The 257,818-nt window shown below is 44.6% G+C and overlaps 1 protein-coding gene across 1 annotated transcript; it reads right to left on the reverse strand.

The window, feature by feature from the left end:
* Nucleotides 1-349: 349 nt before the first annotated feature.
* Nucleotides 350-153,190, reverse strand: LOC138249237 (high affinity choline transporter 1-like). Its single transcript, XM_069203209.1, has 8 exons — nt 152,798-153,190; nt 63,081-63,194; nt 59,949-60,104; nt 57,830-57,978; nt 48,023-48,166; nt 6,450-6,601; nt 3,504-3,723; nt 350-950 (listed from the first exon to the last, which is right to left on the reverse strand). The coding sequence occupies exons 1-8, from the start codon at nt 152,973-152,975 to the stop codon at nt 417-419; spliced, it is 1,647 nt and encodes a 548-aa protein (XP_069059310.1). The 5' UTR covers nt 152,976-153,190; the 3' UTR covers nt 350-416.
* Between the last annotated feature and the right edge of the window lie 104,628 nt (nt 153,191-257,818).

Genomic DNA, 257,818 nt, shown 5'->3' on the forward strand with positions numbered 1-257,818 from the left:
TTTTCCAATGTGTTACCTAAACGATGGGTGATTCTCCATAACAGCTCTCCTTTCTGCCTTCAAAATAGACGAACAGTATTTGATTTTCTAGACTTTGAAAATGAAAACAGTCCCACAATATCATAGCTCAAAAGATGAGAAGTTTAGAAATCAAGATCCATGTTGAATCAATCAATGCTGATGATCCAGAAAATAATACGCAACAATCAAGCACTTTTTAAAAGCTACAGCCTATCACTTTGTAAACTTTGTTGCTCTCCATAAAACAAAAACCTTTCTGAAAACATTATTTTGTTATTGCAATATTATGTTTTAATTAAATTCATCAATACCAATGTTTGAATGCAAAATAAAACAGAGATGCATAATATTATATAAGATGCCTATGGAGTAGTCAAAAAAATATCACATCTGTGCTAAGTATTTCCTTTTAAAGAATCCAGGTACAAGTCACTGGCTTGCTGATCTGCATGGTCTTCTGAAGGGGAAAGTGACAGCGATGCGCGGCTCTTCTGTGCCACGCCACACACATCCCACTTTGTTGATATGATGTTTTTCCTAAATAAAACTGTGGTTACATAGGAAACCAGAATGATGGTGACCAGGGAGCACAGCATAATGAATGTTTTAAATGGGAACAGTTGTATGTAGGTGCCATCCACAAGCCTGCAGCCTGGGTAATGTATCGCAGGAGGGAGTTTAAGCGCATTCTCCCCCGCCAGCAACCGCAGTACAAAGCCGAAGGTGAACCCTGCCGCCGAGCCATATGTGTTGGTCCCCGGAATAAAGAGGGCGCAGCACAGCTGGGGGAACAGTACCGCATACACCAGCTCTCCACTCAGGAACCACAGATCATAGATGGAGCTCGAAAGGAAAGCTAGACCAGTGCCTACTGATCCAAACACAACCATGGAGATCCGCATGATGCACAGTGTCTCTGCCTCGGAAGCCTGGAGAGAGAGAAAACAAATGCTGGAAATTTTTCAGCTTATTCAAATCTTTAAGATACACTTTACTGGAACAGAGCGTCATACAAGTTTCATTTCCCCAGGAAGGTGAGCTGTCTTTTCTAGATCCTCTCACAATGCACAGCAAATATGTCTTGCTGATTGCAACGTTGTACATTACTGAAATGGTTAACAGTTCACTGTACAATATGAAGGCCCTGATTTAGAGTTGGGCTCAGGGGGTTACTCTGTCACAAAGGTGACAGAACGGATATCCTGTCTGCCATATTACGATCCCATTTTTGCCTATGGAGATCGTAATTAAGGGGACGGGATATCCGTCACGTTTAGGACAGAGTAACTTGTCCGCCAAACTCTAAATCAGACCCTAAGGCATTTGTAAGAGGTTTTTATGGGCTTTATGACCATTGGTTCATTTGGGGAATTTAATTTACCCAACGACATCTATCTATCTAACCATCTAAATCTTATTCGGTCACGAAGTCCTACTAAATTTGAATATAGGTGTACCTACTGCTATGTTACTGAATTTTACTAGCACCTCCGAATTCAGTCTTAAATGTTTACCCTAAGGGAACGATAATTCATGCCCTAGTGATGCATAGACAATTACCCCACATATTACCTCGCTCATGACATGTTCTTTAACATTATTGATAACATCACTGCAACGTCTGAAATGGCACCATTAAGAACAAGATTGGGCATGGTATGGACCCAAGTTATAGTTACCTTAGGGCATGAGTTATAGGTACTAGAGATAACTACAACTGTTGAATTCCAGTGTTTTTTGAGTTTAGAAGTTAAATTGCAACTGAACATTTCAACTAACTATAAAGTCTCTTTAACCTTTGTTTTTGTCAGTGATTATATATCTATTTCAAGGTGAGTAGATGTGGAGTGGAGTTAGCCGTGATAAGTGAAACTAAAGACTGGCACTTAATTCTCATGCTCATAAGGGCTCCCTAAAAATATATAATTTTGGGTCTTTACTGAAGTGTTCACTAAATTCCCCATGCAAACTGAATCAAACAACTGAATACACCAGGGCTTAGTTTTACCATCATTTTGCACTGTGTTTCCACCACTTTTTTGACACATCCATGATGCAAAATGTTAGTTGCTGTTTAGTAAGCCACGTAAAAGCCGACTTGCATTGCCTTGCATGGCTTGGTAAAAAATATGTAATGCAATGCAGACCCTTCCGCTGCCTTGCATTACACAGCGCCTGGGAAGCGTTCCATGGGCGGAGCATGGGCATTCTTATTCGTCCGCCCATGTGGTTTGACGCATTTCCAGATTTACTAAAGGTAGTAAACCTATGAATGTGTCAAAATGCAGCATCTTCCCCAGTGAGGCACAAAGAGGAGAAATATGTTTATTTTGTCTCATTCTTTCTATGTAAGAGGCAAATTGCCTTACAAGATTGTTTTTGTGCGGAAATGTATCCCTTCCTACACAAAAACAATTCTTTGCTGCTTGAACATTTGATAAATATGCCCCCAGGGACTTTGAGTTCTATAAATGACTAATATTAAATTACATTCACAGAATGACTTGGTCAGGAGTGACAATGCCAACCCACTATGTGTCCGAATGCTAGATGGACGCCTGCTGTATTTCAGCATTCAAAACAGGCCACAAGGATTTGCAAGTGATTCTTACCCCATTAATATGACTGAGGCAGATGGTTTCCAAAGTTTTCAAACTACTCCTTTGCAGTGCAGAACAAGCTCTTCCTTGTACCACAAAGGAAGGGGTTGGTTGGTCGCAATGCAGTGCAAGATTTGAAACTAGGCTCTTTTTGTGAGCAGAGTGTAAACTGTCAAATTTGGACTGCTTATACTTTCAAATGCTTTTGCCTGCACTCAGTACGCACAATCAGAAATATGTAGGTTTGTGGGTATCAAAAAGCTCCTATGGGTACTTTTTCACCTTTAAAACAAAAGCTAGTGCAGGAAAAAGTTAATTCTTGATTTTGCGAATGCAAAGTCTGAAATGTCAATACAGAAAAGTGCTTTGTGATTCATAAATACAATTCTGTATCAAAAAGCAGGAAGCATTTTGACCCCTTGCACATTGCAAGGGAAAAGGGGAGGCAAAGGCTCATTCTGCCCATGCCCTCCCCCCAACACGAAATTTGTACAAATGCTTTGTGACACTTTTTGAAGTTCTAAAGCATGGAATGGATTGTTCACCTACTGTCATAGTGTGCTCTACCCATATAATCCCAGAATCCCACACCAAAACCCTAAAGATGCGTATGAAATAATCCAGTTTGTTTGGAAGATTATACTTTCTAAACGCATTATATGAATGTAAAACTCCAGGTTCAAAAAGTGACTCTCTCAAACACCTAATTAACACTTTGATACACAACAATATCACAGATGGGTCTTTTGAGATCTAATGACTATATAATTAATTTGACATTTATTTAGAAAAAGACACGGACCTTATATAGTATCAACAAAAAACATTGGTGTGGTTTAACCATAACCAAAATGATGCATGAATCACTAAGGTATTCCTCACCTTTTTCCTGAAAATTTTCTTGTAAATATTGTGTGCAAACATAGAACTGGCAGACAGTAGTGACGAGTCTGCAGAAGACATGACGGCAGCAGCAATGGCACCTAAGCCAGCAACAGAAACTAATGTTGGGCAGAGATACTGCAGAACAATTGCCAAAACCATGCTTGACTCTCCTCTTGCTGTTGGGGATGGCAAGCCGTAGCTGGTTTGATTCCAGTCTAAAGTGAGAAGAAGATAAGATAAAAACCTGGTAAGCATCAGTAACAGCTTCTCTTTTGGGCCTTCTTCGGTACAATGAGACCCATTATGAACAGTGAGTAGTCATGGGAGCACCAGTGAGTGGACTATTAGTACAATGATCAAGAAATACAATGTATGTTACAGTCTCTGTGTCATCTGGTCTTTCACCCTTTCACCGCCAGGTTACGGCTGAACTCTATGCATTGAGCCAATACAACCATCAACACAAAAGCACGATACACACACGTCAAAAATCAAGATGTTATGAAACAAAAACAAAAAGTTCAGAGCAATTGTCTTCTCAGTCTTCTTTTTCATTTAATTTGATTGTGATTTGTCCACGTGCAGACAAAAGGCTTAAAACACATCCAATGTGTAGTTTTTGTGTAGCTGTTGTTCAACCACACTTTACACTAAAAAGCCATTTTTGATTTTCCTATAACTTTCATCCCCTCAGACAGATTTGCACCAAACTTGACACTTGCTTAGAACATGCAACTAAAGTCCAGCGAGCCAATTTTAATACAGTTCTGACCTGCAACCCCAACAACAACCTCCATTCTGGAGGTCATGAGGGCTGCAGAGTTTTTGCTTTCTCTATGGCTCTGTGCTCCTCCAGCTTTTTGCCCCACATTCCCCCAATCTTGGTACGAGTTGCTGGTCTACTGTTGTCTAGAGCTGACGGGCGGGTTGGCTCAGATAAGACGGTACTACATGTGATTAATGTTTTCAGTATCAAAATTATACAGGTCCCCTCCACTACCTATCATGAGAAACAAATATTGTGCCTCTTGCCCTTTTTCCTTTGAGTCAATGCTTTGCTGGATGTAAAATACTGACAGCAATGAAGGACTAAGGTGCAGTGCCCATCATGGTGAGGAGTGCAGAATTTGGAGTCACTGTTGACCAAACCGGATGTTGCCGAGCTTTGTGACTTGGCAGGTGGGCAAGCTTTGAGGTGGAGTGGATGAAGGCCAAAAATACTTTACCCTATATCAGTAGCAGAATTAAATCTTGCCTAATGACCACTAACTCAAGTGACGTTATCTGGAGCCTCTGACCTGGGTACTTGTGGAGGTACCGTGGGTAGGCAAAATTGAGGTTTATGGCCCCTGAATTTTGAACCCTGTCCAGGTGTCAATAAGGTTAAACTAGTAAAGAAGACCCATTCTGCTGTCACAAAGAAACTAACTAAAATAACTACAGAGGCTCCCATCTGGAAGGATTGTTTCCAGCTGCACCCTTCAATGTAGGTGGAGGGACTGTAGCAAACATGAAGAATTGGATGAACAGGCAGGTACAGCAAAAAGTGAAAACTTACTAATGGCATAATTTGAGAGACTAAGCGGAGAGGTGTTTTGAGGCCCAGTTAAGCTAGGCTAGATTTGTGTCACTAGATGGTTAACTGGAAAGTGTCTTAAGACTCACAGAAGTGGAATTCTAGTGCACATCATTGAAAAGTAAGCAGTAACAATGGGAACGTTCTCAGCCTTTCAATGGAAAATAGAAATCACTGCATGTTCAATACTGTGCAGTTTTGCCAACATCCTTGCTGGAGGATACAGTTAAAGGTTGATTAACTCAGAGGGAGAACTGAAAATCTTGATTGTGTGTATTTTGAATGAGACAGCGCCACATCTGGAAAGGAGAGGGTCACTGATATGGGGAAGGCTGTGTGGCTGCTCAGAAAGAAGAAGCAGGCTGGTGAGTGAGTGACTCTTTGTGGCTCTAAACGGGAAGAGACATTGAGAAGATGTTTTAATTTGGACACACAATTTGTGACATTTGGTTCAGCAGATACGAATCTTTCCAGATGTGTGTCCTGTGATGGCTTCAAAGAGGAAGGATCTCCAGACACCAAAAAGAGACTTTGGCAATCTTTGGATCTTGGCTTGTGATTTCTTTGTAGCCATGGCAAAAGCCATTACAAAACATTTCTTGTCATGGAGAGAGAGGTTGCCTCTGCATATTTGAAAACCATAAAAGCCTGTCATCAAACACTGACCCAGTTTGATGTTTGAGTGACAGTGCGTCCCCTGTAGACCCACCTTGCTTTGTGTGGGCCCCCATCCACCTGAACCCTGATACATTCTGGGGAAGTACTTTTTTCTGGGACTATTGGCTGGATCCAACTTTTTAATGTAGGGAACAAGTGACCAGTTATGTCATTACTCTTACTGCATTTGTCCTGCAATCCACCTACATGTTATATCAACATTGGTGCTTCATTCTTGTAATGGACACATTCTATTTGACTTTGCTGTTTGTAGCTGGTATGGGTGGTATAATTTGCTGTTTATTTGAGAGTGGTGTTTGCAGTTGATGTGATCACTTACTCTTGCTGTGTGGGCATCTACCTGACTGTATTTAATTATCCAGGTGTGAATTTCCTGACTCCATTGTCTCCTAACCTGATACTAAAGTTGATTTACCAGGGCATGGCCTAGCAGAGATGCCTTTGTTGTCTTGGTCTTGAAAATATGGAATCTCCTTCTTTCATAGGTTAAGAGTATTTTGAAACAGGTCTTTCTTTAGACTTTAGGCTTTGCAAAGTAACATCTTCCACCATAACAATCTCAGACACTCGCTACTTTGACAAGAGACTTGATGGATTGTGAATATTGCTTTCTACATGTATTAATAATAACAATAGTAATAATGACAAATACAGTACTAAAACATTTAAGCAAGTGATTTTACTTCCCTGTGGATGCTGCCACTGCACCAATGAGAACAGAGGGAATGGCCATGAGAGCACATATGAATCCAGCAATGTAGGAGGTTAGTTGAGCTTGAGAGGTGGAGGAAGCAGCAAGAACTCTTTGAAAATAGACTTGCCAGGCAATGCTTCCAAGAGCCTAAAACCATAACATATAAAAATACCATTATTCGCTGAAGTTCATGTTGCTGGTAACAATTTGAATCACAGAAGGAATTTGCACAATTAGGGTAAATGTTGTGAGAGTACTTCATAAAAACAATGTGAATCATACCAGTCAGGGCAGCCTATGAGTGTGAGCGTTTGTGACATACGAGATGGCGATCCTGCTAATGGCAAGCAGGAGTGGTTCGAGAGACTCATCTCATGTTGTTCATTGTTTTGCATTTACACATTTTCATGTGGCTCCACTTATTTTTTTGGAGCAAAATCGACTTCGGTGCACCTTCTCATGCTCTTACTTGATGTCCTCAAGTCAAACTGCTAGTTAAATGTCACCGATGTTGTCACCAGAGCACTGAAATTATTCCACACAATAATGACATGTTTTTGTATGACCATCCATACGTTTGAAGAACAACTACTCATTGCCAACAATAACATTTAGAAAACATTACCAGCCCTCATTTTGGAAATAATAAAAAAATTCTGAAAATGGTGGGATTTGAGAACATGTTATATTTTCCTCGGAAAGACTAAGATTCTGTGTTCCACACAAATAATTCTTATGAAAAATATTTTGATGTTCTCAGAAACTAAAGATAAAAATGCGTCAACAGGCACCTTTTGTAAATATCAACGTTGGTGGGCGCATGTGAACACAAGCCCACTTTCCAAAGGCTTTCCCTGCATGAGTATTTAGTGGTGGTGGACCTGTGGCAGCTGTGCATTTTTTAGGAACTGGATTAGGCTCACCTACCAATAGCTCGAAGACTCAAAGAGGAATGAGGATGAGACCCCTGCATACTGTGCTCTCAGACTCCTGCCTTGCACACTACAGAATTCTGAGAGGCCTGTTTCCACCTGTGCCTGAAAATTGAACCATGATGCCTGGGGGGTCCCAGAACTGGGAGAGGTAGTTTTCTTATCTGATCCTGTGGGCTACTCTGAATGTGTCTAAGGAAAGCCTGGCATCTAAGAGGGTGAAGAAGGACTAAGGCCAGGACCAGAATGAGAGGCGGTGGGTAAGAGTTCATCGTTTCCCAAACAACTAGGAAGCAACTGGGTAGGCTGTAAAATACCTGCACCAACTGGGGGTCCCTAAAGCCAGTCTCAAGACAGGTGTGATCCCGGAGGCCAGTCCACAAGGATTTACATAGTACAACATTCCATGGAGATTATCATTATATATAAACCAACGCTGTTCAATATTTGCTATACAAAATGTACATCTTATGTGATAGGACAGTGCATCATCATTTTGGTTGTGCCATGAATTAATATAGATCTAGAAAATGTCAAAATGCTTACCTAGGAAAATTAAACATGTTCAGCAGTGAATTACAATTTTCTTTAAGTTGCATTGTGTTTCCATAGTATAAATATCACTGATAGGCAAACAATCTTTCAGTGAAATTCTCAATTATTCTTCTTTCGTTGGCAGGTAGTGTTTATTGTACCTAAAGGGAGCATACTATTTCTGTCACAATGCTAGATAGCATTCTTGAATACATAAACCACCCCTTTTGAAACATAGCATTATTCCCTTTGTCATTCGAGGTCATGCCATGTAAGAACATTTAAACACAACTATCAAATTCATTGATTACATATCATAATTGATAAGAGTGTAGCTTCAAGAAGGTATCTGGAGTGTGATGAAGCAGAAAAAGAAAGACTAACAATTATTCATATATCATGTAACAAAATCGTATAAGGTAGTGTGATTTTAGCAAAGAAAAATAATGTATGTGGGAAAATGTGCCCACGAGGTAGTTCGCCATTATTATAAACAAGCTTAATTAATCATGAAGAATTGACAATGTAGTAATCCGTCATAATTGCAGATGTATTCCATGATTTTCTTGTTGAAACTGTTTTATGCTTAGCTTAAATTTAGCAGAGGCTTTGGCCTAGTTGCCTGGTCTCAAATTTAACTGCGTGGTTTTCACTTGTATTAACAAAAAAACGTATTTTAACTTTAAGACTGTATTTTTCCAGTAGAAATGACTAATACACTTATCTCAAGGTTTCGTGCTAGGCAAGTTTCATCCCTTTTGAAGCAAGGTCAGTTTCTGCAGGTGCAGACAATAAAGACACTGATACAGAAATAATTGGCAAACTTTGTTGCTACTTGTGTTCCAAAGCTCCAAGGACACCTTATGCATAAATGAGTACTAAGAGAAAGACACTATTCATTCGTCAAAAGGAAGCCACCCTATGAACCCTCCAATGGAAGACCCTGAAGAATTTGGAACGTTTCTTACTTAAACCCACCGGATAAAGAGAAGTCAGCCATTTTCTTTGATGCCATTTTGAAGCCAGATTCAAGACGCCATTTTAAATGACACTTTGATGCCTTTTCTCTGTTGCAGAGAAAGAGACTTTAAGAATTCTCACCCTAGAAACTTTAACTTTAATTTTGCCCCGTCTTGTCCATGCAGTAACTTTTGCCCCATTCTCCTTGTTGCCGCAAGGAAACTTGCTTTAACTTTGCCCCTTTGAAATCTGCCCCAGGCTGATCGAACCGGTACCTGAAGGACGAAGACTTTTCCTTGAATGCTGATTGTATTTGGTAATTATGAAAGGATAATTGTATTATGCATTGTGTTTTCCTTCTTAGGTACCAACTGCTTATTTTGACAGAGCCCAAGCTAGAAGTTTTCTAAATTTGTGTTGACTAAATTCGTTTTGCATGAAGCCCCACATGCCAATGCTAATCAGAGGTTAGTTGAGGCATTCATTTGATGCACCATGCTAAATTGAAATCTTGTTATGCTGACCGATGTATGCAATTAGTCAAATTCAGTTACTTATACTAGTGATTTGTATTGCTATAACCGAGTGCATTATAATCCAGATTTTGCATAGATTGCGTTTCTTCCGTCGCTATGGACAACTAGTAATGTTCGTATACGTATATCATTTGATTTTGAGACTTATTTATATTGTGCTAGCCTTGTTAATATAGGGAAATAAACTCATTAACCTTTAATAAACAGGTGTGGTTATTCATGACTGAAAGGTCATGGTGTGTCTTATTACTGATTTTCTGTTTAACAAATCTGTTGTTTGATCTATTAATTGAGTATTGGTTATTGATTATAAATGGTTATTGATTATTGATTTGAGTAATCCGACTATTCTAGGATGAGGGGAACCCAACTCGGTCAAAAGGTTCACCGACCTCCAGCGTGTCCAAGTACAAGTAAATTATAAAGACTGGACGCGCTATCAGTAGATGGTAGCAGAGATTGATGGTTTCGCCCTTTGGGACCCCATCCGAACAATAGATGGATTCAAGTTAGAATTTTCTTTGATAAAACAAGTTGGAGAGATGATGATGCCCTAAATCCCCAATGACTTTCCCGGAATCTCGGAGCTTGCGAATGGAGGATATGGAGGTGTGAGAATGTTTTTGGCGTTTCTAGTGACGGTATGAGTGAAGTTAGGATTTTGCGCTTGCATAGCTTATGCCGCAGATGAATTGTGAAGTTTGTGAGGATTTTAGGGGGTTACAAACTCCAATCAAAATTTTAGAGGAGTGATACTCCAAAGTGTGAGAGTAGGGAAGTCGTCAAACTTCATATGTGTGTAGCGCTTTGTGCAGAAAAATTGTCCACGTGGTTGTTGATGTTGAGACGGGCCCTGCGAGGTCAAGAGACTCCGGAGTATGTTGAAAAGTGTATGAGACACTTGGTTGATGTTGTAATTTGTTCGGTTTAGTAGGTTGATCGGGCGTGGTCAACAAGTCAGTACAAATGTTGAGGAATAAAAGACAATTTTCGACTTTGAGATTTGACGAATTCTAAGGCGCGCTAGAATAGTTCATTGATCAGTTGAGAGTAAAGTTTGCGGGTCAAATTTTGCTTGCGAAAGTGGGAAACCGAGAAAGATGGAATAACTGCAGAGGCTATTGAAAAATCCCTAAGGTTTCTGAAGCGATTGTATTACCCTTCCTGTAGTAAACCGACAGATTTGTTTTCTTCTTTTTGGTTAGTGCTCGCGGTATATTGCAGAAATTTGTTTTGAGTGAAGCTGAATGAAGGAAGACAAGCCGCAAGACTTTGTCAGCCGCAGTGTGTGGGTGTGACGTCACTAGGAGCCCCGCTGGGATAGGTTGGTTGGTGAGAAGGGTCGCGCACGGATTGGAAGCAGTCCGTGAAGCGCAATTGGTGGGGAAAGGCATGCAAAGAGTATTCCAGGAATTAAAGTCACTTATTGATTACATTTTTAAGAAAATAAAAGACAGAAAGATTACATTTTTCAAAGCACTTAAGAGTGCCTTGAGGGGAGATGTATATATTAAAGCAAATGTAGGAGAAGAAACACCTCCTCAGGGTACACCAGCTTACATCGTGATTGAAGAAAAGGGTGTCGCACCATGTCTATGGTTAAAGCAATGGTGTAAATTAACAGAAAAGCATGGAAGTGTAGTGTTTCCCATCCATGGGACGTTTAACCTAAGAATCTTGGAGAATTTAAGATTTGCGCTATATGACATGAAAGTACCTCCAAGACCAGCACAGTTTGAGGCATTAGCAATTTGGGAACAAATGGCTAGGAGGCAGCTACAAAAGAAATTTGAGACAAGAGTGAGAAAAGTAGAAAAGACACTAGCGGATGCTAGATGGGATAGTACTCAAAAGGTTTGGAGATCAGACATATTGCAGGGAATTCAATTGTTTCCAGCAATTACTGACGAAGCAGAGATGGAAGGAAGGAAAGCTACCTATAAAACAAACAGGAGTCAGTCCAGAGATAGAGAAAACAATAGAAATTCGAAAAGGTCAGACGAACCAGACGATGAGGAGTTCATTCTGCAATTGCTAAATGACCGCCCGCAACCATATGTGGAAAGCGAAAATGGCCCAAGCACTAGTACTGCCCCTCCAGAACCAATACAGGATACTGTAACACCGAATTTGAGAATATTGCAGAGGCAAAGTAGTCCCGATATGCCTTTTACACCGGAAATACAACAAGTTCAGAGAATATATCCTGACATGGCGAAATTGAAACCTGTCAATGATTATCAGCCACAGGTTCAGAGGGGCTATTATAATGAGCATAATTTGGAAATGACCTCTAATTTAATGGCGCAGGGAGGACAGAATTACCAAAGACCGACATTGATTCAAGCCGAATCAACACAAATTTTGATGCCTCAAAAGCAGATGCAAGAAGTGCCGAAATACATTCAAATAGCAGAAAACCAATTAGACATGCCAGCAATGATGAACCATACTGTGGGAATTAACATGCCACAGAATTCGGGGAACAGACAGAATCTGGATGCAATATCTTTGCCTATCACTGTAGGTCCGCCAGTGCCATTGTATATACAGGCAAAGCCCAATGCATGCGACCAAGGGGTAATGACACAAAATGAGACAGGAAGGAGATGCATAGAAACTACTCAAGAAGCAACTCCGGTAGGAACACTGCCAAATAGATCTGTGTCTTTGTTGGAATTTAGTCCAATTCCAATTTGTGCTCCGTCAACTGTGGTAAGGTCAAGTCCACCACTAATAGTACCGCTAACTTCAAAAACAGAATTGTTACAGAAACCATCAGTAGCAGTAGACGTAAATGCCACATTAATGGGATTGAACACGCAACAGTTAACACAATGGTTGAACAGCCTGAACTCCCCAAAGAGTACACCCAGCGGGAAAGGAGAAGAATATTTGAATAGAATAAGATTGGGCATGGAAGCATATGAACTAGTAGAGGGAACGATGGGTCTGAACAGGTTAGAATTACACACAGAAGAAGAGCTGAGATACATGTGCCCTAGAATAACAAGAGAAGTAAGCAGCATACATAAGAGGTTCCAAGAAATTGCAGACAGAAACAAAGTAGACATAGGTAAAACCAAACACTTGAGCAGAAGTTACAGGTTAGACTTTGAAACAAAAGATTTTGAACACTCGAGGTCTGCAGGAATGAAAACACACCTTAAAGAGATACTGAAAAGCGCGCAGGTTTGGAGATGTTTAGACAAATGGGAGAGCAGATGGGTTAAGAAAAAGCACAAGAAGAAAGAAAGTACCCCTGACCAGAATGAGAAAGCACAACAGAATGATGATCTGATAACCATGTTACCAATGAGAGAAACGGCAGGGGGAAAACTTGTCCATGTACCATGGCACAGGTGCGATATTCAATCCTTTACGGATGATTACCCTAAGTTAAGAGAGAAACCGATCGAATGGTATCAACAAACAGATAGATTTGTGAAAGTCGCAAAATGTCTTTGGGAAGACCTGAATACTTTATTCGAAATTGTAGTTCCGGCAGATTTGTGGGAAGATTGTAAAAGGGCTGTAGGTTGGCCAACAAGTGAACCATAAAGAGATAGGGACACAGGTGCACCATCACCTACGGTAATGAGTTTGTACCATAAGGTGATTGAGCATTTAAAAACAAAAGTTGCGTCTAAAAATGTGGATTGGCAGAGAATTGACAGAACAGCACAAGAAGTTAAAGAGTCGATACATGCATACTATGAGAGATTGTTGAAAGCATTAAAAAATTACAGTGGCACGGAAACGATTGAGGCAAAGGACATGCTCCATTTTGTGTTCAGATTTGTGGAAGGATTGAGACCCGAAATCAGCAAGATGATTAAAATGCATTTGATTTGTTGGCAGTCAAAATCGATCGATGAAGTGTTGAATTATGCAAAATACTGCAGTGATGAGATCGAGACAAGACAGAAAAGATTGAAAGAAAAAGTGATGGTGATGCAGATTAGAGCAGCTCAGACAGGTTTGCAAGGTTTCCAACAACAGTTGCCGCAGCAGCAACAGCAGGGAAATGCTATGTTTCAGCCACAGATGAGAGGCAGAGGCCGAGGAGGTCTTGTGAATAATGGTCCTGATTTAAAATTAAACACTGATTCCAAATGGTATACAGGCAATGAAGAAGGTGATGCCATGTCACACGGGCGGAATTGTCGGGCATTGGAAACGGGAGTGCCCAATGTTGGTGCAGGAAGGTGTAGGTCAGCAAAACAATGATGTCAATACATTTCAGAATATGAGAGGACCGAAATTGAGAGGTCCAAATCCAAATTTCCAAAATAACGTGAATCAGATGCAGGGTCTACAACCCATACGACCACAGCAGGTGCAAATGCCCCGTGTACAAATGGTACAATCGCAGCCAATGCAACAGCAGTTTCCTATGGTACCTAATCAGCAAATGCAAATACCCTTAGCACCAATGAATCAGCAACAAGTAATGCTTCCTCAACAGGTCGCGGGTCAAGGAATGAATCAAAATGACACAGTACATCAATTCCTGTTACACAGTGAGAATGGATTAAACGATGTATGGGAGTGTGAAAGTTCAGATGAGGAGAGAAATTCTATGCTTGCAGCATCTTTGGAAGTTGATCAAAAGGGACCGTATGTGGAAGGAAGAGTTATGGGTTACAGCGTTTCATTCTTGGTTGACACAGAAGCTACACGCTCTACAGTCAGAAGTATCGAAGTACCAAATTTGCCACTTTCAGGGAGAACAGTTCAAGTAGTGGGAGTAGCAAATAGGTGTCTGACAGACCCAATCCCAGATCCAGTGCAAGTCAGAATTGGTAACTTTCAAGGGTCACATAAATTTGTGGTGTGTGACTCAAGTCCGATATCCCTATTAGGGAGAGATTTATTGTGCAAATTGGAATGCTCGATTATGTGCTCAAATGATGGAATTAAAATTCAGACAAACAGTGATGAGGAAGAAGAGGACAATTTAGGAGGGGACGAAGTGGAAACTGTCGATGAAGAGTATCCCCTGATTACTCTTTATCCAATGCTCACTGAAGCAGATATTCCTGCTGAGTTACAGGAAACAGTTGAAAAGGAAGTATGGGATATGACAGGGAAAGAAGTCGGATTGGTCCAAGGAGCAGAACAGTGAAAGTGACTGTAAAACCTAATGTAAATTTTCCCCAGACACCACAATACCATATGTCACAAGACACTCTCATGAAAGTCACCCAACTCATTGATGAGTTTGTGAAACAGGGAGTACTGAAAGAAGTACTAAGTAGTCCATGTAATTCACCAATCATGGGACTAATAAAACCGAGTGGAAAAGTCCGAATTGTTCAAGATTTGAGAAAAATAAATGACATAATGGTCAAATGTTGTCCCGTGGTACCAAATCCAGCTGTGATAATGTTTCAAATTCCTTGTGATGCAGAGTGGTTCTCAGTCATCGACTTGTTACAAGCATTCTTTTCTGTGCCTCTTCATGAGGACAGCCACTTTCTCTTTTGCTTCAAATTCTTGGACAGAGTCTACAGTTGGTGTCGAATTCCTCAAGGGTTTTCGGAGTCACCATCAATTTTCAATCAGATTCTAAAGAAAGATTTGGAATCATTGGATTTACCATTTGAATCAACCTTAGTACAGTATATTGACGATTTGTTGATCGCATCCAAAACAGAAAATTACTGTACGGTTGACACTATTGCCCTATTGAACCATTTGGGAAGGAATGGACACAAAGTGTCTCCTTCAAAATTGCAATTCTGCCAGAAGAAAGTGAAATATTTGGGTCACCAAATAGAGAAAGGGTCGAGAAGAATCATGAAAGAAAGAATAACAAGTGTACTTCAAATTAGCCCACCCAAGACCAGAAAAGAGGTGAGAAAGTTTTTGGGAATGGTGAGCTATTGTCACCAGTGGATTCCCAATTTCTCAACTCTAGCCAAACCTTTACTCAAACCGACCCAGAAAGATGCGCTGGATGAAATAGTTTTGAAAAGAGATGAAATGGATGCTTTTATTGAATTAAAGGAATGCATGTGCAGAGCTCCAGCTTTAGGTATGCCTGATTACACAAAGCCTTTCACATTGTTTTGTCATGAACGTGATGCATGTTCCTTGTCTGTCTTGACTCAAGCCCATGGTGGCGTAAACAGACCAGTAGCATATTTTTCAGCTACTTTGGATCAAGTCGCAGCAGCCTTACCAGGGTGCTTGCGTGCTGTAGCAGCAGTTGGTATAAGCCTAAATCAGAGTGAAGGAATAGTGATGGGACATCCTTTAACAGTTATGGTCCTTCACTCAGTCGAAATACTTTTGACACGTTCCCTAACACAGCACATGACTGGTGCTAGGCTTACAAGGTACAAGACAATAATTTTGGGATCACCCAATGTGCAGCTGAAAAGGTGCACTACGTTGAATCCAGCAACCTTGTTTCCCAGTGAAAATGTCAAAATTGAGAACGCCGAAGACATCGAGCACGACTGTCTTCAGGTGACTGAATTTTGTACTAAGCCAAGACCTGATATCAAAGACACCCGATTGGAAGAAAATGATCAAATTTATATTTGTTGATGGTTCATGTTTGAGAGATGCACTAGGAATATTGAAAGCAGGATATGCTGTATGTACAATAACCGGTGTTCTGGAAGCATCTTGGCTTCAGGGAGTTTACTCTGCACAGGTAGCGGAACTAGTAGCCCTTACTAGAGCTTGCCAACTTTCTGCATTAATGAAAGTCACCATTTACACTGACAGTCAGTACGGATTTGGAATAGTGCATGATTTTGGACAATTGTGGTCATAGAGAGGCTTCATGACCTCTTCAGGATCACCAGTGAAAAATGGTGAAAGAATAAGAGATTTGTTACATGCCATCCAGTTACCAGGAGAAGTAGCAGTGGTAAAATGCAGTGCACACTCAAAATCACAAGACTTCGTTTCTTTGGGAAACGGATATGCAGATCAAGTCGCAAGGTTTTGCGCATTGAACTGTATATTGCTCAGGGACGAATGGAACTTAATAAATGAGCCAGAACTTGAACCAAGTGAAGCCTTTGCTCTAAAAGTTGTAGATACAATCGAAGAATTGAAATTCCTACAAAATAATGTCAGTAAGGATGAGAAACTCTCATGGAGCAAATTACAATGTGTAAAGAAACCAGATGATTTGTGGGTTTCAAGTGAAGGGAGATTGGTTCTGCCAGACAGTCTTTTGACGCAATTAGCCAGGTTGTATCATGGACAAGCCCACCTTGGAAGGGATGCCATGATTAGATTATTCAAAATTGATTGGTTTAATCCCAAATTCCGTCAAGTTGCTGAAGCAGTTTGCCATTGTTGCGTCATTTGCCAACAAATGAACGCAGGGAAGGGAACAGTAGTACATTTGAGCCACATTGGAAGAGCAGGTGGGCCATTCAGCAGGATGCAAATGGATTTCATTGAGATGCCTATGCATGGAGGCTTGAAATATGTGTTGGTGATTGTGTGCATTTTTAGTCACTGGATTGAAGCATACCCTACTCGCAGAAATGACAGTCTCACAGTTGCAAAACTACTCTTGAGAGAACTAATACCACGTTTCGGATTCCCGATCTCTTTAGAATCAGATAGGGGAAGTCACTTCAATAACGAAGTAATCAAATTATTGTGTGCAGCACAGAACATTGAACAAAAATTGCATTGTAGCTACCGCCCTGAAGCATCAGGACTAGTGGAGCAAATGAATGGCACATTGAAATCGAGGATGGCGAAAATATGCGTATCCACAAACTTGAAATGGCCTGACGCGTTGCCCTTGGTGTTAATGTCAATTAGAAACACACCTGATAGAAAAACTGGACTATCACCGCATGAAATCCTCATGGGCAGAGCCATGAGACTTCCAGCAGTTCCTGCAAATGCTCTTGTAAATATTACAGATGATATGGTATTGGACTACTGCAAAGCTCTGGCTGGTGTGGTCCGCTCTTTTTCTCACCAGGTGGAGGCAACCACCTTGCCACCGATCCAAGGTCCAGGACACGCCCTGAAAGCAGGTGACTGGGTCGTGATAGAGAAGCACGTGAGGAAGTCGTGTCTGGAACCCCGTTGGAAAGAACCTTTTCAAGTGATTCTGACAACTACCACCGCTGTGAAGTGTGCGGGAGTTCCCAACTGGATTCACGCCAGTCACACGAAAAGGGTGACGTGTCCCACAGAAGAGGAAATTGAAGCACTGAAATTACCAGCAACTGACAGGAAAATACCAGACACTGAGACAGAACAAAGAGAGCCTGAAAGCAAACAAGCAGAAATCGAGACAGAAGAAATATTTGCTGAGGAAGACGCAGTCGATCCTTTTGAGGACAACAGAGAAGAAGCCTCAGGAAGTGATAAAGATCCTGGGGGTGACAAAGATCCTATCTCAGGTGAAGAAGCAGGAGAGCCTAATAAGAGGAGGGCTTTCCCAGAAACAGACGATACAGGAAAAGAAGGAGAAACCCTGATTGACCTCCTAGGGGAAGGAGACAAGACAGAGCAGGGTGAAATTGTTCAAATTCTTCCAGAACCGGTCGCAGGTCCATCAGGTGAAAATAGCACGAAACAGAGACAAAGCATATTGCCAGTGAAATCAAAGACTAAAGAATCATTAAAAGAAAATGAAGGGCCAAAGTTGAAGGAGAAAAGAAAAGAAGTGTATATCGCAATAACAACATCGAATGAAGAAAAAGACACAGCCAAAGAACAAGACAGAAGCGAAAGAGAATCGAAAGGAGATGCAAAATTGAAAAAGAAAAGAATACCGAGCAGAAGATATTCCGGTCCAGAATGGGCATACACAGCCACTAACGATTGGTCAGATGAATTTCTATCTCTCAGTCTCGAAAACGAAGAAGCAGAACGTCACTTTGGTACTTGAAAAGTGAAATTTCATGAACATTACCGAATAAGACATTGACAACCTGATTGACTTTTGAACCGGATAAGACATTGATAACTTGATTGACTTTGAAACCGATTTTGAGACAAAGCTGCTAAACCGATAAGAGACTAAGGGGTTCATTACAACATGCGGCCGCCAATGCGGCCGCACTCCCGCAGTCCCCATTACAACATCCCCGCTGGGCCGGCGGGCGCAAACCTAGTTTATGCCCGCTGGCCCAGCGGGGATGCGGGCGCAACATAGGAGCCGGCTCCTAATGGAGCCGGCGGTGTTGCGGCCGTGCGATGGGTGCAGTTGCACCCGTCGCGCTTTTCACTGTCTGCTATGCAGACAGTGAAAAGCTGCAAGGGGCCCTGTTAGGGGGCCCCTGCACTGCCCATGCCAGTGGCATGGGCAGTGCAGGGGCCCCCAGGGACCCCAGGACTCCCCTTACCGCCAGCCTCTTCCTGGCGGTGCAAACTGCCAGAAACAGGCTGGTGGTAGGGAAGTCATAATCCCCAGGGCAGCGCTGCTTGCAGCGCTGCCCTGGCGGATTATCACCGCCGGGGCTAAAACGGTGGGAAACCGCCGGCCCCGGTGGTGCGACCACGGCGCTACCGCCACGGTCAAAATACGCCGGGAGGCACCGCCAGCCTGTTGGCGGTGCTCCCGTCGTTTTGGCCCTGCGGTTGTAATACCGCCAGGGTCATAATGACCACCTAAGCTGCTAAAGAAAACCGTGTGAACATTGAACTCGTTCAGCTTTATATATATATCTGCAAATCTGATTTGATAAAGTGTCTTCAACTTTCTGATTCTATATAGATCATGCCAGGCAGTACTACAAAGGGACATAAAATGAAATGTTGTAAATACATGTGTATAGGTCTAATAACTGCATGTGTACTAATAATTATAGCAATAGTTCTTTGAATGCATGGAGAGAATGAAAGAGACGCGAATGATGCTTCTACTTCTAAAATTACTACTGAATTAACTCCTTTGCAGAAACTCGAACAAGACGAGAAATATTTACACGACAGGAAAGAACTCTCTTCCAACATCTTCTATCACTTGCTGAATGAGTATGTTGAGACAATCGATGCGAAAGATTGTTATGTATGCACACAAATACCTACCTCACTAATAGAAGGAGTGACATATCATAGCATGCCTCTTACGTATGGAATATTATGTAGCTTGTTACTGACCAGATTTTATGGCCAGGAGTCTATTCAATACTTCTATTCCAATCATGATGTCATGTTTTCATATGTCCCCATAATAGAGTACTTGAGTAAAGTAGCAAGAGATTATTATATAAAAATAGTTAGGGGATTCTTTGAACCACTATCACCTTTTTCCACAGCTCAAGCTCATAGAGAAAACCTTACATGCTTGCTTTCACCAGTATAGAAAAGCTTTTTAGATCACACTGAAGATAGAAGGAAAGTGGTAAAGGAGAAATTAGAAAGGGAATTACACAAAAGGACATCTGTAGATAACTATGCTTTTGCCGCAATAAAGAAACAGGGGAAATTAGCTTTAGATGCAACACACGTAGGAAAGCTTTGCATATATAGACCTAAATCATATTATGACACAATCTTTGTGGGAACGAGTGAATGTAAACACACGTTTTTGTTTCAGGCTAAATGGACTTTCATGTTACATATCCTAGATCCAGCTACTCCAGGAGTATACTATATTTGTGGACTCAATGCCTATTATCGCCTTCCAAAAGGATGGTATGGGAGATGTTACTTGGGAATAGTATTTGCAAAGATTTTTCAACTAGACGACTTAAAGAAATTTCCAAAGCTGTCTGAATTACATTGTATTCAGAAAAGGGAGACAGCTTCTGGTGTGGTAGGAGATATATTTAGAGCAATGATTCCTTCTGTAGGAGTTATATTGAATTCAATTAAAATACAAAAGTTGTCTACTATTGTGGATAACATGCTGACAAAATTCTCAGGGGCCATGATCCTGATTGATGCTGAACTTGCTGCAGAAAGAGCTATGACTCTTCAAAACCGGCTTGCTTTAGACATTCTTTTAGCAAAGAATGGCGGCGTTTGCAAAATGCTTAGTGCACGTCACTGTTGTTCTTATATACCAGACAACAGTGGGCAAATTAGGAAAATGCTTACAAATTTAGCTAACGAGAGTGCAGAATTGAAAGAACCAGGAGTATGGGAAAAGGTTGGAAAAGGATTTGCTTCCGTGGGAAATTGGCTCAGCAACATTTGGAACGGAATATTACTGAAAATAGTAAAAGGAATATTAATAATATTAATCTGCTTATTAGGTATTTGGGGAATATGGAAAGCTATTAAAATATTGAAATCAAGAAGCAAAAGGAGAAAAGAAGAGAAAGAACAAAATAAAATAGTAGAAATATACAGGGAAAAATCAAAGGGAACAAAAAGGAAGAGGGAATTGACTGAAGTGCCAAATTACTAAAACAGAATTTTAATGAAATAAAATTTGTGATGGAAGATTTAATGCGATTACATAATTAGTCATCAAAGGAGGGATTGATGAAGCATAAAAAGAAAGACTAACAATTATTCATATATCATGTAACAAAATCGTATAAGGTAGTGTGATTTTAGCAAAGAAAAATAATGTATGTGGGAAAATGTGCCCACGAGGTAGTTCGCCATTATTATAAACGAGCTTAATTAATCATGAAGAATTGACAATGTAGTAATCCGTCATAATTGCAGATGTATTCCATGATTTTCTTGTTGAAACTGTTTTATGCTTAGCTTAAATTTAGCAGAGGCTTTGGCCTAGTTGCCTGGTCTCAAATTTAACTGCGTGGTTTTCACTTGTATTAACAAAAAAACGTTTTTTAACTTCAAGGCTGTATTTTTCCAGTAGAAATTACTAATACACTTATCTCAAGGTTTCGTGCTAGGCAAGTTTCATCCCTTTTGAAGCAAGGTCAGTTTCTGCAGGTGCAGACAATAAAGACACTGATACAGAAATAATTGGCAAACTTTGTTGCTACTTGTGTTCCAAAGCTCCAAGGACACCTTATGCATAAATGAGTATTAAGAGAAAGACACTATTCATTGGTCAAAAGGAAGCCACCCTATGAACCCTCAAATGGAAGACCCTGAAGAATTTGGAACGTTTCTTACTTAAACCCACCGGACAAAGAGAAGTCAACCATTTTCTTTGATGCCATTTTGAAGCCAGATTCAAGACGCCATTTTAAATGACACTTTGATGCCTTTTCTCTGTTGCAGAGAAAGAGACTTTAAGAATTCTCACCCTAGAGACTTTAACTTTAATTTTCCCCCATCTTGTCCATGCAGTAACTTTTGCCCCATTCTCCTTGCTGCCGCAAGGAAACTTGCTTTAACTTTGCCCCTTTGAAATCTGCCCCATGCTGATCGAACCGGTACCTGAAGGACGAAGACTTTTCCTTGAATGCTGATTGTATTTGGTAATTATGAAAGGATAATTGTATTATGCATTGTGTTTTCCTTCTAAGGTACCAACTGCTTATTTTGACAGAGCCCAAGCTAGAAGTTTTCTAAATTTGTGTTGACTAAATTCGTTTTGCATGAAGCCCCACATGCCAATGCTAATCAGAGGTTAGTTGAGGCATTCATTTGATGCACCATGCTAAATTGAAATCTTGTTATGCTGACCGATGTATGCAATTAGTCAAATTCAGTTACTTATATTAGTGATTTGTATTGCTATTACCGAGTGCATTATAATCCAGATTTTGCGTAGATTGCGTTTCTTCCGTCGCTATTGACAGCTAGTAATGTTCTTATACGTATATCATTTGATTTTTAGACGTACTTATATTGTGCTAGCTTTGTTAATATAGGGAAATAAACTCATTAACCTTTAATAAACAGGTGTGGTTATTCATGACTGAAAGGTCATGGTGTGTCTAATTACTGATTTTCTGTTTAACAAATCTGTTGTTTGATCTATTAATTGAGTATTGGTTATTGATTATAAATGGTTATTGATTATTGATTTGAGTGATCCAACTATTCTAGGATGAGGGGAACCCAAGTCGGTCAAAAGGTTCACCGACCTCCAGCGTGTCCAAGTACAAGTACATTATAAAGACTAGACGCGCTATCAAGTGTGACACCCCCTAAATAAGTGCAGTATTGGCTTGGTAGTTGGGTCTCAGGGCCCTTTGTCGGGCCTGCCATGTCTGCGTTGGGTTTCCTTACTGTGCATCAAGAATAAAAGACAAAACAGTGATCTTTGATGTAAAACAGAAGTGAGAGAGAGACAGACGGATATATACATCTGGTGGCTGAATTTCAAAATGAGAAACAAGATAACCTGGAATCAATATCAGCTCCCCTTCGTGTCCAGATTACTTGATTGTAGGCATTTTATTTCATAGTCTCCTTTTTTATTATCACTTAAGAAAGCACCTTGAAATACTTCAGTACAGGACCCTGTCTGTTTCATTCAATCAATCAATCAATCAATCACAACATTTGTAAAGTGCACTACGTACCCATTAGGGTTTCAAGGCGCTGAAAAAAAGGGGCGGGGTGCTGCTACTGGTCGAAGAGCCAGGTCTTAAGAAGCCTCCTGAAGGTGAGAAGGTCTTGGGTCTGTCGCAGGGAGGTCGGGAGGGTGTTCCAGGTCTTGGCGGCAAGGTAGGAGAAGGATCTGCCACTGGAGGTCTTGCGCTGGATGCGGGGAACGGGTGCGAGGTTGGCAGAGCGGAGTTGGTGGGTGGGGGCGTAGAAGTTGAGTCTGTAGTTCAGGTAGGCTGGTCCGGCGTTGTGGAGTGCCTTGTGAGCGTGGGTGGAGAGCTTGAAGGTGATCCTCTTGTCCACGGGGAGCCAGTGGAGGTTTCTCAGGTGGTGGGAGATGTGGCAGCGGCGGGGTACGTCGAGGACCAGTCGGGTGGAGGCGTTTTGGATGCGTTGGAGGCGTCGGATGTCTTTTTCTGGGATGCCTGTGTAGGGTGCGTTGCCGTAGTCTAGTCTGCTGCTGACGAGGGCCTGGGTCACCGTTCTTCTGGTTTCCATCAGGATCCATTTGTAGATTCTACGGAGCATGCGGAGGTTGTTGTAGCAGGAGGAGGAAACTGCGTTGACCTGTTTGGACATGGTGAGGGCGGAGTCGAGGACGAAACCCAGGTTGCGTTCGTGGTTGACTGGCATTGGCTGGGCTCCCAGCGAAGTGGGCCACCAGGAGTCGTTCCAGGCGGAGGGGGTGTGTCCGAGGATGAGGACCTCCGTCTTGCCGGAGTTCAATTTCAGGCAGCTGTGTCTCATCCACTCGGCGATGGACTTCATTCCATCGTGGAGGTTGGCTTTGGCGGTGTGTGGGTCTTTGGTGAGGGAGAGGATGAGCTGGGTGTCGTCAGTGTAAGAGAGAATGTAGAGGTTGTGCTGGCGGGCCCATTGTGCGAGGGGGGCCATGTATATGTTGAACAGCGTCGGGCTCAGTGAGGAGCCTTGGGGTACGCCGAAGATGATGTTGGTGGCTTCGGAGCGGAAGGGTGGGAGGCGGACTCTCTGGTTTCTGCCGGAGAGGAATGAGGAGATCCAGTTGAGGGCTTTTTCTTGTATTCCGGCTTCGTGGAGGCGTGTTAATAGGGTGCGATGGCAGACCGTGTCGAAGGCTGCGGATAGGTCCAGGAGGACGAGGGCTGATGTTTCGCCGTTGTCCATTTGCTGTCTGATATCATCTGTGGCGGCGAGGAGTGCTGTCTCGGTGCTGTGGTTGCGTCTGAAACCGGACTGGGAGGGGTCCAGGATGGATTTGTCCTCGAGGTGGTGGGTAAGCTGAGCGTTGACGATCTTCTCGATGACCTTCGCCGGGAAAGGGAGCAGGGAGATCGGTCGGAAGTTTTTGAGGCCGTTGGGGTCTGCCTTCGGCTTCTTGAGGAGGGCGTGGATTTCGGCGTGCTTCCAGCTTTCCGGGAAAGTTGCGGTTTCGAAGGATAAGTTGATGAGCTTTCAAAGTTGGGGGGCGATGGTAGAGTCGGCTTTGTTGTAAACGTGGTGGGGGCATGGGTCCGAAGGGGATCCTGAGTGGATGGAGTTCATGATCCTGCGTGTTTCAGTGTCGTCTACGTAGGTCCAGGTGGTCAGGCGGTTGGTGCAGGTGGAGTTTCCGGGGGTGGGGTCTGGCGGAGGGTTGGTGTTGAGGCTGTCATGGATGTCGGTGATCTTTTGATAGAAGAAGGTGGACAGGGTTTCGCAGAGTTCTTGGGATTGTGGGATGTCGTTGACGTTGGCGCTGGGGTTGGAGAGCTCTTTCACAATGCAGAAGAGTTCTTTGCTGTCGTGTGCGTTGTTGTTCAGGCGTTCTGTGAAGTGGGATCGTTTGGCGAGTCTGATTAGCTGGTGGTGCTTGCGGGTGGCCTCCTTGTGGGCTGACAGGCTGTCGGGTGTGTGTTCGAGGAGCCATTTCTTCTTTAGTTTCTGGCAGACGCGCTTGGAGGTTAGGAGTTCGTCAGTGAACCAGGTGACTTTTTTTCTTTCTTGGTTGTTTGTGGACCTCTTGAGTGGTGCAAGGGTGTTGGCGCAGTCGTTGATCCACCGTTGTAGGTTGAGTGCGGCGGTGTCTCGGTCGGTGGAGTCGGTGGGTGGGTTCTGTGAGAGGGTGCTGGTCAGCTGGTCCTCGGTGACTTTGCTCCAGCGACGGTGTGGTGGTTGTTGGGTGCGGTGGTGCTCGGTGTGCTTCTTGAATGTGAAGTGGATGCAGTGGTGGTCGGTCCAGTGAAGTTCGGTGGTGTGGTTAAAGGTGACATGGTTGCTTGCGGAGAAGATCAGGTCAAGCGTGTGGCCGGCGGTGTGGGTGGGTGTGTTGACCAGTTGTCTGAGGCCGAGGTTGGAGAGGTTGTCAATCAGAGATGCGGTGTTGGCGTCGCTGTTGTTCTCCAAGTGGAAATTGAGGTCTCCAAGGAGGATGTAGTCCGTAGAAGGGAGCACGTGGGTGCTCGTGAGGTCGGCGATGGAGTCGCTGAAGGGTGCTCGTGGTCCTGGGGGTCTGTAGATGAGCGTTCCCCTGAGAGTGGTGTTGGGGTCGGTGTGGATCCGGAAGTGTAGGTGTTCGGCGGTCTTGAGGGTGTCGTCCGTGTGGGTGTGAATTTTGAGGGTGAATTTGTGGGCGATGGCTATTCCTCCTCCGATTCCGTTGGGGCGATCCCTTCTGATGATCTTGTAGCCGTCCGGGATGGCTATGGCGATGTCAGGTGCTGAGGATTCGTTCCACCAGGTTTCAGTCAGGAAGGCTACGTCTGGGGAGGTGGTGTCGAGCAGGTCCCAGAGCTCTAGACTATAATGTTGCTCCAGCTATAGTAAGAATCTAGGCCTTGCTTAGGGTTTACATGACTACAGATTTGCCTCTTAGTTCACTTACCGCAATGATCTATTGTCTTCTCCTACAATTATTTGACAGTAACCTCAGTACAATGTTAGAGTATGTTTCTCAATCCAGGTTTCTCTTTCAAGATATCTGCCATTGACTTTGTTTCTGGCTTATCAAGGCACTTCCCAGTAAGGTTGAAACAGTTCTAAAAATTGTGACGTGTACCTTTACCTGTTTAATTTCCTGCATGCTTTATTTCAGGGAAGGAATGTCTAGCAGTCATCACAACGTGTTTGCACTGTCTGTACTGAAGCTGAGCAAGTGAGAGGAGAATGTGATTCCAACAGTACTCTGGCAATGAACTATAATCCTCAATTGAGAATATGCTAATGGGGTGAGAAGTTAGGGTTATGCAGGCGCTCAGGATTATAAATGGCACAAAAATGATTCAAACATCAAAAGAGAAAAAAGAAAATGCAAAAAAGAAGAAAAGGGTGCCAGCACAAGGGAACACACCCATCCCTTACAAGTTTAAGCAAAACCCAATATACATTGATACAATGTGCGGCACACCTCAACACAATTATTGTACATATAAAGACTACATAAGTAAACTTGAGGAAATCAAAATGTCAATTTTTAATACACGTTTGAAACATCAAGTCCAATACACAGATCCAAATAATTTCTTCAAATGTTTCAAAACACCTCTATGCAAGTACAACTCAAGCCAACACGTGTTTCGTCATGGGAAATTCTTGTTTCAAATCCCGAACGACTTCTTCAGGGCTCCTGACTGATAGGATTCACCATCTTTGTAAGTCATCTACAGTATTCATCGAAATAATAAGGTTTTCCCTATCCCACACGTAATCGACCAAAAATATGACGATATTTGGTGTATAATTATATAACGCACTTCCAGATCATATTATAGTAGGATCGCAACGTTCGCATATTTCGACGAGACGTTGTGCCGCGAGTAATGGACATTTTGATTTCCTCAAGTTTACTTATGTAGTCTTTATATGTACAATAATTGTGTTGAGGTGTGCCACACATTATAATCCTCAATTGATCATGAATTGTCGAGTATAGTGCAGAGACGGTGACAATCTGGCCTTTCTAGCTATAACTTCCCTCTTGGCCCAAAACATCTTTGTAAGCCAATCGTGATACAATGTTGCTGAAACCCAGACCTCACTAGATGGATCACAACACAGATCCTGAATTTCCTTGCCAAGATCTATGAAATTATATTGATGAACATTAGGAATACAGAAAGTATTCAGAAAGTCATGTCTTTGGGTAAAGCGAACTTTGAATAGTTTCTTGAACTTTTATGTGCTCATATTAAGGCTGGAGTTGTTACTAGATGCTAAGGCTCAGATTTACTGACAGTTCACGCAACACAGAAAGGCAAGTTGCTGTGCTGCGTTGCATGAATGGGCAAAACCTGAACTGCGCCATATTTACGAAGCTATGACATTGTTTAGTTCTCTTCCTGGGCTGGTGTCCTTGAGGCTGCGTAGTGCCAACGCAGGCACCCTTGTCCCAAGCACTTCTTAAATGGTGCAAGGGTGCCTGCATTGCAGGCAGGTTAGTTTTTATGCAGGAATGAGTACCTTCCTGTGCAAAAACTATCATTAGAAGTGTAGTTCTCTCTGCAGAATGTGGCACACTTGAAAAGAAGAAGTAGCCAGGAACAAAAATATATTTCTGCTTGTTACACTAGTCTCCGGCACCATTTTGGAGCAAACCCTGCCTTATAGAGTTTAGTAATTCTGGGATTGCATCAAAATACATGGGAATGCCTATGCTCCATCCATGTTATTTCTCCCTGAAGCAGGACAACACAAGGTAGTGATATGAGCTGTGTTGTGTTTTTATTTGGAAAGTCAGGCACAGCCATACAAATCAGGATTTGCATGGCTTTTAAAATGCCTAAATAGGTTTTGCGTTGGGCTGCACCAAACAAATTGCCGCATACCAATGCAAAATATTAGTCAATATGGACCCAAGAGTTCCTGTGGTACAAGAGGAAGAATTCTTACTTTAGGCAATGTCACATAATTATATATGACTCTCACTGCAAGGTATTAGAGTTCAATTGCCTACATACAAATTGTAAAGAATAGAGAATTGCAGCATGTTAAGATTCTTGGAATAAAAACACGTATTCAGAAAGTTGTGTGATTGATGCAAATGAACATTGAACTATTTTGTAAACATTTATATGAACTCTTTCAAAAGGGGATTTGTTGCATTTTAAGAAGGTTATCGTGTGATGGAACTGGTAGGATTCTTGGGCTCAATTATGTTGCACATGAATGTAAGAAAGTCTTCCATTAGGTAATAGAGTTCTAGTATGCAGTGTGAATCGTCAGGATAGGGGAACAATATAATATTACCACTGTTGGTTATCTTACAATCCTAGAGAAGTGACTTTGAATTCATAACTCATTTTCCATAAAAGAGTACATATGGATGAAACTTTCAGCAGTTATTAAAAGCATAGGGAGAAATGCTGTATATCCATATATTAGAAATAGGGTTTCTGGTTGGGAGAAGTATGCACCCTGTCTGAGTAGGAACCACAATCCTAGTCAAGGTAAGTCACAAAAACACCCTAAGTTAACCTGTGCTCACCCTCTGGTAGAGTGGTCAGGATTAATAACTTAATAGGCAATGTGTCAAGTATGTGTGCCAGAAACACAAAAGAGTATGGGGTTCACTTATAATAAGGAGCTGCACACAGGGGATGATTCCCTGGGGCTCCTTAATCTCACTTAATGAGTTGATTGTGTTAAGTGCTGTGGAGTGTCATGTAGTGATGGTGTAGTGATAGTGTCATGCTTCATCATTTGACCACCTAGCCCCATACAGGTAGGACAGTGCCACCTGGGCAGACTCAACCTCACCGTTAAAAGAACAGAAGGGAGTGTGTATATTCTCACTGTCTGGAAAATGTGGGATCCAGCTAAACTAGGGTAAATATAAAAACACCTAGACAGTCACTTGTGTGAGAGTACACTTTTAATAGTGGTATTTGCTGGTGTGATTAATATCAGGGATGGCACACCTCTGTGAGAGTAAGGACTCACTGGGTCACCTATCTAAAAGTTAATAGTTTGTGTTTCTGGTTCTATATATGGGGAGATAGTATGGGTTGATTCCTTCTGGTTTGTTCTATGTGTTCTCTTTCTGACTCTCTGTATGTGTTATGTTAAGTATGTGTGCAACACTTCAAACAGTAAGACAGTGGAAACACCACACAAGAAAATACCACACCTGGTTAGAGAAATCAAGCTTAATTTAATAAATTAAACAAGACCAAAAATGACAAAAATCCAATAAGTGGAATTTGATATATTAATTTTTAAAGAATACACTGTGAAATAGTGCTTAGAAACATGAAGTGTCATCTGGGATATCAGGTCACGCTGGACCAAGACAAAGTCTAGAGTTCAGGCAGATTGGGATGTAGTACAGACTCTTTGAGGCTCGCTAAATAAAAATACCTTAATCCTGGTTGTCTCGGTGAAGATGCTGGGTGCAGAGGAGGCGGTGCGCCACTGTTGATCCCTGAAGTAGAGCAGGTGCGTCAATTTTTCCTATGCTGTTGAGGAGATGCATTTATTTTCTCCATGCAGTGGTGATGCACAGGTACCCAGGTGCAGTGGTTCAGAAGGCAGCTCACAGGAGTCGATCACCACAGAAGAGGATATGCGTGGATTTTCCCCACGCAGCAGCAGCTTTACTGTGACTTTGTGGCGCAGTGGTTCCAAAGGTAATGTGCCAGTTCTGTCCTTATAGCAGCAGTGATGCGTCGTAGTTGATCCTCGCAATAGAGGCAATGTACTGGTTCTGATCCTCAAACTCCACCCAGGCCTAATTAGAGACAGGCTGCAGGCACACAGGGCTATGAGCAGACTTTCTAAAAGTGGCATTTTCAAAATTGTAACCATAAATCCGACTTTACCACTAAAGAGGATTTATCATTACAGTTCCATAGATATGGAACAAGACAGATCTGCCCCTTCCCAATCAGGAATTACAGCCTATTAAATGTAATATGGAATCCCCAGTGCTATTCTATGAGAGGGATAGGCCTCATAGTAGTGAAAAATTAATTTGGGAGTTTTTTACTACCAGGACATGTAAAACTTAGAAGTACATGTCCTCCCTTTAATTACTTTTTTTACTACCAGGACATATAAAACTTAAAAGTACATGTCCTCCCTTTAATTACACAGCACCCTGCCCTATGGACTACCCAGGGCCTACAGTACGGGTGACTTACATGTAATAAAAGGGGAGTTTAAGGATTGGCAAGGGGTTTTAAATGCCAAGTCGACATGGCAATTGTAACACTGCTTGCAGACTGGAGTAGCAGACCTGGGACATATATTTAAGTGCTACTTAAGTGGGTAGCACAAGCAGTGATACAGGCCCACTAGTAGCATTTAACTTCAGGCCTTGGGCACACATAGTGCACTTACCTAGGGACTTATAAGTAAATTAAATATGCTGATTGAGTATATATGTAGGAAGTTGGCTCTGTATGTACTATTTCGAAGTAAGAAATAGCATGCACAGAGTTCAAGGGTTCCCCTTAGAGGTAAGATAGTGGCAAAAAGAGATAATTCTAATGTTCTATTTTGTGGTAGTGTGGTCGAGCAGTAGGCTTATCAGAGGAGTAGTGTTAAGCATTTGTTGTACACACACATGCAATAAATGAGGAACACACACTCAGAGACAATTCCAGGCCAATAGGTTTTTGTATAGAAAAATATATTTTCTTAGTTTATTTTAAGAACCACAGGTTCAAGATTTACAAGTAATACTTCAAATGAAAGGTATTTCATGTAGGAACTTTAGGAACTTTGAATTAGCAATATAGCATATACAGTTTTCACATAAATGACATATAGCTATTTTAAAACTAGACAGTGCAATTTTCAACAGTTCCTGGGGGAGGTAAGTGTTTCTTAGTTTTTGCAGGTAAGTAAACCACCTACGGGGTTCATGTTTGGGTCCAAGGTAGCCCACCGTTGGGGGTTCAAAGCAACCCCAAAGTTACTACACCAGCAGCTCAGGGCCGGTCAGGTGCAGAGGTCAAAGTGGTGCCCAAAACACATAGGCTTCAATGGAGAAGGGGGTGCCCCGGTTCCAGTCTGCCAGCAGGTAAGTACCCGTGTCTTCGGAGGGCAGACCAGGGGGGTTTTGTAGAGCACCGGGGGGGACACAAGTTCACACAAAAAGTACACCCTCAGCAGCACGGGGGCGGCCGGGTGCAGTGTGCAAACAGGCGTCGGGTTCGCAATAGGTTTCAATGGGAGACCAAGGGGTCTCTTCAGCGATGCAGACAGGCAATGTGGGGGCTCCTCGGGGTAGCCACCACCTGGGCAAGGGAGAGGGCCACCTGGGGGTCGCTCCTGCACTGGAGGTCGGATCCTTCAGGTCCTGGGGGCTGCGGGTGCAGTGTCTTTACCAGGCGTCGGGTCTTTGAAGCAGGCAGTCGCGGTCAGGGGGAGCCTCGGGATTCCCTCTGCAGGCGTCGCTGTGAGGGCTCAGGGGGGTCAACTCTGGCTACTCACGGTCTCGTAGTCGCCGGGGAGTCCTCCCTGTGGTGTTTGTTCTCCACAGTGGAGCCGGGGGCGTAGGGTGCAGAGTGCAAAGTCTCACGCTTCCGGAGAGAAACATGTGTTGTTTCAAAGTTGCTTCTTTGTTGCAAAGTCGCAGTCTTTGGGGAACAGAGCTGCTGTCCTCGGGAGTTCTGTGTCCTTCTAGATGCAGGGTCATCCTCTGAGGTTTCAGAGGTTGCCGGACCCTGTGGAACGCGTTGCTGGAGCAGTGTCTTTAGAAGTGGGGAGACAAGCCGGTAGAGCTGGGGCCAAAGAAGTTGGTGTCTCCGTCTTCTCTGCAGGTTTTTCAGTTCAGCAGTCCTCTTCTTCTTAAGTTGCAGGAATCTATCTTGCTAGGTTCTGGGAGTCCCTAAATACTCAATTTAGGGGTGTGTTTAGGTCTGGGGGGTTAGTAGCCAATGGCTACTAGCCCTGAGGGTGGCTATACCCTCTTTGTGCCTCCTCCCTGAGGGGAGGGGGGCACATCCCTAATCCTATTGGGGGAATCCTCCATCTGCAAGATGGAGGATTTCTAAAAGTCAGAGTCACCTCAGCTCAGGACACCTTAGGGGCTGTCCTGACTGGCCAGTGACTCCTCCTTGTTTTTCTCATTATCTCTCCTGGACTTGCCGCCAAAAGTGGGGGCTGTGTCCAGGGGGTGGGCATCTCCACTAGCTGGAGTGCCCTGGGGCATTGTAACACGAAGCCTGAGCCTTTGAGGCTCACTGCTAGGTGTTACAGTTCCTGCAGGGGGGAGGTATGAAGCACCTCCACCCAGAGCAGGCTTTGTTTCTGTCCCCAGAGAGCACAAAGGCTCTCACCACATGGGGCCAGAAACTTGTCTCTCAGCAGCAGGCTGGTGCAGACCAGTCAGTCCTGCACTGAACAATTGGGTAAAATACAGGGGGCATCTCTAAGATGCCCTCTGTGTGTATTTTTTAATAAATCCAACACTGGCATCAGTGTGGATTTATTATTCTGAGAAGTTTGATACCAAACTTCCCAGTATTCAGTGTAGCCATTATGGAGCTGTGGAGTTCGTTTTTGACAGACTTCCAGACCATATACTCTTATGGCTACCCTGCACTTACAATGTCTAAGGTTTTGCTTAGACACTGTAGGGGCATAGTGCTCATGCACCTATGCCCTCACCTGTGGTATAGTGCACTCTGCCTTAGGGCTGTAAGGCCTGCTAGAGGGGTGACTTACCTATGCCACAGGCAGTGTGAGGTTGGCGTGGCACCCTGAGGGGAGTGCCATGTCGACTTAGTCATTTTCTCCCACCAGCACACACAAGCTGGCAAGCAGTGTGTCTGTGCTGAGTAAGGGGTCCCTAGGGTGGCATAAGACATGCTGCAGCCCTTAGAGACCTTCCCTGGCATCAGGGCCCTTGGTACCAGGGGTACCAGTTACAAGGGACTAACCTGGGTGCCAGGGTTGTGCCAATTGTGGAGACAATGGTACATTTTAGGTGAAAGAACACTGGTGCTGGGGCCAGGTTAGCAGGGCCCCAGCACACTTCTCAGCCAAGTCAGCATCAGTATCAGGCAAAAAGTGGGGGGTAATTGCAACAGGGAGCCATTTCCTTACACAAGCCCCCCTCCCACCACCCCCCCCCCCAGCCCACAGGCCAGGAGACTCAGCCAAAGCTGGGAGAGTCTTCCTAGTCTGTCAGGCGAGGAAGAGTAGAGGAAATAGGCTAGTTTGTTGCAGGGTCTACTCTGCCTTACATCCTCCTGTTCAGGTCATTCCCTCTGGGGAACTGACCCACTTCCACAGTGATAGGACCTAGTCTGAGTTGCCTCTTGTCTGTGCTTTTAATGTCTTCACCCATTCTCTCTATTTTGGTTTAGAGGTATCCCCCTCTGCTAATCTTATCTTAGCCAGGGTCACCCCTAGCTTACCCAAAGAGGTTACCCAGAGCTGGAGTAACCCCACCATGACCAATAGGGTCAGGGGGCCTAACTTGCTATTTGGCATGGGGTCAGACCACCATGCCAAGAATAGTGCAGCCATAAAGGCTAACACCCAGCAGAGGCCACTGACAGCTGTCAGTGCCCGGAACCACACCTTTAGCTCTTCACCTACAAGGGAAGGGGCTAAGTTACAGGCTTCTTTGGGTTCAGGGTGCCTGTCTGCTGTATTAGAGTGGGGGGTTACTACATCTTGTAGTAAACACCCTTCTTCCACTCTTTCTTCTGTTAGCTGAGGAGCCACCCACTCAGACTTAACAGTTGCCTGACTAGCCAGGGCTTCTTGTGGGTCAGGATGGACTTTACCAGTGCCACTTTTGGAGGTCTCCCCTACTGGAGCAGACTCTACCTGGCTTGCTGGAACCTTGGCTAAAGGTTGTCCACCTTTCCTACACTGTTTTCGTTTCTTTTTCTTCTGGGGCCTACTTGCAGTTACTGCAGAGGCAGCACCTCCAGAATCCAGAAACCTCTGGGTAGTCATTTCCAAGGAGACAATCAAGGGGGAGGTCTGTATTGACTACAACCCTTCTCCAGCTAAAAGTCCCACCCACGTCTATGGGCACAAAAGCCACAGGCCTATCAGTGACCCTGTCTGGGCTAACTCTTACTCTGGCAGTCTCACCTGGGATGTACTGGTTTGAGACCACCAGCCTGTCATGCACAATAGTGTGACTGGCACAAGTGTCTCTTAGGGCAGTGGCTGGAATTCCATTCACCAGTAGGTGGTGGAAGTGTCTACTTCCCTCTGGAATCTCCAACTCACCTGTTGGGCCTTTCTTCCAGTTGAAGGCTATGAAGACCTCCTCATCTGAGGAGTCATCCCCAATGGCTACACTGGTCACCCCTGGGATTTTGCTAGGGGGTTTGTTTTTGGGACAAGAAGTGTCCTTGGTGTGGTGCCCCGTCTGTCTACAGTTTTGGCACCATGCCTTAGTGGCATCCCAGTTCTTACCCTGGTACCCACCTTTGTTTTGGGTTGTGTCTCGGGACCCACCCACCTGGTCTGGTTTTTGGGGGCCTACAGAGGACTCTTTTTCTTTATTTCTAGTGTCACCCACTTTCTCCTGGGGAGGCTTTGTAACCCCTTTCTTTTGGTCACCCCCAATGGAAGTTTTGGTTACCCTAGTCTTGACCCAGTGGTCTGCCTTCTTTCCCAATTCTTGGGGAGGAATTGGACCTAGGTCTATCAGATATTGATGCAACTTTTTATTGAAGCAGTTACTTAAAATGTGTTCTTTCATAAACAAATTATAAAGCCCAACATAGTCATGCACTTCATTTCCAGTTACCCAACCATCCAGTGTTTTCACTGAGTAGTCTACAAAATCAACCCAGGTCTGGCTCGAGGATTTTTGAGCCCCCCTGAACCTAATTCTATACTCCTCAGTGGAGAATCCAAAGCCCTCAATCAGGGTAGCCTTCATGAGGTCATAGGATTCTGCATCTTTTCCAGAGAGTGTGAAGAGTCTATCCCTACACTTTCCAGTGAACATTTCCCAAAGGAGAGCACCCCAGTGAGATCTGTTTACTTTTCTGGTTGCACAAGCCCTCTCAAAAGCTGTGAACCATTTGGTGATGTCATCACCATCTTCATATTTAGTTACAATCCCTTTTGGGATTTTCAACATGTCAGGAGAATCTCTGACCCTATTTATGTTGCTGCCACCATAGATGGGACCGAAACCCATCTCTTGTCTTTCCCTTTCTATGGCTGGGAGCTGTCTCTCTAAAGCCAATCTTTTGACCATCCTGGCTAACAGGAGGTCATCTTCACTGAGGCTATCCTCAGTGATTCCAGAGGTGCTAGACTCCCCTGTGAGAGGAGCAGCATCTCTGACTATCACATTTGGAGTCAAGGTTTGAGGAGCCCTGGCCTCCCTAACTAGGACTGGAGGTGGGAATTCCTCCAATTCACTAGCTTCCCCCTCTGGGAGGTCATCCTCAGAGGGGTTGTTCTTGGCAAACTCTGCCAAAAGCTCCTGGAGCTGTATTTTGGTAGGGTTTTAACCAGTTCTAATCTTTTTTGTTTTGCAGAGAGACCTTAACTCTGACATCCTAAGATTCAGGTAAGGGGTGACGTCGAGTTCCATCACATTCTCTTCTGCATTAGACATTATGTTTCTAAAAGTTGGAATCCTTTTTAAGAATCTAAAACTATCTCTAGAACTTAATTCAAACTTTTACAAAACTTTTAAACTCTAAAAGAAATGCTAACAGGGACTATCAGAAGGCCCTAGCAGGACTTTAAAAAATTTAGAAAAATAGCTCAAATTTCGAAAATCAGTTTCTAATGACAATTTTTGGAATTTAGTTGTGTGATCAGGTATTGGCTGAGTAGTCCAGCAAATACAAAGTCTTGTATCCCACCGCTGCCACCAATGTAGAAAGTTGGCTCTGTATATACTATTTCAAAGTAAGAAATAGCATGCACAGAGTCCAAGGGTTCCCCTTAGAGGTAAGATAGTGGCAAAAAGAGATAATTCTAATGCTCTATTTTGTGGTAGTGTGGTCGAGCAGTAGGCTTATCAGACGAGTAGTGTTAAGCATTTGTTGTCCACACACAGGCAATAAATGAGGAACACACACTCAGAGACAATTCCAGGCCAATAGGTTTTTGTATAGAAAAATATATTTTCTTAGTTTATTTTAAGAACCACAGGTTCAAGATTTACAAGTAATACTTCAAATGAAAGGTATTTCATGTAGGAACTTTAGGAACTTTGAATTAGCAAAATAGCATATACAGTTTTCACATAAATGACATATAGCTATTTTAAAACTAGACACAGTTCAATTTTCAACAGTTCCTGGGGGAGGTAAGTGTTTGTTAGTTTTTGCAGGTAAGTAAACCACCTACGGGGTTCAAGTTTGGGTCCAAGGTAGCCCACCGTTGGGGGTTCGGAGCAACCCCAAAGTTACCACACCAGCAGCTCAGGGCCGGTCAGGTGCAGAGGTCAAAACAGTGCCCAAAACACATAGGCTTCAATGGAGAAGGGGGTGCCCCGGTTCCAGTCTCCAGCAGGTAAGTACCCGCGTCTTCGGAGGGCAGACCAGGGGGGTTTTGTAGGGCACCGGGGGGGACACAAGTTCACACAAAAAGTACACCCTCAGCAGCACGGGGGCGGCCGGGTGCAGTGTGCAAACAGGCGTTGGGTTCGCAATAGGTTTCAATGGGAGACCAAGGGGTCTCTTCAGCGATGCAGGCAGGCAATGTGGGGGCTCCTCGGGGTAGCCACCACCTGGGCAAGGGAGAGGGCCACCTGGGGGTCGCTCCTGCACTGGAGGTCGGATCCTTCAGGTCCTGGGGGCTGCGGGTGCAGTGTCTTTACCAGGCGTCGGGTCTTTGAAGCAGGCAGTCGCGGTCAGGGGGAGCCTCGGGATTCCCTCTGCAGGCATCGCTGTGGGCGCTCAGGGGGGTCAACTCTGGCTACTCACGGTCTCGTAGTCGCCGGGGAGTCCTCCCTGTGGTGTTTGTTCTCCACAGTCGAGCCGGGGGCGTAGGGTGCAGAGTGCAAAGTCTCACGCTTCCAGCGGGAAACGTGCGTTGTTTCAAAGTTGCTTCTTTGCTGCAAAGTTGCAGTCTTTGGGGAACAGAGCCGCTGTCCTCGGGAGTTCTTGGTCCTTCTAGATGCAGGGTAGTCCTCTAATGCTTCAGAGGTTGCTGGACCCTGTGGAACGCGTCGCAGGAGCAGTGTCTTTAGAAGTGGGGAGACAGGCCGGTAGAGCTTGGGCCAAAGCAGTTGGTGTCTCCGTCTTCTCTGCAGGTTTTTCAGTTCAGCAGTCCTCTTCTTCTTAGGTTGCAGGAATCTATCTTGCTAGGTTCTGGGAGTCCCTAAATACTCATTTTAGGGGTGTGTTTAGGTCTGAGGGGTTAGTAGCCAATGACTACTAGCCCTGAGGGTGGCTACACCCTCTTTGTGCCTCCTCCCTGAGGGGAGGGGGGCACATCTCTAAAAGTCAGAGTCACCTCAGCTCAGGACACCTTAGGGGCTGTCCTGACTGGCCAGTGACTCCTCCTTGTTTTTCTCATTATCTCTCCTGGACTTGCCGCCAAAAGTGGGGGCTGTGTCCAGGGGACGGGCATCTCCACTAGCTGGAGTGCCCTGGGGCATTGTAACACGAAGCCTGAGCCTTTGAGGCTCACTGCTAGGTGTTACAGTTCCTGCAGGGGGGAGGTGTGAAGCACCTCCACCCAGAGCAGGCTTTGTTTCTGTCCTCAGAGAGCACAAAGGCTCTCACCACATGGGGCCAGAAACTCGTCTCTCAGCAGCAGGCTGGCGCAGACCAGTCAGTCCTGCACTGAACAATTGGGTAAAATACAGGGGGCATCTCTAAGATGCCCTCTGTGTGCATTTTTTAATAAATCCAACACTGGCATCAGTGTGGGTTTACTATTCTGAGAAGTTTCATACCAAACTTCCCAGTACTCAGTATAGCCATTATGGAGCTGTGGAGTTCGTTTTTGACAGACTCCCAGACCATATACTCTTATGGCTACCCTGCACTTACATTGTCTAAGGTTTTGCTTAGACACTGTAGGGGCATAGAGCTCATGCACCTGTGCCTTCACCTGTGGTATAGTGCACTCTTACTTAGGGCGGTAAGGCCTGCTAGAGGGGTGACTTACCTATGCCACAGGCAGTGTGAGGTTGGCATGGCACCCTGAGGGGAGTGCCATGTCGACTTAGTCATTTTCTCCCCACCAGCACACACAAGCTGGCAAGCAGTGTGTCTGTGCTGAGTGAGGGATCCCTAGGGTGGCATAAGACATGCTGCAGCCCTTAGAGACCTTCCCTGGCATCAGGGCCCTTGGTACCAGGGGTACCAGTTACAAGGGACTTACCTGGGTGCCAGGGTTGTGCCAATTGTGGAGACAATGGTACATTTTAGGTGAAAGGACACTGGTGCTGGGGCCTGGTTAGCAGGGTCCCAGCACACTTCTCAGCCAAGTCAGCATCAGTATCAGGCAAAAAGTGGGGGGTAATTGCAACAGGGAGCCATTTCCTTACAATCTACCAATCAAACCATGTTTTAGGGAGCGAGCATAAACACTTTAGCACTGGTTAGCAGTGGTAAAGGGCACAGAGTCCTAAGGCCAACGAAAACTACTTCAGAAAAAAGTGGAGGGAAATATGCAAATAGTTTGGGGGTGGCGCTGGGGAGAAGGCCATTTCCAACAAACATGAAATTACAGAGAGTGTCAAGGCCTGTCCTGTTTGCAGTACAGGTCTGTCCTGTTTGCTTGTTTACAGTACTGTCCTGTGCAATAATGACCCCTTTCAGTAATTCTCACATCACAGGGAGGTGTGAACCCTATTGATGTTATGGCTCACTATCTATGAACTAGTTGTATGCTTAGGTTGTCCAGAGTTCTATTAGAAGAAGCAGGAGCCTACCCCATAGTGTTTGTTATTCATAACCATGCATCCCAAGATCCCTCAAGATTTAAGATGTGATCTTGGAATCACGTGAATTGCAGAGGCTGTCTTAAGTCAGGCTCTAAATAATCACTGGTGTACGGCTTAGCTACGAGTATTCTGGACAGAGGGGAAGTGTCTCTTCTTTGGCATCTGAGGAGCCAGCATCCTGCACATCCTACAAAGTCAAATAGAATCAGGCGCCGCTCCCTGCAGTTTCCTTAAAAGTCAGCATCCGGTAATATTCAGTAGTACTCTTCGGGTGGCCTCTGAAAAGGGTTCACGAAGTTGTGATTTGCTTAAGACTATTCAGCAGTAATCATGGCAGTGATGAAATTCATGTGAATTAGGACAGTTCTTGTCTGACAGAAAGACAATGAATAAATTAAAAAAGAAAAAACGGCATAGAAGAAGTAAAAGACAGAGGGGGTCATTACGACCGCCAGGGCTAAAGTGGCGTCCGTACCGCCAACAGGCTGGTGGTACGGAGACCCATATTATGACCGCGGCGGTAGCACCGCGGTCGCACCGCCGGGGCCGGCGGTTTCCCAACGTTTTAGCCCCGGCGGTGATAATCCGCCAGGGCAGCGTTGCAAGCAGCGCTGCCCTGGGGATTATGACTCCCCTACCGCCAGCCTGTTTCTGCCGGTTTGCACCGCCAGGAAGAGGCTGGCGGTAAGGGGAGTCATGGGGCCCCTGGGGGCCCCTGCACTGCCCATGCCACTGGCATGGGCAGTGCAGGGGCCCCCTAACAGGGCCCCGTGCAGCTTTTCACTGTCTGCATAGCAGACAGTGAAAAGAGCGACTGGTACTACTGCACACGTCGCACGGCCGCAACACCGCCGGCTCCTATGTTGCGGCCGCATCCCCGCTGGGGATGTTGTAATGGGCACCGCAGGAGTGCGGCTACATTGTTGTAATGACCCGCAGAGATTCAATTACTTTGTTGCAATGACGTAATGCTACTTTACGTCATTGGATAAAAGAAATCATGTGTTTGCTTCACCATGTACCCCACTCCTCTAAATAGACCAAGGGGCATATGTAAGAGCCCCTAGCGCCACAGGAGCATCACTTCTAGTGATGCTCCGGTGACACTATGCACTGCGCCATGTTTACAAGGTGACGTTAAGCCAATTTATGTGGCTTAACGCCATCTTGTAAATACGGCCCCTTCACACATAGCACATTTTTATGGAAGGGGTGTGCAATGGGTGTTGCTGTGGGCGTGCCACAGCACACCAACACCCATTGCATTTTGACGCTGCCCCAGATTTACGAGTTCTCTTAAGCCTGAGCAAGCACCAAAATCAAAAGCCACCCGAGAGGTGGCATTAGAAGGGCGCAACGAGGACAAATGCTTTCATTTCTCCTCGTTTTTTGCTCTTTCTATGTGTACTGCATTATGGTGATTCGTCCTGCACATAAAAATTCTCCCCCTCAAAGCAGTCATCCTTACACAATGGTGCAAGTGTTGCTGCATTGGCATTGGCGCATGGCAAATTCAACGCCTACGCAAGGGGAAACACAGGGGTGCACTGTATTCTATTAAATATGGCGCATCCATGCTTTGTGAAAATGACAGTTATTTTCCCTTTTAAATCTTGCCCCTAGAATATAAAAAAGTGGGCAAATATAAGAGATCCCATGGGAAACTGAATAAGAGTCATTCGATTGGTAAGAAAAACAAGGAACAACTGAATAATGTGACCTATTGGTAAAAGTGTGGTAGAGGTCATTTTGGCATCCCATTGGATGGCAGAATGTAAGGGATTCCATTCCTGAGGTAGATGTAATGCTTGACATCATATTAGATTTCCAGTTTATGAGTGTTCTTCTGCCTCAGGCTGTGGAGAGATATGGATGTTCTTCAGTTGTGAGTGGATAGGATACTCCTAATAAAGAACCTACTCTTCATTTCTGAATTCTGCAAAATGCCTTGGGAGAAAAGAATTCTAAAATGTCTGAAGATTATATGCATAATATGTTCTGGCACTAAGGCCCATATTTATACTTTTTTAGCGCAGCATTTGCGTCATTTTTTGGGTGAAAAAGCAGCGCAAAGTTACAAAATACAATTGTATTTTGTAAGTTTGCAAGGCTTTTGCGTCAAAAAGCGGCGCAAATGCGGCAGTAAAAAGTATAAATATGGGCCTAAGGCCCATATTTATACTTTTTGACGCTAAACTGCGCTAACGCAGTTTAGCGTCAAAAAATTTTGCGCCGTCTAACGCCATTCTGAAGCGCCATGCGGGCGCCGTATTTATGGAATGGCGTTAGACGGCGCAATCAGACCGGCGCTGCCTGGTTTGCGTGGGAAAAAACCACGTAGACCAGACAGCGCCGGCGTAGGGGGAAAATGGCGTATGGGCGTCTTAAAATGGGGCAAGTCAGGTTACGTCGAAAAAATCGTCGTAACCCGACTTGCGCCATTTTTTTTCGACGCCCATCCCCCATCAACATGACTCCTATCATTGTAAAGATAGGAGTCATGCCCCCTTGCCCAATGGCCATGCCCAGGGGACTTCTGTCCCCTGGGCATGGTCATTGGGCATAGTGGCATGTAGGGGGGCACAAATCAGGCCCCCCTATGCCACAAAAAATTTAAAAAAAAATACTTACCTGAACTTACCTTAATGTCCATGGGATGGGTCCCTCCGTCCTTGGGTGTCCTCCTGGGGTGGGCAAGGGTGGCAGGGGGGGTCCCTGGGGGCAGGGGAGGGCACTCTGGGCTCATTTTGAGCCCACTTGTCCCTTAACGCCATGCCTGACCCAGGCGTTAAAAAGCGGCGCAAATGCGCCGTTTTTAGCCACGCCCACTCCCGGGCGTCTCTTTTGCCCGGGAGTATAAATACCACGTAAAGGCCTGGGAGTCATTTTTTAAGACGGGAACGCCTCCCTTGCATATCATTAACGCAAGGAAGGGGTTCACGCTAAAAAATGACGCACATTCCGGGAACTTTGGCGCTAGACGCCTCTAACGCCATAGTATAAATATGGCGTTAGTTGGCGTTAGTTTAGCGTCGAATTTGCGTCGAAAAAAACGACGCAAATTCGGCGCAAACGGAGTATAAATACGGGCCTAAGTTCTATAGCTTTTCCCCTTCGCGGGCTGCAGTGGCGAGCATTTGTGACAGGCATTCAGAAAACTAGAAGAGTTAGCTTTTTCGTGAAGACCTCAGAAGAAATAAGGATGCAACAATTTGCTTTCCACTCTTAAATTCCCCAAATCCCTTCCCTTCCCTTTACTTCATCCTCCAGCAACAAGTACATTAGAGAAATATCTCGTAGGTATCAACTACGTCCTATAGACATCCGTGATCAACAGAAGTGACGAGTCAGATTGGTGGAGTGCTGTTTCTGTCTTTTTTCCCATTTCTTTTCCCAGTTTTTATTACTGGGCTTAATTCCCCTGTGTCTGTGGTCACTTGTGGAGGTGGTGAAAGATGGAAAAATGCACCGCTCCCATTGGATTCTGAGCACAATGGCTGTCTTGACCATGTTGAGGAAACAACGACAGTCAGAATATAGTGTATTTTACAATTCTAGTACCTGCAACAAACTCATCATGCATCTCTTTCTGGGATGGGAGGGCTTTAGACTACTTGGGTCCATGCACGACTAAGATATGCAAAGCTCATCCTTTTTTTCTGCGCAACCGCTTTTCAGGTACTTCTGCACAACATGCAGCTCTGCTCCACTGTCTTCCATTCTCAGCTGCTCCAACCTTGTTTAATCTTGAAAATGATGTGCAAAGATGTCCACAGTAAAAGCAGCATAGGGCCCGGCTCATACATGATCAGTTCAATTTATTATGCAACTGTGAAAATGTTCCACTGACGCTGCGTTTAATTAGCAACTGCATTTCAAGCAGTTTTTCTAAACTAAATGGAAAAGTGCCGTACAAAGCTAAATCCATGTACAGAGTCATTATAATCAATATAAAAACTGCAAAACACATGGACACACTGGGACCTATTAGTTGCGATATCTTCATGCAAAGAAATATGCTCTGAAAGCAACCTCCACATATAAACTCAGTTGGACACTACCCATCACTGCAACACTCCTGTTTATACAGAGCAATACACGTACACCTAGTAGCCTGCGGTACACACGTATGACACATCCCTGCACATCTGGAACTGACGACAAATCAGACTCGCTAAGACGCACAAAGTATGAGAAAACTGCACAAAACATATGTCATTCTTCAGACTACCTTATTCACCAATCACAATGCAACCACTAATGCCAAGTTGTACTTGATCACCCACGAACTCCAAGAGGCCTGTCCTTTCTGGCTTCTCTCCATTTAATTCTCTCCACATCCTAATCTGAAACAATTAGGGCCCATGGAAGCTTCCATTGAGTAACAATTCAACCAGACACACACTCTTTGATTTCAAGCTGCACACATGTTACCTGCCATAAACAAAATAGGGGCTGTTGGAACACCCGAAAGTGCCACATATAACATAGCCAGGTTGACGTGGTTTGCCTAAAAGTGAGTAAAAGTGAGTTTCTGGAATGTTTTCCAGAAAAACGATCACTTGTGTACGATGAGGATTGTTATGACCTTGAGATTTAGGGTAGAGCTCTGGTGTCTAGATTGCCGGAGTGTAGAGGGTGTCAGGGATAGTGGTCTCCTTAGAAGTGCAGTGAAACACTTGGCTTTCAACAAGGCCTGCACTTTCATTTTCCTGGAGTTGCTGCTGTCAGGTGTGAGGGCTTAATTCCTTATTGTGCCAGTGTATTTTGTCTCAACCAGTGGCGACTCCTAGCCTTACCTCCTCCTGACCACCACCTCCTGAAGGCAAATAGTGTGGGTGACCTGTCTCAGAATTGATACACAAAGCGGCAGAACCACTTTGATCCAGTCCAATGGCTACGTTTTTGAAACACACAAATGCTGCCTGAAAGATTAATATATGAGAAAGACTGATACTCCAGATCAGTGTTCCAGGACTTCTAAACGATCACTGTAGGTGACACCTAACAAGGTACAGGAGAATCATCTGGGTTCCAGGGCTGGGGGCTTTGACAACCAACTTCGCTGTCAGGTGAAGGGACATCAATCTGCAACGATCTTCTGCAAGAGCTTTAGGGTCTCTCTTAGAAAGAAGTCCGCCTTGCCTGCTGAGAGAGAGGTGCTAGAGGTCTCCCTGCAGGAAGGGTCTGAATATATGATAAACCCAGCCACAGCTGCCTGGTGGAATAGCTGTCAAGACAAGCAGACTGACCCAAGTAACTGAAGTAATAACTGTACCACAAGTGAAGCGGTTGAGCAACACTACAAGGAGACTGGCGAGCCCCTTTCACATTGCGTGTGTCCCTGGTCACCCCCAACCGGGCCTTGAGGTTTCCCGGGAATGAGAGGTTGTATGACACTATATTGAGGAAAACAATATTGAACTCCACAAATACAGCAAAAAAATCAATTACCGTTATATTGTGATCCTATACATAAAAAGAGAGGAAACCATAATGTTGGATACAAAAATATTGGCATCAAAAGTATTCAAAATAGACAAACATCATAAACAAAAATTTATAAACACAAATTATCATCATCACAATAAAAACATACTAGACATAATTAAAATATTGCTAACTAAAATATCAACAAAATATTCTTATTCAAGCAATTAAAAAATTAAAACTAAGCAACTGTAAATATATAACATTACCACACATTTTCAGCACAATTTATAAATATATAGAAAATACAATACCAGTAATATACATAATAATATAAATATTTATTTAAATACATTGCTATACATAATAGGGAAATAAACAATAAACCATCAGATAAAACGATAACACAGTTATTAAATATAACAACAAAACTATGTGTATGTATATATATATATATATATATATATATATATATATATATATATATACACACATACTCATATATATATATATATATATATATATACACACATATATATATATATATATATATATATATATATATATATATATATATATATGATACATTTAGAACTTAAAAATACAAAACTGATAGAACACAGCCAAACAATAATTACCGTTCGCTAATAAGGTTAAAATAATTTTTTTTAAAAATAAGTCAATCAATAACATTAAACTTTAAAACAGTTAACCACTTACAATAATTTATTAATTAAAATACAGTATAAATTGTTGAAAGTGTTGAACTTTGGTGAGGGTAGATTTACTATTGTAACTCTATCAATGCGCAGTTGCCTGACTACCTAAGCTGAACTTTGCTGAGCTGAAGATGTCACAGCCCTATGGGTGTGACCACCTCACCCTGGCAAAGCACTGGCATGCCCTCCCCATCATGCTTATGGGAGTATCACTGATAGCCTCAGACCTTGGCACTTCAGTTTTATACCCTGCAGTGCACAGGGCAAGTATCCATCAGTAACGCTTGTCACCGTGTGTGATGGAGTCATCAGTCTCATTGAGCACATTCCACACTGTGACAAGCAAGGGACTGATGCCTACTCTCATTGGATGACCTTGTTATGGGTCAGCCGGCAGCCCCAATTGTTAGGAACCACCAAGGCTTCGCACCTGTGAGCTGAGATTACCACTGCAGCCTGGTAAGTTTGAATTTTGTTTTAATGTTTGGTGCATCTGTGTGTGTATATGTATGAATGTATCTGTATTTGTGAGTGTGTGCTGTGAAAGGGAATGTTTGTGTGTGTCTGTGTGTGTGTGTGTATGTGCTTATGAATGGAGGGCTAATGTGTGCACACGTGTGAATGCATGGGTGTGAGTGACAGTGCATGTATGCCTGTGTGGCACATCTGCCCCCTCACTCGAATTACCAGACACCACTGCACTCTATTCAAGGTCACATTTAAGAAAAGAGTTGGCTTTGAAAGGGTTTCATTCACTACTCCCAAACTAAACAATAAATATAAAATACCTAAACTTTATCAAATATTTGATAACTTCCCATTGACTACAAAACATATAAATAATAATAATATACATAAATATATCAAAGCAATTACAAAAATTACAATGATTGTAAGATTAATTAAACTATAGTAAAAAATAACTTACATAAACACATCCAATATACAAATTACTATAAATTATTTACTTTGCAAAATGTTAACATGTGTATACAAATAAAAAATGTTTTTAATAAAACATACAAAAACTTTAATTTTGATTAGCAAACAATAATGAAAAATAGTAAATTAAATAGTCATTTTAATAAATATCGAAATACAATCTCACAAATGTGTATAAAAAATTAAAAGTGATATCTAAGAAATATCTTTAGTGAACCAATACATTTTTTACAAAACTATAAGTTGGAATCTCATAATAAAATTTAAAAACATCTGCAATTTTTGTAAAAAAGGTAAAAAAGAATGTTGTCATATATGTAACAAGTATATTTACAAATGGTATTTAAAATCAAATAAATCATTTTAATTAAAAATATTTTTCACAAACTCCCCACTCAGTCTCACAATAAACCAGGGATCCCACTCTTAAAACCTTTCCAATATTAAAACAACACACCAAAAGTGTATACAAATTGTAATATTACATCAATAAAAACTACATCGTAAACTACATACATTTTAAAAACATTATAAATAAATAGTTCTCCCCACCCTATTCCACTGTAACCAACAGCCCACTACAATTTTAAACTATTTAAAAAAAAAAAGAAATATAAAATAACAACAAAACCATAGCATAAAACAATGACATTTAACACATCTAGTGATTTTTTAAACAACATTATTAACTAAGCACTTACAAACAATATTCTGACCTGTAATATTTAAGTCAACAATACCCTTCACATCACAATACTATTGGCATGAAAATTGCCCCACATTATTTTGAATTCAATATTTTAGTGGAATACCCACCTGGGAGATTTCAGTAAGTTTGTAAGCTGGTTGTCAGAGACTTACAATCGCATGGACTCACCCATGATTATCCTGAGTGCTGGTGCGTCCGCAAGGTGTCATGTGCCAAAAAAACTAAAAAGCAGATTGGTGCTTGCTGCTATGGTCTGAACTGGGCCCATTGCCCTGTGCTAATAACCATACCCGGTGATCTTTAACCCCCATCAATGAGTCTCTAGGGATCCTAAAGCATGGACTTTGGGGCATTTTTATTCCTCTTCTGAATTCCTGACTCATCTTTACCCCCGGGTTCACTTGGGCTTCAAGAAACTAGACTGCTCAACAGCCCAAATGTGACCTATCTTCATCTATCAAAACCCTCCATGATAAGGTGGGGGTGGACAACACAGTACTCACTGCAACCGCACTCAATGGCATGGCTCCAGAACGGAATCACAGTTATATAGAGCCCAGGTGTGCATGTTCTTGCAGAGAGCAAGCACATTGTGGTGCCATGGAACTATTTCAAGGGCCAGTACAGAAATGAATCTCACTAAATATCAGAGAGTCGGCACCTGTCTAGAATTTCCATATCCTGTTGGTTATTCCTGTGGCCATTAGAGTTACCGTAGTTGTTGAATGCTTGCATGTCACATGATATACTTGTGAAGTAGTCTTTTCTTGTTAAAGTAAAAGAGTTGGCTAGATAATCTAAAATTAAATTATTTTATTTGAAATGAGTTTCTAGCTGTATGTAGCTGTAGTTACATCCACTCCAACTTCCTGAATAAACGTTTGACTGTTCATTTCACTACCTTGGAGGTCAAGTGTTAGAAAGGTTTTCTTGTTGCTTAGTTATCAGTTTACCCAGTAGAACGACCCCAGGACATAAGTGGTAAATGGACTCCATTACGTTGATTGAGGCCCAATAGCCCAAGCGTGCTCCAGGAAAGTCAATCCAGTTCCTACAGGGACCTCCTCTCCATATTGTTAATTCTGCCAAGTGTAGCTATTCCATCTAGGTGATGTTTCAGTATGTTAAGAAAGGCATGTATTTGGATTGCCAGGTGCTGATACCTACATGACATACAATTAAACACAAGCTCTAGTAGAAACCACACTCCACAATGTCAATACTCCTATAAATGTGTTTTGAAGTCCTGCATGTGTTTATTCAAAATGAGGTTGACAGTATAAATAGAGAACATAAAATACAGGGTCATGGTCAGATTACATCCTTCTATGTATTATACCTTTAAATATCAATTAAGGGATGAGCAGTAATTTTTAAATATCCTGTCCACTTCCTCAAGATCTAATCACACATGTAAATCAATAGTTACACAATAGTTACCAATGTAGAAGAAAATCATTTGCATAAAGAGGCAGTTCCTGAGGCCAGAAAATAACAGCCAAAAGGATTAACTTAAAATTAAAATAACAATCATACAAATCAGTTCAAATGATAATCACAATGAGGAACATTATCTTACCAGATATACTAGGTCATCCAGCCATCTTGCAATATATTCAGGGTCCAGCTTACCGATCCAAGGAGCTTGATACAACTCATGAATGGCAGTGTAAACAATATTTTCAGTTGCTGGATTCATCAGGGCAAATGGCACACACGTCCACTGCATTTAAAGTACACAAAGTGATGTAGTAAATGTACAAATAGAACACTGTACTGTAAATCAAAGAGACAGTGAAGCACTGAGAAGGACTTACGGTAGGTGGATACTGGGAAGATGAAAGAGTGTGGAAAGGGGAAATTCCTATTGATAGTAAAAGTATATGTTGGTTCCAGTAAACAATTATATTTTGTCAAGGTTTTGAGATGTTTCCAAGAATATATCTAGGTATATTTACTCTTTTGGTTAAGACAATTAACCTATTTTAGTTCAGGTTTTGGTAGTTACTCAATGAAGCACATTACATGGTAACAACATATATCATGATAAAAATTGAGAATCCCTTTATTCATTGACATTATCTCTTCATAGTAAATGGTGAAAGGAGACAGATTAGTGTCTTTGGGAATTTGTTCAGGCTTTGGATTTCATACATTTTCTATGCAGCAACACTTGGGCAAGAATGAGCAGACATCTTGATTTCTTAATTTCTGAACATATAGATTAGGTGCTGAGAGGCACTGTTGGTTGTTTACCACAGAATTTAGGGCCTCACTAGGAGTTCAGCGTTCCATGGACCCACGCAACTGTGGCTGTCAGACTGCTAGTTTAAGAGTTTGGTGGTCGGACCGCCAAAAGATCATCAGCGGTCGCCAGCCCCATCATAGTCAGTTGGACGGAGACCACGGGGCTCCTGAACGCGGCAGTCAATGTTGGAGATCCCGGCATTGGGACCGCCATGGCCATTACAACCTACCAGACTACCAAGCTTTCAATGGTGACCCCACCGACATAGACAGCTTTGTGGTCAGGCAGGGAAAGGGACAAAAATGAGAGACCCCAGGGGGTGTGGCCCCATGAAGGGGGCGGGTGGGACCCATGTGGTCCCCCCAAAAGATTTGGGAGCACACTGTGTCCCATGCATGGCATGGTGCATGAGCACAGGCCATCTGCCCCTACCTCTGCTCGCCAGTCGCACCAGCTCCTTGGGGAACTTGTAATCCGGCTGTCCTAGGTCAGTTTGCATGGCACCATTCAAAGGATCGCCACAAAACTCATTATGAGGCCCTTTATGAGGATTTAACACGATTCTCCAATCAGTGCAGTACGGAAATGACACTGCACAAAAATATAGCACACTCTGCTGTCTTGAAGTTGGGCCTGGGCAAAGTTACATAAAATGGACTCATGAATATTTGTTGATATAGACGACTTCCATACATACCATGGTTTGACAAATTTAGAAACAAAATACAGTCTTGTGGAGGTGGTTGCCTCAGGACTTGACAATTTCAAAGAAATCCTTTCTTGCCCCTTCTGAGCCACAAACCAGAATTTCAAAATAATCCAATAAATTCAAAAAAAAAAAGATTGCCCGAATGTGCAGGTTTTTCAGAATTATTCTGAAATGTACCACCCACGTGGGCATAAGCTGATTTACACTGGCCAAACGTTTTTTTTTTTTTACCACATCAGTTAGGTCTAATTACCATTGCCATGCATCAAGACCAAGGGGCATATTTCTGAGCCCCTTGCGCTACAGTTGAGTACATTTTTGTGATGCAACTGGTGGCCAATGTTTGAAATCATATCTATGAGGCCACGCAAAGTCACTTGCATGGCTTAGAATGGCAGAATAGATATGGAGTAAGGCAAGGCAGCACAAATTGCTGCGTTGCCCTACTCTGCACATGGGAGGCATTCTATGGACATTGCTGTGGGTGTTCCTATGCAATGCCCATGGATCTTGACGCATCCCCAGATGTACAAGGACTTGTGAACCTGGCAATGTGCCAAAATCTTACACCTCCCCAGGGGAGGCATACAGAGGACAAATATGTTTATTTCTCCTTGTTTATTCCTCTTTCTATGTGTGCTGTATTCTGTAGCACACATAGAAATAGGAAAAAGCCTTCCAGGATTTTTCTTGTGCATACAACACAGACACCTTTGCACCACATAACCTGGAGTTGTCGCTAGACAGCCCACTATGCACCAGCACAGGGGGAAAAGGACAGAAATGTGGCTTATGCTGTAGCTATAGCACATTCCTACCCTTTCCTTTTGACGCAGGGCAGTGCAGCAAGGTGACTTGCTGTGCTGCTTTGTGCTAAAAGTCCATAAATATGTGCCTAAAAGTAGCAGGATTGATAACTCACCAACCTAGGTAATGGTATTTGCTAAAAAAACATCTACGGGCCTGATTACGAGGCTGGCTATGCTGTGGCATAGAGTGAAGTGTGGCAATTGAAAAAGGTGTAGCGTGAAACTGTGTGAACAGATGTAGATGTAATTTGGTACGAAAATACATTATTAGGTGTAAATGATCATTTTGGCAGTATATTTGAATAGTGTAAGTAGTGTTTAAGCTTTAGGTTTTTCAATACTTAGGGCCTCAACACAAGTTTGGTGGTCTGACTGCTCGACCGCCATGGTGGCGGTCCTTCAAACAGCGCCAGGCTGATGGCTCCAAGACCATCTAATTACGAGTTCCCCATAGAGCTGGGGTGACTGGCGGGGGAGGCAGGAGGCAGTATAATGGAGCTACTGCCGCACATGCATCCTTACCTGTCAGCATGATGGGCAGACTGTGCAGACCATATCGTGCAAGAGACACAGTGCGCTCCCGAACCCTACATTTTTTTAAGGGCCCAGATTGGCCCCCACATTAGCCTCCAAGGGATTGCACCTCCTGGGACCCCCTGTTTTGGGGCCCTTAACTATCTTACATGGCAGTGAGATAGCCATTAAAAGCTTGGCCGTCCTGCAGGTCGTAATGGCCATGGTGGTCCCAATGCCGGGATCTCCAACATTGGCCACCATGGTCAGGACCGGTCCCCACTGCACTGGCTATGGCAGTGCCAGTGGTCCACTGGTGGTCCTCTGGCGGTCTGACTGCCAAACTCGGAATCCAGCAGTCCGACTGCCAAAGTTGTGGCAGTCAGACTACCACCACCACCGCCAAACTCGTATTGAGGCCCTTAGTTATGTATCATTTCATGGTATACCATGGTAAGTTGCGGTATACCGTGGTATATGCACATGATAAGGCAGTATGTAATTGGCTAATGGCTGTGTGTACCAAACGTAAAGTACAGCCCTCTAGTTTTCAGCAGAGTTTGGCTGTGTTCTGAATTTCACTGAATTCTGGGTTATGGTGTTAGGTATTGGTAAGTAATAGGTTTTATTGCTGCACCCTGCCTATTACTACTTAAAGTGTTAATAGGTAGAGATAATAATTTACCATTTTCTATATATTTTATAGCTGTTTAGGGAGAACTGCCCATTTTTAAAAAAACGTTTAAGGAGCATGGTTATTTTTAGGTATTACTGCAGTACTGCATAGACTTTTATGTAAATACTTAAATGTGTTCAAAATAGAAAATCCACAGTGCTACCCTATATTTGTAAAATATGGATTAGTACATTGTGTTTTTAATTTTTTTACATATTTGTTTCAAATTATTTTAGGCACCACAGTACTTCTGAGGTAGTAATGTGGTACTCTGTACATTTTTGTTAAATATATATAAATATAAATATTTTTCCCTACCTCTTACCATTTTAATAAAGTGGTAACAGGTAGGGAAAAATATCAAACCTAATACGTACCTTATTCAACTGCAAAACACAGAACACAGCCAAAGTGTTACTAAAAACTACATGACTGTCTAACTTTTGTAATGGCAGTCATTAGCAAATCACTACGTACTGTATTACTTCCATGAAACGCTGTGAAAAACTGCATAGTTTTGTGAACATACTGCAACTACAATCATCATTAATATTTAAATGCCTTAGAATTTAAAAAATCCTTACCCTCTTACTCTATTTACCTGAACTACCCAAAAGGATAATCTGGGTGCAATAATGTGTAATCCTGTAAAATTATGTGTAAATCTGTTCATCTGTTTCATGCTACGCAAGATACAAAAGTCTATGGAAAATGAATTTGTGGAAAAACACATGTTTGGGACCTCCACTTGTATCTATCCACCCCTTGACCAATCACTGCAAAATTTTGCATCCTCGGCCAATGTAGAAAAGGCAATATGTCTGAAACGTTTTGTGGCGATTCATCAAACAGAGGCAAAGTTATTAGTGACCAAAATTCTGAAGAATTCCTATACGTAGGAATCCTAACTACAGAGTGGCTGCATAGTGTACATAGAGTAGTGCATATTGTCATATATTCTTAGACATTGGGCTTTCAGTCAGACCTCCTCATCCGGTGGTATGTAGTTATGCCATTCACATTTTCTTTTACCCACTACAGCATACAGCAGAGGGCAATGAGTCAATCCACTTTAGCCACTGGCTAACTTCACTGTGAGTGACTGCATTTTGCTCTTTACAAATGCACACATCCACCCACAAAGTAGTTCCCTTCAGTGCTATTATCACAGTGTGGTAATTTTGATACAATAATTTTTTCTTTTAGCCAGTGTTTTTTCTTGTTTCTTGTAACATTTGTTTACATACGGATCAGAATTTAGTCTTGAACTCGTTATGAGAGCCCATAGTGTATGTACTCTTCCAGGGTGAAATTTCTACCAAAATAGAGCTGAATCTTCCAAGTGTTCCTAGATGTTGTGAATATATGTTCGCTGTTGTATAGTTATGAACATTGTGCCTACAATGATGCAACTCAAAATCACAGGATGTTGAGCCAATGCCGGGACTCAAAGCCAATTCCTCAGTTCTGAAGTCAGCAGCTCTGCCCCTCAGGCACATCTCTCCACCTATCAATGATCATTGTTCACTGTTTCCAGTAGGTAGTTACTTTCTTTTGCTCAAGGTAGTATTATATTATTGCCTGTCCAAATTGATTTCAGAGATTGGCTCAGTCAATCAGACATTTTAGAACAGTGGTTCCCAACCTTTTGACTTCTGTGGACCACCATTTTATCATTACTGGAAACCGTGGACCCCAGTGAATCATTATTGAAATCCAGGGAGCCCCACTGAGTCTTTACTGAAAGCCAGGAATTCAGCTTAAACATTGTTGATGATTTGAAATGCAAAACAATGCACAGAAATACAGAAACAAGCAATTGTCAAAATATAAATAAAGAAAATAATACAATTAATTTGAATAGGAAGATTGGAGCTTTTCTAAATTCAATGGGAGCCACACATGGTCCACACATGATCCATACTATATTCTATTTGATGCACCTGCACTGATCCCAATAATCAATCTGAAGATACTAATGTAATTTTTACCCTCCAATTTCAAATTCCCTTGAAATGTACAGTACATTTTTGTACACTTAGCCACTTTATTTATATACACTTTATTAATCTGTTAATATTATTCAATTTTCAAAGCAGTTGAGAACTCCCTGAGGAGGATTTGCGGACCACAGGCTGGGAACCACTGGTTTAAAATGCAGGCATTGCCTGCATTGCAAATTTAGTCAAAGTGCTGCAGAGACGTGAAGCAAGATGGTGTTAAAGATGAATGAAAGAATTTCATTCATAACATAGGGTCTGGTTATGAGTGTGGCGGTCTTGAGACTTCAGACAGTCCAACCGCCACTTTAAAACCCTGGGGGTCAGACCGCCAGCACCTCCAGGATCCATGACCCCGCCGGCCTGCAGTGGCGGAGATCATAATCCGCATTGCGGCCCTGCAGATTACAACCTTGTTCTCAGCCAGCCTTTTCATGATGGTTTTAACGCCATGTAAAGGCTGGCAGAGAACAGGTGTAGGGGCCACACAGGGGCCACTGCACTGCCCATGCACTTGGAATGGGCAGTGCAGGGGCCCCCCTGCCCAACACTGTCACAATGTTCACTGTCTGAATTGCACCGTCATGCCGACTGCCTCCCCCCAGGTCGTATTATGATGGTCCTGCAGGGCTGTATGCTGGGAACATCGTATTACGACATTCCCGCCGACAGGAATAGTGCTATGGCATTGGTCTCAGCTTCCCTAAGGGAGCGGAGGCCAATACCATACCACACCAGCACCCCCGGAATATGCACTGTCTCCAAAGCAGACAGTGCACATTCCGAGTGTGCTGGGCAAGGGGGCCCCTGCACTGCCCATCTCATGGGCAGTGCAGGGGCCCCCTGTGACCCCAGCACTATTTTTCTGCTAGCCTTTCCATGGCAGAGTCCCCATCATGGAAAGGCTTGCGGAAACAGAGTTGTGATCAGCACGGCGGCGCTGAGGTCATCGCCAGTGTGGCGAACCACGAGTCAGCCCATCAGGGAACCTTGTTCCTGGCGGTGACGGCAGTCCGACCGCCAGGGTTGTAATCTGGCGGTCAGATTGCCTGGAGTGCAGCAGTCCGACCGTCACCGATTGGTTGGCGGTCTCAAGACTGGCAACCATGAAATGGGGGCCTGACTGTTGTGTTGTGTAATATAGTTGGCCTAACTTCAGTTTGTGTAGCGTATGTCCTTATTCTAGGTAATGTGGGTGTTTTTACTTTGTTTCTTATGCAATGTTTAGATATTTGTAATGTTTGTGGGATGTATGTTCTGTGAGAGTGGATATGTTGTTTTTTATTGCATTGTATTGGATGTTTCCCATTTATGGATTTTTTTAACAGAAATGATGTGGGTTCTGTTTAAACCAACATTAGTTTCCATTTCCTTTGGTTTTCCTGGTTTTCTGGAAGAGTTTGTATCTACGTTTTGACTGTTTGTTATGGTTTCCTTGAAGCACTGGTTATTCTGTATGAATTATTGCTTTCGTTATATTTTGGAGAGTTTTTTTTAAATGTGTTTGGATTTATTTTTGACAATTGTTGTGCATTTAGTTGTTTTCCAGTGATGGTAGGGCAAGGACATAAGCTGCAGAACTGTAAGTACAACTATTGTATTTTAATTTGCGGTGGTTAATGCTATTTTTACAAAAGGGATATTGTATATAAGTGACCTTTTGCCATGTATTTTGTTTATATTTGCTAGTTTATGTGCTATGATTTTGATGGTTAATTTTTAAAACTTTATTTTGTGAGGTAATTTTGAGTAAATGTTGGATTATAATTTTATCGCTCTAGGTCCTCGTTACGAGCGTGGCAGTTTTCAGACTGTCACACTTGCGGTGGCGGTCAAGACCGCTGCTGTTGTGGCAGTCCAACTGCCACATTAAAACCCTGGCGGTCAGACCTCCGGGAAACCACCAGCACCGCCGCAATGGTGAACATCGTAATACATTTTAAAGCAGCGCTGCCCTGCGAACTACAACCTTGTTCCCCACCAGCCTTTTCATAGCGGTAACACTGCCAAGAAAAGGCTGGCGGAGAACAGGTGCAGGGGACTACAGGGGGGGCCCTGCCCAGCACCATCATAATGTTCACTGACTACTTTGCAGACAGTGAACATTGTGAGTTTGCTGGTGCACCCTGCAGGCTACAAAATTGCTGCCGGCTTTATTACGAGCTGGAGACAATGCTGTAGCCTGTTTCCCGCTTGGCCGGCAGCTGACCTAGCGGGAAACCATTAATAACTCTGGCAGGGTGGTTGCCATGAAGGTGCGGGCCACCCTGTCAGGAGTCTGGCGGACGGGCTTCCTCGTTCACCAAACTCTTAATTAGGCCCTAAATGTGTAATATTTAATTTGTCAGCCAGGCGGTGCCGAGTTCAGGCTTGCACTGGCTGAATACAACTCAGGCCATCATCACCACATTGGGAGCATGCTCCTGACAGAATTGACGGTCTTTAGGTGGGTCCACCTAGCCAGGGTTATAATGTGGCATTCGGACCACCTGGAATGCGGCGATCCGACCGTCACCACAAGTGTGGCCGTCGTCTGACCACCACACTTGTAATGAGGGCCAAAATCTGCAATTGTAAAAAATCTTTGAGAGTTCCTTGAACTTTGAATTGCCCCATAGTATGGGTGATTAGAAATTTTGCGTTACTCTTGTGATGCATAGTTACTGAAAATTGCACGATTAAGCCTGTTCTAATATCTAAAGTAATTCAGGGGAATAATGCCTAACACAAAAGCACAGGAACAGAGTGTGAGTGGCCACTGCTGTTCAGAGTCTAATGCATTTAGCTCTTTTTTGTAGTACAAAATGCACCCTCTGGTCCATTTTGGATGCAAGGGTGCAGTTTGCTCTACAAAAATAGCTCTAAATGCAAAGTTATGCTCCTCATGAATTTCCACATAATCTCATATATTTTTGCTGTAATCTCACATAATTAAAATACAGCAAATTATGTGAGTTACACCCACCCCTAGAAAAAACACAATTAAATCTATTGGATCAGCATTGAATGAACGGGCATGCTACTACAATTTATAGTTTACATTTTGTATTACCTTGTACATAGACATACTCATAACCTTCAGTAAAGACAAACTAAATCATACAATTCTTCCAACAAACAAAAGGCCTTAAAATTAGAGAGACTTAGCTAAGAAAGTGCCAATCTAAAGAGGATTATGGCCTCATACACTCTCCTTATTCTAATTCTTTGTATCCAGGGCACAGTCCAATAAGCTCATCATCACCAACTTTAACACTAAGGCCCTGATTTAAGAAAAGTAGCACTGCACTGACTGCAGCGCCACTTTTCCTGCGCCCCTGAGTGCCCCCTAACACCACCATGTGTGCGCCATATCTACGATACGGTGCACCATGGCGGTAGTTGGGGTAACTAGCGTCAAACTTTTTGACGCTAGTTCGGAGCTTTGCAGGATTAGCGTAAAAAATGTTGATGCTAATCCTGCAAAGCTCATTGAGGCCCATTGTAAACAACAGCATGCCTCCTTTTAACGCGTGCTCTGAGCAGGCGTTAACAGTGCCGAAATAAATGAAACAAAGACATTTTCTAGATTTCTTTGCGTCATTTTTCACCCCCCCCCATCATTGGAACGCCCCCTTTGTATACATGATGCCTGGCGCAGGTATAATGTAGCGCAAAGGGTTACAAAGTGGCGCATGCACCACTTTGTAAATTTGGTGCTGCAATTTTGGCCTCGTTGGGCCACATTAGTGTAAAAACAAAATATGCTAATGTGGCTCAAGGAGGCGCTAGAGGCTCTTAAATCAGCCCCTTAGGGACTAAGGGCCAGATGTAGCAAAGGGATTTTCTCATTCTGTGTCAATGGGAAAATGTGTTCGTACATATGGCCCTAAATCACAAAGGCATTTTACAGTAAGTAAAGTAGTATTCTTGTAGTTCTCTTTTACATACCTTTGCAAATTGCCCCACAACTTTAAAGTGAGAAAAAAATGAAATATTCAGGGAATAATAGTATACAATTATTGCCATCTTTGGACTAACAGGTAGCTGGAGGTTTTGGGCGGATTCACATAGGCATTTAAGAGCACATAAAAAAGCACTCTTGTAGTAATACTTACCATACTCAAAAATGCTTTTGTGAATCGGTCCCATATTTTTTCCTCCCCAGAATATTCTCAGTATCTCATGGTCATGTTTGAACGGAAGCCATTAGCCAAGTGTATGAATGTAAGAAAAACCACATAACTGTGCACAGCTGTACCGTGCTGTATTAAAGAGATAAATAAATAAAAACAATATGCTTGCTGTGCAACACAAAGTATAATGCCAGGATATTTTAAAGCCACATTATTTGTAATGAAAGTTTGTCATATTTACTTTAATTTTCTTATACATTTTTTAAACACTTTGGAGGGTGTCAATAATAGTAAATTAAAACAAATCATTACTTACCAGACTGAGCACCATAAAAATTAGTTGAATCACATCAGTATAAGCTACTGAGTACAGACCTCCCAGTAATGTGTATGTAATCACAGTGCAAGCAGATATGACAATGGCCAGGTATCCTTTGACATCTAAAATAACACTGACTGTTGCTCCTAAAGTGGAAAATATCATAAACTTGTGTCATGGCACTTGCCTCAAAGAATTAATGCTACTTGATTTTAACTATTTTGAAGTCCTTTATATATATTTTACTTTGTTATACGTAATGTCAAAAACACATGCATACATTACTATATATATTGCTGTGGCAAAATCTGTGCACACTCTGCTTGCACCCTTAGGGCCATATTTATACTTTTTGACGCAAAACTGCGCTAGCGCAGTTTTGCGCCAAATAAATTAACGCCATTCTGAAGCGCCATGCGGGCACCGTATTTATTCAATGACGTTAGACGGCGTTAGCCGCCGGCGCTGTCTGGTGTGCGTTAAAAAAAACGACGTACACCAGGCAGCGCCGGCGTAGGGGGAAAATGGCGTATGGGCGTCCACAAATGGTGCAAGTCAGGCTGAGGCAAAAAAATCGCCTCAACCCGATTTGCGCCATTTTTTTATGACGCCCAACCCCCATTGAAATGACTCCTGTCTTAGCAAAGACAGGAGTCATGCCCCCTTGCCCAATGGCCATGCCCAGGGGACTTCTGTCCCCTGGGCATGGTCATTGGGCATAGTGGCATGTAGGGGGGCACAAATCAGGCCCCCCTATGCCACAATTTTTTTTTTTTAAAAATACTTACCTGGACTTACCTTAATGTCCCTGGGGTGGGTCCCTCCATCCTTGGGTGTCCTCCTGGGGTGGGCAAGGGTGGCAGGGGGTGTCCCTGGGGGCAGGGGAGGGCACCTCTGGGCTCATTCTGAGCCCACAGGTCCCTTAACGCCTGCCCTGACCCAGGCGCTAAAATCCGGCGCTAATGCGGGTTTTTTAGACTCGCCCACTCCCGGGCGTCATTTTTGCCCGGGAGTATAAATACGACGCATATGCATCGGAGTCATTTTTTAAGACGGGAACGCCTACCTTGCATATCATTAACGCAAGGAAGGTGTTCACGCAAAAAAATGACGCTAACTCCATGAACTTTGGCGCTAGACGCGTCTAACGCCAAAGTATAAATATGGAGTTAGTTTTGCGTCTAATTTGCGTCGAAAAAAACGACGCAAATTCGGCGCAAACGGAGTATAAATATGCCCCTTACTTTTGTAAAACCTCACTTCATGCCTGGAAAAGATACATTGTGGCTAGCCTTTTATATTTAGCAAAACAATTTAGCCCTCTCCTGGCCCTGATGACATACATGACTGAGCTTTTGACCAATAGCAGAACACGGGCAGTCAAAGAAACTGAATGTAAAGAGGTCAGAGGGTAATGGGAATTAAAATTTTAAGACACACATAAAGTGGTCTTAAGGAAGTTTATATTTATGTTTCAAGTTAAACAAGAACTGAGCGCTGTGTTGTTCAAAAGTAGTCCATTTATTGATTCTCAGAGAGTGATTTTGCAACATAGGCAACAGATGTCCTTCCTCTATAAATGGGACTTCTTCAAGTCCGTAACAGTAAGGAGTTATGTTTTCAACAGGTTACTTCATTTTAGCAGTTAGATAAACCTGGATTATTCCATGCAGTACTCTCATTTAGTTCAGAGTCTACAGAATGGTATGACCCTCATGAATTTTGATTAGATTAGTACAAACTCCTGTAAGTGCACCAATGTCTTTACTGATGATCCCTATAGAAATAGAGGGGGTGCCCCTTCATGGAGAAGGATTTTAGGCCCAAGCTCATGCCTGTAATTAATGACTCTCAAACATCTGCAAGACCCGAGATGTAACACAAGATTCTTGGCTGCCTTTAATATAGCATTTATGCATTTTGTAATTATGATAACTGTTTCCTGTTGTACCTTTATGTGGAATATATGTTTATTTCTTTAAAACTATTCATTAAAGGTATTGACAAAAACAATTATTAACCATACACCAGAATATTAAATTACAAAATAATGTAATTCTATTATTTGTAAACACTATTTAAATAGGTAGGCAATGCACAGCATGTTCTTATTTACCTAAAGAAGCAAGGATTGAAGCAAACCAAAATATATCTCCGAGCAGCGGTGGAATGAAGAGAGCGCTTCCCATGGTGTTTCCATAGGTTTCCTGGAGAGGGTCCATCATCGTCACATACTTTTTCTCTCTCATGGGTTTTATGAAAAACAGGCCACCTAGCACAAAAACAACGTTGTAAAGTTTTCATGTAAGAATGAACTAAAGTGCTTCGCTGGTATTTACTTTAATATAATACTTATACTAAATCATGATCACATAATAATAATAATTAGAAGAAGAATAGGAACAATATCAATGATAACAAATAAGAATCTCTATTCTACTCACCCCATTTTTGGATCTGCCTAGTAACAGCTTCACCAAACACCACAGAATTACCAACCCTACTATGGCATCAATAGCTTAGTAGTGCACGACCACCCTATGGTACTACACTTCCACCCCTTGCGACCACATTTCCAGCCGATCATCTTTATACCACCACCTCTGCTCTACTCCCTCCCTGTACCCAGAGCTACACAACCACTTCGGCACCGTATATTACATTTACACATGAGGCACTCGCTAAAGTAATGCATATATTCAATGATGTGGAACAAAACTTAGTATAGCCAATCCTATTGAAACCTATAAGGGAGAAAGGCTGGCACATACACCTAGCACAATATCAATCATTTAGAAGATTCAACACGCTTCTTTTTTTTCTTTGAACGGACTCTTCTAAATGATTGATATTTTGCTAGGTGGATGTGCCTGCTTTTCTTCCTTATAGGTTCCAATAGGATTGGATATACTAAGTTTTGTTACACAACATTGAATGTATGCATTACTTTAGCGAGTGCCTCATGTGTTAATGTTTTGTCTATCTGTTTTACTTGGTAATTCGGTTTGGGTGTTCCCCTGTGAGTGCACCACTTTTTGATATGTTATACACACTTCAGAACTGTACCTCTAACATTCACCACAACAAAAATACCTGAAAGCACCACAATTCAACCCAGCCTCCTAACACTGCTACACGGCACAACTGTACTGCCCTCCCCTTGCTTATCTACCATTTAAAGGTACCTCATTATCACAGTAAATACACTACCACCTCACAGCACCACACATCTACCCCAACACACTCAAACCCCACAGCACTTCACTGCCACCTCACACTACCGAACGCAACCGCAATACGAAAGACCCCACCAATACACATCTCAACAAAACAACTCTCCCAGACACTACCCGCTCACAGCACCACACAACCAACCCATAACAGCACAGTCCCAACCTCACTATGCAATTACCATCCCCACGACACAACCACCACACAGCACCATATGTTTACCCATCACCAACAATGTCTACACTCCATCATTGTACTGTAACACCACCACCGTAATATCTCTCAAGAGCACCACAGTACCACCCACCATCACCACACTGCCAAATCCCATCAATATACTATCATTAGGCCCAGGCAAAATGTGCATGTCTGCATAATTAACTTAATTTTCGTAATTTCACATTACTTTGATTGTGCAAAATTCCAGAAATTATGCTGTGATGCCACATTGTGTAAATATGCACTGTTCACGATAAAAATAGCTTTCTGCAAATGCGCAGTTCAGCATGGAAACAAGACCCTCGAAGTGAGAGGTGGTGTTTGAGTTTTTTCGCACTCTGTTTTTAGTGTGAAAATAATCCTCGGATCCAAGGCGGGTGCAAAGACATATTTTGTGCTGAAATTAAGTGCCAAATAACAGTTTTGAACTTTGAGTCATTCTTGCTGAACTTCCAAATAACTACAAAAAAAAACAAATTACACAAATGTCATGCACCCTTACCTGTCACCCCCCACCACTACAGTACCACCGCCACCAAGCCACTAACACCTAATAGCACCACTTTGTCAACTCTGGCTGACAAACTGTACCCACAAGCCCCACTATTACTGCTTTAAGTCAGAGCCACATATTACACCTACTACTGCTCTAGTCACCCATAAAATTATATATTAGCCCCACGCTGTACTAATCCACACACTGAAAATGGACTGCAAGGGAGGAACAGCAACAACAAAATACAAACCCAACAACATACTACAGCACGACAACAACACACTAGTTTCTACCCTTTTTGAGGAACCAGCAAACAATATGGATTATCTTGCTACACACTGTAAATATTACTGTTGCTAGTGAACAAAGTGCATTTTTGATGGGCCACACGTCATTCTTTGCATGTATGTGTAGTTCAGTGTGGCAGATAAGAGGGGACAGAATGAGACCATCCATGGTATATTCTTGTTCACTGTGAGCACAATGATGGTCGTGGCAACATGGCGTCAATTGACGTCGAACTGTGACATCTAGGGCTTGATGGTAGCAAGTCCTGGGTAATCCTTGCACTGTCCTACGGGTATTTCTTTATACATTGTCTGTAAAACTGGCACGATGGTGTCTAGTCCTGGCAAAATGTTTGCACTAGAATATTATTGGTTAATCTTACCATTTAATAACATTGCGAAGTCTTCCAAATTATCTGCCTATTAGATTTTTTATCCCGTGCTCATCCATCCACACATTCATCCACTCATTCACCCAGCCATTAATCCATAAATACACCCATTCATCCATGTGTGCCATCATATGTTATTGAATTGTCCTTGCGTTCAATTACTCATTTAGACATTCTGGTGCTCAGTACACGAGTTAATACAGATTACATCCACCCATTCATCCATTCAAACACATACACAAACTTGCTAATCAACGTAAAAGCATTATCAGTTAACAAATAGCCACACCTATTGACGTCTCCAATGATTGTTGTTATAAAAAAAGATTACCACATTTGCAATATTTTGCACATAACAAATTTTACATTTTGTTGAGCTCAGAAGGATGAAATACGGAGACGGCATGCTCTGTAAACTGCAGATCTCGGCGACAAGTGTTCCCACTAGCCTACATCGCCAATCAATAGGATTCTATTGTTCGGACGTCATTATATCATCTTCAACTTAAATGCTATCTCGTGTACTCTTTCAGCTTTTACTGATTTGTAAATAATAATTTATTTTTTGAGACAGGCTATACATATTGTATTCGTGATAATTAAACGTTTCTCTTTTTTTTTACCAATAACGAAAGTCAGTGAGAATGATAACGGAGCCGTGACCCAGGCTAGTCCTCTGCTGGGAAGATAAACTATTTCTGCGGTTCCATTGATGTAAGCTCCTCCGACCCACGTTGCTGAAAAGACCAGAAACAATAGATAGCTTAATGAGGACGTACACAAAGATCAAAGTTTAATGAATAATAAACAGAGATTAGCACAGCATTCAGAGACAGCCATTGAAATTCCATCATTCCCTTTGTAATATTATCTACAATCGCATTTTGTCCAATTATATTACACTTTTCTCCTTTTGCAAAAGTATACCACAATGAGGATGATTACGAGTTGCATAGTACTGGCGGGGTGGTAAATCCACAGGTGCAAAAAGTATTACCAAGCGGTAACACCACATTGAAAGATTTTCGAGCTTCCGCTTCAAGAATTTTCAATTCTATTAAGGACACGGAGGCGAGGATTATGCTTCTATTTATGTGCTTTATTATCAACAGCAGCCAATAGGAGAAGATGTTACTAAAAAAAAAACATATCCCAGCATTCATGGGATTAACGTCATAACTATAGAGAACACAGCATATATAAACCTCTGAGGCCAATACACTTCCTCTTTCTTTGCGAAACTCAGTCAATAAAAATCAGTCAAAGATCGAACCCGAACCAGGACATCATCCAAAATCCAAGGAAAAAACAGCAATTCCAAGAAGAAGGAGTAATCAAGGATCCATCGAATGAAGGCACATAATTGCTGGGTGAAGCCTAAGAGAAAAGGTGAAACAAGAAACTAATCATAGTATATGGCCAGACAAGATCTGGTATCAGTAAAGTTGCTAACAATGCCATAACAATTGGGTGGGTAAAGCAATGAGACATAAACATCAAAACAAGATACTTAACTCGTAAGCAGGTGTCTTATTGTTAAACTAGGGAGGGATAATCCTCGCCTCCGTGTCCTTAATAGAATTGAAAATTCTTGACGCAGAAGCTCAAACATTTTTCATTCTATGTCAGGACTGGAGGCTCAGATTATGCTAGTTCAAAGCTGGTTAACCACAATCGATGCAATGTCTAAAATAGGTTTATAATAGAAAGCCTTAAAAGTAGACTCTGAGGACCAGTATGCTGCTTTCACAATGTCCTCTAATCTCATTCCCAAATTAAAGGATTTTGAGGCCATAGCTCCGCGAACCGAATGAGCCCCGAAAATGGACACATCAATTCCTGCTTCAGACAGAAGCCATCTGATCCATCCGGCCAAAGTAGCCGCTGAGACTGGATTGAAAGGCTTCTGAAGGGAAATTAATAATTGATCTCTAGGGTCTCTACAAAATTCTTCCGTAGCAGCTTCATAAGCTTTTAAACATTGAACCACACATAGCTTGGAGTTGTGGGGAAAAGCAGGGTACGACACTGACTTGGTGCCTGTCTTAGTGTGCCTGAAAATAGAAAAAGAAACTCTCGTAGGGGAAAAAATCCTCCCTGCCAGGTTGAGAGATTGAACATCTGATACTCTTTTGCAAGAAATGAGGCATAACAACAGAGTAAGTTTAGCCGAAAGCTGTTTGTGCGACAGGAATCTATTATCTGGCCAGGAGGAAATAAATGAAAGGACCACATTATCATCCCAAAGAGACGAATATCGAGGAAGAGGAGGATTTGGCAGACGAATGTCTCTCATCAACTTGCAAACTACAAAATGTTCCCCGACCAGTTATCAGCCGGTCATCAACTGGTAGATGACCGGCTGATATAGAGGACTTATAATTATTAACAGATCTGTAAGCCAGACCCGACGCAGCAAGAGATGCTAGAAAATTAACCACTAGACTGACATCAGCATTAAAGGGATCTGCATCCCGTTCCACACACCAATGAACCCATCGCTTCCAAGCGGAGGTATATTGTTTATGGGTGCTGGAAGACGAGGCCTGATGGATGAAGTTGAAAGCCTGTTCAGAAATGTCTGGCAAGAGCCATTGTTGCCGGAAATTCTCCAAGCCGCCAGTCGTAACTTGCCTGCCACAATTAAGGGATGAGGTATCCCTAGAGGGTCCAGCAGAAGGTTGTGCTGCAGAGGAATCAGAAGGGGAAAATCGTGCAACAACTCTAGAGCCAAGGGAAACCAGGCTTGAGCTCTCCAAAGGGGTGTTATTAGCACAATCTCGGTTCCCAGACGGCGAACCTGAGGCAAGACCCAAGGGATCATGCTGAAGGGGGGAAAAGCATATCTCCGATGGGATGACCAGTCCTGAAGGAAAGCATCTGTGGCCACTGCTTCCGGATTCGGTCTCCAGCTGAAGAAATGGGGAAGCTGGCGATTCAGTCTCAAAGCAAAAAGGTCTATCGAGAGCGGACCCCACTTCTGATTCAGAACCGAAAACACTTCTGGGAGGAGCTTCCAATCGCTGCCATCCCGAAGGAATCTGGAATTCCAATCAGCTACTGTATTGTTCGTCCATGGTAGGTACTCTGCAATCACTGAAATGTGGTGACGTAGGCAATACTGCCAGAAATCCATGGCAATTTGAGCCAAGGTCTGAGACTTGGTGCCCCCAAGTTTGTTCACATATCTGACCGCTGAAACGTTGCCCATTCTCAGAAGAATGCAACAATCTGACTTCAGGGGTGAGACACTCCGGATCGCAAAGGATCCGGCTAGAAGCTCCAGGCAGTTCATGTGTAGGTGGAGTTCTTCTTCCGACCAATGACCTCCTGTGGTCAGATCCCCGCAACGGGCTACCCAGCCCCATCTGCTGGCATCTGATTCAAGAATCACATCTGGGGAAGTGCCGAAAATCGCACGCCCGTTCCAGGCCTCCATGTGCTCTAGCCACCAGGCTATCTCCGAGCGGGCCTCTGTGGACAGAGGCACCATGTCCGTATATGACAGGCCCTTCTGCAGGTGGGATATCTTGAGGCATTGGAGGGCTCTGTAGTGAAGGGGGCCCGGAAAAATTGCCTGAACCGAAGAGGATAAACGCCCCACCATCCTGTCTAAGTTCCTCAAGGACACTCTATGTCTGGATAGGAGAAGGCGCAATTTCTTCTTTATATTGTGAACCTTCTGAGGGGGAAGAATCAACTGAGCTTTCATGGAATCTATCCGGAAACCTAGAAAATCGATCTGTTGAGATGGCCAAAGGCATGATTTGGGTTGATTGATTAAGAAACCTAGGTTCTGCAGGAGCTGAATTGTCCATGTCAGGTGAATTTGGAGGAGATGGGGATCCTGAGCCATCAGATCGTCGAGGTAAACGATCAGGCGCACCCCTCAGGCGTGAAGAGATTCCACTACTGGTATCATGACCTTGGTAAAGCACCAAGGAGCAGAGGAAAGCCCAAAGGGCAGGACTTCAAACTCGAAACATTGGTCTTGCCAAAGAAATTGAAGAAAACAACGATGAGGAGGGAAGATAGGGATGCTCAGATAAGCGTCCTTTAGGTCTAGACGTACCAATCAATCTGCTTCCTGAAGAATATCTCTCAGGAGGTGAATACCCTCCATTTTGAAATGTCTGTAGACTATCCAGGCATTGAATTCTTTGAGATTCAGAATCAGCCTTGAGCCTCCGCCCTTCTTGTCTACCAGAAAAATAGGGCATGACAAATCGCCCCTTTTTTTAGCAGAGCTTGAACCTCCAGACTTATGGTCTCTTGATCGTCATGGGAAAAACGGAGGGGGGGGGGAAATTGTTGGAGACGTGACTGATAAAACTCCAACCTGAAACCTTGAACAGTTTCTAACACCCAGGGATCTCTGGTTAGTTTTTGCCATTCTACTAAACAAGCCTGAACCGTGCCCCCAAGAATCACCTCCGAAGGGTGAATGAGTCTCACCTGAGTTAGAGGAGTCCTGGGAAGTTTCCTGTTGTCCCTTGTAGAAGTTCTTTTGATAACGGCCCCTACCTCCTCGGGCCGTGAAGGGTAGAACATAGAGTCTGACTGTTGTTCCCTGTTACACACACGTCCACGGGCAAAGGAATCACGTCTGGGGCCTTGATAGTAGGAGCGGCCTGACGAGCGACCCCGCAAGCATCCAGCCCTCCGAAAAAGAGTCTCCCTGAATACCTTCTTAAGGGATGATTGGGATTTGTCCATGGACTTGAAGGCAGCGGTGAACTTGGAAAGGTCTTTAATGAAGGGGGCTCCAAAAAGGAGGCCCTGAGCTACCTGTCCTGCTTCATAGGTAGCAAGCTCAGTAAGTTGGGGGTCTATGCGCATCAGGATGGAGCGCCTTCTGTCGGTGGATATAGCTACGTTAGCATTTCCAAGGTGACAAATGGCTCGCTGAGCCAAACCCACCAGGACATCTGGGTCAATAAGAGCATTCAACTCTTTCGGTAAAAAGGCCATTTCCAGGATTTTTGCCAGGGGCCGGGAAAGGTCAAGAAGCTTATCTTGGCAGAACCTCCAAGCACGGTCAAGCCCCTTTTTGGGATCCTTAGCCCATTTTTTCATAAAGGTGACCATTGTCGGATCAATATCCGGGGTGTCGGTGACCTTACCCTCAAGATCTGGTCTAGGGCACTCTGCACGTAATCTGGCTCCCACATCCTTGTCGAACTCGGCCCTGATGTGATCCTGGAGGTATGAAGCTACCTCCGGAGGCGGAGTCCAGCTTGAGGAACGAGGATGAATGATATCCTCCAGATTGAATATCAACACCTGTGGGACCTTGGTGACAGGACTTTTGGTTTTCTCTATCTTCTTACGTTTGCTCGAGCCTGGGCGGTCCCAGAGTTCCACATCTGAGTCGGAATCAGATGAATGTTTGGAGGAAGAATGGTCAGAGGACTGATCTGTACCGGAAGCGTCCTGCAATTGCGGGGAACTATACTCATGCTCCTTTTGAATGGAGGCAGACAGTTTGTCAAAAATTTCAGAGTGAGCCCACTTTTTGGCCTTTGATTTACCCTTGGAGGTAGAGGGATGGTCCGTTTGCGCTTCCTCAGAGGGAGTAATGGGCGGAAGCCAACCTTTATGGCGCGCAAAGTTGTCAATATGGTGAGTGAGAGGGCCAAGAGCCTTCGCTAACGCCTTATTCACTGATAGCTGAACGCTATTGTCCAATGCGCCAACCACATTTTCTTCAAAAGAGGGGGATTCACCCTCAAAATATTATTCCTCCTCATAGGAGTAAGATTGGGTCATAATAATATGGGGTACGTCACAAGGAACGTAAATTCAGGGGTAGTCAAAGACTACAGTCAGGGGAAGTGCAAAAACCCCAGCAGGCTAAGTAAAATTTTAATTTAATATGTAAAGTGTGGAGGGAGCAGCCTGCAGCACTCTAGGCAAAGTCTATGCGTAATTTTCCAACCCTGAGCCAATCCAGTGGACTCAGGGCGTCAGGAGCCTAGGTACAGCCAGTCTAGAAGGGGTTCAAAAGGCTGGGTTCACTCGCGTTTGCTCGATTATCTAACCGCACCGTCAGAATCCTCCAGAGTTCTGGGGAAAAACGGGCACCAGAAGAAAGGATCGAGCCCGAGTTCGAATGGGCGTGTGCACACACGCGTGTGAGTGTTTCACTGGGCTCTACTCAAGAGGCAACAAGCCTCGTAATCGAAAGTACGGGCAAAGCCCCGTAATAAAATGCTCCCGCTCCCACTCCACAATAATAAAAGCGCAAGGCACGGCAAGCGCTAGCAAACAATAACGAAATAACGGCACAATAGGAATAAGGAATCATAGACAAGAGGCACTTAACTGGCTGCGGAAGCAGGAAAGAAAGAGGAAGTGTATTGGCCTCAGAGGTTTATATATGCTGTGTTGTCTATGGTTATGACATTAATCCCATGAGTGCTGGGATATGTTTTCTTTGAATAACATCTTCTCCTATTGCCTGCTGTTGATAATAAAGCATAGAAAGAGAAGCATAATCTGAGCCTCCAGTCCTGACATAGAATTACAGTGCTATGGGGAGTTACTGTCTGGGCCCAGATCTACCCATCATAAAACCACAAGGCTTTGCCTGCTCTGAGCAGGTGGTAAATGTAAGCTGCAGCCTCTGTTTCCGGGTGAAGGTGTGGTGGAGGGCAGGAGGTGTGAGAAGCAGGGTAGGAAAGAGAAAGGTGAGTTCTGCTCAGGGGCACAGTATGCTGCAGCCAAAACCACATGCCATTTTTTTCGGGCAGAATTACCATTTAAAAAACAGGGGTACATATTCATGAAAAGTGGCACATCATGTCATGATGCGCAATTTTTCTTGCACCCCCCTAATGCCACCATGGGTGCTCCGCATTTAAGATATGTCGCACCATGGCGCACGTTACGGAACTAGTTTAAAAAATGTTGATGCTTGTTTGGCGCTTTGCAGGATTAGCGCCCAAAATTTGATGCTAATTCTGCACAGTGAAAGGAGGCCCATTGAAAACAATGGCAGGCAGGCATTAAAAATTATGCAAAAAATGACGCAGTGGAATCTCACAGATTCCACTGCGCCATTTTTCTGGGCCTCCTAATGCCGGTACGCCCCCTTGTATACATAAAGTCTGGCGCAGGCATAATTTGACGCAAGGGTTTACAAAGTGGCACAATGCGTCCATTGTGCCACTTTGTAAATATGGTGAGGCGTTTTTGCCAACCTAACACCACATTAGCGTCAGAAAAATTACGCTAATGTGGGGCAGGTGGCGCAAGAGGCTTCTTAAATCTGGCCCAGGGTTTGGTGTTCCAACACATGGGAACCAGCCATGAGTGAAAACACTGGCCACTCAGAAACATATGAAGTGGAATTCCATATGGTAATTCCTCTCCACCTGACTCATAATCTGGGCTAATGTTGTGGTCAAATCATATTTCTGTGCAATTCTACAGTCTAATTTGCCATAGTGTGCTCTTCACTAGGGCTAAAGACAATACATGTGCTATTGGAAGTGCCATAGGCAGAATGACTTTGCCCTTCTTCCTCCATATCTTTCTCCAGTGTTAAAAATCATGTTATCCTAATCAATGTGTGTTCAATGCCCACCAATCTAGGAAAATTCAATTTATCACTTCATTCCCGCAGTCCCATCTATTAAACTCCATTCCCACAACCTGGATTGTATCAAAAAAGGTTCAGAAATGCAGAACCATTACTCCAACATGCACAGAGAGATCCTAAAATAAATAGCCACTAGGTTGACTCAACAGTTTGTCAGAACCAATTTGTCAAAAATTTGTCAAACTTCAAAAAAAGCCTAGGAATTAGCGTAACTCGCGTATTCAGTGTAGCGTAATCATGCAAAATTACCAAAGGATTCAGAGAGATTATTCATTATTACACAAGAAGAGAATTCTGTGTGTATCCCTATTTCTTAATGCAAAAATTACTCCTTGTGTCTAAAATGGGTGTGAGAATGCATTTTCCACTAAGAAATAGTGCTAAATGGAACACAACATGAATAGCAAGCACGAGCAGCCACTCGCACTCGCTAAATGTGTTTTTATGATAGGAGTTTCACTCAAGTTACTTAGCACTATTTTCTTATATGAAAATGCCCCCCTCATGTCCAAAATGGGTGCAAGAAGGCATTTGCACGAGGAAGTAGCACTAAATATGCTGTTGGTGTACAATCTTCCAGACAATTTAGTCCCAGCATCTAGCAGTATTTTCTTAGCGCAAAATGCACCCTTACATCTAAAATGGACTCGAGGATGCATTTTGCATTAAGTACTAGTACTACATGCAGCAGATCATAAATAGCAAGCTGCCGCTCGTGGTCGCTAAATCTGCCGCTTGTGGTCGCTAAATGTGCTGTCATGGAAGGATTATTTTTGCCAAATTACTCTTAATTACGGAAGCAGGTGTAATTGCGTTATTATCATAATTCTGCATCAAAGAGTAACATGGAAAAACCGAAATTACTCCGATTACATCAGCATAATTAAAATAACACATGGGCCTCAAACAACCTCAGATTTACTTTCCCAGTAGGTGGACTCCTTCATTACTGAAATTTGAAAAAGAAGCCCACCGCCCAGTTGCTACTAAAACAAGCATTTGAAATGCAACGGGTCTCGCATTTCTCCGATTTAGAGCTATTAGCAGTTGTAAACTCCCAACCAGACTTTTCTTGCCACATTAAATGGAAAAAAAGAGCGCGATTGCGCTGCTACAGTTCACTCGTAGTGAAACCTATCGTCAAAAGTGCAATTAGCTACATAACCGGCAAAAGTGCAATTAACTATGTAACAGGGTCGGTGTCATGCAAAGCGCTCGACTTCTGCCAAGTGAGATCACGCTGCTAAAAAAAGATATAAAGTAGTCCACAAACCAGACGGAAAACAGCGAGCCTTGCATGTTTTCAGTACTTGGTTGCTGCGCTCGAGGGGAGCTAACCACTGGAAAAGGCATGACGTATGCGTGCCTTCCATTAATTAAAGCAAGCAGGTTTTAAAAGGCAAGCCCACGAGACAATGAAAGACACTGATGTGCCATGGACGGGGCTCTGAGCCCTTTTCTTACTACTAAAGCGTCTCGCAAGCGATACACATGCGCAAGCACATGTGATGCAGGCTCGACCCTAAAAAAAAAAGGGATCCAGCAACAAAAGAAACCAAAGTAACAAAACCAAAAGAGTGGGTATGAAGGACAAGGAAAATGGAAGAGAAAATAATGGAAGAGAATGAGAAACAATAGAGAGTCTCTTCATCCACTAATATATCCAGTCACTTGGCTGTAACAGTGTAGAGCACCACACATTCCCATGTTCATCCTGTGCAGTAGGCAACAATGTGCCACTATGTCAGGTAAACAGGAGTTGGGTTCTCACTTTCACGTCCAAGTGGGGATCAGGGACTTGAGGTCCTTTGTGGAGAAGTATGGCACAATGGTTAGAGCAGCAGACCTTTATGCAGGGATCTGGCCCGGGACCAGCGTTCAATTCCTGCCTCCGTGGGGCTTGGGCTCAATTCCCTTGAACCAGATAATTCTCGCCTGGGTGCCTAATTTAATTAATGCCTCCCACTCTGCAACTCTGGGCAATAGCTTGCTTAATCTTCACAATGGCCCTGACAGTGCTTGGATGCCTGGCTTCACCCTGGGGGTTGCCCAGGAGTGGGTGCCTCACAGGGGAAAAACAGGAGGGGTTCCACAGCAGTATGCATACAGCGCCTTGAGACCCTAATGGGAGAGTAGTGTGCTATACAAGTACAAAGGTTTTTGTGCATCCAAATGCTAAGTGCCAGATTGGCTGAATTCTGGCATTAAGCCTGAGACACCGGGTGCGCTACATACATGCCCATAAAGGACCATCCTAATGACCTTCATTGTCTCGTGTTGCTTGTGCTTTAAGTAACTGTTCCTTGTTCAATCAATTCTCTTTGGGAACGGACAAAGTTATCCCTCCGTTCACAATCCTATTATTGTTCAGTCCGCAGGAAAACAATGGCCACACACTCAGTTTCAGGTCTTTATTTTATCATGGAATGCTACAGAGAACCTCAGATACTGGCAGGTTTCCCTTCCACTAATTACTCCTATGAAAGACATTTGCCCCTTTTAAGGCTTCTTCCATTTCCTTTGAAAGAATAAAAACATTAACTTATCACTTCAAAGCCTTGTGGTGCCCTGGCATTCTGGGGTGAGGATTCTGGGCTATTCTTGGTTTTCCCATTGTTATGGCGCAACACTTTTTTGAAAACAAATTCCACCCCTCTGATTCGTGCAGAGAGGAGGAGGGGGATCACCCAACTTCCTTTCATGGAGCTAAAACTTACATCTGAAGAAGACGTTTTTCATTCCCTGAGACTTTCTAGGCAGACTTTACATTGTGGTGTCTATTTGACATATGTAAAGTTATATTTCATTTATTCTGCGCCTATGGTAGGCAAAGTCTGAGGACGCCCACCCTTGGGAGCACCGTAACTTATCCCGTAGCCTCCGTCCTGACTTTCCTAGTTGGTGACCCAGTGGGGGTCTATTCGTGCTTCTGCTAACTGAGCCCTGCTACAGCACCGCGGGAGGTCTCACCTCGCAGTGCCGTAGTTGGTGTCACAATATGTACATGAAAATGAAGCATCTGTACTCTCCTGTCGACATATCACAGAATACTAGTGATATTTCTCATCTTTTCCCCTGAGCTTTCAACCCTGTGTAACAAAGTAGAAGGGTAGATATCCCTGGGGAAAACGGGGCGGGGAAAACTAATAATGATAATTATTATTAGGGTTGGAACTCTATTTATATTATCTCAAAACCCTAATCGGATGCGCTACCAATATTGTCTTGATTGTCCTCTCTATGCTAATTAAGAGAGTTACTATTAATCCGAGGTTAGACTCATGCAAACATCATAATGTAGAATTAATTTGGACAAACATTATGCACATCTGGGGGGCGTGGCCTGGTAAGACGGCCGATCGGATGCTCTAACCCCGAACTCCATCGCCCCAGTCACCGATCCTGCGGCATCCTCCCTGTGGGAGTGCTGAAATAATAATATGCAGACTCACACGAACTCCTGAAGCAGAGCCTTGAATGCTGGTACCTGGTACTCCGTACTGGGGGTTTGATTGCCCGGCTTAGCTGTTTGCGCTCTTATATGCCAACCCGCCACCCAACCGGGGAGACTGCATGGGAAGGAAGCGTCTTCGGGCCTGCTGAGATGGTGCGCGGTGGTTGATGCTGCAGCAATGACCTGCTGAGATGCCTGGAGTATACTGGAGGCACCTGGTAACAAAATCCGGCAGTATGAGGGTCCGGGAGGGAGCGCAGAGCCGGGCAAGCTGGGAGGCTGTGAGCGGTGAGGACGAGATGTCGGGGCCTGCAGCGGTGCCGCGGCCGCAGCAGAGGGCATTCCACCACACGGTGTGGGAGCATCTGCCCTTCAACTATTGCTCCCTCTCTCAAAGGCCCAGATTGAGGAGAATGGGACAGCCGCTGAAGCCTAGGCCCGGGGTGGGAGTGCACTGACTGGCAAGGAGGGCCCGACACACGGGTGAGGTGGGACGTGGCCGACATGGAAGAGAGGCCTGCCGCCTGTGACCCTAATATTAGCCCAAAATGGGCAGGGACAGGCAGCGGACTCCCGGAGAAAGGCTGAGGCTATTCTGAACCGGTGGCAATGGGCAGGAGCATCAGGCAGGGCAGGGGCCTGGAGACACTCAGTAACTGAAGTGGCAGGGACAGACAGGAGCGGCTGGGATAGCGCTACCATGCAAAACAGGCTGAACTGGAAAGAAAGACACCACTGCAGTGAAGGTCCTGCAGCCCACGTGGGGGACTAGGAGGCAGCTGCAGGGCCCTCGGGGGTATACCTGACAGAGGGGGTCCTATTGCTGAGGCGCTAACATGGACAAGGTGGAAATTGGACTCCCATGCTCCACCTGCAAAAAGAGGCTTCCTGAAGACCAGCTTCTCTGTCTGAGGCAGTGATCTAGAGACATTGGAGGCCCACTGGGGGACCATGAGGCAAAGGAGATATCAGGGTGGCTGCAGCGTGCTGGAGGTGCTGCCAAGGACCGGTGGGTGACCCTACGGCAAGTGGACTCCCTACGGCAAAGGGAGTGGGTGCAGGTGAAGCTGCCCCGGGTGTAGAATGAGGCCCTTAGGGTCTATGAGCTCTGAGCAGCGTTGGTCTGGGAAACCCCGACATTTGGGGCACAGAGAATCCAGCGAGCGGGATTGTTAAAGTTGGACCTGACTGGGCCCTGGGTATGTGGAGCACTGTGGTTTGGGTTCTGGAGGAAGTGGACAAACTGGACGCACTGGCTCTGTGTGTGAACGTCAGTGGATGGCTGCAGTTGGAACAAGGCTTGAAATGGGGAATACTGCATGAAATGGGATGACTGCAGCCCCGGGAAACCTAAACGAGTGCGAGTAAGCACTGGCACACAACGCGTACATCAGGATCAAGCAGAGGTGCACCAGGGAGTGGTGTGGTACGGAGCCCAGGGGTTGTAAATGGGAAGGACTAGGCACCCAAAGGCCAGCCGAGCAATACAATAACGCAGTACGCACTGCCGCAGGAACTTCCACAGCGCAGCACGCACAAGACGGGCACCCAGACGCCCGAGTCAGAGGGTGAACCCTCAAGGGCAGCATTGATGGAAGTGATTCAGGGGTTCGGCACCATACTGGAAGGCGAGATTGGTACAGTGGCAGTTGAGTTCGGCCTCATGTGTGCGGACCTCAGAGGTATCTTGGCGAAAGTAACAGTCACAGAACAAACAATAGGCAGACTGTCCTGAGATGTTGCCACCCTCAATGAACAAGTCGAAAACCTAACAGCTGCTGCAAAGATGCTGGAAGACAGGGTGGAAGACGCCAAGGGCTGGTCCCACCGTAACAGCCTGCAACCGATGGGGTTCCCGAAAAGAGCAGAGGGTACCTCAACAGAATCCTTCCTGGAGTACTGAATTCTTACCACTCTCAAACCAGAGGGCCTATCTCACATGTTCGCTGTAGAGTGAGTGCAGAGGGCACTGGTGATGCACCCCCAACTGAAGGCTCCTTCAAGGGCCCTCATTGCATGAGTATTTAACTATCGCAACAGAGACTGCATCCTTAAAATGGCCCAGGAAGTAGGGACACTGAAATATAAAAATCACAGCTTTGCCATTTTTCTGGGCTATACTCGGAAAGGATAATTTCTAGAGAAAGTTGTTTGCGGTGATCAATCAGAAACATAGATCCATGGGATTGTCGTACATGCTATTGATCCCTGTGCAGCTCTGAGTGGTTGTGTAGGGTAAAACCAATTTCTCTGACCAACCGAGGAGGCTTGGGCCTGGCTCGAACAATGGCATAAAGTACCATACGGAGAACGTGAGTCTCTGAGGACTGGACGGTGTGGACCTACAGAGAGACAGAGAGCGGGACACTGGAGTATCTCCCAGGGACAGTCATTGGCAAGAGGTGCTACAGAACAGGAGGATGGCACACTCACAGATGTGCAGATGGATGGTGCAAGCTTGACATGCTCACAAAGAGTGGGGAGGAGGTCCAGATCCCAACTCCATCAGGAACTGCCTAACCCCAATCCAAGTGATGTTGTTGGCCAGCTCCTGATGTGGCCAATTGGCCATGGTCCTGGTGTGTAAGTACATTGAGGGGAGAGGGTGGAGCACAGGACGAGAAAGCCACATAAGACTTCAGCATGAGTGGCAATGGGGTGTACCATCCAGATAATTTGTTATGTGGACTCTGAACTGTTTTGCTCCTGAGTATTGACTCCTACAGGGGAATTCATTTAGGGCACTTTTAGGGCAGTCAGAGCAAGACTTAGGTCCTCATTACAACCCTGGTGGTAGGTGTTAAAGTGGCGGTAAGACCGCCAACAGGCCGGCAGTAAAAAAATTGAATTATGACCGCGTCGGAAACCGCCAACATAGACAGCCACTTTCACACGTTGACCACAACGGCGGTAGAAACAAACAGCATGGCGGTCACCGCCAACAGACAGGCGGAAGACAATGAACCGCCCACACCATTATGAGAGGCCAATCCGCCACCTTTTCCGGGGCGGATTTAACATGAACAAAAACACGGCGGAAACAGGGCTTGGAAGGGAAAACTCTCACCTCTACACACCCCACGAGGAACCAGGACACCATGGAGCCGGAACTCCAAATTCTCCCTGCGATAGTCTTCCTGCTCCTCTACTAGGAGCACGGCTGATGGCGGCGACGACCACGGTGAGTACTGCACCTACGACACAGGGGAGGGGGGAGGGAAAAGAGAGTGACACACACACGCAACACACAACACACACAACAATACATGCTGAAACGTTACATTTCCCCCCAACCCTCCCTGGAAGAACGCAAGGACAAAAGGAAATCAGTTGAACGATTGTAATCATGAAAAATCCATTGCTCAAAAATATATATACACTATTAACAAATATGTACACCAAGAATTCAAGTCCATGTACTGCACCTACATAGTCCGTGGACCACTGGGCCCAAAATGCATGGGCGAGGCCCACACAAGATACCCGATCCAAACGGAGAGAACACTGCTGGGGCATCAGATCGAAATAAAACAGGCACCTCAGGGGGAAAGGTAGGGGGGCCCTCAGCACAACGCCAGCTCCACGAGGGGACTCCATGCCCATTGATGTATCCTGGGGAGTGCAAAGCCACAGTCTCTCAAGTCTCTCCAGTGGGGGGGTTGCCCACTGCTTTATCCTGGGGGGGGTGCAAAGCCACAGTCTCACAAGTCTCTCCAATGGGTGGGTTGCCCACTGCTTTATCCTGGGGAGTGCAAAGCCACAGTCTCTCAAGTCTCTCCAGTGGCTGGTTTGCCCACTGCTTTATCCTGGGGAGTGGAAAGCCACAGTCTCTTAAGTGGATAACAGTCTCCACTGGTTCTGGAGGGGGCTTTGTGCCCAGAGTGCTTCATCTTGCCAAGGATTGAGGTAGTGGATGTGATAATCCACTGGTTCTGGAGGGGGCTTGGTGCCCAGAGTGCTTCATCCTGCCAAGGACAGAGGTAGTGGATGTGATACTCCACTGGTTCTAGAGGGGGCTTTGTGCCCAGAGTGCTTCATCCTGCCAAGGACTGAGGTAGTGGATGCCTTTCTCCACTGCTCTGGAGGGGGCTTGGTGCCCAGAGGGCTTCATCCTGCCAAGGATAGAGGTAGTGGATGTGATACTCCACTGGTTCTGGAGGGGGCTTTGTGCCCAGAGTGCTTCATCCTGCCAAGGACAGAGGTAGTGGATGTGATACTCCACTGGTTCTGGAGGGGGCTTGGTGCCCAGTGTGCTTCATCCTGCCAAGGACTGAGGTTGTGGATGCCTTTCTCCACTGGTTCTGGAGGGGCTTTGTGCCCAGAGTGCTTTATCCTGCCAAGGACTGAGATAGTGGATGTGATACTCCACTGGTTCTGGAGGGGGCCTTGTGCACAGAGTGCTTCATCCTGCCAAGGACTCAGGTAGTGGATCTGACACTCCACTGACAGTGGGGCAACATGGAAGCTGTCCAGGCCCCTGGAACTGACCACCAGCCTCATACGAATAACCACTGGGGATGGCAGCCATGTTTGTGGTGGTGCCACTGGCACAGGATGTGGCGTGGCCACTGGCGGTGCTTGCGGCGGGCTCAGTAGCGGCGGTGCTTGCGGCGCTCATTAGGCAGCGGTGCTAGTAGGTGGCTCACTGAGCGTGCTGTTGGCGGCGGTGTCCTGAGCGGCGGTGCTGGTGGGGGGCTCACTGAGCTTACTGCTGGCGGCGGTGTCCTGAGCGGCGGTGCTGGCCTCACTGAACTTGCTGCTGGTGGCGGTGTCCTGAGCGGCGGTGCTGGTGGGTGGCTCACTGAGCTTGCTGCTGGCGGCGGTGTCCTGAGCGGCGGTGCTGGTGGCGGCCTCAATGAGCTTGCTGCTGCTGAAGGGCACAGTGTCTGCGGTGCAGGTGAAGGGCACAGTATCCTGGGTGCTGGCGGCGGTGCCCGTGGCGGCGGTGCATGCGACGGTGCTGGTGGCGGTCTTGTCCACCGTGCAGGTTGGCGGCGACTTCCTTTTCTTTCTCTGGCCCTTCCCCACCTTGGATGGTGGCGCAGCTGTCTTGCCACTCCCAACTGTTGCCTTGCCTGAGCCCTTGGTGGCAGGTGTTTTGGCCTTCTCCCTCCGGGATGTGGGAAACTTCTTTTGTTTTGGAGGTGGGGGAATGTCCTTGGCCTCGCTCCTTGGGACACTGGCTGCCCTGCTGCTTGGCGCACTCCAGAAGCCGGTTACTGCTGGCACCACTGTTCCCGGTGATGTGGTGGCTGAGGTGCTGGGTTGGGACCTGGAAAGGTGGGCCCTAGGGGATGGAAGGGGTGGGGGAGGTGAAGGGAAGAGGTCAAGGTTTGACAGGAAAAGTTTTTTACACACACTGGGATGGGTAGATGGAGGGGATTTGGGAGTGGAGGAAGAGGTAGTGGTTGTAGGAGGTATTCGTTTGCTGACTTTGGGTGAAGGTGCATGGGCTGGAGGCTGTCGTGAGGTGGATTGCTATTGGGTGGGTGTGTGACTGCGTTTGTGTAGTTTGGGAGGAGGGCTCACAGACACACTGGGAGAGGACACAGGGGATGTGTGAATGGTAGTGGGGGTGGTGAGTGCACGTGAGCGGTGTGTGGTAATGGGCGTGCTGGTGATGGAGGTAGTGGCTGTAGATGTATTGCATGCAGGTGTGAGTGGAGACGTGATGGGGAGGGAGGAGGGAGACGTGGAGGAGGGGGACACAGTGGAGGCAGTGGATGTTGGTATGTGTGCATGGGTATGATGCTTGTGTGAGTGCCTGTGGGATGTGTGGTGCTTATGTTTGCCAGAGCTACCCTTGTGTGTTGAGGTGTGTGCATGCTGGTCTGATGGTGTGCTTGGGATAGGCTTAGGTACTGGGGATTGGGTCTGGGTGGAGGAAGTTGGAGGGGGAAGTTGGACACAGGGACAATGGCTGCCATCAATGCTGAGGCCAGAGTCTGAAATGCTCGCTGTTGGGCCGCCTGGCCAGAATGAATGCCCTCCAAGTATGCATTTGTCTGTTGCAACTGCCTCTCTACACCCTGGATGGCATTCAGAATGGTAGACTGCCCAACAGTGAGGGATCTGAGGAGGTCAATGGACTCCTCACTGAGGGCAGCAGGGCTGACTGGCGCAGGGCCTGAGGTGCCTGGGGCGAAGGAGATTCCCACCCTCCTGGGTGAGCGGCCATGGTGCACATGCTGAGGGGCTGCTGGGAGGGCGGTGCTGGGAGCTCCCATCAGAGGAGGAGTTGCTGTCTCTGCTCCTGTCCCCGCCGTGGAGCTCCCCTCGCCCTCCATCCCACTGGTGAATTCTGAGTCCCTAGTCTCGCCCTCCAGGGCCGTGTGGGATGCAGCTCCCTCCTGCTCCGGTGGCACAGCTCCTCCGCCTGATGATGCTAATGCTCACAAGAACAGGGAGACCACAAAGAGGGGGGGAAAGAAAGTAGAGAGACATGTTTAGTGCATGCAATACCGCTACCGTTGCCGGACACTACAGATACAGCAGCCCTCTGCACTACGCCATGCACTTTGAGTTCTCTAATTGATCGCAGGGACATGGGGTACAAGGCCTATTGCTGCACACATGAAAGTCACAGGAGCCTGACTAGGTGTACATGGCTCTTACCACTGGTGGGGATGGAGTGCCACTGAGCCTGCCTCACAAAGGGTCCTTGCCTACAAGGCTCGCCCTAACGTAGGGGAACCCACAGCCCACCTCCCCCACCCAGACACCTCCAATGGCCGCTGAATCAGATGGATGTGAGTGTACTCACCCCCTTGTGGCTGCTGTGATGCCCTCAAGTGCCCATCCAACTCCGGATACGCCACGGCCAGGATCCGGAACATAAGGGGGGTCATGGTGCAACGGGCACCCCTCCCACGTTGGGAGGCCATCCCCAGCTGGGCCTCTGCCGTCTTCTTGCTCCAGCGGCGAATGTCCTCCCATCTTTTCTGGCAGTGGGTGCTCCGTCTGTGGTCGACCCCCAGGGCCCGGACGTCCTTGGCGATGGCACGCCAAATATCCTTCTTCTGGTGGGTGCTGACCTACAGGAATAGTACAGGGGAAAAAGAAAAATTATAACCGTCCGGACCGTCACAGTCATTGGCACACGTTCCCACCCTTGCCCTGACGCACATACACTCACTGTCTGCTCATGCACGCCTCATTCCCCCTATCTCCCATCCACACCACTCCAAACAGGCATTGCCCATACAGCATGCTCACAGTGTACTCACCTGTTTGTCTGGAGGACCGTAGAGTAGCTTGTACTGGGGAGGACCCTATCCACTAGTTTCTCCAACTCCTCCGATGTGAAGGCAGGGGCCCTTTCCCCAGACACTTGAGCCATTGTCGCTTCCAGACTGAGGTCACAGCAGCACTTGCAGTGTAGGTCCTCTCCTGTCGAAGATCAGGTATCAAGTGAGTGAACAGAGAGAAAATGGCGGTCACGTCCGCAGCAGTGCGTAACGTCACCGCCGGCGTACATCGTCATTGGCTCCTGGGACCAATAGGGTCCAATGTTAACCAATGCAGGATTGCGCCGCGGTCTTCAACCGCCTACCGTGACAGTGTACAACGCCAGCGCAGTTACATCATATCCCCTTGTCACACATTACAGGTCAGGCAGCCGCCATTTCAGGGGGCCACATGGCATTAATTTTGATTGCGTCACACATATATAGGCATTGCATACACACTAAGACAGGCACATAGCGGATTGACAAATGTGTGCAATAAAGTTGTTTATTTCGTACCTCAGTGTTGGCTGACCTCTGATCGCTGTTCTCATCAATAGAGCATGTCCGCTGGAGCAGGTGAGGAGATGGCGGCATCCTCCGGTGTACAGACCGCTGGTGGACCTGTCGACAATGGAAGACCGACATGTAATAGTCACCTACAGACTTGATCGTGCCACAATCCAGGACCTGTGTGCCCAGTTGGAGCCAGACCTAATGTCAACTATCCGCCATCCCACAGGAATCCCCCCTCTAGTGCAGGTCCTGTCAGTACTCCATTTCCTGGCAAGTGGGTCCTTTCAAACAACAGTGGCCATTGCATCAGGCATGTCCCAGCCAATGTTCTCTGATGTGTTGTCCAGAGTGTTGTCTGACCTGCTGAAACACATGCGCAGCTACATCGTTTTCCCTCAGGTGGAGGATTTGCCTACAGTGAAAGGTGACTTCTATGCCCTGGGACATATCCCCAGCATCATAAATGCCATTGATGGGACACATGTGGCCTTGGTCCCCCACCGTAGGAGTGAACAGGTGTACAGAAACCAGAAGAGTTACCATTCAATGAATGTGCAGATGGTGTGTTTGGCCGACCAGTACATCTCTCATGTGAACGCCAAGTTTCCTGGCTCAGTGCATGACGCTTACATTCTGAGGAATAGCAGCATCCCTTATGTGATGGGGCAACTCCAGAGGCACCGTGTGTGGCTATTAGGTGAGGACATGGACCCTACACAGTGTGAATAGTTGTCTGGGTCTGGGGTTGTCCCTAAGGGTTAGTGTGTGTCTAATAGTTGTCCCTCGACATTTGCAGGTGACTCTGGCTACCCCAACCTGTCATGGCTACTGACCCCAGTGAGGAATCCCAGGACAAAGGCAGAAGAATGCTACAATGAGGCACATGGGCGAACTAGGAGGGTTATAGAGAGGACCTTCGGCCTCCTGAAGGCCAGGTTCAGGTGCCTCCATATGACAGGTGGTTCCCTATACTACTCACCAAAGAAGGTGTGCCAGATCATCGTGGCCTGCTGTATGCTGCACAACTTGGCTTTGCGACGACAGGTGCCTTTTCTGCAGGAGGATGGTCCTGAAGGAGGTGTTGTGGCAGCTGTGGAGCCTGTGGACAGTGAAGAAGAGGAGGCAGAAGAAGAGTACATAGACAACAGAAACACCGTGATCCATCAATACTTCCAGTGAGACACAGGTAAGAAGACATCACTGCCTCCTACATCTGATAAAATTGTTCGACCTCTCATCTGTCTGTCACTTTCACACAGTGTATGGACCCTGATTTGTCACTTTCCCTTTCGATTTCACAGATGTGGGTCCCACTGTGTGACCTCTGCTATGTTACCTCATGAACTAGAGCTGTGTGACATAGGTATGTTGACAATACAATGGACATTGCTATTTCCCTCAGTTATTGCAAATACACATTTGTGAAAGCACAGGCTGACTCCAGATTGTTTTGTGATTTAAGGGTGTTTATTTAAGTACTAAATAGTGGAGGGGGTTGTAAAATGGTCAGGGGTGATGGTGGAGGAATGTCCATGGCAGAGTCCAGTCTATTAGTCTCACAGGTGCATTGTCCAAAGGAGCACAGGAAGTGGAGCTAGGGAAGTTTAAGGATGGACAGGGTGACAAAGTGGGACAGAAGGATGAGATTCATGGTGGTCTCATTTCTTGGCAGGGGTCTTGGCATTGTTCTCTGTCTTTGTCCTGGATCACAGGGACCGCTTGCGGGGTGGTTCTCCATCTGCAGGGGGTGGGGTGCTGGTGTCATTGTCCTTTGGCGGTGCCTCCTGTCGACTAGCGCTGGCCGAGGTGGTGTGCACTTCATCGTCCAGGCTTGTGTCAGGGGCCCCTTGTTGTGCCACGGTGTCCCTCCGGGTGTTCACGAGGTCCTGCAGCACCCCTATAATGGTAATCCTCCCTGAACCCCAAATACTGTTCCTCCTGCAGGCGCTGGGTCTCCTGAAACTTGGCCAGTACCGTTGCCATCGTCTCCTGGGAATAATGGTAGGCTCCCATGATGTTGAAGAGGGCCTAGTGGAGAGTGGGTTCCCTGGGCCTGTCCTCTACCTGTCGCACAGCAGCCCTCCCAGTTCTCCGGTTTTCCTGGGCCTCTGTCCCCTGAACCGTGTGCCCACTACCACTGCTCCCAGGTCCCTGCTGTTCTTGGGGTGGTGGGTTAGCCTGGGTTCCCTGTAGTGGGTGACGCACTGCTGCTTGACGTGTCCTGGGAACAGAGGTATGGGCCCGCTGGGTGGGTGCTATTGTGGTGTTTCCTGAGGGGGGAGGCTCTGTTGTGGCCTGTGACTGTGTGAGGGGAACCGACTGTCCCGAGGTCCCAGATGGGCTGGGCTGGTCATCTAGGTCCAGTTGGACAAAGCTGCTCTCATCACTGTGGGCCTCTTCTGTGGGTGGAGTGGACATGTCTGGAACCTCCTGTCCGGTGACGTTGGGTAGGGGTCCTGCAGGGGTGTAAAGGCATGATTATTGCATCTGTGTGTGCCATGGTGTGCAATGGGTGGGTGACCCTGTACCCCAGTGCTTCCATTCCTGTGTAGGACCTTGTGTGGTGTTTTATGCGTGGATGTGTGATGGTGTTGTGTGCCTCTGTATGCTGGTGTTGTCTTTGCTTTGCTGTCTCTCTGGCCTTCTTCTAAATTTTTGGTAGTAAGGGTTTGTGGGTAATGTGGGTGTGTGTATTATATTTATATTGTATTGTGGGAGTGGTGTGTGTATGTGTATCAGGTGTGTGTAGTTCGATTTGTCCAATGTGGTTGTGTTTTGTAAATGTGTGTGTGTTTGAGCGCGGCGGTGTGTACCGCCAGTGGAATACCGTGGTTGAAAGACCGCTGCATGGATTCGTGGGTCATGATGGTGTGGGCGTATTCCTGTTGGCGTGACGGTGAAGGTTTTGTTATCGCCAGTTTATCACTGACCTTTGGTGTGGCAGACTTGTGTGGGTGTCTTGATTTTAGTGGATTCTGAGCTGTGGGTCGTAATAGCTGTGGCGTAATTCCGCAGCCATGGCGGTGTGTTGGTGGTCTTCTGCACGGCGGTAAGCAGGATTTACCGCCAATGTTGCAATGAGGACCTTAGTGAGGAACCTTGCCCCATCTTGGGTAGGGAAATTTTAGCCAGGCTCACTCATGCAGTGCATGGGGTATAGATTAGTTTATTGTGCAAGGGTTGGGGACTAGTCACTGGTACAGCATGCCAGCCATTTTGATCAGAGTGCGGAGGGGATAACTGTGCCAGCCTGGCACAGAATGGTGGGTGATCATTTTATTGTTTATTGTTGTCATCAGATTGTCAAGGGGTGGCAAGGGGAGGGTGGATTTTGTTTTTGTTCATGTTAAGGTACGTTCATCCCATGGAAGATTAAAAAAACACATACAAGGATGCAGAATGGGCAAGGACTGATGTTTGGCACACATGAAAGAGCGGACATGAGAATGTCAGAGGCATGGGTTGCTACATGAAACAATATAGGGTGCACTCCTATCTAAGATGCATTGGAGTGAGCATTGTGTGCCTACAGGAAACCCACCTCACAAAGAGTGAGGCAGATACAATGAAGGAGAGTTGGAGGGGGCAACTGATTACATCCACTTTCTCTTCCTACACTTGTGGGGCAATCTGGGTGGCACGTAGGATCCCCTTTCAGCAGATGCATACAGTATCAGACACGGAGGGTCAGTATGGTTCGGTGCAGGGAGTGCTGGATGCTGAGATGGAAGACCACAGCTTTCCAATAGTTTGGCATCATAGTGGGCACACAATGGAAGACCGACAAAAGTACTGTATAGTACCACTGGTGAGTTGACTGACAAAGTCTGTTCCCTTTTGGAACACGCTACCCCTGTCTGTGGTGGGAAGGGTTGCAGTGGCGAATATGGTGTTCCTTCTGGGGTGTCTGTGCATAATACAAAATGCTCTTTACATGCAGTCATGTAGTCTATCTAAGACATTGGGAGGTTTGATTATGCCCCTGGTGTGGGCTGGGAGAAGGAGCTGGGTGGCACTGTTGCAACATGTTGCAAAGTCATCTTTTTACCCTGTTCATCCCAATGTTGTGTTGCTGACTGGTGCTAATGATAACTGACTCTGACTGTGCCCTGGGCTCTGTTAGCCAGACCCAGGTCAGTGCTATGTTAAAACACACACAGGCAAAAGAGTACACTAGGTATTAGGGTACCCTTCCAATTGTTCTGATAGACCCTGTAAGTCCCTAGTATATAATAGGGCATGGAGATTAGAGGCCCAGCATAATTTCTGCACTTGCATGTTTGCACCTGTGTGTGGTTCCTGTCTTTTAAATGCAGACCTACCTTGCAGACTAAATGGTAATGGTAGTTAAATTCCTACCATTTGCATGATGGCCCCTATAAGTCCCTAGTAAAAAATGTGGCAAGGGGGTGCCAACTACCTATAAGACCCTAGTATATAATAGGGCATGGAAGTAAAGGCCCAGCAGAACAGCTGCCCTTTGCATGTGGGCACTGATGGAGGTTTTCTGTCATTTTTAAATGTAGCCTGACTCTGCAGACTGCATTTAAATGTAATTGGTGTTCCAATTCGACTTTGGTGCTGTGGGCACTTTATATGTAATGATCTACCTTATTTTCACATATTAGGTACCCCCAGGGTCTCCCCTAGGCGTCCCAGGGGCGGGGGTCATGTGACTATAAGCAGGGGCCTTATAAAATATGTTTTATAAACCCTGGTTAGGGAAAAACCGATCATTTAATTTTCCCCCCATTATAAATACTTGCCTTCATAGGCTATCTTTGCTATATTGTATTTCATGGTAATAATAGTAAGGCAAAGCGCATAAAAGTCATTCAAGGACCTAAAAGATTTGTTTTGATAAATCCAGCAATTTGACATTGGTGAATGTATCACAACCTCTACAGAAAATAAGTTATAAGGCTTTTCTTTCTGTAAGCCAAAATCCAGCCTTCTGAAGGTCCCCTCTGATTAGTCAGTGCTCACAGGATTAGCAGAGCTGCTTCATTAAGTGATAAGTGGCTGTCCAGGGGAGAGCCTATGATGAAGGGCAGCTCGGGGGCTACACAGGAATGCCACAGCAGGGGGAGGGGTAATAAAACATACAGCCTCAAAGGAGAGCAAGACAGTAGGGAATGCCAGATCACCTAACCCCAACCTTCTGGACCCCTCAGCCAGATACCAGGCTTAAGGAAGGAATTTGCAGATCTTAGGAGGAGGAGAGCTATGGAAATGAGCCACACTGGAGGATTGTTTAGTCATCTCTTAATTTCAGACATCATGGATTTTGGAAGGATGGTGCTTTCTGGGATATGATTATGCCACACTTTGGAGGAAGTGGTCATGCATCTGGGCGTCACTCTGCATTCTGTTGACTGGGTGCACCCTTCCTGATGCCCAGGATCTGGGACTAAATATGTGAGATGGGCATAGCCTCTCAGATCTGCTGCCTGAAAGTAAAAGAGAAAGAAGGACTGCCCTGCTGGAATCTGGATCTGCACCTTTGGCCTGTACTTCTGAGTGAACTGGGCCTGCTGCACAATCTGGTACTACAGCTCTGGGGACTGTGTCTTGTTTCAAGAAGGACTCAGGAGTGGATTCCCTGCAGCTACAGGTTAACAGAGCTTCACCTGTATCATCCCCAGCAAGAGTCCCCAGCCTGGAGTGCACCTAGTGGACCTGGTCAGTGAACTGCTCTGCCTCTCGTAGCTCCACCTGTTAAGTAGAGCCCTCGTTCCTCTGAACTCCTGACCCTTGTCAGGAGTTCGAGGCCCTCCTCCACCCACAGGCTTCTGCCTGCGCCTCATCCCTGGTGTCTAGTGGGAGAGCTCTGCTTTCCTACTAGGCTGCCTCTCTCCTCCTTTTCTCTGCTTCGCTCTCTGTGTGCTCTCTCTTCCATGTCAGCCCCCTTATGCCCCTTTTTGCCGTTCGCTCTCCTCTGTGCTCTTTTTGACCTTTGCTTTACTTCTACACTTTTCCCTCCACTCTCTCTCACTCTCCCCTCTCTCTCTTTCTCTCCTGCCTCTGCTGCCCCTATGGCCCGCCCCCCTCCTGTCTCTCGCGCTGCACTCCGGCAGCTGCTGCTCCTGCAGCCCTGCCCCCTTTTTTCATGCTGTTTTCGCCCCCACCTCCCAGCTGTCCTCTCCTACCCTCCTCTCTACTTAATGGCGGCAGTGCCTGGACCGCGCCCAGCGCGGAACCCCTCCCACCGCCGCTATACCCGTCTCTGCTATGACGCCACCACCCTCCACGCCCTCAACACCTGTCGTTCACCCACCTGCCATCAAGCCACCCCGCAGCTCACCCGCGGACCCTTCTCCTTCTGGAACTGCACCTTCACCAGCCTCCATGCCAACGACCCACCCACCAAGGCAGTACGCAGCCATCTCAGATGCATCCTACTCAACACCCGCTCCATACACAAACACGCTGTCGAACTTTGCAATCTACTCGACTCAGCTTCCCCAGACGTCGCCTTCCTGACCGAGACCTGGATGAACCCCTCCTCAGCACCCGACATTGCCATCCCAGATGTCTACAAGATCACCCGCAGGGACCGCTCCAACAAACCAAGAGGAGGCATCACCATTGTCCACAAGAACACCCTCAGGGTCACAACCAGCACCGAAGACACCCTCAGCACCGCCGAACACCTGCACTTCCAGATCCACACCGACCCAAACACCACCCTCAGAGGGACCCTCGTTTACAGACCCCCCATCCCCTGACGGCAGTTAAGCGACTCCATCACCGACGTCATCGGCACGCACGCTCTTGCATCCACAGACTACATACTCCTTGGGGACCTGAACTTTCCCCTCGAGAACACTAACGATAACAACTCTACCACCCTGCTCGACAATCTCCCCAACCTCAGCTGCAAACAGCTCATCACGACACCCACCCACTCCGCAGGACACATACTCGACCCCATTTTCTCCGCCAGCAAACACGTCAACTTCAGCCACACCACCGAACTCCACTGGACCGACCACCGCTGCATCCACTTCTCCTTCGAGAAACCCACAAAACACCATCACCCGCAACGGATTCTCCACCCCGATGGAACAAGGTCACCGAAGCCCAACTGATCACTACCCTCTCCCGGAACTCACCCATCAACACCACCAACACTGACACAGCAGCCTGCAACCTCAGGCAATGGATCGACGACTGTGCCAACACTCTCGCCCGGATCAAAAATCCTTCCAACAGACGCACCAACAGAAAGGCCTTCTGGTTCACCGCTGACCTCCAAGAATCTAAGCAAACATGCTGAAGACTCGAAAAGAAGTTGCATTAAGATCAAACATTGGACAACCACACAGCCTTCAAGAACGCAATCTGCAGACACCACCAACTCATCCGACAACAACGCACATAGCCACAAGGAGCTCTTCAACATCGTGAAGGAGCTCTCCAACCCCGGCTCCAACGTCAATGACATCCGGCCATCACAAGACCTCTGTGACTCCCTAACCACCTTCTTCCACCACAAGATCGCAAACATCCATGACAGCTTTAGTACTCAGACCTTCCCGGCAACCACCAACAGCACAGACTCACCACGCACCAGCCTCCTGCTCTCCTGGACCCACGTCAACGACAACGACACCATCGAAATCATGAACACCATCCACTCGGGCTCACCATCCGACCCCTGCCTCACCACATCTTCAACAAAGCAAGCTCCGTCATCGCACCCCAACTCCGGAAGATCATCAACAGTTCCTTCGAGTCCGCCATCTTCCCGGAGAGCTGGAAACACGCCAAGATCAACGCCCTCCTCAAGAAACCTAAGGCGGACCGAAAGGACTTCAAGAACCTCCGACCCATCTCCCTGCTCCCCTTCCCATCAAAAGTCATAGAGAAAATTGTCAACAAACAACTGACCAGTTTCCTCGAGTAGAACAACACTCTGGACCCATACCAATCCAGATTCCTCAGTAACCACAGCACCGGAACTGCCCTCATCGCCGCCACCGACGACATCAGAACCATATTGGACAATGGCGAAACCTCAGCCCTCATCCTCCAGTCACTTTGCACTTCCATCATCCTCATCACTGGAACATTGCAAGGAATACAGCCATATTTCTTCCCCTGTTTGAGCTCTTCTCCAGGGGTCCTCCTGTTATCTCCAACGCAATAGTGCTTTATCACCCAATCTGTAGGCAATCCTGTACCATCCCACTTGCTAGCTGATTAGCTCCATAACTCTCTCCCTTCCCTCAGTCCCACCTTCACCTTGATCCCGAGGCAGCTGCTACTGTTGTTGCCACCTCGCCAGTATCTTGTGTGTCTCCCTGTGCGGCAGATGAATCTGTGTCCTGGGTTTTCATACCCCATTCATCGGCCCCATCCTGACCTGTGTGCATATTCTCCAACAGGGTAGCCCAGGTTTTAAAGTCCTCCTGCATCTTGTCATCCCTACGGATGAGCTTCATGTGTACCTCCTCGGCAATCACCCACTCATCCATGTCCCTGTACCACAACGTTATGGAGGGGGATCTTGAGCATGGCCACTCCATTTCCACCCTCCTTTGGCCAACACTAGTGGCAACTTTAGCAACTTCCAGTGCATTTTACCTCCTTTAGGCCATTTAACAATACCACACAGACACACCTGGGGTGTTTCTTCGATTTCCAACAGAATTGTGTATTTCAGTCTCACAACCACCTGTAGCCAGTAAACATGTGCCCTCAGGCACCCTTATATGCAAATCGAGGCTCCTTCTCCCCTACACCCCAGACAATGTGCCCCTCTGCCCGTATACATCCTGTGAAGTTTGATCAGTGTTAAGTATGTGGGATGAATGCTCCTCTGTCTCATTTCCTGATCTTTTGTTCATTATAATATTTTGCTCTTGAAAAACTAATCTCAGTGGTTTAACAGGAATGTCTCTCAGGCTTCCTCATAGGCCTTCTATAGCTCATCACTTTCAAGCCTTTTCAGAGGAATCTCAGTCTTGACATTGTGCTATTGACATTCAAGCCCTTACCTGGTGCCCTCAAGGGTTTGGCTATAGAGACGTTTGGACAGGTGGCATTGCCGGCAGCTTGATGGTTGTTGGAAATGCATTCCCTGCAACTTTGAACATTCTAGAAGGAGGATGCATTACACACATGGTGGCCCTCTTTAAAAATAGATGACTTTCTCCCTCTATTTATACCCACTCATGGTGGTTGTCATCTTGGTTTTGGAAAAATCGATGCTTTTCTATAGCTCTGATGTTTTTACATTGTTAACTACTTCCTGTTACTCTCTTTCACTTCAGGGGTATTTTTGGCAGTAGCTATTTTAATCATATTTTAAACACGTTGTTTTAGCAAACTAGGCCTGCCGTTGTGCACTTTGGCCTAGTTACATTTTATTCAGTATTGCCTTATTTTTTTAGCAATAGCCACATTTGCAGACTTGTTTAATTTTCTCTATCTAATTGTTCTTTCGCCTAGGAAAGCATTACGTTTTTAGTAGGACATTCATTTCACTTTGTGCTTTCCTCAAGGCTGCAGTCAGATAGGGTTGCCGGCAAAAGTGGTACGCTGTGTCTCCAACATTCACAGAAACATACACACTCCTACGTGGGGACCCTTTCTTAGAATGTCAACTGTTTTAGTGTAAAAACACTCCTTTGTTCCATACACGTTAGAAGGAGATTCTCGCCAGATGACCACGACTGCATGCTGATTGCTGAATGCCTCGCTACAGCTGCTTGCTTAGACTGCCGAACCCCTGGCTACATGGGGACGGTGTCTCTCTAGACTACAGGCTTCCTTACTCAGGTATGGGGGATGATGTCTTTCCTGGAGGAAACCTGAAGGGCGGATTAGGGCTTATTATGCTGTGCTCTAACATAGCGTAGGTAGGAGAACTATATATCACTATAGTGACAGTGTGGTGGGACTGTTTTTGTGGTTTACTCTCCTTGTCACAATATTGTTTTTATTGTGTTTTATCATCCTAGTTATTGCAATACATGCCATTTTATCTAAGATGCAGTTACTTCAATAAACCCTTATTGTTATTGGAACATATTCTGCCTCTGTTTGCCTTTGTCTGCATGAGACTAATGTAACTGAGAGAAAGGGACGAGATCTGATCCGCACGATCCCCCTGAGGAGTCTTTCTCCTCATGCGCCTGGTTGCCACAATCATCCCGGTTCTTGGGCAGAGATGAGGCACTGCTAGTTAGTCGGAAAACCCGGATTAGGCCGACAGGTGTCACATGGTGTGGAATTGTACTAAGTACCCCAAAATTTATGTGATTCTGCCATCCAAATCCAGTAGCCTCATTAGGATAATGAGAACCTACGCGACAGGTTCTTCGCTTTTGCTCTGTTTACACTGCACCTCCCTGCGCTAAGCACCTTCATTGTTCTCATCATTCCATCTGATTTGCATTTTGGCCTGTTGTTCCTCCTTTTTCTATGTGTCTTTTCCAATTTCCATATTCCTGTCTCCCTTCTCCCTTTTCCCTTTCCCTTTCCTTTTCCCTTACTCTTTCCTTCTCCTTTTCCCTTTTTCTTTCCCTTTTCCTCTGCTTTCTGCTACAGAGTTTCCTTGTGGATCTTGAAAAGCTTATTCTGGTTTGGATTCAGACCAAAGCAGGGCGAGTTAACGTGCTTTTCTATAGTAACTACAGACACGTCCTAATACTTAGTAAATTATATTTTTGCTCTTATTCTTTTCCTATACAATATGCCATTTGCATTCTAGCTAAGGAGGACTCTTTCAAATGAGGCTAGATGACTCAGTTAAAAATAAGTGCAAAAAGCGAGGGAGGTAGAGGTCACCCTCGAGGAAGAGAGGCTAAATAAATGCTACTGGGTCTAGTTACCTGAAGGTTAATCTAAGAAGACTGTGATTTTTCTTGCCATCCAAAGGGAGTTCCAATCAATATTCACAAAAAAGGAATGCTACAGCCTATGTTTTTTTACTCTTCGCACCTCATTTAACCCAAGCTGTTATAATGTAAGGGTGTGTCCTTTACCTAAAGCGGGACTTGCCTCATACAGGAGGCGTGCTATACCCCTTTACTTGCCCAGGTCTACCTGACCAACTCCATGCTAAGCAGCAAGTGTGGTCTTTAGTCACTCACATACCCGTTTTGCTTAGTCATCCCATCTGTCAGATGATTGTAACTCATCGATCACTGTACCTCAGTGTCAGGAAGAGCGCAAATTTCTGAATGGAAATGGAAGAAGAATTATTTTGGACGAACTCCTGAGGCAGGTTAATAATAAAGGATAGACAATATTTGAATCCCCTGTAAATGTTTGAAAACTCAAGAACACATTGTACGTGTTTGACCTTTTTAAGAGATGGGCATTGCAGAATTGTTTTGATTCTCTTGATGTCCACTTGGAAACAATTAAGAATCATAATTATGTAATCTAAGAAATCTACAACCTTAACGAGAAAGATACATTTTCCTATGGAGCTGTATAGTTTGTGCTCACAGAATTGCTGAAAAAATTCCATTACGTGTTACACATGTCCATCGTTGGTCACAGGAACATTAAAATGTCAACAAAACCAGCTGTTCTCGCTGTAGGTCTAGACCCACAAAAGATCTTTGGTTTAACCGCTGAGTATGTGAATGATTTTCATTCAGATTTAATAAATGCAAAACTCTTATGTGGATAATCTGAAACCGACCATGGACCCGACCCCCAACCTTTTTTTGACACACTGGGCAGCCAGCTGCCCCCGAGGACCTAATTTATTATAAGGAGGAACACTTCAGGGGTTAGGTAGAGCCCAAAGGCAGGGCTTAATATTTATGCAAAACGTATTTAGTTCCATTTGTCTCTAATTGTTAACGTCCAAGTAGAAATATTTTAGATTAATTGATGGTTTCTTCATCTTATCCCACGGCTTAAAGGCAACAGGTATTGTTTTCTTCACTCTGAATCGATGTGAAATGATGTGTCAGCATTTGAAAACCATTGCAGACTTTGCAACTAAACATCATTAAAAACAAGACATCCTGATATATAAAAACCAAATTACTATGCCAATACAACTGGAAACAAAAAAATAATGCAATAAGTGAACTTTCTGTTCTGTAGTCACAAGGGAAAGGCTTTGGAAGTGTGTGAATGTAGGAGGCTGGCCTGGTTTGTAGTGGGTACCTATAGTACTTACTCCTTATACCAGGTCCAGTTATCCCTTACTAGTGAAATGTAGTCAGTGTCTAGAAGCCAGGCTCTCTAGAGGTAGCTGTAGCTGAGCAGCCAAGGCTTACCTAGGAGACATGCAAAGCTCATGCAATACCACTGTAGTCGCACAGTACTCACACACATGAAAGAAAATACTCAGTCTCACCAAAAATAAAGGTACTTTATTTTAGTGACACAAGGCCAAAAATACTTTGGAGACTATACTCCCTTAGGAGGTAAGTAAATTACACAATATATACACTAGTAACCAAAAACAGGTAAGTAAACAGTCAGAAAATAGTGCAAATAGTGGAAATCACAATAGGTTGCAATAGGCCCAGGGGGAACACAAACCATATACTAAAATAGTGGAATGCGAAAGTCCATTTCCCTCCTAGGCAAGTGTAGTGTGTAGAGGGACGCTGGGAGTGTAAGAAAACACCAAAGGTAAGTAGAATACCCCACCCCGAGGCCAGGAAAGCAGGAGTAAAACACAAGTTTCCTAAAACACACTAGAAGTCGTGATAGGAGACAGTGCAAGAACCAGAAGAGACTGCAGGACGCTAACAATGGATTCCTGGACCTGAAGACCTGTGGAAGAGGGGGAGACCAAGTCCAAGAAGCACTGAAGAGTCCAGGAAGAACAGGAGCTCCTGCTAATCCAGATGAAGGTGCAAATAAAGAACCACCGGTGAGAAGACAAAGTCAATATTGCACCAAAGAAGTTAGTTGCAGGTTCCTGGTTGGTGCAGAAGATGTCGCACACTGGATGGATGAATACAGTCATATTTTTGTCACTGGATTCCACAAACAAGCCTTAGTAAATGCAAAACTTGTAGTTCATGGAAAATGACACTGCCCAGGCCCAGGAAGGACCAGGTCGACTCTACCCAGGAGGGGGAGGCGGAGGGGGGTCTCAGCAACTTAGAGAGCCCTCAGAAGACCACGCAGCACACACAGGTGTCCCACAGCACGGGGACAAAGGAGTTGCAAATGGTGGTCATTGCAGCACTACACAAATGGATCCAACGCCGCCGGAGAACAACTAAGGAAGCTGAGCATCACATGATAGAGTGCTGGGGACCTAGGCTAGGCTGTGCACAAAGAAATTCTTGGAAAAATGCCAGAAGACCTAGGAGCTGCAAAAATGCAGTGCAAACGGGTACGGTCTGGCATGGGAAGGCAAGCTCTTACCTCCACCAAATTTGGACAGCTGGGCCTATGGACAGTCAGGGTCACTTTAGTCAACCACCTGTGTTCCAGGATCAATGCTCATTGTCAGGAGAGGAGACCCAGAGTACTGGTCGTCGCTGCAGAGAGGTGCCTGCTGAAGCAGGGAAGTGAATCTGTCACTCCACGGGAGATTCCTTCTGTTCTTCTGGTGCAGGCTGAAGACAAGAAGTCCTCAGAGCGCGCACAACCTGGAAACTGTTGCAGTTTTTGGCAGGAGCTGAAGTTACAAGGTCGCAGAAGTCGTCTCTGCTTCTTTGTTGCTGTTTTGTAGAGTTCTTGGAGCAGTCAGCAGTTGATCCGTCAGTAGAAGATGAAGTAAAGGATGCAGAGGATTCCTGCTGGAGTCTTGCAATCCGAATCTGGAGAAACACCCAGAGGAGAGACCCTAAATAGCCCTGAGAGGGGGATTGATCACCTAACCAGGTAAGCCCCTATCAGGAGGGGTCTGTGACATCACCTGCTGGCACTGGCCTCTCAGATGCTCCAAGAGTTCCCTGACCATCCTGAAAACAAGATAGCAGAACCCAGGGACACTCTGGAGGAGCTCTGGGCACCACTCCTGGGGTGGTGATGGACAGGGGAGTGGTCACTCCCCTTTCCTTTGTCCAGTTTCACGCCAGAGCAGGGACTGGGGGTCCCTGAACGGGTGTAGGCTGGATTGTGCAAGGAGAGCAACATCTGTGCCCTTCAAAGCATTTCCAGAGGCTCTGGGAGGATACCCCTGCCATGCCTGTAACACCTATTTCCAAAGGGAAAGGGTGTAACACCCCTCTCAAAAGGAAATGCATTGTTCTGCTTTCCTGTGATTGAGTTGCTCAAGCCCCAGGAGGGCAGAAGTCTGTCTGTGAGGTGGCAGCAGATGGGGCTGCAGTGAAAACCTCAGAAGGTTGGTATGGCACTACTGGGGGCCCATGGTGGAGCCCCCAGGGTGCATGGGATTGTGCAACCAATACTGGAATCAGTTTTGGGGTACAATTCCCAGTTGTTAGACACCTTACATGGCCATATTCAGAGCTACCACTGTGAAGCTATGTATAGGTATTGAGCTATATATAGTGCACACTTATAATGGCATCCCCGCACTCACGAAGTCTGAGAAAATGGGCCTGGATGACGTGGGGCATCTCAGCTAGTGCAGGGGTGCCCTCACACATAGATACTTTGCACCCAGCCTTCAGGGTCTGAAGGCCCAGCATATAGGTGACTTATAAGTCACCTGGTGCAGTGAAAATGGCTGTGAAATAGTGCATACACTATTTCACACAGGCTGTAATGGCAGTCCTGTAGAAGCCTTTGTATGGGCTCCCTATGGGTGGCAAAAGAAATGCTGCAGCCCATAAGGATTCACTGGAACCCCAATGCCCTGGGTACCTATGTACCATATGCTGGGGACTTATAAGAGGAGTCCAGTATGCCAATTTGGAGTGAAATACTGAGACACTAGTATGTAGTGACAAATTTAGAAACAGAGACAGCATGAGCACTGGAGTTCTGATTAGCAAGACTCCAGTGACAATTTAGAAAACAGTGAAACACACTGACAAGCAGGCCACAAACCATAAGCATGGGGTCTTGACTAGCAGGATCCCAGTGACACAGTCAAAAACACACCAATATCAGGCAGAAATTGGGGGTAGCATGCCAAAAAGAGGGTACTTTCCTACATAGAATACAAGGATGGATGCAGGAAGTTCTTTAAAATAATGAACTCTTAAACATCTCATCAGAAGTCATTTTGTCAAAGTGCTGGAAAGACATTATTTCAGTGTGCTGGTTGTATGCACTCTTCTATGTGGCCCAGAATAGTCCTGTAACTTGTACATAAGAATAGATCTGTTATAGTGTTTACATTTTCCCCACCATTAACCACATTTCCATTGATTCAAGAGTGATTTACTTATGTACCTCACTGTTTCCAAGTCAAACTATGGCAACCAACAACACACACTTACCAAGAAGTCTGTGTACAATGTGTTCTCTTATTAGTTCTTTCTTAGTTTAAAGCTACTGTCAATATTGATAAAATATAGATAACCCTTCCTGAAAAGCAGTGCAGGCAGATCCATTGTCTCTTTACAGTTTACATATCAGTCTGCTAAGAACAGAGTTTAGTAAATCAAGGTTATGGTTCCTCATTTAGTTACAGTAGCAAGGTTGTTTTGTTGCACATGATTGTGGTGTTGAACTGTTACTATACAAGTTCTCCGGTTTAAGAGGTCACGTTGGATGCAATGTAGCACTTTAGGGTTGTGCATAGCTTCTGTACTACGTTCTTGATATTTTTATACCAGGAACACCTGATGCAATACCTGCCTGAAAAAGAAGAAAAAAGTTTGGCATGGATTGTGCTTCCCAGATTAAATATAACATTTTCTCATTCCTGACATGTCAGACTTCTCATGATAGCGTTGGTGTCCTCTCTCAGATATTCCAGAGTCAGTGACAGTAAAGAGCAAGTATACCAAGCGATCCTCTCCATCATTTTGTGCCTGGAATATTGTTCCAGATTACTGAAAGATCATAGATCTTTGAATGTATAAAGTTATGCATATATGTATCTATGTGGGTACTATTTGTATAGTGCAGACCTAGCCAAAAAATAGGTACAGTCAATAAATGATTGCAGAGGTAGCTGCAGTCTATGAGCAGAAGTGGAGTGCTGCCTCTTTGCGCTGTTGAGCTTCTTCCTAAATTGCAGCAGGCTGGGGCACTCCTGGTGAATGCAGGGATGTTGTTCGAGATCCTGGATACACTGATGGAGAAGGCATGTTGCCTTTTTTTCTATTATATGTCTCCAATTTGGTAGTGCTCTAGCTGTGAGTGTGCCAAAAGCCATCTGAGATGGTAAATTTGTCAGCCAGGAAAGTGGGTCTGATAGTCCTTATGCATCTTGTTTAGAAGATGGTGTGGGATGATAAGGGGAGCCTGTGGAGGACCATCAAGATGAGGGTGATGGGGTCATATTTCTCCAATCCAGAGATTGCTACATGTTGCACATGGTTAAGCAGAGGGTGGATGGCAGTTTGGAGTCTGTGAGGTTAAGGATCATGATATTACCATCAAACTAGTGTAACTAGCAGTTCTCAAATCTTTTTCTGAGAGTAAAAATGTAACTTTCATTATTAGAGAAAAGTTGTACCAGGGTGCTTTTGTTTTCCTGCCAACGTGTTCCTTGACTTTGTGTCCCAGATGAATCCAAATGACTTGGCACTGGGTGAAATTTTGAGTTTGAAGCTCTCAAATTTCCTGTCATTTAACAATTAGTTGTTTTTTGTTCTTAATGGACAACATTAATTCTGCCTAGGTGGCCTTAAGTTTCAATTAGGAGTGGAACATTAAATTCTTGACTGGATGCAGACAGTCTGAAGCATTAGATATCTGGAGCAAAAGATAATTTCAAGGAGGGTTGTGTAGCATTAGCATATTGGTGAATTATGATGCAATTATTGTTGAGAAGTGCCCTAAGGTACTGGTACGGCATACAGAGGCACCCAGTTATCCTTTGATGAAACGGCCGCATCACATAACCTCTGTATGGTTATTGTCGTTTTACTTCATAAAGTGATAGTAGTTTTAACCTCGATCCCAATCATGTAATGTACCTCTGCCATCTTCAATGTTGCTTAGAGCTTCTTGCTATGTTGAAGTTTGCATATCAGAGTCAGTAAGATGAAGGTTCTTACACAACTGCACAAGGCTTTGATAAAACATACCTACTTTGTTTATTACATATTTTTAGTTCTCCAGAAATCAGCACAGATACTAAACTTCATATAGAATAAGCCATGATGAAAACTAACCTTGCACATGTCAGACATAATATGTATTGCTGTAGTCTGGCTCTTTCCTCTCTGTCTGCCACACTAACCATAACTGTATAAAATGAGATCAAGAAACAGAAAAACAGTTATTCTTCCCTGTTATCATATGTTTTTGTACGTCAAGGCCCCTGTGTTCGTCCCATTCACCCACTTCTTTGCGCATCTGTGCATTGTGCAAACTGTATTCTCTGCAGACAAACAACTAACCATACCTGTCTGCCAGTCGCTCATCAATTGGGACTCCTTATCTTTACACTTGCATGCAGTGTCCCATTTGGCCACCAGGAACCCAAGACCTTAATGCCAGTGTTCCCCTCCCAGCCACCCATTATGTCCAAAAGTGTAATTTTTGAAAATTATTTTTATTAAAGGGCGACAAGCAAATATTGCACATTACAAGTGCTCTCTGCATAGAAAGGTATAAATAGAACACAATCTCAGAAACTATTACCATATCCATAAGACCCCTGCCCGGATCGCAGTCGTCAGAGGTTTTCATCTGTGGCGCACTGTCGCCCCCAGGCAGGCATGAGGCACGGTTGCAGGAGTGGTGGGGCACACAGTCCTCCCCTGAATTCATTCCATGTACCCAACACCTTCCCCCATTTCGATGGGTACCCCGGACTCACATAGGTACCCTTCTCAGCAGTCATACACCAATCCATGTCCCTCTTCCAGTCTTGCAAACCAGGTGTTTCCGTTGAGCCCCATAATCTAACAATGTTTCTCTTAACAACCACCATGCCTAGCATTACCCGCAGTCTCTCTGACCTTCCCAGGTCCGTGGGACCCCATATGTTCAGCAAGTATCTCTTCATTGATAAAGGCAGTTCTTACGCTAGGAGACCACTAAGGGATGCCAGTACCAAGGACCAGAACTGTCTAATTTCTGGGCACTCCCAAAGTATAAGCAGGAAGGACCCCTCCGTCCTGCACCCCCTCAAACAAAGGTTGTTCCGTGCCTGTTCCATTCTGAATCGGAGTGTACGTGGTAAATATATTAGATGGAGTATTCTTAACTGAATCAGTTAAAATCTGTAGCGAATTCCCACCTCCCTCGAGGATGCCAGCACTTCCTCCTACTCCTCCCCCTCCAGCTCTCCCAGGTCCCGCTTCCACTGTTGCCGGAGGTGCTGTAGCGTATCTTGTGAGTTATTGAGTATGGCTTTGTAGTTGAGGGAGATAGCTTTTTTGTGTAATAGCTCTTCTAACAGGCTTCGGGAATCTCCATCTCCTTTGGGAGAGCCGAATATAGGGCATGTCGCACCTGTAGGTAGCGCAAGTACTCAGAAGGAGCCAGTTCATATTCCTCCTGCAGTTCGCTAAAGGGCCTAATGGCATTGCATGGCCAGAGGCCATCAATTTTTGTTATACTAATAAGATCCCACTTCGCGAATCTGGTGAGGTCACCCAAGGTTCCCAGTGCCGCAGAGTCCCAGAGCGGGGTGGCTTGAGTTAATCTTCCTCCCCATCCCAAGGCTTTGTGCATGGCATGCCAGAAGTTAATGGTCACTGACGTGGGGCCCAGTTTGTGTGAGAGTCTGGGGATATAGGATGTAGGAGCCGCCTATCCATCTGGAAGGCAGGTTTGTTGTATGGTGCATGCATCCAGTGGTTGATCGATGTCAATTGCGTAGCCCAATGGTATTTCTGTATGCAGGGGAGAGTGATACCCCCATCGCACCACCACCTAGTCAGCTTAGGCAAGGATAGTCTGGCCTGGCTCTCATTCCATAAAAGGGTCCGTAACTCACAATCTACCGCCCTAGGGCAGGGGAACCGAGTAGGGGGTGTTATGGAGGACATACAAGAAGCGTGGCAACGCCATCATTTTGAAAAGTGCAGCCCTTCCCAGCAGTGACAGCAGCAATGTTCTCCAGTGTTGTATATGTAGTATATGTCGCCCCAGGAGGGGGGCCAATTTGTGGGAGTAGTGGTTGGCAGGGACTCCAGTGACATAAATTTCCAAGTATTTCAACCCATTGGATTTTGTTTCCACAGGTGCCCTCATGGCAGGTGGGGAGCATTCCCCCTCAGGATATAAAGAACGGACTTCGCCACATTGATTGCGTATTCGTAATACTGCCCAAACAGGGTTGTGATGTGTAATATGCGGTCCAGGGAGGCGCTGGGCTTCATGATGTACAGTAGTGTATCGTCAGTGAAAAACGATATTCGATCTTCCCACTGGTCATCCCAGCTGATCCCTGTGACTAAGAGGTTCATCTGCACTCATGCCACGGCTCAAACAGCAATAGTGATAGCTATGCACCCCATTCACCACTACTTGAGCCAGTGTGGAAGAACAGAGGAGTCACACCCATCCCCTGAAGTGAGGGCCAAAGCCCATTCACTCCAGTACTGCAAATTGGTATGGCCATGCGAGCGAGTCGAAGGCCATTCGGGCGTCCTAAGTAAGGATCACAGCGTCCTCCCGAAGGGAGTTGGACTGAGCCAGCACCCCATGCACTCGCCTAAGATTTAAGGCCGTATTCCGTCATGGCATAAAGCCCGACTGATCGGGGTGAATCAGTGTGGATATGATCGAGACAAGGGGGGAAGCCAAGATCTTGGCCAAGATCTTGACCTCAGTGTTGAGCAGGGAGATAGGGTGGTACGAGCCGCAATCCTCCACCGGCTTCCCTTCCTTCGTTCCAGTTGTTGGTCTGGGGGAGTACCCTTTTTGCCAAGCTCTCCTCATACATTTTCTTCAGGTGGGGTGCAAGTGTAGTGGCTGTTGCTTTATATAGCTCAGTAGGGATGCCGCTGGAGCCCATAGCCTTCCCCGACTGCAAGCTGTGAATGGCAGCTACAATCTCCTCTGGTGTTAGCTCACTGTTTAGGAACTCTCTGTTGTTTGCTGCCAGGGTAGAAAGAGGAATATCTACTATCAGTTCGCCGAATGGTCCTCGGTGGAGGTCATTCCAGAGGAATAGAGCTCCTCATAGTAGTTCCCAAAGGCACACACAATACCCTCGCTGTTGTTAGCAGGGAGGCCAGATTTAGTATGGATAGCACCCACCCAACATACGGCCATGTTGCGTATGTCGTGTCAGGCCAGTACCTTTCCGGTCTTGTCTCCCACATTGTACAGTCTCCACTGAGTCACTGTGTATTGGGCTCTGGCTTCTTCATGTGCTCCGTCGCAATATTCATGCTGTTTGAGCATCAATTTGTTGGCCGCATCAGCCTCTCGTTGGTTAGGGGGAGTCATATCTAGTTCCAGGATTTCCCTCTCCAGGACTTCCATTTGGGCCCACTTTTCTCTTTTTTTGTCTCACCATCTCAGAAAGTCCCACTCCCTTGATTACAGCTTTATATGCATCTCACACCATTTGTGCTGAGACTACTGAGGAAGTATTTTTTTCGAAGTAGTGTTTAGGTGCCATTGACAGGGCCATTTTAACTTTTGACACCTCAAGGTACCATGGATTTATCACAATCTGTCTTTGGCTCCTGGGTTGGCGTGGGCCAGAAACCACCCACAGGGAGGAGTGATCTGATATGCCACGCGCCAGGTGGCAAATGTTCCTCACTCGCAGCATTTGATGGGCTGGCATACGTAGATAATCTGTGCAGGAGAAACTGCTGTGGGCTTCAGAGTAGAATTAAAATTGTTGCTCATTTGGATGGGAGACGTGCCATACATCCATCAGTCTCTGCATGGCCAGGAAGTCCACTAAGGTTTGTCTAGTGGGAGATGCCTGTCTGGGAGGTTGCTGGTCAGTGGCATCGTAGAGGGTAATATTGAGGTCCCCATCACAGTATGAGTTCCCCTGGGGGAAGTCCTAGTAAGTGTTCAGCGCTGTGAATATGCCCTCGTGAAGTCGTGGTGGAATGTATGCTGATAGCATATTAATTACTGTACCTTCCAAGGTCCCAGAAAGGGCAGCGTACCTAGTGTGGTCATCCAACCAGGTACGTCCAATGTCGAGGGGAAGCGACTTTTATCACTAGGATATGTGCACCCCTTGGAGTGGCTGTATAGCCTGTGTGCACAACCATTTTGTAGCCCCACCTATCTAGACCCCAACAGTTATTCCCCAGCAAATGGGGATCCTGCAACAGTGCTACATCTAGGGAATGGTGTTTGAGGTATTGAAGGCCTACCCTCCTCTTTATTTAGTCTCCAAGCCCATTAACGTTCCAGGAGAGAACACGCAGTGTTTGTGTCACTATGGCCCTCATTACAACCCTGGCGGTCGGTGGAGAAGTGGCGGTAATACCGCCAACAGGCCGGCGGTAAAAAAAATGACATTACAAGCATGGCGTTGACCACCATGCCAAACCCCCACTTCTCCACTCTGACCGCCAGAGTGGTAACGACCGCTGGGCTAGAGACTTCGGTCTCCAGCCCGGCGACCGTCACTACACTGCCAGTGGTATCATGACCCCACATACCGCCATGGATTTCGTGGGGTTCTGTACCACCATGAAATCCATGGCAGCAGGCACTATCAGTGCCAGGAAATTCATTCCCTGGCACTGATAGAGGTCTCACCCACCCTCCTCCCCAGAGTCCTCCCCCCACACCCACGACCCCCATACCACCCCCCAAAGGTGGCAGGACCCCACTCCCCAACACCCCCCCACATTGACATACACAACCCCCACCCCCCTACATGCACACTCACACACCAACTACACAAACATGCTGACATACATGCACACATACACACAGACATATGCGCGCACATTTCCCATACACACACCACCCCACTGCATGCATACACGCACTCACACCCCCCTCTACACACTCATACGCACTCCCCCATGCACGCACACAACACATAACACCCCCCACCACCCTCCCCTAACGGACGATCACCTTACCTGGTCCGGTGATCTTTCGGGAGGGAACGGGGTCCATGGGGGCTGCTCCGCCGCCAGCTCCCCGTCACCAGTACACCGCTGCACCGAATCCTGGGATGTGATTCGGTGGGCGGTGTTCTGATGACGTGGAGGTGGAGCAGCCTCTACTTCAATGCAAACCACCAGTATGGCTGCTGGCGGCTCTCCGGCCAGCAGTCATAATACGCTGTGCGGAAAACCGCCTGCACTGGCGGTCTTCAGCACGGCGGTACCTCAGCAGTCTTGCAAAAAGACCGCTGAGGTCGAAATGAGGGCCTATGTGATTTGGTGAGTGAGGAGAGTCTGCCCCAGCATGTGTTGTTGCATCCGGGTGTAAGATCAGCCAAGATCCTGGGGTATGCCATGTATCTGTGCTTCAATTGTACATCCTGTGCATAAGTTTGACTTGTCTGAAATGTAGCAACTGTAGTAAACCAATAGCAAACCCCAACAGAATTACCCCTCACCTCCCTGCAAAATGGGTCTTGAACTACCTGCCATCCCAACCATGCAGAGAGCCCCAGTTTGCTGACCTCCTGCCAGCCCACAAGCCAGTCCCAGACGGCCTCCGGGGAGAAGTGGTGAGTTTTACCCTGGGCTTTCACTCGTAGTTGTGCAGGATACATCATTGAATATTTGTGATCCTGCTCCCTCAGGGCATGCTTGACCTCCAGAAAGTTGTGGTGCAGTTTCTGCACCTGTAGCGTGAAGTCAGGAAAGAAGGCAATGTGTGCATTGTCTATGCAGAGTGGGGGGGCACTTCTTGCCATTTGAAGTATAGCATCACAGTTTCTATAGTTCCTTGCAACAGTGGGGTGTGGGGGGCCCCAGGCCTAGGGGGCGCCCCCAGGGTGCAAATCGCTCTCTCTACCGAAAAGTACTTGGAAAGACCTTGTACTTGCAAATGTTTGCGGATAACGTCTTCCACTAACAAATCCTTGAACAAATCCACTGCAGGTCATTCAGTTTTCTTGGGCACCCGAATTATTCTAATGTTGTTTTGGCTGGAGCATCCTTCCAGGTCCTCAACCTTAGCCTCCAGTAATGTGATGGCTTTGAGTTCCAGCACTTGTTTCTTGAGTGTCATCTTTAATCTCCTTCAGGGAGCCTTCTGCATCCTTCACTCAGGCACCCAGTTTTTGAAAGTTCACCCTCATGAACGCTACTTCTATCACAATGGAATCTTTCTTGGATTCGAGGGCACCACCCACTCCCTGTATTGATGCCATTATATCCTTCAGTGAAATGGTGTCGTCTTCTGGGGTTTCGGTTGCTATCTCTGCACTCCGTTCCTCTGACTAGAGAGCCTTGGTGACATCCTTGGGCTGGGTGAACCTGTAAAGCTTGAGTTGGTCACTGTCTTTGCACCCCTGCCACCTGTCATATCGCCACCCTTGGAGTAGATGGCTACCACACCTAGGCACTTGCTATAGTAAATGATGGCTGGCTTAGTTCAGGCACAGCACCCTCAAGCAAGGGTGACCACTGCCTCGGGGTCTCGGTGTTATTGTGGTGCACTGGACCACCATCAAACCTCCTAAGGGCGCCCTGTACACTGCAGGTATCACTCGGTACCTCTTGTCCATAGCCAGACCAACGTCCTTAAGCCTGTTGTTGCTTCCCCAGGGTATTGCTGTGTCCACAGGTGGCATTGGGGGCCCTAACTCGTTTCTCCAACTGTTTGTGAGACGGGTGAACTCTGACCATGGGTGGGGAAACCCAGTCTCTCTTCTACATTCGGGCGAGCATGCGCTCGGCCTCCCTTTACCACCAAAGGTCTGGGGCTCGAAGGCGGCCCGGGCTCCGTCAATCCCACTCTGCTGCTGTGGCGTGGGCTGCGGTTGTCTCCCTCCTGGGTCAAGGTCACTGCCAGAGGGAGGAGGTGGGCCCGACCTCACAGCACAACTCTGTGTGGCCCCCAGGAGCCTCTCAAGTCCCGGTCATTAGTGAGGCCCCAGGCTACATGGTACTGTTGCTGGATCCAGGCTCCCACCCGGAGGACACCACGCTTCCAGCACCCTCCCAGGGCCACCAGTCCCTCTGAGGAGCAGGCCGGGCTCTGTCACCCGCCCTCCCCCCATTGCCCTCCCTGGCCGCAAGGCCACACCTGCTGTGTCTTCAGCAGTCCCTCTTTCTGGTGCACCATCTCCTACAGGACGGCAGCCCCTCCGCACCACTCTGCCGTACGCGAGAGGTAGCACGAGGGAAGGGAAGGCCAGAGCCCAGAGTCCGTCTCCTCACCTCTCCAGGTCGCAGCCCTGTTCATGAGCAGGCCACATTCGCCACACAAGGTGCCCATCACCCCTTCCGTCTCCAGTGGGGGGCCACGGACACCTCACTCCAGATGCTGCACACTGCTGTAAGTCCAGCGGGGGCTGGGGTCCGTCAACCACCAGGCAGCTGAGGTGGATTGTGGCCTCCCCAGCCACACGAGTCTGTGGCTGCGCAGCCCTGACAGGCCCAACCTCATCACTCCCCCAGCTCAGGGCCAGGAAGCCTCCTGCACGGTGCCTTGGGTGCCTCGGAGCCACCACCTACATTGAGGAATGGCACAGGCTTCGATGCCAGATGGGTTAACAGATTTATCGGGGGATTGTTATGCTCTCGGGAGCTCCACTACTGCATGGCCCTCTTGTTCAGCGGTTAGCTCTGCCCCCCTCAAAAGTGTAATTTTGGTATCCATAGGCACCAGGTGGCTAAACAGCATTGCTAGTTCTCTTTAAATTTGTTCTAGTCCCCCCTATCATGGCACATGACTGTGTCACAGGAAAGAAAGTGCCTTGTGTGTTTGTGAAGCTAGGGTAATTTGGAGAGGGCACCCTTCCCATCTTCCACAGTCTAGTTGTATGGTAGTAAACGCTGTAAAAATATTTGATGTTTATTAATTCAGTGGTGTCATGAAACTTGAAGGCCCCCCTGCAAAGAACATAGAGGGGGCCCGACCCCTGGCCAACCACCTACCACTTTTGATGAGGGCCCCACTGGTGGTCAGAGACTCCCTCCCGCATTGCCTGGGCTGCAGGGGCTTATGCTACTGCACTATATAAATTGTAGACAGTTGGAGACAGCCAGGCCAGCGTGAAGCCATTTTTGTCCCCACTCATTTCTAATCTGTAAGTGGGCCCATTTCTTCCTCCAATTCCTCTTTCGGGTTCAAAAGGGGATCCAGTGCATTTAAAAGCAGGGATCTATAAATTGTAATTCTTTTGCCAGCTGTTCAAATGCCTTTTTGTGCTGATATATCACCCAGTGTGAAGATACCTATGAGGTCCCTCCCTTGCACCGAAGCCCCTCAGGGCTGCCACCTGCAGGAGTAGTGGCATGCACCACAGTGGGGTCTCATAGCTTAATTATCCCAGCCATTTAATTCTAATAAGTGCTGTGTCCCAGCATATTTATGGGCTTCTGGTGATGGATGGGAGAGACCTTGAAATGGGGGCACCATACAGTAATGTATGATGGTTGTGTGGTTCCAATAGTTCCAGGGGCAGCCGCATGGCAGAGTCTAGTCTGTCACAGAACAGCCTGTTGTTGAATGTGACCTGTTATAAGATCCAATACCCAAACCACCCTCAGAGGTCGATTGCACACACTGCTCAAAAGAGACCTTGGGAATTTCACTGGCCCACAGGAAGTGGGTGAGCATTGTTTGGAGGGGATGGAATAGCTGTGCCAAAAAAGAGCAAGGGTAGTTTTGGGAACGTAAAGAAGGTGAGGTAGCATAGCCATCTTTTCAAGAGCACCCCGCCTCATCATCGATAGGGGCAGCTCTATCCAACCTGCCAATTTGCGCTTGGTGTGGTGGAGCAATCAGGTAATATTGAAATCCGACACTTTTTTGGTCATTGTTGACTTTCATTCCAAGATATTGAATGTGGTTGGCAGCGACTTGTACTTTGGTATCACATGGCAATACTTGCTGTTTGTCCTTCACCGCCAGGTAGATGGAGTCTTCCTAGTTTACCAGCAGGCCAGAGTCATCTCTGTAAATCTGAAGCATTTTAATAGAGTGTGGAATGGTCTCTGTAAATGATCAGCGCATCAGCATATAGTGATGCTCTATCTTCAAGTCCACCAGGCCACTGAAAACTAGTTCCCTGTGCATCCAGGTGCATCCACACTGCCATGGGCTTGATTACCAAAGCAAAAAAAGCAGAGAAAGTGGACACCCCTAGTGTGTATCATGCTCTGTTGCACACTGAGAGGTAGTTTGCCTGTCTCATCCCCCCATTTGTGGACTTTGTGCTAGGAGTATAACCAAGTATGACAAGCTGAATCTAGTAACTTATCTCTGAAGTTGTTTTTAACGTTCTCTAGCAGCTTTAGTTTACCCTCCACTTGCGTGCAGTGGGAGGGACTCATCTAGTGTTCTGATCTGCCCCTCTAATTTGTCTGTCTCTTGCTCCCTTTCTCTTCCTCTACAATAGGACAGCACATACCCTCTAATTACTGTTTTGAATGCTTCCCACAGAGATGCTTTTAATGTTACAGAACCCTTGATGTGGTCAAAATATTCCACTATGTTGTCTGTAAGCATATCTGTGAGTCGTTCATCACATAGCCACTAGGCTTTCCTATATCACACCTCGGACACACATGTAATACCGGCAGCCTCTGCTGCTGGAATGAGGATGTAGTCTGTGCATGATTCAGCTTTGTGTGCATTCGAATAATAGGTAAATTGTTGCTCCTGTGAGTGCCATTGGTGCTATGTTCAAGTTAGGCCCAGGGAGAACTTCCATCCACTCTTTTTTTGCCTCACTAAGCAGCAGCTTTCCCTCACTAAGCATCAGCTTTCTAATGTTGATTCAACATCCAGGCAGTACATTCCAGCAGTGTCTGCCCTTTTAGATTCTGCCTTGATAGAGTGCCCAAATCCAGCAACAGTGTAGTACTGGTCATCTCACCTGCTGCAAGTATGGAGCATCACAAGTGATACCTTGGTGGTGGCCACAGTCAAGCACAGAGTGTCTTCAGGGCTGTCAGTTTCTATTCCACAGGGCAAGGGTAGAAAGTGCTGGGCCTTATTGACCAATACTTATGCATATTTGCTTACAAACTCCAGAGTGAGACAAATTTGGCAATGGCTGTACAGAGATTAAGTAGACAACTGTGGAGTAGGGTGGGACACTGACTGAAATTTTACTTGATGATCAACAGATGGAAGATGCATGTGTCTCCAGTTTGGCTGCAAGTGTGCTCACTGAAAGATCAGTTGTGGTTCCTGTTGTCACACCTGAATCTAGAAAAATGGCATACTATCATAGTTTTCAGAGTTTTGTTAGGCATGCAACTTCTGACACTCTTCTTCTCTGTCAGATGATGTCTGGCTCCTATAACCAAGTTCTTGCAAGTCTACAATATTGCAAACTGCAGATACTACAAGTTTCATTTCCTGAGAGTGTTCAAGGGCCATAGCAAGGTGAATAAAAGAGCTTTAAAAATCCTAAGTGAATTAAAAAAGTAGACCTACTGTTTTTGGGAGAATTCTTTGGTCTAGTCCATCTAATAACATTTTTTTAATTACTGAGACCAGAAGATCTGAATCCAGGGAGCCTGAACAACTGACCATATATTTGTGTGGTGATATTGTATTAAGAACAAACCTTGGTGTGTCCAAGAAACTCAGTTCATCAGTTTCAGTAAAATGTCATTGTATGATCAGCAATACTACAGAGCCTGTCAATAGGGGTCACCGTGTTAAAAAGAGGAGGAGCAAGTGAATCAACAAAGTGGCCCCAGTCACACGATACCTTGCATTTTTACTTCACAGCTGGGAATATATATCTTCTGACAGTTGAGTGCTGGAAAATAGATCTCTAAAGGACAGGGTCTGATTTAAAGTGTGGTGGACAAGATACTCCTTCACAAACATGGCAGATATCCCTTCCACCATTTTACAAGTGCATTGTATACTACAGCACTTATCATAGCGGACGGGATATCCACCATGTAATAATTTAAGTGTGTCAAAGAAGCATACTCTTTATTGTGAAGTTAAGTCTGGTCAGAATTAATTCCTTGCTCGTCTGTGTGTTCTTGCAGAAGCAAAATTGCCATTGGCCCATGCAAGAATATCTGCCTAAAAGTAGCAAAAAGGGAGCTAATTGCTTATTACAGAAAAACAAGTTAATGTTGGTAATGAACACTCCAAAGTTATGTGCTGCAGAGATTGCGAAGGAAAAGAGCTTACAGAGGCTACCTTAACTGTAACCATGAACATTATTATATATTTTATATTTGTGCTGCATCAAATAATGTGAGGTGCTAAGTCAAAAAAATAGTTTAGGAGCACAGAGAGCAACTATCTTTAGGGTTATTTGTATTTTATTAGCTGCCTTATATCTACATCCCAACAGGGCTGGTTCAAAAATTATACATTACTGCTACCCATTCTAGATAAACAGTGCACCACAGGTGAGTCCACCACAGTCGCCAAGGTGACTCAAGATAGCCTTGTATGGTAAAGGGAAAGTCGAGAGGTAATAACAATAAGATATTGCAGAATGATTTTCACTCCACTCTTCAGAAGAGCTGCCCCATGGTCACACTGCCAAGATGCTCTGACACTCCACACCCCAGGCAGATTCCAAGATCCCAATGTTCCAATTCACTAATTCAGCCATGATCATGACTCAAACTGCCATTGCTGACTCACCATGAGAAAACACATAAGGTTTCTCAGTATGAGGTCGGTTTAGTAGAGAAAGCCACCAAACTATGACCCCCCTTCACTTGAAATCATGCTTGATGTCCAGCATCTCCTTTTTAGCTAGCTAGAGTAGCAATAGTACTTAAACACTAAAAGCACAGTGTGGAATTTGCCTTATTTTTCAAGTAATGTAACCCTGCTATAATATTTATCACAGAGACCTGGGTCGACCCTTCAGCCGACCCAGACTTGGTGAACGCTATTCTGGAGGGGTACTCTATTAATAGAGTGGACAGACCCACCAAAAGGCGGGGGGCTAGCAATTATTTATAGGACTAATATCCCTGCAATTTATGAACCAGTCTACACAGAAATGTGCAAGGCCATGACTTTTACCATTGAAGTATCCGATAAGCAGACATTCAAGGGCTTACTAGTTTATCGCCCCCCACCCAAGGCCCAAAACATTTGTTTGCCCGGGACATAACTAATCTATTAGAGGCAAACATCCTTTATGTTAATTATACAGTTTTAGGGTACTTAAATTTTCATTTAGAGTCAGAAACAGATATGGACACTATTACATTAAATCAAACATTCAGCAATCTCGGCCTCTCTCAGAAAGTGTCTGAACCTACCCACCAACCAAGGCACATTCTGAATGGGATTTTTACAAACAATATGGCCCTTACTAACATAAGTACTTTGCCATTAACGTGATCACACCATAAGTCTGTTTTGTTTGACATCATTGACAAACGATTTGGCCATGCACCTAAAAAGCTAGGTACTGTACCTTCAACTCGAGCCTGGCATAAAATCCAACCTGTAGACCTCCAAATCGCTCTAAAAAAATCACCAGCTCTTTGTCATGATGATATTTGTAAATCCATTCTGGGCTATCCAACCTGGTTAATTGGGGCTCCCTAGCCCTGCCAAAATTTGTAAAAAAACACAGAGGTGTACCATCAGCACCTTGGTACTCAGAGGAACTCAGGAAGTTAAAACAAAACTGCAGAAGGCTGAAAAGAATCTGGAGAAAGGACAGTAATGAACTAGATAAAATAAAATATATGAAATCTCTAGCTGAATATAAGGCGATGATCCAAAAAACCTAAAACCCAATTTTTCACACACAAGATTCAATCTGCAAAACACTGCACTTAAAAACTATAACAAGATGAAATTACACTTTCCAAAATTAAGACGAATAATGACTAGGGCAAAACGCTAACTTTTTGCAACATTTTAGCCAATGTTTTATAAAGTAAGGTAGAAGACGTTTACAAGAAATTTGCCAAAACGTCTACAAGTGATGTAGGTATTGGCAATCAGTCAAAAGAGATCTCCTTTGCAGTGTTGGTCCCACCGTCTATAGAGGAAGTATTGGAATTAATTCAATGTACAAAGTGATGACGCAGAAAAGAAGGTCTCACAATTATTCATATATCATGTAATCAAAATCGTATAAGGTAGCGTGATTTTAGCAAAGAAAAATAATGTACGTGGGAAATTGGGCCCACAGGGTAGTTCGCCATCATTATAAACAAGCTTAAATTAATCATGAAGAATTGACAAATGTAGTAATCCGTCAAAATTGCAAATGTATTCTATGATTTTCTTGTCAAAATTATTATATGCTTAGCTTAAATTTAGCAGAGGCTTTGGCCTAGTTGCCTGGTCTCAAATTTAACTGTGTGGTTTTCACTTGTATCAACAAAGACATTATTTTACTTTAAAGGTTGTATTTTTCCAGTAGAAATGACTAATACACTTATCTCAAGGTTTCGTGCTAGGCCAGTTTCATCCCTTTTAAGCAAGGTCAGCTTCTGCAGGTGCAGACAATAAAAGTACTGATACCAAATTAATTGGCAAACTTTGTTGCAACTTGTGTTCCAAGGCTCCAAGGGCACCTTATGCATAAATGAGTACTAGGAGAAAGACACTATTCATTGGTCAAATTGAAGCCACCCTATGAATCCTCCAATGGAAGACCCTGGAGAATTTGGAATGTTTCTTACTTAAACCCACCGGACAAAGAGAAGTCAGCCATTTTTCTACGATGCCATTTTGAAGCAAGATTCAAGAAGCCATTTTAGAGCGACCCCTCGATGCCTTTTCTCTGTCGCAGAGAAAGAGACTTTAGGAATTCTCACCCTAGAGACTTTAACTTTAATTTTGCCCCGTCTTGCCCATGCAGTAACTTTTGCCCCAGTTTCCTTGCTACCGCAAGGAAACTTGCCTTAACTTTGCCCCCTTGAAATCCGCCCCATGCTGTTCGAACCAATACCTGAAGGACGAAGACTTTTCTTGAATGCTGATTGTATTTGGTAAATATGAAAGGATAATTGTATTATGCAGTGTGTTTTCCTTCCTAGGTACCAACTGCTTATTTTGATAGGGCCCAAGCTAGAAGTTTTCTAAATTTGTGTTAACTAAATTCGTTTTGCATGAAGCCCCACATGCCAATGCTAATTAGAGGCTAGTCGAGGTATTCATCTGATGCACCATGCTAAATTGAAATCTTGTTATGCTGACCGATGAATGAAATTAGTCAAATTAAATTGCTTATATTAGTGATTTGCATTGCTATAACCGAGTGCATTATAATCCAGATACTGCGTAGATTGCGTTTCTTCCGTCGCTATGGACAGCTAGTAATGTTCGTATACATATATCATTTGATTTTGAGACTTACATATATTGTGCTAGCTTTGTTAATATAGGGAAATAAACTCATTAACTTTTAATAAACTGGTGTGGTTATTCATGACTGAAAGGTCATGTTGCGTCAAATTACTAATTGTTATTTGATTCCAAATGTGTTAACTAATTATTAATTGATTATTGGTTATTGCTTATAATTGGTTATCGATGATTGATTTGAGTGATCCGACTATTCTTGGATGAGGAGAGCCCAACTAGGTTAAAAAGTCCACCGACCTCCAGCGTGTCCAAGTACAAGTAATTTATAAGGACTGGACGCACTATCAGTAGATGGTAGCAGAGATTGATGGTTACGCCCTTTGGGACCCCATCCGAACAATAGGTGGAGGCAAGTTAGAATTTTCTTTGATAAAACAAGTTGGAGAGATGATGATGCCCTAAGTCCCCAATGACTTTCCCGGAATCTCGGAGCTTGCGAATGGAGGAAATGGAGGTGTGAGAATGTTTTCGGCGTTTCTGGTGACGGTATGAATGAAGTTAGGGTTTCGCGCTTGCACAGCTTATGCCGCAAATTAATTGTGAAGTTTGTGAGGATTTTAGGGGGTTACGAACTCCAATTGAAATTTTAGAGGAGTGGTACTCCAAGGTGTGAGAGTAGGGAAGTCGTCGAACTTCACATTTGTGTAGCGCTTTGTGCAGGAAAAATTGTCCACATGGTTGTTGATGTTGAGACGGGCCCTGCGAGGTCAAGAGACTCCGGAGTATGTTGAAAAGTGTATGAGACACTTGATTGATGTTGTAATCTGTTCGGTTTAATAGGTTGATCGGGCGTGGTCAACGAGTCAGTACGAATGTTGGGGAATGAAAGAAAATTTCGACTTTGAGATTTGACGAATTCTAAGGCGCGCTAGAATAGTTCATTGATCAGTTGAGAGTAAAATTTGCGGGTCAAATTTTGCTTGCGAAAGTGGGAAACCGAGAAAGATGGAATAACTGCAGAGGCTAGTGAAAAATCCCTAAGGTTTCTGAAGCGATTGTATTACCCTTCCTGTAGTAAACCGACAGATTTGTTTTCTTCTTTATGGTTAGTGCTTGCGATACATTGCAGAAATGAGTTTTGAGTGAAGCTGAATGAAGGAGGACAAGCCGCGGCACTTTGTCAGCCGCAGTGTGTGGGTGTGACGTCAGTAGGAGCCGCGCTGGGATAGGTTGGTTGGCAAGAATGGTCGCGCACGGATTGGACACAGTCCGTGAAGCGCGATTGGTGGGGAAAGGCAAGGGAAGAGTATTCCGGGAATTAAAGTCACTTATTAATTACATTTTAAGGAAATTAAAGACGGAAAGATTACATTTTTCAAAGCATTCAAGAGTGCCTTGAGGGGAGATGTATATATTAAAGCAAATGTAGGAGAGGAAACACCGCCTGAGGGTACACCAGCTTACATCGTGATTGAAGAAAAGTGTGTCGCACCATGTCTTTGGCTAAAGCAATGGTGTAAATTAACAGAAAAGCATGGAAGTGTAGCGTTCCCTTTCCAAGGGTCGTTTAATCTAAGAGTTTTGGAAAATTTAAGATTTGTGCTATACGACATGAAAGTACCTCCAAGACCAGCACAGTTTGAAGCATTAGCAATTTGGGAGCTAATGGCTAGAAACCAACAACAAAATAAATTTGAGACAAGAGTGAGAAAAGTAGAAAAGACACTAGCGGATGCTAGATGGGATAGTACTCAAAAGGTTTGGAGATCAGACGTATTGCAGGGAATTAAATTGTTTCCAGCAATTACTGACGAAACAGAAACGGAAGGAAGGAAAGCTACCTATAAAACAAACAGGAGTCAGTCCAGAGACAGAGAAAACAACAGAAACTCGAAAAGGTCAGACGAGTCAGACGATGAGGATTTCATTATACAATTGCTAAATGACCGCCCGCCTTCATATGTGGAAAGCGAAAATGGCCCAAGCACCAGTACTGCCCCTCCAGAACCAATACAGGGCATTGTAACACAGAATTTGGGACTATCACAGAGACAAAGCAGTTCCGATATGCCTTTTACACCACAAATACCACAAGTTCAGAGAATATATCCTGACGTGCATAATTGAAACCTGTCAATGATTATCAGCCGCAGGTTCAAAGGCGCTATTGTGATGAGCATAATCTGGAAATGACTTCTAGTCTAATGGCACAGGGAGGACAGAATTATCAAAGACCGACATTGATTCAAGCCGAATCAACACAAATGTTGATGCCTCAGAAGCAGATGCAAGAAGTGCAGAGGTACACTCAAATAGCAGAAAACCAGTTAGATATACCAGCAATGATGAATCATAATGTGGGAATTAACATGCCACAGAATTTGGGGAACAGACAGAATCCAGACGCAATATCCCTGCCTATCACTGTAGGTCCACCAGTACCAGTGTATATACAGGCAAAGCCGAATGTATGCGACCAAGGGGTAATGACACAAAATGAGACAGGGAGAAGATGCATAGAAAATACTCCAGAAACGACTCCGGTAGGTACACTGCTAAATATATCTGGGTCTTTGTTGGAATTTAGTCTGATTCCAATTTGTGCCCCGTCAACCGTGGTAAGGTCAAGTCCACCACTAGTAGTACCGCTAAACTCAAAAACAGAAGTGCTACAGAAGCCATCAGTAGCAGTGGACGTAAGTGCCACATTAATGGGACTAAATGCGCAACAGTTAACACAATGGTTAAACAGCCTGAACTCCCCACAGAGTACACCCAGCGGGAAAGGAGAAGAATATTTGAATAGAATAAGATTATGCATGGAAGCAGATGAACTAGTCGAGGGAACAATGGGTCTGAACAGGTTAGAATCATACACCGAAGAAGAGCTAAGATACATGTGTCCTAGAATTACAAGAGAAGTAAGCAGAATACATAAGAAGTTACAAGAAATTGCAGACAGAAACGAGATCGACATAGGTAAAACCAAGCACTTGGGCAGGAGTTACAGGTTAGACTTTGAAACAAAAGATTTTGAACACATGAGGTCTGCAGGAATGAAAACACACCTTAAAGAGATACTGCAAAGCGTGCAGGTTTGGAGATGTTTAGACAAGTGGGAGAGTAGATGGGTCAAGAAAAAGGATAAGAAGAAAGAGAGTACCCCAGATCGGAGTGATAAAGTACAACAAAATGATGACCTGATAACCATGTTGCCAATGAGAGAAATGGCAGGGGGAAAGCTTGTCCATGTGCCATGGCACAGGTGTGATATTCAATCCTTTACGGATGATTTCCCCAAATTGAGAGAGAAACCGATCGAATGGTATCAACAAACAGATAGATTTGTGAAACTTGCAAAATGTCTTTGGGAAGACCTGAATACTTTATTCGAAATCGTGGTTCCGGCAGATTTGTGGGAAGATTGTAAAAGGGCCATAGGGTGGCCAACAAGTGAACCAGAAAGAGATAGGGACACAGGTGACCATCAACTACGGTAATGAGTTTGTACCATAAGGTGATTGAGCATTTGAAAACAAAGGTTGCGTCGAAAAATGTGGATTGGCAGAGAATTGACAGAACAGCACAAGAAGTTAAAGAGTCAATACATGCGTACTATGAGAGATTGTTGAAAGCGTTTAAAAATTACAGTGGTACGGAAACAAATGACGCAAAGGACATGCTCCACTTTGTGTTCAGATTTGTGGAAGGATTGAGACCCGAAATCAGCAAGATGATTAAAATGCATTTGATTTGTTGGCAGTCGAAATCGATCGATGAAGTGTTGAATTATGCAAAATACTGCAGTGATGAGATTGAGACAAAGCAGAAAAGGTTGAAGGAAAAAGTGATGGTGATGCAGCTTAGAGCAGCTCAGACAGGTTTGCAAGGTTTGCAAGGTTTCCAACAACAGTTGCCGCAGCAGCAACAGCAGGGAAATGCTATGTTTCAGCCACAGATGAGAGGCAGAGTGCGAGGAGGTTTGGTGAATAACGGTCCTGATTTAAATACTGTTATGATTCCAAATGGTATACAGGCAATGAAGAAGGTGATGCCATGTCACACGTGCGGGATCGTCGGGCATTGGAAACGGGAGTGCCCAATGTTGGTGCAGGAAGGTGTAGGTCAGCAAAACAATGATGTCAATTCATTTCAGAATATGAGAGGACCGAAAATAAGGGGTCCAAATCCAAATTTTCAAAATAATGTGAATCAGATGCAGGGTTTACAACCAATACAACCACAACAGGTGCAAATGCCCCGTGTACAAATGGCACAGTTGCAGCCACTGCAACAGCAGTTTCCCATGGTACCTAATCAGCAAATGCAAATACCCTTAGCACCAATGAATCAGCAACAAGTAATGCTTACTCAACAGGTCATGGGTCAAGGAGTGAACCAAAATGACACAGTACAACAATTACCGTTACACAGTGAGAATGGAATAAACAATATGTGGGAGAGTGAAAGTTCAGATGAGGAGGGAAATTGTGTGCTTGCAGCATCCTTGGAAGTTGATCAAAAGGGACCATATGTGGAAGGACGAGTTATGGGTCATAGTGTTTCGTTCGTGGTTGACACAGGAGCTACACGCTCTACAGTCAGAAGTATCGAAGTACCAAATTTGCCACTTTCAGGGAGAACGGTTCAAGTAGAGGGAGTAGCAAATAGGTATCTGACAAACCCAATCACAGATCCAGTGCAAGTCAGGATTGGTAACTATCAAGGGTCGCATACATTTGTGGTGTGTGACTCAAGCCCGATATCACTATTAGGGAAAGACCTATTGTGCAAATTGGGATGCTCGATTATGTGTTCAAATGATGGAATTAAAATTCAGATGAACAGTGATGAGGAAGAAGAGGACAGTTTAGGAGGGGACGAGGTGGAAACTGTCGCTGAAGAGTATCCCCCGATTACTCTTTATCCAATGCTCACTGAAGCAGATATTCCTGCAGAATTACAGGAAACAGTTGGAAAGGAAGTGTGGGACATGACAGGGGAAGAAGTAGGCTTGGTTAAAGGAGCAGAACCAGTGAAAGTGACTGTAAAACCCAATGCAAATTTTCCCCAGACTCCACAATACCATATGTCACAAGACACTCTCATAAAAGTTGCCCAACTCATTGATGAGTTTGTGAAACAGGGAGTACTGAAAGAGGTACTAAGTAGTCCATGTAATTCACCAATCATGGGATTAATAAAACCGAGTGGAAAGGTCCGAATTGTTTAAGATTTGAGAAAAATAAATGACATAATAGTCAAGTGTTGTCCCGTAGTACCAAATCCAGCTGTGATAATGTTTCAAATTCCCTGTGATGCAGAGTGGTTTTCAGTCATCGACTTGTCACAAGCATTCTTTTCTGTGCCTCTTCATGAGGACAGCCAATTTCTCTTTTGCTTCAAATTCCCAGACAGAGTCTACAGTCGGTGTCGAATTCCTCAAGGGTTTTCAGAGTCACCATCAATTTTCAATCAGATCCTAAAGAAAGATTTGGAATCATTGGAATTACCATTTGAATCAACCTTGGTACAGTATATTGACGATTTACTGATCGCATCCAAGACAGAGAATGACTGTACGGTTGACACTATTGCCCTATTGAACCACTTGGGAAGGAATGGACACAAAGGCCCTCATTCTGACCTTGGCGGTCGGCGGAGAGGCGGCGGTCGGACCGCGAACAGACCGGCGGTCCAAAAAATGGCATTCTGACCGCGGCGGTCACCGCCGCGATCGACCGCCACTTTCCCACTCCGACCGCCACGGCGGTCATGACCGACGGGCTGGAGTTTGCGCACTCCGGCCCGGCGGTCGACCCAAGACCGCCAACCGTATCATGACCCTGCTTACCGCCGCGGTTTTTGGCGGTCGGGAACCGCCATGCGAACCATGGCGGTAGGCACTATCGGGGCCAGGGAATTCCTTCCCTGGCACTGATAGGGGTCTCCCCCACCCCCCACTACCCCCCACGAGTCCTCCCCCCACACCCTCCACCCCCCCAGAGGTGGTACGAACCCCCTGCCCCCCCACCCCGACATGCACATACACGCACCCCGACATGCACGCACCCCCAACATGCACATATGCACACCCCCTACACACACACATACACAACGGGGGCACATACCCGCACACATACATGCCAACATGCGCACCCGCCGAACTACACACATTGCCCATAGGCACAGCAGCACCCCCCGACCGCATGCACGCACTCACACACCCCCTCTACACACCCCCATGCACGCACACATCACACAACACCCCCCCACCCCCTCCCCTCACGGACGATCAACTTACCTTGTGCGTTGGTCCTCCGGGAGGCGACGGGAGCCATAGGGACGTGACCGCCAACAGAAGACCGCCAACAGAAGACCGCCACACAGAAATGTGGGTCGTAATTCTGGGGGCGGTGTTCTGCTGGCGTGGCGGTGGAGGTTGACCAGTCTCCACTTTCCCGCCGACCGCCAGTGTGGCTGCTGGCGGTTTTCCGGCAGAACGCTCCCAGCGGTCGGAATACGCGCAGCGGCATACCGCCGCGGTCGGCGGTCTTTACCGCAGCGGTAACTCGGGGGTCTTGCGAAAACACCGCCAAGGTCAGAATCAGGGCCAAAGTGTCTCCTTCAAAATTACAGTTCTGTCAGAAGAAAGTGAAATATTTGGGTCACCAAATAGAGAAAGGGTCGAGAAGAATTATGAAAGAAAGAATAACAAGTGTACTTCAAATGAGTCCACCAAGGACGAGGAGAGAGGTGAGAACGTTTTTGGGAATGGTGAGCTACTTTCGCCAATGGATTCCCAATTTCTCGGCTCTAGCCAAACCTTTACTGAAACTGACCCAGAAAGATGCACTGGATGAAATAGTGTTGAAAAGAGATGAAAATGTTGCTTTTATTGAATTAAAGGAATGCATGTGCAGAGCTCCAGCTTTAGGTATGCCTGATTACACAAAGCCTTTTACATTGTTTTGTCATGAACGTGATGCATGTTCCTTGTCTGTCTTGACTCAAGCCCATGGTGGCGTAAACAGACCAGTAGCATATTTTTTAGCTACTTTGGATCCGGTCGCAGCAGCCCTGCCAGGGTGCTTGCGTGCCGTAGCAGCAGTTGGTATCAGCCTAAATCAGAGTGAAGGAATAGTGATGGGACATCCTTTAACAGTCATGGTCCCTCACTCAGTCGAAATACTTTTGACACGTTCCCGAACACAGCACATGACCGGTGCTAGGCTTACAAGGTACGAGACAATAATTTTGGGATCACCTAATGTGCAGCTGAAAAGGTGCAGTACGTTGAATCCAGCAACCTTGTGAAAATGTTGAAATTGAGAACGCTGAAGACATCGAGCACGACTGTCTTCAGGTGACTGAATTTTGTACAAAGCCAAGACCTGACATCAAACACACCCCATTGGAAGAAAATGATCAAATTATTTTTGTTGATGGTTCATGTTTAAGAGATGCACTAGGAATATTGAAAGCAGGATATGCTGTCTATACAATAACAGGTGTTCTGGAAGCATCTTGGCTTCAAGGAGTTTACTCTGCACAGGTAGCGGAACTAGTGGCCCTTACTAGAGCTTGCCAACTTTCCGCACTAATGAAACTCACCATTTACACTGACAGTCAGTACGGATTTGGAATAGTGCATGATTTTGGACAACTGTGGTCACAGAGAGGCTTCATGACCTCTTCAGGATCACCAGTGAAAAATGGTGAAAGAATAAGAGAATTGTTACATGCCATCCAGTTACCAGGAGAAGTAGCAGTGGTAAAATGCAGTCCACACTCGAAATCACAAGACTTCGTTTCTTTGGGAAACGGATTTGCAGATCAAGTCGCAAGGTTTTGCGCATTGAACTGTATATTGCTCAGAGACGAATGGAACCTGATAAATGAGCCAGAACTTGAACCAAATGAAGCCTTTGCTTTAAAGGTTGTAGATACAATTGAAGAATTGAAATTCCTACAAAATAATGTCAGTAAGGATGAGAAACTCTCATGGAGCAAACTGCAATGCGTAAAGAAACAAGGTGATTTGTGGGTTTCAAGTGAAGGGAGGTTGGTTCTGCCAGACAGTCTTTTAATGCAATTAGCCAGATTGTATCATGGACAAGCCCACCTTGGAAGGGATGCCATGATTAGACTATTCAAAATTGATTGGTTCAATCCCAAATTCCGTCAAGTTGCTGAAGCAGTTTGCCATCGTTGCGTCATTTGCCAACAAATGAATGCAGGGAAGGGAACAGTAGTGAATTTGAGCCACATTGGAAGAGCAGGTGGGCCATTCAGCAGGATGCAAATGGATTTCATTGAGATGCCTATGCATGCAGGCTTGAAGTATGTGTTGGTGATTGTGTGTATTTTTAGTCATTGGATTGAAGCATACCCTACACACAGAAATGACAGTCTCACAGTTGCAAAACTACTCTTGAGAGAACTAATACCACGTTTCGGATTCCTGATCTCTTTAGAATCAGATAGGGGAAGTCACTTCAGTAACGAAGTAATCAAATTGTTGTGTGCAGCGCTGAACATTGAACAAAATTTGCATTGCAGCTACCGCCCTGAAGCATCAGGACTAGTGGAGCAAATGAATGGCACATTGAAATCGAGGATGGCGAAAATATGCGCATCCACAAACCTAAAATGGCCTTACGCATTGCCCTTGGTGTTAATGTCAATGAGAAACACACCTAATAGAAAAACTGGACTATCGCCGCATGAAATCTTCATGGGCAGGGCCATGAGTCTTCCAGCAGTTCCTGCGAATGCTCTTGTGAATATTACATATGATATGATGTTGGACTACTGCAAAGGTCTGACTGATGTGGTCCGCTCTTTTTCTCACCAGGTGGAGGCAACCACCTTGCCACCGATCCAAGGTCCAGGACACGCCCTGAAAGCAGGTGACTGGGTCGTGATAAAGAAACACGTGAGGAAGTCGTGTCTGGAACCCCGTTGGAAAGGACCTTTCCAAGTGATTCTGACAACCACAACCGCTGTGAAGTGTGCAGGAGTTCCCAACTGGATTCACGCCAGTCACACGAAAAGAGTGACGTGCCCCACAGAAGAGGAAGTCGAAGGGCTGAAATTACCAGCAACTGACAGGGAAGTACCAAGTACCGAGACAAGACAAAGAGAACCTGGAGGCGAACAAGCAGAAATAGAAGAAGGAGAAATATTTTCTGAGGAAGAAGCAGTTGATCCATTTGAGGATAACCGAGGAGGAGCCTCAGGAAGTGACGAAGATCCTGAGGGTGACAAAGAGCCTACGACAGGTGAAGAAGTAGGAGAGCCTGATCAGAGGAGGGCTTTCCCAGAAGCAGACGATACAGGAAAAGAAAAGGAAAACCTCATTGACCTCCTAGAGGGAGAAAAGGAGGCGGGACAAAGTGAAATCGTTCAACCTCTTCCAGAACTGGTTGCAGGTCCCTCAGGTGAAAACAGTGCAAAAAGGAGACAAAGCATATCGCCAGTGGGATTAGAGACTAAAGAAATATTAGAAGAAGGCGAAGGGCCAAAGTTAAAGGACGAAAGAAAAGAAGTGTCTGTCGCGATAGCATCACCAAGTGAAGAAAAAGGCACAGCCAAAGAACAAGACGTCAGCAAGAGGGAATCAAAAGGTGATGCGAAATTGAAGAGGAAAAGAATACTGAGCAGAAGATATTCTGGCCCTGAGTGGGCATACACAGCCACTAACGATTGGTCAGACGAATTTCTATCTCTCAGTCTCGAAAACGAAGAAGCAGAACAACACTTTGGTACTTGAGAATTGAAAATTCCATGAACATTACCGAATAAGACATTGACAACCTGATTGACTTTGAACCGGATAAGACATTAATAACCTGATTGACTTTGAAACCGATTTTGAGACAAAGCTGCTAACCGATAAGAGACTAAGCTGCTAAAGAAAACTGTGTGAACATTGAACTCGTTCAGCTTTATATATATATATATATATATATATATATATATATATATATATATATATATATATGCAAATCTGATTTGATAAAGTGTCTTCAACTTTCTGATTTTATATAGATCATGCCAGGCAATAATACGAAGGGACATAAAATGAAGTGTTGTAAATACATGTGTATAGGTCTAATAACTGCATGTGTACTAATAATTATAGCAATAGTTTTTGGAATGCATGGAAAGAATGAAAGAGACGCGAATGATGCTTCTATTTCTAAACCTACTACTGAACTAACTCCTCAGCAGAAACTCGAACAAGACGAGAAATATTTACACGACAAGAAAGAATTGTCCTCAAACGTTTTCTATTGCTTGCTGAATGAGTATGTTGAGACAATGGATGCGAAAGATTGTTATGGGTGCACAAAAATACCTACCTCAGTAAAAGAAGGAGTGACTTATCATAGCATGCCTCTTACGTATGGAATTTCATGTGGTTTATTAATGACCAGATTTTATGGCCAGGAGTATATTCACTACTTTTATTCCAATTATGATGTTGTATTTGCATATCTCCCCATAATAGAGCTCCTGAGTAAAACAGCAAGAGATTATTATATAAAGTTAGTTAGGGGTTTCTTTGAGCCGTTGTCACCTTTTCACACAGCTCATGCCCACAGAGAAAACCTTACATGCTTGCTTTCACCGATAGAGAAAAGTTTTTTAGATCACACTGACGATAGGAGGAAGGAGGGGAAAGAAAAATTAGAAAGGGAATTACACAAGAGGACATCTGTAGATAATTATGCTTTTGCCACGATAAAGACACAAGGAAAAATAGCTTTAGATGCAGTACACGTAGGGAGGCTTTGCGTATATAGACCTAAATCATATTATGACACAATCTTTGTGGGAACGAGTGAATGTAAACATACGTTTTTGTTTCAAGCTAAATGGACGTTCATGTTAAATGGCCAAGACAGAGTTATTCCAGGGATATATTATATCTGTGGACTAAATGCCTATCGTCTTCCAAAAGGATGGTATGGGAGATGTTATTTGGGAATAGTATTTCCAAAGATTTATCAACTAGATGACTTAAAGAAGCTTCCAAAGCTGTCTAAATCACATCATGTTCAGAAAAGGGAGACAGCTTCTGGTGTGGTAGGAGATATATTTGGAGCAATGATTCCTCCGGTAGGAGTCATATTGAATTAAAAAAAAATACGAAAGTTGTCTACTATTGTGGATAACATGTTGGCAAAATTTTCAGGAGCTATAATCCTGATGGATGCTGTACTTGCTGCAGAAAGAGCTATGACTCTTCAAAATCGGCTTGCTTTAGACATTCTTTTAGCAAAGGATGGCGGCATTTGCAAAATGCTTAGTGCACGTCATTGTTGTTCTTATATTCCAGACAACAGTGGGCAAGTTAGAAAAATGCTTACGAATTTAACTAACAAGAGTACAGATTTGAAAAAATTGAAAGAACCAGGAGTATGGGAAAAGGTTGAAAAAGGATTTGCTTCTGTATGAAATTGGCTCAGCAACATTTGGAACGGAATATTACTTGAAATAGTAAAAGGAATATTAATAATATTAATTTGTTTGTTAGGTATTTGGGGAATATGGAAAGCTATTAAAATATTGAAAACAAGAAACAAAAGGAGAAGAGAAGAGAAAGAACAAAACAAAATGGTAGAAATATACAGAGAAAAATCTAAAGGAACCAAAAGAAAGAGGGAATTGACTGAAATGCCAAATTACTAAAACAGAATTTTAATGGAATGAAATTTGTGGTGGAAGATTCGATGTGATGACATAATTAGTCATCAGAGGAGGGATTGATGACAGAGAAAAGAAGGTCTCACAATTATTCATATATCATATAATCAAAATCGTATAAGGTAGCGTGATTTTAGCAAAGAAAAATAATGTACGTGGGAAATTGTGCCCACGGGGTAGTTCACCATCATTATAAACAAGCTTAAATTAATCATGAAGAATTGACAAATGTAGTAATCCGTCAAAATTGCCAATGTATTCTATGATTTTCTTGTCAAAATTGTTATATGCTTAGCTTAAATTTAGCAGAGGCTTTGCCCTAGTTGCCTGGTCTCAAATTTAACTGTGTGGTTTTCACTTGTATCAACAAAGACATTATTTTACTTTAAAGGTTGTATTTTTCCAGTAGAAATGATTAATACACTTATCTCAAGGTTTCGTGCTAGGCCAGTTTCATCCCTTTTAAGCAAGGTCAGTTTCTGCAGGTGCGGACAATAAAAGTACTGATACCGAATTAATTGGCAAACTTTGTTGCAACTTGTGTTCCAAGGCTCCAAGGACACCTTATGCATAAATGAGTACTAGGAGAAAGACACTATTCATTGGTCAAATTGAAGCCACCCTATGAACCCTCCAATGGAAGACCCTGGAGAATTTTGGAATGTTTCTTACTTAAACCCACCGGACAAAGAGAAGTCAGCCATTTTTCTACGATGGCATTTTGAAGCAAGATTCAAGAAGCCATTTTAGAACGACCCCTTGATGCCTTTTCTCTGTCGCAGAGAAAGAGACTTTAAGAATTCTCACCCTAGAGGCCTTAACTTTAAGTTTGCCCCGTCTTGCCCATGCAGTAACGTTTGCCCCAGTTTCCTTACTGCCGCAAGGAAACTTGCCTTAACTTTGCCCCCTTGAAATCTGCCCCATGCTGATCGAACCAATACCTGATGGACGAAGACTTTTCTTGAATGCTGATTGTATTTGGTAAATCTGAAAGGATAATTGTATTATGCATTGTGTTTTCCTTCCTAGGTACCAACTGCTTATTTTGATAGGGCCCAAGCTAGAAGTTTTCTAAATTTGTGTTAACTAAATTCGTTTTGCATGAAGCCCCACATGCCAATGCTAATTAGAGGCTAGTCGAGGTATTCATCTGATGCACCATGCTAAATAGAAATCTTGTTATGCTGACCGATGTATGAAATTAGTCGAATTCAATTGCTTATATTAGTGATTTGCATTGCTATAACCGAGTGCATTATAATCCAGATACTGCGTAGATTGCATTTCTTCCGTCGCTATGGACAGCTAGTAATGTTCATATACATATATCATTTGATTTTGAGACTTACATATATTGTTAATATAGGGAAATAAACTCATTAACTTTTAATAAACTGGTGTGGTTATTCATGACTGAAAGGTCATGTTGCGTCAAATTACTAATTGTTATTTGATTCCAAATGTGTTAACTAATTATGAATTGATTATTGGTTATTGCTTATAATTGGTTATCGATGATTGATTTGAGTGATCCGACTATTCTTGGATGAGGAGAGCCCAACTAGGTTAAAAGGTCCACCGACCTCCAGCGTGTCCAAGTACAAGTAATTTATAAGGACTGGACGTGCTATCAAAAGTCAGGATCTCCATACGATCCTTGCCCCCCCCATGGTGATAAAGTTGGTATCAGATATTATTGCAGCCAAACTTACAGAACTGTTCGCTCTCATTTTCAGGAAGGGTTTTTTCCCCTCCAATTCGAAGCGAGCAGCTTTGCTCCTGCTAATAAAAAAATCAACCTTAATGCTTTGGACCCTGACAGTTACATGCCAATATCTAGATAACCAATTCCTGCTAAAATAATAGAAAAAATCATGAATAAGTAGTTAACTAACTATATTGAAAATAATTATATACTAGATCCCACACAATTCAGATTTAGATCAGAACGTAGCACTTAGGCACCACTTATAAAAGCCACAGAAGAAGTAAGAATTGCACTTGATCAAGGGGGCAGAGTGACATTGATCCTTCTAGACCTATAGGCAGCGTTTGATATGGTATATCACAGGCTGCTGTTGCTTTATCTCTCCCAGACTGGGATCAAACAGTTAGCCTGGGATCTCCTTAGCTCATTCCTCATGGGATGAGAACAGTAAGTAGCCCTAGGTGAATTTACTTCCCCTTCCTTTTCTCTGTCCTTTGCAGTTCCTCAAGGATCCTCACTGAGCCCAAAACTGATTAATGTCTATGTAACCTTCCTGGACGATTTAATTAGATCTTTCGGCTTCTCCCTCATGTCCGCTGAGGATACCCAAATTGTAGTCTATGTGGCCAATAATGATGCAAAGACTGGGCCCAGATTCCATGACTGCATGACTGGGTGAATCAAATTTGATTGAAACTAAATTGATGATGGAGGTTCTCCTGTTTGGTAACTGTTGGACCTGGCTTTTTGACAGGGACATCCCCAAACTTTTTGCCTCCTTCCTCCTATTTTTTCTGACCTGTTGTTGTTGGCTTTTGACCTCTGGGCACTTCACCACTGCTAACCAGTGCTAAAGTGCATATGCTCTCTGGGTAAATTGTACTACTGATTGGTTTATCCATGATTGACTATTTAATTTACTTGTAAGTCCCTGGTAGAGTGCACTACATGTGCCTAGGGCAGGTAGATTAAATGCTACTAGTGGGCCTGCAGCACTGGTTGTGCCACCCACCTCAGTAGCCCCTTAACCCTGTCTCAGGCCTGCCATTGCAAGGCCTGTGTGTGCAGTTTCACTGCCACTTCGACTTGGCATTTAAAAGTACTTGCCAAGCCTAGAACTCCCCTTTTACTACACATAAGTCATCCCTAATGTGTGCCCTAGGTAACCCCTAGAGCAGGGTGCTGTGTAGGTAAAAGGCAGGACATGTACCTGTGTAGTTATATGTCCTGGTAGTGTGAAACTCCTAAATTCGTTTTTACACTACTGTGAGGCCTGCTCCTTTCATAGGCTAACATTGGGGCTGCCCTCATACACTGTTGAAGTGGCAGCTGCTGATCTGAAAGGAGCAGGAAGGTCATATTTAGTATGGCCAGAATGGTAATACAAAATCCTGCTGACTGGTGAAGTCGGATTTAATATTACTATTCTAGAAATGCCACTTTTAGAAAGTGAGCCTTTCTTTGCACTAAAATCTTGTTGTGCCCTTCAATCCACGTCTGGCTAGGTTTAGTTGACAGCTCCTTGTGCATTCACTCAGACACATCCCAAACACAGGGTACTCAGCCTCACTTGCATACATCTGCATTTTGAATGGGTCTTCCTGGGCTGGGAGGGTGGAGGGCCTGCCCTCACACAAAGGACTGCCACACCCCCTACTGGGACTCTGGCAGACAGGATTGAGCTGAAAGGGAACTTGGTGCATTTCTTAGAGACTCTTTGAAGTCACCCCCACTTCAAAGGCACAACTTAGTATAAAACAGGGCCTCTGCCCTACCTCATCAGACACTTGCTGGAGAAGAAACCTGAACCAGAAACTACATCCTGCCAAGAAGAACTGCCTGGCTGCTCAAAGGACTCACCTGTCTGCTTTTCTACAAAGGACTGCTGCCTTGCTGAACTCTTGCCTGGCTGTAAAAGTGCTCTCCAAGGGCTTGGATAGAGCTTGCCTCCTGTTCCCTGAAGTCTCAGGACCAAAAAGACTTCACTCTTCCTCTTGGACGCTCCGTGCGCCGAACTTTTCGACGCACAGCTTGTTCCGCGGCAAGAAAAACGCCGCACACCGACGCTGATCAACGCGATGCCTTCGGGACCACCGAAACTTTGACGCACGGCCTCGCAAGGACAACGCCGCCCGACTCCGCAGGAGAAATCGACGCGACGCCTGCCGTGAGATCAAAACTTTGACGCACGGCCTCGCAAGGACAACGCCGCCCGACTCCGCAGGAGAAATCGACGCGACGCCTGCCGTGAGATCAAAACTTTGACGCACGGCCTCGCAAGGACAACGCCGCCCGACTCCGCAGGAGAAATCGACGCGACGCCTGCCGTGAGATCGAAACTTCGACGCGCAGCCCCGCAGAACGACGCGCAGCCGGAAAACAAGCAGGAAAATCCATGCACAGACCCGGGACATCTGGTAATCCCCGCGACCCACAGAAAGAGACTGTCCGCGCGCCGGAAAACGACGCCCGACTTCCCCGCGTGGAAAATAACGACGCAAGTCCGTGTGTGCTGGGGAGAAATCGACGCACACACCCTTTTTCCACGCACCGCTTCCTTTGTGGCCCTCTGAGGAGATTTTCCACCAGAAACCAGGTACTTTGTGTTTGAAAGAGACTCTGTTTACTTTCTAAAGACTTAAGACACTTTATATCACTTTTCAGTGATATCTTTACAAATTCATATTGCAACTTTGATCGTTTTGACCTGAAGATACCCAGATAAATATTATATATTTTTCTAAATACTGTGTGGTGTATTTTTGTGGTGTTATGCTATGGTGTTGTATGATTTATTGCACGAATGCTTTACACATTGCCTTCTAAGTTAAGCCTGACTGCTCGTGCCAAGCTACCGGAGGGTGAGCACAGGCTGATTTTGGATTGTGTGTGACTTACCCTGACTAGAGTGAGGGTTCTTGCTTGGACAGAGGGCAACCTAACTGCCAACCAAAAACCCCATTTCTAACATTGGTGATCAGCGGTGAGGATAGGACTTGTGTTTGTGCAGTGACATACAGTAGCTAAGTATTTCACTACCTACCCACAGTTGAAGGTCAACTTGATTTTTCATCTTTTTTGGCTCTTGGTTCTCTGATGTCCTCCTGGATATACTATTGATCTTTTGGACTTTGGATTTTGGTTTTTGCTGATAAGATCTTATCAAAATGGGATTGTGTACCTACTCATTCTTTGTTCGTACGGACCACCTCACTAAGGCTGACCTAAGGAAGCTTTGCAGAAAATGGGGCCTTCCTGTAGCAAGGAGATCTACTAAGGCGGAGATGCTCCATCACTACATAGTCTGGGGGGAGGAAAGATGGGCAGAGAGAGAGGCAACAAGAAACCAAATGACTAAGTACCCCTCAGATGAGGAGGAGGACTACTCACATGAGGAGGAAGACTGCTCACATGAGGAGGAAGACTACTCAGATGAGGAAAGAGAACCAGTGGGAGATGAATGGCTCCTAGCTCTAGAACGGTGTCTAGAAGAGCTAGATGAGCAGCTTGAAAGGGCTGAGGCAGCAAGTCTCTTAGCCCTGGAAGAAGAAAAGATTGCAGCTCAAGAGCTGAGCTGTAAAGAGCTGAAACTGGAGGCCGGAAGGGCTGAGTCCAGTTCAGATGGTGGCAGCAAAAATCTTGCATCCAGTACTGCTGAAGAAGGGCACAAGCCCAGAGATGTGGTGCCCAACTTGAAGAAGGGAGTTGACACACCCCAGGCGGTTCAAGGGTATGAGGTAGTTCCCGTTATGCATAGGGTCCCTGAGAAGGATTGGGGAACTGGCACAGGGAGTCATATTCCTACTGGGGGGAGGGACACTTTACTGACTCTAGCAGAGAGTGACAGAGAAAAGGGTTCCCCCCTGGTGGACGTCCTGGATATAGAGTGTAGAGACATCCCAGAAGAGTTTGGGTTGAGTGTCAGGGACAGACAGATACTGTCTCACCAGTCTCAGGAGGGTGAAGTAGAGTGCTTTTCCAAGGTTGAGTTACTGGGTGGTTGGGTGAAGGGTACTGTGGTTAATACATGTGAAGGGCAGAGTGATGTAATTGCTGGAGAGCATATGTCTGGTCCATATATTCCAGAGCTACGCCAACACCAGGTGGAGTGTGAGTTCTCTGACCCCAGGGAACTTACAATGGAGGCAGACTTCTGGGTGAGTACCAGAGAGTCTGAAGAGGCATTTGGGGGTGCTTCTGAAGGGAGTGGTCTAGGTGGTTCCCAACCGAGTGTGTTGGGAAAGGATTGTAGTGTCCCAGGTAGGTCCCAGGTCCTAGAGGGTTCCATGAGGGAACACCAGGAGGGAAGCCTAGCCTGTACCGTAGGGCCACCTTTTGAGGGAAGCCCCGCAGTGTCAGAAGAACTTGGGGGGGTGACTGTAGCCAGCATCCCAACAGTTCTGGTGTCTGGCAGTACCCCTCATAGTGAGGGGGTGCAGAAGTCCAGACATAGGGTTGAGAGGGGGTTACAGACCCCAGTGGAGGACCTTGAGAGTCAGGGGACAGCTCTGAGAGCAGAGCCCCCCAGGAATGACCCAGGTGAAACTGTTTCTGGTTTGGGGGAAACCCAGACTCTGCCGGATGGGCAGAGGTCGGGAGACCTGCGCCAACCAGACTCTTGTGTGGCCCTTGGGGACGGTGTGTCCCTTGTGGGGGGTGAGAGTGCCCCCCAGGAAGTCCTGGCATGCCAGGCAAACATTCAACCTCAGGGTGGTGACTCTGGGTTGGATACCCAGGTTCAGAGGTTAAACTCTGACCTGGTGGGGGGTAGGTGTGCCCCCCAGAAAGTCCTGGCGTGCCAGGCAATTGCCCAATCTCAGGGTGGTGACCCTGGGTTGGGGAACCAGGCTCAGAGGTTAAACTCTGACCTGGTGGGAGGTAGGTGTGCCTCCCTGGAAGTCCTGGCCTGCCAGGCAATGGTTCAACCTCAGGGTGGTGACTCTGGGTTGGCTAACCAGGTTCAGGGAATAAGCTCTGACCTGTTGGGGGGTAGGCGTGCCCCCCAGGAAGTCCTGGTGTACCAGGCAGTGGTCCAACCTCAGAGTGCTGACTCTGGGTTGGATAACCGGGTTCAGAGGTTAAACTCTGACCTGGTGGGGGGTAGGTGTGCCCCCCAGAAAGTCCTGGCGTGCCAGGCAATTGTTCAACCTCAGAGTGCTGACTCTGGGTTGGATAACCGGGTTCAGAGGTTAAACTCTGACCTGGTGGGGGGTAGGTGTGCCCCCCAGAAAGCCCTGGCATGCCAGGCAATTGTTCAACCTCAGGGTGATGACTCTGGGTTGGATACCCAGGTTCCGAGGTTAAACTCTGACCTGGTGGGAGGTAGGTGTGCCTCCCAAGAAGCCCTGCTGTGCCAGGCAATTGTCCAACCTCAGGGTGTTGACTCTGGGTTGGATGACCAGGTTCAGAGGTTAAACTCTGACCTGGTGGGGGGTAGGTGTGCCCCCCAGAAAGTCGTGGCGTGCCAGGCAATTGCCCAACCTCAGGGTGGTGACCCTGGGTTGGGGAACCAGGCTCAGAGGTTAAACTCTGACCTGGTGGGAGGTAGGTGTGCCTCCCAGAAAGTCCTGGTGCGCCAGGCAATTGTTCAACTTCAGGGTGGTGACTCTGAGTTGAATGGCCCAGTGCAGAGGTTAAACTCTGACCTGGTGGAGGGTCAGTGTGCCCTCCAGGAAGTCCTGGCGTGCCAGGCAATTGTTCAACTTCAGGGTGGTGACTCTGAGTTGAATGGCCAAGTTCAGAGGTTAAACTCTGACCCGGTGGAGGGTCAGTGTGCCCTCCAGGAAGTCCTGGCGTGCCAGGCAATTGTTCAACTTCAGGGTGGTGACTCTGAGTTGAATGGCCAAGTTCAGAGGTTAAACTCTGACCTGGTGGAGGGTCAGTGTGCCCTCCAGGAAGTCCTGGCGTGCCAGGCAATTGTTCAACTTCAGGGTGGTGACTCTGAGTTGAATGGTCAGGTGCAGAGGTTAAACTCTGACCTGGTGGGGGGTAGGTGTGCCTCCCAGGAAGTCCTGGTTTGCCAGGCAGTGATCCAGTCTGAGGGTACAGACCCTGGGCTGGAAGACCAGGTTCAGGGTGTCCCCCCGGACCTGGAGGGAGGGGCTACTGATAACAGTGCCCCTACCATGTTGTCTTCTGAGGAGGCCACTCCTAGTTGGAGGGTGCTGGACCCCGGAAGGGAGGGCAGGGGGAGGGAAGCCTCACCCCGGGCCCTGGTCCAACCTGAAGGTACAGGCCCCAGGTTGGAGGGCCAGTTGCAGGTTAACAGCCCTGCACTGGTGGAGGAATGGTACAGGGTGACTTCTGTAAGCACCCTGACCATGTTGGACTCTGGGGGTACCGCTCCAGGAGGGAGGGTACAAAGCCCCAGAGGGGAGGACCAGGTTCAGGCTGTCATCCCTGACCTGGTGGAAGGGAGAGTGGTTAAAGGGTGCCCAGCACCTGGGGCTACCGCCCCCCACTCTCCACAGCCACAGTGGTTGGAGAGCTTTGAGAGGCCTGGGGCCTGGCTCTCATCCCTGGCAGCTGTCAGTAATCACTGTGGCTTGCTGTCCGGGTGGACAGAGTTATCCCTGGGGAGGGGACAAGTGTCACACCCCAGGGGTAGAGTGGGCAACACCACTGTGTTGGTCATGGTGGTACTATCCTGCTCCTGGGATACATCTGTGAGCAAAGTAAGGTTAGGTGCTGCACAGATGGGATCCGCAGGTAAGGAGAAAGGTTCCCCATGGGTTGGCTTAGTGGGCCCTGAGAGTATGGACAGAGTGATCCAATTGGAGTCAGGAAGGCGAAGAACTGGAGCATGCCCCTGCTGTTGTGGGCCTGGGTCCTTGTTCTGTCGCCTCAAACAGGGAAGTACATCAGGATAGTGATTGTTCTCCCCTGGCTTTAGGCTGGTAGGGGGTCATGTTGGACCTGGCTTTTTGACAGGGACATCCCCAAACTTTTTGCCTCCTTCCTCCTATTTTTTCTGACCTGTTGTTGTTGGCTTTTGACCTCTGGGCACTTCACCACTGCTAACCAGTGCTAAAGTGCATATGCTCTCTGGGTAAATTGTACTACTGATTGGTTTATCCATGATTGACTATTTAATTTACTTGTAAGTCCCTGGTAGAGTGCACTACATGTGCCTAGGGCAGGTAGATTAAATGCTACTAGTGGGCCTGCAGCACTGGTTGTGCCACCCACCTCAGTAGCCCCTTAACCCTGTCTCAGGCCTGCCATTGCAAGGCCTGTGTGTGCAGTTTCACTGCCACTTCGACTTGGCATTTAAAAGTACTTGCCAAGCCTAGAACTCCCCTTTTACTACACATAAGTCATCCCTAATGTGTGCCCTAGGTAACCCCTAGAGCAGGGTGCTGTGTAGGTAAAAGGCAGGACATGTACCTGTGTAGTTATATGTCCTGGTAGTGTGAAACTCCTAAATTCGTTTTTACACTACTGTGAGGCCTGCTCCTTTCATAGGCTAACATTGGGGCTGCCCTCATACACTGTTGAAGTGGCAGCTGCTGATCTGAAAGGAGCAGGAAGGTCATATTTAGTATGGCCAGAATGGTAATACAAAATCCTGCTGACTGGTGAAGTCGGATTTAATATTACTATTCTAGAAATGCCACTTTTAGAAAGTGAGCCTTTCTTTGCACTAAAATCTTGTTGTGCCCTTCAATCCACGTCTGGCTAGGTTTAGTTGACAGCTCCTTGTGCATTCACTCAGACACATCCCAAACACAGGGTACTCAGCCTCACTTGCATACATCTGCATTTTGAATGGGTCTTCCTGGGCTGGGAGGGTGGAGGGCCTGCCCTCACACAAAGGATTGCCACACCCCCTACTGGGACTCTGGCAGACAGGATTGAGCTGAAAGGGAACTTGGTGCATTTCTTAGAGACTCTTTGAAGTCACCCCCACTTCAAAGGCACAACTTAGTATAAAACAGGGCCTCTGCCCTACCTCATCAGACACTTGCTGGAGAAGAAACCTGAACCAGAAACTACATCCTGCCAAGAAGAACTGCCTGGCTGCTCAAAGGACTCACCTGTCTGCTTTTCTACAAAGGACTGCTGCCTTGCTGTTGGCCTGCTGCCTTGCTGAACTCTTGCCTGGCTGTAAAAGTGCTCTCCAAGGGCTTGGATAGAGCTTGCCTCCTGTTCCCTGAAGTCTCAGGACCAAAAAGACTTCACTCTTCCTCTTGGACGCTCCGCGCGCCGAACTTTTCGACGCACAGCTTGTTCCGCGGCAAGAAAAACGCCGCACACCGACGCTGATCAACGCGACGCCTTCGGGACGACCGAAACTTTGACGCACGGCCTCGCAAGGACAACGCCGCCCGACTCCGCAGGAGAAATCGACGCGACGCCTGCCGTGAGATCAAAACTTTGACGCACGGCCTCGCAAGGACACGCCGCCCGACTCCGCAGGAGAAATCGACGCGACGCCTGCCGTGAGATCAAAACTTTGACGCACGGCCTCGCAAGGACAACGCCGCCCGACTCCGCAGGAGAAATCGACGCGACGCCTGCCGTGAGATCAAAACTTTGACGCACGGCCTCGCAAGGACAACGCCGCCCGACTCCGCAGGAGAAATCGACGCGACGCCTGCCGTGAGATCGAAACTTCGACGCGCAGCCCCGCAGAACGACGCGCAGCCGGAAAACAAGCAGGAAAATCCATGCACAGACCCGGGACATCTGGTAATCCCCGCGACCCACAGAAAGAGACTGTCCGCGCGCCGGAAAACGACGCCCGACTTCCCCGCGTGGAAAATAACGACGCAAGTCCGTGTGTGCTGGGGAGAAATCGACGCACACACCCTTTTTCCACGCACCTCTTCCTTTGTGGCCCTCTGAGGAGATTTTCCACCAGAAACCAGGTACTTTGTGTTTGAAAGAGACTCTGTTTACTTTCTAAAGACTTAAGACACTTTATATCACTTTTCAGTGATATCTTTACAAATTCATATTGCAACTTTGATCGTTTTGACCTGAAGATACCCAGATAAATATTATATATTTTTCTAAATACTGTGTGGTGTATTTTTGTGGTGTTATGCTATGGTGTTGTATGATTTATTGCACGAATGCTTTACACATTGCCTTCTAAGTTAAGCCTGACTGCTCGTGCCAAGCTACCGGAGGGTGAGCACAGGCTGATTTTGGATTGTGTGTGACTTACCCTGACTAGAGTGAGGGTTCTTGCTTGGACAGAGGGCAACCTAACTGCCAACCAAAAACCCCATTTCTAACAGTAACCAAACCTCCTTTTGGTCTGCAGCTTGGTGACCACAAAACTGGGCCCACTCCCAGCTCCGGTCAGTCAAACCAGAAACCTAGGGGGTTTAATAGGTAACAAATTCAAATACACAGATCAAATAAATGCAGTGGTCTTCTCTGCTTTTCATGTGCTGAAAATAATTTAAGAAAATTCTCTTCTTTATTCCTATTGAACTTCACAAAACAGTTGTTAGTTCACTGGTTTTGGCTAGGCTTGACTATTTCAATGGCCTATATCTCAATATGCAGCAACGATTGGTGAACAATTTACAAATGGTGTAGAATGCCATGGCAAAGTTGATTTATAAAATTCCTAAGCATCTCCTTAATTGGCACACTCCAGCAAGGACCTTACGCTCAGCTTCATTGAAAAACCTTCCCATCCTCAGATTTAAGAAAACTTCATGGGGAGGCAGAAGTTTTATACTGGGACCTACCAAAGCATGCAGCTCCCTACCTCTCAGTATTAAATCCTCACCAAATCTCTTTGCATTTCACAAGGCCTTAAAAACCTGGCTTTTTAGAAAACAGAATCTGACCCAACTTAATCGCTGGAGCAGTGGAGCAAGCACCAAGGCACTTACTGGTATTCGAGCGCTCTACAAGTATGTATAACATAACATAACATTTTCACCTCTTTGTCGCAAATCACCTCTTGAAGAATTAACTTCCTCCTTTCATCCAAAGGCAGCTCAAACATCACTGTCCAACAACCTTCTATTCTGATCCTTCACTTCAGTCAGGAGCCTATAAGTATTTTTCACCTTCTCCTCCACCTCACTTGGCTAGAATGTTAGTAGTTTCTCCACCTCAGCTGCCATCCAGACCTGTAACATCTCTGAAGAAACTTCTGCTGGAATACCAAACACTCACAACATGGTGCCCCTCCTCAATTTATCAGGCACCTCCAGTTTCACCTTCAATTTCAGCATAGAATCTACCGTTGTTTCCCCTAAAACCTTTTACCTCTTTAAGGTCCAACTCAATGTCAGCGGTGCAACTTTCCTAAACTCTCACCCTGCTCTTCTTGATTCCAGTACCCACGAATTTGTCCAGGCTCAGCCAGAAAAGACCTTCCACACTTTTCTCTGTGGACACTATAAAGACAATATTTTCACTCTGATCTAATGCTTCACTTATTCTTAGACGATATCTGAACATCAGTGGGAGGCTTCACCACAAAATCTCTTTTTCCATCTCTAGGCAAGGATTTCTCTGAGTAAAACAAAATGTCTTTGGGTGTTTTCTTCCCTGCCATGTTAGCTTGAAAGTGTTTTCTGGAGAAGGCAAGAGAGTCTAGTTCAGCTCAAAAGCAAGGCCTGAACCACAGTTGCTCATGCCAACTCTCAGCATCTCAGGGCCAATATATGGGGTCTGCAAATGGGGCCAGAACATCCATCTTTCTTTTTACAGGGGCTTCCCTTCTCACATTAGGGCAGAAAGCCTATCTCCACTAGCCCTGTGCTTCTCAGACTTATTCCAATCTGGTTACATCCATCTCCAGTGCTGTCCCAATAGGTCAGTGGTATGGTTATGCTACAGTGTACACCGCTTTCTGTAGACTCTGGCTTGGCTTAGACGCCGCACAAGTCATCCCTCCACCTCTCACTCAGGAGGCCAGACGTGGGCGATTGACACCACCAGCACCAACAAGCACAGAGTCAATATACACCTTCAATCACAAACCGATGGAGGGCCAAAGCTCCCCCTGTAAAAGCTCACCACTGCAATACTGCAATATCATTACCCTCCAGGCAGGCATTGGCTGTCATTTGGAATCAAGGGTGACATAACAGGCCCAACAACAGGAGCCCTAGGGGTTGCTCCATAGAGTCACTGACCTTTTGGTTTAGGCAAAAAATAATAGATTTCAGGACCGTTTGAGCTTATAAAGCATGCCATGCTTTCATGTTTCACAGGATCAAAAAGGAACAACTGAGATACAGTTCATGGGTTAGTAAATGGTTTCCTAGTATTCTTCTCCACAATTCTGTCTGAAAGGTTTCCTTGTATTCTTCTCCACAATCTCCAGGAATGGAGACTGTGGAAATTAGTAGTTGGAAGTTAGCCCTTTAGGTCAAGTTAAACCTACAGAGAATAAGTTCAAGGTTCTAAGGTAAAGAGCAGAAGCAGTAGCAAAAAAACTTGCTCCTGCACTATCTAAGATGCCTAAAAACATTCCTCTTTGTGTAGACCATTTCACTAACTTTGTCCCTGAACTTTCTGTTTACTTCCCTTTTCCCTTCTGAATTTTCCTGAATGTTCCAGTCTCTTGAACTTGTTTACTGAACTTTTAACTTACCTTGTGGATTCAGATGAGCTTGACTGTCCACTCAGGCACCAGGTTGGACACAGGGTTTATCACTGTTTATTTGCACCAAGCAAGCAATAAAAGTATTGTTGAATGCAACATATGACACATTGTTTACATGTGTTATGAGTAAAGCGATACTTCCTTGTTGTGTTCTATTCCAAACGTACTCATTGACTGTTTCTGTGAAGGCCCTGAGCTCTGTATCCACTACTTGTCCCTAACCAGTGTCTTTGGTGCCCCTCCGTTCCCCTATTTTTCCCCTGGCTTCCAATTAGGATATTATTCCCCATTATTTCAGTTGCAATGGATGAATGCAATGGGGTCCCTTTTTGTTCAATCATTCCTTATTCCCAAAACCTGACACAACACTAACCACAAATTGGGGTCATTAATGTAAGAGTACTGGTTTAATATACAACTTTGATAATGGAATGTCTGTCTGTGAATCTATGTCCTCCTCCACACTTGCAATGGAAATTCTAGGTCTCCACCATCATGGCGGTAAAGGTTTCCTCTGCCAAAGTGATTGTCGCTGCCTTTGAGAGAACCTCCCTTGACTGTGAACCGTTTAACAGAAATTCTGTCAATGGCCATAGTGCTTGATGGAATTCATGCTACAACTTGGGGCACATGACATCTACCTCCAAACAGGGCACGTGAAGCAGCAGAGGATCAGATAGAGTAGCTGTCAATTTTTGACAGGCATGCTGTTACTACCTTTCTCTGAATCTCTGGATTCATTTTTGAAAGGTACTTGTAAAAGAATAAATAAAGAATTTTCTGAAGTTTAATGGATAAACTTGTTGGGCAGATACTTTTCTTAGGATTAATGTAATTTAGTGTCTATTGATATATGAAGCGTGCATTGTTCACTTAAAAGATTTGAGTTGCATTTTTGTACAGCTTTTGACTTACGTATTATTGTGCAATACAACAACATTGTCTTACAATAAATAAAAACAGACTGTCTCTTGAAGTATCTTGAATTATTTTGCAGCTGCTCATGGATCGTTCCAAAATTACTGGTCCACACAGATGATTTGGAAAGTGATTCTGATTGATTGAAAGAGTAGCCAATCACCCTGACAAACGAATATGACGTATTTCACCAGTTTCACTTTTTGGTGGAACTTTTGCTCATCTCTAGGGATGAGTTCTTCACACAGTGATATGTAAAATGGCCCTCAGTGACTAGCAATGCGAGAAGTTCAGTTGGACTTCAAGTGCACCATGTTTTGAAACTCAAGGGTCTTTTGCACTCAGACAGACTCTTTCCACCCAATTCCATCTCACAAGTATACAAGCCAACACACACACCTCACACCTCTTCATGTTTCAAGCTAAATCCACACTGTTGACAAATGATGCTAACAAAAGTGACAGGATGGTGCAACACAATGTGTTCTTTGGTAGCCAATAATGGTAAGAGCTCCCAGACTGTTTTTCTCTGTTAGGATGGTTAAATCTTGTTGAGCATTTTTACAATGATCATACCTAGCTGACTTCTGTACCTGGTTTGGGTGTTGATGGCTGGTTATTGTTCCTATAGTGTTTAGAGATCAATGTGTCATTGCTGCTGGTAATGATGATAGCTGACTAAGGCCTTGATTTAGAATTTGATGGACAGGCACTCCGCCACAAATGTGATGGATATATCACACGCCTTTTGAAAAGTGCTATAGGATATAATGCATTTGTAATAAGGCAGACAGGATATTTGTCATGTTTGTGACAGAATAACCCATCCTCCAAACTCTAAAGCAGACCCTACATCCCTGATTATGAGTGCTGATATCCTGGGTGGGATACCACTATGGGCCATTACAGATCATCTTTTGGTCTGAATTGACAATTATGGTGCAAGTTAAAGGTAGCTTGATGCGGGCAGGTGTACAACTCAGCACCTGAATAACCAGAGGGAATGCAGATAGCATTCTCCAGCCCTGCCTTAGCCTACCTTAACTCCATACCTTTTGAGTCTTAACTCTTCACATGCACTGGCTTTTCTGCGGACATCTTCCACCTGCTCTGAGCAGGTAGAAAATGTCAGTGGACCTGTCCCCAGAATTGAGAAAAACAATTTGAAAGGATCCGTCATTTCCAGGCCCAGCGGGCTAGTCCCAATTCTGAATGCAAAATTCAAAATTGGCAGTTTTTGCTGTGGGATGCTGTCCAAAATCAGAGTTTCTGCTCTCAGCATCTCCAATCTAAATAGGGAAAACTTGTAATCAAGGCCTACGTGCTGGCTGGCCGAAGGTATCCAAATATTGATGTGAACACCTGAACTTCAATCCAACATCAACAGTGCATACATCTCTGCTGGATTCTTGCTTGGCATTTTGTATGATCCCAAGCCCACACCATTGCCTTCTGTTAACAACCTCTACTTCTTCATTTTCATCTCCATTTAATGCTAGTATAACTCTTCCCACCTTTTAGAGCGGGATGGAAGGACCCAGTAGATGGTTTCCCCGGAAGGAGAGGCAGAGGGTTTCTTGTTTCTCATGTAATGAGAGGAAGGATATTTCCTTTCCCACACGTGGTAACAGAACTTAATTTTCCGTGACAACTCCTGAAGCCGCTGTTTAGAGAGTTATGTTCAGGGAAAGCCATGACATTGCTTATCCATTATTGGTAATTGTGCACCATCACCATCAGACCTGAATAGCCCCACTGTTAAATGGAATAGAACAGGCAACATTTAAGGTTGATCCTTCATGGAGGACAATTGTATAATCCCACTGATTCAATGTAAAGCGTAACGTATATATATGTGAATATACCTTCAACTGAGATTTAGACACTTTTAATATAGGCAGACATAAAATGTGGCTCTTCAAAAGAAGAACTGATTTACAATGAACTGACAAGAGGAAATATTGCAGGGACTGAAAAGGTAAAGAACAATTAGTGAATGTCACCCGTTAAAAGGGGACTTCTCCATTCCTAGGTAGACATGAAAGACATACCCACCAGAGACAATTAAAATAAATGTTCAAATTGTAGCTCAGAATAGGTGTAAGATTCAAGACTGAAAACATCTCTAAAAGTTACCCCCGTGCTTAACTTGCTTCTACTTGAGGGAATGGTTGATTTTTCTTGATCATTCAATAAAGAACTCCCCCTTATCTTAGAGCCATGCTCTTCGAAACACATCTGCAAATGCCATGACCTTCCTGGAACAATACAAGCATGATGGCTACCATGTTCTCACCACTTTGCTGGTGCAAAGCAAGCACATTGACAAACATCTAGAATGCTCTTTTGGTCAAAACTATGTTTTTATGACGTTCACAATATGCAGGGCACTTTTACTACTTTGGGTCCAATTCACAAAATTAAGCTGAAATATTATTTCACGTTTGCAGCAAATTTCCAATAATTATGGAATATTCAAAATGGGAATTATTACTGAGTTTTAGAATTCATCTCTGAATGAAGTGAGATCTCTTCAGTTCCCAGCATATGTTTGTGGGAAGTGATATCGCTGCTTTTCAGCAAAAATGCCCTCTAAAAGAAGACAACCAAACATACTTTATTCTACAGCATTCCTTTCAGCAGGAAGTGATAGCACTTCAGTTCCCTGCATCCATCTCTTGAGGAAGCAGCAAGACTGGTTCCCTGGTGAAACTACTTGCCTATTCAGTTACATTATTTGACTCTTCAGGGCATTCTGCCACCCGGGCAATATAAGAGCATTACCTATTTGGGTCTGTTATGGCCAGGATACCTGCTCTGCTTCAACCCAAATAGGCACCTACCAGATAAAATCCTATTATGTGCATAGCCCAGCAACACTCATCCCCAAAATCACACACAGGCCTAAAGCACACAAACACTCACAACACATCCTCACTATACTTAGACCCAACCTCACACATATCCACTAACCATGATACCCCCTCAACTGACCAAACACACTCCAATTCATACCTGAATGGATTCTCTGCAGTACTCCAAGCTCCAGACAAAATAAATCTTACCCCCCATCACAAGCTTGATGCACTTTTCTTCACAAAAATATGGCTCACCCCAATATCCTCACACCTTCAAGATATCTTTATTCCCACAGCATGTCACAGCATGTCACCTAACTGACACACTAAAAAGACCAAATCCTCAACCTCATCTTCTCACCATCACAAACCATCCATTGCAAGTCACCCATGCCTCTGGATTCACTGACCACTTTGCACTATCCTACTCAGATACAACCAACAAATTAACATCAACTCAGAGGTGAACTACAAACCATCCAATTCTTCAACAATTTATCTATCAACAACTTGAAGCTCAAATTCATCTTTCACCCTGCCACCACAACATCCGAGGGCACAGGAAGTAGGAGTGTGAGGCTGCAGCACCCCCAAAATAACCATGCTAGAGTTCAGAACATTAATGAGTGATCAAAAAATGTCTTTAAATATTGCTTTTGTGTTGTCACATTTGCTGTGTACTCAAAGACAAAGGTCAATTGTTGGGCTATGTGTTTTGAAAAATTGCTGCTTATTCTTTTGACATAGAGATTGGAGTTTACTTTTCTCTTACTGACTGTAAAGTTAGAACATTTTGAAAAGTAAACTATCTTACAATCTTTGCAGGGTAAAGGGAGTGTGAAAAGAAAGTCTGTAGGATATCAGTTGTTTTCTAACACACAACACATTTAAATGCCCTCTAAGTGAACTGTAAATAAACCTGCAGTTAGGAATGCACAAACAAAGCACATTTTTTTGTAGTTATAAATTGTGATGGAAACAAAAAATGTATTAGTGACAAAACAAATCTATGCACTTTACTTGGTGATCTGCAAATTATAAATATTTGCTCTAATACTTCATGCCAGTTCTAATTTTGTGACCATTCTAATGGCAAATTTGCTGTCTGATATGGTTGTGCACTACCACCCCATGCTTTAGTAATATAATTGTGACAGTGTGTTATAAATGCACAACTAGCTACATATCACACTTTTACCACTCTTCTTCTGAATATGTGTGGCACATTTACTATACTTGTTTTTTGTGTGAAGCTTGAATTTTTTACAATCCCTATGGGTTCAGTGAAGTGACATTGATGGCAGCCCCCTCACTCTCAAAATTGTTATAGCACCACTGATAACATCTGGCCCTGACACCTTTGTAAATTACTTTAAATTGTTGCTGAAAAAGCAATGTGGATACAGACACTCCAAATACAACATGCACATGCAAGTTGAAACCTTCAGCATCATGGTACTCCAAAGATGTTACCAACAACAAACATTCCATCCACAGACTTGAAAGAAATTGGAAGAAAAGCAAAACCTTGGCACCCTCACACTACTGAACTTCCTCTGAGCAAAACATCACATCAGTCAAAGCCAAGTATTATACCAGCACCATCGCATCAACACCTTGTCTCAACCTCCAATCCCACACTCTACAGAGAAGCAAAATGCCATCTACGCATCTAGATCTAAGGGAACATGGACAAATCTGATCTTCCACCCACCCCTTAACTCTGCATTCCATAATCGTTATCCTTTGAGGCCATGATTCTTGCAGACATTGAAGAATTCTCAACTCCCTCAAAGTCACTTGCTGAAAAAGAATGTCTCTCCCTCGTCTAACATCAGACCCTCACTGCAGAGGAGAAACAGCCTTTACTATGCGGCCTTAATCACGCAAGCGTTACCATGCTTGCATGGACCACGCATGTGCCTGTGCCACGCAAATGAATGGTTAAGGCACCATGCAAATGCATTGTTCAGGCACACAGAGGGAACAGCCGGGAGAGGAACATGGCGGCCAGGTAAGTGGGGTTTAGGGGGGTTTAGGACAGGGTGGGGTAGGTTTTAGGGTTGAGGGCAGAGTCAAGGTAGTTTTTAGGGCAGGGTGGGGTAGGTTGCATTGTGGTGGAGCCTCAGTGAAACCGCACCCAGGCTCTGCAGAGTCAATTTAGTCCTTGTCAATGGTGGCAACGAGGGACCTGCATGATGGAGTCAAAGCGGCCTTGGTTGTTCCTTTCTATTTTTGCTCTTTCCTGATGAAGACCCATATTTAATATTTTAATTTGCCTCTTTTCTTTTGGGTGGAAACGTCAACAACTTTTTTCCTCAGCCTGTGCTGAATCTAATATCCTCAATGAAGGGTACTGCTTCAAGCGGCCACCTCCACTTGATGGACAATATTTTGATTACTTATTGTCACTACAGACAGGCCATGTGCAGGTGCCTGTGAGCACTGCTGATTATATTTTAACCTGTTTATTGTTTGGCATTCTCTTTTTATCACTTTCAAATGAGCACTCTTTCGAGAGCTGTCTACACATAATGGAGCAACCATTGTTTATGTGTGTGTATTATTGATCTTGAATACAACTAGAACTGTTTTGCATAAATTTGCCTCTTTTGTTGTATTTCTTTTGTGTTCTCTCTCCTTTGTTTTATGCTTGTTGAGTAGACTGGTTAATAGGATCAAGGTATGCTAATTTGATTTGCATACTTATGGTGCTTTGTTTTGTTCATAGGAGCATTTGTTGTTTGTATTGCATTGTACCAGGTCCTTCGACTTTTTGGGTCACCCCATTGTTCTGTAATGGCTTGTTCCAATGGGAGCAGTCCAACATGAGCTGCCAAACAAGGTCCTCCCTGAAACAGCACTCAAGCAGCCCAGGACTGTTTTCGGCCTTGTTTTGGGGTTATCAGCCGACTGGGTATAGCTTGGTTCCAGTGACACATTGCTCACAGGACCCACCTCTGGGCATACCCGTCCCACTTAGGGCAACGTACTAAAGTATACTGGTGATGCACCCTCAGCGAATCAGCTAACATTTTGGTCCCACACCTTCAACAGTTCTTGTGGCAAAAAGGTTGTAGAAAGTTTCTAAGTCCCTGATTTTAGGTTTGAGCAGGAGGAGTACACTCTGCTCTGACACCAGCCAACTGCTGCAGGACCTAAAGAACAGCACGTGGGGGTCAAGACTCACTCCATCCGAGGTCACCAGCAAGGTCTAGAGCAGGTCCAGTTGAAGCTGGTCAGCTGGGCTCTTCCATAAGAGTGGGCTTCTCACAGCCTTTGAGTCCCTGCAGGTTAACAGGACAAGAGTTCAATCATCTGACCGATGAAGTCCACTTCTTACTCCTGGGCAAGGCGGGAGCAGGTCCAGCTCTTACAGTTCTCTTAACGGGTCTCAACAGCAGGTGCAGTCCTTCTTCTATTTTCCACAGCTGCAGCAGTGATAGCAAGAGGCAAAGGCAGCATCGCCCCTTTGGATTGTGGGGAAAGGAAAAATAAAATGATAATAACACAAGGTTATTGTCATTTTATTTTTCCTGGCAGAAAGGGGCGGGATGGTGCTGGGCTGGAGGGAAGAAGTCCGAGGAAGGCTGTAGGAGGGGTTTTGCAGCACAAAGTGTGCATGTCTGTGTGGCCAGCTGTTTTGGGCCAGCCAAACAGACATGCGCACTTTACATTTACTCGGCTGTATTGCACAGCTGAGTAAGAACATGCCCAGGCTCCCATTCCCAGTCTGAGTGGTGAAGTAGACTGCTCAGGCCAATCATGACACTGCTGTCATGCTGGTGGCAGCAGCGCTGTGATTGGCTGGGAGCCTGTGTTCAGCCGAGGAGAGGAAGAGGACAGAGGGGAGATATACGTGTCTCCCCAAAGATAAGCGTTTTTTGTAAAAAAAAAAAAAAAATGTAACACCCGCCACGTCCCATCCCGCCCTGCCACCCCCGTTGAGTGGCAGACACCGCTGGAAAGAGGGTGCCTAGGGGTGCCACATTTATGCCTGGCACTAACTTGTGAGTGACTGTAATTCCTTGTGCCTTTCCAACCAATAGCGACAAAGTTATTAGAATAATCCTATCCACTTTTACAGCAGTACCTTTGTGCTTTTCAGCAAACAATTTCACAGTACCCCTCTTTACCTAAAACCAAGACCCCCTGTGCAGGACTCCTGTGCCCACCCTAAGGGAGCGGCCAGGGAAATAAGCAAATCCTCTTCTGTGGCCACTCAAAATTGGTTCTGGGGCAGCTCTGTTCCCACTGGGGCTGCTCCTCTCCCAGATCTCCTGACTGGCTAAAATGATAAAAAGAGCAGGCAGGCCCAGGTGTTACCTGGATCTGCTAGGGGCAGAGCAGGCCTCTTTGAAGATAAATAGGTTTCTGGACACTGCCCAGGTGCTCATCTTGTCAGAGGAACATCCCAACACCCAAGACATTTGTCTCAGCTCCGGGAACAAGTTCCTACCTCATCAAGGCGGTATTCAGCACCTGGTGACAGTTTGAACCTCATGCAAATGGGATCCTAGAGGCTGTAAGCATATAAAATGTGACTTTTTCAAATTACCTTTTGTAAAATAGTTCGCACAAATCTAACCAATAAATTGTATTTGTGATAAATATTTCAAAAAGCCAAAAAATGAACTTTTTATCTGGTTCCTAGATGTAGATAATGTTACTTAATTCTAATATTAACTTCCAGTCAGTTTCCTATGGAACATATAATCCTGCTACAGTGAAAATACCTTTGGGGGATTTGTCACTATAAGGACATGTTTTATATTAAACTTTTTAGATGTCCTACTTTCAAATAGCATGCACTCTGCCTTATTGGGCATTAAGGCTTACTTAGATGTCACTTATTAACATTCAAAAGTAGGATGTAGGCCTGTCAGAAGAGGTTATTTAGGCAGGCCAAACTTGTAGTTTAAATCTGCACATAGAAACACAACAAAAATGATGGACGGAGTGCACACTCTCCCCAATCACAGATCTGGGTAAAATCCATTGTTCTTTTGCTCACCATGCCACCTGAGTTTGGACCCGAACATATGCAAATCAGTCTTGACCCTGTTCCCAATGGGAAAATCCAGCCTGAACTGCCAGGCCAAGTCCTGCCTGGACCGAAAACAAGCACCCTGGGACCGGTTTCAGGGTATCACCCCTCATCAGCCAGGTTAGCTTGAATCCAGTAGCACAGTGAGCAAGGGATCTATGTAGGGCAAACAGATCAATACAACAATGATGGACGGAGTGCTGAAACGTTTTAAACACTCACCCCCAGTCACAGATATGGGTTAAATCCATCATTCTTTTGCTCACCATGCCTCCTCAGTTTGGACCCAGCGTATGCAAATCAGTCTTGACCCTGTTCCCCAAGGTTTCTAGCGACAGATCTGCAGTCATGTTTTACATTGTCACCATGGTCGTCATGAATCCCATGCTTTGGCATCTACAGCGAGGGTGGAGCTCTTTAAGAGCCTTTTTTGCCTGCAACTCGGCAGGCAAAATCTCATAAATAACTCTAAGAAAGAATACAGAAGAGCAAGAGGGTGGAAGGAAACATGAAAGATGGGTAAATAACAAATGGAAAGAAGGAATGAATATTGATTAGAAGGAAGGGTAAAGAGAAGGATGGATGGATGAGTAGATGGATGAATGAGTGGATGGATGAATGAGTGGGTAGGTGGATGGATGTTTGAGTAGATGGGTGAAAGAATTAATAAATGGATAGGTGGATAGAAAGGTGAAAGGATGGCCCAGTAGATGGATGGATGTAAAAGGATGACTGAATGGATGGCAGAGAGGGTGAATGAGTAAAAGGATGGCAGAGTGGATGGATAGATGGATGGCAGGCTGGATAGAACGATGATGGATTGATGGCACAGTGGATGATGGATGAAAGGCAGAGTGAATGGATAGATGCATGGATGATGGATGGCAAAATGGATGGAAGGATCGGTGGATGGCAGAGTAAATGGATTGATGACATGGGGAAAGATTGGATGATGCATGAAAAATGAATAGCTGTAAGAATGTAAAGGTAAAATGGTGGATATCAGCGGGTGGATGGAAGGGTGAAAGGATGAATGAATAGATATCTGGGTGGAAGAGACAGGGGATCGCTTTTAGGAAGGGGTCGGCTCACCTATTTTTTATGCTTTGTGTCAACAGAGCTTTGGTTTCAAACCAAGGAAACATGTCTTAACAATTTATGCATCTAGGATCTGGAATGACATTCCTGTATCCATCAGGCCCACCCAAATCTTGCTTCAGTTTAGGAAAATAGTTAAAGACACCTATCCTTTCTAGAGTGCTACATCACAACAATGTATTAGCCCACCTCAACTCTTAGAGCCCAGCTTCCTCTCCAATTATTAATTTACTGCATCACTGCTTTTGACCTTGTATAATGGTCCTCTGCTTTTTAAATTGGTCCTCGAATACAAATATCTTATATCTACATACATATGTTATGATAGCACGCAGAAAGAAGGACCGATAATGCCAATAGGCCAGATCTTTAATCTGAATATTCAGACTAGTTTATAAACACATATATAAACACTTTAATGGAGTATAAGGCAACACATGGTGAGAGATGCACGTTGAAACTGTTAGATTGATAATACAGCATTTGTTGTTAAATGTTTATTGTCATGTGCTATGCAACATATAGGAAAGGATGTAGATATATGTGTGTGAATTAAAGAAACAGTAGCCTATTGTAGTTAAAATATGTAGTTACCATATATGCAGATGCACTAAGTGTAATATGCTATTCATTATAATATTTGGATGTGAGAAGAGGCCACGGCTCACAAGCAGTAAAGCCCTTGAATCAGTCACAAAGCCCCTTCTATCCCTAATAAGAAGTTTCAAATAATATATTACTCTTGGCACATGGCATGTGCCTTTTCAGAACAGACCTGAGTTATTAATACATATTTTTAACCAGAAATATAGCATTGATTTCCTTATCTAGACTTTGTGAGTAATGCCCAAGATAAAATATATGGAAAGAATAAAAAGTTAATTCTCAAGTCATTTTTGCTGTACGAGGTACATCATTGAATCTGACTTTTGCACTGCAGCGACAATGTGTAAATCTGCATTTATTGTCACAATAACAAGTGCTTAATTCGGGGGCCTTTGCAGCTGGCTACACCCATTGCTCCTGACAGTGCCGCCAATAACATTACCAACACAACCACTAACCATCACACTGATGTAAGTGTGACAATTCAGAGTATTCCTGAGCACCAAAGCTATAGGAATGGCTTGAGTGGTGGGTATTAGTCATTTTTAATGCATGTTAAATTAATAAACAACTGTTTTTGTGATGAGCTCTAAATTAGACAAACAGTGCCACGATGTGGCAGGCCATCATTAGTGCCAGTGTTGACAATTAACTACTGGTGTCGAGCACCGGAAACCACCAGCTCAAATTAAACACTGCACTTACCCCAGGATAGCATGCATTAACAAGGCCACATATATTATACTAACAGGCATGGTCTGACTATTGTTATTGGTGGTGTAGTATTGAGAATAAAATGCTGTTTGCCATATGTAGTAAAGTATTTATATACAATCCTATGTGAAAAGTGCAGCTATTATTTTTAAGTAGAAAGAGTATGTTAGATATGTTGAAACAATGATGTCAATATTGAGGAGTACACAGAAGAAGGGACCCATGGGTAGTAGCAGCTGTTTTTTTAATTACCACACGTGGGAATATTTTACCACTGTTGCACATATTGTAATCGTTTTGTGAGTGCGAGGGATGATGCAACTTTCCTTTGAGTGTTTAAGTGTTTATAACTTAGGGAAGCTTGCAGTACTGATGCCCATTTTGTACCTGTGGTGTGTGTTTATAAAAGTGAGTGAGCACTATAGAAAAGCCAAAACAAATGGCACGGTGAAGGGGTACGAGGATTCATTTTGTAAACTGTACAAACAGAACATGCACACATGCAGCAGTAGTGCATTTTTCACATCCAGTGCACATGCACAGAGCAGGGACCACATAGGCATCAGAAATGCAGGCTTCCAGCACACAAAGAACATGGACGAGTACTGCTCAAACAACATGTAGGTCTCCCCTCTCACGGGTAGAAGCGGCATCTCATAGGCAACAGCAGGGCAAGCTTTTTGGAGGTGGCTCAGTCCGGTTGGCTAAAGCGTATGCTCAGCCAGGCAGAACATGCCGCTCATGTCCAGGCTAGTCAAGTACACCTGCTAGATAACCTGCGTTCACCCTTGGGTAGCTTGGCACGGAGCAGTCAGGTTTATCTCTGAGGCAATATGTAACGCAACAGCACACCACGTTCCCACAACACCCTGGCTGAATGACCCCAAAAAGAGACTTCACATGGGCTGTATGAATAGAAAAATTGTATTCAACACACACACATATGACTAACGCAGTTTGATTACAATGTGATCTCAGCATGTCAATGAGCACACAACACACAATATGCAACATACGTTGGGGCGTGAATCTCAATGAACAATGCAATGCATGATAATAGGCCCCATCACGTTAAATATTGATCACTGTGTATACATTTAAGGAAGCCATTCATTCTATCCTGCACCTCCATAAGACGCCCATCCACTGTCAGCACTAGGCCCACCCTCACGTTATGCATGATCAGTGTTACACATGCAATCCAGGGTGCTCCCTGGTGTTGACAGTAGCAGCACAATGTATATCAAAGTGTAGCCACACTTCCATCTAGACCCAGGCCCTCAGCTGCGCTAGTAAAATGTGATGTCAACCTTATGAACTCCCTGGCAGAGCCCGAGTACCCTACAACACAACAGTTCCAGCACTCACTCATTCTCGCTTAGACTCACTCCCTCACTTCCACCACTCGCTTAGGCATGGGCCCGGGCATCAGTTGTCACTGGTAGCATGCACACGCTCTCGTATGTACTCGCTTCCTGCACCTTAATGCGATACCCTGATAACTGGCAAGTGGATGCCCATACGCTTGAAGACTCTCTGGGTCCCAACCCGCCTTCCACCTGCCAACCAGCCTCCAGTTAACCTAACCTCACTGCAACTCCAAAGGTTATAGTGACTTTCCCCTGGGCACTCAGCCGCTCACAGCTAAGTCCCAACTCCCCAGGGGGTGAAGGTGGGGGACCGGAAAGACAACAGCCAGTAAACAATTAAGGAGGAGACATTCGGGGTCCCAATAGGAGGTTCACTCAGAGGTCTAAAAAACACAGGGGATGGTCACCGGGGCCAACTATTAGACTTGGAGGTGCCCAGCCCCGTCGGACAATTCAATGTTTCCCAATAGTAACCAAATTCAGCACCTCCCCAATGGAGAGGTGCCGTCGGGCGTGTTGACCCGCCCTCGACACTTCAGGTTGCACACAACACGTTACCAGGTCCATGTCTCCTGATTGGAGACACCCTGTCTGGTGCCTCGAAACTTCCAGTGGCCCCAGCCCCGGTACTCAAACCCGCACACGAGTAACTGTGCCAGTTTCTAACTCACATGGATGGCATGGGCACTTTCACTCTGCATTGGCAAAGGGAAAGTGCTCCAAGCTCCTAGGCTCTTGAAGATGAAAACCAACGAAACCTATACGCATCAAGTCTAACAAAGCTTCAACCACTGATAGGTAGAACGGGCCTTGCATGGGCAGCTCACTGCATATTTCGCTCAAACACACTCACAAATGCACATAAACGTGTGTTTTATGAGAGCATGGGCACCAATCTGTGTACTGGGCTACTTGTACAAAGGCACCAGAAATATCATTGATTCTCCCCCAGCACCAATCTGTCAGTGGTGTCGTTTGCATGTGTGTGGCTCTTCCTTAACCCTACATGCCTGTTGAACTGTGCCTGGCGTGACTGCTTGGCAGAAGCGAGACTTGCATCTACCTGGCTGTACCCAAGCACACTCGATCTTTCAGAGGTGTACCTGACAGGTCACTGACATTGCAACTTCCCTCCAGTCTCTAAGGAGTGCACCTGGCATGTGACTTTCTGTGTGGCCCCACTACCAACTTGTCAGAGAAATGATTAGCACGTTTTTCCTTCTCAGTCCCATATGTTTGTCAGTCGATATATGACTGACTTTTCTAGCCTTACAGGTTCATCTCTTACAGCGATAGACTCTATCCCAGCCCTACTGGCCTTCTCATATGCAAGTTCAAAAAGTAACTGACTGCCCACGCCCTTAAGAGATGCGCCTGACGTGGTTCATGCAGCTTGAACTCTGCTGGCCTTTCAGAGGTGGTCCTGGCATGACAGACGGACGATACCCAAGACCTATCGTACATAGAATGTGACTGCTTCTTCCCCAGTCCTGCTGCCCTGATAGACCCCACATGTGACTGGCTCTTACCTGACCCTACTGGCCTATACAGGTGTACATCTAGCATCTGGTCCATCCCTCTGGGCCTGGAGAAGCACAGAGGCAAGGAGAACAATGAGAGCCAGTGCAAGGCATTCACACACTTCCTTTAAGCTCTACATTCACGTCTCCATCTGAAAATGTACTCCCAATCAGCAAAAAAAGAGAGAAGATCGAAGACACCATCCCCAAGTCATTTCTTTGACGTCCTAATAATGCCTTTTGCTGGCTGTGCAATCGCAATACAACATGTGTAACGCACGATGGCAGTTAATATCAACCAATGGCTGATGAATATGTTGAATGACACTCAGAATCAACCAATTACAGAGCTCGAAGTATCTGTACCAACAGCAGGATTGTTATATATTCTGTGAGACTTCCAAGTATGTCTGCTAGACCAAGACACGGCAAGAAAGTGGGCAAGGGGGCAGTGGAGTAAACGCTTACATTAGACACTAAAATGCAGATGGCGTGTGGACTGTTCCAATATAATGTCACGTGACGGATGACGGATCTGCATCAGTATTTCAACCCCCACTTACCTTATTTCTTTATCTCTTCAGCTCAACTACTTCTTCGCATCTTTACTTCGACTAGCTAGGTTTACTGATCTAACACGAGTAGTAGTCAAATTGGGTGCATGAGAAGTGTATGTATTTGTCAGCTGATGTAATTGTTAGTAATGGTCAGGTCGGAGGGTTGTCAGGTAGAAGTAGTGGTAATCTACGTTTTATAAGTCAAAGCAATGCAAGTAAATAGCATTGATCGCTCTCTAATAAGACCCAATTCTTAGCTCCAAATAATCCATTATAAACTGTGCAACAATGTTCAGTGAGCAGCAAAGTAGGACTCCCAAGTGGAATATTAAAAGAAAAAACAAAAAGAAACACACAAACATGGCACCAGATAAAAAACAGGAACAGACTCAAATGTGATTTTGGTTAAACTATTAAATAAATAGTAGGACAGGCTGTTTGTTTTACAGTAAAATTGCTAAAAAAAAACAAAACTTACCCACAGTTGTGAATAATCCAACAAAGAAGGTCATATTTCTACCACCCACAATGGCGATTTCAATTTGGTTTCTACTTTTCTTTTCCTTCTTAGATTTCCAAGCAGCCCAAACCCCAGTTGCCATCGTCAGTGCATAAAAGACCATCACGGCTACCAGACCTGGGATGTTAAAAGCCATTTTCTTTCCCCAAAAGTTGATTCACAGTCGGTCAGACTTCGGTGTCAAAGTTCACACACATATTAAAGTTTGGGCAACCTTAGCTTTTTCGGCAAACCTGGTATTTTGACTCGTCGGTGAAGCACGTAAGTGTAGCGCTGCGAATACCAAGTCTGCACTCTTCGGCTTCGGCGCACGCTCTTGGCTCCCCATCACAACTTACTGGAAGAGGAGAGCTTGGCTTCCACGGGGGCTGCAGTGTTGATGCATGTTAAACATGGAGGAGGGGCAGGACATTTGTGGGCTGCTGGGTTCCCATCCAAAAAGCACTACAATGATGTTCTTGTTATGCGTGGGCTTAATCTGTGTGTTTCTAGCCACTCATGTGAATACAACAGCTAGAAGGCAAAGCTACAAAGATTCTGAGCCTCACCAAACTTTGTTAACCAGATTTCTGGCTGTTTACACGCCTTATAATGGAAAAGCAGTGCTGACTGCCCGCACATTCACAAGTGGGGCAGTAAAAGTAAGTGCACATGTTGAATCCTTGGCTTAAAGCTGACAAAGAAATGCTGGGCAAGCCCATTGGAAAGCCCCATGTTTAAAAACCAAAAGTCAATCATTTTCTTCTTTTTAAAATTCAAAATGTAGTACTGATTTTTGGAGCTAATAATCGTAAAGCAGAAAATGTCCTCTAATAAGGGATGTAGAATATTCAAGTGTTTTCTAAAAGAAACAGCACTCATGTATTTATTCAATAAGCAGTTGAATAAACTCAGTGCTTAATATTGTTGATGCATAATAGTAATATCTGATCAACCTATGTAATAAAAGTGGTTCCCACTAGTGGTGTTCAACATTTCAATCAGTTTAACAGATCAGTAGTATGGCTTATGACATTAGTCTTCATTTCAATAGTATATCGTTTGCCTCCATGCTGATGCTGCAGGGGTATTGAGGTTTTTTGTTTTTGCAGTTTTATATAGCACCAACTCAGCCCAAGGGCATTGAAACTCTTTACATGAGCACCAGTTACATTACACAAGATCAAATTAATTTTTAGTTCTCACCAGGGACAGCACATGCGCTATTACTTACAAGATACTTTGTTAGCTTAAACGAGGCTTAGAGCCCACCCATTGCTCACCATTGGCTGCCTTCATTGCCACTCTCATTTTGCTGATTCTCTTTGGTTAGCCCATGCCACCTTCATGTCCTTTTCGTGTGTTTGTCGCTCACTTGGAGCATGGCCCAAGTACTGCTTCCATTCCCAGTGAGTGTCCTTCTTCTGCTTGTGCTTTTGGTCCCAGGCTAATTTTTTTCTTTTACTCCAAAGCACTCCATAAGAGTGCACATGTTTTTAGGCCCTTTCCTTCCTTTCTGTCTTCCTCCTCCCTCTCTGTGGTGTTGTTTGTCCCTGCCCACCCCCTTTCCACTATGCACTGTGGTCCTTCTCATCCCAACTCACCTACCCCTGTCCCTCATGTTTCTTGCCCCCTATTCCATTCATGGTGTCGTCTCACTGTCCTTCATTCATCTATCCTTAAACCGTGTTGCCTTCCCCGCCAGTACTCCATCAAGCTGACTCTGCTCCGACCGCCATATTTAGATCTATGGCTGTTCAACCGCCGTCCACATCAATGGAGTGTACTCTGTCGTACTAGCTGTAAACCGCAGTTTATGCATCCAATGCCAATGCTGGCAAATAGCACTGTGTTGCTGCGGGATGGTCGTATTGCACCAACCATGTTTAGATAACACAGTCTAGCTGGCGGTGTCCATTGTGGGACCCATTCAGCATTGGACTATGGGTGTGAATATTGGATGGATGTTAGCAGCCCACACCTGATGTATATTGGACAATTGTGAACACCTGCAAAACACACTATAAAACACACTTAGCCCATGATCCTTTGCCATTTCACTGCTGACCACCATTCTGAGGACGACCTTGCTACCGAACAGTTAGGTTATTTTTGTGTTCTAATTTTCCCACTGTTTCTTATTTTTTTTATTTTTTTATTATTTTTCAAATCACTGTAGGGACATTAGTATACTGTATATTCTTTTGATCACTATGGCAGGGAAGAGGAACCCACTTTTTACAGAGGGAGAATTGACAGTCATGGTGTGTAGGAAACTGGCCCTTGTTGCAGTTACCCCCTCACTTTTTGCCTGATATTGATGTTGACTTGACAGAGAGTGTGCTGGGATCCTGCTAACCAGGCCCCAGCACCAATGTTCTTTCCCTAAGAAATGTATCATTGTTTCCACAATTTGCACACCCTGGCACACAGTTGAGTCCCTTGTAAAAGCTACCCATGGTACCAAGGGCCCTTTGGCCAGGGAAGGTCCCCAAGGGCTGCAGCAAGTATTATGCCATCCTGGGGGACCCCTCAATAAGCACATATACACTGCCACTGCAGATTGTGTGTGCTGGTTGGGGAGAAAAAGACAAAGTCGACATGGCATCCCTCTAAGGGTGCCATGCCCACAAACCACTGCCTGTGGCATAGGTAAGTCACACCTCTAGCAGGCCTTACATCCCTAAGACAGGATGCACTATACCACAGGTAAGGGCATAGCTGCATGAACAATATGCCCCTACAGTGTCTAAGTCCATTCTTAGACATTGTAAGGGCAGTGTAGCCATCTTTAGTATATGGTCTGGGAGTCTGTCATTACAAACTCCACAGCTCCATACTGGCTTCACTGAATGCTGGGAAGTTTGATATCAAACTTCTCAACACAATAAATCCAAACTGATGCCAGTGTGGGGTTTATTAGAAAATGCACTCAGAGGGCATCTTAGAGATGCCCCCTGTATGTTAGCCAATCTGCTAGTGCAGGACTGACCAGTCTGTGCCAGCCTGTCACTTTCAGACGAGTTCCTGACCACCTGGGGTGAGAGCCTTTGTGCTCTCTGTGGCCAGAAACAAAAGCCTGTCCTAGGTGGAGGTGCTTCACACCTTCCCCCTTCAGGAACTGTAACACCTGGTGGTGAGCCCCAAAGGCTCAAGCTTCTTCTTACAGTGCCCCAGGGCACTCCAGATAGTGGAGTTGCCCGCCCCCGGATAAAGCCCTACTTTTGGCGGCAAGTCCGGCGGGAAAATTAGGGAAAGCAGGGAGGAATGACCATCTCAGCTGGGACCACTCCTAAGGTGTCCAGAGCTGAGGTGACCCCCTCCTTTCAAAATCCTCCATCTTAGTTTGGAGGACAGGGGCCATTAGGGTTAGGTCCCTGTCCCCCTCCCCAAAGAGAGTGGACACAGGAAGGGTGTAGCTACCCTCAGGGACTGTAGCCATTGGCTACTGCCATCGACCCCTGTAACGCCCCTAAATCCAGGATTTAAGGGCTCCCCTGAACCCAATTCATCAGAGTCCTGGTGACCTCACAAGAAAGAAGAAAGAAGATGGACTGCTAAGCTGAATCCCCAGCAGAGGAGAAGGAAGACAAAAACTGACTTTGTCGTAGCCCTACCGACCTGTCTCCTGCTTCAAAAAGCCCTGCAAAAGAAAGTGATGCATCCTGTGGGTCCAGCGACTTCTGAGAAGCATCCAGAGGACTGTCTGCATCAAAGAGGACCAAGAACTTCCATGGACGGCCCTGTCCAAGACAAAACTACACGTAAGGACTCCAGAGCCACCCTGTATCTGCGACTCCTGGCCACTCTGCACCCGACACCCACGGCCCGTGTCCAGGTGGCCCAACTTACTAGAGAGGATCCTCAGGTGATTTTGAGCAAGTGCCCACCCTGGGTTGACCTGTCCTCCACGACAACGCCTGCAGCCTGAATACCGAGGACCCCCCTGACTGCGACAGCACCGGACGAAGATACCTGTTGCCAAAAGGTACGGTGCATCCGCAGCCACCTGGCCTTGAGGATCCCCGACCTCCAGTGCAGCAACGTTCAGCAGGCGGCTCTACTCCTTGTCCAGCCTGTGGTTTTCCGAAACCGACCCCCTGGACCCAGTCTGCAGCATCTAAGTTACCCTTGGGGTCCCCTCATAGGAAAGCATTGGGAGCCTGATGCTGTGTTTGCACCCTGCACCCGCCATCCCTGAACTACTGATGGTGTGTGTTTGAGTCTGACCTGTGTCCCCCCTCTCCGGTGCTCCTCTAAACTCCCCAGGCCTGCCCTCCGAAGACGCAAGTATTTACCTGCAAGCAGGCCTGATTCCGGGTGCCCCCAGTCTCCAAAGGAGCCCATGTTAAGTTTGCCTCATCTTTGACCTGTGCACACAACTGGCCCCTTGTTGCTGGTGGTGGGTGTTAGGGGTTAACCACAACCTGTGGACTTCCTAACCCCCAGAGACTGGAACTCTAAGTCTTGTACTTACCTCTAAATCGTACTAACTTTTCTTCCCCCCAGGAACAGTTTCTGAAAATTGCAGTGTCAGCTTTTAAAACTGATTATTGCCATTTATTCCAAAACTTCACATGCCAATTAAAATCAAAGTGGAATCATACATATGTGGAATACCTATTTATTTATGCACTTATCTGCAACTTTAATCTTGTGGTTCTAGAAATAAATTAACAAAATATATTTTTCCTATATAAAAACCATTGGTCTGAAATTAGTCATTGAGTGTATGCTTCCCTTATTGGCTATGTGTGTACAACTAATGCTTTGCACTACCCTCTGATAAGCCTAACTGCTCAACCACACCACCACAAAAGAGAGCAATAGTATTATCTACTTTAGCCTCTGTTAAGCCTCTGCGGAACACCTGGACTTTGTGCACACTATGGCCCATATTTATACTTTTTTAGAACTGCATTTGCGTCAAAAAAGGACGCAAATGCGGCGCTAAAAAAGTATAAATATGGGCCCATGTCTCATTTTGATATAGTATATACAGAGCCAGCTTCCAACACGGTGGATTAATTCATTAGAGTAGAGCCACAATTGTTTGGAGCACAAGTACAAAATACTACATATTTCAGAAAAGGCAAATGTGGGACAGAATAGTCAACAGAGTGAATGCTGTAGCTAACAATCTGTACACACAGGAGGAAATTAGGAAGAAGTGGAATGACCTGTGGGGGAGAGTCCATTCCCTGGCCTCCAAGAGTCATCTGGAAGCCCATAGGACTGGTGGTGGTTATCCCAGCCCCCAATTACAATTATTTCCCTGGGAGGAGAAGGTCTTGCAGATCCTACATCCTGGAGGCTGAACAGGAATCCCTGGTGGAGTGGAAACTGGCAGGTTATACCTATGTTGATACAGTATGTTGTCACTTCCTTGTTACTCCATTGAATTTATCTACTTGCTTGTATAAATTATAGTGTGTATATTCAAAGGTTTCCAATCATGTTCTGTGGCATGCTAATTATAAGTAGTATTGATGCACAATTTATTTTGCAGTGTTCGTATGATAACCAGTGTCATTGAAACCAATAAGTTGTAACATGGTTTGTTTTTGAGGCTGCTAGGCCTTGAAATGGCTCAACTTTCAAGTATCCGCTATACTGTGTTGAGTTGCATGTCCGGTACATGTGATATACATGTTCTAATAAACATTTTACATTTCAGGCCATCTCTCCATCATTGTTACTAAACTGTGCCTCAATCTACATTAAGCTGCATGAGTAAAAATGATAAAATCACACATAGGCCCCAACATACCATTAATCATAATGTTTTCTTTTTTTTAGGTTGTGTCATCTGTAGATTTGAGGTGCAATACAGACTTTTAACGTCTTTTTATTTTGCAATTCATATTAGGACCTACATCGGGGCCAGTGGACCACCATCTGCAATCGAAGACAACTCCACTCCAGGCCAGGATCAAGCCTTCAGTGAGTATAACACTCCTGCACGTCCGGATGAGGTGATGCCTGGTCCATCTGGCCTGTCTTACCAGACAACCCCAGTGGGCCACACTTGGCCTACACCTACTCCTCCCACTCCAGCTGCTACAACAACTCAGCCTATGGATACCGCTACTTCCTGTGTCCAGAGGAATGCAACTCCCATCGTGTGCCCCCCAGTCCTGGCTACAGCCTCCAGTTGTGCCATGGCCCAGTGAGATGAGCCACACTGCCTCTAGGGCACAGGGTAGTAAGAGTAGGCATCATGGAAGGGAATCAGTGGGCCAGGAAAGTAAGGCCACTGACACCATTGTCACCTAGACCACCAGTGACCTTGGGAGCAATACAACAGTCTTAAGACATGATGGGCCAGGTCCTGAAAGAGATCTGTGACCTTAAGCAGGTACAGAGGGAGCACATTCATGAAATGCAGAATCACAACTCCAATTTGTGCTCTTTGACTGGGGTGATGTTTGACATTTACAATCACTTGTGCAGGGCTTTTACTGTAACATTTACCCCTGTCTGTGGTCCTTCTACATCAGGACAAACTACTCCTTTTGCAGCCCCAGACTGAAAGGCCCTGCCGTAACATGAAACAGACCCACCCACCCAGTCCCTGTACCTGTGCCCCATCCAGAAGGGGAAATTTATCCAGACAACCAGGAGAGGATGGCCAGACCTCCACCACCACCTACAAGAGACTCTGAACCTAATTTCCTCCAGCGTGTGCCTACCATTCACTTTGTGGACTATTTTATGAACACATTTATCTTTTTTGAGCAGAGATGTATTTTGTACATTTGACTCCAAACAATTTGTGCGACACAAATATAGTTTTATCCACCATGATGGACTTTTGTTTTTTTATTCTTGTTCTTTTTCATTCAGGTTTCAAAGCTATTGCACTCATCTTTTTGTTCAAATATTATGCACAGAAAGCAAAGTCAAAGACTGTTGTTATACTTATTTTAGTAATTACTTTTCTATGTTTTTTTGTACACCATCATTTTTTAAATCTGTCAAACAATATGCTACTAATGAGATACCATCTTGGAAATGTGTTTCCCATGTAAAAAAAGATGGAAAAAACCATGAAATCTGAATGTATTGGTGTCATACACTTCTTGGTAAGAGGTTTGTGACACAATCCAATATGATTTTCACAAACCATGAAGAAGCCAAAAAATCTGTGTCATTTAGAAGTTGGCACTCCAGAACCTGACATCACAGAAGAAAGGGATTATTTCATAAAACTGAACTAAATATGCAAACGATAAATGATTCATGACCTTAGTTGGAGCCAGACATACTGCCCTCACTATAGAAATCCTACATCAAAAACACTAATACTCTATATAATGACAGGAACACAATTGGAGGCCACATGAACATTTCAGGATACCGTGGCAGTATCTGGTGCAATGTCACAACCACTTTTCAGTGGTGTGCTAAAAAAGTTCTTTTAACTATGAGGACACACATCAACAGCTAGCTACATTGAATACAACTTGAGGATTTAGCTAATGTGAAGGGAGACCACTATGCTATGACTTGGCATATACATGTGGAAGAGCAAGTTATGCAGCACATATTTTCTTAGTGGCAACATCCAACAGAAAACAGGTCTGATACAATCTCAAGACCTTCCATCCAATCACAGTGTAAGTTGTCACTGTACATGATCTGTCTATTTCAAGTGGGAGTCTGTCCCAGGACCAATCCATGGTCCTTTTGTACTTTCCAATAGCAACATATCACTGCAAATGGCACAACTTCGAAATGTCCAAATGAAGATGACATGGTGAAGGACCATGAAACAGAATAACAAGTGGAAATGTATGATTTCACATATACAAAATGACTCAAATGAGAAGCTAGGAGGCACACATATACGTAGCATAAGCAAGGTTAATCTATGACAATAAACTCAGTAGTCAATGTTGGGAAACTCTGATCCACAAACATATTTGCCTTGGACTTTCCTGAAATGACCATTTCTATGAAATTGACATCACAAACAGATATGTACAGTATGTCACAAGTTGTTCTGACATTGGATGTCACAATATGTAAGGGTGCACTCACACTCAGGTAAAGGGGTGGTCAATAACATCTTGACATAGGTCAATTTCTTCCTCTTCAGCACTGTGATCTTTATTGGGCATTTCATCACCCTCACCTGGTGGCTCTACATGGTCTCCTCCCTCTGCGATGACTAGGATGTTCTGTCACAGGGCAATATTGTGCAGCATACAGCAGGCAACCGAGTAGAGGAGGGCTCCACCAGTCTTGCCTAGACACTAAGGCCATCATTATGAACATGGCGGCAATCACCGCTCCGCCGGTGGTAACAACCCCCAACAGGTCGCCAAATAATGAAGCACATGAGAAACAAGTAGCGGTCCATCCACTCACTGCCATCATTGTAGTGCCGCCGCCAACGGAAGAGGCTGCCCACAGGCCGACGGAAAGGCCCCACCTGCCCAACAAATAATGAAGCACAAGACTGCCATCAGTTCCGGGGCGGGAATGGAAACAAACCAAATAAAAGGAAACACTGACCAGAGGCACACACAACACTCCGAAGCAGACATGGAGAGAGAGTTGCAAATAATACCAGTCCTGCTCCTTGCAATATACCTCCATGACCGTGACCGCCGATAAAGATGACAACGGTGAGTACCGCAACCTAGAAAACATGGGAAGAAAGGGCACAGTTACACAACAACCCACCCACCCCACCCACCCTGCAACGCACTCCCAACACCTCCCACCATCTCAAGCCATACACACCAGAATAAGAGGTACTTACCTGACATAAGGCCACAAAGACCTGCACCAAAGTACACACATGTGTACACCACACCCCCACAATGAAAGGATGAACCACGTCTCCATATTGTGCCAACAGCATCACTGGGCACACAAACTTTAATCGAACATCAAAATGGTAATGTCCAAATAAGGCCATTGGCCAGTCCATGTAGAATACCCTGAAGGGCTCAAATGTGCCGGACTTGACTCCCACATGTGCACACGGTGCTCCACTGTAAAGGGACATCAATGGGAGGTGGAGGGGGTTGGGATTGCCCTTGGAAGGTGGGGGAGTGGGCTTGGACTGGGGGGTGGCAGAGGCACCTGGGGCAACACAGGGATTCTTCCTCTCTGGTGAAGGGGCACGGGAATGGGAAGGGCAGACTGGGGTGGACTTAGACGTGGAAGGAGTGGACAGAGCAAGGAGATGGGCACCTTTAGGGATGAGACGGGGTGGGCAAGTGAGTTCAAACAGGTCAACACTGGAGAGGAAAAGTTTCTTAGGGGCAGTTGGGGTGGATATGGAGGAAGGTGTGGGAGTGGAGGTAGAGAGAGTGCTTGTACCAGGTGTAGGTGTGCTGGAAGTGGATTCAGGTGCCTGTACAGCATGCTGATATGTGGTGGATGTGTGTTGAGTGGGTGTCTGTGAACGTTTGAGTGTCTTGGGAGGAGGGGGGTGGACACAGTGGGACAAGACAGGCTGCCAGTGTAAATGAATGTTGTCTGGGTGTCTGCGGGTCTGGTGAGTGTGCTGCATGTGTCAGTCAATGTAGTTGTGGTGAGTGCAGGTGTGGTGTCTGGAGTGGATGACTGGATGTCAGATGTTGTGGTGACTGCAAGAATGGGGCTAGAAGTAGTGGCTGAGGGTGCAGTGCTTTTGGGTGTGCATGTTGAGTTGACAGACAGGGAGGTGGGAGAGGTGGACACACTGGGGGAAGTAGATGTTGTTGTGTGTGCTTTTGTATGTTGGGTGTGTGTATGCCTGTGGTAGGAAGTGCTTGTATTTCTCTGTGTGCTTCTTGTGTGTTGAGGTGTGTGCATGGCTGTCTGAACGTGTGCTTGGGATGGGTGAAGGGAGTGGGGTGCTGGAAGGGGTAGAGGTGCTGGAAGGGGGGACGGAAAGACCAGGGACACTGGCTGCTATCAAAGAGGAGGCCAGAGCCTGAAAAGATCTTTGCAGGCCAGACATGGCACTGTGAATGCCTTTCAAGTATGCATTGCATTGCTGTATCTGGGATGCTAGCCCCTGGATGGTATTCATGATGGTTGTCTGCCCTACAGAGATGGTCCTCAGGAGGTCAATAGCCTCCTCCGTGAGGGCAGCAGGGCTGACTGGGGCAGGGGATGAGGTGACTGGGGCAAAGGAGACGCCCACCCTTCTTGGTGAGTGGGCACGGGCAACTGGGTGGGGAGCAACTGGGAGAGATGGCATAGGGGTGGCGGAAGATGACAAAGAATGGGTGGGCACACTAGGGTCCGCCACCACCAGGGAGCTGCATCGGAGGAGGTATCAGAGTCACTACCGCCAGTGGTAGTTGCCTCCCCCATGGTACTCCCCTCGTCCTCCAACCCACTGGTCTCCTTGGGCTCCGCCGACTATGCCTCCTTGGAACCGCGGGCCACTGCATCCCCACTTGCCGGTGCCACTGCTCCCTCACCAGATGATGCTGATGTACACAAAGAACACAAGAGCACAGGGATGGGGAGACAAAACATGAGAGAAATCTGTAAATACCTGTATGAATGTGCATACTTGGTGCACACACAACCACATCCTGTCACGGGATACCCGTTGTTTATGTCTTTGGCCCACTGAAACTGCAGAAAGGTCTTGAGTCTTGCAGGTTCTACCTTGACCCAGGGAAGGGCGGCCCTTTCTGGTAGCCATGGTGCTGCCGACGGAGGAACACCAAAAAGCAGTCCTCCAGAAGGAGTCCCAGAGGAAAAAAACCCAAAGGGAAAAACCTCTAAAGCAGGAACTCCCTGGTACAAAAAAGAAGCAAAAAGGTAAGTCTTCCAACAGGAAAAATAATACTGGAAGAAGCTGGAACAGGCAAGGAAAAATAACTGGAGAAAAAAGTAGCAGGAGCGAAGATCACCACCAAAGGAAGTGTTGCAGCGCAAGGAGAACAAGAATCACTCACCTTATATACCCAAGAACAGGAAATGACCAACACGAAGTAGAAAGTCACCATATTGGATTGGGAAAGAAACATAGGAACATATGGAGAAAAGACACCATGTTGAAAAAGGTTCCTAAGGCATGCAGGGAAAAAGAAGGCATGCTGGCAAAAAGAAAGAACATGGCTGCTGAATATGCACATAAAAACATAAGGAAAGGAAAAAAAAGAAAAGAAATAAAGAAAAAGGACAGGCTCACCAGGTAAGTGAGAGGTGAGGGGGAAGGTACCAAAGTAAATATTGAGGGCGCGCCGCACCCAAGACTCACCTAGGCCCCATGTCCAATTTGGGGCCTCGAGCAAGAAAGTAAAGCACAGTAGGGGCGTGGCTCGCCCGGGCGCTAGGAACCGCAGCCTCGCCCCGAGCTGAATGCTCGTCTGCAACACATCCTGCTTACACCTACACGCTGCACCTACAACAATAGTCATGACTATGCCCCTGATTAGTGTCCACTACCCCTGAATACAGCTCATTTCCAACATGAAACACGAACCCGATGAACTGCGTGGACTACACTCATGGGGGACCATGGCCAGTCAATGCACCCACTAGTCCATGGGCCTACAAAGAATCCTACAGTACAGGAGGATCAATCCCCATGGGCCTATTTGGACCGCCGACACCTGCCCCACACCATTTTCGTGCTTAAGGGGGCAGGACTGCAGGAACACACCTGTCAGAGTGCCTGGCACTAGACAGCATACAAACCACAGCACCCAAACACATCCATCAGAGTAGCATTAAACAGTGCTGGTACTCACCCCCTTGTGGCTGCTGTGCTGCCTTTAAGTCCAAATCTGGATATGCCACCACCAGCATGCGGGCCAAAAAGGGGGGGTCAGGGTCCAACAGGCATTCCTTCCTCATTGGGAGGCCTTCCCCAGCTGGTCCTCGCAGGTCTTCCTGGCCCAGCGCCGCAGGTCCTCCCACCACTTCCTGCAGTGGGTGCTCTGCCAGTTGTAGACCCCCAGGGTCCACACCTCCTTGGTGATATCTTGCCAGAGTCCCCTCTTCTGATAGGCGCTGACCTGTATGAGACACACAGAGAAGAAAAACAGACATCACGATATGCCCATCTGATACAGCTGACATATCGTCCCCTATGGGACGGAAACGTCACAGGATCATTTTAACAACTCAATAACAGTACATGCCACACAATCTACGCCTGTGCAGTTACAAATCGAGCATATATGCATACAGGCATCTGTCACCATCACACACATCCATGCAAGACAACCCCTAACTCACCTGCTCCTCTGGTTGCCCATATAACTTGGCATACAGGGGTAAGACCCCATCCACCACCTTCTCGAGCTCCTCCATGGTGAAGGCCAGGGCCCCTTCCCCTGTGACTCATGCCATTGGAGTAACCAGAGTCAGGACACAGCAGCACACCCAGTGGAATACTTGCATGCACGGGAATTGGGAGTCAAGTGAAATTGGGGTGATGACATGGCGTACGCTCCGTGGCGGCGTGCACCGTCACCGCTGGCGGAAATCATGATAGGCCCAGTTTCCCCATTGACAACCATGTAAACCAATGAATGGGTGCACGGCGGTGAACAACGCCTTCCGCCGTGACAACTACCACCAGCGGAATGATGTCACTTCCACTCCTTCATATCTGGATGGCAGGAGGCTGCCAATTTGCTAGCACCACGTACATATTTCCTGGTCAGGGGCCCCATTCCAGGCCTACAAATGCCAGTCCTCAGTCACCTGCCCACATGAGTGTCTGTTCCTCACATTCACCCATCTCATGTAATGTATCCACACTGGCATGCCATTAGACCAGAGGTATCTCTGCCTACATGTGCCTAACGTTGTACATCATATATCACTTGTGTGTGCAACCTACGTATTGCACCCCAGTTATGCAGTCACAACAAGTTTTGCATGTGTATGTGTGTCCCTCTTATGTGTTCTTTCTCCCCATAGGTACAGACCCATGTGGCAAGGGAGGGCCCCATCTGTGTACAGACCTCTTGTTGATTTGGATACTATGGAGGAACGTAACATCATTGTCACCTACAGACTCAATCGTTCAACAATCCCGGACCTTTGTGCTTTACTGGATTGTGTACTGAGACCGGCTAATCGTAATCAGCATACCATCCCTACTGAAGTGTAAGTGCTATCTGTACTCCATTTTTTGGCTACGGGCTTATTTCAGGTGACAGTGGGCATGGGTGCAGGGTTCTCACAGCCAATGTTTAGCCTCATCCTGTCCAAATTCCTGAATGCATTTGTACAACACATGCAGACATATGTCCAGTTTCCCCAAAGGGCTGAACTCCCTGCCATCAAGTCTGGATTTTATGCCTTTACTAACATACCCCAAGTGATAGGTGCCATTGATGGAACCCACATAGCTCTCATCCTCCCAAGAGTGAACGAACAGGTGTACAGGAACAGAAATAACTTCCACTCAATGAACATATAATTGGTGTGTACGGCTGAATAGTACATGTCACATGTCAATGCCAGGTTTCCAGGATCAGTTCATGATTCCTTTGTCCTGAGGAACAGCAGTGTGCCACACATGATGGAACAACTACAAGGGGACAGAGGTTAGCTCATAGGTGAGTGTGTATGACACTGGATCAGTACATAGCTGACAGCCAGGCTGTATGCAAGTAATGGCAGTTTCACCCACTTTTGCATGTGATTCTGGCTACCCCAACTTGCAATGGCTCCTGACACCTGTGAGGAATCCCATGACAGATGCAGAGAGGAATTATAATGAGGCCCATAATAATTTTAGGAGGCTGATTGAGCGCACTATAGGTCTCCTGAAGGCTAGATTTCATTGCGTCCATCTCTCTGGGGGATCTCTGTGCTATGGCCCTGAGAAGGTGTGTAGAATAATGGTGGCCTGCTGCATGCTGCACAACTTGGCTGTGAGGAGAGCTATCCCCCTTCTAAAGGAGGAGGGTGCTGTACATCCAGACCTGCAACCCCTGAGATGGGATGAGAGTGATGGTGAGGATGAAGAGGGGGAAGATGTCAACTCCAGGAACCAGCTGATCCGCCTATACTTCCAGTGACTATGAGGTGCTGTTCACTAATGCTGTTGTCTGCACTGCATAAGGTTTGTCTGACTCATTTGCTTGGGGATGTGGTGTCTGTAGTCATTGACACTGTCACCTAAAGACTGAGGTGGCATGTGCCATGGAAACAAACATGGTGTACATTTTGACTTGCTCCAGACACTGTTGTGCGTGGGGTACCATTCCTGCAATAAAGGTATGATTGTGGAATTGACTGGCATTCACACTAACAATTGACTACTCATAATGACAGGGGACAAACGAATTGGTGTAGATGTGTTTTATTACGTGTCACAATTTCATAGGTGCGCTGTACAGTGATAGGGAGTGGGCTCATGGTGCATATCCATACCAGGTACATGGGCTCAGCGATTGGTGGCCATGGTTATTGGTCCAATCGTCTGCCATAACTCCATCTTCCTGGCGATGGGTGTGTGCTGCACCTGTGCCCCGAATAGTTGTGGCTCGACCTTGAGTATTTCTATTTCTTCCACCATGGTCCTTAGCTCCCTATCTGTGAAGCATGGGTGCTTAGGGGGTGCCATGGTGTGTGTTATGGGTGTGGTGTTCTGGGTGTATTGGTGAGGGTGCTTTTGTGTATATGTGTGTGTGTGACTTTGTTATGTTGTGTACAGTGTATGCGTGTAGTGTTGTCAGTCTGAGTCGTGCACTTGGCGTTACAAAGGACTGATGGGGTGTGTATGTGGGTGTTTTATACTGTTGTGGATGTATGTCAGGGGTGTTGGTTTCAAACTTGCCAATGTGTGCATTTCTTTGTGTTGGGTCCCATTGCTGGCCATGGCGGTCCATACTGCCAATGGTCGTTCGACATCTACTATCCACCACGGTGATTTGTGCATCATTATTTGGTGGGTGGAGGATTTGTCTGCTTGGCGGTGGCGGGATGGGGTGTACAGCCTTTCTGCCATCATGGGCCCTGGTGGTGGCTGGAAGTTGCAGGATTTTTGGAGGTTTCTGTTTTTTACATCATTATATGGTGGTGTGCAGTTCACCGCCACTGGCTGTCTTCTGTTCACTGTCGCCACAGCGGTCGGCGGTGTTTCCCGCCATGTTCATAATGACCACCTAAATCTGGCCTTCAGGAGCCTAAAAGCCTGATCCACTGGCCTCCATGTACTTCCTTGGACTACACTGAAGCAGACTTACCCGGGCGTTGTTGGGTTCCTCAGTGGAGCCAACAACCATGGTGGGGTAGGATTCGCTGAGTCTCCTACATGGAAGAAATCAATTGATAGATTAAAATCATATCAAGCCATTGTACAGTCCTAAACAAGGATTAAAGCAAATGATCTTCAAGTCATATTGTACTTACAAACAAGCGAGGCCCTCTCAGTTCCAAGTTGTGATGTTTGCAGGGGTATGGTTCTGTTCTATAGTACAGAGGAATGATGTGTTGACCCAGGAAAGCGGGCAAATTCACTTGAGATGAATAAATCCGGTAAGCAGACAACTTACACATTGATGGAATGGAAGTTCTTACAATTGCAGTAGATCTGTTCCCTGGTGTGTGGTGGCACCAAGGCAATATGTGTGCCATCATTTGCTTCAACCACATGTGGTAGACCACCCAAATCATAAAATTCTCCCTTCACTTTGGCCAAATCGTGAGCTCATGGAAACTGAATGAAGCTGTTGATGTGTCTTATCCTTGAAGTAAGGACTTCTTGTAGCACACCACTGAAAGTTGGCTGTGACATCCCTCAAGATACTGCCAAAGTGCACTGAAAAGAGCCAGCAGCCCCAAAATGAAGTTCTGCCAAGAGTTTCACTATTGGTGTTATTATTGTTATGTTACTGTTGTGAGGCATAGGATTTGGCTCCAGCTGCTGAAACAAATCCAGTATAGTTTGCTTCTTGACTCTAAACTTTTTTATTATGTACCTTTCCTCCATGGTGGCAAGGTCTGGAAACGGTCTGAAGACTTGAGGAGTCCTTCATCTACTCATCCCTGGATTCATATGTCTGCATGTAAAGAAAACAAACTATCAATAAAAAATTTCACGCAAGACTTTCACAATCAACACACATCTAATGTCTTGGTTAGATTAGTGATTTTGTTTTGTCATATATACTAACATAATAACATTTTTGCTGCTTCAAATCCAAAAATGTTTACATGACTGACTTTTTTACAAATACTGTGTGAATAGTATATTTGAATGTACTATTTGCACATAGTTTTTTAAAAAGTTTTTTTTGTTTACCATCAATGGAAGTATAACATAACCACAGCACTATCAATGTCAAACAGAGTAGCTTTTCACTTTTGTATCTGTCATATATTGCAAAAAACAGTGTTGTAGATATCTGACATTTGTATTCAAAGTATCCACCATTTTGAGTGCTGGTGATGCACAAACAATTTAAAAATACACAGCTACATGTCCTAATATGGGAGGTGCCTATCCTTGCCATCAGGACATTGGTTAACTGATGGCTGTCAGCGGAAGTTGACCAAGTAGTAGGTGGGAAACACTCTTATGATGGACACTGTCTTAGGCTAATGTGTGTGATGGTTATGCACAAAAGCCAATGGCTGTGTCCGTCTCTGCCACTGAGCGCGTACTTGTATGTTGCATCTGTAAAAAAGCTCACATGCCTCCCAATACTGCAGCCAACAACACTACCTCGACGTTTGCTGCTGTTGCTGACCTCTGGGAGCCAGGATGGCAGGTAAAACAGATGATAGGATCCCTGCCTTTTCCCCTGAGGAGTTGGAGATCTTCATCAGGTAGGTCCTGTCTCTGTACAGTCAGCTGTATGGGAATCGAGAGGAAAAGGTACATGTTTAAATGGGAAATGTTTCACAAATGAACTTGTTCCTCCTTTGTACACAGGCTAATTTGTCCCCTTTTGTTCATGTGTGAAGAGCTGTTTTTGGAGTGTAGTGAACTGCATGATTTAGCTGGATACAGAATGTTGGTTGACAATGTTAGAAATGTCTGTACAATGAAATGAAAAGTCACCTGAAAGAATAAGCTCCATTTTCAGTTTATGTTACTCATAATTCCAGATTTAATTAAACAAGCTGCAGACCCCTTACCTTAAGTGGCCAGGAGACACTGTACCACTAGTATAAGAGAAAACATACAGCCCATGTTGAAATAAGTACAATGTAAAATGCAAGAAGAATCTTCAACGTTATGGAGTTCTCTGAAGCTGTTCTGTAAACTGAAATTAAATACCATAATTTAAATAAGTGTATCTGTATGTTTCAAACATGTCATGTTGCCATATACCTCATGCCCTAAGGTACCTATAACTCGCACCCCCACAATGCACAGTTTTTTCATCAAAAAATGTACTGCAAACATCACATTGATATTATCAATGCTGCTATGAAAGATCGCATGATTGCCCTAATTTGTGGGGTAATTTGTAGTGCTTGGCGAGGGCCCGAGTTATAGTTACCTTATGGCACGAGTTATAGTAACTTGAGGTAACTGTAACTATAACTGGTGAATTTCCATGATTTTGTATGTTTAAAATGTTAGCCTAACTCTAACCTCCCTGTAACCTTTGTTTTTTTAAGTGAATTTTTATGTTTTTTTAAATTCTATTTTGTAACTATAACGTCCCTGTAACCTTTGCTCTTTTCAGTGAATTTCTATGTTTTTTTTAACATATAGGATATATAATTTGAATTACTATAAGTTAATCCAACCACCGCCACGCAAGGCCTTCGGCCGTGCACAGCTGCAGTTGGCCACAGGACTTGGCCTCCAGTCTGGCCCTGAGGCCAACCCCTTAGAAGCAGCCAACCGTGCACATCCTTCACCCATGCACAGGTGAGGTGAGGTGAGGTTGCAGGCTAGCAAAACCTGGCCTGCAGCCAGACCCAGCGGCCAACACTCCCCAAACACCCAAACCCATGCTGTGCACAGCCTTTTCACCGTGCACAGCAGGAGTTAGCTGCAGCTTCTCAGGGTGTGAGAATAGGTATGAAAGGGTGTATCTGAGGGTGAGAGTGGCTGTGAGATTGTCTGTCTGGGTGTGAGAGTGCATACATCAGGGTTTTAGTGGGTGCGTCAGTCTGTGAGTGGCTGCATGAGGGTGTCAGTGGGTCTGTGAGTGGGTGTGGGAGTGCGTGAGAGGGTCTGTGAGTAGGTGCGTGAGTGTCTGAGTGGGTCTGTGAGTGGGTGCGTAAGTCTCTAAGTGGGTGTGTGAGTGGGAGAAATTTATTGAAAGAGAGACAGAAAGAGAGAAAGAAAGAGGGAGAGAAAGAGTTGTTTTAGGCTTTAATATCTCATGTACTTAGAATGAGATATTTTTGTTGGATTTAACAAAAACATTTTAAATATTTTTTTAAAAGTATTAAAAAAATATATTTTTTTTAAAAATGGTAATGAGTCCAGCTGCACTCGAACCCCCCCATAGCTCAGTAGGAAGGTCTGTGACCTTCACAATGAGCTATGTTTTTTTTTATTTTTTTATTTCTTTTTTAGCCCTTTATGGGCTTTCAGGGACCACGAGGGAGCCCTTAAGTGCTCCCCTGCGGTCCCTATATATTTTTTAATTATTTAAATATTAATTTAAAAAAGTAAATACATTATCAAAAGCCCTTAGTGCACTATGTGAGACCATGGGTGAGCCCTCAAGGGGTTCCCCTCTGTTCCTTCTTTTTTTTTTTTTTTTTTTTTTTAAAAAGCCCTTATGGGCTCCTTGGCACTGCCATTGCTTCAGCAAGCACAGAGCTGCTTTGACAGCAGCTCTGTGCTTACTGAAGCATTTCATTTCTGTCCCCCGCACGCATGCAGTGGTCAAAGATGAAACTTCAGATTTTGACAGCGGGACCTGCTTTAAAGGTCCCGCTGTCAAAACCTGAAGTGTTTGCTGTGGCTTGGCTGCAGTGCTGCAGCCAAGCCACAGCAAACAGCTATGTCCTGGGTGTGGGCACTCCGAAACATAGCTGGAGCTTGCCCTGTGGGGTGGTGGTCCCCAGGGCCATCAGTGGCTCCACGATGGGCGCTGCGCGGCCCCCGTCCAACGAGAACTTAGCCCCAGGGGGTGGTGGTCCCTGGCCGCGACCCCCTTTATTTTTTTAAACATTTGTCCCAGGGGGGTGGCGGCCCCCAGACCAGTGAGGGGGGCCACAGGCCCCCTCGCATTCCAAAAATTTAGCCCCTGAGAGGTGGCGGTCCCCGGGTCATTGGTTATGGGGTTGGGGAGAACCAAAGTCCCAAAAGGACTGACAATGCTTCAACAGCTTCAGTTGTTGAAATATTATCAGTAAATCAGAACTTAGCACAAGATCGCTAGGGGTCGTGAATCCTTGGCGTCCCTATATATACAAATTTGTTTTCCTCTTAATTTCTCAAAAACTCCTGTATGGAATTACACCAAAACTAAAAAAGCACTCTTTCTGTACCAGGACCTACCTTCCTGGCAAATTTGGTGTAATTCCATCCAGTAGTTTTTGCACTATCGCGGTTCAAAATCCCTATCGAAAAATGAATGGGGAAAATGTGTTTTGGGACCCCCCCTTTTTTCTTTGACCCCCCTGGACAAATCACCCTGAAAATGTCCAGGCAGCAGCTGACGGAACTGTCAAATGTTTAACTATAACTACCTAGTGGCGACTGCCACTAGGTCATATATATATATTGGTATATAGGTATTGCCTCACGCATAATGGTTCCATCTTCAATAATAAGTACTTTTTACAGCAACAGGGTACAGCAATTGGCACCTCCCTCGCTCCCACCTATGCCAATCTGTTTATGGCGTGGTAGGAGAAAGAGGTGGTCTGGGCTGAAGAAAATGAGAATGTCCTTTGTAAGATTGCAAGATGGACTAGGTTGAAAGATGGCCTTTTCATCATATATATATATATATATATATATATATTTCACTTAAAAAACCAAAGGTTACAGGGACGTTATAGTTAGGCTCACATTTTAAACGTACAAAACCACAGACATTCAGCTGTTATACTAAGAGTTATTTCAAGTAACTATAACACATGCCCTAAGGTAACTATAACTCATGCCACCGCCATGCACAGTTTTTTCATTAATACATTTACAACAAATGTTACAGTGATATCATCAATGATGTTATAAAAGATGTCATGAGTGCTGTAATATCTGGGGTAATTAGCAGTGGATGGTGAGGAGGCTAGTTATAGTTACCTTAGGGCATGAGTTGTAGTTACTTGAAATAACTCTAACTATTATAGCTGAATTTCTATGGTCTTTCACATATAAAATGTGAGCCGAACTATAACGTCCCTGGAACCTTTGTTTTTTTCAGTGAATTTCTATGGGTTTTATTTAACATAAAGTAATTTTTAATTACTATAAAGTTTTCCCAACCACAGCAAGGCGAGGCTCACTGCCAATCACCCACCCTATAACCACCAAACCTTTGGATATGCATGGTGGGGTTTGGTGGCAGGGCAAGTCAGCTGCCATGCCCTGTGGCCAAACCTCCCTATAACCACTGAACCCCATGCCATACATAGTCTTTAGCCATGTGTGGCAGAGGTTGTCTGCAGGGCCTGGCCTGCTGCCAGGCCCTGCGGCCAATCCCCTATAACCACATCAACTCCACACCATGCACTGCCAAGGGTTAACCCAGGGCCTGGGGGGTCTGTGGGGCTTCCCCATTCATTTTGCATTACTTGCCCTGAGGAGGTGGTGGTCCCAAGGACGTGGCCTCCCACATATTATAATGCTGTAGCCCCAGGGAAGTGGTGGTCTTCTGAGCTTTAATAAGCCCTAGGCATGGAGTGCCTGTACCACCCTCCTTTATTTTGGGAATGCCCCCGGGACCTGGCCCACCGAGGGACAAAATAAAAAGCAAGAGCAAGAGACCGGATGTGCCTTTTTTTTTTAATCCACAACAAAATTTGTGAATTTTTGCAGATTTTGCTGTGAATTAAATAAAAATGCTTTTTAGCCCTGGTGGGGTCTCAGAGGGATCCCTGGACCAAGGCTAGGGGGTTAGGGTAATGGTGCCCTGCCCGCTTTTCTTTTTTTTCATTATTTTTCTTTGTAGTGTAGACAGCCGATAAAATCTTACCACGAGATCCGGAGGTTTTACAAAGTTGTTGCGACCTAATATATACAAATTTGGATTTCCTTTAATTATTTTAAACTACTAAACAGATTTATACCAAATAAGACAAAGGGTGATCTGTGGACCAAAAGCTATATTTCTGCCAAATTTGGTGTAATTCCATTCAGTGGTTCGGGCTGCAGGTGTGTCTATATAGACTATGGGAATTAACATGGAAAAGCACTTTTTTTTACCCTCCTTTTCCTCTGTCTTCACTTGCTTATCACCTTGAAACTTTCCATGTACAAGAACCTTGGGCACACTTTTTTTGGAAAATTCTGTGAAGATTTCTCAAGTGGTGCCAAAGATATAGCCAAGTCAAAAAATAATTTTTCTATGGAAACCAGGTCCTAACTATAGCTACCTACTGGTGACCGCCAGTAGGTAATATATATATTAACACCACTTGCTGAAAATAACAGAGTGTGGAACATTGATTGAATGACAAACTGGAACAATGGACGAATTGAAATGATGGATTTACAGTTGAGTAATTGAAGTTGTACCTGTGAACACTGTTTAAATTTCTCTCTTTGATAACAACGGAGGCTGAGACAGGCCAAGTGGAAACACACAACTGGACGTGCATTTAATGATAAGTCTGAGGAAATGGGATCAGGAAATACTATGAACATTGGCAATAAGACATCAACCCAATTGATCAAGGAATTGGAGAAAGCAAGAAAGACAGAAGCTAAGCAATTGTGGGAAATTACCTCATTAATGAAATATTTGGAATGTTAAAGAATAACAAGGGGTTTTGGATAATGTTGTTGCCAAGTTATGAAGATATGGATGAAGATCTAGTAAACGAGTGGTATGAAAATACGCAAGAGTGTTCTATAAGAATAACACAGACTTTGAATAAACATGCCAAAAGAAAGATGGAATTGCAGTAGAATAAAATAGAATTGATTATGAAGGAGTTAGAGAAATATGAGGTTGATAACACAGTGAAAGAGCAATTGGCGAAAATGGAGACATCCCTGCTGAGGAGATATTGGAGCAAAAAGCAAGAAAGTTCACCAGGGATAGATTGGTCTATCAATATGGCCATGTTTATACTTTTGCAAAGACGTTTGATAATTTGAGAGCAAAAGAAAAACTGGAGGGATCAGCAAACAGGACTGTGAGTGAGAACAAGGTTATCTCCGACCCGGGCTCTAGTGCAGATGACGCACCTGCTGAAATGTGGATTTTCACATGGAACTCAGGCTCCTCTGATGACAACGCGCCAAACAAGGAGTGGCAGGATGCAACAAAAATATGGAACAGAAATTGTAGGATGAGGAGAGGCAAGAGGATGAGAATGAGGAAAGAACAAAGGCCCCAAATAGAATTGTTATGCAAAGGAGAGTCATCAGATACAAAATCTCTTGTGAATACTTCATAGGCCAAATTAAATAAGAACCAAGAGAGATTACTTAATTTAGGCTTGACCTTCTGTCCAACATCACAATCTGATTTTATTGATTGTAGGATTAAATTGTTTAAATATACGAGGAAATTAAAACTTCACATATTCCATCAAATGAAGAGTAGAAGGAGTATTGCAAAACCCCCCTTGAGATCTAAGCCAGGAGTATTTAAGATATCGGACATCAGTGACCTTGTAGCTATTCATGATTTGACAATGAAAAACACAAAATATATGGAAAATAGTGTACAAATAGTGAAGGGTGATATAATAGATATTATTGTTATGGATGAAATATGTGCTTGAGGACCCAGAGGAAAGGATTTCCAAAGAGAGGCCTTGATGGATATGGGATTTGGAATAGACTATCAGATGGTGAGTGGTTTGAAACCAAGAAGCACGTTTTACCCCCAATTGCCTGCTGGAAACCTTTGGACAAGGGTGGCACTATTGTTTTAATGGACCAAAATATATAACTTGTGGACGCGAGGAGACAACTCGGCAACACTGTACATTACATGTGTCTTCCAGCCTTTCCAAAGGAATTGGAAAAGGAATATCATTTGAAATTAAAAACATGGCTGGATCAGAACCTTTTGGAGTGGGAGGAGTACCAATATGTTCGGGTAGAAAACGCAAGAATTGCCACTTTTATCTCATTCCAAAGATAAATAAGAATGTGAAAAAACCCACCTTGAAGACCCATCGTAAGTCTGATTGGTTCTCTTTTAGAAAATAGTTCCCAATATCTGGATTTGTTTTCACAGGCGTATGTTACTAATTTGCCCTCATATTTAAAGGACTCATCAGATCTCCTTAGAAAGTTAGATCAAATCCCAAGGTAACAAGAATATATAATAGTTACACTGGACGTAAAAGCATTATACTCTTCAATAGATCACAATATGGGGATCCGGGCATGTGAATATATTTTGAGGGATCGACCTGTTAAACTGTATGACCATACTCAAATGCTATTGGAGATGATGAGGTATTGCCTCACGCGTAATGGTTCCATCTTCAATAATAAGTACTTTTTACAGCAACAGGGTACAGCAATTGGCACCTCCCTCGCTCCCACCTATGCCAATCTGTTTATGGCATGGTAGGAGAAAGAGGTGGTCTGGACTGAAGAAAATGAGAATGTCCTTTGTAAGATTGCAAGATGGACTAGGTTGAAAGATGGCCTTTTCATCATATGGGAAAGCGAGGAAACTGATTTGAACTCCTTTTTGGAGAGGTTGAATTACAATGATTGCAAGCTACAATTTACAAGTACTTATAGCCAGACCCATAGTGAGTTCTTGGAATTCAAGCTGAATGTAGTTGATAGTTAATTAACAACGAAAATACACAGAAAACCAACTGTTGTGAATGTTGTACTACATGCAAATAGTGGTCATCCAAATGTCCTCAAGTGAAGCATTACATTTAGTCAGATGTTGAGGGACAGGAGGATTTACCCGACTGATGAACAATTTCATAAAGAGCTGGATGGAAAGCTCAAACAATTTGATGAGAGTGGTTAACCAAAAGTGTACTGGAAAATGCAAAGAGAAGGGCTAGTGAGAAAAGATGAGAACAGTTCCTATATCCACAAAACACTAAAATGAAAGAAAAGGATAACAAAGTAAAGAGACAAGAATAGAATACAGTACTGCACAATCCAGTATCAAGAAAATATTTCATAAGAATTGGCATATGTTAAATAAGGATGAGTCTCTGAGAGACTTTGTGCGAGTTGGGCCTCAGATAACATTAAAAAAAACTAAATCATTGGGAGATTTGTTGATATCCAGTAATTTTGAAAGTGAGAGATATGACAAGGATTGGTTATCCAACAATATGAAAGGCTTTTCTAAATGCAACTCCTGCAAAACTTGTGGGTATGGTCTGAAATGTAAGAACTATCAAACGTTTGAGGGTCAAATGGTCACAATTAGTGACCGAATTACTTGTAACACAGACCATGTGGTATATGTCTTAAAATGTGGATGCGACAAGCTTTATGTTGGAGAGCACAATTAAGAAGTTCAAAATATTAATTCTACAGCATATGTGGGCCATCATTAATAGAGATAAGAGTTATCCCATGGCTTGCCACTTCGAACAAGATCACAAACGCTCTTTGGCAACTTTCTGGTATTAAACATATTAGAGCTCACAAAGGAGGCGGCAACAGAGGAAAGGGGCTGCGGAGACAGGAATCACGACTCATTTTATCTTTGGGCACAAATGTTTCTTGGGGACATAACTCAGACGTTGAATTATATGTTCATCTTTAAAGGGTCACCTTGATTGATTGAGTGCCATTGGTTTTCAGCTTCCCTCTATGATGGTTGGTTGGTCTGTGTCTTAATGAATATTGAAGATGTGCCCTTTTCTTTTTTTCCCTCCCTTCTCCTTTCATTAGAATATGGGGAAAGGCAACATTTAAAGAGTAATGGAAATGTATTAAATGAAAATTTGCAAACACTGTATGTGCTTCAACAATGGTTTACTAATGTTGATATTGATGTTAGTCCATTAGGTGAAAGCTTGACAGGTATAAATGTATGGACGATTTGAATGAAGTATGTCAACGTATCTCACATATATTACATATTATACGTTCTGTTTCATCTGCTCTCATCAGACTTTATTGGAGCATTATATATTTTTGATTATTGTTTACATGTATATAAGTATTAGAGAGGTACTGTCAATAAGAGAGGAATTTGAGCAACATCCTTCATGAGAAGATTTGGACTTGTGTTTTAAGACTGCTGCCTTGTAAAAATTAATACATTCTTTTCTTTAAATGAAAAAATAAAAAAACACAGAAAAAGTCATGTGAAGAGGAGCTTGAAGATCTATAAGCAGAGAAAGAGAAAAAGAAAAAGTAAATTTAATTCAAAACATGATTACGATGATGAGAGGAAAATGGCGGTAACTTTTGGCCATAGAGAAACTCTGCATGGTGTTGTTCTAGTGTTTTGGAGCCATAGTAATAAAAAAAGGACGATTTGATAAAATGGTGTCCATTGTGTTTGTGTATGAGGTCCAATAGAAGGCATACAGCTGAAATGTGTCGGCCCGAATATTTACTTGTTTTGCACTCTGGGGACACATTCACCTAATAAACTACGGATATATAAATACTCGTAAATACTCGACTGGAAGAGTCCTGTATTTTGCCGCCATGTCAGTGTTTCTGCAGAGCGCACTGTGTGGGTGCATTTATATATATATATATATATATATATATATATATATATATATATATATATATATCAAACCAAAACCCTTTCAGGGATAGAGCGACGCATAAATTATGCAAAAAACAAAGGAGAACTCTGGGAAGTTCCCAATTTTAGGTGGAGAGCTGCTCTAGTAAGGAGCACCCTGCAACACCAGCGACACTCTAGATTTGCTCACCTCAAATGTCTGCTTATCTAGCAAAGTCTTTAAGCATAGGATTAGCACAGTGCTATCCTCGCCGAGCTAGATAATGACAAAGTCTTTTGCCATTTGTACAGCAAAATCTTTAAGCATAGGATTGACATAGTGTCATCCTTGCCGAGCTGTAAAATGACAAAAGCCATTTGCCACTCCAGGCACAGTATTACAGCTTTGGACTGGTCAAATACCATCCAAGCCAACCTGGAATGAGTAAAGCAACCCCTGACATGTGTTTCGCTCTCATTAGAGCTCTTCAGAGGAGTATAGCTTTGTCCAGACACAAGGGAGCACCCAGTATAAGTCAAACCAAAACCCTTTCAGGGATAGAGCGACGCATAAATTATGCAAAAAACAAAGGAGAACTCTGGAAGTTCCCAATTTTAGGCGGAGAGCTGCTCTAGTAAGGAGCACCCTGCAACACCAGCGACACTCTAGATTTGCTCACCTCAAATGTCTGCTTATCTAGCAAAGTCTTTAAGCATAGGATTAGCACAGTGCTATCCTCGCCGAGCTAGATAATGACAAAGTCTTTTGCCATTTGTACAGCAAAATCTTTAAGCATAGGATTGACATAGTGTCATCCTTGCCGAGCTGTAAAATGACAAAAGCCATTTGCCACTCCAGGCACAGTATTACAGCTTTGGACTGGTCAAATACCATCCAAGCCAACCTGGAATGAGTAAAGCAACCCCTGACACGTGTTTCGCTCTCATTAGAGCTCTTCAGAGGAGTATAGCTTTGTCCAGACACAAGGGAGCACCCAGTATAAGTCAAACCAAAACCCTTTCAGGGATAGAGCGACGCATAAATTATGCAAAAAACAAAGGAGAACTCTGGGAAGTTCCCAATTTTAGGTGGAGAGCTGCTCTAGTAAGGAGCACCCTGCAACACCAGCGACACTCTAGATTTGCTCACCTCAAATGTCTGCTTATCTAGCAAAGTCTTTAAGCATAGGATTAGCACAGTGCTATCCTCGCCGAGCTAGATAATGACAAAGTCTTTTGCCATTTGTACAGCAAAATCTTTAAGCATGGGATTGACATAGTGTCATCCTTGCCGAGCTGTAAAAAGACAAAAGCCATTTGCCACTCCAGGCACAGTATTACAGCTTTGGACTGGTCAAATACCATCCAAGCCAACCTGGAATGAGTAAAGCAACCCCTGACACGTGTTTCGCTCTCATTAGAGCTCTTCAGAGGAGTATAGCTTTGTCCAGACACAAGGGAGCACCCAGTATAAGTCAAACCAAAACCCTTTCAGGGATAGAGCGACGCATAAATTATGCAAAAAACAAAGGAGAACTCTGGGAAGTTCCCAATTTTAGGTGGAGAGCTGCTCTAGTAAGGAGCACCCTGCAACACCAGCGACACTCTAGATTTGCTCACCTCAAATGTCTGCTTATCTAGCAAAGTCTTTAAGCATAGGATTAGCACAGTGCTATCCTCGCCGAGCTAGATAATGACAAAGTCTTTTGCCATATATATATATTCACTGAAAAATACAAAGGTGACAGGGGCATTATAATTAGGAAACAGGATTTTAAAAAAACATAGAAATTCACTTACAAAAACTAAGGGTACAGGGATGTTATAGTTAGGCTCACATTTTAAACGTACAACACCATAGAAATTCACCTGTCACAGTTAAAGTTATCTCAAGTTACTATAACTTGTGTCCTAAGGTAACTATAATTCACGCTCCCATCATGCAGTTTTTTGTCCAAAGATTTTACTGCAAATATTATATTTATATGTTCAATGATGTTATCAGAGATGTCCTGAGTGCCATAATTTCAATCAATCAATCAAAAAAATTTATAGAGCGTGCTACTCACTCGTGAGGTTCTCAAGGCGCTGGGAGGGGAGGGGATCAAGGGGGAGTTTGTATCCTTTGGGGGTGGCGATGGCTATGTCGGGTTCTGAGGAGGGGTTGGTCCAGGTTTCTGTGAGGAAGGCGATGTCAAGTGAGTGTGATGTGATGAGGTCCCAGAGTTCTATGGCATGTTTGTGAAGGGAGCTTGTGTTGAGGAGCAGGCAGTTGAGGTGGTTGTGGTGGGTGGTATTGGTGTGGTGCATGAGGGTGTTGTTGCGGAGTGTGTTCTAGTTGTGGGCTGGTGTGCGGCGGGGTTTGTTGGTGGGGGTGGGGGCAGAGCAGGTGAGTATGGCATTGGGGTGTTGTGTTTGTTGAAGGGGGGTCGCTATGGTTGGTGTGTGGTGTGAGGGATGTGGAGCAGGAGAAATGACAGGTGTGGCAGGTGAAGGGGTCATGAGTGTGTGTGGGGCTGGAAGGGGTGCACGTGGTGCGGGGGCCTGGGTTGAGTGAGTGGAGGGTGAGGGGGGAGTAGGTTTGTCTGAGAGGGCCAGGGGGACTGGCGCTTGGCGCGGTCTTGGTGCGGACGGGCGCAGACGGGCTTGGCATTGGCGCGGCTTTGCCACGCCAGCAGCGCAGCCACACCGCGGCTGCCATAAAAGGAGGGGAGGGTGGGAGTGGCAGCTGGGAGGAGGGAGGGCTGGTCAAATGGGAAGGTTGGGGGGGTGGGCCCGCAGGGGAAGGCAGCGGCAGGAAAAGGGCTAAAGGAAAAGACGGTGAGGAGGTGGCGAGGGCGGCGGAGCGGGGAGCGACCTGCCTGCAGAAGCAGGGTCAAGGGTTGCTGGGATGTGCAGAGACACAGAGAGGTTCTGCAGATCCTGTCTTGCTTGCCACAGGAGTGGAAAGACAGGAGGGAGGACAAAGGCACCATTGGTGCTTCTGCCAGTTATATGTGTTCCATTTGAGAGGGTGTGAATAGGCATAACTGGTCCATTTGACCACGGTCAGACAACAAGTATATCTTGGACGTCGTGGATCATGTCACCAGGTACCCAGAAGTAGTACCTCTGAGGAGCATAATTGCATGGGTGGCAGCAAGAGCTGGCCTGAGGGTTTTTTCTAGGGTTGGATCTCCAAGAACCATAATATCTGACTGGGGAACCAATTTCATATCCTCCTACACAAGAGAGATTTGGGAGCAAGCTTGTGTAACATACTACTTCTCCACAGCTTAGTACCCAAAAAACAATGGTTTGGTGGAGTGGTTTTACAAGACACTGAAGAACATGATGGGAACCCTGACAGGGAAGTGGTATCTTCTCCTGCCATGTCCCCTGTTTGCTTACTGAGAGATTCTGCAAGCAGTCCTTTTTCAATTTATGTATGGACAGCCGGTGAAGGGTCCACTCACCTTCGTCAGAGAAGGTGGGGGAGAAACCCCAGAGTCTCCACAGAAGGATGTGATGGACTACGTAATTAATCTCAAAAGATTAATGATGCAATGCATGAGTCAAGCAAAGGAAACCTTCAGGCTAGCCAAGTGCTGATAAAGGAGTGGTATCATCAGAAAGCTACACTGACTAGGTATTAGGAAGGCCAGGAGGTGTTGTTAAACTCTATTTGTCTGAGGGCTTTGGAGGGCAAATTGTGTGGGCCATACAAAGTAGATCAGAAGGTTTCTGAAATTAACTGCTAAGTGGACATAGCTGTCACAGGGGAACCAAAGATGTGTTCCATGTGAGCAATCTGAAGCCATACCTCTGGAGAGATTACACACTGAGTGTTGCGGCAGATGAAGTTGCGGAAGACAGTCAGCCTCTTTCTGACTTGCTGGATAGTGACATGAGGGATGGCACTGTGGAAGGGGTTCAGTCAGCCCCTTAGTTAACGCCTGAGCAGCACAAAAAGTGTAGAGATGTGTTGGGATGGATTCCCAACCTCGTCTCACTGACTCCAAGGTTAGCACCTGTCTGTGTGCATGACACAGGCACAGAAAACAGTCTGCCAGTGAACAGCAGGATGTACAGAATGTCTGACGAGTTCAGGGATGCATTAAAGTAGAAGTTGACAAGACATTGTAGCTGGGGGTCATTGAGAGATAGCCCGTGGTCTAGTCCTGTGGTGCTAGTACCCAAGCAAGGGTCTACTGACTTATGGTTCTGTTTGGACTACAGAGATCTCAATGAGGTAACCAAAACTGATGCCCATCCAAATCCCAGAATGGCTGAGCTTGTGGATCAGTTGGGTAATGGAAATTACTTGAGCACCTTGGATCTAACCACTGGGTTCTGGCAGATTGCTTTAGTACCAAATGCCAAAGAGAATGCATTTCCTAAGCCAGAGGGACTATATCAGTTTAAGTTGATTCCCTTTGGGTTGAAGAATGGTTCTGCCATTTTTCAGCATCGGGTGAATCATCTCCTTGAAGGACTGGAAGAGTTCTGTGTTTGTTAACTGGATGACATTGCCGTGTTGAGCAATACATAGATGCAGGAGGAAAGACTTACCATCAAAAAGACCAAGTGTCAGGTGCAGCAATCCCCTGTAGTCTAATTTGGACATGAGGTGGGAAAGTTTAAGTTTTAGATGGACTGTTTTGACCTCTAAGAAGATACCCAATCAATCAACCAATCAAGCATGGATTTGAAAAGGGCGGCTAATCACCCATAGGGTCTTAAGGCGCTCAATGTAGGTGTGCTACTCAGTCGAAGAGCCAGGTCTTGAGGTCCTTCCTGAATTGCTTCAGTGATGCGGTCTGTCTGAGCTTGAGGAGAAGGTTGTTCCATGTCCCGGCTGCTTGGTAGAAGAAGGATCTTCCTCCTGCTGTGCTTTTCCAGATCTTGGGGACGGCTTCACGGGTGAGGTGGGAGGAATGGAGATGTCTTTTGGGTACGGGGAAAGTGAGGCAGTGGTTGAGGTATGCCGGTCCTATGTTGTGCGGTGCCTTGAAGGTATGGATCAGGAGTTTGTATGTGATGCACTTGTTGACTGGGAACCAGTGTAGGTCTCTGGGGTGGAAGGAGATACGGCTGTGTCTGGTGATGTCCAAGATGAGTCTGGCTGCTGCATTCTGGTCTCTTCATAGTCTTGATTGAAGTTTCTCGGTAAAGCCGGCATAGAGTGCGTTGCCATAGTCTAGGATGCTGGTGATAAGTGTGTGGGTGACTGTCTTCCTCCTGTCGCGGGGGGAGAATTCATTTGAAAATCTTCTGCAGGAGACGGAGAGTGTGGAAGCTTGATGAGGAGATGGCGTTGACTTGGTGGGTCATTGATATGGAGGAGTCCAGGAAAGTGATATGGATTTAGGATGGTCAGAAAGCATTTGAGGAACAGAAGAAGACACTATTCACTGTACCTGTATTGAAAGCACCTGACTTCAGTCAGCTTTTCATTGTACAGACAGATGCTTCTGAAAAGGGAGTTGGAATGTGTTAGAAATGGCGTCTCTAGTTGGCAGTGTTTTCGAACTAGAGACTCTAACTCTAGTCAGGGTAAGGGAGTCACATAGCTACGATAACCCCTGCTCGGCCCCTTGATAGCTTAGCATGAGCAGTCAGGCTTATCTCAGAGGCAATTTGTAAAGTATTTGTACCCACACACAGTAACACAGTAACACAGTGAAAACACCACAAACGTACTCCACACCAGTTTAGAAAAATAGCTAATATTTATCTAACTTAAACAAGACAAAAACAACAAAAATCCAACATACACAAGTAAAGATCAGAATTTTCAAAGATTAAATATTAGTATATCGCTTAGAAACAGAATAGCTCCAAATGGGGCTATCACAGCATCTTGACGGAGTCACTTCCAAAAGTCTGATTCCACTCGCGAGGGAGTGCGGGCTTGTCACAAAGTCACACGGTCTCCAGGTACAGTACCTTGGAAAATGATGAGGAAACAAAGACGCTGCATGGAGTCAGGAGGTGAGGCGTCACTGTAGCCGGTGTAGTGCTTTCCTCTTATCTAGTTTCTAAGCACTAACATAACACACCAGAAATGCACTTCTGAGTTCAAAGGAGACTTTTATTGTTGTTAATTCTTCCCCAACCACACTTTTTATGTTGACGAATTAGTAGCTTTCACGCCCGCGTTAATCAAACAAAATATATCAGTTTGCAATATACACAGCAGGTTATATTTATAAGATATTGAATGCAAAGCAAAACAAATACTTCACCGTGTGGGAAACTATTTACAGCTTCATCTTTCTAAGGTCTGCAAGCTGATGACCCCCTGTCAGCCGCGAGAAAGAGATTCATCTACCCACACGGGATTGCTGGCAGCTGGCGTCAAGCTCCAGCACGAGGTCCGGCAGATTCGAATCTAACTCTCTGCAGCCTGTTACATTCGTTACAAAGGTGTGCCCCCTCCTCTCAGACCTGGGAAACTGAGCAAGCCTTTTGGAGACTGGCCAGGTCTCCAAGACTACTCCTGTTCCCAAGCTCAAGCGAAGAAAAACAACACCCATGTACCCTCTCTTATCAGGTCTAGTCTACTGTGAGAAAAACATCTTGGTTCTCTGGTGCAAAAACACAGCTTGGAAAAATACAGCTTGGATTCTCAACTGCAATGTCTAACTCCACGTTAAAGGCAATAGGCAGCTAACCTAGATATCAAATGCAATGTCATGTTAAAGGCAATAGGCAGCTAACCTAAATATCAAATGCAATGTCTAGTGTCATGTCAAAGCCAATAGGCAGCTGAGCTGAATACAAAATGCAATGTATAATATCATGTCAAAGCCCATAGGCAGCTGAGCTGAATATAAAATGCAATGTATAATATCATGTCAAAGCCAATAGGCAGCTGAGCTGAATATAAAATGTAATATATGATATCATGTCAAAGCCAATAGGCAGCGGAGCTGAATACAAAATGTAATATATGATATCATGTCAAAGCCAATAGGCAGCGGAGCTGAATACAAAATGTAATATATGATATCATGTCAAAGCCAATAGGCAGAATATCTAATAGCATGTCAAAGTCAATAGGCAGCTAAACTGAATACATCATGTCAAAGCCAATAGGAATGCAATGTCAAAGCCAATAGGCGGCTAGACTGGATACAGCATGTCAAAGCCAATAGGCAGAATACAGAATGTAATGACTAATGCAATGTCAAAGCCCATAGGCGGCTAAACTGAATACAGAAAGTAATGGCTAATGCAATGTCAAAGCCCATAGGCGGCTAAACTGAACAAAACATACAATGTGAACATTGAGCAACTAATATGCGCAGTGGTGAAACACAAAGTCATTGGTCAAAACAAACTTTATCAAATGGCAGTACAGCCGGTGAGTGTGGGAAGCTGGGTTTTGGTTGTATCCCCCACTTTTTGCCTGGAGCCTGATGTGGTTTTGAACTGTAAGTGCCCTGGGCTTCTGCTAAACAGCTTCACAGGGCCAGATCTCTTTCCCCAAAACTGTATTATGTTTGGCACTTCAGCCACCTTTGTAAGTCCCTAGTAAATGGTACCTAGGGCATGGGTACTGAAGAGCTCCCCCCCCCAGAGATGCAGCACCAATTGTGCCACTTTCAGAGGCCCCACACCAGCCTCATGCAGAATGCAATTGCAAGTGCATGTCCAGGTGTATTTAGAAGTTGCAAACTGGACATGGCACTCTCCAAGAGTGCCTTGTCTACTAGCAATGCATGCACTATAGGTAATTCACCCCCTCTGACAGGTCTTACAGCCCTAAGGCAGGGTGCACTATAATGGAAGTGAGGGCATATATTTGCATGAGCAAATGTGCCCCTACTGTGTCTTTACAAAACCTTAAGACATAGTAAATGTAGAAGGAAGCCATAGTAAATACATGCGCTGGACACTTCTCATTAAGAGTTTCCCAGCTACATTATGGTCTCTCTGAATACTAGGTTGTTTGGTATCAAACAACTCAGAATAATAAACCCACACTGATGCCAGTGTTGGATTTATTATAACATGTATTCAGAGGGCCCCTTAGGACAAAACCAAACTGTCCTGGAATGGTTGCTGACTGGTTTGTACCAGCCTGCCACCACAAGACAAAAATCTGGACTTCTGGGGTGAGAGTCTCTGCTTTCAGGACCCAGAACACAAAGCCTTTCCTGGGTGGAGATGTCACACCTCCTCCCCCAAACAGGCACTCTGCACCAGCATTCAGCTTCAAAGGCATCACAGCCTTTGAAATCCGACCCCTGCCTCTGCTGCTAACAGCAGAAGCTTCCCAATGATTTTTCCCCCACTTTGAGCAGGAAAACTTAGACAGAGTAGGAGGAGTGGCCAACCCCAGCCTGAACGACCCCCAAGTGTAGCAGGTGAGGTTACCTTTTCCCACATGAAGTGGTCACATAGTGGATGTAGCCACCCTAATGTAAGTGGCCTATCACTACCAGATACTCCCCTTAATGCCCACTAAATGCATTAATTGTGGGCATCCCTATACCTGCAGATCAGATTCAATGGATGCAAGAAGGCCAGCAACAAAGAAGACCCAAGGCTCAAGAACACAAGTTGTGCTGCAAGAAGCAGAAAAAGGTGTCAAATCCTGCCTGCTGCCCTCAGGACTCGACAATCGCCGCTGAGGGGTCGACTGGACATTGGGCAGACTCTAAGAAACCCCAGAGGACCTCCAACTTTCTAAAAATTGCCAAGATCCTCCCTCCAGAGCGAAAGCATCACTCCCTGCACCCAGTCGGCAAGAACCAGTGAAGTCCAGTTCACTGACCGGCCACTGACCAATGAACCGGACACAGCAGCCAGACCACATTTCACCCAATGGACCTGGTAGACAAACCCTGCCAATGTGCCACGTGTGGTGGTACTGCAGCCTCTACAATCCAAGCAGACCCACCAGACTTACCTTTAAGTCCTCCAGTGCAGTGCGTTTCCAAGTAGTCCCTTTCTCCGTTCTGCACCAGCTCTAAGACTTTCAGCAGCTGCTCCTGCTCGAAGATGACCTCGACCTAAAAATAGAAGGTGACACTTGTGAGAGCACTGTCTGATTTTATCTGAATTTTTTAAGATTGTCCCATTGATTCTAATGGTGCGTAATTAAGCACAAAAAAGACTATTTTTGCTAAACTTTGCAAAATAATAACTTTAAAAGTACTTACCCGATTTGGATGATCTTGGTCTTAAAAACTATATAAAAATCTGAAGTATTTTTGGAAATTGGTCTTGAGTTATTCTTTTGAGTGTCTGTCCATGTTTATTGTTACAAGGAGTTCAACAAATGCTTAGCACATCTCCAAGATTAGCCTAACTGCTCAACCAAACTACCACTAAAACAAAGTATTACGTTGTCTATTTATTACCTCTGAATACCAAGATGGGGTTGCTTGGACACATCATTTTTGTACACTATATAGAAGGCCAGCCTCCTATGCTAGGCAGGAGAGGTGAGGCATCGGTTTCTTATGGTTATAGGGGAGGTGATGCGACATTGGTGGTGAGGCATCTGTTCCTTAAGCCAAGGGAGGGGACGATTAATCCAGCAGGACAAGATGCGAGGTGTCAACTTTGCAGCGTCACAATCACACCACAGGGCCGCAGGTGTTGTGGGGGAGTTGGGTCCCTGATGTCAGGGACGCAGCACTCAAGATTTGCCCTGTGGCAGGACTTCAGAGGACTTCAGGCGTCAGTCCTGTGTTGCAGGTTGTGGTCATTGCACTCATCAGGGACTGGTGCTCCAGTGCAGGCAGCGGGGCAGAGTTGGAAAGCGCGCCACTTCCAAAGTTGCTCTGGAGTCGATGTGCGTAGTTTCTTCTTAGTTGCACCAAAGCTCACTTGCAAGGGCCCAGAAACTGGATTTGACACAACGTGGCAAATCAGGACCCTCAGCAAGAGAGCCTAGGCACTGGCAGGTGTAGTCTTTGATGGCCCTGAGACTTCTTCACAGGAGGCAAGCTCAATTCAAGCCCTTGGAGAACCTTAGAAAGCAGAATGTAGAAAGCAAAGTTCAGTCCTTTCACTCCCAGGATAGAAGCAGCAAGCAGCAGGCCAGCACAACAAAGCAACAGGCAGAGTGGCACTCCCTCCTACAGAATCCAGCTCTTCTTACAGGCAGAAGGTCCTCAGTTCAGAAATGTTCTAGCTCTGTGGTGTCAGAGGTCCAGTACTTATGCCTGTGTCTGTCTTTGAAGTAGGCAAACTTCAAAGGGAAACCTTTGTAGTGCACAGCACCCTGCCTTCCCAGCCCTGGCCCCAAACACACTCCAGGGGGTTGGAGACTGCTTTGTGTAACTACAGGCATGGCCCTATTAAGGTGAATGTGTCAGCCTCTCCCACCACTCTAGCTCAGGAAGACCTGTCAGCCTGGTGATAGGCCTTGAGGGTATGCAGGAACACCTTAGCTCCCTTTGTGTGACTGTCTAGAGTGAATACACAAACAGTCCAAATGTCATCCTGACCCAGGCATGTACTCCACAGACAGGAAGAGGCATAGAATGGTTAAGGAAGAAAATGCCCACTTTCTAAAAGTGGTATTTTATAACTTACAATTCAAAACACAACTTTACCAAAAGATGTCTTTTTAAATTGTGAGTTCAGAGACCGCAAACTCCATATCTCAATCTTACACTTAAAAGATATTTCAAAGCAATCCCCATGTTACCCTATGGGAGAGATAGGCCATGCAATAGTGAAAACCTAATTTTGTAGTATTTCACTATCAGGACATGTAAAGCAAACCAGTACATGCCCTGCACCCTGCCCATGGGGCTGCCTTGGGCCTACTTTAGGGGTGACTCACATTTAGAAAAAGCGAACGTTTGGGCCTGGCAAGTGGGTGCATTTGCCAGGTTGAAATGGCAGTTTAAAACTGCACACACAGACACTGCAGTAGCAGATCTGAGACATGTTTACAGGGCTCCTCGTGGGTGACACAACCAGTACTGCAGTCCCACTGGCAGTATTTGATTTACAGGCCCTGGGCACCTATGGTGTACTGTACTAGGGATTAACTAGTAAAATAAATCAGGCATAAACCAATCACCAATACAATTTAGACAGAGAACATGTGCAATTTAGCACTGGTGAGCAGTGGTAAAGTGCCCAGAGACCTAAGGCCCAAAAAACAGGTCAGAAAGAATATTAGAAAGAAGACAAAACGTTTTGGGGTAACCCTGCAAAAACGGCCTAGTCCAACAGGGCGGTTTTAGCTAAGCTGGATGACAAAGGTAGAGACCTTCCAGTAGCCTTTAATAGTAGGAGGAGGCTATTGAGAAAGAGTGTTCTGCCGTAGTGTAGGCCTTGTGTAAATTCTGCCCTTATTTGGCAATAAGTTTGTGCAGCAAATTAATCTTAAGCCATTGAAGTGATTGATGGCCATGAAGGTAGAGAATCCCAAATCATTGAGGTGGTCTCTTTATCTACAACGGTAAGATTTTGTAGTGGAGTAGAGAGCCAGATTAGGCACAGGAAAGCTAATGAACTTTCCTGCCGCTTTACCAATCTGACCACCTAACCTCTCAAGGTTAGGAGTTGGTTCGGGTTAGTCTGCTCTAGGGGGGACATCTGTTGGGATGGAAAAGCCCCTTGCATGTTGACAACATGCACCCCTGCCATGGGTGGCCTAGCTGCAATAATATCTGAATCCCCAGTGCTGAATTTTGTTGTCATGGGTGAACACAGATGATGCGTGTGCACCATGGCATAGGCTTGTCTCACGGATTGCAGTCTTGTGGGACTCGGAGGGGCACCCAAAGCGCTACTCTCATGATGGTGAATGGCTACTGCCTTGACCAGGAGGTGCAGTATATGTGATCAGGTCGTTTTACCCCTGTTGCTGGAGTGAGGCTTACATGCTCATCCATGTAAGGTTCCACTGCTGTATGCTTACCTCAGCCTTGGCCTACAATTAAGTATGTAGTGCTGTGCAGTGGGTGTGTGGTTGCATGCATGTGCTGGATATCTATGTGGCTGTAAATGGTGCAATACATGGAGGACTCTGGGTTCCATTTTCGGAGACCCAAGAGCTGAGTACAGGAGCATGTGGAGGTAGAGGAATGTCCCCAGACAGATTAGTGAATTACTGCATTGCTTTGAGCTGTGTGGGACGCATGCACTGGAGAAAGAAGCGCCAGGCTCTTCAATGCACTTCAATGGGTGCTCTTTGATTCAGGGAGAGGTCACTGGAAAGGGGCCTGGGCACATCTAAGCAAGGAGCTGGGGCTGATAAGAGAATCATAAATAGTAGAGCTGGAGTAAACGTTTGATGCACATATCACTGTGGTTGACATCCAGGTGTGAACCTCTAGTTACTCCCATGGCATGTGTGCTGTGTGCGGCTATTAGATTTGGAGTCGCTCCTTCTGGTACAGACTGCTTTCTGGGGGAACGGGACTTCAAAGAAAGCTGACCCCCATCACAAACCTTAAATAATCAGAACCTAAATCAGATTTGGTGTCTGGAACTGGACTATAACAAAAGGGGTGTGAGCCTCCCAAAACTGTCAACTGCCAAGCAGCTAGTAAGGCTGTGTGGGGAAAAGAAGCTCTGCAAGACTTCTGCCTGTGACGAGGGTTGGAGGCCAAGGCCTGCTAGTCTCCCAGCTGGGTGAAGGGATACTCACGGAAATACAAGATAACCTGCCCCTGGATCCTGGAGAACCAGTGCCTGCCTGCTTGTCAAGACCAATGTGCCCTGTGAGGGAGAGTAGAGTGCTGGAGGAAGTGAAATTCAGTTGGGGATCCTGGCAAGTGGATCACTGTAGCAAGGTGTGAGAAGGCAGCTGCTGCACTGATTGGGTCATCACCTGTTTGCAGGTTCAAGTCGGCAACCCCATATGCCAGAGGAGACCACTGTGAAGTAGCAGTGATTGGTATCAGTGCCATGCCAATAAGGCAGGTTTGCAGAGTGGAGTCGGTGACTCTGTATCCCTGAGAGGTCCCCGTGAAGAGTACTGCCATGCCAATCAAGCCGTAATCCATGTGCAGAGTGAAGTCGGCAACCCCATATGCCAAAGGGTGCCTCCATGAAGAGTACTGGCATACCGATCGGGTCACAGCCCATATGAGGAGTGCAGATGGTGACTCTATAGGCTATAAGGCGCTGCCATGAAGATTACTGCCATGCTGATCGGGACGTAGCTTGTGTGTGGAGTGAAGTCTGCACCCCGTATGCAAGAGGGGGCTGCTCTGAAGGCTACTGCCATTCCGATCAGGCTGTAACCCGTGTGCAGAGTGAAGTCAGAAACCCCTGTATGCCAAAGGAAGAGGAAGTTACTGTTGTGCCAATTGGGCTGTTGTCCATGTAAGAAGCAAGGTTGGTGACCCTGTATGCTAGAGGGGACACTGGAAAGGGCAGGTGCTGTTGCTTTGGTCAAGCTGTTGTTGAGAGGAAAGCCCGCCAAGGGGATCCATTCAAGCCAGAGCCTCCAACCGAGTATCAGAACCAAAGCAGAGAAACACCTCCCATCTGTAGGAAGGATCAGAGAAACGTACCATCTCATGGAAGGAAGCTCTGCAGATGCCCATCTACTTCCCCTTGCAGAACGGCGAGTGCAGCTCACCAACAACACCACTGTAGCACTCCATGCTGCCCGCAAGTGAGGTGTTCCTGGAGACTTCAGTTGCACAATCCCTGTCTGAGCATGTAAGACTGATCATAGGCCCGGGAGGCCCCAGGGGAACTTGTTCTGCCACATAGCACTATGCTGCCATATGGCCATATGCCCTGAAACAGTTTTGACTTTTTAAAAGGAGTTGGAGTGGGACTCCTGAGACTTGGACTGCTAGTGGGGCCTAACCTGAATGTTGCCAATAGTGAATGGGAAATAACCCCCTACTGCCAGTGAGAGAGAAGTATGACACAGGAATCTGCTTATCAAACAGTAGGGCTCTGACCAGAGGACTGTGTACTACTTGTGTATACTGTATTTCACTTTGTGTTTGTATATAAATACTCCTTTTTTCATAAAAGCAAGTATTTGACTGGACATGGATTTATTGCTGGTAATGGATGTATTTTGAATTGTGAGCCTGCGTTCACCACCTGCATCTATCTATCCATCCCTCCCCCGGAGAAACCTTGGACTGCTTGACGCGAGCTACCACTGAGAGTCAAGTGCTGAAGGAGTACTTGGCCCAGTTGTTCAGGACCCACTGTATGTCAGTCCCTGGGATATCAGTAGTAAAAGGCCTAAACACCCACAGTTGGGCCCAATAGCTCCTCCTTTCCCCGTGGCCCTCTGACAGGGGTCTGACAGACCGTTAAATACTTGGGGATACACTTGGAGCCCAGATTACAAGCTGTTCATGATGCTATTTTCCTAATATTGGTATGGGAAAATAAAAGGGATTTACAAAGCTGGCACAGAGGCTTGCTTTCATGAAAAGGACACATAGCATGCATTAAGATGAATGTACTGCAGAATGCTACTGTTTATGTTACAGCCATCCCCTGATGGTTGATTCTGAAATTACAAGGCAGCTGCAAGTGGCACATCTGGAGTTCATTACTAGAGGCATACAATGCAGAATCACTAGGATATATAAGCTCTTCCTGCTGATGTGTGAAGTACAGGGGATCCCTAATTCCTAGGCCTGTTACCAGGTGCCCGACTTGAGCTTCCTATTAGAATGGTCCAGATCAGAATCAGAGCATCAGTGGTACGTTATAGATCACCTTTTGGCAGGAGGCTTTCAATGGGAAATCTCATACCAAACAATGAGATCCAGAAACGTTAACTTAACTGCTCTCCCATAACTAAAAGACTACTACAGATAAAGAATCCTTTTTTGGAAAGGCTGGGGCTTATGTAATACCTGGGCCTTTTTACATTGCTGTTCGGAGATCCAGACTTTACCCCAGGAATGGACATGGAGGCATTTAAAAGGTGAAGGGATGCAAGGTGCCTTAACGTAGGAAATAAGTTTTGACATTGTGAAATAGACGACATGCTCTGTCATTTTTAAATAAATGCACGGGCCTCACTAGATCAAAACACTTATTTCAAAGTGGGTGTGATAGAGAACTCAGTATGGGTTTTACCCTGGACCCGTGAGCCTCCTTGGAGCATAGTTACCAAATATTCACATAACACAACACAGGAAGCTGTCTTGCTATGCTGCACTGCATGAAAGGGAGAGGGCAGGAATGTGCCATACTTAACATTATACAGTGGGTTCCTGCTCTCTGCCTGCGATGGCACGCAAACTCCTGCCTAGCGCCAATGCAGGCACCCTTGCATCATGGTGCCTGTGGTGTAGACAGAAATGTTTTTGTGCAGGCTTGTTTTGTTCCTGCACAAAAACAATCCTCTGAGAATGTTTCCTCTTTGTACAGTGTGCAGAATGCAGCACACGTAGAAAGAGAAAAAAACAAGGAGAAAAAAAGCATATTTCTCCTCGTTATGGCTCCTCTGGGGAGGCATACTATTTTGTCTCATTCCCAGCTCTGCCACTAATGGTAAATCAAGGAATGCACCAAAATGCATGGATGAATGCATGGGAACACTCACGCTCTACCCATGTAATGCCTCCTTGCACAGAGTAACAAGGCAGCCACTTGCACTGCTTGAGTCAGTGTCCCTTGTTCCCAGAACAGCATGGGCTTGATGCCAGCTGTGAAGTGTCATCACAGGGAAGTAAAAAACACTTCCTGAATGCTTCACTTTTTGTTGGCTGCAAGACAATGCATCCTCGCTCTGTGGGATAGACCACTTGTTCCCTGTAAAAAGCATTGGTATAGCAGACTGTGGCAGATACTGGGCACGGAACAGATTACCGCAGCGCTGCACGGGGAAGGGCGATGATTCACAAAGGCGGAGGCCCACCAAAAAGTATAGAGCATTGATGTGCCTCAGATCACTTAGGCCTCTACAGCTAATAGAGATGGGAATACACGCGACCAGGAAAAGTAACAAACACAAACTATTTCTGCCTATGAATGCCTATTCGTGTACTCGCGGAATTGCCACTGTCACAGGAGGGGGAGATATTTGTTTGTCACTCTATTACCTGTATTATTTTATTATCTTTGTTGCATTTTTGCCTTTCCAAAAGACAAAACCATGTGAACCACAAAAATAGTGTGATATGTTAACAATCCTGAATCCTATTCCACAAAGCTGAAACTTTAGTGTTGCCAGCTGTCCATGGATGAAAACCGAGACCACGTGTGATAAACCTGTGCCCATTGTATGCACTAACTGGCCAATTCAAAAACGTTTATACCTGAGAGCAAAAGAGCTACTATCACATTAGTCATTCTTGGCTTCAGGCTCGATAATTTATGTTTGATTATTTTAGGTGCCACCAAGAAGGTGATGGGAGAGCCCGGGATGTGCTTGGCCTTACCAGTTGTGACGCTGTTAGTCCATCATTCGACATCTGAAATGGCTTCCTATGGAAGGAAGGCATCCGATTTTGCGTGGCAGCCATCATTCATGAAACTATTTAGCAAATACATTATTTTAAGTTCAACCAAAGCTGCTGCGCTCCCTTATGCATGTCCTGAAAGCTGCACAGAGCCATATTCAATAACAAGCATTGACAAAGCTAAAAGGCTCTGGCCTTTGAGGCTACTACCTTTGTCAGTAGTTTAGCCATGCTGCTCAGCACCCCTGATGGCAAAAGGATTTAAGAAAGAAAAGCGTTTGACGCAGCCAGTTGTGTCATTTTGTAGTCATAGGCACCACGCATGATGGAGAACTTTTTTTTCTTTTTAGTTACTGATCTACGTAGGATGAGTCAGTAACTGAAAAGGAAAAAAAGCTAACTTTTTTTCTAGAGCAGGTGGGGTAGTAACATGGGGATGAAAGCAATACGGGAAGCACAGGTGGGGGCAGAAGCAACATGGTGCGTGAGGGCAGAAGCAAAACAGGGTCATGAATGCGGGCTAAAGCCACACAGGGGTGGGATTGGGGGAAGCAACATCGGGGGGACACAGGTGATGGTATCAAATGGTCGAAAGACGGCAATGTGGTGCCTGCAAGGAGAAAGCACACATGTGAGAAGGCAGTGCAGGGCTGGGTAGGAGGCCTCCCTGAAGGAACACTGAGTGCAGCGGAGGGGGAGGAAGAACTGCATGAGAGGGGCTGCATGAAACCACATGCGCTCTTGTAGAGTGTTTAAACAAAAAGTAGTGCCTGAAAAAGCAAGCAGTGGAAGGACACAAGGTGGGATAAACACAAGAAGAGGAGGAAAAGACCCCACACATAATAAATAAGAAGCAAGTTACTGTGACAACGAAGCCAACCAATGGTAAGCAATGGGCAGGCTCTAAGCCCACTGAAGGCTAACAATATGTCTCACAACAGACAGTGCATGTGCTGTCTAATAGGCAAGACCTACAAATGGGCAACCACTGGTCTCATCCCCTGCTCTGGCGCTATCAGCAGGATGCCTAGCTCCACGCCAACCTTTGTACCATGGTGTAGAGGTATGTGTATATGCATGGTTTGTACTGGAAGCATACCCTTTCAGCAAAAACAAAATGCCTAAACACATTGGATGTGTGCTGTACACTGCAGCATTCACGCAATGTGGAGAATGAAGAATAAAAAATATTTATTCTACTTAGTGCCTGCTTCAAAGAGGAATTATTTTTTGACTCAAAGTCAGTTCTGCCTATCACAGTGCATTGGGCTTTGCATCAAAAACTATGTGTGCTTGCACTTATCTGCCCAAGTTACACCCATGTAATGCCCATTAGCTAAAAGGGGCACAAGCAGGTATAAAGCACCATTTGCGCCAAGAAAAGGGCAGCTTTCCCACAAAAAACACCTTTTGACTTATAAAGTAAATGCCTTTCTAGGACTTTGCACCCCTTTGTCACTTTGTGCTCCTGCGCAAAGTCTTTGTAAATTTACACCCCCACATCATGCAAGCTTGCCCTATGGAGCCAGAGGCTGAGGTCGTATGTTCTGAGGTGTCCACTTGCATCATAGCATTAGCACTAACTTTGTGCATTTACGTTCAAAAAGAAAACACAAGGAGGAAGAACACTGCAAGCCGTAGAAATGAAATGATGATAGGACCTGCTGCTAAAGCTGAGAAAGTAAACTAGTGTTAATAGATTTAGAAAGGATCTCAAAACTCTCCTTTTTAGCTAGCCTTGAGTGATCGGAGGCTACATGGAACATGGCGTTGTCTGCTATATAAGTCTTTAAACCAGCACATAAATTAATTGACTTGACTGGTGCAGAATACCATTAGGAGCAGACACTGAGATTTGGTCCTATTAATTCTTTATCCAGACACTACTGAGTAATCTGAAATGCACTTTGATACTGCTAGAAGGGAAGTTTCAACATCTGAAATAAGCAGGATAATATTGGCCACACATGCCAACATTTTGTAAGTTGTATTGGCAAATTCCATTATTTTTAATTTACTTGCATGTATGTATTATCTATTTATGTATGTGTTGGTATTTGTAGAGCATGGACCTAGTTCGAGAGCAATGGAGCACGACCATTATCCCATGGGTGCTGGGGGCGCTGCAGCATCCTCTGAAATAACTATGCTGGTGTTCAGAAGGTCAACGAGTACTAAAGATGCCTTTAATTTGTGTCTTTACCATGACATGTTTGCTGTGCCAATTAAGACAAAGACAAATTGCTGCTTATTCCTTTAACATGGAAATTGGTGTTTACTTTTTCTTATCTGGCTACAAAGTGAGAGAATTTTATGAAGTGAACTATGTGGCAATCTTGCTATTGTAAAGGGAGCATGAAAGGAAAGGCTGTACGTTGTCCTTTTTTCCCTAAAACAACATTTAGATACCTCAAAATGAGCTGCACAAATATTTCAAAAATGTCAGCAGTTATGCAGTTAAGAAAGCACAAATAAATCTTTTTTGTATTCTGAGGAGTGATAGAAACAAAGATTTTTAATAGATCAAGGAATATTACTTAGTGATGTGCAAATAATTATTTTTTGCTGAACCCCGATATCCTCACATTGTCGTTTGTGTGCTATATAGTTTTACTAAGAACTCTAGTGCCTATTTCAATGAAAATCGTGCTGTCTCTAAATGACAGTGCACTACCACACCATGCTTTAGTGATATATTTGTGCCAGTGTGCTCTAGAATTCACACCAGCTGGCTACATTCCACACCTTTACCACTCTTCTGATTGGGTGACTTGGGTAACATTGATGGCAGCATCCTCACTATGAGAACTGTTCCAGCACCACTGCATTATCCAAGAGAAAGGGTTTGATTGGAATATTTAACAATACGAGGAGAGGGGGCAATCTTGTCTCAAACTCTCCTGCAATCTTAAGTATTCAGTGGAAAAAAACGTTACTTTTAATATAGGATTTTGTGCATGGCTCAGTGTTACTGTTCTTTTGAGTATGGATAAAAGTATTGGCTTTTGTCGTTGCACCTTGTCAAATGTGTTTTAATGTGTAAGATGACAGCTGCAGAGTGGTTAAATGAAATTATAGAAGAGTTGATTGTGTCGCCTAATAACATTCTATTTTCATTTAAATGTGTGTTTATCATAAACCAATTTGCGCTGCATACAAGGAAATGTATAACCAGTTGGAGACAAATCAGTTACCTTTTTTTTCTAATGTAATTCATTTATCTGTCCATTACCCAAAAGCAATCCCAACACCAAGGTTAAGTCAGATGCCCTAAATGGTGTAGGTGTTTCTACTGATAGAGCGTTCCGACCTAATAAATTACCTGTATCTGGACGCTCTTAGGTCGATGAATCTTTTGACCAAGTGGGGCTCTCTTCACCCGAGAGTAATCAATTCAATCAAATCAATAATCAATAACGAACATAAGCAATGCCCTGATCAACATAACACTTCACAATTAATCCAGAAAACATTTCGGCGAACCATGACCTTTCGGCCACGAATAACCACACCCGTTTATTCAAAGTTAATGAATTTATTTCCCTATATTAACAAAGCTAGCACAATATAAATGTGTCTCAACACCAAATGATATATGTAAATGAACTTTAATAGCTGTTCATAACGGCGAAACAGATGCAATCTATGCAGCATTTGAATCACAATGCATTCGATAATAGCAACGCAAACCACTAAAACTATAATCTGTAATGAGCTAATTGCATACATTAGTCAGCATAACAAGGTCTCAAATTGCATCGTGCAACAAATGAATCCTCATCTAACCTCAAATTAGCATCTGCACGTGGGACTTCATGCAAAAACAATTTAGCAACATTAATTTGGAAAACTCCTAACTAGGGCTCTTATCAAAATCAGCAGTTGGTTACCTAAAAAGAAACACAATGCAATTGTACATTTTCCTTTCATATTTACCAAATTCAATCAGCATTCAAGGAAGTCTTCGTCTCACAGGTACCGGTTTCCGATCAGCATGGGACGGGGGCAAAGGGGCAGGGTGGACGGGGCAATTGCCTCACAGCGGCAAGATAAAAGGACAACTACTACTTCATGCAAAGGGGCAAATCAAAGTTAAAGTCTCTAGGGCGAGAATTACTTAAAGTCTCTTTCTCTCGATTAGAGAAAGCATCAAAGTCTCATCGAACATCAATTGGCATCGTAGGAGATGGCAAAATGACGAGGTCGGCAAGATGGGCCATAATGGCTGCAATGTCCTGCAAATGGCAAATGTCCAATGGCTAATGGCTAATGGCTGCTGGTAACGACAAATGTTCAAAAAATGGCTGCTTTCTTCTTGTGCACCGGGTTTAAATAGACAACAGTTCAAATCCAGTAGGGTCTTCCATTGGAGGGTTCATAGGTTGGCTTCAAATTGTCCAATCAAAAACAACAATTCACAAGCTTCTACCTAGGCATACATTATCCTTGGAGTCCGGAACGTAAGTTGCAACATATTTTATCAATTAACTCACTTTCAGAGCTTCCATTGTCTGCACCTGCAGATTGACCTTGGAGCAAAGAAGAAGATGCCAGGCTGGCACGAAACCTTACAGATAAGCATGTGAACGATCTCACTGGAAAAGTACAGCTTCAAGCAAGAATACACGTTTTATTAGCACATTGGAAAAACACGAGCATCTAAACCGTGAGACAAGGCAACTAGGCCAAAGCCTCCACTAAAGTTATGCTAAGCTAAAACATTTCAAACAAGCAAATCATAGCACACATTTACGGTTATGTCAGATTAGTACAATTCTAATACATCACGTTATATAAAGCACGCTTATAAATGTTGGCAAACTACTCTGAGGGCACATTTGTCCCCGTACAATCTTTATTAGTTCGGTTAAAGTCACACTTGGTTATTGCAGTACTACGTTTATGCGCTAATAAATGTAAAACCTTAATTTCTGCGTCATCACTCCCATTTAGCAAGCCAGCAACGTATTATATCTCTTAGGGTGTTCTTCGCAGATTTAAACTAGAAGTTCTAACTAGATTCTTTAGTGTTTGTGGCAGTGGGACTCAGATCTATCAAGAACTACAAACCAAGCCAAGAAACACAACAATCCTGACTAAATAACAAGAACCTGGATGGATTCAAACCTCAACTTTAACCAAATGCTGAGTCAATCAGATGCACCTAGGACATGGATCCCCCCCTGAAGGAATACATTTTTAACAAAACCAATGCAGCAGAGCAACAGCTTTCTGTGCTTAAAAAAGTGAATACATATTTCCCAGCAAGGAACTTCAGAACTACAGGTGTAACTCTTGCGGCGTTGCATCTGGAGGGTCAGAATGCCATTTCCCGTGACCTCGAGCCCTCCACACTGGCCCACTTCAAGGACTTTCTAAATACAGTAGCTGGGCTCATTAGGAGCCTGAAGTAATATTACCATATCACTCTAACCTGGTGGAACTCCACTGACTCCCTTGTTGGTCAGTGCTTCAAAACCAGCTGCATCATTTACAAAGCCCTCACGACTGAGACCTCTGCCTACCTGTCTGACAAGGTCACCATCTCCTTCACTCTGCTGGGATGTTTGCCTGTAACTTTGCAGATTCTGTTCACTTTTGCTCACATTGCGTGCTTGCATCCGGGCTCGTGAGTAAACGGGTTGTAAAGAGTCTATTAAGTTTAAAACGTCATCTAGAGCGATCTCTTGATCAAGAAACGGTAGACAGAAAAGTGGTTGCCCTATTTCAACACTTGCAAATAAACATCTGTGTAAACGTTTTCACGTGCCTCTGAAGTCCTAAGAGGCTCTATTTCCACTGTTAATCCTCATACTATAACCTTAATATACCCCACGTATTTGTTTGCAGACAGATCAAATTTATTTGCCACCCTAACAATGTCTTGCATTTCTAATTATCTTCTGTACTTTAAGTGTTTGCAGGCAACACTAATTTTCTGCTAGTTTTGTGGTTAATAGTACCTGCTGAATGTGAACTTCTTTCTGTCTGTTAGTTCCACTGCACTAATCTTAAACCCTATTCCCCATACTCTTAACCCCTAACACTTAGGCCCAGATCTACAAGAATCTGGCGCATCAGTACTGATGCTCCAGATTTCTTGCGCCCCACCCACCTAATGACACCATGGGTGCGCCGTATTTACAATATGGCGCACCATGGCATACATTAGGCCAATAACGTCAAAAGTTTTGATGCTATTGTGGCTCATTGCTGCACTAGTGTCAAAACCTTTGACAAAGTGCAAGGAGGCCCATTGACTTCAATGGGTGTGCTACTTTAACGCCTGCTTTAAGCAGGCGTTAAAAATTACCCAAAATGATGCAATAGAATCTTGTAGATTTCATTGCACCATTTTTGCGGGCCTCCTAATGCCGGAACAAACCCTTTGCATACATTGTGCCTGGTGCAGGCATAATGTGGCGCACGGGGACGCAAGGTTGTGCAATGCATGCATTCCACCACTTTGTAAATATGGTGTGGCAATTTTTGCCTCCTTGAGCCACATTAGCATAAAAAATGACACAAATGTGGCGCAAGGTGGCGCTAGGGCCTTGTAAATATGGCCCTTAGACTTATACCATTAACTCTATACCTTTGATCCTTTACCTTAACTCCATACCCTTAACCCCAGCTTTTACCATTAACTCAACATCCCCAAACCCTTAACCCTGTACCCCAAACCCTTAACATTTCACTTTTAACCATATACTCATGGCTCGAACCTTTAGCCAATACCCTAACTCTCTATAAACTATTCCTCAAGCCTTTACCCTAAAACCTTAACACGTTCCCAATCCCTTAACACTATTAGTGAAAACCTTAACCTTATTCCTTTACCCCTACATAGCTAAGCTCATACCCTTAACCCATGTATGCTATACCTCATGCCCGATAGCCCTAACCTAGAACCATTAATCCCTTCCCCCTTTCCACGCTGTCCTTACTTCAATATATTTTTGGAATAAACAATTTGGGAACTGTTCATTTTTAGAAATATTTATTATTAGAACTAATATGTTATTTTTAGAAGTTTTACTTTCAAAGTTTTGACATTGAGATACCCTATTGGGGATAGTTTACAGCCCCTCACAGTCGAAGCAAACTTACTTGGGTATAGGTATGAGAGAAACTGGTGGTTTGGACAGATGGTAGTTACCAGCACAGTACAGAGATTTCCAACTTGAAACAGATGGGGCGCGGCAGCCAGTTAACACAATTGTGGACAAAAGAAAACTGAGGCAATGCTGGGACCCCATCAGAAGGCAAAAGAAGGTCTCCCTAGAAAGTGAGAGCAGAGTAGTAAATGTATGTTCTGATAAAAGAAAAACAGGAGGACGGGAGAGACACCCCAATGATGGCAAGAAGACCAAGGTCCTTGTTATGAAATATGAAGGTTGGGAATGTAGTCTAGAATGTGAGGGTGGAGTGGACAGTTATGAGGCGAGACGACGGCAGATGGGTGTAGGTCAGGAAGGGGAGACAGTAGGTTGTGATTAAGGAATAAACCTAATCTCATTTACATGAAAGTTTATCGTGTTTCTTGGTGAGAACGGCACTTCATTTTGGCAATGAGTTACAGCAAGTGAGGACCTGCGCAGCATCATAACCTAGTCTGACTCTTTAATTTTGCCTACTGGAAAATGGCTGTCGGGTGGCAAAGGAGAATTCATTGAGCATTGTTTGGTGAAAGAGGTTGGCTTACAGAGAAAACCTTTTTCAAGGATATTGGCCTGGAAGTCTGGAAGAGACCCACTGACGGTTGGAGCAGCTCAAGCGGCTTCTTGTGCACTCTCCAGTGACGTCAAACGTGTACCCACGGTGATCGACGTGGCTATCATCTTGGTTTGGTCGTCAGGGCAGCGAGACACTCCATAAATCAATAAGGAATATAATCGGCGATCGGCACGCCCCTGCTGATTCGACGTTGCAACGTGGCAGCCATTTTGCTTGGGTTGTCAAGCAACCAGATGCTATATAGCGAAGCGGATTGGCAATCGGATCAGCGATTGGCACGCCTGTGCTGATTTTCTAGGTACACCTGTCGGAACGAGGAGACGTGCAAGAGCAACAAGGATCGGCGATCATCACACCTGTGCTGATTTTCACAATTCGGCATCGGCGATTGGCACGCCTATGCTGATTTTGTTGGTACACATCTCGGAACGAGGAGACGTTTGATAATTAGCAAGAAGGATCAGTGATCAGCACCCCTGTGCTGATTTTCACGATTCTGCTTGTCACCGTTTACACATTCACACAGGAATTATGAACATATGGTAGTGCAGCGTTTAGTGAGTGCTGGTTCACGGTGATTAGCACTCCTTGCATTCATATATTCTTTTGTGTGTTGCATGTGTAAAATAATATGACTTGGCACACTATTTGTATTTCAAATTCACAAATGTTTTTGAAAAGTGCATTTGTGGATTTATCATAGTCACAATGGCTGCACACAATGCAATTAGTCCACCTCCTATGTTTCTTAATTCACCCAAGGTTCCTACTATAAGTTGGTAGGATTGGATAGAAATGTTCGAGAACTACATTCTTGTTTTGGATGGTCAAGAATTCTCACCCACTAGAAATAAAGCCCTTCAATTGAACAATTCAGGCAGCAAAGGTAAGAGGACATTTCAATATCTACCTGTAACTTTAGGACAGAATGGTCAACCTTTGGACAATGTTTATATAGAGGCCCTCAAAAGACTAGAATTCAGATTTGCTAAAAAAATCAATTTAGTTATGGCTAGGTACAAATTTTATACACAACCACAGGCAGATCACGAGAAACATAGAACAGTTTATCTCTAGACTTAGAGAGTTATAAGTCAAATCCCGGTTTGGGGGAGATGACAGATGAGCTTATTCATGATGAACTCATATTACAGTGTAAGGACAAGAAGATACAAGAAGATAAAAGAAAGGTTGTGGGCTGCTAAAAATCCTTCATTAAAATAAGTATTTGAGATGGCTAAGGTAATTGAAGAGTCACAGCGATGTATGAAAGAACTCAACAGTAAAGGTAGAGGTATGGCTGATGTTGCAACAATGAGGAACGATAGTACTAGCCCTGAAAGAGATGTTAATGTTATCAAGAAAAACACCTAAAAAAATACTAATCTTCCAAAGTAAGGATAAAGTGTGTAGTCGGTGTGGAAGCATCCACCATAATTCTGATTTTAAAAAGTGTTATGCCTTGGATAAAGAGTGTAGGAGATGTGGATGCAAGGGCCATTTACCTAGGATGTGCAAAGAAGCAAGTAAACAACACAAATATAAAACTAGAGTAGGGATTGTTGATACTTCAACTTCAGGTCCAGACGTGGACAGAATTGTAGAAGTAAGGGGTGGTCACATGGACTCTCTCTATGAAAAAAGGCATTCAAAGAGGCCGATGGCTGCATTTGAAATTTGTGAGTGCCATATTAAACTCATGATAGATTCAGGTTCGATGTACACCTTAATTCCGGAAAATCTTTTTAGAAGTCATTGGTGTGGGGTTAATTTACTTCCGAAAGATATTAATCCTGGGGGGTATCAAGGAGAGGCTATTGAAATTTTAGGATATTTACAGGGAGTCATCAAATTTGGTTCATGTGAAGTCTTTGGGAAAGTTTATGTGTCAACTGATGGTCCAGCCATTTTAGGTGGGTACATCAGTATGATCTTAACATAGTGGTTGATCCAAGGGCGCCCATTCAAGTCATGGTAGTAGAGGATATGTCATTAGATGATGTTGTTGAGAGTGCGAAAGGGGTATTTAAAGACAACTTAGGATGTCTTAAAGGTTATGTGCACAAAATTAATTTGAAGGAAAATGCAGTGCCAATGCAACATAAGGTGAGGAGGGTACCCATGGCTGTACGTGAACAGTTGTTGGATGATATGCTCAAATCAAGAGTGATTGAATCGATAGAGACATCTCCCTGGATTTCTCCAGTAGTAATCACACAAAAAGCGGATGGGCGATTGAGATTTTTTGTAGACTTGAGATCACTCAATCAAAATGTAATAGCTGATAAATTTCCTCTACCAAATATTAATGAACTTTTGATGACCATAAAAGGTGGCAAGTACTTTTCAAAACTTGATTTGAAGAATGCATACCATCAAGTGCAGTTGCATGAGAATTCTAAAGCTCTTACAGGATTTATCACCACAGAAGGAACTTTTCGGTTCACTCGGATGCCATTTGGCTTAGTATCGGCAGCGAGTGTGTTTCAGCATATGATGACAAAATCATTTTCTGGCATGGAGCATGTGGTTTATTTCCAAGACGACATTTTGGTTTTTGGGGACACAGAACAACATCACCATCATGGTCTTTTGAAGGTATTGAAATGAATAAAAGAAACAGGATTAACGCTAAAAAAAGAAAAGTGTGTGTTCATGGCAAAGAGCATCGATTATTTGGGTTATTCGGTTACTGAAGGAGGAATCAAACCAAAACAAGACTTACTTGAGGCCATTAGGTTGTTGCCATATCCAGCAGACAAAGAGCAGTTAAGGTCATGTTTGGGCATGATTGAGTATCATGCAAAATTTGTTGAAAAATTATCAGATAAAACTGAAGGTTTGAGACTGTTGTTGAGAAAAGGGAACAAATTTGTGTGGAGTGAGGAACAGCAAAATTGTTTTGAAAACATTAGGAAAGAGTTGTATGAGGCCAATATCTTATCTGCATTTGACATATGGATGAAATCTATTATCACAGTTGATGCAAATGCTTGTGGATTGGGGCAGTGTTATCACAAATACATGGAAAACCAGAAAATACAGTTGCTTTCGCCTCCCGTTTTTTGACACAATCTGAACATAATATTCGGTGATTGAGAGGGAGGCCTTAGCAGCTGCCTGGGGTGTTGAATATTTCTGCATTTACTCGTGGGGATCGAACTTCGTTTTAAGAACATATCACAAACCTATATTGAAGGTATTACTACCTGGAGGCGCAGGCAAAGGTTCAGCTAGGTTGCCGCGATTAGATGCTAGACTGCTAGACTATATGTATGTTGTGGAGTTCATTCACAGCTGGAGAAATGTTCAGGCAGATTGTCTTCCTAGATTACCGTTGGATTCAGGTGGTGATTCAAGTGCTTGTGGTGGTGAAGAAAGAGATGGTGCAGTAGCATGGTTACAGGATGCAGTACATTTAGCATTAGGTGCTTTCACCAAGGGTAAGTGGGAAGGTGAGATTGAGGGTGATATTATTTCATCCGTGGTAATGAAGATGATACGGAATGGAGCTTCAAGGGAGTGTGTGATACCATTAGCTGTAAGACCATACTTTAAAATATTGGATGAGTTAAGTGTGGTTGCAAATTGTGTGATCAGGAGGGGAGATCGATTTGTACCACCTACTGGGTTGAGGAGTAAATTAATCGAAATGTGTCATGAGGATCATTTGGGGCAAACTCAAACAAAGAAACGTTTGAAATGTGTGTTGTGGTGGCCTAGTATAGATAATCAAGTGGTTGAGTGGGTTGAGAGGTGTATGGTTTGTAAAGAAAGTAAGAAGAGACTTTTGGTTGGGAGTGAGGCTGTTGAGGGTCATATTACTGATAAGCTTTGGCACACTATTTGTCTAGATTTTATAGGTCTCAATCATGAGCTACCGGGTGATTTACGTTATGCTCTAGTGATTGTGGATGTGTACTCTAAGTGGTTGATTGTGAAATTTATGAGAGATGTAACCACCAGAATGACAGTAAAAGAGTTAGGTCCTATATTTCGTGAAGAAGGCAATCCGTCTATTTTAATCACGGATAATGGTACTCAACTGATGTCTTTGGAAATGGTGCAGTTTCTTGAGTTGGAGTTAAGCACACACCTCTCTTTATAATCCAAAATGAAATGGAATGGTGGAAAGGGCCAGTCAGTTGATAGAGGGTACCATTCAGATAGATATGGTGAGCAACATTGGTGTTAAGGAATTAGTTGACAAAATGATTTGGGCTTATCGCACAACAGTGCACTCAGTTTCTGAAAAATGTCCATTTCAGGAGACGAGAGGGAGGTCACCTGGAACTGAAATGGTACCAATGTGGTTGAAGGAGTGGGTGAGCTCATCGTATAGTGAGTTAGTAAAGAATGGTGTTATTTCTACTCACTATAATAATTCAACCAACAAAATTGAGAAAGGAGATTGGATTGAAGTTAAATCTGGGCGAGTGGGAAGTGGTTTAACAAAATTTATGGGTCCTTTCAGAGTTCATAAAGTTAGCAGATATTCAGTTGTTCTAGAAGGTGGTGATAGGTGGAATTTTAGAAGAGTGGCTCTCTATAAAAAGAAAGATGAGTATAATGCCAAAGGGCATGAGGAGATTTCATCAGGTGCGATGTTTATGAGTGATGAGGAGTTGGGAGTAAAGAAAGGTGTGAGATCTGAAAACTGTGGGAAGATTGAGAGAGGACAGAGAGATATGTAAAGAGTCTGAGTCTAGTGTAGGAGATGTCATTGGACAGGAATTTCACAGAGTACGGAGGTCCTATAATCCTCCTCGGTATCTAAAAGATTATGTGAGATCATAATGTGCAGGACTTTGTATATGCACATTTCTGTTACTTATTAATGTACATCCTGTACGATTTTTAGGTTTAATTGAAATGTTGTATTCTATTTAGTTTTTATTAATTAAGTTTTTCCACAGTTGGAAGGGAAGGAGATGTGTTATGATGTAAATTTAGGAATATTGGGAATGTAATCTAGAATGTGAGGGTGGAGTGGACAGTTATGAGGAGAGAAGACGGCAGATGGATGTAGGTCAAGAAGGGGAGACACCAGGTTGTGAATAAGGAATAAACTTAATCTCATTTACATGAAAGTTCATCGTGTTTCTTGATGAGAATGGCACTTTAGTTCTCTGTGACTATGATTCAGCTTGCCACCCATTTTGCCAACCCACCCACAGCCCTTGTGCTCCCAAGTGCATATTGAAATAGCACCACACTGACACCCATCTCCACTCCCAGAGCGACCGGGACTCCCAGGGTGCTGATGGCTCTTGCCGCAACAATCTTTTTTGGCATTCCTCTAATGTACTCTTGCTCCATGGACACGCTCGCTACCCCCCTCCTACGGTGCCCCTCAACTCCCCATAGACCCTCACTCACATCATTTTTCATTTGTTTTATAGCACTATTCATACCAGTGTAGGGCGTCAGGGCACTTTACATCACACATCCATTATGCAGAGATAATGAATCATATGAGTATAATTCAGGCTATAGGAAATGTAACATTAGGCAATGAGGGTTTTTAGGTGTAGGAATCTCTCTTCAGCAGGAACATTAATCACTAGTGTTATCTTGACATTTTATTGTTGCCTCAAAACTGCTGGACATACAAGAAACTCATCAGCAGGTGCTTTTTATATCCTGTATTATTTCTAACAGAGCACTCCCCAAGGTAGGCGCTTGGCGGAAAGGCACCGGTAGCACCGCCTTAGAGGCAGCCCTGTCCACCCCAGTGTCGGAGGCATAACAGGCTAGGACAATGCAAGAGTCGCTCATTGCTCCCTAAGAGCATTACTGGGGCTTGGCAGTGCTTTGGTTGAATCATGGCAGTGATGTGGAGAAGTGTCAAAGAGCTGGTGCTTCATTGGCTATGGGTGGGTATGGGTGGTCTGATTTTGTCTAAGGCTAAGAAGTACCCAAAAAATGTTGTGCATTCATAAGGCGAGTAGGGAAGCAGTTTGAAACTGAGGAAGTGAAAGATGATGAACGGAATGGAGTGGCAGATGGTTCAGTCACAGAGAATGGCCCAGTGAATGTTTGCCAAAACCTTTCAATTGTCGACCTGCGGCCTTCACGAGAAGCATCACAGATGATCCCACCTCCTAGCCAGAGCCAGGTATAGATAAGATGGCATGGAAAAAGAATTTATTTATGCTAGAGGCCACGCCCTGCCAGAGACCAGGGATTTGCGTGCCTTCTGTGCTCTGGAGTGAGGCAGCTCTGGCCTGGTACATTTCTCTGGCTGTGGAGGAAAGAATTTGGAAAGAAGAGGTCTTGAGAGGAGATGATCAATTTGGAAAGAAGAGGTCATGAGAGGAGATGATCAATTGGGAATGGAAAGGTGTTGACAGGAGATGATTGTGTACTAAAAAGTTGAAAAAAGAAGAAAGACATGAAGTAATTATAGTGCTTGCTTTAAAGCACTTCACATCTGCAAAAGTAGCAAGATCATGGGTACCACAGGAGACCTTCTCCCTGAAGACACCAGCAAGAAGACAAATGCCGCTGGAGTTTGTGTTGTGCTTCTGCCACCTTTTCCTTGCTGCTTCCTCCTGTGTCAGTGAACATTCTGACAGCGCCACTACAGGTGATGTCCCATTGCTTAGACTTTCACTCTCCCCAGTGTCATTCATCAGTGTCACCGAGCATTCTGACTGCAGCACTATGGGTGGAGTTCTATTACTTAGTTACTATCAGGGCCAGACTGGCCAAAGAGGAAGGGTGGGGGCTGGTTCTGGAGAGGTGAGTGCCGGTTTTGTGACTGGGGGCCGGTTTTGCAACAGTGCTGGGAACTCAGCCCCAAAACAGCAGCAAGCTTGCGCTTGCACACCCCCTATGAGGCTTTAAAAACTGTGCATGGTACCTTTGCACGCACAGTTTTAAGACCACACTGTGCGCGAAGAAGTAAACCCTGCCCCCTCCCCCCGGGGGGGGTTGGTCAAAAAAAGTTGCCAGTGCTGCTCTGTGTTCCAAGTTCGGCCGTGGTCACTATCTTCACCCAACGAGCATTCTGATAGAGCCACCTCAGCTGGTGTTCAATTTCTTAGACTCCCGCTCCACCCCCCATCACGGGCAGTCCTGAGCAGTCCCTCCAAAGACCTGACTCACCTGCAGAGGCCACCACTCCTCGAGCAGGTTTCATCTCTACACACTCTGGTTGTGGCTGATGGTTACCATTTGGACATCTTGGCTGCAGCAATCTATCTATATCACGTGATGATGCTGAAAAGTAAAGGCGGGCCATCTAGCATCATGAGCAGTAGTTTGCTAACCATTGTGTCATAAGAAGCTCCTTCACCAGAGACCAGTGGTAACCCTGCGCTGCCTACTAAACTTGCATTGTTTTTGAAAGGGGACACACGTTGTTGAGTAACCCCCTGGGAAGACTAGAAACCAGTCTATTAAATACACATTTTATCAATAAAAATAATTGTTTTACATTACCACAAGATAGCATTGTCAAGAGCTGGTCTTCTAGGTGACGCTTGCAGGGTCTTTTTCATTCAGAGATAAGGCTATTTACTTCAAAATAAATGCATGTTATGCTCATAAATATAAATATTTTCATTTTTACTGCTTGCAGTTTATGCGAGGAGCCAGCATGCAAAAAAAATTACCAGAGAAAGCCTTGCATTGTAAACAAACTCGGCTACTGGTAAGAGGGTTTTCCAATTGTCTAGAGTACCAGAAATATAGCACCTCAAAAACGATTCAAGAACTTTAGTCAATCTTTCTGTTTGGCCACTGGACTCGGAATGGAAGCTGGAAGTTAAGGCCCTTTGAATGCCTCGGTTTTTTTTTTACAAAGAGACTTCCAAAACCTGTAGACATACGGAGGTCCGCTATCAGAGAGGGTTTCTAAGAGTAGACTGTGAAGTCACAAAATGTCAGAATAGAAAACCTCAGCCATTTCAGAAGCAGTTGGTAATTTGGGAAGAGCAGAGAAATGGGCATCTTGGTGAAGGAATCAATTGTGATCACGATTGTAGTGAAGTTTTCAGATGGAGGTTAATCTACAATAAAGTCAGTAGAAATTATTTCCCACGGTTTAGAAGGTATTTCAGGGGAAAATAACAATCCTGCTTTCTTGACAACTTTTAAGATACTCTGGTGAAGGGACAAACACCAAATGTTTCTTTGGTTACTTGTTGGCCTCTGGGCCAGAAATTAGTGCCTCATAGTACAACTGTAATATACATGTCTAGGACATTTCTAGGACATTTTGGTGGAAATGAATAGCGTGTCTTGGACAAAAATCAGTCTGGTGGAATTTTTACCTCAAAACAGGGGTGCCCTTGTTTTAGTCTTTGTAACTTGAAACAACTTGTCTCCAAGTGAAATGATTTAATAAATGTGAAAGTTACAGCAGTGACAAGGGCTCTAGGATAAATAATCCTTTCCATACTTTTCAGGATAACGTTTTGACAGAGAGGCTGCCACCAGGTTTTCAGATCCAGAAATGTGCGTGAGGAAAAAGAAATACGCTCAATGGGTTTGTCTTCCATTCCAACGGGCTTGTCTTCTCTTTTGGCATTCCACTTGCTGAAGTCCTTAAAGATTCCTGTGATTTGTGCGAACGATTACTCAATGTGTGCATCAAGTAAAAAATGACTCCATTCTATAAAGTCTATCTTGAAAGCTAAGAGCTCCTTTTCCTTTCAGTTGCAGAGATTTGTTTTAAAGAAAATGCAACAGGATGCTCTTTGTTGTCTTGATCCAGCTGAATCAAGAGTGCTCCCAGTGCTTGATCTGAAGTGTCAGTTTCCACTATGAAGGGCCTCAGGGCATCATATTGTATTAGAACAGGAGCTTGAATTAATTCAGATTTCAGTTTTGTGAAGGCAGAGGTAGCATCTTCATTCAACTGAAGTGGTTTATTCTTTTAGGTAGACCAATGACAGATAAGACACGTTTGGAAAACCTTGATGAACTTGTGATAATAGTTTGCTAGACCCAGAAAACTTTGTGTTTCTTTCAAGGAAGAAGGAATGGCCCAGTCTATGACAGATTAAACCTTCTGGTTATCCATATCATTTCTTGGGAAGACAAAACATAACCTAAACAGTCAACTGTGTCCTTCTCAAACAAGCGTTTTTCAGGTTTGGCTAGTGACGTGTTTCCTCGTAATTGTTGCAGGACCATGGTCAGAAAATGCCACAGGATCCTTAGAAAACACTAGAATATCATCTAAGTAAACTACCATGGTCTGAAGAATTAGATCAGAGAAGATAGCATTCATAAAGTGTTGAAAGACTACTATAACACTTCAAAGAGCGAATGGCATTACTCAATACTCTAAATGGCCAAAGGATTTTCTAAATGCTGTTTTCCATTTGTCTTCTGATTGGGTTCTAATCAGATGACATGCCCCTCACTCATTGAACACCTTCCAGAATATCTGATATCAAGGGCAGAGGGTAGTGATCCTTTATTGTCACAAGATTTAAAACTCTATGGTATACACAGTGTCGGCACAAAGAACAGAGAAGCTCCAGCAGGTAAGTTTGAAGGACTGATGATCCCATTTGCCAGATTTGCTTCTAGATATTCTTTTAAGTCCACTGTTCTGTGTGCAACAAGGAGAAAATCTGTTTGTAAGGGACTATTGAATTAGGAAAGATTTCAATAGCACAGTCAAACGGACGATGAGGAGGTACTTCCTTGGTATTAGAGTCTTGAAAGACATCAAGGAAGTCACAATACATCTCCGGCACTTCAGGAAGCTGAGCCACCGTGTGAGTAGGATTGTCAGGTAGAAATGTAGGACATTCAAGAAAATACTGGTCAATAGAACAATACTCTAATCCCAAAAACAAAGTTTTAACAGTCTTACCAACAAATTCATTCCTAATATAATTGTTTAACAGGGAGAGGAAATTAAAACAAATGTAATGGTTTAGTCATGTCTGGGTATTCGTAAGAGGTAAGTGTCGAGTTCCTTCTACTACTAGGGTTGATGCCACCAAAGTTCCATTCACAACTCCAACAGCCTCTGGAATCTACTTCTTGGCAATCAGAATTTGATGGTGTGAGGCCCACTGTATGTCCATATATACATTACAAGCTCCGCAGTCAGTGAGAATGGAGATCACTAGCATTTTAGGCTGAAGTAAAAAAAACCTTTGTAAAGCAACAAAGCTGGAAGATTCTAGAGGAGATGGAAGTGGTACCTGATTAGTATTCAGCTATATTCGCTGCACTAGAGACAAGCTTTCTTTTTTTCTCTGCTTCTGAGAGGAGCAAGCTGGTTAAATAGGGCAAGGACTGAAAAGGTGGCCTTCCTGACCAGAATACATACATAATCTCAATTTTCGTCATCTTATCCTTTACTCCTCGGGGAGAGGACCCTTAGTATAACTCACTTGCATGGGCTAGTCTTCAGGTTTAAAAGAGTTGAAAACAGTTTTTAATCATGGAGGTTTATAGGTGGATTTCGACAAAGATTATTTCCTGCGTTTCAAATGTTATTCCCGAAGACGGCTATGGATCTGGAGAACTAATTGGATAGGATCCTGCAGAGTAGATGGTCTAGCAAACTTAGCGAGTTCAGTTTTTATTTAATCTTTAAACCCTTACCAAAGAGGGTAAAATGATTTGGAGCAGTCCAATCAATTTCTCTGGTCAAGGCCTTGAACTGAGAGATACAAGAATGGAGGTCCAAAGAACCTTGCAAAAGCTCCAAAAGCTTTTCTTGGGCAGAGGATTTATGATCTTTGTGATCAAACACCTTCTTGAATTCAGCAACGAATATTGAGTAGTTGTCAGGGAAAAAACCAGTATCTAAAACAAGGGCCAATGCCCATGCCAGGGCATTTCCAATTATGTTACATACTATAAACCCCACATTGGACTGAGTAAAGCATAAATGTGGGGCTTAAAAGTGAAGTGTACATGACAAGTCTACAAAGAGGCCTTTAATTTTCTCAGACTCCCATCAAATGTATTCTCTGCTAGACCAGCCAAGTGGGAATCCACAAAGCTTTGTTGCAAGAAAGCCAACAACTGGAGAAGTGAAGCATTCTCCAAGGTTAGCTTCTGTACTTATAGCATGAGGTTTTTCACCACTGCGAAAATTGCTTGCACCTGAGGTTTCCAAAATGTGATCCATGTCTAAAGTGAATAGGCATCAAAACCTGTCAAGAGCTGGTCTTCTAGGCAACATTTGCAGGGTCTTCTTCATTCAGAACTATTGGCAATTACCTTCCAAAGGCAGAACCAGATGCCCGATTGACACAGTAAGTCTGGAGTTGTTCCAGAAATTAATCCAGTGGGAAGCAGAGAAACTGGAGGCCAGAAAAGCCTTCTAGCTGACCAGGACAAGGACAGGAGATGAGCAGGAGATACCAGCAAAAGACTGGAGAAAACGTAGAGCCCAAAGAGTCTAGAGAATGAGCAACAAGACTGTTTATGCGTATTTCAAATCAGACTATATCAACATTAGTCAAGCTCAATTAAACAGAATATGCAAGTTTGGGTTGGGCATAGGTTGTCTCTACAGCTAACCAAATTAAGACATACATGTGTGGGGATGGGCTAACTCATGCAGGACTGATGCAAAAGAAGGCAAAAATAATTTGCAAAAATATATCTAGGGCTATAGATTACTAACCAGAACAATAAAAAGAGCGGGTGTCAGCATGCTAGCATCTATTCTAAAAAGGAAACATGTCAAGGGAAATGACAATCAGCAGGGAGGGATACGTCTCCTAGGGTCAGCATTCAAGGAATCTTCATCAGCAAAGCCATCAGACCAGCAGCAAAGTCTGTTAGAAGCTCCATCAGGGAAGTGCAGAACATGAGCTGCATAGAGAACAGCAGGGTCAAGAGCCAAGGAAAGACTGACTAAAACTTACAAAATCCATCTATATAGTAAAGCACACAATTAGTTCTGATTTTTAAGTTCAGTGGCCTCACATCACGCAAAAGAGGCATCATCTAGTCAAAATTTAATGAAATGTCAGGTTGCAACAATCTGATTTTCTTTCTCAGGTCTGGTCTGGAATCATCTCCTCTTTCTGTGTGAAACCAAACAGTCAATTACAATTTATTCTCACTTGTGTCAATCCAGTTTTTCTTCCCAGGGTGTACAATGGACTGGTCTCTGTCCCATGTGAATCTGTGTTAGTTGAAACAATTTATTTCACATTATGTCCACAGGCTTAAATATTCTGGAACCAAGGTCATTTAACTACAAGTCTGTGTATGATTGGACATAGAACCTGTTACTACTTGCAAAGCATTTCATGAGAACAGAACCTAGAGGAAAATTTCACGTTAGAGAGAACTGTGGTTCATCAATTTTACAGTCCTGCAAATCCGAGCTCTGCAGGCCTAGTTATGCTTACACACGAAATATAAATGCATTAATATGTTTGTTAATAAAACACACATAATATGCAAACTTGTAAATTCATCATTAATAATATATTATCAGAATATGCAAGACATTTTTTAAAGAATTGTAAACTTGTTAAAGCATCATGTTAAATATGACAGAGAAGTGTATTTATTTCTATGCACACATCTATTTAAACTCATAAATCACACATTAAACATTGGAGAACAAAATTAGTTTCGATACTTGCAGTTATTCTAGTGTCTAAAATATACTTTGATATTATTTAAACCTAATTAGCAAACTGTTAAATCCGATATGCACAATGGTGACTACCACAAATGATAACATGAGCACGTTTAAAATACGTTAGTGCAGTTTTCTACATTAGGCTTTTAATCAAGGAGCCTTCTGCTGACATCTGGATCACTAAAAGCATTACTAAAATTTACGCTCCCACAATATATAGAAACAATTGTGGCACAAATGGACTGAGCAATGCAGCTCCTTTTTATAGAGGAAGCACAGAAAGTGAACTCATTATAGGAAATAGGTTCAGCACTTTTGCCTTGGGAAGAACAAAAACATAAATTTGTAAGGATTCTTTTAATATACATAAACCAAGAAAGGTTAATAAATAAATAAATGCACGCTACGCTTTTAAATCTATATATTTTCATTTTTCCTGTATGCAGCATATGCCAAGTGCCATCATGCAGGAAATTGCTCCTCAATGCCTTGTACGGCAAGGGAAGAAAATGGTACTGGGGGATGACGCTGCTGTATCCTTGCAGAAAAGGAAATGTGCTGCGACATGGAGCTGCTTGATGAGACCACTGCGGCACAGCCCACATGAGGAAACGAAGTAAGTTAAAACTCCATACAGGTATTCTAAATTTGTTAAACGGAGTACTGTTCAAACATCACTTTCAATTATGTTTTTTTTATCAGGTAATGTTTTAGATTTCAGTTTATTTTATGACATAGTTACAAAATTATGATAATTACAAAACTATAAATGAACAGAGGCTACAACTCTGTTGTTTTTTCTAATTGTTAAATTTTTTGCATCTTTGTAAAAGTAATGAGATGTGGTGTTGCAGAAAATTGTATGTTCTTATTTGAAAATGGCTGCCATGTATATAGATGTAAGCAGCGGGAAAGCCTACCATCCCTGCCAGTTCTGCACTTAACTCCATGAACATGCATGTCCAGATCTACAGTCACATTCCTTGAATAGCAGCTCAACACATAACATCTTCTGGGTCCCTTCAGCGCAACAGTCTGTCTATATCACCTAGCTAAATGTCAGATCCAGTTACGGTAAGCACCATTTTATAGTTTGTAAGGAAATGCCTCTTATTGCCTGATAAACCATAAAGCTCTGGACTTAAGTTGCTGGTTTTTCAACTCTGAGGGTGCACTGAGGCCTTCTAACTAGAGTTCAGTGCAACTGTTCAAACACTTTACGAAGTATGTGTGCAATTAGCATAGGATAACTTACTTATAAGTCCCAAGTATATGGTACCAAGAGTATCTAGGGTATTTAGGTTAAAGTGTCCACCACGGGCTACAGCACTGATTGTGCCACCCTGAATGTCACAAAGTGCAACATGGGCCTCAGCCTGCCACTGCAGACATGAAAAACAGTTTTAAACTGCTAATTTGACTTTGTATGTAAACCAATGGCAAGCTCAAACTTCCCTCAATAATATATATGTCTCCCATAAAAAAGGTGTATTGAGCCCTAAGGCAGGGAGCTGTATTTTATTAAGTAAGACATACCCCTAACTTTTTGCCTGCCTCCCTCCACTTTTTGGACACTGTTTTTGCTGGTTTTTAGACTCTGCGCACTTTACCACTGCTAACCAGTGCTAAAGTGCATATGCTCTCTCCCTTTAAACATGGTAACATTGGATCATACCCAATTGACTATTTAATTTACTTATAAGTCCCTAGTAGAGTGCACTATATGTGCCCAGGGCCTGTAGATTAAATGTTACTATTGGACCTGCAGCACTAATTGTGCCACCCACTGAAGTAGCCCCTTAACCTTGTCTCAGGCCTGCCATTGCAAGGTCTGTGTGTGCAGTTTCACTGTCAATTCCACTTGCCATTTAAAAGTACTTGTCAGCCCTAAAACTCCCCTTTTTCTACATATAAGACACCCCTAATGTATGCCCTAGGTAACCCATAGGGCAGGGTGCTGTGTAGGCAAAAGGCAGGACATGTACCTATGTAGTTTACATGTCCTGGTAGTGTAAAACTCCTAAATTCATTTTTACACTGCTGTGAGGCCTGCTCCCTTCATAGGCTAACATTGGGGCTGCCTTCATACATTGTTTGAGTGGTAGCTGCTGATCTGAAAGGAGTAGGAAGGTCATATTTAGTATGGCCAGAATGGTGATATAAAATCCTGCTGACTGGTGAAGTTGGATTTAATATTAATATTTGAGAAATGCAACTTTTAGAAAGTGAGTATTTCTCTGCACTTAAATCTTTCTGTGCCTTACAATCCACGTCTGGCTGGGTTCAGTTGACAGCTCCCTTGTGCATTCACTCAGACACACCCCAAAAACAGGATACTAAGGGCCATATTTATACTTTTTGACGCAAAACTGCGCTAACGCAGTTTTGCGTCAAAAAAATTAGCGCCGGCTAACGCCATTCTGAAGCGCCATGCGGGCGCCATATTTAATCAATGACGTTAGCCGGCATTAGCCGCCGGCGCTGCCTGGTGTGTGTGGAAAAAAACGACGTACACCAGGCAGCGCCGGCGTAGGGGGATATGGAGCTTGGGCGCCAAAAAATGGGGCAAGTCAGGCTGAGGCAAATTTTTCGCCTCAACCCGATTTGCGCCATTTTTTTCGACTCCGAACCCCCATAGAAATGACTCCTGTCTTAGCAAAGACAGGAGTCATGCCCCCTTGCCCAATGGCCATGCCCAGGGGACTTCTGTCCCCTGGGCATGGCCATTGGGCATAGTGGCATGTAGGGGGGCACAAATCAGGCCCCCCTATGCCACAAAAAAATATATATATACTTACCGGAACTTACCTTAATGTCCCTGGGATGGGTCCCTCCAGCCTTGGGTGTGCTCCTGGGGTGGGCAAGGGTGGCAGGGGGTGTCCCTGGGGGCATGGGAGGGCACCTCTGGGCTCCTTCCGAGCCCACAGGTCCCTTAACGCCTGCCTTGTCCAGGCGCGAAAAAACGGCGCAAAAGCGGGCGTACGTCATTTTTTTTGACCCGCCCACTCCCGGGCGTGATTTTTGCCCGGGAGTGTAAATACGGCGCACATGCCTCAGAGTCAATTTTTTAGACGGGAACGCCTACCTTGCATATTATTAACGCTAAAAAATGACGCAAACTCCATGGACTTTGGCGCTAGACGCGTCTAACGCCAAAGTATAAATATGGAGTTAGTTTTGCGTCGGAATTGCGTAAAAAAAAACGATGCAATTCCGGCGCAAACAGAGTATAAATATGCCCCTCAGTCTCACTTGCATACATCTGCATTTTTAATGGGTCTTCCTGGGTTGGGAGGGTGGAGGGCCTGCTCTCAAACAAAGAACTGCCACACCCCCTACTGGGACCCTGGCAGACAGGATTGAACTGAAAGGAGACCTGATGCACTTCTAAGCCACTTCTTGAAGTCTCCCCTACTTCAAAGGCACATTTGGGTATATAAACAATATAAACAGGGCCTCTGCCCCTTCCAACTCAGACACTTCCTGGAGAAGAAACTTGTAACCAGAACCTCAATCCTGCCAAGAAGAACTGCCTAGCTGCCCAAAGGACTCACCTGACTGCTTTCTGTGAAGGACTGCAACCTTGCTGTTGCACTGCTGTCTTGCTGCTCTCTGGCTGTGGTGAAGAAGTGCTCTCCAAGGGCTTGGACTTGGATAGAGCATGCCTCCTGTTCCCTGAAGTCTCAGGACCAAAAAGACTTCACTCTTGCAACTGGACTCCTTGTGCGGTGAAAATTCGATGCACAGCCTGCTAAAACCAACGCACAGCCTGCCCCGCAGTGAGAAATTCACTGCACGCCGAACCTGAATGACGCAGCGACTTCGCAAGGAGAAGATCGTTGCGGTGCCTGCGTTGCGACCGGAACTTCGACGCACAGCCCACTGGATCGACACACAGCCAACCTGGGACGATGCAGCCCGACTTCCAGAGGGGAATCGACGCAGTGCCTGCCATGTGGGAAATAATTCCACGCAACGCCCACCAGATCGACGCAGCCCTTGTGACTTCGCTCTGCAAGGCCAGGATTCCACGCACAGACCCTGGGGCGTCGCCGCCCAGCCGTCCCTGCGTGGAAACTAAACGACGCATCGCCATGTGCGGCCCGAGAAATCGACACACACCCCTTTGTTTCCACGCTTCTCCTCCTCTGTGGCCCTTTGCGGAGATTTTTCACGCAAATCAGGTACTTTGTGCTTGAAAGAGACTTTGTTTACTTTAAAAAGACTTATGACACTTTATATCACTTTTTAGTGATATACCTACATTTACTTATTGCATCTTTGATCGTTTTGACCTGCAAATATCTAGATAAATATTATATATTTTTCTAAACACTGTGTGGTGTAATTTTGTGGTGCTATATGGTGTTATTGTATGATTTATTGCACAAATACTTTACACATTGCCTGCTAAGTTAAGCCTGACTGCTCAGTGCCAAGATACCAGAGGGTGGGCACAGGATAATTTGGATTGTGTGTGACTTACCCTGACTAGAGTGAGGGTCCTTGCTTGGACAGGGGGTAACCTGACTGCCAACCAAAGATCCCATTTCTAACATTGGTGATCAGCGGTGAGGATAGGACTTGTATTTGTCCAGTGACATACAGTAGCTAATTATTTCACTACCTACCCACCATTGAAGGTCAACTTGATTTTTATCTCTTTTTTGCAAATTTGTTTTTCCTGTCAATTTTTTGACCAAAATCACCACTCACCATGTCTCAGGCTGGGTCTCAAGCAGGAGATTTTGACCTGGTCCTGTTGGAGACATATACTGTCAAACATCTGAAACGGTTCTGCAGGGATATGGGAGTACCCACCCAAGGGGCCTCCTGAAAGGGGGAATTTCAAATGGCGCTGAGGGTGTGGGCAGAAGCCCATTCAGAGGAGGATGCGGAGGAGGAGGAGCCAAAAGATGGCTCCCCAGAGGATTTTGTGCCATCAGTGGATGTTACCACTGCAACTGTGCCCCCTGCCAAACCAGGGAGCAATGTCTCTGATCAAGGCCTGACCGCAGAGGAAAGGAGAAAGGAGAGAGAGTTTCAGTTGCAAATGGCAAGGCTAAAAATTGAGGCTCAACAGGAGGAAAGGAGAGCAGAGAGAGAAGCCAAGCAAGCTGAGGCTGAAAGAGCAGCCAAACAGATTGAAGCTGAAAGAGCTGAAGCTGCAGCTGAGAGAGCCTTGGCTGAGAAAAAAAGTTTATTGGCTCATGAACTGAGTCTCAAAGAGCTGGAGATCAAGGCGAGACAGTCTGAGTCCAGAAGTGATGGTGGCAGCATACATGCAGGACCTGTTGGAGAGAAAAAGGTTTGTATACCCAAGAATGTGGTGCCAAGTTTTGTGGTGAGAGATGACATTGACAAGTGGCTGGCTGCCTATGAAGTTGCACTAGGGCCCATGGGACCTCTGAGGAGCACTGGGGGTCCCAGCAGTGGTAAGGGACACACTTCTTACACTTGCTCCAGAGAATAGAAATGACTACCCACACATGAAAGCAGCTTTACTGGCTAAGTTTGGGCTGACCCCTGAGAAATACCGTCAGAGGTTCAGGGACAGCACCAAACTTTCAACACAAACTTGGGTGGATTGTCATGATTTCTCCAGTAAGGAACTAGATGGATGGGTGCGGGCAGCAAAGTAGATGATTACAAAGGGTTATATGACTTGATTCTGAGAAGGCATATGCTCAGTATTTCTTTTACAGAGTTGCGCCAGCACTTAGTAGATAGTAAGCTGACTGATCCCAGGAACCTTGCTGAGGAGGCGGACCGCTATGTTAGCACCAGAGTGTCCAAGAAGGCATATGGGGGGGACACCCACAAAGGTAGTCAGGGTTCCCAACAGAAGAAAGAGGGGGGAGAAAAACTTAAATATAAGGAGTTCTCAAAAGGCCCCCAAAATAATTCCCAAGGGGGGTGGTAACCATTCCTCTTCTAGATTTGGGAAGAAGCCAGGGTATTTTAACAGAACATTAGGGAAATTCATCCCTAAATGCTTAGAGTGCTACCAGCATGGACACTCTAAGGGCAACTCCCAGTGTTCCAAGAGAGCACAGTACACTACTGGACAGACAACTGGGTTGGCTAGTGTAGCGCTTGGGGGGGAGACAGTCCCGTTAGCTTTGGGGAGCAGGCAGAGGTTTCCCTGGTGTCCCTGGGAGAAAGAGAGATGGTGCCTAAAGCCTACATGCCAGACAAGTATAGGCAGCGGGTCACCATTGATGGGCAAAGGGTGGAGGCTCTGCGTGACACAGGAGCCAGTATGACTACTGTCAAGAGTCAGCTGGTGTCATCAGAGCAGATAGTCCCTAATACATTCCACCAGGTCATGTTCGCTGACAATCGCGAGAGTCACCTACTGGTGGCTCTGGTTCCCTTTGAGTGGGGGGGGGGGTCTTTGGTAATCTGAAAGTAGCTGTGAGTCCTGCCATGCCTGTAGATTGTCTGTTAGGCAATGATCTTTAGCATGCTGCCTGGAAGGAGGTAGAGCTCAGATCCAACCTGGAGATGTTAGTTTTGCCTGAGTGGGTAAGCATGACCACGTGTGCAGTCCATGGCTGCCCAGGGAGGGAGTCAAGGGCATCTGGAGCCTAGAACATTGGCCCTGACAACTGCAAAGAGGAAGGGCACGAGGCACGGGAAACCCACCTCAGATGTTCCCACGGTGGTGGACAGGGCCCCTGCGGAGCAGGAGGCCCCTGAGCCAACTGGGGAGGACATAGCTGATCTGGGTAACCTGCCTGAACTTGCAGGCTGGCATGTAGAGGGTGGGCCAACCAGGGCAGAATTCTGCAAGGCGCAGAAGGAATGCCCCACTCTTGAGGGTCTGAGGTGAGGCAACAGGCCACAGCCCAAGCAGCAGGTGACGGCTCTGGCAATCACCATATTTACTGGGAGAATGATCTCCTTTACAGTGAGTCTAAGGTTCCAGGTCCTGGGGCAGCACGTGTGCTGGTGGTCCCCCAGTGTTACTGGGTCTAGCTCACGACATTCCCCTGGCAGGACATCTGGGCCAAGACAAGACCTTTGACAGGCTTGTCACCCACTTCCATTGGCCCAGAATGAGGTTAGCCTCAGATAATTTCTGCAGAGCTTGCCCCACCTGCCAGGCTGGTGGGAAGACAGGGAAAAAGCTCAAGGCTCCCCTTCTCCCACCCCCGTCATTGGCACCCCCTTTGAAAGGGTGGGCATCGACATTGTTGGTCCCGTGGACCCCAAAACTGCCTTGGACAACAGGTTTATCCTGGTTTTGGTGGACCATGCCACCCGCTATCCAGAGGCAATCCCACTGAGAACAGTGACTGCACCCGTGGTGACCAGAGCCCTGTTGGGAATATTTACCCGTGTGGGATTCCCTAAGGAAGTTGTGTCTGACTGGGGCACAAACTTCATGTTTGTGTACATGAAGTCCATGTGAGATGAGTGTGGGGTGACCTACCGGTTTACCACCCCTTATCATCCTCAATCCAATGGGCTTGTTGAGAGATTCAACAAGACCCTGAAGGTCATGATTAATGGCCTGACTGAAGCCATGAGACGTAAGTGGGACGTCCTCTTACCATGCCTGTTGTTTGCCTACAGGGAGGTGCCCCAGAAATGGGTGGGGTTCAGCCCCTTTGAGCTTCTCTATGGTCACCCCATCAGGGGACCACTGAGCATAGTTAAAGAGGGCTGGGAGAGAGCTCCCAAGACACCTCCCCAGGATGTGGTCAGCTACATGCTGGCCTTCCACAACCAAACCCAACGCTTCTGGAAGCAGGCCAAGAGTAACCTCGAGGCCAGTCAAGAGGTGATGAAGGAGTGGTATGACCGGAAGACCGCTCTGGTTGAATTCTCACCTGGAGACAAGGTTTGGGTGATGGAGCCAGTAGAGCCCAGGGCTCTCCAGGACCGCTGGACTGGCCCATTTGAGATCAAGGAGCGTAAAGGAGAGGCCACTTACCTAATGGACCTCAAGACCCCTAGGCACCCCCTAAGGGTCCTCCATCACAACAGGCTCAAACCTCACTTTGAGAGGTCTGAGATCAGTATGCATCTTGTCACAGATGAGGGCATGGAAGCGGAGAGTAAACCTCTCCCCGACCTCCTCTCTGCCAAAGAAGGTGATGGGTCAGTGGAGGGTGTCATCCTCTCTGACTCCCTGAATCTAAATCAGAGAGGAGACTACTATGAGCTGTTAGAGCAGTTCTCTTCCCTGTTCTCCCTTACTCCTGGATTGACCCACTTATGTGTCCATGAGATTGACACAGGTGACAGTCCCCCTGTGAAGAACAAAATTTACAGGTTGTCGGATAAGGTGAAGGCCAGCATCAAGGAGGAGGTCTCCAAGATGTTGACTTTAGGGGTTATTGAGAAATCCAGTAGTCCCTGGGCCAGCCCTGTGGTGCTGGTCCCTAAGGCTGCTGCCCTCGGTGCGAAGCCAGAACTCCGGTTCTGCGTGGACTACCGGGGTCTCAACTCAGTCACACGGACTGACGCTCACCCCATCCCCTGAGCTGATAAACTCGTTGACAGGCTAGGCGCTGCCAAATTCCTGAGTACGTTTGATCTTACATCAGGATACTGGCAGATCACCCTGACTGAGGGGGCTAAAGAGAGATCTGCATTTTCCACACCTGATGGCCATTACCAGTTCCGGGTGATGCCCTTTGGGTTGAAAAATTTCCCCGCTACCTTCCAACGGTTGGTTAACTGGGTCCTAGCTGGCAAGGATGCCTACTGCGCAGCCTACCTAGACGACATTGCTGTCTACAGTTCCAGCTGAGAGGAACACCTGCTCCACCTCAAGGAGGTGCTTCAGGATCTTCAACAGGCAGGCCTGACTATCAAGGCTAGTAAGTGCCAGATTGGGCAGGGTTCTGTGGTGTACTTGGGACACCTAGTAGGTGGTGGCAAGGTGCAGCCACTCCAGGCCAAGATTGAAACTATCAAGGCCTGGCAACCACCTAGAACACAGACCGAAGTAAGAGCCTTTTTAGGCCTCAATGGATACTATCGTACATTTGTCAAGGGCTATGGTACCATTGTGTCACCCTTGACAGAACTCACTTCCAAGAAGCAACCTAGGTTGGTGAATTGGACAGAGGCTTGTCAGAAAGCCTTTGATTCTCTGAAGGAAGCCATGTGCACGCCCCTGTGCTCAAGGCCCCTGACTACTCCCAGGAATTTATTGTGCAGACGCTTAAGATCATGGCATAGGGGCTGTTCTAGCACAGCTAAATGGGGAGGGCTCAGACCAACCAGTAGCCTTTATTAGCAGAAGGCTATTACCACGGTGTTCTGCCTTCCTACATATCTCCTATCCGAGCTTACAGAACCTCTCTGGAATGCACTTCTGAGTTCAAAGAAGACCTTTATTGTTGTTAATTCTCCCCACCCACAAGTTCTTGAGAGACGAAATTAGTAGATTTCAGGCACACGTAGTCGCAGCAATGAAAGCAAAATATATCACAGTACTTCTCAGTTGCAATGTACACAGCAAATATATATGATTATAGTATCAAAGCAAAGCATAAAAGTCAAATTCATCACCGTATTGGCAAGACGGCAGGGCCTATATTTAGCTTCATCTTTCTGGGGTCTGCAAGTTGATGACTCCGGTCAACTGCGAGAAAGAGATTATCTACCCAAACGGGAGACTGGCAACTGACGTCTAGCTCCAGCCTGAAGTCAAGCAGATTCGAATCCAACTCACTGTAGCCCAGAGTCATCCTTAAAAGCAAACTCAGTGTGAGATTTGAACGACCTTGGAGAATGGCCAGTTCTCTGAGCCATTCCGCTCTCAGACTGGGTTGCGAGGTAAACACAAAATCTATGTGCTCTTATCAGCTAAGGTCTGATGTGAAGAAAACAGCTTGGTTCATCTTGTGGAAGAACACAGCTTGGATTCTCAACTGCAATGTCTAACTCCACGTTAAAGCCAATAGGCAGCTAACCTAAATTTCAAATGTCATGTCTAATGTCATGTCAAAGCAATAGGCAGCTAAGCTGCTAATGTCATGTCAAAGCCAATAGGCAGCTAACCTAAATATCAAATATAATGTCTAATATCATGTCAAAGCCAATAGGCAGCTAAACTGAATACAGAATGTAATGTCTAATGCCATGTCAAAGCCAATAGGCAGCTTAGCTGAATACAAAATGTAATGTCTAATATGTCAAAGCCAATAGGCGACTAAACTGAATAAAACATACAATGTGCTACTGGTGAACATTGAGCAACTAACATGCGCAGTGGTGAAACACAAAGTCATTGGTCAAACACAATTAATAGCATCACACACGGGAACAGAGGTGGAGTGCTATTGAGAGAGAAGCATTTTCTGTGGTTGGGGCACTGAAGAAGCTGAGACCATACCTGTTTGGCACTCACTTCTGGGTTCAGATAGACCACAGGCCCCTCAGATGGCTCATGCAGATGAGGGGTGAGAATCCTGAACTCTTGAGGTGGTCCATTTTCCTTACAGGGGATGGACATTACGGTGGAGCATCTCCCGGGGATTGACCACACCAACGTTGATGGTCTCTCCAGATACTTCCGCCTTAGCAATGAGAGCTCCCAGGAAGTTGGCTAGCTCTCCCCACTTTCAGCTGGGGGGGGACACATGTTAGACCTGACAGCCTTAGGGTGGTCCCCCCCTAACTTTTTGCCTACCTCCCTCCACTTTTTGGACACTGTTTTTGCTGGATTTTAGAATCTGCGCACTTTACCACTGCTAACCAGTTCTAAAGTGCATCTGCTCTCTCCCTTTAAACATGGTAACCTTGGAGCATACCCAATTGGACTATTTAATGTACTTATAAGTCTCTAGTAGAGTGCACTATATAATATATATTAATATAGATTAAATGCTGCTAGTGGGCCTGCAGCACTGATTGTGCCACCCACTTAAGTAGCCCCTTAACCTTGTCTCAGGCCTGTCATTGCAAGGCCTGTGTGTGCAGTTTCACTGCCAATTCGACTTGACATTTAAAAGTACTTGCCAAGCCTAAAACTCCCCTTTTTGTACATATAAGACACCCCTAAGGTATGCCCTAGGTAACCCATAGGGGGCAGGGTGCTGTGTAGGCAAAAGGCAGGACATGTACCTATGTAGTTTACATGTCCTGCTGGTGTAAAACTCCTAAATTCGTTTTTACACTGCTGTGAGGCCTGCTCCCTTCATAGGCTAACATTGGGGCTGCCCTCATACGTTATTTGAGTGGTAGCTGCTGATCTGAAAGGAGTAGGAAGGTCATATTTAGTATGGCCAGAATGGTGATATAAAGTCCTGCTGACTGGTGAAGTTGGATTTTATATTACTATTTTAGAAATGCCACTTCTAGAAAGTGAGCATTTCTCTGCACTTAAATCTTTCTGTGCCTTACAATCCACGTCTGGCTGGGTTCAGTTGACAGCTCCCTTGTGCATTCACTCAGACACACCCCAAACACAGGATACTCAGCCTCACTTGCATACATCTGCATTTTGAATGGGTCTTCCTGGGCTGGGAGGGTGGAGGGCCTGCTCTCACAGAAAGGACTGCCACACCCCCTACTGGGACCCTGGCAGACAGGATTGAACTGAAAGGGGACCTGGTGCACTTCTAAGCCGCTCTTTGAAGTTTCCCCCGGTTCAAATGCATATTTGGGTATCTAAACAGGGCCTCTGCCCCTTCCAACCAAGACACTTCCTGGAGAAGAAACTTGTAACCAGAACCGGCATCATGCCAAGAAGAACTGCCTGGCTACCCAAAGGACTCACCTGACTGCTTTCTGTGAAGGACTGCTGCCTTGTTGCCCTGCTGCCTTGCTGCTCTCTGGCTGTGGAGAAGAAGTGCTTTCCAAGGGCTTGGATAGAGCTTGCCTCCTGTTCCCTGAAGTCTCAGGACCAAAAAGACTTCACTCTTGCAACTGGACTCCTGTTGCAGTGAAAATTCGACGCACAGCCTGCTAAAACCGACGCACAGCCTGCCCCACGGTGAGAAATTCACTGCATGCCGAACCGGAACGACGCAGCCCGACTTCGCAAGGAGAAGATCGACGCGGCGCCTGCGTTGCGACCGGAACTTCGACGCACGGCCCACTGGTTCAACGCACAGCCGACCTGGGATGACGCAGCCCGACTTCCAGAGGGGAATCGATGCAGCACCTGCCATGTGGGAGAAAATTCCACTCAACGCCCACCGGATCGACGCATCGCTTGTGACTTCACTCCGCAAGCCCAGGATTCCACACATAGACCCCGGGGCATCTGAAAACCCCGCAACCCGAAGAGGATCCACGATCGAACACCGGAAATCGACGCCCAGCCGACCCTCCGTGGAAACTAAACGATGCATTGCTGTGTGCGGCCCGAGAAATCAACGCACACCCCTTTATTTCCACGCTTCTCCTCCTCTGCGGCCCTTTGTGGAGATTTTTCACGCGAACCAGGTACTTTGTGCTCGAAAGAGTCTTTGTTTACTTTAAAAAGACTTATGACACTTTATATCACTGTTTAGTGATATCCCTACATTTACTTATTGCATCTTTGATCGTTTTGACCTGCAAATATCTAGATAAATATTATATATTTTTCTAAACTCTGTGTGGTGTATTTTTGTGGTGCTATATGGTGTTATTGTATGATTTACTGCACAAATAATTTACACATTGCCTGCTAAATTAAGCCTGACTGCTCAGTGCCAAGCTACCAGAGGGTGGGCACAGGATAATTTGGATTGTGTGTGACTTACCCTGACTAGAGTGAGGGTCCTTGCTTGGACAGGGGGTAGCCTGACTGCCAACCAAAGACCCCATTTCTAACAAAACCCCAAACGTATGTGTTTACTGTGGAACGTGTAGTAGCCTCATTAGCAACTACAGAGATAAAGTCAGCCTTGCTAACTTATGAATGGGACTACTGAAACTGGTACTTCAAAGTATCAAATTAACTGTGGCATTAAACCCAACTTGATCCCCAAATTTGAATTTAATGTCAATTTTAGCAACTTCTTGGAAGTTGCCACTTTTTGCCCAGTTTTCCAGTGGCTAATTACAGATGCTGGCCACCAGGGAGCACTCTTCCCACCTGGGGAGGAATGTAAATGACTCCCAAGTACAGGAAAAATAGAGGCCTGTCGCAGAGTGAGGTGTTACCTTCTCCTTGCAGGAAGCCACACAGGGTGTTGTCCCAAAAGGTGAGCTTCAAAGGAGAAGTCGCCTTTGGTGCGTAAATGGCAACCACACTCGAGAGGGGCTGCTCCTTTGTTCAGATAAATGGCCTTGCAGTGGCAACAGAGAAGGGAAACCAGTTGCCAAACCTGTTTTACTTGGTCATGTATCCCAGAGGTAGCCTCCCCCCTGGAGTGGGCTAACAAGCTCTTCACACCAAAAGAAGGGTTCAGACATCGTGGGAGTAGGCAGAATAGTGCACTCTAGGATAGCTCGATACCACATATAGCCAGATAGCATCATAAGGTGAAAGGGAAACTGGTAGCCCATTGACTAGTGACCGCTTCATCTCTCCATGGCACTTTCTGGGCAGAACTATGGTACCCTGGCCCCCAGAACCTCTTATCACATCCGGACTGGAGAGAGGACTGTAGAAGGACTGCCCTGCTAACCCCTGGACCTGACTAAAGAGGCTGCACTGATTGCTTCACAGCACCTGCTGCTCTTTAGGTTAGCAAAGAGAGGCTGTGCCTGTGGTGCTTGGCTCATGGAAAAGTCACTCCAGGTCCCCAGACAGAAAAGGTAAACTCCAAGAGTCACTCCGATGATTCTCTGTTCCAGCACCAGGGCTGTTAAAGCTGAAGTAGTCAGTCTTGGCTAGTCAGTAGCAACTTCCATTGAATCACTGCTGACACCAAAGTGCAGCCAAGAAGACCATTTCTTGGCACTCTAAAGTTGCACCTGAGTCTGTCGGACACAGGAGAGTCATCAGAGTGAAGACTTGCTGCAAGAAATAGACACTAGTCCTCACCAAAGGAAACCACTGGTACTGCTGTGACCAGAGACCAATAGCCCAGTTGTAACTGGACTTCTGCTGAACCAAAGAGGACTTCAAGGGACATCGACCCCTGTGGCCAAAATCGTGCCCACCTCAGCTGTGGATTGAGTAATAACCCTAGGAAGACCCCCTTTGACCGCACAGCACCCGGAACATCTTACATCATACTCAGCATTCTTGGTCCTCAGCATCAAGTCCACTCCATTGAAGTCTATGGTGGTCCTTGCATAAAATGTGGAACTGGGCTTGAGACTTCTTTGCTGGCCAGGTAACTGTCTTCACACTCCTTATTTGCTCCCCTAACCTTCCCAAATTTTGAAAAGTTTCCAAACTTTACAGTTAACAATGCTTGGTGCGCTTTGGGCTAAAAAGCTGAGATTTACGTTTTACTTGACAATCTATATCTCCAGAACCCTCCGGTAGATCATCTTGGTGTCTAAACATTGATAAAAATATCATCTAGTTTTATAAATTGCTGTAGGATTTCTTTTGTGCTGTGTAACTTTCTTGTTCTGTTTGGTGCTTCTATATGTTTTACACAAGTTCCTTTGTTTAAGCATTTCGGCTCAAAGCCACAGCTACCCAGGGTTGTTCTACAAACAAGCCTGACTGGGCTCAAGACGGTTTTCTGAGTTTATTACACGTGAGATCGCACAACTCCGCCATATAATTCACCAAAAACCTCACAAAGCTACTTACTCATTCGCATTCAGCAAGCCATCAACACACATATTTGCCAATAAAAGAGTAGCACTGACAGTTACTAAAAATCAAGCCAGATGGCTTTGTCAAGGCTTGTTCACCATGGAAGGATTGTTCTAGCGTCCAATGCAGCAGGGTGAACGGAAGCCTTGAAGAAGTAAATGCTCGCAAGCCAACACAGGAGCTTTGCTGGTTGCATTTTGTGCTGTGGCTTTCTGGAGTGCATTCTTCTCTTTTTATTGAGGGTCGTGAGCCTGTGCCTTGAAAGGGGAGTGAACAGGTCTTGGTGTGTTCCCCTTTCCCCTCCGTCCCTGTCCCGGCTCCCAGCCTGTCCTTCCATTGTGTGCAGAGACATTGATAAGTAGCTGTTGGAGGCGGAGAGGGATCTCCAGGCGCATTGTGCCCGTGCTGCTGCGCCATACCCTCTCCGTGTGTTCTCCTTCCCTTGGAGACCACGAGGCTGAGCTGAGAAAAGACAGTAACCAGGGCTCGAAGTGTTTGCAAACAGATCACAAAGAGCTCTGAGCTGCATTCAGGGTTCCTTGGAAGATCCTGGCAGAGTGGGTTTGGCCTTTCTCTGCAGCGCGGCCACGGTGAAGAAGCATTCGTGCTGCTCATCTGTAGTCTGGTGCCCCGGCGCCAGTAGACGGCTCCACAAAGGGAACCCAATGTCATTCAGGCACCCAGAACTCCTCTTTTTATGCCTCATTTCCGCTTCTTTTATTCCCGTTGCATAGACCTGGACACTCATACTAAATCATAGAGTGTGTATAAAGACAAACATTGATACTAATCATAGAGTGAGAGTAAAGACAGGCCTCGAGAGTAATCATAGATTGAGATTGAAGACAAACGTTGAGACTAATAATAGAGTGAGAGTAAAGACAGACCTCCAGAGTAATCATAGACAGTAAAGACAAACCTCGAAAGTAACCGTAGAGTGAGAGTAAAGCCAGACCTCGAGGGTAATCATAGATTGAGAGTGAAGACAAACGTTGAGACTAATAATAGAGTGAGAGTAAAGACAGACCTCCAGAGTAATCATAGACAGTAAAGACAAACCTCGAAAGTAACCGTAGAGTGAGAGTAAAGACAGACCTCGAGAGTAATCATAGCGTGAGAGTGAAGACAAACGTTGAGACTAATCATAGGGTGAGAGTGAAGAGATACCTCGAGAGTAATCATAGACAGTAAAGACAGACCTCGAAAGTAATCATAGAGTGTGAGTAAAGACAGAGCTTGAGAGTAATCATAGACAGTAAAGACAAAACTCGAAAGTAACCGTAGAGTGAGAGTAAAGACAGAGCTCGAGAGTAATCATAGCGTGAGAGTGAAGACAAACGTTGAGACTAATCATAGAGTGAGAGTGAAGAGATACCTCGAGAGTAATCATAGACAGTAAAGAGAGACCTCGAAAGTAATCATAGAGTGCGAGTAAAGACAGAGCTTGAGAGTAATCATAGCGTGAGAGTGAAGACAAACATTGAGACTAATCATAGAGTGAGAGTGAAGACAGACCTCGAGACTAATCATAGAGAGTAAAGACAGATCTCGAAAGTAATCATAGAGTGAGAGTAAAGACAGAGCTCGAGAGTAATCATAGCGTGAGATTGAAGACAAACATTAAGACTGATCATAGAGTGAGAGTAAAGGCAGACCTCAAGAGTAATCATAGAGTGGAGTAAAGCCAGACCTCGAGGGTAATCATAGAGTGAGTGTAAAGGCAGACCTCGAAAGTAATCATAGAGTGAGAGTAAAGACAGACCTCGAGAGTAATCATAGAGTGTAAAGACAGACCTCGAAAGTAATCATAGAGTGAGAGTAAAGACAGAGCTCGCGAGTAATCATAGCATGAGATTGAAGACACACATTGAGACTAATCATAGAGTGAGAGTAAAGGTAGACCTCAAGAGTAATCATAGAGTGTAAAGACAGACCTCGAGAGTAATCATAGAGTGAGAGTAAAGACAGACCTTGAGAGTAATCATAGAGTGAGAGTAAAGCCAGACCTCGAGGGTAATCATAGAGTGTAAAGGCAAATCTCGAAAGTAATCATAGAGTGAGAGTAAAGACAGACCTCGAGAGTAATCATAGAGAGTAAAGACAGATCTCGAAAGTAATCATAGAGTGACAGTAAAGGCAGACCTCAAGAGTAATCATAGAGTGGAGTAAAGCCAGACCTCGAGGGTAATCATAGAGTGAGAGTAAAGAGAGACCTCGAGAGTAATCATAGAGTGTAAAGGCAGACCTCGAAAGTAATCATAGAGTGAGAGTAAAGACAGACCTCGAGAGTAATCATAGAGTGTAAAGACAGACCTCGAAAGTAATCATTGAGTGAGAGTAAAGACAGAGCTCGCGAGTAATCATAGCGTGAGATTGAAGACACACATTGAGACTAATCATAGAGTGAGAGTAAAGGTAGACCTCAAGAGTAATCATAGAGTGTAAAGACAGACCTCGAAAGTAATCATAGAGTGAGAGTAAAGACAGACCTCGAGAGTACTCATAGAGTGAGAGTAAAGCCAGACCTCGAGGGTAATCATAGAGTGTAAAGACAGACCTCGAGAGTAATCATAGAGTGAGAGTAAAGACAGACCTCGAGAGTAATCATAGTGCGATAGTAGCAGCATAAAGACAAGGCTTGAGATTGTTCATAGAGTGAGGGTAAAGACAGGCTTGGACACTGTTCATGGGGTAAGAGGAATGACAGGCTTCGAAACTAATAGAGTGAGCCGAGACAGACTTTGAGTCTAATCGACGGGGCCACCGTCAGAAAGCTGCTTGTGCACGTATGTCTCTATACAAGTGTAAATTCATGTCACTGATCCACGAAACGTAGATTTTCACTCACCAAAGGATTCACTCACAGTGTGATGTATTTTTAACTGTGAATAACGCTTCTCCTGGGATGGATTGTATGTGTTCCAGGGTAGGGACATCTGCAAAAAGTGGCAAAGACCAAAAAACTGAAGGTTTTTGGGCACTCACAAAGTTTTTCCCCTCTGAAAGTGTGGTAATATTATGTGCGAGTAAATAGTAATGCAAATTCTTATTTTAAGAATTAAGACCATGAGTTTATACTCGTAACATAAGACCTATGAGCAGTAAAACTTAGATATGCACATGGCTCTGTGGGTCAAGCCCTCAGGCTCAACATGTCACCGACACTCTTGATGGCTTTAAACTGCATGTTGGGCCGTGGGTGTCCAGGTGAGCTGCACAAGGGCCATTCTATTCCCACTGCTATTTGTTTCGTAGATTTGGGCGACTGTGGCAAACTTTATTTACATTGCTCTTCAATGCTGCCTGCATCTTCCATTATATGATATAAAAACTCGATTTTGTTGAAAACGCATGCACAGCTCCTTTTCATCACTGTGTGCAGTGTTCACAATATGGCTCCGTATCTTTGTGCTGCGTTGAGGAGGTGGAGTATGGCTGCGATGTCACAGATTAGCAATGAGCTGCATAATCACTGCCTGGCCGAGCCCCATCTGCAGAGATGGGCCCAAAAACATCCGCCAGAGCCCTCCTCAGAGCAATGAGAGCAGAGCAGGCCTCAATGTGATCTCAGTGGGTAACAAAGGTCCCCACAGAGCCCCGAGCTCCAGGGGGGCCACCTCAGCACAGTACTCTGGCCAGAGATCTCCTGCGTGAGTTCGGAGGGGGGGCCTTCATGTACTTTGCAGGGGGCCCCCTCAAGTTTCGTTACGCCACTGTGTGATCTATATGTAAACTCTCTAATTAAAAGTATTACGTTTTTCCTAAGAAGTGCAGGTACTTTTCCTACCAAAATAAAAAAGTTCCGGCATTCAGTACCAGCGCATTTAAAGCACTGATCTATGTGTTACGAGATTAAATTGAATGCTAGGGTAAGAGCAAAGAAAGACTGTGCAGAGCTCAGCATGTGCAGCCCATCATGGTACGCCCTGGTCTGTATATATATACTGAGTGCACGGCTCTGGTCTGCACCACATCGCACCTTGAAATGGTGCGTCAGATGAGGACCTTGTCATCGTGTTCTCTCACAGATGATGATGCAGAAAAAGAATGACTAACAAATATTCATATATCATGTAACCAAAATCGTATAAGGTAGTGTGATTTTAGCAAAGAAAATAATGTACGTGGGAAATTGTGCCCACGGGGTAGTTCGCCATTATTATAAACAGGCTTAGTTAATCATGAAGAATTGACAAATGTAGTAATCCGTCATAATTGCAAATGTATTCTATGATTTTCTTGTTGAAACTGTTTTATGCTTAGTTAAATTTAGCAGAGGCTTTGGTCTAGTTGCCTGGTCTCAAATTTAACTGCGTGGTTTTCATTTGTATTAACAAAGACATATTATTTTACTTTAAGGCTGTATTTTTCCAGTAGAGATGACTAATACACTTATCTCAAGGTTTCGTGCTAGGCTGGTTTCATCCTCTTTGATGCAAGGTCAGCTCCTGCAGGTGCAGACAATAAAGGCACTAAGATAAAATTAATTGGCGAACTTTGTTGCAACTTGTGTTCCAAGGCTCCAAGGACAATGTATGCATAAATGAGTACTAGGAGAAAGACACTATTCATTGGTCAAATTGAAGCCACCCTATGAACCCTCCAATGGAAGACTCTGAAGAATTTGGAATGTTTCTTACTTAAACCCACCTGACAAAGAGAAGTCAGCCATTTTCCTTGATGCCAATTTGAAGCCAAATGCCAGACGCCATCTTAGACGACATCTTGATGCCCTTTTCTCTATTCCAGAGAAAGAGACTTTAAGAATTCTCACCCTAGAGACTTTAACTTTAATCTTGCCCCGCATTGCCCATGCAGTAACTTTCACCCTATTCTCCTTGCTGCCGCAAGGAAACTTACCCTTAACTTTGCCCCCCTTGAAATCTGCCCCATGCTGATCGAACCGGTACCTGAAGGACGAAGATTTTCTTGAATGCTGATTGTATTTGGTAATTATGAAAGGATAATTGTATTATGCATTATGTTTTCCTTCTTAGGTACCAACTGCTATTTTGATAGGGCCCAAGGTAGAAGTTTTCTAAATTTGTGTTGACTAAATTCGTTTTGCATGAAGCCCCACATGCCAATGCTAATTAGAGGTTAGTTGAGGTTTTCATCTGATGCACCATGCTAAATTGAAATTTTGTTATGCTGACCAATGTATGCAATTAGTCAAATTCTGTTACTTATATTAGTGATTTGCATTGCTATAACCGAGTGCATTATAATCCAGATTTTGCGTAGATTGCGTTTCTTCCGTCGTTATGGACATCTAGTAATGTTCGTATACATATATCATTTAATTTTGAGACTCATATATATTGTGTTAGCTTTGTTAATATAGGGAAAATAAACTCATAAACTTTTAATAAACTGGTGTGGTTATTCATGACTGAAAGGTCATGGTGCGTCATAATACTGACTGTTATTGATTCCTAATGTGTTATTTTGATCTATTAATTGAGTATTGGGTATTGATTACAATGGTTATTGATTATTGATTTGACTGATCCGACTATTCTTGGATGAGGAGAGCCCAACTCGGTTAAAAGGTTCACCGACCTCCAGCGTGTCCAAGTATAAGTAATTTACAAGGGCTGGATGCGCTATCAGTAGATGGTAGCTGAGATTGATGGTTTCGCCCTTTGGGACCCCATCCGAACAATAGACGGAGTCAAGTTAGAATTTTTTTTGATAAAACAAGTCAGAGAGATGATGATGCCCTAAATCCCCAATGACTTTCCCGGAATCTCGGAGCTTGCGAATGGAGGAAATGGAGGTGTGAGAATGTTTTCGGCGTTCCTAGTGACAGTATGAGTGAAGTTAGGGTTTCGTGCTTGCACAGCTTATGCCGCAGATGAATTGTGAAGTTTGTGAGGATTTTTAGGGGGTTACGAACTCCAATCAAAATTTTAAAGGACTGTTACTCCAAAGTGTGAGAGTAGGGAAGTCGTCGAACTTCACATGTGTGTAGCGCTTTGTGCAGAAAAAATTGTCCACGTGGTTGTTGATGTTGAGACGGGCCCTGCGAGGTCAAGAGACTCCGGAGTATGTTGAAAAGTGTATGAGACACTTGATTGATGTTGTAATCTGTTTGTTTTAATAGGTTGATCGGGCGTGGTCAACGAGTCAGTATGAATATTGAGGAATTAAAGAAAATTTTCGACTTTGAGATTTGACGAATTCTAAGGCGCACAAGAATAGTTCATTGATCAGTTGAGAGTAAAGTTTGCGGGTCAAATTTTGCTTGCGAAAGTGGGAAACCGAGAAAGATGGAATAACTGCTGAGGCTAGTGAAAAATCCCTAAGGCTTCTGAAGCGATTGTATTACCCTTCCTGTAGTAAACCAACAGATTTGTTTTCTTCTTTTTGGTTAGTGCTCGCGATATATTGCAGAAATTAGTTTTGAGTGAAGCTGAATGAAGGAGGACAAGCCGCAAGACTTTGTCAGCCGCAGTGTGTGGGTGTGACGTCACTAGGAGCCGCGCTGGGATAGGTTGGTTGGTGAGAAGGGTCACACACGGATTGGACGCAGTCCGTGAAGCGCAATTGGTGGGGGGAAAGGCAAGCAAAGAGTATTCAGGGAATTAAAGTCACTTATTGATTACATACCATAGAAAAATAAAAGACGGAAAGATGATATTTTTTAAAGCATTTAAGAGTGCCTTGAGGGGAGATGTATATATTAAAGCAAATGTAGGAGAAGAAACACCGCCTGAGGGTACACCAGCTTACATCGTGATTGAAGAAAAGGGTGTCGCACCATGTCTTTGGTTAAAGCAATGGTGTAAATTGACAGAAAAGCATGGAAGTGTAGCGTTCCCTATCCATGGGTTGTTTAACCTAAGAGTTTTGGAGAAACTAAGATTCGCGTTATACGACATGAAAGTACCTCCAAGACCAGCACAGTTTGAGGCATTAGCAATTTGGGAGCTAATGGCTAGAAGGCAACAACAAAAGAAATTTGAAACAAGAGTGAGAAAAGTAGAAAAGACTCTAGCGGATGGTAGATGGGATAGTACTCAAAAGGTTTGGAGATCAGATGTACTGCAGGGAATTACATTTTTTCCAGCAATTACTGACGAGGCAGAGACGGAAGTAAGGAAAGCTACCTATAAAACAAACAGGAGCCAGTCCAGAAATAGAGAAAATAACAGAAATTCGAAAAGGTCAGACAAGTCAGACGATGAGGAGTTCATTATGCAATTGCTAAACGATCGCCCACCACCATATGTGGAAAGCGAAAATGGCTCAAGCACTAGTACTGCCCCTCCAGAACCAATACAATGTAATGTGACACCGAATTTGAGAATATCACAGAGGCAGAGCAGTTCCGATATGCCTTTTACACCACAAATACCACAAGTTCAGAGAATATATCCTGACGTGCCTAAATTGAAACCTGTTGATAATTATCAGCAGATTCAAAGGCGCTGCTGTGATGAGCATAATCTGGAAATTACTTCTAATTTAATGACGCAGGGAGAACAGAATCACCAAAGACTGACATTGATTCAAGCCGAATCAACACAAATTTTGATGCCTCAAAAGCAGATATAAGAAGTGCCGAGGTACACTCGAATAGCAGAGAACCAGTTAGGTATGCCAGCAATGATGAACCATAATGCGGGAATTAACATGCCACAGAATTCGGGGAACAGACAGAACCCAGATGCAATATCTCTGCCTATCACTGTAGGCCCGCCAGTGCCATTGTATATACAGGCAAACCCGAATGTATGCGACCAAGGGGTAATGACACAAAATGAGGCAGGAAGGAGATGCATAGAAAATACCCAAGAAACGACTCCGGTAGGTACACTACTAAATAGATCTGGGTCCTTGTTGGAATTTAGTCCAATTCCAGCTTGTGCTCCGTCAACTATGGTAAGGTCAAGTCCACCACTAATAGTACCGCTAACTTCAAAAACAGAAACGTTACAGAAACCGTCCGTAGCAGTTGATGTAAGTGCTACATTGATGGGACTGAATGCCCAACAGCTAACGCAGTGGTTGAACAGCCTGAACTCCCCACAGAGTACACCCAGCAGGAAGGGAGAAGAGTATTTGAATAAAATAAGATTGGGCATGGAAGCAGATGAACTAGTAGAAGGAACGATGGGTTTGAACAGGTTAGAATCATACACGGAAGAAGAGCTGAGATACATGTGCCCTAGGATTACAAGAGAAGTAAGCAGCATACATAAGAAATTACAAGAAATTGCAGACAGAAACAAAGTCCACATAGGTAAGACCAAACACTTGAGCAAAAGTTACAGGTTGGACTTTGAGACAAAAGATTTTGAACACATGAGATCTGCAGGAATGAAAACACACCTTAAAGAGAAACTGCAAAGCGTGCAGGTTTGGAGATGTCTAGACAAGTGGGAAAGCAGGTGGGTTAAGAAAAAGGATAAGAAGAAAGAAAGTACCCCAGATCGGAATGAGAAAGCACAACAAAATGATGATCTGATAACCATGTTACCAATGAGATAAACAGCAGGGGGAAAACTTGTCCATGTACCATGGCACAGGTGTGATATTCAATCCTTTACGGATGACTTCCCTAAATTGAGAGAGAAACCGATCGAATGGTATCAACAAACAGATAGATTTGTGAAACTCACAAAATGTCTTTGGGAAGACTTAAATACTTTATTCGAAATTGTAGTTCCGGCAGATTTGTGGGAAGACTGTAAAAGGGCTGTAGGTTGGCCGACAAGTGAACCAGAAAGAGATAGGGACACAGGTGCACCATCGCCTACGGTAATGAGTTTATATCATAAGGTTATTGAGCATTTGAAAACAAAGGTTGCGTCGAAAAATGTGGATTGGCAGAGAATTGACAGAACAGCACAAGAAGTTAAAGAGTCGATACATGCATATTATGAGAGATTGTTGAAAGCGTTTAAAAATTACAGTGGCACGGAAACGATTGAGCCAAAGGGCATGCTCCATTTTGTGTTCAGATTTGTGGAAGGGTTGAGACCCGAGATTAGCCAGATGATTAAAATGCATTTGATTTCTTGGCAGTCAAAGTCGATTGATAAGGTGTTGAATTATGCAAAATACTGCAGTGATGAGATTGAGACGAAACAGAAAAAGTTGAAGGAAAAAGTGATGGTGATGCAGACTAGAGCAGCTCAGACAGGTTTGAAAGGTTTGCAAGGTTTTCAACAACAGTTGCCACAGCAGCAACATCAGGGAAATGCTATGTTTCAGCCACAAATGAGAGGCAGAGGCCGAGGAGGTTTTGTGAATAATGGTCCTGATTTAAATACTGTTGTGATTCCAAATGGTATACAGGCAATGAAGAAGGTGATGCCATGTCACACGTGCGGAATCGTCGGATATTGGAAACGGGAGTGCCCAATGATGGTGCAGGAAGGTGTAGGTCAGCAAAACAATGATGTCAATGCATTTCAGAATATGAGAGGACCGAAATTGAGAGGTCCAAATCCAAATTTTCAAAATAATGTAAATCAGATGCAGGGTTTACAGCCCGTACAACCACAGCAGGTGCAAATGCCCCGTGTACAAATGGCACAGTTGCAGCCAATGCAACAGCAGTTTCCTATGGTACCTAATCAGCAAATACCCTTAGCACCAATGAATCAGCAACAAGTAATGCTTCCTCAACAGGTCGCGGGTCAAGGAATGAACCAGAATGACACAGTACACCAATTCCCGTTACACAGTGAGAATGGAATAAACGATGCGTGGAAGAGTGAAAGTTCAGATGAGGAGGGAAATTGTATGCTTGCAGCATCCTTGGAAGTTGATCAAAAGGGTCCGTATGTGGAAGGAAGAGTTATGGGTCACCGTGTTTCGTTCTTGGTTGACACCGGAGCTACACGCTCTACAGTTAGAAGCATTGAAGTACCAAATTTGCCACTTTCAGGGAGAACAGTTCAAGTAGTGGGAGTAGCAAATAGGTATCTGACAAACCCAATCACAGATCCAGTGCAAGTCAGAATTGGTAACTATCAAGGGTCACATTAATTTGTGGTGTGTGACTCGAGCCCGATATCACTATTAGGGAGAGATTTATTGTGTAAATTGGGATGCTCGTTTATGTGTTCAAATGATGGAATTAAAATTCAGACAAACAGTGATGAGGAAGAAGAGGACAGTTTAGGAGGGGACGAAGTGGAAACTGTTGATGAAGAGTATCCCCTGATTACTCTTTATCCAATGCTCACTGAAGCAGATATTCCTGCTGAGTTACAGGAAACAGTTGAAAAGGAAGTGTGGGATATGACAGGGAAAGAAGTAGGATTGGTTAAAGGAATAGAACCAGTGAAAGTGACTGTAAAACCCAACGTAAATTTTCCCCAAACTCCACAATATCACATGTCACAAGACACTCTCATGAAAGTCGCCCAACTCATTGATGAGTTTGTGAAACAGGGAGTACTGAAAGAAGTGTTAAGTAGTCCATGTAATTCACCAATCATGGGACTAATAAAACCGAGTGGAAAGGTCCGAATTGTTCAAGATTTGAGAAAAATAAATGACATAATAGTCAAATGTTGCCCCGTGGTACCAAATCCAGCTGTGATAATGTTTCAAATTCCCTGTGAAGCAGAGTGGTTCTCAGTCATCGACTTGTCACAGGCTTTCTTTTCTGTGCCTCTTCATGAGGACAGCCAATTTCTCTTTTGCTTCAAATTCCTGGACAGAGTCTACAGTTGGTGTCGAATTCCTCAAGGGTTTTCGGAGTCACCATCAATTTTCAATCAGATTCTGAAGAAAGATTTGGAATCATTGGAATTACCCTTTGAATCAACCTTGGTACAGTATACAGTATGACGATTTACTGATCGCATCCAAGACAGAAAATGATTGTACGATTGACACTATTGCTCTGTTGAACCATTTGGGAAGGAATGGACATAAAGTGCCCCCTTCAAAATTACAAGTCTGCCAGAAGAAAGTGAAATATTTGGGTCACCAAATAGAAAAAGGGTCGAGAAGAATCATGAAAGAAAGAATAACAAGTGTACTTCAAATGAGTCCACCCAAAACGAGAAAAGAGGTGAGAAAGTTTTTGGGAATGGTGAGCTACTGTCACCAATGGATTCCCAATTTCTCAACTCTAGCTAAACCTTTACTGAAACTGACCCAGAAAGATCCGCTGGATGAAATAGTGCTGAAAAGAGATGAAATGGATGCTTTTATTGAATTAAAGGAATGCATGTGCAGAGCTCCAGCTTTAGGTATGCCTGATTACACAAAGCCATTCACATTGTTTTGTCATGAACGTGATGCATGCTCCTTGTCTGTCTTGACTCAAGCCCATGGTGGCGTAAACAGACCAGTTGCATATTTTTCAGCTACTTTGGATCCGGTCGCAGCAGCACTGCCAGGGTGCTTGCGTGCCGTAGCAGCAGTTGGTATCAGCATAAATCAAAGTGAAGGGATAGTGATGGGACATCCTTTAACAGTCATGGTCCCTCACTCAGTCGAGATACTTTTGACACGTTCCCGAACACAGCACATGACCAGTCCTAGGCTTACAAGGTACGAGACAATAATTTTGGGTTCACCTAATGTGCAGCTGAAAAGGTGCACTACGTTGAACCCAGCAACCTTGTTTCCCAGTGAAAATGTCGAAATCGAGAACGCTGAAGACATCGAGCACGACTGTCTTCAGGTGACTGAATTTTGTACAAAACTAAGACCTGATATCAAAGACACCCGATTGGAAGAGAACGATCAAGTTATTTTTTGTTGATGGTTCATGTTTAAGAGATGCACTAGGAATATTGAAAGCAGGATATGCTGTGTGTACAATAACTGGTGTTCTGGAAGCATCTTGGCTTCAGGGAGTTTACTCTGCACAGGTAGCGGAACTAGTGGCCCTTACTAGAGCTTGCCAACTTTCTGCATTAATGAAAGTCACCATTTACACTGACTGTCAGTACGGATTAGGAATAGTGCATGATTTTGGACAATTGTGGTCACAGAGAGGCTTCATGACCTCTTCAGGATCACCAGTGAAAAATGGTGAAAGAATAAGAGGATTGTTACATGCCATCCAGTTACCAGGAGAAGTAGCAGTGGTAAAATGCAGTGCACACTCGAAAGCACAGGACTTCGTTTCTTTGGGAAACGGATATGCAGATCAAGTCGCAAGGTTTTGCGCATTGAACTGTATATTGCTCAGAGACAAATGGAACTTAATAAATGAGCCAGAACTTGAACCAAGTGAAGCCTTTGCTCTAGAAGTTGTAGATACAGTTGAAGAATTGAACTTCCTACAGAATAATGTCAGTAAAGATGAGAAACTCTCATGGAGCAAATTACAATGCGTAAAGAAACCAGATGATTTGTGGGTTTCAGGTGAAGGGAGATTGGTTCTGCCAGATAGTCTTTAAACGCAGTTAGCCAGATTGTATGATGGACAAGCCCACCTTGGAAGGGATGCCATGATTAGATTATTCAAAATCTATTGGTTTAATCCCAAATTCCGTCAAGTTGCTGAAGCAGTTTGCCATTGTTGCGTCATTTGCCAACAAATGAACGCAGGGAAGGGAACAGTAGTAAATTTGAGCCACATTGGAAGAGCAGGTGGGCCATTCAGCAGGATGCAAATGGATTTTATTGAGATGCAAGTGCATGGATGCTTGAAATATGTGTTAGTGATTGTGGGCATTTTTAGTCACTGGATTGAAGCGTACCCCACACGTAGAAATGACAGCCTTACAGTTGCAAAACTACTCTTGAGAGAACTAATACCACGTTTTGGATTCCCGATCTCTTTAGAATCAGATAGGGGAAGTCACTTTAATAACGAAGTAATCAAATTACTGTGTGCAGCATTGAACATTGAACAAAAGTTGCATTGTAGCTACCGCCCTGAAGCATCAGGACTAGTGGAGCGAATGAAGGGCACATTGAAATCAAGGATGGCGAAAATATGTGCATCAACAAACTTGAAATGGCCTGACGCACTGCCCTTGGTGTTAATGTCAATGAGAAACACCCCTGATAGAAAAACTGGACTATCACCGCATGAAATACTCATGGGCAGAGCCATGAGACTTCCAGCAGTTCCTGTAAATGCTCTTGTAAACATTACAGATGATATGGTGTTGGACTACTGCAAAGGTCTAGCTGATGTGGTACGCTCTTTTTCTCACCAGGTGGAGGCAACCACCTTGCCACCGATTCAAGGTCCAGGACACGCCCTGAAAGCAGGTGACTGGGTCGTGATAAAGAAACACGTGAGGAAGTCGTGTCTGGAACCCCGTTGGAAAGGACCTTTCCAAGTGATTCTGACAACTACCACCGCTGTGAAGTATGCGGGAGTTCCCAACTGGATTCACGCCAGTCACACGAAAAGGGTGACGTGCCCCACAGAAGAGGAAGATGAAGCGCTGAAATCACCAGTGACTGACAAGAGAGTACCAGGCACCGAGACAGGACAAAGAGAACCTGAAGGCGAACAAGCAGAAATAGAGGAAGGAGAAATAATTTCTGAGGAAGAAGAAGTTGATCCATTTGAGAGTAACCAAGGAGAAGCCTCAGGAAGTGACGAAGATCCCGAAGGTGACAAAGAGCCTGCGACAGATGAAGGAGCAGGAGAGCTTGATCAGAGGAGGGCTTTCCCAGAAGCAGACAATACAGGAAAAGAAAAGATGAACCTGATTGATCTCCTAGGGGGAGAAGACAAGACAGGACAGAGTGAAATTGTTCCAGGTCCATCAGGTGAAAACAGTGCGAAACGGAGACAAAGCATATCGCCAGTGAAATTAAGGACTAAAGAAATATTAAACGAAAGTGAAAGGCCAAAGTTGAAAGAGTAAAGAAAAGAAGTGTCTGTCGCAATAACAACACCAAGTGAAGAGAAAGACCCAGCCAAGGAACAAGGCACCAGCGAGAGAGAATCAAAAGGAGATGCAAAGTTGAAAAGGAAAAGAATACTGAGCAGAAGATATTCTGGTCCGGAGTGGGCATACATAGCCACTAACGATTGGTCAGACGAATTCCTATCTCTCAGTCTTGAGAACGAAGAAGCAGAACAACACTTTGGTACCTGAAAAGTGAAATTCCATGAACATTACCGAATAAGACATTGACAACCTGATTGACTTTTGAACCGGATAAGACATTGCTAACTTGATTGACTTTGAAACCGATCTTGAGACAAAGCTGCTAAACCGATAAGAGACTAAGCTGCTAAAGAGAACCGTGTGAACATTGAACTCATTCAGCTATATATATATATATATATCTGCAAATCTGATTTGATAAAGTGTCTTCAACTTTCTGATTCTATATAGATCATGACAGGCTACACTACACAGGGACATAAGATTAAATATTGTAGATATATGTGTATAGGTCTAATAACTGCATGTGTACTAACAGTTATGGCAATAATTCTTGGAATGCATGGAGAGAACGAAAGAGACGCGAATGATGCTTCTACTTCTAAACCTACTACTGAATTAACTCCTTTGCAGAAACTCGAACAAGACAAGAAATATTTACACGACAAGAAAGAACTATCCTCAAACGTCTTCTATCGCTTGTTGAATGAGTATGTTGAGACAATGGATGCGAAAGATTGTTATGAGTGTACACAAATACCTACCTCAGTAATAGAAGGAGTGACATATCATAGCATGCCTCTTACGTATGGAATTTCATGTAGTTTATTACTAACCAGATTTTATGGCCAGGAGTATATTCACTACTTTTATTCCAATCATGATGTTGTATTTTCATATGTCCCCATAATTGAATACCTGAGTAAAGTAGCAAGAGATTATTGTATTAAGTTAGTTAGGGGTTTCTTTGAGCCATTGTCACCTTTTCACACAGCTTACGCTCACAGAGAAAACCTTACATGCTTGCTTTCACCATAGAGAAAAGTTTTTTAGATCACACTGACGATAGGAGGAAAGTGGGGAAGGAGAAATTAGAAAGGGAATTACACAAAAGGACATCTGTAGATAATTATGCTTTTGCCGCGATAAAGACACAAGGGAAACTAGCTCTAGATGCAATACACGTAGGGAGGCTTTGTGTATATAGACCTAAATCATATAATGACACAATCTTTGTGGGAACGAGTGAATGTAAACATACGTTTTTGTTTCAAGCTAAATGGACGTTCATGTTAAATGGCCTAGATCCAGCTTTTCCAGGAGTATATATTATATTTGTGGACCTAACGCCTATTATCGTCTTCCTAAGGGATGGTATGGGAGATGTTATTTGGGAATAGTATTTCCAAAGATTTATCAACTGGACGACTTAAAGAATTTTCCAAAGCTGTCTGAATCACATCATGTTCAGAAAAGAGAGACAGCTTCTGGAGTGGTAGGAGATATATTTGGAGCGATGATTCCTTCAGTAGGAGTCATATTGAATTCAATTAAAATACGAAAGTTGTCTACTATTGTGGATAACATGTTTGCAAAATTCTCAGGAGCTATAATCCTGATCGATGCTGAACTTGCTGCAGAAAAAGCTATGACTCTTCAAAATCGGCTTGCTTTAGACATTCTTTTAGCAAAGGATGGCGGCGTTTGCAAAATGCTTAGTGCACGTCACTGTTGTTCTTATATTCCGGACAACAGCGGGCAAATTAGGAAAATGCTTACAAATTTAACTAACGAAAGTACAGATTTGAAAGAATTGAAAGAACCAGGAGTATGGGAGAAGGTTGGAAAAGGATTTGCTTCTGTAGGAAATTGGCTCAGCAACATTTGGAACGGACTATTATTGAAAATAGTAAAAGGAATAGTAATAATATTGATCTGCTTATTAGGTATTTGGGGAATATGGAAAGCTATTAAAATATTGAAAACAAGAAACAAAAGGAGAAGAGAAGAGAAAATAGAAAATAAAATAGTAGAAATATACAGGGAAAAATCAAAGGGAACAAAAAGGAAGAGGGAATTGACTGAAGTGGCAAATTATTAAAACAGAATTTTAATGGAATAAAATTTGTGGGAAGATTTGATGTGATGACATAATTAGTCATCAAAGGAGGGATTGATGACGCAGAAAAAGAAGGACTAACAAATATTCATATATCATGTAACCAAAATCGTATAAGGTAGTGTGATTTTAGCAAAGAAAATAATGTACGTGGAAAATTGTGCCCACGGGGTAGTTCGCCATTATTATAAACGGGCTTAATGAATCATAAAGAATTGACAAATGTAGTAATCCGTCATAATTGCAAATGTATTCTATGATTTTCTTGCTGAAACTGTTTTATGCTTAGCTTAAATTTAGCAGAGGCTTTGGCCTAGTTGCCTGGTCTCAAATTTAACTGCGTGGTTTTCATTTGTATTAACAAAGACATATTATTTTACTTTACGGTTGTATTTTTCCAGTAGAGATGACTAATACACTTATCTCAAGGTTTCGTGCTAGGCTGGTTTCATCCTCTTTGATGCAAGGTCAGCTCCTGCAGGTGCAGACAATAAAGGCACTAAGATAAAATTAATTGGCAAACTTTGTTGCAACTTGTGTTCCAAGGCTCCAAGGACAATGTATGCATAAATGAGTACTAGGAGAAAGACACTATTCATTGGTCAAATTGAAGCCACCCTATGAACCCTCCAATGGAAGACCCTGAAGAATTTGGAATGTTTCTTACTTAAACCCACCTGACAAAGAGAAGTCAGCCATTTTCCTTGATGCAATTTTGAAGCCAAATACCAGACGCCATCTTAGACGACATTGTGATGCCCTTTTCTCTATTCCAGAGAAAGAGTCTTTAAGAATTCTCACCCTAGAGACTTTAACTTTAATCTTGCCCCGCATTGCCCATGCAGTAACTTTCACCCTATTCTCCTTGCTGCCGCATGGAAACTTATCCTTAACTTTGCCCCCCTTGAAATCTGCCCCAAGCTGATCGAACTGGTACCTGAAGGACGAAGATTTTCTTGAATGCTGATTGTATTTGGTAATTATGAAAGGATAATTGTATTATGCATTATGTTTTCCTTCTTAGGTACCAACTGCTATTTTGATAGGGCCCAAGCTAGAAGTTTTCTAAATTTGTGTTGACTAAATTAGTTTTGCATGAAGCCCCACATGCCAATGCTAATTAGAGGTTAGATGAGGTTTTCATCTGATGCACCATGTTAAATTGAAATCTTGTTATGCTGACCGATGTATGCAATTAGTCAAATTCAGTTACTTATATTAGAAATTTGCATTGCTATAACCGAGTGCATTATAATCCAGATTTTGCGTAGATTGCGTTTCTTCTGTCGTTATGGACAGCTAGTAATGTTCGTATACATATATCATTTAATTTTGAAACTCATATATATTGTGTTAGCTTTGTTAATATAGGGAAAATAAACTCATTAACTTTTAATAAACTGGTGTGGTTATTCATGACTGAAAGGTCATGGTGCGTCATAATACCGACTGTTATTGATTCCTAATGTGTTATTTTGATCTATTAATTGAGTATTGGGTATTGATTACAATGGTTATTGATTATTGATTTGACTGATCCGACTATTCTTGGATGAGGAGAGCCCAACTCGGTTAAAAGGTTCACCGACCTCCAGCGTGTCCAAGTATAAGTAATTTACAAGGGCTGGATGCGCTATCACAGATAATGCACTGTCCCCAGAGCAGCTGCAAACTCACGCCTGCCCTGTATGAAGCAGCCGATCCATCTTTCACAGCGCATGGCACCAATGAGAAGCCCCTTTTGTAATACCAAAGTGCTCCAAGAAGCGGAAAGCAGGCATGTACACTCATTGTACCGCACCCTCCTAGGAGCCTAGAGAGGATCATACTAGTAAAATGAATGTCACTAGGTGAGACTTTATTCATAATCTTCTAATCCTGTTTCTCCATGGTGCCCTGACAACGCAATGCATAAATTGGTTACATTGCGCAACGACAGACCTGGTGACTACATTGAGTGTTAGTGTTGGTGTTGAAGCGGACATGATATAGACCAATTAAATGAGGCTGAACATCACTTTGTAAGAAACTGGGTTACTATTTGGGGTTGGGGACCACCCACTTCAAGGAATAATCACAGCCGTTGTCAGAGTCATCCAGTAAACACCAGAAGGTATGCCACAGAACAGACAAGCTAACAGGCAATCTGTAAAGAATTTATGCACTACCAAACCAGTAATAAGGTTAAAACACAAGGCAATACAAATCCCAAACCAATGTAGGAAAACACTGTAAATTTTAATAAATACGACAGCAAAACAGCAAAAATCCATTAAGGGAAATCATTGATATGGATGTTTAAAGTGTAAACTAAAAATTGCATCAAAAACATTAAGCAAAAACCACGGTGAACTAGTTGTTGCAGACCAGAATAAGTGCGATATCAGGTTAAACGCAATGCCGCATGGATCAGATCCAAGAAGCAGGTTCAACCGGGTCGAAGGATTTACCTTGGGACTTAGGGGCATATTTAAGTGAGCCTCGTGTCACGTCTGCACCAGGCAAAGGCTCTAAGTCAGATTTAGGCAGCCACGCAAAGCCACTTTGCGTGCCTTTGAGTGGCAACATAAAACTGGAGTAGTGCAACGCAGTGCAAGTCGCTGTGTTGCGCTACTCTGCCCTGGGTAGAGTTTCCATGGGCATTGCAGTGGGTGTTTCCAAGCAACTCCCAAGGATTTTGACGAATCTCCAGACTTACCAGACCTTGTAAAACTGGAGATGTGCCAAAACCTTATGCCTCCCCAAGGGAGGCACAATGAGGAGAAATATCACTATTTCTCCTTGTTTTTCCTCTTTCTACGTGTGCAGTACTCTGCAGCACAAATAAAAAGAGTTAAAAGCCTCCCAAGAATGTTTTATGTGCAGGAAGGTGCCCATTCCTGCACAAATACAATACCGCATGCTACGCAGGCACACTTGCACCATGGTGCAAGGACGCCTACGTTGGGCCTAGGCATGCCATTGTGCGCCAGCGCCAGGGAAAATGACAGGAAGGCGCCATACGCCTTAAATACAGTGCATTCCTGCCCTTACCCAGTGAAGCAGTGCAGTATGGTAACTTGCTGCGCTGCACTCCCCTAGTTTCCCACAAATATGGGCCTTAGTATTAAAAATAGAAGTCCAAAGTCTCCAGTGGAGCAAGGCAGCAGGCTGGAGCCGAAGAGGGCCCCAAAAGGTTGAATAGCTATTGTAGGAAGTTCTTGTGAAGCCATTGGTATTGGGCAGAAAATCTCCAAGCAAGAGAAATTTGAATTTGTGCCCAGGGTAGGTCCCTCACTGGACGGATACTTTTGGCACCTTTACCAGGCAAGATTTTTTTGTTTCCACGTAGTCACCCTATTGGAGCTTGGATTCCTCCAGCACGGCAAGGCCGTAGCATGTAGCCAAAGAGGGCTTCTCAAGGCCAGATACCGTCTCCGTGAGAAAACACACCTAGGAAGGATCGGCTTGGCAGGTTTGTCCTGATCCTCTGGCTGTCTAGGGAGCCAAAATGTTTCTAAGTCCCAGGTTTTCAGGTGTGGTAGGAGAAGTGCAGCCAGACACAGTCAAAGGTTCCAGCACCTCAGGATCAATCCTGGGGGTTCAGGACTCACTTCAGCAGATACCACCATCGGGGTCCAGTGCTAATCCAGTTGAAGCTGGGAATCTTCAAAAGAGGACTCTTGCAGCTCATTGAATTCCTGCGGTTTGAGTAGGAGGCCAGCCCTTGAAATCCACTTTCTTGTTCTGGGTACAAATGAGAGCACAATTAGTCATTCAGGGCTTTTCTTTGGTCTCAGACAGCAGTTTCAGTACACTTATTATCTTCCTCAGACCTAGCAGTGTTCTGTGGAGGGCACTGTCAATGGCACACTTATGCTGGTACCAGTTTGGGGGTGAGGATGACTCCTAACACCCCCCTAACCAATGTGGTAAAAGTTCTCAGGGGTTTTCCTACCTCCATTTGCAGCATTCCCTTCGTGCCCTACGTCAAACAATCCAACAGCAATCCCAGTGCTTAACTCCAAGATGGTGAAACCCTTCTCCCCTGGTGTAGAGCCTAAGTGGCCATCCCAGAGGTGTGCCCATGGAAATGTGCAACCCTTCCTCTGTAGTCATTGCAGACTAGTTGTATGAAGCATAAATTGCAAGTAACACAGTGTAAAAGCTGACCATATCCGACCAATTGATTATTTCAGACTGATCTCTGAAACATACTTATTCTTATGCTAACTATCCTATAAGCCCTTCAGAAATGTGTTTGCTTTTGTGGGTTTATGGGTGTGAACCACACATGGGACAGTCTGCAGCAATTCAAATTATACCCATACGTTCAACCTTCATTAGGTTGGTGATGCCGTGGTCCAGAATTTACCCTTTTTTATGGTTGGTAGGAGAGATGGAGAGTTGGGTGAGGCCACTGCTGAGGCTGAAAGTATTCATTTGAGAGACAAAGGAGTCATTTTCCACTCTTGCGCAGGTTGACATCACCCAGGAAGATGTGATTTGAGATGGGGGATAGTTTCTCAAGGACAAGTCAGTGACATATTCCACAAGGGACTCATTGTCTCTGGGTGGGTGGGAGATGAAAGGGTTAGTATCTGCTGTTTGATTTCTATTGAGAGACAATGGAAGGTAGGGAAGTTCGTTTTTTTTTCATTTTTTGCACTGAATTGAGTAGTTCATCACTGGTCGAAGAGCCATATTTTTGAGGAATAGGAGGTTCAGGTTCTTGGTGGCAATAAGGTCTAAGATTTCAATTTTTTGCTTTGGTGCTGATCTGCAATTGTGGAGGAGGCATGAGAGAGTGGATTGAATATGCGAAATGGATGATGATTTGGAATGCATTTTGATGAGGCTGTTCTCGTTGCAGCTTCTATTAATGCTAGTCTGCAGCTTTTTCTTGTGACCTGGAATGAGAGATATGTTGTGAGCCATTTCGTAGTGTTTTTGGTAGATTTTAGATTTATACTCAGCTAGGAGTGATAAGTATGACAACAATCTCTTTTTTCTGAGTTATTGTTTGTTCCATGGTGTGGTGAAGAGCTTTGACCACTTCATGACGGTGCGAGAATTGGAGCAGGTACATATTTTAAAAGATTGGAGGGTTGACAAGATCAATTTTACTTCAGCAGGTAGGAGTCTGATTTCATAGAATATGGTTTCCCATTTAATGAAGAGCAAATTCGAATTGGGGTGAGTAGAATAAATGTACCAGGGGCAATTTGGTGGCTTGCGGATTGCTTCAGCAAGGATCTAGGCTGGGGGGATTACTCATAAAGTGTGCCTAAAGATCTGATTGAGTAAGGCCATAAGAAAATGTCAATAGGTAGTGTAAGAGTGCTAGAGAGATATGGAATAACAGATGAAAGAAGACTGATCATATTGTTTAATCCAGCAAAAATCTAGTTAGGAGCTGTTTAAATCTTAATAACTCCCTTCTGGAGGAGGGGAGTAAGGGTTCTGGGAAGTTCTCTTATGGAAGATCTATTTGTTGTTTGGGACGGTCTCCTTTTAAGGTTGACTTTCCATGGGGATGAGTCTGATAAATTTCAGGAGGTTGTATGGGGCAGAAAGAGGGGTGGGGGATCCAGTGGACGAAGGAGTCAGAGCCTGACTGGAGCTGCAGGCAAGGAGATATCAGATATCTTAGATGTGGGAGTTTGGTTATAATGTCTGATGTAGCAGAATTTTAAAGAACATGTCTAAAGATTGATGATCATTGTCTGAGACGGGAATCATGATTTTCCCATTGTTGTATAATGAAATGTTGGCTTCAGCTTTGAAGGATGTTGATGGGATTATGGTCATTATCCTACCATGATGGATTTTCGAGTTGGGGAGACGGTTAAAGCGGAGGATTACGTCTCAAGTCAAAGTGGAATGTCAGTGAAGTAGAATAGGAAGTTGTTGTTTTTTAACTTTTCTAAAACAGTAGTTTATATATTTTGGACATTACCCAAAGGTGTTAGAGCCCTTCACTATAAAATAGGTTTTATTCAAGAGGTGAAAACTACAAACAGTTGCTGTTACAATCATTACAAATTATTAGTGAGTCGGTCTAAACATAAGGAGATTTGCTAGTTTTGGTCGTTCCAAAGGCATGGATTATTTACAGATTATTACATAAATTAGGAGGTGGAGGTAGTAGCAGCAAGGCCATGTAAGGTGAGACAGCAATAGTGCAGTTAGTTTCAGTCACGGGGAGAGTACATTACAAAAATTATTGAAATTCTTTGTGGCATTCTTAGATAGATTAGGCAGGTAGATGGTGCAATACAGCCCAATACAATTGTGGTGCCTTACACAAGGCAGGACTTGTGGCAGGGAGGTATGCAGGCCTGTGCCAGCCTCTTCAAGGCAATAGCATTGCAAACCAGCTTTAGGCTAAAGGTTAGAAATGCATGGTGTAAGGGCATCAACTAGGCAGTTTGGTTTCACACAGAATTTCACGGAACCTACAGGACCTCAACTAGGCTCCACAAAACATCAGAAAGACAACCCCCCATTGTGGGATTTGAGAACGTAATTCTATCAGCTCAAATGGGACAGGGCATTTACCAAAGGTTAGTGGAACTAGGTACTGAGTGCTGTGCATTACTGAAAACAAAGGGGTCACATGCACCCTTAACACGTTGCTTATTAAGAATATTTAATAGGAATATGAAAGAGAAACAGCATGATAAAAATGTGAGCTTCATGTTGGTATGAATCAGTATGAATGTTGCAGTGCCTCGGGGTGATGACAACTGCAATGTGACACTTTTTTGCTTACATGCAAGTAATGTAAGCACAGTAAATAAATATTAGAAAATTAAAATATTTGTATTTTACCCCGTCGTTTTGTCTTACACGGACGTGTGAAAACTGAATAAACAAAACAAAAACACAGTAAACTAATGTATCATTCTTCTATTCTCTAACGTTATATCCACTCATGACACATGTATTAATTACCTCTGTTGTGTTGCATTGCTTTTGTTTGCAAAAAACCTTAACATTCTCTCTAAAATATGTCTGAGAGATCTGAATAGTAAATATCTTTGTGTGTGTGCTCCATGGTCAGCTCCATAATATCAATATGCATTCTCCCACCCTCCCACTGCTTTGGGACACTGTAGTAAAAGCATTAACAAGTAAGGCTAGATTCAGACTGAGGTCTACTCCAGCTCTGGATAGCTACTATCAAGCCTTTGGAGAGACAGTGGTCTTGGATAAGGGTAAAAAGATCATGTGGCTTTCTTTTCTTAAGTCAACCCTTTCCCAGTTGGGTCTGGAAAACCTCTAGGGGGTGGAGGCCTGTAGGCCTCAGCCTGCAAAGTTTCAGCTAAGAGAACTTTATTGTGCACATGAGTGGGGAGCAGAGGTGGATGACAAAAGTGTAGGCCGCCTCACCACTGATTTCATGGACCTTAAGCCAAATTGCAGGGTTGAAGCATTTTGGGATTTCACCTCTGCACCATTAGCTAGAAAATTGTACATCCAATTTTGTTTTCGTACACTTCTTGTGCTGATGTTTTGTCGAGAATGGAAGGGTGCAGTGAGCCTGGTCTCTGCGTGACTGATCTGCCTTCAGGCAGACGAGTCCCTTTTGCATTTTTTCTTTTTTTGTCCGGCTTATGCACGCCCTAGGAAAAGGTGGATTATACCAATTTGCAGACAACATGTCACAAGACCGTGCTCCATTGCTCTTAGGCTGCTATGTGTCGAAACAAAAGTGGCAATTTGTGTGCGCAGTAGCTATAGTAGTCGGATTATACCAGCAAGCACCATGCTCCTGCAATGAGATGTTATGTCCTGTGGCTAATAGTTTACATTCTAGTGAGATTCAATCAATATCTGGGCCATAAGAGGGTTTTTTCCTTCTTCTTCTTCTTCTTGAAACAAACTTAAGGTTTGTTTGACTAGTTAGTTTTTTTTTATCACTATGGCTATCTAGTGATGCTAATAGAAGGTAGCAGGCTATGATCACGAATGGATGGATTTAAAATGTTGTAATTTAGGACAGTATTCTGTAGAATTATTAAGGGGCCTCTTACATTAGTTTTAGACAAGAATGTACTGTGATGCATTTTGTTCTTAATTATATATAGTTGCTGCCATGACGAAGTACAGCAAAGAAAAATCTTGGTGTAACGATCCTAAATCGGTTCTAAACTGAGTTCACTAGCATAGCATGCAAGTGTTAGAAATGGGGGCTCTAGTTGGCAGAGGTCTACACCCTTGTCAAAGTAGGGACCACAATCCTAGTCAGGGTAAGTCACACACAATCCAAATTATCCTGTGGACACCCTCTGGTAGCTTGGCCCTGAGCAGTCAGGCTTAACTTAGAAGGCAATGTGTAAAGTATTTGTGCAATAAATCATACAGTAACACAAGGAAAACACCACAAAGATACACCACACAGTATTAGAAAAATAGATGAAATTTATCTGAATAAAATAAGGTCAAAACAATAAAGGTTCAATAAACACAAGTTGAAATATCACTTTTGCAAGATTAAAAAAATGTCTTAAATCTTAGAAATCAACAGTTGTTTCTTGTTCACACAAAGTACCTGGTTTGCATCAAAAATAACATGAACAGAGACCGCAGAGGAGGAGATGTGTGGAAAAATATAGTGTGCGTCGGATTTTCTGACACGGCACAGACAATGCGTCGTTTCTTTCCACGCTACAAGGGTCTTGTGTCATTTTTTGACGCTCAGTCTTGGTTCCTCACTGCGATGCTGGGATATTTTTGACGCCCACGGACAATGCAGAGAAATCCTGGGCGCACTGGAAGAAGTCACAGGCATCAAATTTCCACTCGGGAAGTCGGACTGCATCATTCCGGTTCGGCTGTGCGGCGATTTCTCGGTCGCAAGGCAGGCTGTGTGTCTTTTCGACAGGCTGTGCGACGATTTTCAGCCCACAAAGATTTTTCTGAATAGATTAAGTCTTTTTGGCCCTGAGACTACAGAAAACAGGAGGCAACCTCAATCCAAACCCTTGGAGAGCACTTCTAAGCAAAGTCAGAGGCCAGGAGGGCAGCATGGCAACAGCAGGGCAGCAGTCCGTCTCAGCAAAGCAGTCCAGATGAGTCCTTTGGGCAGCCAGACAGTTCCTCTTGACAGGTTGCAGGTTCAGGTCCAGAAGTGTCTGAGTTGGTGGGGTCAGGGACCCAGTTTATATACTCCAAAATGCCTTTGAAGTGGGGGAGACTTCAAAGAGTCGTTTTGAATTGCACAAGTTCCCCTTTCAGTACAGGTCTGTCTGCCAGGGTCCCAGTAGAAGGTTTGGCAGTCCATTGTGTGAGGACAGGCCAGTAGCCTTTGATATGTAAGTGTCAGGCCCTGCACCCTTCCAGACCAGGAAGACCCATTCAATATGCAGATGAGTGCAGGTGTGACTGAGTGGCCTGTGCTTGTGGTTGTCTGGGTGAAATGCACAAGGGAGCTGTCAACCAGCCCAGCCCAGACGTTGATTGGAGACAGGCTTTAAGGCACAGATGGTTTTTAAGTGCAGAGAACAGCTCACTTTCTAAAAGTGGCATTTCTAGAACAGTAATGTAAAATCCAACCTCACCAATGAGTAGGATTTTCTATTATCATTCTGGCCATACTAAATACAACCTGGTTACCCCCTTCTGATCAGAATCTACCACTCAAATAGTATATGATGGTAGTCCTAATGCTATTCTATGAAAGGAGCAGGCGTCACATTAATGTAAAATGAATTTAGGAGTTTTCCACTACCAGGACATATAAAACACACATGTACATGCCCTGACTTTTATCTACATAGCATCCTGCCCTATGGGTTACCTAGGGCCTACCTTAGGGGTGACTTACATGTAGAAGAAGGGGAGTTTATGACTTGGCAAGTACTTTTAAATGCCAAGTCAAAGTGGCAATGACAGGCCTGAGACGTGGTTAACGGGCTACTTATGTGGGTGGCACAATCAGTGCTGCAGGCCCACTAGTATCACTTAATTTAAAGGCCCTGGGCACATGTAGTGCACTTTACTAGGGACTTACAAGTAAATTAAATATGCCAATTGGGAATTAACCAATGTTACCATGTTTAAGGGTGAGGTCATGTGCACTTTAGCACTGGTTAGCAGTGGTAAAGGGCGCAGAGTCCTAAAACCAGCAAGAACAGAGTCAGAAAAGTGGAGGGAGGCAGGCAAAAAGTTTGGGGATGACCACCCTAAGGCTGTAAGGTCTAACATGTGTCCCCCCCCAGCTGAAAGTGGGGAGAGCTACCCGACCTCCTGGGTAGCTCTCCTCCTAATTTGTTAATAATTTCAGATGAGGATTTGCCAAACTACTCACTGAATTATATGTCCTATGAAGTAGAACATTGATAGTAACCCGATTTGTCATGTTTAATCATTTTAATCAAACTGTAAAATGCTATGAAATGTTTTTAAAAAAAATTTAATGGTATATGATGTGTGTTCTTTTATGGTGTATTGCCGAAATAAAGCACTTTTGATGATTAATATGCATTACATGGTTCATCACAGCAATACTTATATTCCACTTCTGAAAATGAAGGCAAGATTTTATTTCCTTAATATGAGCTTAGCACATACCGAGACATTGTCAAGAGGTTAAGCAAGCTTAGATGCTATCTGTGAACCTCGCTGATTTTTTTGTGAGAGTGAGCTCGCATTTTGTAGCACCCACGTGGGTTCCGCTGGTGCTCAGTGAGACGGACTTTACTACAGAGAAAAAAAACTTGAGATGTTCAATTGGACACTAACTAATGCTGCATCTAAGTTTTCTCATTTAAATAACGTAAGCCAACATACTTGACATAAATTACTTTCTTGTTCTTCGTGATGTACAGGAGCATGTCCCATTTTACTGTTAAATCACCACATCCTATTGTACACAGAAGTATCACATAAAATCATGGAATCACCTTGAAACGTTTGGTTCGCTGCATGGCCCGCAGAGGATCCTTTCTAGATCCTGAAAGAGGTCAGGGCGAAATTAAAAGATAGAGTGACCTGATGGAGACAGACTTATCTAAAGTGAAATTACAGGCAGCAGTAACTTTATAATGACACTGGCTAATGCTTGCTATGTGTAAAATACTGAGAGTCATAATGCAGCTAAACGTATATCGTCATGAGAATTATGTTAACCTCATGCCAAACATCCATTGACTCCTAAATTGGTTTCAGTCCTCTCTCCTCCACCTGTTCCACTTACTATCACACTTCTTGTCCCTGTGTACTTTGACTGCAGTCTACCTGCCATGGATTTTGACTGACGTCTACTTGCCATAGGTTTTGACTGCAGTCTACCTGTCATTTAGAGGTTGCCAGAGGTAGCGGGTGACTTTTGTCACTGCCTTTTGGCTCTCGGCCTCAGAGGTGGCAAAAGCAGTGCCAAGAACAGATTGCAAATAGAGTCCTAAAGAGCACAGTTTTATTCTACAGTGTCCAATGGGAAACGAGATATTGCCCTTACAGTTCCGTAAGATGCATCAGTTCAGTAGTGCAATGCACACTCCTATTATTAAATAAAAAGTGATATAATTATATACCAAAACATGCTTAAACAATGTGTTGGCATGTTTCACTACTGTGAATGAATGATCGCCCCCTTAGTATTTCTCATCAGTGATAGTGCCTTATAAGCGATAATACATCAAAATGTGTGAATAATAAGACATACTTTAGTCCAATAGATCCGATTTTTTATGTATGGTCCATATGAATTCATCCAGGGGAACATAACCACTATTGTGTATCAATTTTGTTATCTTCATGGTTCACAGTGTTGGTCTGTGTTTTAAGACATGGTTTCCTCCTATTAGAAGGTACACACATTTTTTCCTGTAATAAAACGAGAAATATGTAATTTTGCCTCCCTGATATCTCATGCCGTCACCCTAGCCAAACTTTGGGTAGTATCTAAGAGTGACATTTATCTGTGTTAATAACTGTGTTGTTATATCAATCACAGACTTTTTATGGAGTTGTGGAACGATATCTACTATT

The sequence above is a fragment of the Pleurodeles waltl genome, chromosome 8 (genome assembly GCF_031143425.1).
Source record: "Pleurodeles waltl isolate 20211129_DDA chromosome 8, aPleWal1.hap1.20221129, whole genome shotgun sequence".
Lineage (NCBI taxonomy): Eukaryota > Metazoa > Chordata > Amphibia > Caudata > Salamandridae > Pleurodeles > Pleurodeles waltl.

Excerpts from the sequence above, each read along its gene's own strand:
- LOC138249237 (XM_069203209.1), bottom strand. The coding sequence starts at position 152,975 with ATGGCTTTTAACATCCCAGGTCTGGTAGCCGTGATGGTCTTTTATGCA. Across the intron at positions 48,167-57,829 it reads TTTTTATGGTGCTCAGTCTG|TGGACGTGTGTGCCATTTGC; the intron begins GTAAGTAATGAT and ends CTTTAAATGCAG. Across the intron at positions 3,724-6,449 it reads GGTGCAGTGGCAGCATCCAC|AGACTGGAATCAAACCAGCT; the intron begins AGGGAAGTAAAA and ends TCTTCTCACTTT.